At 44.7% G+C, this 288,358-nt stretch overlaps 3 protein-coding genes, 1 non-coding gene and 1 pseudogene across 4 annotated transcripts in view; 3 read left to right on the plus strand and 2 right to left on the minus strand.

Annotated features, from left to right (window-relative positions):
• The window catches only part of LRBA (LPS responsive beige-like anchor protein), a 640,201-nt gene extending 635,679 nt beyond the window's left edge, over positions 1 to 4,522 (minus strand). Inside the window, exon 1 of the mRNA XM_040418535.1 lies at positions 4,119 to 4,522. Within this exon, the coding sequence (XP_040274469.1) occupies positions 4,119 to 4,316 (198 nt within the window). The 5' untranslated portion in view covers positions 4,317 to 4,522. The remainder of the gene's footprint in view (positions 1 to 4,118) is intronic.
• A 68,590-nt stretch (positions 4,523 to 73,112) lies between these two features.
• On the plus strand, positions 73,113 to 84,248 carry RPS3A (ribosomal protein S3A). The gene is made up of 6 exons (XM_040418537.1): positions 73,113 to 73,244; positions 73,474 to 73,577; positions 75,227 to 75,414; positions 78,023 to 78,231; positions 81,614 to 81,723; positions 84,076 to 84,248. The coding sequence occupies exons 1-6, from the start codon at positions 73,183 to 73,185 to the stop codon at positions 84,195 to 84,197; spliced, it is 795 nt and encodes a 264-aa protein (XP_040274471.1). The 5' UTR covers positions 73,113 to 73,182; the 3' UTR covers positions 84,198 to 84,248.
• On the plus strand, positions 78,298 to 78,369 carry LOC120992631. The gene has a single exon (XR_005777031.1). It is a non-coding gene; the product is annotated as a small nucleolar RNA SNORD73 (small nucleolar RNA).
• A 13,836-nt stretch (positions 84,249 to 98,084) lies between the features above and the next one.
• On the minus strand, positions 98,085 to 239,279 carry SH3D19 (SH3 domain containing 19). Its single transcript, XM_040418538.1, has 21 exons — positions 238,766 to 239,279; positions 161,861 to 161,900; positions 157,409 to 157,449; positions 155,391 to 155,433; positions 146,126 to 146,261; positions 139,365 to 139,551; positions 137,693 to 138,661; positions 134,898 to 135,005; positions 124,315 to 124,415; positions 124,099 to 124,157; positions 123,383 to 123,632; positions 119,283 to 119,351; positions 115,604 to 115,744; positions 113,024 to 113,090; positions 111,406 to 111,536; positions 110,825 to 110,880; positions 108,385 to 108,578; positions 107,872 to 107,915; positions 106,526 to 106,712; positions 99,947 to 100,041; positions 98,085 to 99,094 (listed from the first exon to the last, which is right to left on the minus strand). Exons 1-21 carry the CDS (start codon positions 238,857 to 238,859, stop codon positions 98,987 to 98,989), a joined length of 3,120 nt encoding a protein of 1,039 aa, XP_040274472.1. The 5' UTR covers positions 238,860 to 239,279; the 3' UTR covers positions 98,085 to 98,986.
• On the plus strand, positions 186,856 to 187,057 carry LOC120992953 (annotated as a pseudogene).
• Positions 239,280 to 288,358: the final 49,079 nt, after the last annotated feature.

Raw genomic sequence — 288,358 nt, forward strand, 5'->3', positions numbered from 1 at the left:
TCATTAGCATAAAAGTGGTATTTTCTCGAAAATGACAGACTGGATTGCCACACTCAGCGTGATCAACCCGACCAGGCAGTACACCTGGTTTACTAGGGTTGATCATGCTGACAGATGCTCTGTAAGTGACTTGGTGGGGGTATATTTCTTTATAGTCACAATGAGCTGCAGCATTTTTGGCAAAAACAATGACTAAACACATGACTAAAAGTGCAGAAAAATGATAATCCAGCCTAATGTGCGCAGGGCACGTGTGGCCACCCACACTGGTTTTAACGGCAAGAAGTGGCATGCCTATTCTGTTTCTGGTGCAAATTTTCCACCAACAACAACGGGGAGTGGATTTTAAGTGCAACATTGTTTGATTTTTTTTACATGGATCCGTGACGGAAATTGCTAAAACGGGTGGCAAATGTGCATAACGGATGCAGAGAATACGTTTTTTTTTCCCAGGATGTTATTTTCTGTTCCAAAAATATAGCTGTAATGTGAACGCCCCCTAATAAAGTGGGTGACGGGAGTCAGACTCCCACCAATCTGATACTGATGACTAGGGATGAGCGAATCGACTTCGGATAAAACATCCAAAGTCAATTCGCATAAAACTTTGTTCTAATATAGCATTTGTACTGGAAAAAAACGATTTCACAAACTCAGATTCGGTTCCAAGTGGTACCTTGGAACCGAACCCAAGTTCGGGAAATAGTTTTTTTACAGTAGAAATTTATGAAGTTATTTCGCAAAGTCTCACGCAAACAATAACTTTGGCTCATCGGAGCCAATACATTCTAATACTGTACTAGCTACTGCTCCATACAGTATTAGAACAAAGTTTTATGCAAATCGACTTCGGATGTTTCCCTACTGATGACCTACAAACACCAGCTGTACAGACCCCACAGACCTGTGTGAGATTAATTGGAGAATGGAACTACCAATGAGATCGGGCCACCCCCACAGTAAGGGCTCATGCACACGGCCGTTGCCCGGCCGTGGCCGTATTGCGGCCCGCATACGGCAGGTCTGCAATACACGGGCACCGGCTGTGTGTACCCCGCATTCACTAGAAAATGTTCTATTTTTTTACTGTGCGGACGGATCACAGATTTTTCCAGTGCATTGGGGACCACAAATTGCGGTCCCCAATGCACGGAACGGCCGCACGACTGTGTGCATGAGCCCTAAAGGTAAGTAGACTGGGAAGGTGTACATCCTCTGCTGCATTTCACACCTTAAAGGGGTTGTCCGGGTTCAGAGCTGAACCCGAACATACCCATAATTTCACCCAGGCAGCCCCCCTGATGTTAGCATCAGAGCATTTCATGCTCCGATGCTCTCCCTTGCCTTGCCCTGCGCAGGGCAAGGGCTCTTTTATTTACAATAACATACTGCCGGGTGGAGGCTTCTGCCCAGCAGTGTGTTTGGTGATGTGACCAGCTCTGATGGGCGGGCTTTAGCGCTGCCCTAGCCGTTTTACAGGCTAGGGCAGCGCTAAAGCCCGCCCATCAGTGCCGGTGACGTCTCCAGGCTCACTGCTGGGCAAAAGCCTCTGCCTGGCAGCCCTATGGAGAGCCCGGTTCATCACCGGAACTCCAGAAAATGCCTTTTCCCTGCCCGATTGAGTGCAGGGCAAAGGAGAGCATCGGAGCATGAACTGCTCTAATGCTCAATTCAGGGGGGCTGTCTGGGTGAAAATGGGGATATGTCCGGGTTCAGCTCTGAACCCGGACAACCCCTTTAAGTTCAAAGTTAAAACATCCTGCTGCTCTGCCCCCGCACTGCTGTCCGGCAGGAGGCAATGCTGTCAAGTGGCCATGGTTCTAGGTCAATACCTCCACAGTTCTGTTTGTGAGGTGACCTACAGGAGCTTTGGAAAGTTGTGTGGCTACACTGGTAAGCTGATAGAACTATGGCTGAGAAGATTGTTATATGTTTTGGTCTAGGGTCGAGGGTCTCAGCTGACTATACACATTAGGGCCTATTCAAGCAACAGTAAGGGCTCCATGCCCGTATTGCAGAATGGAAATGGAGGGTACGCAAGACATGGGAAGTGGCCGGGGGCACGGATCGGAAGCCCGTGGAAACACTACGAAGCGCTTCCGTGGGCTTTCAGTTCCATGCCTCCACACCACAAAAATAAAGACATGTCCTATCTTTTGCGGATCGCGGACCAATTCAAGTCAACAGGTCCGCACTGCAATACGTGATTCACGCGGCCGATGCACAGGCATGGCGACCATATGGTCGCACGAATAAGCCCTTAGATAGAAAATGGTTGCTGGTTGAGCAATTTGGTGAAGGTTCGTTTCGCAGACACGGCCATACACATTTTACATTGGCCGTTATAGTTGTTTAGAGTCGCCATATTATGTTCAACGAAACCGGGGGAAGGACGGAAGATCTTTCCGGGAACATTCTCTCAAGATCCTTCATCCACAGACAGTCCCATAAAAGACCTTTTGTTCAAAGATTATCAAACTAAAATATAAAACACACCCAATTTCTTTTCAGACGATGGTCTGTCATCAGTTGGATAAAACGGTCGTTAATTGTTTCACCCGAGGAACGATTATTTTGGTTGAAATCATTTGTTTTGATCAACTTTATTCTAAGGCCAGTTTCACACTATCAGCAGCCCCCAGATAAAGTCCTACTGTCTGTAAATGGTACCTGGAAGTGCAGACAACCCAGGAACGGTAGCTTATATATCTTGTCAGGTCCGGGGGCCTGCAGCTACAAGCGACCTGGTCTGGGGGGGGACTAGGGTAATGTATTTTGAGGTCTGGTCTGCTTTCCTTCCCTATGTGGTCTGTAAATGACATCTGGAAGTGCAGACAACCTAGGAACGGTAGTTTATGTCTTTTCTCCTGTAATGACCTTGGGGGGTCTGTGGAAATGCATTTTGACTGGGTCTGGTCTGCATATTGATAGAAATAAATGAGCAGAACGTGAAGACGACATCTTTGCTGTTCAGCCCTTCACATCAGACTTCACCTACAACTACAGATGTATGCGTTCTTATTTCGTATCTTCCTACATGACAATGGCGCATTAAATACACTCTTCCAGCGGCTTGTGTTGTCTTTCATGAGGCGATAAGACACTGCACCGTCTCGCAGAGACCAAGGAACAATGGAAGCATCCGCAGGAGAGTACCCCTGGTTTCTACAGTCAGAACACATGACATAGATATAAAAATGGAAAGAGGATTTCCAGGCCAAGAAGTCTTGAGCTGCAAGATGTGCCCACAAGCAGCAGAGAGGAACCACTTCCTGGACATGACACTACAGAGGCGGCCGCTGATAACAGCAGCCCAATGACTATGGATAAGAGAGCGGGAACGTGTGCACCTGCTGATCCCGTCACCCTGAGGCAATGTTCAGGCGAGGCTGCCCAGCCATACTGCTCACAGAGGAGGTCTAGAGCTCCTCACCCTAATAAACAAATCACTGGGTCACACCGTCTTGTACTCTGGATATCTGGGGTCTGTAGAGAAAAGATCACAGGCAATAAGGCCTCATTTTAAAGGGGCCCCCACTGTTGTATTTCCTGTTTGACAGAGGTCGCTTGGCCGCTGCAGCCAATGACTGCCCACTACGGTGCTGTGTCCCTCATGTGACATCACACATGGGGGACAATACCTGCTATAAAAAGTCAGAACCTGACTATTATAAGACCTGGGCTTGCTGTCAGTGGACAGGAACACTCTTGCTTCCTGCCATCATACAGCTGAGGAACATACTAGACATCATCTGCTCCGCTGTACGACAGATACCGCCAGTGCCAGGCAACGACTGATAAGATAGCAGGAAGGTGCGGCAGCGGTTAATCCATGGGGGTACCACAGCAAATACAAGTCACTTCCTGGAAAAGCTGGGTGACTACCAACATGGCTGACGTGACCACCTCCACTGAGCACTGACAGCAGTCATACATCACCTGGCACAGCCAGGCCCCTGAAGAAGCTGCAGTGACTGCTGTATTGGTGGTCACCCAGCTTTCCCAGGAACAGAGAGAACTAAGCACAGGTAACTGCAGACAGGAGGGGACAACTCCTATGAGCCGTGCAGCACGGGGCAGTGCCAGGAGGCGTCACTGAGGCTCCACCAGCTACTCACCAGGTTGAAGACCGTGTCCACCAGGTCTCTAGTGGTCACCTCCCCGACCTCCAGCAGTCCGCTGAGCACGGCGAACTTCATACGGATGCCCCTTATCGGCACCCCCGGGCCTAGAGCCTTGGCCCCTCCAGGGTCGGGGCCTTCTGCAGCTGCTCTCTCTTCACCTGTTGTCTGCACCTGTCTCTCCTGGCTGGCCATGGCTGAGGGCCCGCCGTGCCCTGCTGTCAGCGGGAGCGGGTCTCCGTCAGTACAGCAGTCCTGTGCGGGCAGAGCTCCCGGCCGGCACTAGGACTACAACACCGGCAACTCCTCCTGTCAGGTGCGCCGGGATGACCCCCTCTCTCACTCACTGCAGCGTCCTAGGAAGTGGCCGCTCGTCTCCTACAGCTCCGCCCTGCTATTGGTGTCTGTCACTGCTGCCCGCGCCGCTATTGGCTGTCAGTCGCGGGTTCTGTCAGGGCGGCTCTGTGATTGGTCCGCTTTTCCTTCCAGCGCTCTGATTGGCCAGTGCGGTAGCCTGCTAGTCTCCTCCTGCCCGCAGGTAAAGAGGCAGTGCTCCCCGGCATCACAAGGGCAGGGCGAGCTTCACCTGACACGTGGTGTGCGCCGGGTACCCGGGCGGAGCCACTGCTCCTGTGGTACTCACCTCCATGCCAGTCTACCCATACAAATGCAGCCCGCCCTCAGGATAAACGCATTTAGCGCCATGTTCACGTCCCCAAACTGCACTTTTTGTACATTGCGGCCGTTGATATTGTGCTTCCGTTTCTCTGACGCAGGACTCCTTCATGTTCACACAGCTAAAATGTGCCGCTGATTCAGCAGCAGAAAATTGCCATTGTCCACTGCTGAGTCCACGTTCAAAACACAATCAACAATTTCCCATTGACTTCAATGCAAAAAATAAAAAAATCTCCCTCCCCTTGTGCACACCTTGTAGCTGACTGCATTAGATTGTGGATTCTATAGAATTCATTGGAGAAGCGGAGAAACTTCAACCAAAAACTGTTCTACGACCACCACCAAAAGCGACCTGTTTACTGGGGGTCATTTATTACGTTCCTCTGGAGTAAAAATAGTTGTAAAGAGCATTTTTGGGACTAGTTTAACGCCTGTGTGACAGTATTTTGGCGCATTTCAAAGAAGAAGACCGGCACTTGTCAGTATTTTGGCGCACAGATGGGGCAGAGCAGGGTATGTTCGAGCTGGAGCTCTGGCCCCAGAAAATTTAATACTTTTTCGCCTGGAAACAGGTGTAAAAGAAGACAAAAAACCGCGCCAGCCATAGTTTTTAATACAGGTGCAAGTCTCATAATAAATTAGTCATATACTACAGCAGCGCAGGGTAGACAAGACTGGCGTAAAAGCCGGTCTAACGCTACATGCACACGACAGTGAAAAACGGACATGCGATGTACATTTTTTTAACGCCCATCACAAGTCTGTTTTAAGACCAATGGTAGTCTATGGGGTTATTACAAAAAAACTTTCAAATAGCTGGTATTCTTAGATATCAAATTCAGGTACCCTATAATTCCGTCACATAAACCAAGAAAACAGTGGGTTACCTTTAAAATATAACTTTTAATGATATATGTATATAAAACGCCCATATGTGAATAGTGCAAATTAAATGAGCGGGATATAATTTACCCCGATTTGGGTAGGTTTGTGGTTGTCTAGGGGAAAGGATAGTGGGGGAGGGGGCTGCTGGGTCTCTGCCCCTACTACGCACCCTAATTGTAGAGTCCCTGTCCTAACCACCGCACACCTCCTATACCGTCCCTATGTCCTTCCCTAAACAGTGCAATGACTGCCCAGCTTCGTCCTGAAGGGGGAGGAAAGAGGGGGGCAGGAGACCCTAAATCACAAGACCACCGACACAAGATGTTGTGTACCCAGGTCCCTGGGACACAACCAATCTATACAGCGCTTGGATTAATAAACCCTGCGTCCTGCATATCCCGGCACTCAGGCGTCACAATTCATGTAGACACCCAATTTCAATAGTGTGAGATCGATGCTGGAATATATGCTTAAAAGACACCATATGACAGCCCGACGCGTTTCTCTGGTCTTACCGGTTCATCAGGGGCCTTGACACATTGATGTCAGCAACAAAAATGGACTGTCCCTCCACTGGAGGGGGTCAATACAAGCATCACAACAAGATACACAGTAATCAGTAGCGAAAACTGTCTCAATATAAATGTCACTTCACACCCTCCCAATGTATTAGCAGCAGGGCTTTTTTTCTCAGAGAAAAAGTGGTGGAACTCACCCCCCCTCCCCTGGCCACGCCCCTACCCAACCCTAGGACCGCCCCCTACCCGCCCCTAAGACCCCCCACCCCATAACAGTGCCATCCACAGACCCCCCCCACCCCATAACAGTGCCATCCACAGACCCCCCTCCACCCCATAACAGTGCCACCCACAGACCCCCCCACCCCATAACAGTGCCATCCACAGACCCCCCTCCACCCCATAACAGTGCAATCCACAGACCCCCCCCCACCCCATAAAAGTGCCATCCACAGACCCCCCTCCACCCCATAACAGTGCCATCCACAGACCCCCCCCCACCCCATAACAGTGCCATCCACAGACCCCCCCACCCCATAACAGTGTCAGCCACAGACCCCCACCCCATAACAGTGTCATCCACAGACCCCCCATTGCCGCTCCAGTACAGTTATAAAATGTGTAATTAAATGAATAATGATTCATGCTGCCCCCTCAGTAGTATAACTTTCAATATATTGTACTCACAGGGCTACTGTTATCGTAATGCAGTCCGGCCGGGCAGACGAGCGGCAGCGTCACTGACTGACGTCACGTGCCTGCGCCGCCTACTTTATGAATCAAGTAGGCGGCGCAGGCACGTGACGTCAGTCAGTGACGCTGCCGCTCGTCTGCCCGGCCGGCCTGCATTACGATAACAGTAGCCCTGTGAGTACAATATATTGAAAGTTATACTACTGAGGGGGCAGCATGAATCATTATTCATTTAATTACACATTTTATAAGTCTCTACTGGAGCTGCGGGGCCGGAGCACAGTGAACGTACCGGCCCCCAGCTCCTCCTCCCAGTCCCTCCCCGCTGATACATCGCAGGCTGCGATGTCAAAAGGTGGCGGAACGCCGTTCCGGTGCGTTCCGCCAGAAAAAAAGCCCTGATTAGCAGTATACCATTATGCCAAAACTACATAGGGCGGTTTGAACAAAAGGATTACTTATCTTTAGGAGAGACAGTCAGTGGACATGTTCCCAAGATTGCAGGCCTCGCAACGTATTTCCTGCTGGCCTGACAGCTGGATCCCGCGTATGGCAGTACCGCTCCGACAGCCGGCACGGCCGCACTATTTAAAGCCGCCCGCGCTGTCCAGAGACCGCCCATCCTTCCGATCACATGATCCATCACGTGACCGCAACGTCATGGTCACGTGCGGTAACATGTGATCGTAGGTCCTGCTACCACACTGCATCGGAATGAGGTACGTGGGGAGGCAGCCAGGTAGGGGGCGGGCAAGAAATGTTCGAACCCCGCCCACCTCTCCCATGTACAAGAGTACCCTATGGAGGTATTAGATATTAACCCCCGTGGGAGTAGAGCGGCAACTAATGTGCGGGGGTTAACTTAAAGGGCAATGTATCCCCACACCTTATATTAGACTAGGAAATCAAATCCATATATAGGGGGAGCTGTTCTTTACCTAGTAGTGCCAGAAACGTTGCCCAGAGTATTTAGATGCCAGTGGAGGATTCAAAGGCTATGAACTGAAATCATTCACATCGTCCCCTACCCATCACATAGGGATCTTGCTAATGCATTCACTAGTCATGAGAAATTCCAAGAAAGAAAGTATGTCTCCACAGCAAGATAGGCAGAGTAAACTAGACCTATATTGAGAGCTGCGCAGGAGGCTTGGGGTTATTTCAAATGAAACAGCCAAAGGAAAGCTGTTCATTTAGACCCCTTGGTTGGACACTTTTTAATTAAAAAATCCAGCAAGTTTCTCTTTGAAGGATTTTTTTGGTCCCAATCTCCCCCCCTGGAAGGGGGTAGGACAGCTTCAATGCCCATAAACCGGACCCGTGAGTAGTCCCCCCATGGGCCAATGTCACATGGCGCGCCACGGGGTATCTCTTCCTTGACGTAGATCCCCCAGGTGTTCCCCTATCCTCCTGCGCAGCTCCCGTCTTGTCTTGCCAACATATTCAAGGCCACAGCCACATTGCGCCCGATATATTACCCCTCTTGTGCGGCAATTCACAAATTGTTTAATGTCATACGTTTTGTTAGTCACATGACTCTTGAAGGTGTGGCCCTGCCTGATATACGGGCATGCGATGCATCCACTACAATGGTACGAGCCCCAAGGTGGTCTCAGCCAAGTAGTTTGTGCTGTAGTTGTCCCAGAGTAGTGGCTATGTACCACATGATCCCGTATGTTGCGTCCTCTGCGGTAAGTTACTTGTCACGTCACATGACCCTCACTCCCCACTATAAATACAGGCAGCCTGCTGGCCACAGGTTGCCTGTTAATTTAGGTTCCTGGCAGTTGTTGGATACCTGTGTACTTACCTGATCCTGTTCCCTGACGATCCTTTGCCTGCTCCTCCTGTACTGCGCATCCTTCCTGGTATATTGACCTCGGCTTCCACCTGACTATTCTTTGCGGACTCCTTTGGTACTTATCAACTCTCCTGGTATTTATGACCCCGGCTTCTCCTGACCTTTCTTTGCTTATCCCTCTGTACTGTGTTGTCCTCTTGGTTTTGACCTGGTCCGTTCACTATCCGTTATTTGTCTTGTCTGTCCTTCCCGCACGTATACTAAGTTAGGGACTGCCGTCCAGTTGTCCCCTGTCATCAGGACTCGTGAGGCAAGTAGGCAGGGCCAGGGGTGAGGGTGGAGCGCAGTGGTCACTATCCTCCCCCCTGTGTGTGTGTGTACGTGACCGTTACACCTCCTATACCGTGCCTATGTCCTTCCCTAAACAGTGCAATGACTGCCCAGCTTCGTCCTGAAGGGGGAGGAAAGAGGGGGGCAGGAGACCCTAAATCACAAGACCACCTACACAAGATGTTGTGTACCCAGGTCCCTGGGACACAACCAATCTATACAGCGCTTTTCATTAATAAACCCTGCGTCCTGCATATCCAGGCACTCAGGCGTCACAATTCATGTACAGTAGACACCCAATTTCAATAGTGTGAAATCGATGCTGGAATATATGCTTAAAAGACACCATATGACAGCCCGACGCGTTTCTCTGGTCTTACCGGTTCATCAGGGGCCTTGACACATTGATGTCAGCAACAAAAATGGACTGTCCCTCTACTGGAGGGGGTCAATACAAGCATCACAACAAGATACACAGTAATCAGTAGCGAAAACTGTCTCAATATAAATGTCACTTCACAACCTCCCAATGTATTAGCTGCAGCAGTATACCATTATGCCAAAACTACATAGGGCGGTTTGAACAAAAGGATTACTTATCTTTAGGAGAGACAGTCAGTGGACATGTTCCCAAGATTGCAGGCCTCGCATCGTATTTCCTGCTGGCCTGACAGCTGGATCCCGCGTATGGCAGTACCGCTCCGACAGCCGGCACGGCTGCACTATTTAAAGCAGCCCGCGCTGTCCAGAGACCGCCCATCCTTCCGATCACATGATCCATCACGTGACCGCAACGTCATGGTCACGTGGGGTAACATGTGATCGTAGGTCCTGCGACCACACTGCATCGGAAGTCTATGGGGTTATTCACACAGCAGTTTTTTTGACTGTCAGTGAAAAACAGATGTCAAAAAATAGGACATGTTCTATTTTGTCCGTTGTTTACTGACAGACTGCCCCCATATAATTGAATGGGTCAATTTTTAACGTTTGTTTCTTAAAGGCATCAGTGAAATAAACATCCATTAAAAATGCCCGTAGCATGTAGCCTTAGTAAACGTGCTCCACTCATTTTTCTGCTCCCCGACGTCAGACAGCCAGAGTGCCGTAACCTCGCGATGCGCGAGCTAGCGCATGTGCAGTGTCCTCATAGTGTTCCTTCCCTGTGCTGGCATCAGCCTCAGGGAAGGAACTGCGCATGCGCTAGCTTGCGCATCGCGAGATTATGGCGCTATGGCTACATCACAATTACTTCAGCTCTTGGCTCAATCACACCCTTCTCACACACCAAGAACCTATTAAATCAGTCGTCAGCCCTGACACACTCACCAGACCAAAAAAGTGAGACAAGCTGCCAGAGACGCAGAACAATTCTGGAAGAAAACCCACTCCATGGAAGACTTCATCTCATACAAACAAGCTGTTCTCAACTTCAAGTCTGCACTCACCTCTTCTAAACAGGAATACTTGACTACTCTCATATCATGACGTCACAACGTTGAGAGCATCAGATCTTTCCAGTGCAGAGCGAGTGTCAGCGCGTTTAAGTGGATAAAGAAAGTTTTTTATTTTGGGCACCAAGAAAAAGTTAGTAATTTACACTGGAGGCACTGTTGGGGGCATTTTATATACAGGGGACACTGCTGGGGGGATTTCATACATAAGGTGGCACTATTGGGGTGTATTTTATATTGGGGGAATACTATTGGGCAGGGGCATAGCTAAAGGCTTATGGGCCCTGGTGCAAGAGTTCAGCTTGGGCCCGCCTTCCTTCAGGGATTTGTGGTCAGGGGGCAGGGGACCACATTGCCTTTGTGCTGCCTGAGGCAAAAGTTCATATGGCACCCACCTACCTCCCAATGCCAAATTCTTGACCTAACCCCTTCCCTCCAGCCAGAGGTGTGAGGCTAGTTTCTCACTAGTGGCAAGGAACTCCGGCAGGCTGTACTGGCGGGTGAACAGCCTGTCGGATCCATGATGCCGCTAGTGCACGCGTTTCTTGCATCTAGTGTGAGTTTCTTGCATCTAGTGTGAAAGTACCCTAACTTGACCAGCATGCACTCTCTATAATACCGGTGTCTTCTGATGCAGCACAAGGGTCTTTGGGCCCCCTCAGGCTCCTGGGCCTGGTAGCGACTGCTACCTCTGCACCCCCTATAGCTGAGGGCATTTTATATACAGGGGCACTACTGGGAGGATTTTACTGTGGGGGACGTAATATATATACTAGGGTATTATAGAACCTTGCAAAACGCCAATTAAAAAACGGACAGACGGACAGAAAATGGATGCACAAATGGTTTAAAACTGGCCAGTGTGTCCAGTTTTCACGGCAGTTTTTTTCACTGTTGTGTGCAGGTAGCCTTATCAAAACTGGTGCAAAGGAAAACTGCCTTAGTTCCGGTTTGGTCTTTGAAAAATTAAAGGGTCAATCTGATTAAATGGGCAATTATGCCAGTTTTCCTTCGCACCAGTTTTGGCAAATTGCAGATCCTCAAAACATGGATGCCAGCCATGCGCATTCCACATATTACGGAACACACCAGCCGCCCATAATAGAACAGTCCTATCCTTGTCCGTAATGCGGACAATAATAGGACATGTTTTATTTTTTTGCGGAACAGACATACGCACGCAGAGTCATTTCCTTTGTTTTGGTTCCGCATACGTGCAGCAAAAAAAATTGAATGGACGCAGAAATAATACATTCGTGTGCATGAGCCCTTTGGCTGAGATCTCCTCATGTTTGTGAGACTGATGAGAAGAATAAACTACCTGTCCCTGTGGCAGAGGCTCAGTGGTCCAAACATTTGACAAATATTATCTGTGTATACTTTTCTGACCATATTTGAAAGTATAGGCATTTATATAAAATATCTACAGTTGTATTTCTTTTTGCAGTGTACTTTTTGTTGTTTTTTTTTAACTATATCTCTACTGTATAACTTCATAATAATGTGAATTATAGACCTAAGATAAAAATTCAGAAGATTAGTTGGGTTAGGGTACATTCACACTGCAGTTTGCTGTGTCCTCCTACTGAGCGTGCCATTTAGAGTACGTGGCACATTGACTTGAATGGAACTAGTAGAAATCCATGTGCTTCCTGCCAAAACAACCCATCCAAACAAAGAAGATGCTGGGACAGTGAGTTCCAGAGTCCGGGGTATGCACACAAGATATTTTGCAGATAATTGTGTAAAAAAGAAGGTCTTGTGAGGATCAGAGATTAAATGTGGGGATGTATCTAGAAAGCAAGTCAGAGATGTAAGGAGGGGACAGGTTGTGGACGGCCTCATATGTATTTGTTAGTATTTTAAGCTGAATTCGCTAGACAATGGGGAGCCAGTTGAGAATAGATTAGAGACGTGTGAGAGTGCTAGACGGGAGTCCGCAGAGGAGATTGCTGCAGTAGTCCAGATGGGAGATGACCAAGGCATGCACTAGCATCTTAGTTGAAACATGAGTGAGGAAGGAGAAAAAACTAGATATGTTCTTGTGATTTACAGCAACAGATGGAGGTGAGGGTTTGGATTTGTGGCTTGAAGGACAGGGTAAAATCAAATCTTATCTCCAGGCAGTGGACCTGTGACACTGGAGAAAGCATGGTGTTGTTACCGGAATGGATAGGTCAGGTAGGGGGGCTGAGTGGCATGGAGGAAAGATGATAATGTCTGTTTTAATGTTAAAGGGGTTCTGCACTTTGTTTAAACTGATGATCTATCCTCTGGATAGATCATCAGCATCTGATCGGCGGGGGTCCGACACCCGGGACCCCCGCCGATCAGCTGTTTGAGAAGGCAGCGGTGCTCCAGCAGCGCCGCGGCCTTCTCACTGTTTACCGCAGGCCCAGTGACGTCACGACTAGTATCACTGGCCTGGGCGGGGCTAAGCTCCATTGAAGTGAACAGAGCTTAGCCGCGCCCAGGCAAGTTGATACAAGTTGTGACGTCACTGGGCCGGCCGTAAACAGTGAGAAGGCTGCGGCGCTGCTGGAGTGCAGCTGCCTTCTCAAACAGCTGATCGGCGGGGGTCCCGGGTGTCGGACCCCTGCCATTTTGTCAGAATTCTGCTAAATAAAATTGTAAGGGGTTCACCTCAAATCACTATGCAGGTCTGTACTGGGAGGCTTCCCATGCTGACCTGAAAAGCCCTGGCTTCTGATCATGTCAGTGTGACTGGAAACGGTGCCCATCAGGTTTCTGTCTCTGTGTCCGGTGCTAGAGCTAGGTGGGCTGATTCATATCATTGCCTGTGATTTGGTTTGTGTACTCTAGGCTCTGTACTATGCGACTTACTACAGACTTCTCAGGGTTTTTTTTTACGTCTAGCTTGTTTTTGGATGATCCTTGTGGCTCCTGATTCTACTAACATCTACTCTGCTGGTAATCTCTGACTAGTTTTTGGATATTACCCCTCCATACTGCATTCATTGTGTTTGTTCTGGTTTTAACCCTGCTTACTGACTTTTCTTTTCCTCCATGGTCATTCAGGAAGGTCTACTACTTGTGTGACCGCATCATTATTCTGTTACCAGCTCCGCAGATTTATCCTGGGTTCCTAGCAGCCAAGTCCATCCTGCCTTGCGGTACAATTATTGGACTACCATCTTTCACATGCTCTTGACCTGTGCAGGGGTCCTTGTGCAGGGAGGATAGGAGATTATCTGTGATCATCCCCTGTTGTAAAGAATGGTTCCTCAGTGATCTATACAGATGTGTTATCTTTCACTGCAATCCTGCCTGTGATCATAATGAGATGACTGCTGAAAGGTGATATCAACAGCACAGGAAGTTTCCACCTATTATGAAGTTCAGTGATCAATATGAAAATGCAAGATTTCAGGATTCATTTACAAAATTGTTCATGACAGAGAAACTTCCACTACACTACCAAACAATTTTTTGTATTTTGAACATAAAAACTCAATTTAATCAACTGGTCATTTTCTGACAATACTTTCCCTGGAAGCGGTAGTAGGGATTGGTAAACAGCAACTGTTCATACAAAGCTTGCATTGAATTTCCATGGCTGAGCATTGTCTAGAGATTCACATGTACATTTTCAGGCATTGGTTAAGGTTATGTAAAGCCCTCTACTGCTGGACTCTGGAGCAGTGCAATTGCGTTCTTCGGATTTATTAATGACACGCCACCACTTGGCAGCTGGAAAGATGAATTTGCATTTGGCTGTTGACAGAAACACTAAGTGTCAAAGTACTTAATGACAGCTGTAAGACTGGTAGTGAAGGGTTAATGGCCTGTGGCTGTTCTTGTGGTTTGGACTGGAAATCTACAGTGTACATGGCTGTTCTGGAGAATTGCATTCTTCAGACTTGGTGGCAGTAGTTTGAGGAATGAATAGGAGCACTATCTGTTTTCCAAGACCATGACTGTTAAGTGAATGGCCTTACAATACATAAAGCCCAACTAAACCTAAGGTATATGTTATATATATAGCTGCTCCATTTTTACACAGCACACACCCCACACACTAACCACAAACAATGTAGACTGGTATTACTACTTTTGGAAAGATTACTGTCTTGTCCTCTTCGGACCTCTCACAGTGCACTATTTAATACTTATTTATGATTGGCACATTGGTTAGGTATGGTGCTCTGTGGTAGGAACCTATCCAAATCCGATATATGTTCTATTTAGGTTGAAGGCACTGTTACAAAAGCTGATGTGGATCTACTGTGCTACTGAACTGATTAGGCTTGGGTCTACTCCTCAGGGCGTTATCCTGGCAGCCCCTTGATATTTCTCTTTATCCCCTGTAGAGGGATCTGGATTTTACTGCAGAGAAACCACCAGGCCGCTACGTCCTGGAGTAGTTGGCTGCTGACCCATAGGATAGAATGTGTCGGCAGATAAGAACCATTTGGCCCATCTAGTCTGCCCAATATACTGAATACTATGAATAGCCCCTGGCACTATTTTATATGAAGGATGGCCTTATGCCTATCCCATGCATGCTTAAACTCCTTCACTGTATTTGCAGCTACCACTTCTGCAGGAAGGCTATTCCATGCATCCACTACTCTCTCAGTAAAGTAATACTTCCTGATATTACTTTTAAACCTTTGCCCCTCTAATTTAAAACTATGTCCTCTTGTAGCAGTTTTTCTTCTTTTAAATATTCTCTCCTCTTTTATCTTGTTGATTCCCTTTATGTAATTAAAAGTTTCTATCATATCCCCTCTGTCTCGTCTTTCTTCCAAGCTATACATGTTAAGGTCCTTTAATCTTTCCTGGTAAGTTTTATCCTGCAATCTATGTACTAGTTTAGTAGCTCTTCTCTGAACTCTCTCCAAAGTATCAATATCCTTCTGGAGATATGGTCTCCAGTACTGAGCACAATACTCCAAATGAGGTCTCACTAGTGCTCTGTAGAGCGGCATGAGCACCTCCCTCTTTCTACTAGTAATGCCTCTCCCTATACACCCAAGCATTCTGCTAGCATTTCCTGCTGCTCTATGACATTGTCTGCCTACCTTTAAGTCTTCTGAAATAATGACCCCTAAATCCCTTTCCTCAGATACTGAGGTTAGGACTGTATCACTGATTTTATATTCTGCTCTTGGGTTTTTACGCCCCAAGTGCATTATCTTGCACTTATCAACATTAAATTTTAGTTGCCAGATTTTTGACCATTCCTCTAGTCTTCCTAAATCCTTTTCCATTTGGTGTATCCCTCCAGGAACATCAACCCTGTTATAAATCTTTGTGTTATCAGCAAAAAGACACACCTTACCATCGAGGCCTTCTGCAATTTTGCTGATAAAGATATTAAACAATATGGGTCCCAGAACAGATCCCTGAGGTGCCCCACTGATAACAAGACCAGGTCTGAATATACTCCATTGACTACAACCCTCTGTTGCCTGTCCCTCAGCCACTGCCTAATCCATTCAACAATATGGGAGTCCAAGCCCAAAGACTCTAATTTATTGATTAGCCTTCTATGTGGGACAGTATCAAAAGCCTTACTAAAGTCTAGATAAGCGATGTCTACTGCACCTCCGCCATCTATTATTTTAGTCACCCAATCAAAAAAAATCAATAAGATTAGTTTCACATGATCTCCCTGAAGTAAACCCATGCTGTTTTTCATCTTTCAATCCATGGGATTTTAGATGTTCCACAATCCTCTTCTTAAGTATGGTTTCCATTATTTCCCCAGGATCAAGAGACACTGGAGCAGAGCAGTGAGGGATCAGGCAAAACCGTAGTCAGGAAACAAGCCAAGGTCAGGGCAGAGAGAGTATGTTCAATCTGATAATCAGTCCAAAGGTTAGGGCAGGCAGCACAGGGTCAATACAATAGTCAGACAGACGTCTGGCAGCAAAGGATCAAAATGTGAAAAAAGCAGAAGTTAGTACAGGGAACATCAGAACGAATATAATGCACCTACTCAGGAAAACTAGTGTATTAAAACCTATTGCTCAGGAACCCTCTCACTTTAGAAAATAAATACCCCAGGAAGGTTTGCCGTAGGCTGGGACTGATTAGGGTGTGCGCACACTAGTCCTCTAAGAGCAGAGACGGTGTATGTTGTCACTATGGGCAGAAGAAGGCACAGCAGTAATAGGCAGGCCACAATCTGCATGGAGTGGACAAGCAGTGCTACAGAGGTGCCTGCAGGGAACAATCAGGAGGTTGCTGGTGGGCCCACTGAGTAAATAGCATTACCCATGAAACTGATGTTCATCTGAAATAATATACCTAATGGAAGGCATAACATTTCTGTTTAAAGTGAAGCCATCTCAAATATATGACAAAGTAGTAGTAAGAGACTGAATATCTAATTGACTTGATGCATTTGTAGCTGACGAGGGACCAAAGAAGTGCATCAAAAATATGATGGCAGCTCTGGAGGCAGATGTGTCATAATTTATGCCCAGAACTAATCATGAGCCAAATATTAATCGGTGTGGTCATTAGTGGGTGTTTCTGGCAATCAGGAGAGTCACACCAGAGAAAACTAAGCATTTGCATGACCTCATGCAAACAAACGTATGTGTTTTATGGTTCACAAACCGCAAATCTGCAAAACCTGGATCCTAGCCATGTGCATGCTGACATTTTTTTTTCTACGTCTGTAGTAATGTCCTTTCCTTATCTGCAAATTATATTCGGCCTCATTGAAATGAATAGGTCTAGATCTGATCCACAGAAAATGCACATCCGATGAAGACCAAAATTACGGTTGTGTTCATGAGTACCCACTGAGGTAAGTAGGTGTTCCATGTAATTAAGGTCTCATGCACGTAGCCATAAGGATTTTGCAGTCTGAAAACCGTGTATCTGCAAAATACGGATACCTGCTGTGTGCATCCCGCAATTACCGCGAGCCCCGTCTCAAAACGTGGATCGGATGCGGAAGAAAATATATGGTTCTGCACATGAGGCCTATTGGATGTCTTCAGTTTGCAGTTCTCCAGTTCTCCACTCTGGATAACAGATGAGAGTAAACCCTGACTAGGGTATTTAAAAATAGGGTTTCTAAACCACACAATCCCTTTAATTTCCCCATAGATTCATTCCCTATTCATACTTAAAAGGGAGCGTCGGAGCACTTAACTACCCCCTCGAATAAACCTTATCCCTGAACTGTAATATACTACTATATGTTGAACAAGTTGTAAAGTAGAGGAGATTCTAACATTTTATTGTAGGAACTGTATTATGGGTGACAAGATACAGTGAGGCAAAAACGTCAGCCACCAATTGTGCAAGTTCTCCCACTTAAAAAAAAAGAGAGAGGCCTGTAATTTTCATCATAGGTACACTTCAACTATGCGAGACAGGATGGGGGGAAAGAATACAGGAAATCGCATTGTAGGATTTCTAATGAATGAATTGGTAAATTCCTCTGTAAAAAAAAGTATTTGGTCACCCACAAAAAAGCAAGATTACTGGCTCTCACAGACCTGTAACTTCTTCTTTAGGAGGATCCTCTGTCCTCCACTTGTTACCTGTATTAATGGCACCTGTTTGAACTTGTTATCAGTATAAAAGACACCTGTCCACAACCTCGAACAGTCACACTCCAAACTCCACTATGGCCAAGACCAAAGAGCTGTTGAAGGACACCAGAAACAAAATTGTAGAAGTAGACCTGCACCAGGCTGGGAAGACTGAGTCTGCAATAGGCAAGCAGCTTGGTGTGAAGAAATCAACTGTGGGAGGCGGAGCAATTATTAGAAAATGGAAGACATACAAGACCACTGATAATCTCCCTCGATCTGGGGCTTCACGCAAGATCTCACCCAGTGGGAATGACCTGCAGAGAGCTGGGACCAAAGTAACAAAGGCTACCATCAGTAACACACTACGCCGCCAGGGACTCAAATCCTGCAGTGCCAGACGTGTCCCCCTGCTTAAGCCAGTACATGTCCGGGCCCGTCTGAAGTTTGCTAGAGAGCATTTGGATGATCCAGAAGAGTATTGGGATAATGTCATATGGTCAGATAAAACCAAAGTAGAACTTTTTGGTAAAAACTCAATTCATCGTGTTTAGAGGAGAAAGAATGCTGAGTTGCATCCAAAGAACACCATACCTACTGTGAAGCATGGGGGTGGAAACATCATGCTTTGGGGCTGTTTTTCTGCAAAGGGACCAGGACAGCTGATCCGTGTAAAGGAAAGAATGAATGGGGCCATATATCGTGAGATTTTTTGTGAAAACCTCTTTCCATCAGCAAGGGCATTGAAGATGAAACGTGGCTGGGTCTTTCAGCATGACAATGATCTCAAACACATTGCCCGGACAACGAAGGAGTGGCTTCGTAAGAAGCATTTCAAGGTCCTGGAGTGGCCTAACCAGTCTCCAGATCTCAACCCCATTGAAAACCTTTGGAGGGAGTTGAAAGTTGTTGCCCAGTGACAGCCACAAAACATCACTACTCTAGAGGAGATCTGCATGGAGGAATGGGCCAAAATACCAGCAACAGTGTGTGAAAACCTTGTGAAGACTTACAGAAAACTTTTGACCTCTGTCATTGCCAACAAAGGGTATATAAAAAAGTATTGAGATGAACTTTTGGTATTGACCAAATACTTATTTTCCACCATAATTTGAAAATAAATTCTTAAAAAATCTGACAATGTGATTTTCTGGATTTTTTTTTCTCATTATGTCTCTCATAGTTGAGGTATACCTATGATGAAAATTACAGGCCTCTCTCATCTTTTTAAGTGGGAGAACTTGCACAATTGGTGACTGACTAAATTCTTTTTTGCCCCACTGTAGGTGATCAATGTCAGATTAGTAGGGGTCTGCCAATCAGCTGTTTCAAGGGGTCACCGCGCAGCCAATTCATTGTACACCAGGCACTGTGCTCTAAATTGTATTGCGGCTGCGCCTGGCATTGCAGCTCAGGCCCGAGAGCTGCAGCCATTTGAAACATCTGATTGGCAGAGGTGCTGGGGTTGGTCCCCCACCAATCGGATATTGATGACCTATCTCAAGGATGGTCCAATGGCAAGGTAAAAGGAGCAGCACAAGCCTGGGTATGGAAAAGGTGTAAAGGAGTGGAAGTCTTGTAAATTTGGATGTGAGTAGTAAGAAGAAGAAGACACAGGTTTTTAAGTGCACAAGGAGAAGGTAATTTTCCTTGTGTCAAATGCTGTAATTGTGGTAATCATGAAAAGTGATCCTTCTAACCACACCTATACAGGATTCAACATCATTTTACATGCAAGTTAGAGTATGTAATACAGTATATTTAGTGCCCTTGTTCTCTCATTTATATGGGGGACACAACAATGCCAGTAAATGCAAGGATTAATACACAGAAATGATCAGGACAGAAAGGTGGAATTACCTATTCAGCATTTTACTGAGAAGAAATACACTTTGAGTCAGCTGAGACTCAGAGTTATAGATCACGTGCCAGTTTTGAAGAGGGGAGGAGATAGAAGATGTTACATGGATTTACATATCGGATTCTTTATACTCTAAGGGTTTGACTTTAGAATACAAAATAGCACAGAGTCTGTGAATCCATATGGGTAGGTTATTTCAATTATTACATTGATTTCAGATTTTCCATCTCTGGAGCAATGAGGCAGAGACGCAGTCTTTCTCTTCTTCCTGGCTGTAGTGCTATCCAATTGCAGCACAGAGCGTCACAGCCAGGGAGAAAAAACCTTGAATCATCTGGAGAGGGCCCGAAAATAGTGGAGGCACCAGGACATTTGCTGATTTTACTCTCCATGTACACCTACCCTGGAGTTGTCAGTAGAAGGTTTCTAAATTCTGAGATTGGAATGAGTAGTACAATCTGTGGCATTATCTATCATCACAATATGCTGTCCTATTTAACGGGAACCTGTCAGGAGCTTCATGCTACCCTAACCTCAGGCGGCGTGAAATACTGACAGGCGCCCTGGTTACAAACTAATATGTATTATTCTGAATAGCTGCAGCAGAGAAAGCTGGTCTGGTTCACCAGCAGGTTCTACCTGCTCAACTTCATCTCTCCGTATTTGTGAAGCTCCTAACAGGTTCCATGTAAAGAGAACCTTTCACCAAGAAAGGAAGTGCAATCTGCAGGCAGCATGTTATAGAGCGGGAGGAGCTGAAAAGATTGATACATATGGGGTAATTTATCAAACTGGTGTAAAGTAGAACTGCCTTAGTCGTCCACAGCAACCAATCAGATTCCACATTTCATTTTTCAAAGGAGCTGTGAGCTGTGAGGAGCTGTGAGAAATGAAAGGTGGAATCTGATTGGTTGCTATGGGCAACTAAGCCAGTTCTACTTTACACCAGTTAGTAGAGCCGGACTGGGGGGCGGTAGCCTTGAGGGGAGGCGACCATGACGGGGGGGTGGTTAGCGAGACCCCCTCTCCTCCTTTCCTTTCCCCCGGGGTGGGGGATTGGTCAATTTGGGCTAGTGGGGGTGGTCAAGGGGTTAAGTGAGGCGAGCAGCAGCCGGTCAGGGGCCATTTTGTGTGACAAACGGACGAGCGCCAGGTCTAAAACTCACCGGCATGGAGGCTTTAATTCAGGAGCTGCGGAGGGCGGCGGAGGAGAGAGGAGAAGAGTGGCTGCAGGAGCGAGTGCAGCAGCTGTTGAGAGGGGAGGCGGAGGTCCCAGCTGTTCCTCCGCCTGTGGCATCCCGGCCGCGGCGGGCCAGGCCGCCGGCGCGCCCCAGCCCTGACATGGCGTCCCCTCGGGCTCAGCGCCGGAAAAGGAGCCCCACCAGGGACCCTTCACGCCGGGGGACAGCTGATACTGGTCCTCCCTGTACCCCCGGGCGTGGGAGGAATCCTAGGATGCGGCGGAGCTCACCTGCAGGCCAGGCCAGGTCTGCCCGGCGGTTGACGCGGCGTTTGGATTCAGGACCGGGTTCGGCGGCTCCAGCCCACGGATCGGTGGCTGGGGGCCCCCTGCAGAAGAAGGTTGGCGGTCGGTACGGGGCTGCTGTGAGTGTGGAGGCCACCGCCAGCAGGCCCTCGGCGGGAACAGGGAGAGAGGAGGAGGGTGGCTCCGCCTCCTCTGAAGATGGACGAGGGCAGCCTGCCAGCGACGTCCCTGGCTCCAGCGTGGTCAGGGGACACCTGGCTGAAGAAGATCTGAGGAGACCAGAGCGTCAGGATTCAGGATCTGCGGCTGGTGGGGTCACAGCACCCACGCAGCCAGGTGAGGCATCCTGGGGTTCTCTAGTACAGTTGGGGGTTGAGTTAGCTGGTAGGGATGGGGGGTCCCAGTCGGTTGTAGGTGGGGGGGTCCCAGCTGGATTTAGGTAGGGGTTTGGGCCAGTTGCTGGGGGGGTTTGGCGGGTTTGGTTGCGGGGTTAGGTAGGGGGGGGATGTCCCCGTTACCGGCTTGGGGTGTTGGGGGCCTCGGCGGGGTAGGGGCGGTCGGATCGGGGGCCCCAGAGGCGCGGGCGAGTTCGGTCTCGGTGGAAACGCAGGCGGGGGGTGCCGGGGAGGAAGAGGTGGCAAGGTTGGATGACAGGGCTAAGGGGGAAGTGTATGTCTGTTTTGAGGGACCGTTGGGCGCTCATTTAAAACAGGATTTGAGGGAAAAAATATGGAAAGGGGAGTATGTGGATATTTTTTCCCTGCTCCCCTTGGAAAAATTTAATCTGGATAGGGCGAAACGGGATGAGGGCAAGAAAGAGGAAGAGGAGAGGCGGAGACACAGGCTGATTCCGCGGACGTTTGCCAATTGGTTGCAGGCGTTCGCGATTTTAGCCAGTGTTATCGGGGAAAAAGAGCCGGAGTGCTGCTCCGCGCTTTTTTGTTATCTGGATGCGATAGGTGAAGCGTATAGGGTGTACGGAGGGATTGCGTGGCTGCGGTACGACGAGCAGTTTAGGCAGCGGAAGGCAGTGCGTCCAGGGATCAAATGGGACCACAAAGACATTGCTTTGTGGTTGAAGGTGACAGCGCCAGCTAGGGCCGGGCAGTCCTTTCGGGGGGAATCTAGTGGTGGGGGCCAGTCCGGATTCGCGGTGGCATCCGCAAAGGGGCTGTGCTTCCTTTTTAACGAAGGGAGCTGCAAGTTTGGGGCAAAGTGCAAGTTCAAGCACGAATGCTCTACCTGCGGCGGGTCACACGGAGCCTCGCGTTGTTTCCGGGGAGGTAGGCAGAGAGGTGGGGATGGTTTTGGAAAAGGGGGTGACGCCAGTGCGGCTGGAAAAGATGCGGCCTTACCTCGATAGGTACCCGGATAGGCAGGCGGCGGTTTTGTTGGAAACGGGATTTGCGGAAGGTTTTCGGATTCCGTTTGTTCAGTCAGGGGCTCGTTTGGTTAAGAAGAATTTGCGTTCGGCATTGGAACATCAGGGTGTTGTTACGGATAAGTTGGGGAAGGAGGTTATGTTAGGAAGGATGGCCGGCCCCTTTTCGGAGCCGCCTTTAGCGGACCTGCGCCTGTCTCCGCTGGGGGTGGTCCCGAAGAAGGAGCCCAATAAATTCCGGCTGATTCACCACCTGTCCTTCCCTAGGGGAACGTCGGTCAATGATGGCATAGACCCGGCTTTGTGTTCCGTGGTTTATACGTCATTTGACGCGGCAGTGACATTGGTGAAGCGGCTTGGGAGAGGGGCGCTTATGGCCAAGACGGATATTGAGGCAGCGTTCCGTCTGTTGCCGGTGCATCCGGATTGTTTACATTTGTTGGGGTGTTTTTGGATGGGGGGGTTTTTTGTGGACCGTTGTTTGCCGATGGGTTGCTCCCTGTCGTGTGCGTATTTCGAGGCCTTTAGCTCTTTCTTGGAATGGGCAGTTAGGGATGCGGCAGGTTGTGACTCCGTCATCCATTACCTGGATGACTTCCTGTGTGTGGGCCCAGCGGGTTCGAGGGTTTGTTCAGTTTTGCTGAATACGCTGTGCGGGGTGTTTGGGCGTTTTGGAGTTCCATTGGCGGGGGAGAAGACGGTGTGGCCTACAGCTGAATTGAGTTTTTTGGGAATTGTGATTGATTCAGAGCGGATGGAGTGTAGGCTGCCATTGGATAAATTGGAGGATTTGAGGGAGGAGGTGGCTAGGGCGGGGAGGTTGGAAAAGATAAAGCTTAGGGAACTTCAGTCGCTCCTTGGTAAGCTGAACTTCGCTTGCAGGATCATGCCTATGGGCAGGATCTTTTGCAGGCGATTGGCTGGGGCAACATCAGGGGTGCGGGCCCCACATCATTTCATTAGGTTGGGGCGGGAGTTAAAGGCTGATCTAGCGGTTTGGGGTTCGTTTTTAGTAAAGTATAACGGGAGGTCTTTGTTTATGGGGGAGGTTGTTAATGCAGTGGATTTTGAGTTATTTTCGGATGCGGCTGGGGGGTGCGGGTTCGGCGTGTATTATGGGGGGCAGTGGTGCGCAGGAGAGTGGCCGGATAGTTGGGTGCACAGGGGTTGGGTACGGAACTTGGCCTTATTGGAACTTTTCCCAATTGTAGCGGCGGTAATGTTGTGGGGTGAGTGTTTCAGGGACAAGAAAGTCCGTTTTCATTGTGACAACTTGGGGGTAGTGCAGGCGATTAACGGTTTGTCGGCCTCATCGCCGTTGGTGGTTAGGTTGTTACAGAGGTTGGTGTTGGAGTGCCTTGTACTCAACGCGTGGGTGGTGGCTGTGCATGTGCCTGGGGTTGACAACTGTATTGCTGATGCCCTCTCTCGTTCACAGTGGGACCGTTTCCGTCAGCTAGCTCCTGGTGCGGCGGAGGTGGGGGTGGAGTGTCCAGCCTTGCTGTGGAACGTTCTGGAGTAGCGGTGGCAGGCCTGATTCGGTCATCTCTGGCACCTGGTACGTGGGAGCGGTATGCAAAGGCCTGGGAATGTTGGGAGCAGTGGATGGGGAGTTTGGGGGTGGGCAATGAGGATTTAGAGATACCGATGTTGTTGTTCATTGGGCATTGCAGGGATGAGGGTTGGTCCGTTTCTAGGATGAATAGTTGTTTGGCGGGACTGGCTTTTGGTTTTAGGCTCAGGAAAGTGACGGACGTGACTAAATCGTTTTTGGTGGCGCGGGCCATTAGGGGTTGGCGGCGGGAGAAGGCAGGGGTGGACTCTCGGCGGCCGGTGTCATTTACGTTGCTGGTTAGGATGGGGGAGCAGTTGGGGGAGGTGTGCAGGTCAGGGGGGGAGGTAAAGTTATTCAGGTTGGCGTTTTCATTGGCGTTTTTTGGGGCGTTGCGGCTGGGTGAATTAGTTAGCCCGACGGTGAGTAGAAAAGGGGGGTTGTTTAGAGATGACGTTGATGTTTGGCCAGATAGGGTTGAATTCGTGATCAGGCGATCCAAGACTGATATGGAAGGAAAAGGGCGGCGGGTGGTTTTGTTTGCAATTCCGGGTTGCTTGATGTGCCCGGTGCGTTGTGCGGAGAATTTCATGGGGGACAAGGTGGGTGAAGGGCTCAATCCGTTATTAGTTCATGATGATGGTTCTTTTCTCTCTCGATTTCAGTTTGTGGCAGTTTTTAGGCGGTGTTTGGCGGGGTTAGGTGTGGGGGAGGTAGGTTTTTCCAGCCATTCATTTAGAATTGGGGCGGCAACAGAGGCAGCTAGATGGGGGTTGGGGGATGAAGTAATAAAAAGGATCGGTAGGTGGGAATCGATTCGTTTTAGGTCATATGTAAGACCTGAAGGTGTGGTTGAATGAAGGGATTTACAGTTGGTTGGTTTGCTTCCTGTTTTCTTGTGTTTTCTTTGTCGTTGCAGGTTCAGATCCAGCGTTGGTTTGGCTGTTGGGTCACTCGTATGTGTGGTGGGGAGCTGCCAGGGCTGCGGTTAGGCCGGACGGTTTGCAGCTTGGGTTGGCTCGTGAAGTGGCGGTGGTAAGGTGGATTGGCAGGAGGGGGATGATGTGGAGTGGGGTTCTTCCGGAGTTCAATAGATTTGTTAGGCAAGACAGGGCGCCTGATGTGTTGGTGCTACATGTAGGGGGGAATGATTTGGGAGCTCGGCCCTTTAGGGAGTTGGTGAGAGACGTTAAATCAGATTTGTTAAAGTTGTGGGTGTTGTATCCGGGTATGATCACAGTATGGTCCGATATTGTGCCGCGGTCGGTCTGGCGAGGTGCTCGGTCGGTGGAGAGTTTGAACAAGGCCCGGGTGAAGGTTAATAGGGCTATTGGGAGGTTTATGGTGAGGAATGGGGGTTTAGCGGTGCGACATAGGGATTTAGAAGGGGGTGTTGGGGGATTTTGGCGGAGTGACGGGGTGCACCTAAACGCCCTGGGTTTGGATATGTGGAGCTTGGCGATACAGGAGGGCATGGAGATTGCGGTACAGGTGTGGAGGGATGCACGGGCTTGAGGGAAGTCAAGCCTGTGCATTTGTGGCGGTGGGAGGTCCTTGGAGTCGGTGTGATTTGATGGTAATGAGGATGGGAGGGCCCTACAGGTGGGGCTGGACTCCCAGGATTGTTGGGTGGACGTGGCGGAACTGTCAGGGTGAGCCATCAGGGGTGCCTCCGAGCTAGTGGTCAACGGCTGGGGGTAAGTTGGCTCACCTCGGCACGGTTTTGGTTTTAGGGCTTCAAGGACCTCCCCCTTCGGAAAAAAGGGACATGTGTTTTTGGTTGGCATTTATGAGGTTACAGTGTTATAATACTTGATATAATATTTTATGTATGTTTGTAATAAATAGGCTGCTGTGGCCAAAATTAATCCAATGAAGCGGTGTCAGTGTCTTTATTGGGGAAGGGAGGGCGGAGGGAGGTAGATGGTTAGAGGTGGGTTGGAGGTATGTTTATAGGGGTCGAGTGGTATTAACCAGTACCTCCGTCATGATAAATGAACCCTAGTTTTGTGGGAAAATATTCAGCAAAATGTGCAATTTGTACATTTAAATCTCTGCATTTTCTGAGCTCATTTTTACATGGATGCATCTTATCAGTGATTGATAGCATTCTCTGTATATACACTAACACAGAGAATGCTATAAATCAGCGATAATACTGGAATGGACCATCCTGAGCTCAGAAAGAACAGCAATATAAATGTACTAATTACAGCTTTTTGCTGAATATTGTCCCATAAGGCCAAATGCACACGGCCATGTATCCCGGCCTGGCATCAGTGGCGGATCCGGGGGGGGGCAACGGGGCAATTGCCCCCCCCCCCCCCCGCGCTCATCTCCAGTCATGTGTATTGCCGTCCTCAGGACAGCGATACAGATGGCTGTGCGGCAGGGGAGGGAGAGGTGTGTCCCTTTCCCTTCCTCTGATAGGCTGCCGGCCTAGTGCCTGCAGCCTATCAGAGGCCAGCGCAGGCAGCGCGATTACGTCATCGCGCCGCCTGAGCCATACAGCACTGGACACAGGCCGGAAGAGGCCTGCATCGCATCGCTGACATGGAGGTAAGTATGTGTGTTTTTTTTGTTTTTTTTATATATACAATACTTTTACTGGCACAGGGGGGCTGTTATTACTCGCACAGGGGGGCTGTTATTACTGGCACAGGGGGGAGGGGGTCTGTTATTACTGGCACAGGGGGGAGGGGGGCTGTTATTACTGGCACAGGGGGGAGGGGGGCTGTTATTACTGGCACAGGGGGGAGGGGGGCTGTTATTACTGGCACAGGGGGGGAGGGGGGGCTGTTATCACTGGCACAGGGGGGAGGGGGGGCTGTTATTACTGGCACAGGGGGGGCTATTACTCGCACAGGGGGGCTGTTATTACTGGCACAGGGGGAGGGGGGGCTGTTATTACTGGCACAGGGGGAGGGGGGCTGTTATTACTGGCACAGGGGGGCTGTTATTACTGGCACAGGGGGGGCTGTTATTACTGGCACAGGGGGGGGCTGTTATTACTGGCACAGGGGGGAGCTGTTATTACTGGCACGGGGGGGGGCTGTTATTACTGGCACGGGGGGGCTGTTATTGCTGGCACAGGGGGAGGGCTGTTATTGCTGGCACATGGGGGGGCTGTTATTGCTGGCACAGGGGGGCTGTTATTGCTGGCACCTGGGGGCTGTTATTGCTGGCACATGGGGGCTGTTATTGCTGGCACATGGGGGCTGTTATTAATACTGGCACATGGGGGGCTGTTATTAATACTGGCACATGGGGGGCTGTTATTAATACTGGCAAAAGAAAAAATTATATCCACGGCACTCTCTTAAATTTGCACAGTAGTATATATTTTTATTGATCATTTGCCAACACCAACTTAGTAACTCAGTCAATGCATGAATTCAGGGCCAACGTTTCGGTCCACCCGGGACCTTGATCACAGCCTACAACAATATAAATTAATATATGGTATAAGCAAAATATTAATACATAATAAAATTAGAAAAAAACCAAAGTAATATGTCTAATAGCAGTCAGTATATCAAATATCAATCACAAACGACAGAATCAGTCCTTCAGATAATCATATAATCATATAAACTAGCAAATCCATGTGCATGAGACTCAATCGAAGCTTAGAAGCAGTATATATTATTGTAAATAGTAAGAAGTTATGTCTATCAATCTATCAATCATGTTACAAAAGCTTCATATAAAGAGTTTGCTATACACAGGATCTATATAGTTATACAAAGTGATACAACAGCAGAGGAACATGGAGGCATAAATAGATCCCTACCGTATTATTCCAATTAGTAGAACATATATAAGTGTAGTTAGACATACCTTATGTTGAGAGAATAGTGTGTATTCGTTGGTGGCATAGAGGAGACTGGCGATAGAACGCCAGTTATATAGTGTGTCTGCCTCGTGTATTCCGGCGTCTGACGTCACATTATATGCGTCTGGTTGGCCGTGAGACGCAAGCTACTAGGGAAAAGAGGAAAACTGCGCATGTGCGCAGACAAAGCGCATAGCGTGTGTTACGCCAGTTCTCAGTTCTAACCGCATCTTGATGCCGACATAGGCATAACTTAGGCGCACGCCCCTTACTGAAGCCGCTCTGATCATGTGTCCAGATACTAATGAGAATATATTATTAGAATAAGGTATATCAAAAAACAGGGTAAGTCCTCAATGTTCCACTGTGGATCATAAAGCAAATAGCAAAGGAACATCAACTTATAATATCGTATTGACTCGTTAGTCACAGGGTAAGATTATAAAATTTAATAGGAATTATAAGAGAATTTAATCATACCTACATCTGTGAGTCAATGTGTCTAAATAGAAATAAAAATGGAAACAAAATTAAAAGTAACATGATTAGATAATCGGATTCACCAACAATATATGAACAGACTATATATATAGAGTCAAGAACAATTATAGTAACAAAATTATAATAGCAGGTCAAATTCTCGATTAAGCCCATGTGGTGATAATGTTCTGAGCTCATAGATCCAGAAGGACTCCCTTCTTTGAAGTAAAAGCTTCCGGTTACCTCCCCTTCTAGGTATAGGGACATGATCTATAACTTGGAATTGCAGCTGGCTAATTCTATGTTGCATCTGAAGAAAATTATGTAGTATTGGAAGTTCTGATTTTTTACATCTGATGTCAGACTTGTGCTTACAGATCCGATCTCGTATGCACTGTGAAGTTTCGCCTATATAGGCCTGGCCGCAAGGGCATTTAATCATATAGACAACATAAGCTGATGTACAAGTGTAATAGCCCCTGATATTATAGGTTTTCCCTGAATGGGGATGTGTAAAAGTATTGCCTTTCTTGACATGGGTGCATTGGGCGCAGTTCAAGCACGGGAACGTGCCATTTTTACGAGGAGCTAAAGTGGTCTGGACAGATCTCGGTGTATATGAGCCTATATCAGCATGCACTAGAGAATCCCTCAAATTACGCGGTCGTCTGTAGCCCATTCTCATAGGATGTCCAAATTCAGGAATGTCAGGATAAAATTTATTCAATAGAGGCTAGTGTTTCCGAATAATTTGATGTATCTTGGGTACAAATGGATGATATGTAGTAATAAACGGCAATCGTGGAGGGGAGGGAGACTTGGTAGGTGGTTTAGTAGTATCAGCAATTCTGCTCAATTCCATATTTAAGAGTGATCAAGGATATCCCCGTTCTGAGAATCTTTGTGACATTTCTTGTAGACGAATCTTCCTAATATTGGGGTCACTCACGATTCGATTGACTCTAGTGAATTGTGACTTTGGTAATGAATTTTTAGTATTACGAGGATGATTGCTGGAAAAAAGAAGAAGAGTATTCCTATCAGTAGGTTTTTTGTAAAGATCCACTGAAAGTGTACCATCTGAGTTTTTTATTATCAAAGTATCCAAAAAGTGGATAGTTGAATCGCTAATAGTAACAGTGAACTGTAAACCTGGTATGATATTATTAAGATACTGAAAAAAATTGTCAAACGAATCGCGAGTGCCTACCCAAATTAAGAAAATATTGTCTATAAAGCGACGCCATATAGTACAATGTTTTTGAAAGGCCTGATTGGAATATACATGTATTGTCTTAAAATCTGCCATATATTATTAATACTGGCACATGGGGGGCTGTTATTAATACTGGCACATGGGGGGCTGTTATTAATACTGGCACATGGGGGGCTGTTAATACTGGCACATGATTGGGGGCACTATAGGGGCATCTACTGAGGCCACAAAGAAGCGGTATTTTATATGGGGCGCTCTGTACAGTACAATTTTATACTGGGACACATTATGGTGGGTACTATGGGGAAGGGGGAGAGGAATACTATGGGGTCATCTACGGGGGGCACTAAGAAGGGGTATTTTATACTTGCAAATTATGGGGGACACTGAGGGCATCTACTGGAGCATTTTATACTGGTACATTATGGGGGGCACTAGGAGGAAGGAGGGTGTGGAGCACTATGGGGGCATTTACTAGGGGCACTATATAGAGGTATTTTATACTGGCACATTATGGGGGCACTATGGGGACATTAGCTCAACTGGGGGCATTACAAGGGGGTATTTTTTGAACTGTCACATTATAAGGCCTCCTGCACACGACAGTATTTTTTCATGGTCCGCAAAACGGGGTTCCGTTGGTCTGTGATCCATGACCGTTTTTTCATCCGTGGGTCTTCCTTGATTTTTGGAGGATCCACGGACATGAAAAAAAAGTCGTTTTGGTGTCTGCCTGGCCGTGCAGAGCCAAACGGATCCATCCTGACTTACAATGCAAGTCAATGGGGACGGATCCGTTTGACGTTGACACAATATGGTGAAATTGTAAACGGATCCGTCCTCCATTGAATTTCAATGTAAAGTCAGGAGTTACTATACCATAGGATCGGAGTTTTCTCCAATCCGATGGTATATTTTAACTTGAAGCGTCCCCATCACCATGGGAACGCCTCTATGTTAGAATATACCATCGGATTTGAGTTAGATCGTGAAACTCATATCCGACAGTATATTCTAACACAGAGGCGTTCCCATGGTGATGGGGACGCTTCAAGTTAGAATATCCTACGAACTGTGTACATGACTGACCCCTGCTGCCTGGCAGCACCTGATCTCTTACAGGGGGCTGTGATCAGCACAATTAGCCCCTCAGGTGCCGCACCTGAAGGGGTTAATTGTGCTTATAATAGCCCCCTGTAAGAGATCAGGGGCTGCCAGACAGCAGGGGGCAGACCCCCCTCCCTCCCCAGTTTGAATATCATTGGTGGCCAGTGTGCGGCCCCCCCCCTCCCTCCCTCTATTGTATTATCATTGGTGGCCAGTGTGCGCCCCCCCCCCCCCCCGGCCCCCCCTCTATTGTTTTAATATCATTGGTGGCCAGTGTGCGGCCTCCCCTCTCCCCCCCCACCCCCGATCATTGGTGGCAGCGGAAAGTTCCGATCGGTGTCCCAGTTTAATCGCTAGGGCTCCGATCGGTAACCATGGCCACCAGGACACTACTGTAGTCCTGGTTGCCATGGTTACTTAGCAATATTAGAAGCATCATACTTACCTGCTGCGCTGTCTGTGACCGGCCGGGAGCTCCTCCTACTGGCAAGTGACAGGTCTGTGCGGCGCATTGCTTAATGATCTGTCACTTACCAGTAGGAGGAGCTCCCGGCCGGTCACAGACAGCGCAGCAGGTAAGTATGATGCTTCTAATATTGCTAAGTAACCATGGCAACCAGGACTACAGTAGTGTCCTGGTTGCCATGGTTACCGATCGGAGCCCCAGCGATTAAACTGGGACTCCGATCGGAACTCGCCGCTGCCACCAATCATCGGGGGGGAGGGGAGGCCGCACACTGGCCACCAATGATATTAAAACAATAGAGGGGGGGCGCACACTGGCCACCAATGATATTAAAACAATAGAGGGGGGGCCAGGGGGGGCACACACTGGCCACCAATGATAATACAATAGAGGGAGGGGGGGCCGCACACTGGCCACCAATGAAATTAATACAATAGAGGGAGAGAGTGGGAGCCGGGGGGGCCGCACTGGCCACCAATGAAATTAAAACTGGGGAGGGAGGGGGGTCTGCCCCCTCCTGCCTGGCAGCCCCTGATCTCTTATAGGGGGCTATAATATGCACAATTAATTGTGCGGATCACAGCCCCCTGTAAGAGATCGGGTGCTGCCAGGCAGCAGGGGGCAGTCATGTACACAGTTCGTAGTATATTCTAACTAGAAGCGTCCCCATCACTATGGGAACGCCTCTGTGTTAGAATATACTGTCTGTTCTGAGTTTTCACGAAGTGAAAACTCAGCTCTGAAAAAGCTTTTATGCAGACGGATCTTCGGATCTGTCTGTATGAGAGTAACCTACGGCCACGGATCACGGACGCCTAATGAGAATTATTTCTACTAGGGGGGGACATTATGGTGGTCTTTATTACTCCCCCATGGTATGACCCCCTAGTAGCAGCACCAGCCTCTCCCTGCTCTGCTATCCCTCTGCCCTTTCTTCAAATCCTTATTATGAAATCTTTCTCTAAAAGTCAACTTTTCCCATTTTTTTATACAAAGTTGTCATTTTAGAGAGATATTTATCTCACCCAGCATGGGTATATGTAAAAAGACACCCTAAAACACATTGCCCTACTTCTCCTGAGTACGCAGATACCACATGTGTGACACTTTTTTGCAGCATAGGTGGGCAAAGGGGCCCAAATTCCTTTTAGGAGGGCATTTTTAGACATTTGGATTCCAGACTTCTTCTCACGCTTTAGGGCCCCTAAAATGCCAGGGCAGTATAAATACTCCACATGTGACCCCATTTTGCAAAGAAGACACCCCAAGGTATTCCATGAGGGGCATGGCGAGTTCATAAAAGATTTTTTTTTTGGCACAAGTTAGCGGAAATTGTTGTTTTTTTGTTTTTTTCTCACAAAGTCTCCCTTTCCGCTAACTTGGGACAAAAATGTCAATCTTTCATGGACTCAATATGCCCCTCAGCGAATACTTTGGGGTGTCTTATTTCCAAAATGGGGTCATTTGTGGGGTGTTTGTACTGCCCTGGCATTTGAGGGTCTCCGCAATCATTACATGTATGGCCAGCATTAGGAGTTTCTGCTATTCTCCTTATATTGAGCATACGGGTAATGAGATTTTTTTTCCGTTCAGCCTCTGGGCTGAAGGAAAAAATGAACGGCACAGATTTCTTCATTCGCATCGATCAATGTGGATGAAAAAATCTCTGCCCCCAAAAAAAAAGGAGGGGAAAGGCGTCTGCCAGGACATAGGAGCTCCGCCCAACATCCAAACCCACTTAGCTCGTATGCCCTGGCAAACCCGATTTCTCCATTCACATCAATCGATGTGGATGAATAAATCATTGCCGGGATTTTTTTTTATTATTTTTTTTTATATACAAAGTGTTTGCCAAAGCATATGAACACCGCCCCTCAGCTCATATGCCTCGGCAAACGTATCTTTTTTACTGCAGAGGAGAAATCTCGTCTTGCAGCGCCGCATACACCGACTTTTGTGTAATCTGACAGCAGCGCAATGCTTCTGTCAGAATGCACATCAGTGCTGCGCTCATTCATCGGTTGGTCCACCTAGAAGGTAAAAAAAACAAAAAAAAAAAAAACAGGCCGCAACGCAATAAATTTATTAACATTAAGTTTATATAACATTTTAACGGAACATTAACTTTTATAAACTTTATTTAACTTTTTGAACAGAACATTAACTTTTTTGCTTACCAGTGATTTATTAATTTTTTTACCTTTATAGGTCAAACCTCTCCTTCCCCATGGGACAATGTGCAAAGCGCAAAGCGCCCTGAGATGTGGCGAAGTACATTATGCACTTTGTCCCAGGTGAAAGGAGAGGTTTGCAGCAGCTGTGAGAGAAAGGGCCCTAACAGCCCTGTGTGCCTGTCCTGTGTAACGCAATCCCTATGCTAAGTGTACCTGTGTGTGGTACTTCCGCAAACACTCCCCTAAGCATAGGGCAGGGTGGTCAGGGCAGTCAGGACAGAAATAGCGGGTGTCACGCCTTATTCCACTCCTGCTACAGACACAACATCTTTTTCGGGGTGGCGCTTGGGTTGAGGTACCAGAAACGACACTGGGGAAATATCGCTCGTGTAGACGGCTCACTAAGCCGGTGGTTGGGGCTACAGAACCTCCTGGATACAGGAGGTTCTCGATGATCTCTTCCTGAAATTTGAGGAAGGATCCTGTTCTCCCAGCCTTACTGTAGAGAACAAAACTATTGTACATCGCCAATTGAATTAAATATACAGACACCTTCTTATACCAGCGTCTGGTCCTGCGGGAAAGTAAATAAGGAGCCAACATCTGGTCATTGAAGTCCACCCCTCCTATTAGCAAATTATAGTCGTGGACCGAGAGGGGCTTTTCAATGACACGGGTTGCTCGTTCAATTTGTATTGTCGTGTCTGCGTGAATGGAGGAGAGCATGTAAACGCCACGCTTGTCTCTCCATTTCACTGCGAGCAGTTCTTCGTTACACAAGGCAGCCCTCTCCCCCCTTGCAAGACGGGTGGTAACGAGCCGTTGGGGGAAGCCCCGGCGACTAGGTCGCGCGGTGCCACAGCAGCCAATCTGTTCTAAAAACAAATGCTTGAAGAGGGGCACACTTGTGTAAAAATTGTCCGACCGGCTCCAGGGTCTGATCTTTACCCTCAGAGACACGAAATTTGTGCGTATAGCCTGTGGCCCTTTCACAGAGCTTATACAATTTGACCCCATACCGGGCGCGCTTGCTTGGGATGTATTGTTTGAAGCCAAGGCGCCCGGTAAAATGTATAAGGGACTCGTCTATGCAGATGTTTTGCTCAGGGGTATACAAATCTGCAAATTTGGTGTTAAGGTGGTCTATGAGGGGCCGAATTTTGTGTTGCCGGTCAAAAGCTGGGTAACCTCTGGGACGAGAGGTGCTGTTGTCGCTAAAGTGCAGGAAACGCAGGATGGTCTCAAATCGTGTCCTGGACATGGCAGCAGAGAACATGGGCATGTGATGAATTGGGTTCGTGGACCAATATGACCGCAATTCATGTTTTTTTGTCAGGCCCATGTTGGGGAGAAGGCCCAGAAAAGTTTTAAATTCGGAAACTTGGACGGGTTTCCACCGGAAAGACTGGGCATAAAAGCTTCCCGGGTTGGCGGCTATAAATTCAGTGGCATATCGGTTTGTTTCTGCCACGACTAAGTCCAAGAGCTCCGCAGTGAAGAACAGCTCAAAAAACCCCAGTGCCGATCCGATCTGAGCTGTCTCAACCCGAACTCCAGACTGGGCGGTGAAAGGGGGAACTACTGGTGCGGCTGAAGTTGGGGGCTGCCAATCAGGGTTTGCCAGCACCTCAGGGACTCTAGGGGCTCTACGGGCCTGTCTGTGGAGCTTCAACTGCCCTTCTGGTGCTCGCCATTTCACCATGTTGTACAGCAGTGCTGGTACTAGGTCCAGGATGGGCTGCGCTGCTGGTGTATGCCTCACCACGTAATCCGACAGGGACAGCCCCACTCTGCTGCCCTTGAAGCGGATCCTGCGCAACCTGGGGTCTAGCAACACGGGGCCGGGTACGCCTGGTGGTATCAGGGACCTCAACCTCCTCGTCCGAACTTTGGGTCAGACTGCCACTGCTTTCTACAGGTTCATATTCTGACCCGCTGGATTCGTCAGATGAGGGTTCCCATTCCTCATCCGACTGGGTCAGAATCCTGTTGGCCTCTTCAGAAGAATACCCCTTATTTGCCATTTGGTCAACTAAATTTAGGGGGTATTCCCTGAGACTACCCAAGAAAAAAAGCAAGCCTGTCTTACAAATGGGAGGCTAGCGAAGTACCGGAAGCCGCTGTGATTGATAAAATATATCAAAACTGATTTGTTTATCGCCGCAGCGCTTGTAAAGTGATTGTGCAGTGCTAAAAAAAAAGAAAAAAAATGTTGTCACTGCGGCGGGGCGAACACTGCGTTTTGGGGCGAACTAAGGTGAACTAAGGTGACACTAATACTATCATAGATCTGATTATTATAGATCTGATCTGACTAGATCTATTATAGATCTGACTGTGATCATTAACCCCTTTACCACCCCTTAATCACCCCTGTCAATCACCTAGTGAAAGGGAAAAAAGTGATCAGTGTAAACTGTCACTTTTTTTTTCACTAGTATTGACGGTTAGGTTTAGGATAGTTTAGGCCCCTTTGTTAGGTAGTTAGCGTCGGTTGCTAACCGACGCTAACTACCTAACAAAGGGGCCTAAACTATCCTAAACCTAACCGTCAATACTAGTGCAAAAAAAAAGTGACAGTTTACACTGATCACTTTTTTCCCTTTCACTAGGTGATTGACAGGGGTGATCAAGGGGTGGTCAAGGGGTTAATTGGGGTGATGGGGGGTGATCTGGGGCTAAGTGTAGTGTTGGTGTGTACTCACTGTGATGTGTGCTCTCTGCTGGGACCAACCGACGAAAAGGACCAGCAGAGGAGCACAGAAGCCATTTAACACATTATATTTATAAATATAATGTGTTAACTGGCTTGTGATTCGTTTTTTTGAAAATCACCAGCCTGCCAGTTAAGATCATTGGCTGGCAGGCTGGTGACGAAATACTCCTCTAACTTTTGCCGTCCCGCAATGCGCATGCGTCTCTGCCCGAAATCCAGGAGGAATTACAGGGCCGCCGCGAGGACGCAATCCTGCGTACGGCGGTCCTGAGGTGGTTAATTAGGGTCTTACCTTATACGGCGGCCCCCACTGATGTCATCGCACTTTCTTTTTTTTTTCACAGACTCCGCTGTTGGCCCTCGTTGATTTTGGCGCCTTATATTCTAATTAGCCGACTTGGTTATACAAGGCGAAGACTGAAGCAGTCTTCTTCTCCCTGGCTGTGGGCGCATCCAATCAGAGCGCATCCAATCAGAGCGCACCGCTCATAGCTAGGGAGGAGCTCATTCTCCCTGGCTATGAGTGGTGCGCTCTGATTGGATGCGCTCAGATTGGATGCGCTCACAGCCAGGGAGAAGAAGACTGCTCCAGTCTCTGCCTTGTATAACCAAGTCGGCTAATTAGAATATAAGGCGTCGAAATCAACGGGGGCCAACAGCGAACGAACGGGGGTCTTTGAAGAAAAAAAAGTGCGATGACATCAGTGGGGGCAGCCCTATAAGGTAAGACCCTAATTAGACTAAGGTTAAACAGATAAAAGGTCCTCTTTAAGGACAGTATATAATAATGACAAATTTCTATGGATATTATACCAAATGGCATAAAAAAATATATTGTGCCATATGGTTAGTAGCTACTACAACATTTAACCCACAGTAATGAAGACATCTGAATGCATCTACTAAATTGATTCCCATTCAAGCCATTTGTTCATATACCCCCTTAGCAGTGCGTGGGGATATACAGTATGCAAAGAGTGCATGCGTATGATATACATGGAAATGTCAGTTTTCAAGACAAATGACATTAACACAAATATTGGTACAATGAATAATGTATTTAAAAATATGTTAAAACTGAATAAAATGCCAGAACTAATGCACAAACGATCGATTAATAAGCATTCAGACATGAGACTGCACCAGACAATGCTTTACTAATGCTAATGCTGACTTTACATGACAGCTGGGAGGACATTTAAATGAAGGGGTTTTAATATATGTAGCTTACCGAGGGAATTAAGTCAAGGAAACCAGATCAGCATACATCTGGGGGTTACATGTCAGAACAATGCTGCAGAGATGATAAGCCGGGTCCTTTATTCCATTGCTTTTGTGGTGAACTAGCCTCCAGCCGATCTGTTCCTCCGGTGTATAGTGTGAAGTGACTGCCCTTTCACACATAGTCTTAGTTTATTGTACAGGCATGCTATTAAGATGAATATAAAGTTAGAGGGATTGATGTGGTGCTACAATACCCCACAAGGCATATGGCAGAGAAAGTGGTAAATTAGCTTGATGTGCATCACTGACAGCAGCTCGGATATAATCTAAGATTCCTGTTAGCTTGGGAAGCTGAATAACAGCCCCAATATGACAGAGGGTTTTACATTACGGTATGTTACAAAGTTGCCAATTAAATGGATTTGGGGCAATACATTGAAGGGTATAACCGTATAACTGTGACTGTTTCTCATTAGACTGTTTTCAGAAAACAATAAGGGTATATGCACATGGCAGTGTAGTTTTGCAGATTTTCTGCATGGAGGTTCGTGCTGATTTTGCTATGTTTCTGCACCAGATCCACACTATAATCCACATGTTACTTAATTTGGGGAATACTATATTTTCTTATGGAGAGTGCCTAATCGGGGTGAGGAGTCTTATAGGCCAGACAACGCTCCTCTGGTATTCTGGGAAAATGGTAAGCAAATGAGCTCTTAACAATCTCTGCCTCTAATGCCACCAGATGTAAGGCAGCTATCCTATACCGTAGGTCAATGTATTACCCTTTAAATAGACCTTGAGACATGACTCAGATATTAAATTAGACAGCACCTCATCCGACAGCTGTTTCAGGGTTATTTCCCCTCATCATTGCAGAGCAGAGAGAACTGGTTTAACTGAGTGAAAGGGAAGTAAGTACTGTGTGGGGGGCACTAAGGGGGTATAACTACTGTGTAGGATGCTAAGAGGGAATAACTACTATGTGGGGGCACTAAGGGGGTATATCTACTGTGTAGGACGCTAAGAGGGAATAACTACTATGTGGGGGCACTAAGAGGGTATATCTGCTGTGTAGGGCACTAAGAAGAAATAACTACTGTGTGGGGGCACTAAGGGGGTATATGTACTGTGTGGGTCATTAAGAGGGAATAACTACTGTGTGGGGGCACTAAGTGGGTATATATACTGTGTGGGGCACTAAGAGGGGAATAACTACTGTGTGGGGGTACTAAGGGGATATATCTACTGTGTGGGGGCACTAAAAGGATATATCTACTGTGTGGGGGCACTAAGAGGAAATAACTACTGTGTGGGGGCACTAAGGGGGTATATCTACTGTGTGGGGGCACTAAGGGGGTATATCTACTGTATGGGTCATTAAGAGGGAATAACTTCTGTGCGGGGAACTAAGAGGGAATAACTACTGTTTGGGGGCACTAAGGGAGTATATCTACTGTGCAGGGCACTAAGAGGAAATACCTACTATGTGGGGGCACTAAGGGGGTATATCTACTGTGTAGGGCACTAATAAGGAATAACTACTTTGTAGGGGCACTAAGGGGGTATATTGTCACGGACTTACCGAGACATACCATACAGACGTTCCCGCGGCAGGTGGCAGGAAATCTGTGAGACTGGCAACACGTGGTTTGATCTGACATGTTTTCCTTTTGAATCAAATGATGTCTGTGTTGTTTCTGGTGCTTGCCACACCTTATTTCCCCAGCTGTGGCTATTGTGGTCATTTTACCTTCTCTTTTTATTGTTGTTTCTTCCAGTATGCTATGCGGTTTATAGCTTCTGTTGGACTTGTGGTTAGCTTGTGTTTACCAAAGCTTCATTGAAGATAAGTGTTTCCTTTCCCTTTTGTATTTTGTTGATTTGTGTGTTGCCTTTCCCTGTTGTTTGTTATTAAACCTGAGGGTGACTCTTGTTCATCCTTCCCTTTAGAGGAACAGGTAGACTCAGTCCTGACATTAGTTCCAGGGTCCTATAGGGTGAGATAAGATCCTAGGTATCCGGTGTATGAAACATGACTACCTTTGGGGCCTGTTCATACTGGTAGTCTGTCAGGACTAGAGTTAGGGTTTTCTCTAGGAGGTGTCCATCTACCTTCCCTAGTTTCCAGGCCTTATTCTGGTTTCCCCGTTCCCTCCTATGCTCGATGTGGTGTTTTCCTCCCACACATGAGCGTGACATTATAGACCGCCAAAACCATCATTTTTGCTTGTTTCAGTACAGCCATGGATCCTATTGCTGCACTGGCCGGATAGCTGCAGCGGCTGTCTTTGGAGGTAGCTGACCTCCGCATGACCGTCTCGCAGATCCAGAGACCACAGGCTGCTGGTCTTTGAGGTGGTCGTGGTTACCAGGCCTGTCTCGAGACTAAAGTTGCCCTCCCGGACAGATTCTCTGGGGGAAGTGATAATTTAATTTTGTTTAGGGAGGAGTGCAAATTGTATTTTAGGCTACGTCCACACTCATCTGGGGATGAGAATCAGAGAGTTGGTGTGGTTATTTTGTTACTTAAGGGGGACGCTCAGTCATGACCTTTTTTTCTGCCGACCGGATTGCAGGCTCTCCGGTGGATGAATTTTTCAAAGCTCTGGGTCTCATCTATGATGACCCGGATTAGACCTCCCTGGCCGAGAACAAGCTATGTGACCTTCGTCAGGGAGAACGTTCTGCTGAGATCTATTGCTCTGAGTTTAGGAGGTGGGCTACGGATACTGAGTGGAACGATTCGGCTCTCCGTAGTCAGTTTTGTCAGCGATTATCAGAGAAGCTAAATGATGCTTTGGCCTTTCATGAGAATCCTGAGTCTCTGGAAGCTACTATGTCTCTTGCAGTACGCATTGATAGATGCCTGAGAGAGATCTAGGGGCCCCCACTCTCAGGACGTACTATCACATAAAGTATCATCTTCCTCTGACACTTATGTCTGGGGATGAACCCATACAGTTAGGGGGAGCTACTCCCGGATCTACTTTTAAGCATTCTGGTCGTAGGAAGGGAGTGTGTTTTTTCTGAGGACAGAAAGGACATTTTATCGATGTATATCCATGCATTCAGCCTCACAAAAAAAAGGGATGTTTAATTCCCATCTGGCTCTTGGAGGGGTGGGAGGAGAGTCAGAAAATGTGCATTTGTCTTTGCCTGGTAGTACCCGATTTCTCCTTACTGCTGAGGTGGCGCTAGAGTCCAAGACTGTGAGGATTGAGGTGTTTATCGACAGTGGGGCAGGGGTGAACCTGATTGATGCTCAATTCGTCCGTATGCACGGGTTGTCTCCAAGTGCATTAGAGAAAAATATTTCCATTTTTGCTATTGATTCTGCACCTCTAACTCAGAAGTGTTTATCTCAGATGGTGCATGACATCCGATTAAGGGCTCATGCCCACGAACGTAAGGGCTCCGTGCCCGTGCAGCGGACCGCAAATTGCACTTGAATGGGGTCCGCGATCCGCATCCGACGGTACTCTTTGCAAAAAAAGTAGTGCATGCACTACTTTTTTGCGGAATGGAAGAACGGAACGGAACCCCAACGGAAGCACTCCATAGTGCTTCCGTTCCGTGGTTCCGTTCCATTCCGCCTCACATCTGCCGGATTTGCCCCGGATTCACTTGAATGGGTCCGCATCCGTGATGCAGAATGCCCTGTGTATTGCGGACCCGCCGTATGCGGGCCGCAATACGGCCATGGCGGGGCAACGGTCGTGGGCATGAGCCCTAAGAGTGAGTGACTTTCATCAGGAATTAATTTCGTGTTTCGTGTTGGAGGGTCTCCCTGCTCCGTTGGTTCTGGGTTTACCATGGCTAAGCAGGCACAATCCAACCATCGATTGGCAAGCTAGACAGATTCTGGATTGGGGTGATTATTGCGTTGACAATTGTGTGAATACAAATTTTTCTGTTTTAACCAGTAAAACATTACCCTCTTTTATATCTGATTTTGCCGATGTATTTTCTGAAAGTGGATGCCAGGATTTACCTCCGCATCTGGAATATGATTGTCCTATGAACCTTATTCCCGGAGCTAAGTTGCCCAAATTTAGGTTGTATAACCTTTCTGGATCGGAAAGAACGGCCATGAGAGAGTATATTACTGTGAGTTTGGCTAAAGGACACATAAGACCTTCCAAATCTCCAGTGGCAGCAGGGTTTTTCTTTGTTAAAGAAAAAGGAAAGAACTCTCAGGCCATGTCTGGATTTCCATGAGCACTGTCCGTGATCCTTACACCCTTCCTTTGATTCCTGATTTGTTTAACCAGATTGTTCATGCCAAGGTGTTCTCCAAGTTGGACTTATATTTTGGTCAGGATCAAGAAAGGGGGATGAATGGAAGACGGCTTTTAATACACAAGAGGGTCACTTTGAGAACCTGATCATGCCTTTTGGGTTGACCAATGCTCCTGCGGTTTTTCAGCATTTTGTGAATTATATTTTTCATCACCTTGTGGGGAGGTTTGTAGTTGTGTATTTGGATGACATTCTAATTTATTCTCCAGACGTGGAGACACATTAGGATCACATTAGACAGGTGTTACAGATCCTAAGAGATAATAAATTGTACGCAAAATTAGAGAAGTGTGTTTTTGCTGTACATGAGGTGCAATTCTTGGGCTACCTGCTGTCATCTTCAGGTTTTCGAATGGATCCAGAGAATGTCCGTGCTGTATTGGACTGGGATTGACCGGAAAATCTGAAGGCTCTTATACGTTTTTTGCGGTTCATCAACTATTACCAAAAATGTATTCAGAATTAGGCTACTTTCACACTAGTGTTCGGGGCTCCGCTTGTGAGTACGCATCCGTACTGCCCTAATGCATTCTAAGTGGACGCGGATCCGCTCAGAATGCATCAGTCTGGCAGCTTTCAGCCTCCGCTCCGCTCAGCAAGCGGACACCTGAACGCTGCTTGCAGCGTTCGGGTGTCCGCCTGGCCGTGCGGAGGCAAGCGGATCCGTCCAGACTTACAATGTAAGTCAATGGGGACGGATCCGTTTGAAGTTGACACAGTATGGCTCAATTTTCAAACGGATCCGTCCCACATTGACTTTCAATGTAAAGTCTGGACGGATCCGTCTGAAGCTACTTTCACACTTAGAATTTTTTCTACAATATAATGCAGATGGATCCGTTCTGAACGGATCCCAAGTCTGCATTATATGAGCGGATCCGTCTGGGCAGACATCAGACGGACCCGCTTTGAACGGTAATGTGAAAGTAGCCTTATTCAACAGTGGTGAAACCCTTAACTGACATGACTAGGGACGGATGTCTCAGTGTGGTCTGATTCGGCGTTGCGAGCCTTTTCTGCGGTTAAGGAGTGCTTCTCTTCGGCCCCTATATTGGTGCGGCCGGATGTATCACAACCTTTCATTGTGGAAGTTGACACGTCCGAGGTGGGGGTAAGAGCAGTTTTTTCGCAGGGCCTGTCACCTGGTAAATAGCGCCCATGTGCATTTTTCTCTAAAAAAAACTCTGCCGCAGAGAGAAATTACGATGTGGGTAACAGAGAGTTGCTGGCCATTAAGTTGGGCTTTTGAGGAGTAGCGTCATTGGTTGGAAGGGGTGATTCATCCGATCACGGTGTTCACAGATCACAAAAATCTGGCTTACCTGGCGACTAAACCTGAGGCATGCCAGATGGTCTTTGTTTTTCACCAGATTCAATTTCATTGTCACTTATTGTCCTGGGGTTAAGAACGTCAAGGCAGATGCTTTGTCACGTAGTTTTCCTGGAGTTGGTGATTTTGAAAATCCGAGTCTGATACTGTCGGAAGGGGTGGTGATATCCGCTCTATACCCTTACCTAGAGGTGAAGGTGTTAGAGGCTCAGGGAGACGCACCGGAGTCTTGTCCCTCTGGGAAATTGTTTGTTCCATCAGAATTGCATCATAAGGCGTTTGAGGAACATCACTTTACAGTTCTTACGGGACATCCTGGGAGTAGATCCACTGCTGACCTCATCTCTCGTAGATTCTGGTGGCTGGGGTTGCGCAAGTGTGTTGAGGACTATGTGTCGGCTTGTAGTATCTCTGCACGCGCTAAGGTGCCACATACTCGACCTTCTGGATCTCTACTTCCGTTGCCCATCCTGTCCAGACCATGGACTCACTTGTCTATGGATTTTATTACTGATCTGCCTAATTTATCTGGAAAGATAGTTATTCTGGTGGTAGTTGAACGTTTTAGTAAAATGGTGCACTTCATAGCATTGCCTGGCCTACACTTGCGCAAGTGTTTGTTGACAAAATTGTGAAACTTCATGGCATTCCCTCTGACGTGGTCTCAGATCGTGGGCCTCAGTTTGTGTCCAGATTCTGGAAGGCGTTCTGTACTTGGCTAGGGCTACAACTGTCTTTTTCTTCTGCTTTTCATCCTCAGACGAATGGACAGATGGAGTGCACTAATCAGAGTCTGGAGATGTACTCGTTTTTGTCTTTGGCAGAGTTTGCCATAAACAATTGTAGACAGGAGTCTACTGGTAAGTCACGTTTTTTTGGGGCATATGGGTTTCTTCCGCAATTTGGCACATTCTCTGGTTCGGTTACTTCCGGTATCCCTGAGGAGGAACGTTTTTCGTCATCATTGTCTTCTATATGGTGGAAAATTTAAAATAACTTGATGAATATGGGCAACAAGTATAAACGTGTAGCTGACAGGAAACGTATAAATGGTCCGGACCTAAGTGTGGGTGATTTTGTGTGGCTGTCCACAAGAAATATTAAGTTGAAGGTTCCTTGGAAGTAGGGTCCAAGGTTTATTGGTCCATATAAGATCACTGCCATTATTAATCCTGTAGCTTTTCGTCTTGAACTTCCTCAGGCTCTGAAAATTCATAATGTGTTTCACAAATCTTTGTTGAAGAGATATGTTGAACCTTTGGAGTCGTCCCCCTTGCCACCTGCTCCTGTCATGTGGACGGCAGTATGGAATTCCAGATCGCCAAGATTATTGACTCTCGAGTTCTCCGTAGATCTCTTCAGTTTCTTCTGAATATATAGATTTTAAAGGACGGCTCTCATTTTCCTGGTGATGTAATGGTGCTCCAAACTGATGATGCACCCTAGTCACGTTGAATATAATCTTAAAGTAATATATATGTGAATGGGCACTCATACATTAGGAATCACATAAAGACAATAAAAGGACAATTTATTTAATGCTGAATACAATAATCAATAATAGATAAAATGTAATACAATGATAGTAAAAATATAACAATAAAAAAATATAGGCAATGGTGATCTGATACACTGCCCTTTACTTGGCTTGTATACCCGAGTATAGGACAACCTCAGATGGTACAGTGTAACGGATTAGTAAACCATTTGGGCAGTGTACGGGATCAGCAAGTTAGCTAGCATATACTGAACAATCCATCAAAAGTCTCTTTTCCGACAGTATATTAAAATATGAAAAATGAGGGTAATGTCGCTATAATCTATAGGAAACAACCACTATCAGGGCTCCAGATGGCGACCAAAATGGTCGCCAATGCGACTTAGAATTTACAAATGGCGACAAGACTTTTTAGTCTTGTCGCCCTTTGCGACTAGAGCCGCGCCGCAGCTCTGAATACAGCGGCGGGCACAGAAGCTGAACTATCATGTTCTTATCAGCAGCGCAGTGCAAGAGTCTCTCCCTCCCCCTGTGCTGCTGCCGCCGCGGCCAATAAGAAGAGCGACAGGGGGAGGGGCTGTGGCCACTGCGCCACCGATGAAGATAACTGACCTGTTAATGCAAATACAGGAGGCGGGTGCCGGAATCAAATAGCCGGCACCCGACCTCTATGACACTGGGAGCGGCACCTGAGGGGTTAACTGCCACTGATCGCAGCTCCCTGTCATAGAGGTCGGGTGCCGGCTATTTGATTCCGGCACCCGCCTCCTGTATTTGTATTAACAGGTCAGTTATCTTCATTGGTGGCGCAGTGCGGCCCCCCCCCCCCCCAACACCCCAGTATAATAAACATTGAGTGCGGTCCCCCCCAGTATAATAAACATTGAGTGCAGCCCCCCCAGTATAATAAACATTGAGTGCGGCCCCCCCAGTATAATAAATAGAGTGCGCCTCTGGTCATTCGGCGCAGGCGCTCTGAGATGAGGAGGCTCGTCTCCTCAGCACTCCCTCAGTGCGCCTGCGCCGATGACATCACCGAAAGAGAAGACGTCATCGGCGCAGGCGCACTGAGGGAGTGCTGAGGAGACCAGCCTCCTCATCTCAGAGCGCCTGCGCCGAATGACCAGAGGTGCGCGATTTTTGAAATACTGACAGGGACGGCCGGAGGAGGAGATCATGGCTGGCCCTGTCAATCAACACGGCGAGGGGGCGGTTTTCTGCTGCGGCTACCAGCAAGTAGACGCCCTACTTGCTGGTAGAGCCCTGATTTACATATTATAAAACTTCGTTTTCTAAAGAATCGGCCGCATGAAAGTAAGTAAGACTATTATATTCTCCTATATCGCGCTATAAGGAATATAACTATCCAAAAAAAAAAAAAAGAGTTTTGTGGGGTGACAGAAACCCTTTAAGGCATCTCTCTGCTCTAATGATGCAAGCTGTTATTTTCACAGCGTGCTGCTTGCTACTGTGACTGCCTTCCTGAACTATGCTCCTCTTGTCAATGTATCACCCAGACATGATTGCAGGCCAGGCAGATGCTGGCTAAAACACTAATATCGCTAGCTGCCCCCGACATGTTTCGCCAACCAGGCATCTTCAGGGGTTTGGGCAGTTATCCACTGCCCATACCCCTGAAGACGCCAAGTTGCTTGGCGAAACATGTCAGGGGGCAGCGAGTGACAATATTGTGTCTTTTAGCCAGCGTATGTCTGACATATTAGAAGTCTGGTAGATAGATGAGGAAGAGGAGTGTAGTCCACTAAGGCAATCGCTGCGAGCAGGCAGTGCACTGTGGAATTAACAGTGAGCACTGTCTGAGCATAGATGATGCTATAACAAAAGAAGATAAGAGGGAAACAGATACAAGTGTAGAGTGCCCTCTAGTGGATCTACCTCATAATCAGACACAGTGTGACTAAGAATACATATTAGTCAGACATAGCTGACAATTTTAACTTTAGAAGGTCTAGATATTACTATTATTTTTAAGGACAAGAAATAAATGTTACATTTTATTACCAATGACACGTGTAAACCTAGGGACATCTATGGTCCTAGTGACCAATTGTAAATAAAATTAACTGCAAGGACACTGCCTGGAACCAGGGGCGTTGGTAGGCCAAAACATCCGGGGCCTACCCCAGGGCACCAAACACTAACTACCGCACATTCAATTGTATCACCGTCCTCAGGATGGTGATACAGTCAGGAGCTGATTGAAAACTTAAAATGGCCCTGGGAAAGAAAAAAGTGGCCCATGTTGTAGGCCGGTCCAAATTGGCAGAAGGCAGGACAACAGAAGTAGGCGGGGCCTGCAATACCATAGTGTAGAACCAAATACTGCCCCAGGAGAACCAAATACCACAGTGCAGAACAAAATACCGCCCCAGTAGAACCAAATCCCACAGTACAGAACAAAATACCACAGTATGAAACTGTATCATCGTCCTGAGGATGGCTATATGGTTAAATTCAGGAAGGCACATGAAGCCGCTAGCCATGTGCATAAGTGCCTTGATGCTCCTACATTAATTATGCTAAGAGCATCAGCTCTATATATACCTGGCTGACGGCCCTCTGGGCACTGGCCTACCGGGAAAATTTCCCTGTAAGGTCTATGGCCAGTCTGCCCATCGATACAGCTGAATATTGCAGCAGGGCATGGGAGCCATAAGCTCCATGCCTGCAGTAAATCACTCTCATAGGCTACAGGCTGTAGCTGGCCAGCTAAGACCTGTCCTAGGTTGCTAATATAGCTTGTGTGTTTATACAGCTAGACCTGACAATAACCTTAATACAGTTCCTATGTTTGTGTTTTACAGACAAAAGCAGAGTTATTTACAGTGACTTCATGTTTAGATGTCATATAACTGTTATATATTGTGTTCTGTAGGGATTTGCTCTGGTAAACAGGCTTGCGGACGCAGTATAGAGGCAACGATGTCTTTAACTTAAACAGTTCAGTGTTTTATTCACACATAAGGAAAGTGACAACAAAAAGTCAGTTTTAAGGAAAAAACTGTCACCTTGAGTCTGGTGTTTGTTCACACCAGGCAGCAACACATAAGTCCTTGGGTGAAACAGAAGTCCAGGTGCTTTCATCCAAACAAGATAGCAGGCCTTAATCCCGGCCCAAACTCTTAGGCCCCAACACAGAGACTGGCCAAGCTCCACTGTCAGATGAAGGATAACCCACACCCACCTGAGACTGCTGGCTGGGTTTTATATCCCTAACCAAAACCTAGCCTGGAACGTTGGGGAACAGCCACCCACCCTGCACTTTGGCTGCTCCCAGTAAGAGCCGGCCCGTATCGGCTTTACAGCCACACTAAATAACCAATAGTGCCAGTCAGCACTAGCTGCCGCTGACACTTAAAATTACCGGCTCTTACCTCACCGAGGCCAGGAACCTCGTGACACATATCTTCCTACATACCTCCCCCCTTTGTTCAACCCTGAGGGGGTGAACACCCGCCAGACAGTGTACCCGGGACAGGGCATCTGCATTTCCCTGTAACCTGCCTGCCCTATGTTCCACGAAAAACTTAAAGTTCTGTAGAGACAAAAACCACCTGGTGACCCGAGCATTCCTCTCTTTGGCTTCTCTCATCCACTTGAGAGGGAAGTGGTCGGTTACCAGACGGAACTTTCTCCCCAACAGATAATAGCGGAGAGACTCGAGTGCCCACCTAATGGCCAGGCACTCTCTCTCCACTATACTGTACCTAGTCTCGGCTGGGGTAAGTTTGCGGCTCAGGAAAACAATGGGATGTTCCTCCCTACTGATGTCCTAAGAGAGTACAGCTCTGAGGCCTACTTTAGAGGCATCTGTCTGTACCACAAACTTCCTCTTGAAGTCGGGCGTAACCAAAACTGGGGACCCACACAGGGCCGACTTCAGAGCAGAGAAAGCCTTTTCCGCCTGCTCATTCCACTAGACCGTCACTGACTTGCGTCCCTTCAAAAGGCCTGTCAATGGTGCAGCGACTGTAGCAAAGTGGGGACAAACCTCATATAGTAGTGACATGTCATGGCCAATTCCGAATTACTTCAATTTTGTTTACCTGAGGTTTAATAATTCTGCGCCCAATTACATACCCCAGGTATTTGGTATCTTCTAACCCTATCACGCACTTTTTTGGGTTAGTGGTTAAGCCAGCCTTCCTAAGGGCCTTCACTACAGCCTGTACTTTAGGTAGGTGACTTTCCCAGTCAGTGCTGTGGATAACGATATCGTCCAGGTACGCCGAAGCCGATTTGGACGGAATACAGTGTCCATTAGCCTTTGAAACATGGCGGGAGCGCCATGTAGACCAAAGGGTAATACAGTTGTGTTCAAAATTATTCAACCCCCACTGAAATTGAGTGTTTTGGCCAGTTTGACATTGATTTTGATCATTTCAGTCATCTTGTTTACAATTAAATCAAAGAGGCACTTGTAAGTCAGACAAATATAACATAACATTTATAATGAAATAACCACAAATGTCTTTTCTGTGCTCACATCATTATCAGTTTTATTCAACCCCCAAGTGACATTCAATCTTAGTACTTAGTACAACATCCTTTTCCAGTTATAACAGCTTTTAAACGTGGAGCATAGCTTGACACAAGTGTCTTGCAACGATCTACGGGTATCTTCGCCCATTCTTCATGGGCAAAAGCCTCCAGTTCAGTCACATTCTTAGGCTTGCGCGCTGCAACTGCTTTCTTTAAGTCCCACCAGAGGTTCTCAATCGGATTTAAGTCTGGTGACTGCGATGGCCACTTCAAAATGTTCCAGCCTTTAATCTGCAACCATGCTTTAGTGGACTTAAAGGTATGCTTGGGATCATTGTGCTGTTGAAAGGTCCAATGTCTCCCAAGCCTCAGGTTTGTGATGGACTGCATCACATTTTCATCCAATATCTCCTGGTACTGAAGAGAATTCATAGTACCTTGCACACGCTGAAGCTTCCCTGTACCTGTAGAAGCAAAACAGCCCCAAAGCATGATTGACCCCCCCCACCATGCTTCACAGTAGGCAGGGTGTTCTTTTCTTTATAGGCCTTGTTCTTCCTCCTCCAAACATAGCGTTGATCCATGGGCCCAAACAGTTCTAATTTTGTTTTATCAGTCCACAGAACACTATCCCAAAACTTTTGTGGTTTGTCCACATGACTTTTGGCATACTGCAGTCGACTCTTCTTATTCTTTGGAGACAGCAAGGGGGTGCGCCTGGGAGTTTTGGCATGGAGGCCTTCATTACGCAGTGTGCGCCTTATTGTCTGAACTGAAACTTCAGTACCCACATCTGACAAATCTTTTTTCAGTTCCTCAGCAGTCACACGGGGACTTTTCTCCACTTTGCGCTTCAGGTAGCGCACAGCAGTCAAAGTCAGCATCTTCTTTCTGCCACGACCAGGTAGTGTTTCAACAGTGCCCTTTGCCTTGAATTTGCGAATGATGCTTCCTATGGTGTCTCTTGGTATGTTTAACATCTTTGCAATCTTCTTATAGCCATTGCCCTTCCTGTGAAGAGAAATCACCTCTTCTCTTGTCTTCCTGGACCATTCTCCTGACTTCACCATGTTTGTAAACACACCAGTAAATGTCTAGAAGGAGCTGAATATCACAGTCCTTTTAAATCTGCCTAATTGGTGCTTATTATGCTTGATTGCTGCTCCTTGACATCCACAGGTGTTTTCAATACCTGATCGAAAACACTTGAATGAACCTCTGTTCTTAAGAGTGGTAGTCTTTAAGGGGTTGAATAATTGTGTCAATGAAGAAATCACAAAAAAAACCATTTAATACTGTATTACAAAAACAATTGATGTCATTTTAGTTGCATTTGGTTTTTCAAAAAGTCCTTTTAAGATTTCATTCTCAACACAATTACAAATTTACATTTAATTCCCTAAAACCCTTTACAGCAATGGGGGTTGAATTATTTTGAACACAACTGTACAGTATTATTATAATGGCTTGAGCTGTATGATAAATTTAGTTCATGGCTGAGCACGTTTACCTAACTTTACACCAACCATTTGGTGGCAAGCACATGGAATTCTGCAAGCTCCATTCAAGTCAATGGAATTGATATTCAGCTGAAGAAAATTTCTGCACCAAAATTCGTCACATGTGAAGTCTCCCTAACTTTGCACCAAATTGTTGCCCTATGATGTTGGCACAAGTTGTTGCACAGTAAGCCATGCCCCGTGTCAGGGCTGGAAACCTTTTCAGTACATTTGCTGTAATAATAGGTCTAAAGCTTAAACGACATTATGCACCAAATTTAGAAACATATTTAAGAAAGGGCCAAAATCTGTCAAATTAGTAAATTTGCTCCTAACTTTTGTTTGCACGTACTGGGCATAAAATATTTTTCTCTCTGCTTTCTCTCTTTGCTGGATTTCACCAAAGCCTTTCATACACTGCCACACAGAGAGCTGAAAGATATTGAAGATCACACTTTCAGTTTAGTAGATTCACAGATCAGTTCAGTGGATTCACAGTTGGCTGATGAACAGATATCAGTGTTGTTGTTAAGGCAGACCTGTCACCATTAAATGCAATGCATCCAGTATGTTATAGAGCAGGAGGAACTTTGCAGATTGATATATACCATAGTAACATAGTACATAAGGCCGAAAAAAGACATTTCTCCATCCAGTTCGGCCTGTTATCCTGCAAGTTGATCCAGAGGAAGGCAAAAAAAAAACCTGTGAGGTAAAAGCCAATTTTCCCCACTTTAGGGGAATAAAAAATTCCTTTCCGACTCCAATCAGGCAATCAAAATAACTCCCTTGATTAACGACCACTCTCTAGTGGCCATAGCCTGTAATATTATTACGCTCCAGAAATAAATCCAGACCCCTCTTGAATTCCTTTATTGTACTCACCATCACCACCTCCTCAGGCAGAGAGTTCCATAGTCTCACTGCTCTTACCGTAAAGGATCCTTTTCTATGTTTGTGTACAAACCTTCTTTCCTCCAGACGCAGAGGGTGTCCCCTCGTCACAGTTACAGTCCAGGGGATAAATAGATGATGGGATAGATCTCTGTACTGACCCCTGATATAGTTATACATAGTAATTAGATCTCCCCTCAGTCGTCTTTTTTCTAAAGTGAATAACCCTAATTTTGATAATCTTTCAGGGTACTGTAGTTGCCCCATTCCATTTATTACTTTATTTGCCCTCCTTTGGACCCTCTCCAGCTCTGCTATGTCTGCCTTGTTTACAGGAGCCCAGAACTGTACACAGTACTCCATGTGTGGTCTGACTAGCGATTTGTAAAGTGGTAGGACTATGTTCTTATCACGGGCATCTATGCCCCTTCTGATGCAACCCATTATCTTATTGGCCTTGGCAGCAGCTGCCTGACACTGGTTTTTGCAGCTTAGTTTGCTGCTTATTAAAATTCCTAGATCCTTTTCCATGTCAGTGTTACCGAGTGTTTTATCATTTAGTATGTACGGGTGACCTGCATTATTCCTTCCCATGTGCATAACTTTACATTTGTCAGTGTTAAACCTCATCTGCCACTTATCTGCCCAAGCCTCCAATCTATCCAGATCCCTCTGTAGTAGTATACTGTCCTCTTCAGTGTAAATTACTTTACACAGTTTAGTGTCATCTGCGAAAATTGATACTTTACTATGCAAGCCTTCTACGAGATCATTAATAAATATATTGAAGAGAATAGGGCCCAATACTGACCCCTGAGGTACCCCCCTAGTGACAGTGACCCAATCTGAGTGTGTACCAATAATAACCACCCTCTGTTTTCTATCATTGAGCCAGTTACTTACCCACATACAGACGTTTTCTCCCAGTCCGAGCATTCTCATTTTATATACTAACCTTTTATGTGATACAGTGTCAAATGCTTTGGAGAAGTCCAGATATACGACATCCATTGATTCGCCGCTGTCAAGTCTAGAACTTACCTCCTCATAGAAACTGATTAAATTAGTTTGGCATGACCGATCCATCACGAAGCCATGCTGATATGGCGTTATTTGCTTATTTCCGTTGAGATGCTCTAAGATAGCATCTCTCAGAAAACCTTCAAACAGTTTACCCACAACAAACTTACTGGCCTATAGTTTCCAGGCTCTGTTTTTGGACCCTTTTTGAATATTGGCACCACATTTGCCATGCGCCAATCCTGTGGAACATTCCCTGTCAGTATAGAGTCCGCAAATATCAGAAATAAGGATCTGGCTATGACATTACTTAATTCCCTTAGGATACGGGGGTGTATGCCATCCGGTCCTGGCGATTTGTCTATTTTTATCTTTTTAAGTTCCTGGGTCAGACAGGACACTTTTAATGGGGAATTTATTTTTATATTCTGCATGTCATCTTACAGTTTATTTTCCTCAGTGAATACACTGGAGAAAAAAATATTTAACAGTTTTGCTTTCTCCTCGTCGCTCTCTGCGACTCCCCCCTCATTACTCTTTAAAGGGCCGGCACCTTCAGATTTATACTTTTTTACATTTATATAATTGAAGAACATTTTAGGGTTAGTTTTACTCTCTTTGGCAATTAATCTCTCGGTCTTTAGTTTGGCCGCTTTTATTTGTTTTTTACATGTTCTATTTTTTTCCTTATAGTTTTTTAGTGCTTCTGTGCTACCCTCCTGTTTTAGTGATTTATATGCTTTCTTTTTGTCATTTATTGCTTTCTTTACAGTTCTATTTATCCACATTGGTTTCTTTTTGTTCCTTAACCTTTTATTCCCATATGGTATGTACCTCTCACAATGAGATTTTAGGATGGTTTTAAAGATATCCCATTTTGTGGCTGTATTTTTATTTTTGAGGACTTTGTCCCAGTTAGTTAGGCCTATGGCCTCTCTTAGTTGGCTATATTTTGCTTTTTTGAAGTTTGGTATTTTTGTTCCTCCCTGTAGAAACGCTCTTTTGAATGATAATTGGAAGGTTATTACTTTATGGTCACTATTTTCCAGGTGTCCACCAACCTGCACGTCTGTTGTTTTGTCAGGCCTATTGGTTAATACTAAGTCCAGTATGGCCGTCCCTCTAGTCGGGTCCTGAACCAGTTGGGAGAGGTAATTGTCTTTGGTTATTGCCAAGAACCTGTTTCCCTTATAAGATATACAAGTTTCAGTTTCCCAGTCTATATCTGGGTAGTTGAAGTCCCCCATAATAACCACCTCATTATGATTTGCCGCCTTGTCTATCTCGTTTAGTAGTAGATTTTCTGTGGACTCTGGAATATTAGGTGCTTTATAGTAAACTCCTATTAGTAATTTATTGTTGTTTTTAGCTCCATGTATCTCTACCCACAGTGACTCCACATGTTCATGTCCCTCACTTATATCTTCTCGGACTGTGGGCTGTAGACAGGACTTTACATAAAGGCAAACCCCTCCCCCTCTCCGGTTTTGACGATCCTTTCTAAACAGACTGTAACCTTGTACATTAACTGCCCAGTCATAGCTATCATCCAGCCATGTCTCAATTATTCCCACTATGTCATAGTTCTCCTCACACATCACTAATTCCAGCTCCCCAGTTTTATTAGTCAGGCTTCTGGCATTAGTATACATACATTTGAGAGGTTTATGAGTAAAAATTAAAAAATGTATAACTTGTAATTTATACATTTATATCTCTTCTCTTTCTGCCTTCAGTTGTACACAGGGGAGGTGTTATCTGTGATTAATAGCATTCTCTGTGTAAGTGTGTATATGTATATATAGCTGTCAGTCACTGATAGCTGTACACAGGGGAGGTGTTATCAGTGATTGATAGCATTCTTTGTTGTTCAAATTCTTTTAATAGAAGAGCCAATATAGTAGCAGTACAATGAAAACAGCACAATTACAAATCGAGGCTGTGTACAGTAGTTGTATTCATTCAGACAATCACATTAAATGTACGCAGATATATTGTAGAAAAATATATACCAGAATATAACTCGGGAACCTAGCTTCCATTGTAAAGGTATCACAAAATCCCATTTACGGGTGAATATATAGATAGAAAGCTCTAACTTATACTACAGAACAAAAGAAACATACAAGGACAAGACCACAGACGGAAAGGAGGGAAAAAGGGGGGGAAGGGATACCCTGATAGAACCAGTGGAGGTTTAAAGAACAATGCGGAGCAAATTCTAAGTTTCACGGACCGTAAGTGGAATACTCTCTAGTATAGGCGCTGCTAATGGTGCAGGTAAAGAAAATTAATTCTGCATGGAAGGTGTATTCTCTCTAGGGACTGGCGACATCTCTATTTAGCCACGTGTTAAAATCAGGAGAACCCTTGAACAGGATCCAAGGAGTCCAAATTTTTTAAAACTTAGTGGAGTTACCCATGTCCTCCGCCCAGAGCTCCTCCATTCTGAAGATTTTTTCAAAAGTGATAAGCCAGTCCCTAGGGAGAGGGGGGGAAGTGGATTTCCAGAATCTAGGAATAACCAGGCGTGCTGCTTGAACAAAGAATCTCAGGAGACACTTTTTCAATGTGGAGATTGAGCTAGGAAACATGGAAAGCAAAGCGCCCTCAGGGGTCCATCTGGAGGAGCTACCGCTAACCATGTCATACAGATCATTAATAGCTTCCCAAAAAGGAGTGATTTTGCTGCAGGACCACCAAATATGGGACATGTTGCCCTCCTCGCGACCACATCTCCAGCAAGAGCTAGGGCAGGAAGGAAAGAAAGAATGCAGAAGGACTGGGGTCCTGTACCACCTGGACATAATCTTAAAATTCTTCTCCTGGAGTCCACAGCTTATAGAAGACTTATGAGATAACTCGAATGCCTTCTCCCATAGGTCAGAAGGAAAAGATTTCCCCAATTCTCTTTCCCAAACCTTTACAAAGGGTAAGTCGGAGATGGAGTCATCCTTCCCCTGATAGCATTCTTTGTGTAAGTGTATATACATATATAGCTGTCAGTCACTGATAGTTGTACATGGGGAGTTGTTATCAGTGATTCATAGCATTCTCTGTTTAAGTGTGTATACATAGATGGCTGTCAGTCACTGATAGCTGTACACAGGGGAGGTGTTTTCAGTAATTGATAGCATTCTCTGTGTAAGTGTGTATACATATATAGCTGTCAGCCACTGATAGCTGTACACGGGGGGGTGTTATCAGTGATTGATAGCATTCTCTGTGTAAGTGTGTATACATTTATAGCTGTCAGTCACTGATAGCTGTACACAGGGGAGGTGTTATTAGTGATTGATAGCATTCTCTATGTAAGTGTGTATACATAGCTGTCAGTCACTGATAGTTGTACACAGGGCAGGTGCTATCAGTGGTTGATAGCATTCTCTGTTTAAGTGTGTATACATATATAGCTGTCAGTCACTGATAGCTGTACACAGGGGAGGTGTTATCAGTGATTGATAGCATTCTCTGTATAAGTGTGTATACATAGCTGTCAGTCACTGATAGCTGTACACAGGGGAGGTGTTATCCGTGATTGATGGCATTCTATGTGTAAGTGTTTATACATATATAGCTGTCAGTCACTGATAGCTGTACACAGGGGAGGTGTTATCAGTGATTGATAGCATTCTCTGTATAAGTGTGTATACATATACACTGCTCAAAAAAATAAAGGGAACACTTAAACAACACAATGTAACTCCAAGTCAATCACACTTCTGTGAAATCAAACTGTCCACTTAGGAAGCAACACTGAGTGACAATCAATTTCACATGCTGTTGTGCAAATGGGATAGACAACAGGTGGAAATTATAGGCAATTAGCAAGACACCCCCAATAAAGGAGTGGTTCTGCAGGTGGTGACCACAGACCACTTCTCAGTTCCTATGCTTCCTGGCTGATGTTTTGGTCACTTTTGAATGCTGGCGGTGCTTTCACTCTAGTGGTAGCATGAGACTGAGTCTACAACCCACACAAGTGGCTCAGGTAGTGCAGCTTATCCAGGATGGCACATCAATGCGAGCTGTGGCAAGAAGGTTTGCTGTGTCTGTCAGCGTAGTGTCCAGAGTATGGAGGCGCTACCAGGAGACAGGCCAGTACATCAGGAGATGTGGAGGAGGCCGTAGGAGGGCAACAACCCAGCAGCAGGACCGCTAGCTCCGCCTTTGTGCAAGGAGGAACAGGAGGAGCACTGCCAGAGCCCTGCAAAATGACCTCCAGCAGGCCACAAATGTGCATGTGTCTGCTCAAACGGTCAGAAACAGACTCCATGAGGGTGATATGAGGGCCCGACATCCACAGGTGGGGGTTGTGCTTACAGCCCAACACCGTGCAGGACGTTTGGCATTTGCCAGAGAACACTGAGCAGATGAAAGCAGGTTCACACTGAGCACATGTGACAGACGTGACAGAGTCTTGAGACGCCGTGGAGAACGTTCTGCTGCCTGCAACATCCTCCAGCATGACCGGTTTGGCATTGGGTCAGTAATGGTGTGGGGTGGCATTTCTTTGGAGGGCCGCACAGCCCTCCATGTGCTCGCCAGAGGTAGCCTGACTGTCATTAGGTACCGAGATGAGATCCTCAGACCCCTTGTAAGACCATATGCTGGTGCGGTTGGCCCTGGGTTCCTCCTAATGCAAGACAATGCTAGACCTCATGTGGCTGGAGTGTGTCAGCAGTTTTGAGCAGTGTATATAGCTGTCAATCACTGATAGCTGTACACAGGGGGGTGTTATCAGTGATTGATAGCATGCTCTGTGTAAGTTTGTATACATAGATAGCTGTCAGTCACTGAAAATATGTCATATTCTAGGTTCTTCAAAGTAGCCACCTTTTGCTTTGATTACTGCTTTGCACACTCTTGGCATTCTCTTGATGAGCTTCAAGAGGTAGTCCCCTGAAATGGTTTTCACTTCACAGGTGTGCCCTGTCAGGTTTAATAAGTGGGATTTCTTGCCTTATAAATGGGGTTGGGACCATCAGTTGCGTTGAGGAGAAGTCAGGTGGATACACAGCTGATAGTCCTACTGAATAGACTGTTAGAATTTGTATTATGGCAACAAAAAAGCAGCTAAGTAAAGAAAAACGAGTGGCCATCATTACTTTAAGAAATGAAGGTCAGTCAGCCGAAAAATTGGGAAAACTTTGAAAGTAAGGGTTATTTGACCATGAAGGAGAGTGATGGGGTGCTGCGCCAGATGACCTGGCCTCCACAGTCACCGGACCTGAACCCAATCGAGATGGTTTGGGGTGAGCTGGACCGCAGAGTGAAGGCAAAAGGGCCAACAAGTGCTAAGCATCTCTGGGAACTCCTTCAAGACTGTTGGAAGAGTGTCCAACACTGATTATTGGAGATTTCAATTGTGTTATCAATCCTGTGTTGGATAGGGTCTCTTCGGGTGTCAAGGAGGACACTCCTGTACAGGGGTCCCCCTTGGCACTGTTTTGTTCTGAGGCCGGATTTGAAGATGTCTGGGGACGTTTGGGCCACGGGTAAAGGGTTTTCTCATGCATCAGTAATTCAGGCAGATCCATGTCTAGAATAGACCTTGCCCTGATGAACAGAAAATATGTGAGATTTGTAAAACAAATGAAGTATGAGACAAGATCATTTGCAGACCATCTACCCCTACTCCTTGAACTTTGTCCGACCCATGAGAAACATATAGAGAGGCCCCCATTCAGATTAAACCCTTATTGGCTATCAGTAATAAAGAGACATGAGATAATACAAAAGGAAATTAACCGATTTTGGGACACTAATTATGGCTCAGCAAAAATTCAGGTGGTATGGGATACCTTTAAGGCCTATATGAGGGGAATAATGGTCAGTAACATTGCAAACCTGAGAAAGGAGTATGGGAAAAAACAGAAAAACCTAGAAGAACTAGCATCCTCAGCTACACAATCCTTCTATACAAATAAGACAGAGGAAAATAGGGAAAATATGCAGCAGACTACACAAGCATATTCCAACGTTTTGTTGGACAAGGCCCAACAAAGTTTATTTTTTAAGGGGCAAAAATATTTTACAGAATCAGGGCGACCTGGCAAACTTCTATCTAGAGTGATTTCGAGCCAGGAATCCAAAAAATATATAGACAATGTCCCACTGGCCAATGGTAGGATGGGTAGTGGACAAAGTTCTGTAGAGAAAGCGTTTTTGGATTATTTTTCGGACCTTTATAAAGCTGACTCTAAAGTTACAGATGAAATGATGGATTCTTATCTTGATGGCATTGTCTTTCCAACTATTACCGTGGCCCAAAAGAAAGCAGAAAGTAGATTTTTCGATTCAGGAACTTGATGGGGCAATTAAATTATGTTCGGGTAATTCCACCCCCGGTTCAGATGGACTCCCATATGAATTTTATAGTAAATATAAGGAGATTATTTTTCCTAGACTTTTGGGGGTCTTTGCTGAATCGGTGGAGGATGGGAAACTGCCAGACTCAATTATGGAAGCTGTAATAACACTAGTTCCAAAAAAAGGCAAGGACGTTTTAGAACGTCCTGTCAGAAATAGCAGCTGCACGCTAATTGTGCAGCTGCTGATCGGGTTGCCCGCTGTCAGTGACAGCAGGGCAACCCTAAGACAAGGCAGGGACAGTTCCCAGGTGTCCCTGGCTTCACGATCGCTGCAGACACAGCGCTCACCGAGCGCTGTGTCTGCAGAGAAGGAAGCGCTGTGCGCTTCCTGTTCCGGCCCGGCGGTCATGTTACCGCCGTGACCGGAGTGTGCAGGAGCTGTGTGAGGTCTCTCAGAGACCTCGATCAGCCCTGCTCTGAGGCTGTACAGCGCTGGATTGCTGCTGTACAGCCTCTCTAGTGGTGCATTTGTCCTGTAACTGGGGCTACTATGTCAGCCCCAGTTACAGGAGAAATCAACAGTGAAAAAAAAAAGAAAAAGTGAAGCAAATGTCCCCCAGAGGTCTTGTATGACCTTATGGGGGACGAAAAGTGTAAAAAAAAAAATAAAAAAATAAAGAATTGAAAAAATAAAATAAAATAAAGTTTCACATGTAAAAAAAAAAAAAGTTCCCAAGTAAGGAATAAAAAAAAAAATTAAAAATAGAAAAAATAAAATAGACATATTTGGTATTGCCGCGTCCGTAAAAACCAGCTCTATAAAAATATCACATGACCTAACCCCTCGGGTGAACACCGTAAAAAAAAAAAAAAAAAAAACTGTCAAAACAAGCAATTTTTGTCACCTTGCATCACAAAAGGTGCAACACCAAGTGATCAAAAATGCGTATGTCCCACAAAATAGTACCAATAAAACCGTCACCTCATCCCGCAAAAAATGAGCCCCTACATAAGAAAATCTCTCAAAAAATAAAAAAAACTATAGCTCTTAGAACATGGAGACACTAAAACATCATTTTTTTTGTTTCAAAAATGCTATTATTGTGTTAAAGTGAAACAAATAAAAAAAAGTATACATATTAGGTATTGCCGCGTCCGTAAAAACCAGCTCTATAAAAATATCACATGACCTAACCCCTCGGGTGAACACCGTAAAAAAAAAAAAAAAAAAACTGTCAAAACAAGCAATTTTTGTCACCTTGCATCACAAAAGGTGCAACACCAAGTGATCAAAAATGCGTATGTCCCACAAAATAGTACCAATAAAACCGTCACCTCATCCCGCAAAAAATGAGCCCCTACATAAGAAAATCTCTCAAAAAATAAAAAAACTATAGCTCTCAGAACATGGACACATTAAAACATAATTTTTTTGTTTCAAAAATGCTATTATTGTGTAAAACTTTAATAAATGAGAAAAAGTATACATATTAGGTATCGCCACGTCCGTAAAAATCTGCTCTATAAAAATGTCACTTGACTGAACCCCTCAGGTGAACGCTGTAAAAATAAATAAATAGAAACTGTGCTAAAACAACCAATTTTTTGGTCACCTTGCCCCATAAAGTGTTATAATGAATGATCAAAAAATCATATGTACCCAAAAATAGTACTAATAAAACTGGCACCTTATCCCCTAGTTTCCAAAATGGGGTCACTTCTTGGGAGTTTCTACTGTAAGGGTGCATCAGGGGGCTTCAAATGGGACATGGCATCTAAAAACCATGTGGAGTTCCTTTTCTTCTGCGCCCTGCCGTGTGCCCATACAGCAGTTTATGACCACATGTGGGGTTTTTCTGTAAACCGCAGAATCTGGGTAATAAATATTGAGTTTTGTTTGGCTGTTAACCATCGATGTGTTAAAGAAAAAAATTGATTAAAATGGAAAATCTGCCAAAAAAGTGAAATTTAAAAATTTGATCTCCATTTTCCTTTAATTCTTGTGGAATGCCTAAAGGGTTAACAAAGTTTGTAAAATCAGTTTTGAATACCTTGAGGGGTGTAGTTTCTACAATGGGGTCATTTATGGGGGTATCCACTATGTAGGCCCCACAAAGTGACTTCATACCTGAACTGGTCCTTAAAAAGTGGGTTTTGGCAATTTTCTTAAAAATTTGAAGAATTGCTTCTAAACTTCTAAGCCTTCTAACGTCCTAAAAAAATAAAATGACATTTCCAAAATGATGCCAACATAAAGTAGACATATGGGGAATGTTAAATAATAAATATTTTATGAGGTATAACTTTCTGTTTTAAAAGCAGAGAAATTGAAATTTAGATAATTGCGAATTTTTCAAATTTTTGGGTAAATTTGGGATTTTTTCATAAATAAAGGTGAAATATTTTGACTCAAATTTATGACTATCATGAAGTACAATGTGTCACGAGAAAACAATCTCTGAATGACTTGGATAAATAAAGGCGTTCCAAAGTTATTACCACATAAAGTGAGATATGTCAGTTTTGCAAAATGTGGCCTGGTCAGGAAGGGGGCAAATGGCCCAGATGGCAAGTGGTTAAATTACTGTATAGATTCCCTACGGCGAAACTGAGTCTTAATGGGATCCTGACTAGGGATGAGCGAACCCGAACTGTATACTTCGGGTTCGTACCGAATTTTGGGGTGTCCGTGACACGGACCCGAACCCGTTCATTTTCGTAAAAGTTCGGGTTCGGTGTTCGGCGCTTTGTTGGCGCTTTTTGAAAGGCTGCAAAGCAGCCAATCAACAAGAGTCATACTACTTGCCCCAAGAGGCCATCTATATAAGCTTGGGTCACGTAGCGCTGCACGTCACTCTGCTGATTCAAGCATAGGGAGAGGTTGCTGCTGCGACGTTAGGGCGAGATTAGGCAGATTAACTCCTCCAAAAGACTTAATTCAGTGATCGATCTCCAGCTGTGGATCATTGAAGTGCTGATATTGAATTGCTCACTTTTTTTAGGCTGCCCAGAGCGTTTTTATATCACTTTTTTCTGGGGTGATCGGCGGCCATTTCGTGGCTTGTGGTGCGCCAGCACAAGCTACCACTAAGTGCATTTAACCATCAATAGTGTGGTTATTTTTTGCTATATCCTACATCAGGTGCAGGCTGAGCCTGTGTCACCCAAGTGCATTTAACCATAAACAGTGTGGTTATTTTTTGGCCATATACTACATCAGGTGCAGGCTGAGCCTGTGTCACCCAAGTGCATTTAACCATCAACAGTGTGGTTATTTTTTGGCCATATACGACATCAGGTGCAGGCTGAGCCTGTGTCACCCAAGTGCATTTAACCATCAATAGTGTGGTTATTTTTTGGCCATATACTACATCAGGGGCAAGTTGAGCCTGTCACCCAGCGCCTAAAAAATAGCCCTGACATTTATATTCCTCCAAATCAGTACTGTTTTAGCTGGTCAAGTTATTTGTAGTGACCGTAAAAGCACAGTTTTTGTTCTGGGTTGAAAAAGTATTCCCAAATTTGCCTTTTTCTAAATTAGTAGTTTCTGCTATATCAGGCCTACTTTAAATTTATCCCAAAAAGGGTATATTAGATTCAAGGTGCTGATAGTGTCATTCTGAAAAACTTAACACACACGCTACAGTGCAGATACAAGTCTAATTCTGTGATTAAAGGTATACCTGTCACCCAGCGCCTAAAAAATAGCCCTGACATTTATATTCCTCCAAATCAGTACTGTTTTAGCTGATCAAGTTATTTGTAGTGACCGTAAAAGCACAGTTTTTGTTCTGGGTTGAAAAAGTATTCCCAAATTTGCCATTTTCTAAATTAGTAGTTTCTGCTATATCAGGCCTACTTTAAATTTATCCCAAAAAGGGTATATTAGATTCAAGGTGCTGATAGTGTCATTCTGAAAAACTTAACACACACGCTACAGTGCAGATACAAGTCTAATTCTGTGATTAAAAGTATACCTGTCACCCAGTGCCTAAAAAATAGCCCTGACATTTATATTCCTCCAAATCAGTACTGTTTTAGCTGGTCAAGTTATTTGTAGTGACCGTAAAAGCACAGTTTTTGTTCTGGGTTGAAAAACTATTCCCAAATTTGCCATTTTCGAAATTGTGGTGAACGGGAACAATGAGGAAAACATCTAGTAAGGGACGCGGACGTGGACATGGTGGTGTTAGTGGACCCTCTGGTGCTGGGAGAGGACGTGGCCGTTCTGCCACAGCCACACGTCCTAGTGTACCAACTACCTCAGGTCCCAGTAGCCGCCAGAATTTACAGGGATATTTGGTGGGGTCCAATGCCGTTCTAAGGATGGTAAGGCCTGAGCAGGTACAGGCATTAGTCAATTGGGTGGCCGACAGTGCATCCAGCACGTTCACATTATCTCCCACCCAGTCTTCTGCAGAAAGCGCACAGATGGCGCATGAAAACCAAGCCCATCAGTCTGTCACATCACCCCCATGCATATCAGGGAAACTGTCTGAGCCTCAAGTTATGCAGCAGTCTCTTATGCTGTTTGAAGACTCTGCTGCCAGGGTTTCCCAAGGGCATCCACCTAGCCCTTCCCCAGGGGTGGAAGAGATAGAATGCACTAACGCACAACCACTTATGTTTCCTGATGATGAGGACATGGGAATACCACCTCAGCACGTCTCTGATGATGACGAAACACAGGTGCCAACTGCTCTTTCTGCAGTGTGCAGACTGAACAGGAGGTCAGGGATCAAGACTGGGTGGAAGACGATGCAGGGGACTATGAGGTCCTAGACCCCACATGGAATGAAGGTCGTGCCACTGACTTTCAGAGTTCGGAGGAAGAGGCAGTGGTGAGACCGAGCCAACAGCGTAGCAAAAGAGGGAGCAGTGGGCAAAATCAGAACACCCGCCGCCAAGAGACTCCGCCTGCTACTGACCGCCGCCATCTGGGACCGAGCACCCCAAAGGCAGCTTCAAGGAGTTCCCTGGCATGGCACTTCTTCAAACAATGTGCTGACGACAAGACCCGAGTGGTTTGCACGCTGTGCCATCAGAGCCTGAAGCGAGGCATTAACGTTCTGAACCTTAGCACAACCTGCATGACCAGGCACCTGCATGCAAAGCATGAACTGCAGTGGAGTAAACACTTTAAAAACAAGGAAGTCACTCAGGCTCCCCCTGCTACCTCTTCTGCTGCTGCCGCCTCGGCCTCTTCTGCTGCTGCAGCCTCGGCCTCTTCCTCCGCCTCTGGAGGAACGTTGGCACCTGCCGCCCAGCAAACATGGGATGCACCACCAACACCACCACCTGCGTCACCAAGCATCTCAACCATGTCACACGGCAGCGTTCAGCTCTCCATCTCACAAACATTTGAGAGAAAGCGTAAATTCCCACCTAGCCACCCTCGATCCCTGGCCCTGAATGCCAGCATTTCTAAACTACTGGCCTATGAAATGCTGTCATTTAGGCTGGTGGACACAGACAGCTTCAAACAGCTCATGTCGCTTGCTGTCCCACAGTATGTTGTTCCCAGCCGCCACTACTTCTCCAAGAGAGCCGTGCCTTCCCTGCACAACCAAGTGTCCGATAAAATCAAGTGTGCACTGCGCAACGCCATCTGTGGCAAGGTCCACCTAACCACAGATACGTGGACCAGTAAGCATGGCCAGGGACGCTATATCTCCCTAACTGCACACTGGGTAAATGTAGTGGCGGCTGGGCCCCAGGCAGAGAGCTGTTTGGCCACGTCATTCCGCCGCCAAGGATCGCAGGGCAACATTCTTTGCCTCCTGTCTCCTCCTCCTCCTACTCAGCTTCCTCCTCCTCTTCTTCCACCTGCTCATCCAGTCAGCCACACACCTTCACCACCAACTTCAGCACAGCCCGGGGTAAACGTCAGCAGGCCGTTCTGAAACTCATATGTTTGGGAGACAGGCCCCACACCGCACAGGAGTTGTGGCGGGGTAAAGAACAACAGACCAACGAGTGGTTGCTGCCGGTGAGCCTCAAGCCCGGCCTGGTGGTGTGTGATAATGGGCGAAATCTCGTTGCAGCTCTGGGACTAGCCGGTTTGACGCACATCCCTTGTCTGGTGCATGTGCTGAATTTGGTGGTGCAGAAGTTCATTCGCAACTACCCCGACATGTCAGAGCTGCTGCATAAAGTGCGGGCCGTCTGTTCGCGCTTCCGGCGTTCACACCCTGCCGCTGCTCGCCTGTCTGCGCTACAGCGTAACTTCGGCCTTCCCGGTCACTGCCTCATATGCGACGTGCCCACCAGGTGGAACTCCACCTTGCACATGCTGGACAGACTGTGCGAGCAGCAGCAGGCCATAGTGGAGTTTCAGCTGCAGCACGCACGGGTCAGTCGCACTGCGGAACAGCACCACTTCACCACCAATGACTGGGCCTCCATGCGAGACCTGTGTGCCCTGTTGCGCTGTTTCGAGTACTCCACCAACATGGCCAGTGTCGATGACGCCGTTATCAGCGTTACAATACCACTTCTATGTCTCCTTGAGAAAACACTTAGGGCGATGATGGAAGAGGAGGTGGCCCAGGAGGAAGAGGAGGAAGAGGGGTCGTTTTTAGCACTTTCAGGCCAGTCTCTTCGAAGTGACTCAGAGGGAGGTTTTTTGCAACAGCAGAGGCCAGGTACAAATGTGGCCAGACAGGGCCCACTACTGGAGGACGAGGATGAGGAGGAGGTGGAGGAGGATGAGGATGAAGCATGTTCACAGCGGGGCGGCACCCAAAGCAGCTCGGGCCCATCGCTGGTGCGTGGCTGGGGGGAAACACAGGAGGATGACGATACGCCTCCCACAGAGAACAGCTTGTTCTTACTTCTGGGCAGCCTGGCACACATGAGCGACTACATGCTGCAGTGCCTGCGCAACGACAGCAGAGTTGCCCACATTTTAACGTGTGCGGACTACTGGGTTGCCACCCTGCTGGATCCCCGGTACAAAGACAATGTGCCCACCTTACTTCCTACACTGGAGCGTGATAGGAAGATGCGCGAGTACAAGCGCACGTTGGTAGACGCGCTACTGAGAGCATTCCCAAATGTCACAGGGGAACCAGTGGAAGCCCAAGGCGAAGGCAGAGGAGGAGCAAGAGGTCGCCAACGCAGCTGTGTCATGGCCAGCTCCTCTGAGGGCAGGGTTAGCATGGCAGAGATTTGGAAAAGTTTTGTCACCACACCACAGCTAACTGCACCACCACCTGATACGGAACGTGTTAGCAGGAGGCAACATTTCACTAACATGGTGGAACAGTACCTGTGCACACCCCTCCACGTACTGACTGATGGTTCGGCCCCATTCAACTTCTGGGTCTCCAAATTGTCCACGTGGCCAGAGCTAGCCTTTTATGCCTTGGAGGTGCTGGCCTGCCCGGCGGCCAGCGTTTTGTCTGAAAGTGTATTCAGCACGGCAGGGGGCGTCATTACAGACAAACGCAGCCGCCTGTCTACAGCCAATGTGGACAAGCTGACGTTCATAAAAATGAACCAGGCATGGATCCCACAGGACCTGTCCATCCCTTGTGCAGATTAGACATTAACTACCTCCCCTTAACAATATATTATTGTACTCCAGGGCACTTCCTCATTCAATCCTATTTTTATTTTCATTTTACCATTATATTGCGGGGCAACCCAAAGTTGAATGAACCTCTCCTCTGTCTGGGTGCCGGGGCCTAAAAATGTGACCGTGGCCTGTTCCAGTGGTGGGTGACGTGAAGCCTGATTCTCTGCTATAACATGAAGACTGATTCTGTGCTGGCATGAAGCCAGATTCTCTGTTACGGGACCTCTCTCCTCTGCCTGGGTGCCTGGGCCTAAATATGTGACAGTGGCCTGTTCCAGTGGTGGGTGACGTGAAGCCTGATTCTCTGCTATGACATGAAGACTGATTCTGTGCTGACATGAAGCCAGATTCTCTGTTACGGGACCTCTCTCCTCTGTCTGGGTGCCGGGGCCTAAATATGTGACAGTGGCCTGTTCGAGTGGTGGGTGACGTGAAGCCTGATTCTCTGCTATGACATGAAGACTGATTCTGTGCTGTCATGAAGCCAGATTCTCTGTTACGGGACCTCTCTCCTCTGTCTGGGTGCCAGGGCCTAAATGTGTGACAGTGGCCTCTTCCAGTGGTGGGTGACGTGAAGCCTGATTCTCTGCTATGACATGAAGACTGATTCTGTGCTGACATTAAGCCAGATTCTCTGTTACGGGACCTCTCTCCTCTGCCTGGGTGCCTGGGCCTAAATATGTGACAGTGGCCCTTTCCAGTGGTGGGTGACATGAAGCCTGATTCTCTGCTATGACATGAAGACTGATTCTGTGCTGACATGAAGCCAGATTCTCTGTTACAGGACCTCTCTCCTCTGTCTGGGTGCCGGGGCCTAAATATGTGACAGTGGCCTGTTCCAGTGGTGGGTGACGTGAAGCCTGATTCTCTGCTATGACATGAAGACTGATTCTGTGCTGACATGAAGCCAGATTCTCTGTTACGGGACCTCTCTCCTCTGTCTGGGTGCCAGGGCCTAAATGTGTGACAGTGGCCTCTTCCAGTGGTGGGTGACGTAAAGCCTGATTCTCTGCTATGACATGAAGACTGATTCTGTGCTGACATGAAGCCAGATTCTCTGTTATGGGACCTCTCTCCTCTGCCTGGGTGTCTGGGCCTAAATATGTGACAGTGGCCTGTTCCAGTGGTGGGTGACGTGAAGCCTGATTCTCTGCTATGACATGAAGACTGATTCTGTGCTGACATGAAGCCAGATTCTCTGTTACGGGACCTCTCTCCTCTGTCTGGGTGCCGGGGCCTAAATATGTGACAGTGGCCTCTTCCAGTGGTGGGTGACGTGAAGCCTGATTCTCTGCTATGACATGAAGACTGATTCTGTGCTGACATAAAGCCAGATTCTCTGTTACGGGACCTCTCTCCTCTGTCTGGGTGCCAGGGCCTAAATGTGTGACAGTGGCCTCTTCCAGTGGTGGGTGACGTGAAGCCTGATTCTCTGCTATGACATGAAGACTGATTCTGTGCTGACATGAAGCCAGATTCTCTGTTACGGGACCTCTCTCCTCTGTCTGGGTGCCGGGGCCTAAATATGTGACAGTGGCCTGTTCCAGTGGTGGGTGACGTGAAGCCTGATTCTCTGCTATGACATGAAGACTGATTCTGTGCTGACATGAAGCCAGATTCTCTGTTACGGGACCTCTCTCCTCTGTCTGGGTGCCGGGGCCTAAATGTGTGACAGTGGCCTGTTCCAGTGGTGGGTGACGTGAAGCCTGATTCTCTGCTATGACATGAAGACTGATTCTGTGCTGACATGAAGCCAGATTCTCTGTTACGGGACCTCTCTCCTCTGTCTGGGTGCCAGGGCCTAAATGTGTGACAGTGGCCTGTTCCAGTGGTGGGTGACGTGAAGCCTGATTCTCTGCTATGACATGAAGACTGATTCTCTGCTGACATGAAGCCAGATTCTCTGCTATGGCATGAAGAGACTGATTCTCTGCTGACATGAAGCCAGATTCTCTGCTATGGCATGAAGAGACTGATTCTCTGCTGACATGAAGCCAGATTCTCTGCTATGGCATGAAGAGACTGATTCTCTGCTGACGTGAAGCCAGATTCTCTGCTATGGGACCTCTGTCCAATTGATATTGGTTAATTTTTTTTTTTTTTTTTTTAATTCATTTCCCTATCCACGTTTGTTTGCAGGGGATTTACCTACATGTTGCTGCCTTTTGCAGCCCTCTAGCTCTTTCCTGGGCTGTTTTACAGCCTTTTTAGTGCCGAAAAGTTCGGGTCCCCATTGACTTCAAGGGGTTCGGGACGAAGTTCGGGTCGGGTTTGGATCCCGAACCCGAACATTTCCGGGAAGTTCGGCCGAACTTCTCGAACCCGAACATCCAGGTGTTCGCTCAACTCTAATCCTGACTACTAGTTTTAAACTAAATAGAGGTACCCGCCAGGGTTGTCCACTATCACCATTTTTATTTGATATTTACATCGTGCCCCTAGCTCTGGCCATTAGGCAGGATGATCAAATTAAAGGATTCGGAACATTAGGAGTGGACGATCGTATTTCCTTATATGCGGATGATGTTCTTTTTTTTATAGACCATACGGAAATAACTCTCCCAAGAATCATCCAAATGGTTAAACTTTTTGGTGAGGTATCTGGTCTTCACATAAATTGGTCTAAGACCAGTTTGATGCCAATAGACCCGTTATCCCATAAGGAGGTCTTGATAACCCAGTTGGATGTTGTAGATACCCTTCAATACTTGGGCTTGACGATATCGCCCAGGGTTAAAAACTTTGTCAAACTTAATCTGATCCCATTAATAACAAAAATCAGAGCAAAAATAGGGATATGGTTGAAACTTTCTCTATCTAGAGCTGATTGAGTTTCACTGGTTAAAATGGTGATTTTACCACAATTCCTGTATGTGCTCAGGAATACACCTATCTGGATAGAAGATAAATACTTTAAACTCATGGAAAGAATAATTAATGACTTACTGTGGGGAAGAAAACGAGTTAGGCTAAAATTGGAATACCTATACAAACTATTGGAATATGGGGGTTTAAACCTCCCCTACTTCAAAGGTTATTTTATTGCCACTCAGTTATTGATGTGTTATGAATGGAAAAATAGTGCACTTTTAAGGAGCCTAGTAGGGAGTTATTTACATAACAATATATTCACTTTCTTGGAATCTGGACTATTTTTTAGTCAACAGAGTTATAAATAAATTAGAGACTACAAAATGACTTTCTAATATCTGGGCTACTACTAGAATATGGTTGAGGGTAAAGGGTTCACTTATATTCACGCCTCTTTGGCATAACGCACATCTACAGATTCTAGATGGTATTGCAACGGATACATTTTGGCAAAAGAATAGGATTCTCTACATTTCACAAGTAGTCAAGGATAGAGAGATTAAGTCGTTCACAGAGTTATCACATAATGTAGAAAACCTCTCTTGGTTTAGGTATTTGCAGCTGCGGTCGGCACTATCTAGTTTGGATGATAAATTAATACTGGATATAGATAGTTCCTGTTTTTTAAATGATTGGACAGGGACGACACCCCTAAGAATTAAGATTTCAAATATATATAAACTATTACTAAAGGCACGGTTTTGTGATACACAATCACCATGACAAAAAGCCTGGGAGTTCGATTGTCCAAATAAAACAATTAGAAGGGTGGGGGAATATTTTTACTAATCTAGGTTCACTATCTAAAAATTTCAACCATGTTTTAGTGCAGTTTAGTATCTGTCACAGATTATATGTTACCCCTATATGGTTAAACAAATGTGGGCTAAGAGATACATCTAAGTGCCCTAGATGTGATAACTTAGGTGCGGATTACCTCCATATGATCTGGACTTGTGCAGAACTTAGAGAATATTGGAATAGCATTAATAACTTTCTTATTTACAAACTTAAAATACGAATCCCCTTTGAGCCACAATTGTTCTTGCTGAATGATCTCTCCCCAATAAGCAGCCATAAATACCAAAAGATTCTCTTAGCGAGGATATTGTTGTTAGCTAGAATCTTGATCAGCCGAAGCTGGTTTGCTCGTCATACTCCAGAGCTAAACACCTGGATAAACTTAGTCAATAAGGTAAAAAATTATGAACAGATTCTTTATAGGCAGATAGATGTAGACTAGAAGTGGATTAAGATATGGGATGACTGGAAGATCTGATCGACTGTAATGTTTTATATTAAATTCTTCCTTTTTTTTTTTTTTTTTTGTTTTTCCCTTTCTTTTTTTCTCGTCCTGTCTCCTGCCCCTTTCTTCTCCGTTGAAGGAGGTCGGGAGGGGGAGGGGAGTTTGGACGCATCACAGGGCTGGGGGGTAAGGGGGTTGGGTTGGGGGAAGAGGGAAAAGGAAAAAAGGTATTAACTATATTGAGTGTTTACTCAAATTTTTTCCTTGTGTATTCTTTTTATATACTAATAAAGATATAAACAAAAATAAAAAATAGATAGCTGTCAGTCACTGATAGCTGTACACAGGGGAGGTGTTATCAGTGATTGATAGCATTCTCTATGTAAGTGTGTATACATGGCTGTCAGTCACTGATAGTTGTACACAGGGAGGTGTTTTCAATGATTGATAGCATTCTCTGTGTAAATGTGTATACATTTATAGCTGTCAGTCACTGATAGCTGTACACGGTGAGGTGCTATCAGTGATTGATAGCATTCTCTGTGTAACTGTATATATACATATCTGTCAGTCAATGATAGCTGTACACGGGGGAGGAGTTATCAGTGATTGATAACATTCTCTGTGTAAGTTTGTATACATAGATAGCTGTCAGTCACTGATAGCTGTACACATGGGAGGTGTTATCAGTGATTGATAGTATTCTCTATGTAAGTGTGTATACATAGCTGTCAGTCACTTATAGTTGTACACAGGGGAGGTGTTATCAGTGATTGATAGCATTCTCTGTGTAAGTGTATATATACATATCTGTCAGTCAATGATAGCTGTACACAGGGGAGGTGTTTTCAGTGATTGATAGCATTCTCTGTGTAAATATGTATACATATATAGTAGTCAGTCACTCATAGCTGTACACGGGGAGGTGCTATCAGTGATTGATAGCATTTTCTGTGTAAGTGTGTATACATATATAGCTGTCAGTCACTGATGGCTATACACAGGGGAGGTGTTATCAGTGGTTGATAGAATTCTCTGTGTAAGTGTGTATACAAAGATAGCTGTCAGCCACTGATAGCTGTACAGGGAGGTGTAATCAGTGATTAATAGCATTCTCCATATAACTGTGTATACATACATAGCTGTCAGTCACTGATAGCTGTACAAAGTGGAGGTGTTATCAGTGATTGATAGCATTCTCTGTGTAAGTTTGTATACATAGATAGCAGTCAGTCACTAATAGCTGTACACAGGGGAGGTGTTATCAGTGATTGATAGTATTCTCTATGTAAGTGTGTATACATAGCTGTCAGTCACTGATAGTTGTACACAGGGGAGGTGTTATCAGTGGTTGATAGCATTCTCTGTGTAAATGTGTATACATATATAGTAGTCAGTCACTGATAGCTGTACACGGTGAGGTGCTATCAGTGATTGATAGCATTCTCTGTGTAAGTGTATATATACATATCTGTCAGTCAATGATAGCTGTACACGGGGGAGGTGTTATCAGTGGTTGATAGCATTCTCTGTGTAAGTGTGTATACATAGATAGCTGTCAGTCACTGATAACTGCACACTACGGTTTTTGTCCCGCCACCTCTTGACATGTTTGCCGTGCTGCCGCCGCATCTCTGACCCGTCCCCATTATAGTGAATGGGACTGGGGGCGGACCTCTGGCAGCACATGTGTGCAAGCGTTAGTATGGATCCGGCAGGCTGTTCCCCTGCTGGTACAGCCTGCCGGAAAACCCTAACGCTAATGTGAAAGAAGCCTAATATAACTACCAGCAATGAATCAGAACATTGTAAAAACATTATACCCATACCTTTATGTCATCTGGGTGTTTATTCCATGTCCAGGAAAATGACTTTTATTTCTTTGAAAAACGGCTCCCAAGTGCCCAGCGGTGTGGGCTTACCTTTTCACAGTGCCCAAGCCTGGCACCCTTCCCTGCTGACTGCTTCCCCCTGACCTCCTAAGGTTTCCTCCCTTTTCTCCTGACCTCATGACGATGTAGGGCAGGAAGATGTGGCAGGTTAAGGGAAAATAAACTGTTATATATTTTCATCAATGTTTTTGATGAAGCTTCACAGTGTTCATTGTAACGAGGGAACCTGTCAGCATTAAGGCAGCATCTGCTGACAGGTTCCATTTAAGACTTTGTTTTAGTTTGACCTCAAATACAGACGCTTATTTTTTGCTCATTTCACTCCTAATAATTACTTCCCCCAAATACTACCATATAAAATAATAAAGCGATAATAATAAAAACATTCCAAGTGTATGAACACAGCAGCCTGGATATGGTTGGCTACAGATACATGAATTTGCACCCATATCCAGCTCTAAATATGTAAAATTTTCTTGTGAACCCCACCTTTTGTAATGAGAAAATGGGGGGGGGGGGGGGGGGGGAATCTTGTTCTCAGCGCTTCTATATGTTCTATATGAACGTTACTACTGTCGCTGGAGTATTCCATCCCTGCAGTTACCCGCATTGCCGCTAGAGGTCCTCGGTTTTTTCTGAGTACACGCGCCCGCTTCCTCTCGCTGGTTTGTCTTCTCTCGCTGTGAAATCTCGCGTGTGCGGCCTGCGCTTCCTCTTTCTCTCCCAGCTCGACAAGATGGCAGTCGGCAAGAACAAGCGGCTGACCAAGGGCGGCAAAAAGGGTGCCAAGAAGAAGATGTGAGTAGAAATATGGAGAGGGCCGGGAGCGGGAAGGCTCTGGGAAGGGTCCTGTGCTGTAGGGAGGGTTAGTAAGGGGAGGATGCCGTTGGGGGCAGGCGGATTGTCCTTCGCTCGGCTCCATGGTTGGCTGTGCTGCTCTGTGTGCACGGGAGAGCTGCTCGCCATGAGGGAGCCGGCTGTCCAGATGGCCCGTCCATGGCTGACCTGTTGTGCTTTGTGTCCTCAGCGTGGACCCTTTCTCCAAGAAGGACTGGTACGATGTCAAGGCGCCGGCCATGTTCAATATCCGCAATCTGGGGAAGACCTTGGTAACCAGGACCCAGGGAACCAGTAAGTGACCGCAGCTCCTCTCCGTGAGGGTTTCTAGGGTTGGGCTGGTCAGTGCCAGGTCACCCGCTGTCTACCCCAGGCCATGGACCTGCCATGTACACAGTGCTCCGCTTCCTGCACATGTATGATAGGGTCCTGTGCAGTTATTGGTGGCGGTTCAGACTGTGGGTCCCTGAAGGACGAGACAGCGCAGTGCTGTCCTCTACAGAATGAATGCCATGTGTGACAGCTCCTGTCAGGGGTAACGGGACCTCAGTTCTCGTGACTGGTCCCACGAACCCCACCAATCATATCAAATGCTTATCCCCCTAGCCGTGGAATAGGGGCCAAGTTAAGAGTTTTCTCATCTCAGACAATGGGGGCATATCTCTAGGTGGTGACTGGAGGGCTAGGGTCTGGCCACCACCAAGCCGGCTCCCCATAGAAGTGAATGGGAGCGTACCGTCATGCACGGCCCCTGCTCCCATTCATTTCTATGCGGCTGACCGAAAAAGCTAGACTATTTTCGCCAGCCCCATAGAAAATGTAGGGTGGCTGCGCAGTGCGCCCTCCTTCACTTGCTGGCCTCCGTTCTTCTAGCGATATGCCCTCATTGTCTGTGATGAGACAGCCCCTTTAATAAGGCTACTTTCACACCAGAGTTTTCGATGGATCTCTCATAATACAACAGTCTGCATCTGTTCTGAACGGATCCGGTTGTATTATCTCTAAAATAGCCAAGACGTTTTCTGTCATCCCAGGACGCACTCAGAAACGCTGCTTGCAATGCTTTTGTGTGCGTCGTGGGAATGCCTTCTGGTGCACTCCGTTCAGTTTTGTCCCCATTGACAATGAATGGGGACAAAACGGAAGTGTTTTCCTCCAGTATTGAGATCCGATGACAGATCTCAATAGAAAGAAAGGGAAAGCGCAGGTGTGAAAGTAGCCGGACTTAAAGGGGCTGTGCTGTTATTTGTGGTGGTTCAGCTGATCACAAGACTGTGGGTCCATTTCCCTGAATGAAGGAAGCGGCAGGTCCCACCTATGTCCTGCCATAGACAGCCCAGAATGAATGCGATGGCAGTGGTCATGTGTGACCACCAGCTCTGTTTAGGAGTAACAGGACTAATGGTCTCATGATTAGTTAGTGGTCAGACCCCACCAATCAAAAGCTTATCCCCCATGCCATAGAATAGCAGATAAGTGAATAACTTTGCACAGCCCCTTTCCTGCTATATAGAGCACCCTGTATGGTGTGGAATGGCATGTCTTGGCTGTGCCAAGGGCATGTGGTACCACAATGGCCTATATGTAATACGGAATATTTACCAGTTTGGCCACATCTGGACCCAAAATACTTAGTGTGCATGGGCTCTGAGGCACATAGACATCATAGTGCATATGACTGGGGTGTAGGCACTTGCACCCCCGGCCTAGCATTGCAACACAACTTGCAGTACCTTTCGGAAATGAGGCTTTCCCAGTTTAGGCCTGAGTTACATATGTAATCTTTCTGAAATGGCAGTGCATGATGAGTGTGTTTCAGTCCCAACTGATGTCCGTGATTCCCACCATGAGATCGTTCTGATGGTTCCTATTTCTCTGTGAATTGTCTGGACTATTTCCTCTCAGAAATGTGCTCAGTGTTTCCTATATGTTCCTCGAAACAGAAATTGCCTCTGATGGACTGAAAGGCCGTGTGTTTGAGGTGAGCCTGGCTGACCTGCAGAACGATGAAGTGGCCTTCCGTAAATTCAAGCTGATTACAGAAGATGTACAGGGCAAGAACTGCCTCACCAACTTCCATGGCATGGATCTGACTCGTGACAAGATGTGCTCAATGGTCAAGAAATGGCAGGTACATGGGAAGCTGCTTTGGCTCTTAGTCCATTGTGCTAACCTCCCTTTTTTCAGTTGCCCATGTATGATCTGTATTGACACATGGCAGTGGTGGCACATCCCACAGCTTTATTTTACCCTGCCCTGGCTGGAATCTGGATGTCCTACTGCTGGAAAGTATTTGATAAAGATCATATGGGAGCAAATTATGACTTTTTCGGTCCCAAATGATGGTCAGTGATTACCTGCTTGAGATCGTGAAGATGTTCCAGAATGATTACATGGAGAATGCTTGTCGTTACTGATAGAGGTGACAGGTCCTCTTTAAAGGAGTTTTCTAGTACTTTAAGGGGTCACACACTTGTTAAAAAACAAAAAACGGTTTCTTTGACATATCAAATGTTTAGGTCGGTGGGGATCTGAACAGTGAGATCACCCTTGCTAATTCCTAGGATGAGAGAAGCGTGTGCGTATCGTGCTCTCTCCTTGCTGCTGAGGATGGAGTACAGATGGGTCAGTAGACTTCTGTGGAGCCGGTCTCTTGCAGTGAGGAGACAATATGCACACTCCCCACCCTTTGTTCTAGGGAGTTGGTGGGCATCTAAGCACTTGGTTATAGTAATCCAAGGTGATCACAGCACTCTATCTATTCTGGCTGAGATGGGTGCTCGTCAAGGCTGTGTTCCTGGCTCCACCTCTTGGAACTCAATTTGTATTAAACAATTCAGACAGCACACCAATTTTGGTTATGCTTCATTAGTCTTTATTTAGCCGGACATGGTGGTACACTGAACAATGTTCCGGGCAAATTGAATGCCCTTCATAGGGCAAGCTTGCGTCCATTTGACAGCAGGGAGAGCTGGCTCAGTGTACCACCATGTCTGGCTAAATAAAGGCTAATCAAGCATAACCAAAATTGGTGTGCTGTCTGAATTGTTTAATACATCTAAGGCTACTTTCACACTAGCGTTCGGGGCTCCGCTTGTGAGCTCCGTTTGAAGGCTCTCACAAGCGGCCCTGAACGGATCCGTCCAGCCCTAATGCATTCTGAGTGGATGCGGATCCGCTCAGAATGCATCAGTTTGGCACCGTTTGTGCTCCGCTCAGCAGGCAGACCCCTGAACGCAGCTTGCAGCGTTCGGGTGTCCGCCTGGCCGTGCGGAGGCAAACGGATCCGTCCAGACTTACAATGTAAGTCAATGGGGACGGATCCGTTTGAAGTTGACACAATATGGCTCAATTTTCAAACGGATCCGTCCCCCATTGACTTTCAATGTAAAGTCAAAACAGATCCGTTTGCATTATCATGAACAATGGTAATGCAAACGGATCCGTTCTGAACGGATCTAAGCGTTTGCATTATAGGTGCGGATCTGTCTGTGCAGATACCAGACGGATCCGCACCTAACGCAGGTGTGAAAGTAGCCTAAGCACTTAGACCACCACCGATGTAAACTTTTGATATGTTTGACATCAAGTTTTTTAAAGTTAGTGACTCGTTAATATTGATGGCTTATCAGGATAGACCATCAATATCTGGTCAGCGGGGCTCTGAGACTTTGCACCTGCCTATCAGCTCTGCTGCATGGCTCTATCCATTTTATTGAACTGAGTTGTTTAGTTCTTGTACAGACTTCTGGTGCCAGATCTATTGCAAAACAGTTGTCGTATCCCCACTGATCAATACTGATGGCTGATCCACATCAATATCTGAAGTACTGACAATCTGCTTTAAAAGGGTTCTGCTGTTTGTTTAAACTGATGATCTATCCTCTGGATAGATCATCTGATCGGCGGGGGTCCGACACCCAGGAACCCTGTCGATCAGCCGTTTGAGAAGGCAGCGCCACGGTCTTCTCACTGTTTGCGGCTGGCCCAGTGATGTCACGACTTGTACCAATGGCCTGGGTGGGGCTAAGCTCCATTCAAGTGAGCAGAGCTTATCACGACTGGTATCAACTGGCCTGGGCTGTCACTGGGCCAGCCGTAAACGGTGAGAAGGCCGCAGCGCCACTACCTTCTCAAACGGCTGATCGGTGGGGGTCCTGGGTGTCGGACACCCGCCGATCAGATGCTGATCTATCCAGAGGATAGATTATCAGTTTAAACAAACTGCAGAACCCCTTTAAGTATGGCATAAAGAGAAATATTTTATTTATTTTTTTGCTTGTTTTTACTTTCAGAATCCACTAGCAGAGCATAGACTGGTAGTATATGTTGAGTTGGTTGACTATGGAAAGCTACAAGTGACATACATGTGTAGAAAACCAGTTGTCACAACTTCAGTATCTTCAAATGGATTGTTTAATCAAAGATTTGATACTCCTGTGCCTAGATAAACCTTGGTAAACGGGCCGGCCTGGCATTCTTGTAAGAGACTTTGGTGCAGGTCTTTAAATGTTTTTTGACTTACAAATGCCCTAAAACATTTTTGCAGTGTATTTTATAACCTGTGTCGAGGTTTCAGCAGAGCAGGCACAGGCTGCCCATATTATAGAAATCAGTCAGTACACTGCATATATGGCTACAGTCTATGGGTTCTGTATATATTGCAGTGATGAGCTCTACAGAGAGATCTGGACTGTATGTACTTAACTGATGCTCATGCTAAGCTTTGTCATATGTAGACCATGATTGAAGCACATGTTGATGTGAAGACTACAGATGGCTATCTTCTCCGCCTGTTCTGTGTTGGGTTCACAAAGAAGCGCACCAATCAGATCAGAAAGACTTCCTATGCCCAGCATCAACAAGTACGTCAGATTCGTAAGAAGATGATGGAAATCATGACCCGTGAAGTGCAAACCAATGACCTGAAGGAAGTTGTTAACAAACTGTAAGTTTCTGCCTGGTCTAAGTTTTCATAAAGCTACTTTTTTTTCACTTCAATGGTTCATAGTGGGAAAAGTGGTGACAATTTGTTTCGGTCCCAAATGACAATCTGTGATTATTGTTTTGAAATCGTTCTGAGTTTCCCACTTTGGATCCATGTCCTGGAATACAATACTCCCTCACTTTAAAGGGATTTTCTGACTTAGAAGCTTGGCAGCTGCAAAGAATTATTGTAAAATAACAAGAGGCTGTGGGTCTCTTTCTGTCAGAGTTGCTCTTTTTGGCATTTTTGAGGAGTGTTTTTAGCTAAGGAACAAAGATTAGCAGTAATTCAAATAAATAGGTGAATATAGTAAGGTTGCACTGGGTATCGAATTATCAATAACCCAATCGATACTTTTGCACCGGTATCAATTCGATACCGGGATTTGCCATTTACCGATACTAGGCTGCAGCGCAGCTTAGTATCAGAACAATGAGCACGCTGCTCTCGGTGCACTCCATGTTCCCTCAGCAGCACAGGGGAGACAGTCACTCTCTCTCCCCCTCCTGTGCAGCCGGCACCAATGAGAGAGAGGCGGAGGATAGGAGGGAAGGGTCTGTGGCCACTGCGCCACCAATGATAACTAAACCATTAATACAAATACTGAAGGAGAGTGACGGCGGCAGAATCACATAGCTGGCACCCGACCTCTCTGACGGGAAGCTGCGATCAGCAGCAGTTAACCCCTCAGGTACCACACTTGAGGGGTTAACTGCTGCTGATCGCAGCTCCCTGTCATAGAGGTTGGGTGCCAGCTATGTGATTCTGCCGCCGGAACTCTCTTTCAGTATTTGTATTAATGGTTTAAAAACATTGGTGGGGCACTGCTCCCCCCAACCCCAGTGTTAAATCTGTGGCCACAGGGTCCCCTCCTCCTCATTTGTGGTGCAGTGGCAGTTGTGATCGGAGCCCCAGCAGTATACTCCTGGGGCTCCAATCTGTTACCATGGCAGCCAGGATGCTACTGAAGCCCTGGCTGCCATGGTAATCTTCCTGCTGCTGTGTGTACTATGCACAGGGCAGCAGGGAGAATGAAGTCCTGTGCACCCTAATAGAGCTCTATCAAGGTGAATAGGCAATGGGATCAAAAGATTCCAGATTCTATTCCCTGAGGGGGGAAATGGTTATTAAATAAAAATTGGGGGAAAAAACACTAAAATATTAAGTATATATCACCCCCTTTCACAGTTTTACATATAAAATATATAAACATATTACATGTCGCCGCGTCCAAAAACTCCAAAATATTAAAATAGGATAGGACTGTTCGATTATGGGCAGGACGTTCCATAAAATGCGGAATGCATGTGGCTTTTTTTTTTGGTGTTTTTCTGTGTGGTATTGAGTATCGCAATACTTTTTTATGGTATCAATCAAAATTTTGATATCGTGACAACCCTAGTACATAGGGACCGATACAAAATAGTTGCCATGCGTATATCTTCCTGTTGGCTTTGAGCATTTGGTGAGGCTAGCCACTTTTATTCTTTGCAGGGGATGTTTCTCATCGCTGACTGTCAGCGTGATATTGCAGATCTGGGACTTCTCGTGAGACCATGCTTCATCATGGCTTCCAGCAGGACAGTGTCTCTGACAGGTGGAACATAGCAGAGAAACTGCTGAGCTCTTCAGCATTGGCATCTCAGTGAGACGCTGTCCTGTCTGAAGTGGTGATGCAGCGTGGTACGTGGCACTGTGTACCAGATCATTACATCACTAAACATATCACAATTTTTTTACCTATTTTTTTTTTTTTTTTTTCATTGCCATATTCTGACACCTTTAACTCTATTTGTTAATTGAGAACCAGGAAAAGCTCAACCTAAAACTTCTTTAAAACTCTTAAAAACTTCTCAAATCTCCACCAAATTACAAAATCAACTGCTAATCTGCTACTGATGTTTTGGTCATAGATTTTAGCCATGTAAACAGACGATTGGAGAATCTGTCAACTCCGTCAAGCCCTAAATAAGTACAGCAATACATGTATAGAACACCTGCCCCCCGGATCAGTACTTTGTACTCACCCCTGATTGGGAAGATGGGGAATTGGTGCAGCAATTGTCTGTGCAGTTCTGTACTGTGTATGCATACGGTTAGTCGGCGCTGTGGAGGAGGAAGAGAAAAAATATTTAATGTAATTATATGAATAGTTTGTTGCGTATTCACTTTCATGGGAATTTAGGAAAGATTACATATTTAATCATAACGGTTATATTCTATCAAAAGTGATCACTAGCAGGATTGTGGAGTCCCCTTTTGGAGTTAGAGTTGGAAGTTTTGGCTTATGCCATGCTGGTTAGAATATAGTGACTATCAGAACTGGCGCTGGTGAACAGGAGGATGCACATAGCTGTGCTTTGCAGAAGATAGATTAAAAGGGAACCTGTCACATTGAACATGATGTCTGAGCTGCAGGACGAGCTGAGCAGAATGATGTATAGTTTTATAAGAGTCAGTAAAACTTGTATTTTATACATTTATATTTCTGCTCATTCTGGGCTGAGACGTCAAGGAAGAAGTCCTATCAGTGACAGATGTATCTGTATACACAGTCATAGAGGGAAGGCTGCCAGTCACTGATAGGTCCTCCTCCTTGACTTATCAGCCCAGAATGAGCAGAGATATAAATGTATAAAATACAGGTTTCACTGAGTCTTTTATCGTAAAACAAATTAATCTGCTCAGCTCCTCCTGCCCTAGAACATTCTGCCTGCAGATTAATTAGCATTTTAATGGTGACCGGTTCCCTTTAAAAGCTGTCTGGCACCACATGACTTTGAGGGGGTTATCTGGGAATTTATTTTAATGACCTATCCTCTGATCATCAGACCCCTGTCGATCAGCTGGTAGAAAATGCTGGCACAGCATCTTCCTAGGCCTGTGATGGCTAACCACCTGCACTCCAGCTGTGGTAAAACTAAAACTCCCAATATGTAAACTTGCTTGGCTGTTTTCAGAACTCCATAGAAATCGAGCATGCTGGGAGTGGTAGTTTCACCACATCTTGAGTGCTGTAGGTTAGCCATCACTGTCCTAGGCCATGTTATCTCACAATACATCAGTCACGTGGCCTAGTTGCAGCTCTGCCTCATTCAGGTGAAGGGGGCCAAGCTGCTGTACCAAGCAGTCAATGGAAAGCTGCACTTACCAGAGCTCCAGTAAGCATGGCGGTTCCCTGGGACATGGACTCCCACAGATGCGATTATCATTATCAATTCCTGGATAACCCCTTTAAATCTAGTCTGCAGTACAGGTACAGCTTTAATCTTTGTTTTTCATTTTTAATCAGTTTCGTTTAAGTAAAATGTCCTGACCTTGCCTTAATCTGATGAAATTTTAGGATCCCAGACAGCATAGGCAAAGACATTGAAAAGGCCTGCCAGTCTATCTATCCTCTCCATGATGTCTATGTTCGCAAAGTCAAGATGCTGAAGAAGCCAAAATTTGAGCGTAAGTTTTTGAAATCGCAATAAAATTTGGAGCAGCTGTAGCTTTTAACTGTTATCCTCATGTCTATTCAAATCCATATCTGTAGTTGGCTCAGCGGAGTAAAGTTAAAGGCAACCTGTCACCTCCCAAAACCATCCCAAGCCGCCAGCAGTGTTTCTGATGATGCCTTTCTTCCTAAAGGCAGATGCAGCAGAAGTACTGAAAACGTTCCTTTGTCCCCTGCCCGGCGCGCTTCTCCACACATGCTTGAAGTCACGGGGGCAGCGGCCTCCTTGCATCAAGTCCCGGTAACCACGCCCCCTTCCCTGCCCCTTTACTGTGACTGACAGCGCTTATGCAGAGAGTTTGGCATAGCCAGCCAAACTGCCAGCTGTCAGTCACAGAGAAGGGGCAGGGAAGGGGGCGTGGTTACCAGGACTTGACGCAAGGAGGCCGCTGCCCCCGTGACTTCAAGCATGTGTGGAAAAGCGCGCCAGGCAGGGGATAAAGGAACGTTTTCAGAGCTTTTGCTGCATCTGCCTTCAGGAAGAAAGGCATCATCAGAAACACTGCTGGCGGCTTGGGATGGTTTTGGGAGGTGACAGGTTCCCTTAATTGTTGCAATCTTGTCTGCATGTGAACTTCTAAATGCACAAATTCAATGCCATGGTGAGCATAGAATTCTGTCAGCGAGCTCATGCCCATGAAAATGGCTTTTGTGCAACATCCAGTAAAATGTTTTGCAGATATTTGAGGCTTTAAATATAACAGACATGTTTTATATTTGACATTTCTTTTGTATGTGCTGTCAGGGTCTTATGTGGGTTAGCTCCTTTAGGGGCAGCTGGCATTTTTCAGATGAGTTTTTCCCCAAAACCTATTACACCTGACTGCCAATCATTCTTGGGCATTGAATGAAATAATAACCTGGCTACTTATACAGCCATGTGTGGCACTAAAAAGAGGACTTCATGTAATTGATAGATATATATGCATGAATTTTTATAATTGAGATATATAGATATATATCTATATATCTCTCAATTATAAAAATTCATGCATATATATCTATCTCAATTATAAAAATTCATGCAGTAGCTGTATATTTTAAGGTTAGAGCTCTTTACAATAAAAAGATCCCTGTTAAGATGTATAAGAGGCACAAAAGTGGACATCCAGCTAACACATTACTCTCTCTATTTTGCCTTTTTTTTTGCCAAACTCTAGTTTGATTGCGAGCAGATATAGTAATTCTGGTCCTGCATGACTTTTGCCCTGTGACCCTACAGCTCCCGTTCTGCTAGTCCTGAATCGCACTGGGTAGTTTAGTGCAGTATTTGCATGTGCACAGTATACCTGTAAGGCTCAATAGAGCAGGCATATCATGTATAATGGTCATGGTGTAGGAAAGCGGTGGTGGAGCCCCTGATGTTTTAAAGTAAGATACTTTTTAAAGGGGATAGTTATCAATAGGATAGTTGATCAATATCAGGTTGGCAGGGGTTTGAATTCGGCACCCCCACTGGTCAGCTGTATAATGCATGCGTGTTTTTGTGAGAGCTGCCCTGTCTTCACGGTTTACCTGCTCACCGTTGACATTTTCTCGTGCATGGCATTGGGGGACACAGCACCATGGGTATATGCCCAGCTGCCACTAGGAGGCTGACACTAGAGACAAAAAAAGTGTTGCCTCCACCCAGACGGGCTATACCCCTCTGCCAGAGCCGAGAGAGATCAGTCTTGTTCTAGTGTCCTTTTTGCAGGTCAGATGTGGACCCATTCACCTAATTAGGGCCACAAGAGATGCTGTCTGCATCAGTATGTCCTTTCCGAGGCGCCTGCATAAAATAGAACATGTCCTGTTCTTGTGTGTATAATGGACAAGGATAGGTCTGTTCTATTATGGATCAGATGTTCCGTTCCTCAAAATGGGGAACGAACAAGTCGGGCATCTGTGTTTTGTGGATCCGTAATATGCAGACTGCAACTGGCTATTGTGTGCATGAGCCCACTGCACTCGGCCATGCTGTGAGCTCTTCCAATTGGGTCAGACTGGATATGTGTGCTTCTGTTTAACTGCATAGTAGTAAATGCAGCTGAACAGGAACAGCGCACACGTCTGGTTGGGACATAAGGGGGAAGAGCGTGCAGCATGTGAGTGCAGAGTTGTGGCGGATGGGTAAGAAGTAACAATCTTACCTCAATGGGTCTGAGGAATGATTTGTATTGTTTTATAATTCACAGAAACCACTCTGGGCATTGGTCTGGGTGGCAGGTCATAAATTACATGTCTATAGAAGCAGTGACTGGAAAGTGCTAATACTGTAGTTCTACATCAAATACTGATTGAACAAAGTTTATTCTTTTTTGCAGTGGGTAAACTTATGGAGCTCCACGGTGAGGGCGGTGGCACTGGAAAGGCTTCCGGGGATGACACAGGAGCCAAAGTTGAACGGGCTGATGGATATGAGCCTCCTGTGCAGGAGTCTGTCTGAGATGCTCGATCTGAAGTAGTCTGGAAAAAAATAAAACTATTCTATATAACATCTGTCTTGTGTGTACTATTGAGTTATAGGGCTTTACCCTGTTTATAGAAGCTATAGACAATCACATTTTTTTTTTTTTTTTTTGTGGCTCTAACCCTTGAGACCTGCATAAATACATGGGCCAAAGGGGACAATCCATGTAAGAAAAGGGCAGTAGCTGGAACACCTCAACATTAGGTGGTGTCAACACCGTTAAAAGTAGAGTGCAAGTCCTCCACATATACCAGCATACACAAAGAAACAAGCTATTGCTGTACCCTGCGTTGCAATAGTGTAGGACTCTGCCATCATTGGCACCCTGAGAGGGCTAGAAGTCAAGTGCCCCTAGTTCCCATTGGATGCAGCATCATTCCTTTAGTGGAAAACTTTACAGTGTATTGAGTGAGAATTTTTCAGATCCTTTTGCCTTTATGCCAGCCAGAAGATGGTGACACTTGTGTGTCTGAAGTAATTATTGCAGTGTCTTTGGAAAACACCTCTTTAGGGACCATTTACACAGCATTTTGTGCAGGCAGCTTTTTCGCATGGAATTCTAACGGGTGTAGAATCTATATTACATTGATGTCAAAGGAAGGCTGAATTGTGATTTATGGCCTTGACTACGTTAAAGGTGGTGATCAGTATTTATACAGTCGTGGCCATAAACTGCAGCATGGCATACCTTGAAAACAATAGGGGGTGGGTTCTAGTGGCTTTTTGGCATGGGATACATGTTTAAATTCTGCGCAAAATACTGTGTGAATGATTTTTGGGATAGTTTCACAAAGTTGTTTAAAAAACAAAACAAAGACCTCCGCCGTACATGTACAGCGTAATTCCGATCTTTTAACATGACACCCCATTCGCACATGCAGCGGGCTCTATAGCCACCGGGTTTTCGCTATTTTATATAGAGACACATGGCCACATGTATGCAGTCAGCCAATCGCATACATTTTCCCCCCTCAGATGCTGTGGTCAAATGTGACCACGGCATCTGAGCAGTATGGAAGCCACACGCTTCGGTAACAGCGTTTCCTGGCTGAGATCGTTACATTGCTGAAATAGCCCAAAGCCTCAAGCAGGCTCCGTACAGTATTAATGTATTGGCTCAGATGAGCTGAAGTTATTAATTTGCGAAGTCTAGCGAGACTTTGCATAATTTAATAAACTAATTTCTACTGTAAAAAAAACATTTCTCAAACTCTGGTTCGGTTCCAAGTGGAACCTTGGAACAACCAGAGTTCAAGAAATGTATTTTTACTTTTAACTCACTCAAGGTGACTTAAAAGCTAAAATAAAATAAAAAATAGTTAAAATCACCTTCCTTTCCTAAAAATACACTGCTCAAAAAAATAAAGGGAACACTTAAACAACACAATGTAACTCTAAGTCAATCACACTTCTGTGAAATCAAACTGTCCACTTAAAAAGCAACACTGAGTGACAATCAATTTCACATGCTGTTGTGCAAATGGGATAGAAAACAGGTGGAAATTATAGGCAATTAGCAAGACACCCCCAATAAAGGAGTGGTTCTGCAGGTGGTGACTACAGACCACTTCTCAGTTCCTATGCTTCCTGGCTGATGTTTTGGTCACTTTTGAATGCTGGCGGTGCTTTCACTCTAGTGGTAGCATGAGACTGAGTCTACAACCCACACAAGTGGCTCAGGTAGTGCAGCTTATCCAGGATGGCACATCAATGCGAGCTGTGGCAAGAAGGTTTGCTGTGTCTGTCAGTGTAGTGTCCAGAGCATGGAGGCGCTACCAGGAGACAGGCCAGTACATCAGGAGATGTGGAGGAGGCCGTAGGAGGGCAACAACCCAGCAGCAGGACCGCTGCCTCCGCCTTTGTGCAAGGAGGAGCACTGCCAGAGCCCTGCAAAATGACCTCCAGCAGGCCACAAATGTGCATGTGTCTGCTCAAACGGTCAGAAACAGACTCCATGAGGGTGATATGAGGGCCAAACGTCCACAGGTGGGGGTTGTGCTTACAGCCCAACACCGTGCAGGACGTTTGGCATTTGCCAGAGAACACCAAGATTGGCAAATTCGCCACTGGCGCCCTGTGCTCTTCACAGATGAAAGCAGGTTCACACTGAGCACATGTGACAGAGTCTTGAGACGCCGTGGAGAACGTTCTGCTGCCTGCAACATCCTCCAGCATGACTGGTTTGGCATTGGGTCAGTAATGGTGTGTGGTGGCATTTCTTTGGAGGGCCGCACAGCCCTCCATGTGCTCGCCAGAGGTAGCCTGACTGCCATTAGGTAACGAGATGAGATCCTCAGACCCCTTGTGAGACCATATGCTGGTGCGGTTGTCCCTGGGTTCCTCCTAATGCAAGACGATGCTAGACCACATGTGGCTGGAGTGTGTCAGCAGTTCCTGCAAAACGAAGGCATTGATGCTATGGACTGGCCCGTCCGTTCCCCAGACCTGAATCCAATTGAGCACATCTGGGACATCATGTCTCGCTCTATCCACCAACGTCACGTTGCACCACACTGTCCAGGAGTTGGCAGATGCTTTAGTCCAGGTCTGGGAGGAGATCCCTCAGGAGACCGTCCACCACCTCATCAGGAGCATGCACAGGCGTTGTAGGGAGGTCATACAGGCACGTGGAGGCCACACACACTACTGAGCCTCATTTTGACTTGTTTTAAGGACATTACATCAAAGTTGGATCAGCCTGTAGTGTGTTTTTCCACTTTAATTTTGAGTGTGACTCCAAATTCAGACCTCCATGGGTTGAAAAATTTGATTTCCATTTTTAAGTTTTTGTGTGATTTTGTTGTCAGCACATTCAACTATGTAAAGAACAAAGTATTTCAGAAGAATATTTAATTAATTCAGATCTAGGATGTGTTATTTTTGTGTTCCCTTTTATTTTTTTGAGCAGTGTATAAAAGACGTTAAAGGGGTTCTACAGTTTGTTTTAACTGATGATCTATCCTCTGGATAGATCAGCATCTGTTCAAGTGAACGGAGCTTAGCCGCGCCAAGGCCAGTTGATACTAGTCGTGATGTCACTGGGCCAGCGGTAAACAGTGAGAAGGCTGTGGTGCTGCTGCCTTCTCAAACAGCTGATCGGCGGTGTCCCGGGTGTTGGACCCCTGCTGGTCAGATGCTGATGATCTATCCAGAGGATAGATCATCACTTTAAACAAACTGCAGAACCCCTTTAATGACCTCTATGGGAGAGTTTTCTTGGCCTGATCTGTGCAGAGGTCATTGTGCAAGGAACGAATAGTTAAGCTCTGACAATCACCTGTTGTGAAAGGATCCTGTCTTATCTGTACACAGGTGATATCATTACAGGCAGCATTAGGCCTCTTTCACACAGGCATTGTGGGAAAAGGTGCGGGTGCGTTGCGGGAACATGCACAATTTTTCCGCGCGAGTGCATAACATTGTAATGCGTTTTGCACTCGTGTGAGAAAAATCGCGTATGTTTGGTACCCGAACTTCTTCACAGAAGTTCGGGCTTGGGATCAGTGTTCTGTAGATTGTATTATTTTCCCTTATAACATGGTTATAAGGGAAAATAGCATTCTTAATACAGAATACATAGTACAAAAGGGCTGGAGGGGTTAATAAAAATAATTAAACTCCCCTTAATCCACTTCCTCGCGCATCCGGCTTCTCTTCTGTCTTCTTTTTTGCTGTGTGCAGGAAAAGGACCTGTGGTGACGTCACTCCGGTCATCACATGGTCCATCACCATGGTAAAAGATCATGTGATGACCGGAGTGACGTCACCACAGGTCCTTTTCCTGTACACAGCAAAAAAAAAGACAGAAGAGAAGCCGGGCTGCGTGAGCAAGTGGATTAAGGTGAGTTAAAAAAAATTTTTTTAACCCCTCCAGCCCTATTTTACTATGCATTCTGTATTAAGGGCTCTTTCACACTTGCGTTGTTGTGTTCCGGCATAGAGTTCCGTCGTCGGGGCTCTATGCCGGAAGAATCCTGATCAGGATTATCCCCATGCATTCTGAATAGAGAGAAATCCATTCAGGATGTCTTCATGCTGCGCTTTTTGCTCCGGTCAATAAACCCTGAACACTTGCCGGCTCCGGAATTAATGCCCCTTGAAAGGCATTAATCCGGATCTGGCCTTAAGCTAAACGTCGTTTCGGCGCATTACCGGATCCGACGTTTAGCATTTTCTGAATGGTTACCATGGCTGCCAGGACACTAAAGTCCTGTTTGCCATGGTAAAGTGTAGTGGGGAGCGGGGGAGCAGTATACTTACCGACCGTGCGGCTCCCGGGGCGCTTCAGAGTGACGTCAGGGCGCCCCACGCGCATGGATGACGTGATCGCATGGATCACGTCATCCATGCGCATGGGGTGCTCTGACGTCATTCTGGAGCGCCCCGGGAGCTGCATGGACTGTAGCCGAAAACAAAAGTAACTAGTACTAAATCCATCCTTTGAAAGACCGTATTGACCGTGATGGAAATTTTAAATGAATAGGATGAAGTAGGTGCAAAGGAGATGGTATAGAAGTTATTTTGAAGAGTAAGCAATGCTTGCATGTGCCCCTCTAGCTCTTCAAGGTGCTAATTGGCAGGGGTGCCAGGAGTGAGACCCCAGCTTATCTCATATTGATGAACTGTTCTGAGGATAGGTCATCAATGTTAAACCACTGCACAACCCTGAAGGTGTCAAATTCTGTGGTAGTTGCTGAAAATTTCAGGTGGGCAGGATAGTCAAATGTACTATTATCTCTCTTTCTTATACGTAATACATGCTAATAACACTTTCTAGTGCTCTACTGAAAATTTGCCATCATTCCATACCATGTTAGGACACCTTTACAACGGGTTCCAAATTATAATGCAAATTATATTTTTCTCTGGTTTTCCTAAATGGTCAATGCTAAAGAGTCAGTATAATTTTCAAGTTATCAACTGTTAGAGTATACCGTATATACTCGAGTATAAGACGAGTTTTTTGGCACATATTTTTGTGCTCAAAAAGCCTCCTCGTCTTATACTCGAGTCTAGGTCTTAGCTCCGGTAATAGCAGGCAGTGCGGGGGGCGGCGCTCACTCACTGACGTCACGCGCCTGCGCCGCCTAGTGGGAGCAGGCGCGTGACGTCAGTGAGTGAGCGCCGCTCCCCGCACTGCCTGTATTACCGAAGCAAAGACAAAGTAAGATATCGTTTAAATATACTGCTGTGAGCGTCGGGGAGGGGGATCTGTGGATGGCACTGTAGGGGGATCTGTGGATGGCAGTGCCATCCACAGATCCCCCTACAGTGCCATCCACAGATCACCCCTCCCCTAAACAGTGCCATCATGGCACTGTTTAGGGGAGGGGGGATCTGTGGATGGCACTGTTTAGGGGGGATCTGTGGATGGCACTGTTTAGGGGGGAGATCTGTGGATGGCTCCCTGTATTTAATGCAGAGTGTGTGTGTATATAATGCACACACTCTGCATTAAATACAGGGAGTCACCCTCTTGCAGATGTGTGTATATAATGTAGAGTGTGTGCATTATATACACATACACTCTGCATTATAGCTGCATTTCCCACCCTAGTCTTATACTCGAGTCAATCATTTTTCCCATTTTTTTGGGGTAAAATTAGGGGCTCGGCTTATACTCGAGTATATACGGTAAATAAAATTTTACTGAACAAAACCTCCCAATTAGAGTTGAGTGAAGCGAGCTTCGGATGCTTCGTTCGAAACTTAAAACCTCGGTACTAGTCGCAACCGAAGCAGAGTTAGGTTTCAAGTTTTAAATGTTATTAAAATGGAAGTTATTCATGTAACACATGTAACTTCGGTTCATCGGAGCTCATACATTCTAATACTGTATGGAGACGAATCTCCGTACAGTATTATTCCAAAGTTTTGAACGAATCGACTTTGAATTAAGCATCCGAAGCTCGCTTCGCTCTACTCCCAATGACAGTATTTTTAATTTTTTTTACAAATCAAAAAATTCTAAATACTAATTATGCACAGAGTTTCCAAACATTTTATAGATTGTAAAGAACTGAAAATGGTCATTTGTTGAATTTGCAGCATTGAGCGGTCACATTTACTGATATCAAAAGCTATTTCAATCAAAAACATCTTGGTTTCTGTCGTCAGAATTAACCCTATTAAACTGGCTGACATTAGCGATGTGCTAATGTCAGCAGACCCTAACTCTACTATTGTTATGCTTATTGATGGCCCCCTTACTGCACAATTTTAACTTTTATGATGTGCAAATTGGCCTTTAGGAGCAGGGGGTGTTGCTCCTAGAGGCTCTGTTCTTCCACCTCATGTCACACCCTGCCATCCTTGATTGACAGGGCCAGCGTTTGTCTTCTCCTGCCGGCCCTGTGTGTTGGGTAAATCTCGCGCCTGCACAGTGCCGTTTACCCAGCACACAGGGATGGCAAGAGGAGACTAACCCTGCCTGGCCCTGTCAATCAAGGATGGCAGGGTGTGACATGAGGTGGGAGAATGGAGCCTCTAGGAGCAGGAGCCACCCCCCCCAACCATCCTAGAGGCTAATTTGCATATCAGAAAAGTTAAAATTATGCAGTAAGGGGGCCATTAATAAGCATTAGAATAGTAGAGTTAGGGTCTGCTGACATTAGCACATTGCTAATGTCAGCCAGTTTAATAGGGTTAATTCTGGTGACAGAAACCCTTTAACAGGCTAAGTTACATGTTGACATAGGATCCCTTCTTTGCGGGGTGTTAGAATAGCTTCTGAGTGGTTTTGTGTGAACTGCCTCCTGCCCTCATAGATCTTTTGCTTGATAATACTCCAAAGGTTCTCAATAGGCTTGAGGATGGTGGCCACACCATGAGTTTCTCTCCTCTTATGCCCATAGCAGCCAATGGTGCATTGTCATGCATAAAGATATTAATTTGCTATGGAAGGCACGATTCTACTTTTTGTACCATGGAAGAAAGTGGTCAGTCAGAAACTATAGGGGCCTACCAGCTCTCTCCCAATGATTCCGGCCCAAAACATGACTCTGCCACCTCCTTGCTGAAGTTGCATCCTTGTTGGGACATGGTGGCCATCCAACACTGCATCCATCTGGACCATCCAGGGCTGCACGGCACTCATCAGTAAACAAGACTGACAATTAGTCTTCATGTATGTCTGGGCCCAATGCAACTGTTTCTGCTTGTGAGCAGTTGATAGGGGTGGCCGAATAGTAGGTTTATGGGCAGCTGCAAGCCTCTGAAGGATCCTACACTTTGGGGTTTGCGGGACTCAAGAGGCACTAATAGCTTCAAATACCTGTTTGCTGCTTTGTAATGGCATTTTAGCAGCTGCCTCTTAATCCGATGAATTTGGCAGAAACGCCTCATTATGCCTTTATCTGCACAAACCCATGTTTTCTGAATCTACTACAAATCTCTTCACAGTGCGCCGATCACGCTTAAACGGGTTCTCAAACAGCCCCCCCCATACATCCAGCCCCTCACAGGTAATATACTTACCCCGCGAGAAGCAGCAGTGGCGGGGACCAGGATAAGTATATTACCTGTGAGGGGCCCGGTGCATAGTGGGGGCTGTTTGAGAACTTTGATAACCCCTTTAAGTTTTCATGAAATATCTAATGTTTTCTTACCTTGCCCAAGGCATTGCAGTATTTGACACTTTGGCAACAGAGAGATGCTTTTTGATTCCCAAATTGCTTGAAACCTGTGGCCTGCTTAATAATGTGGATCCTCCTTAAGTAGTTTTCCTTTAAATGGATCACCTGGCAAACTAATCATCACAGGTGTTTGAGATTAATTTTAGTGATCCAAAGAGCCCTGACACACAATACACCCATGAGTTTAATTGAAAAACAAAGAAAATTACATCTTTCTGACACTTAAATACAATTTGCATAATAATTTGGAACACAGTGAAGATGACTGTAATGAGGCTGTATGTCCCAATCTGACCATGGTGTCATTGCATTATAGGTTCCCTTGATACTGCGGATCATTAGACCCATGCTCAGGCCAAAACTAAGTCATTTGATCTGAGGTTTTACACATTAGACCAGGGATGCCCAACCTGAGGCCTTCCAGCTGTTGCACAACTACAACTCCCAGCATGCCCAGACAGCCTACAGTAGGGCATGGTGGGAGTTGTAGTTTAACAGCTGGTGGGCCGCTTGTTGAGCATCCCTGCTTTAGACAAATGCAAGGTTTTGGCAGCAACGACCAACCTTTTAACTACCTCCTGACCGCCTAACACAGGATTGTGTCCTGCGGGCGGCCGGGTTATTCCTCCTGGACGCATCGGCGCATCCTCTCGCGAGACGCAAGATTTCCTGTGAACGCGCGCACACAGGATCTGGAGGTAAACAAGTGGATCTACAGCCTGCCAGCGACGATCATTCGCTGGCAGGCTCTAGATGCGATTTTTTTTAACCCCAAAAAGGGATATTAGACGCTGTTTTGTTAACAGCATCTAATATACCTGGTTCTCTGGTGGTCCCTTTTGCTTGGATCGACCAGTGTTCGCCCGATCAGGCCTGATCTTGTGCGCACACTTGAGTTCAGGCCGCCCCACCGCAGTGACAGAATTTTTTTTTTTCTGATCACTGCAAAAACACTGTAAAATCGCTGCGGCGCTATAAAGATCACTTTTGAGGGGCATGGCGAGTTCATAGAAGATTTTTTTTTTTTTGGCACAAGTTAGTGGAAATTGATTTTTATTTATTTTTTTCTTACAAAGTCTCATATTCCACTAACTTGTGACAAAAAATAAAATCTCACATGAACTCACCATACCCCTCATGGAATCCAAATAAATTTTTTTAGACATTTATATTCCGGACTTCTTCTCAGGCTTTAGGGCCCCTAAAATGCCAGGGCAGTATAAATACCCCACATGTGACCCCATTTTGGAAAGAAGACACCCCAAGGTATTTCGTGAGTGGCATGGCGAGCTCATGTAAAATTTTATTTTTTGTCACAAGTTAGTGGAATATGAGACTTTGTAAGAGAAAAAAAAAAATCATTTTCCGCTAACTTGTGCCAAAAAAAAAAAAATTCTAGGAACTCGCCATGCCCCTCACGGAATACCTTGGGGTGTCTTCTTTCCAAAATGGGGTCACTTGTGGGGTATTTATACTGCCCTGGCATTTTAGGGGACCTAAAGCGCGAGAAGTAGTTTGGAATCCAAATGCGTAAAGATTCTCATTGGAATTTGGGCCCCTTTGCGCACCTAGGCTGCAAAAAAGTGTCACACATGTGGTATCGCCGTACTCAGGAGAAGTAGGGCAATGTGTTTTGGGGTGTATTTTTACATGTATGACAACTTTTTAATTTTTTTTATACAAAGTTGTCAATTTACAGAGATATTTCTCTCACCCAGCATGGGTATGTAAAAATACACCCCAAAACACATTGCCCTACTTCTCCTGAGTACGGCGATACCACATGTGTGACACTTTTTTGCAGCCTAGGTGCGTAAAGAGGGCGAAAGTCCAACGAGTACCTTTAGGCTTTACAGGGTTGCTCACAATTTAGCCCCGCCCAAAATGCCAGAACAGTAAACAGACCCCACAAATGACCCCATTTCGGAAAGTAGACACCCCAAGGTATTCGCTGAGGGGCATATTGAGTCCATGAAAGATTGAACTTTTTGTCACAAGTTAGCGGAAAGGGAGACTTTGTGAGAAAAAATAAATAAATAAATACATTTCCGCTAACTTGTGCCAAAAAAAAAAAACTTCTATGAACTCGCCATGCCCCTCACGGAATACCTTGGGGTGTCTTCTTTCCAAAATGGGGTCACATGTGGGGTATTTATACTGCCCTGGCATTTTAGGGGCCCTAAAGCGTGAGAAGAAGTCTGGAATCCAAATGCCCTCCTAAAAGGTACTCATTGGAATTTGGGCCCCTTTGCGCACCTAGGCTGCAAAAAAGTGTCACACATGTGGTATCGCCGTACTCAGGAGAAGTAGGGCAATGTGTTTTAGGGTGTCTTTTTACATATTACCATGCTGGGTGAGATAAATAGCTCTGTAAAATGACAACTTTGTATAAAAAAAATGGGAAAAGTTGTCTTTTACAGAGCTATTTATCTCACCCAGCATGGGTATATGTAAAAAGACACCCCAAAACACATTGCCCTACTTCTCCTGAGTACGGCGATACCACATGTGTAACACTTTTTTGCAGCCTAGGTGCGCAAAGGGGCCCAAATTCCAAAGAGTATCTTTACGATTTCACAGTTTTTTTTTTACGCATTTGGATTCCAAACTACTTCTCACGCTTTAGGTCCCCTAAAATGCCAGGGCAGTATAAATACCCGACAAGGGACCCCATTTTGGAAAGAAGACACACCAAGGTATTCCGTGAGGGGTATGGTGAGTTCATGTAAAATTTTATTTTTTGTCACAAGTTAGTGGAATATGAGACTTTGTAAGAAAAAATAAATAAATAAAAAAAAAATTATCATTTTCCGCTAACTTGTGACAAAAAATAAAAACTTCCATGAACTCACTATGCCCATCAGCGAATACCTTAGGGTGTCTACTTTCCGAAATGGGGTCATTTGTGGGGTGTTTCTACTGTCTGGGCATTGTAGAACCTCAGGAAACATGACAGGTGCTCAGAAAGTCAGAGCTGCTTCAAAATGCAGAAATTCAAATTTTTGTACCATAGTTTGTAAACACTATAACTTTTGCGCAAACCAATAAATATACACTTATTGCATTTTTTTTATCAAAGACATGTAGAACAATAAATTTTGAGAAAAATTTCTATAGAAATGTAGTTTTGTTTGAAAAACAGAAAGTGAAAAATGTCATTTTTCGGTCAATTTCGATTAATAACAAAAAAAAGTAAAAATGTCAGCAGCAATGAAATACCGCCAAATGAAAGCTCTATTATTGAGAAGAAAAGGAGGTGAAATTAATTTGGGTGGTAAGTTGTATGACCGAGCAATAAACCGTGAAAGTAGTGTAGTGCAGAATTGTAAAAAGTGGTCTGGTCATTAAGGGGGTTTAAGCTAGGGGAGCTGAGGTGGTTAATATGTATGGAGATGTAACCCAACAGCGGATGTAGGGGGAAGTGTGTTTTGAGAAGTGGCATGCATTGTATTCAACATGCCTGATTCTTTTGTTCTCAATGGAGGTAAGATGCCACCAGACCCTCTCCCCATTGAGAACACACAGGCTCCAGTGGGCATGAATGTGTATGAAGGAGGTCAAGAGAAATAATTGTTGGGCAAGTAAGCTTTCTGCCACCAGCTATACAAAGTGTCTAGAAAGCTTTAGTCCTTTTTCTCGGTGTGGCTCACAACCTAAATTTACTATCTTAAAGGGGTTTTAAGATAGTGGTGCGGCCTTCTCTTCAACCAAATGATCGGTGGGGGTGCTGTGTGTTGGACCCCCGCCGATCGGATAGTGATGACCCATAGGTCATCAATATTAAAATCCCGGAAAACCCTTTTGAACATGATAAACAGCAGGGTTTTTTTTTTGTGCTGAAGGGTGCTAATTATGGTAGAAAATAGAGGGGCAGAGTCAAAAGCTTCATTTCCGCAGCTTACCCACTGTTGTATGCACATGTGCAACAGCTAGCAATGACCTATTCAACACCAGTGACCAATATCACATTTAGGGCCCATTCACACGAACATATGGCTGCTGTGCCCATGTTGCAGACTGCAAACAGTGGGCCCGCAAAACATGGGCACCGGCCATGTGAACTCTGCATTGCAGATGCCGACCCATTGACTTGAATATGTCCACAATCCGCAAGATACGGCAAAAGATAGGACAATACGGAGTTTACAAGGCTGGTGCCCCATCTTTTGTGGACCGTTACTTGCTGTCTGCAGCACTAGCACAGAGACCATACATTTATGTGAATGGGCCCTTAGGCTAGTTTCACACCTGTGGAATCAGTTCCAGCAGCCTGTTCTGGCAAAGAACAGCTTGCCAGCATTGTCTGCCAAATTAGGCGACCTGATCTACATGCCACAGGTGTGAAACTAGCCTTACTTTCTAACATTAGAATCTTCAAAATGTAATGAAAATACCTACTGATTCTAAATATGGCATAGGCTAGGGCAGGCTGTGTAGACCAGCATCAGATTTACCACAGGGCTTTGCGCTGGATGATAAATATGGTGCAGGCACGCTTCTATGACTCTATACCAACTATTGGTTGGCTTACTTTGAAAAAAAAATTTATGCCAGAATTCAGTGTAATTTTGTTGAAAAATGGTGCATCTAAAACCTCACCCTTTCCCATGAGGCTTTGTTCCTTTCCACTAAGACCCGCTCCCTCGTTGAGCATGTCAGAAAATAGTGTACAAACCCAAGATGCAAAGAGACTTTGTAGATATTTTTGGCACAGACTCAGTAGATCTGGACCACTGTATGTTGACAGTATGATTTTGTCTTACCACCCCTCCAAAAAAATGACTTTTCAAATATATTATAAATTACATTTTTATTACATAACGTTCCAGTAATGCATAATTGCCCAATAAAAGATTCCAAACTAATAGTCTCCTCTTGATATACTCCTCTCCTGTGTTCACTGGGTCATTACCAGGGCATAGTTCATTCACCACTTCCATATGTTACAATCTCGGAGTCTAGAGACAGCAGTCATGATGCTTAAAGTGCATTGCTGATTTATGACACATGGGGTCTTATACATAAACACTAGTGCAGGATAAAAATACATTTTGGCCAGCTGACCATAGCAACTGTGTAGCTTCTGGGGAAAAAAAAAATACGTATCTGAAAATTCTTGCGTTGTCAGCACTAGGTTATCTGTGTGGCCTATCATGATTGAGGATAGGCAGCTACTGCATCATCTTACTGTAAAGGCTCATTCAGACAACCATTTTTGTGGTCCGCATTTTGCGGAACAGAACGGTCAACCCTATGATAGAAATGCCCATTCTTGTCCACAATTGCGGACAAGAATAGGACGATCTATTTTTTGTGGGGCCACGGAACGGAAGTACAGATGCGGACAGCAACAGTGTGGTGAAATGAATGGGTCTGCAATTTTGATGAACGGATGTGGACACAAATATACGGTCGTCTGAATGAGCCCTAATAAAAAGAGATGCAGTAAATTAGTTAGACTTGGGGCTACACGATGACTGGCACACATGTCACACAGCCAAAAATTGCAGTATAGTGCTGCCTACATGTCAATTAATTGGTACTAATGTAACTGAATAGGTTCGCCTTGCGACCTCCAATTTGCTGTGACCACGACAGTCGCAAGAAATTCAGCCCTTCTGGATGTTTTTCTGGCTGCTGTGTTGCATCAACTGTGAGGGTCACAATGTAATTCCATTCACTTAAATTATTTGTGTGGCCCCTTCCTAAGCAAGAAAACACTGAAATCATCATCTCATTCAAAGTTGCCAAAGACATTCAATTCTGAAGTGGTGTTTTAAGTGCAACTCCATACACTTAAAATAGCTGACCATGACATTATTATTCTAATTTACATTAGCAGGTTTGATCATCATACAAAAAGATGCAGTCCTTTTTAAAAAGTAGGATTGTATACAGTGTCTAAAGGAATGATTAGAAAGAGATCCATTAAATTTACCCTGTATATGGGCATTCAAAAGTTCCCATCTAAAGTGAAACTTATTTTCATTTTCATAGCTCCACGTTATACCTAAACTTCTGCTGCCTCCAGTTTTGCTGCTTCTTGCGGCATGTTTGCACAGCTCTCAAAGCCCAATGGGTCAAATTCTATTCTGTGTCTGAAATAATATTTAAGCCTGATTTAAGAAAAGCCTAAATAAAAAAAAATAACCCCACCTCATGTCTGACAATTTTGCACTGTAGGTTCAGGTTGAACAGATTTCTGCGATGGACCGTGTGAGTACTTTTCCATGATTTAGTGAACAGTGTACAATTTTGTTTTAGACATTCTCTTTTCAGTTCCATTTTCAAGGCGATCATTTCTTTAGTTCTTTGAGGGTTAAACAAGGACAATGATGCTGGCTCATGCAAGGTACAGATGTGCGCTCTACTGGAGAGGGTTCGTAAATGGAGCTTAAGCAAAGGTTTTATAGGCGTAAATGGACAGTATGTGTTAATACACAGAATGGATCGGGGAAACAATTTTGCATACCAGAACGAGTAAACCATGTCCACTTGTACGTTTTAACAGAAAACGAATATGTAGTGATGGGGAGAGGAAATCATTCCAAGTTCATGTTGCTGTAATGTACACAGGCACTAAATGGATTGCAGATACTACAAGCCCTGAACATCCTGGCCCTGTGGAAATGTGTCTTTTTTCCACTGAATGCTAGGGCCTGGTTGGCCAAGTGGGATATTGGCCATCTGAAGATTGCTTCAGGAAAATCAAACAAACCCTACAGCACATTACACATAGCATACCCCCAGGCTGGCCTTGTGCAATGCTAGACTTGCAGAAATGAGTGTCCATCACCTGCAGGGTAGACCAGAAGTAAGGTAGATCAGACGGAGTTTCTTGGCCAGTGAAGTCAAGGACATTTTTCTGTAAGCCCTTTACAATGCTACATGGCCATGGTGATATGCATTAAACATCTCCGGCTGGACTTGATGTATTCGTACAGAACAAGCAGGTAAACAGCGCATACAGAAACCAGAACAAAACATCTTATCGAAAATAATATAAAAAAAAAATACACAAAAACATAGTGCAAAAATCTCACACATTATATCTATATAAAAGGTTCAGTTGGCACCAAAGGTGATAGTCTGTTTTGTGAGAGTGTACAATGCAATGTCCGCTGTATAGTGCTAACATTTCTGAACAAAGTTCTTTGGAAATATCCCAGTTCTCCCATACAGCTCTCCACTCATCCATTCATCATCTACTGGTTCCAGTGCAGTGATTACATCACCAGCCTGCGGAGGAGAGTGAAAACACTTTGGATTAATGTATAGTAATATGGCATAGATAGTAGAGATGTAATAGTCAGATCAATAATCAAGGCAATCCGTTTTCATTTTAGTGTACTACATACTAGAGAGTGTGTACACATACCTAGTAATTACACACAGAGCTTAATGCATAACGGTGGATTTAGACAGGCCGATGAGCAGCTGATTGTCAGGAAGGAAGCGTTTCTTCCTGACAGTCGGCCGCTCGCTCAGTGAAGGAGACCACTGAGTTTACATGCAGCGATCTCCTACCAGCCAATACCATTGCTATTTTAAATTGTGTCTTAATACGCAGATATGCATACAGTAGGAATTGACTGAAGTTTCACGCAACTTCGAGCGAAATAAACTTTGACTCCACGGAGCCAATATATTTTTTATGCTGTACGGATACAGCATTAAAATCGAATAGACTTTGGATCTATGATCTGAAGGTGGATTCGCTCAAACCTATTTATAATGGCTCGTTTTGTCTATTGGACAATCATCAGAGGAAAGACAATGGCCACTGTCATACACAAAACCCATCCTATTCACACAGCAGGACGGGTTCCTTTAGGATATTTTCAAACAGACGTTAATTAATTTCCCATGGAGCATTGCCAACAAGGCTTCATACCATGGAACACTTACCATAAGCCTTCACACAGGACTGGTCTCTATAAGGAGATCCATGGGATCTATTAAGTGTTTTCAGTAATTTTATTTTAATTCCCACTTAAAGCTTCGTTGAGGGTAGGTGTAGTAGTTCGCCAAAGTAATGAAAGTTAGAATCATTACATTAAGAAGTCTGAATGAGTACCACATGTTTAATACCTTGAATGAAAGTTCATCCTCATTCTCCCCACAGAAGTCATAAAGTGCCCGAGCCTTTCCAGGTTTCCCTCCCTGAGTTTCCCGCGCCGTTGGTCCTACAAGAAGCACACAGAAATCACTATGGACAATAGGAAAGATCACGCTTTTAACAAGGCAATATACATGGTTTCCTTGTATTATAGAACATTGATTTAGGGCACTTGCACACACTGTCCTATGTACGAGCAGCATATTGTAGGGACAGATTTGCTCTAATAGTTCAAACAGCACATAACTATAGTGCCACCTGGTTAAAAATACAGAGGACTCATAGTTATTAATCTGCTGTATTCATAAGAAGAGTGCTCTCCCGGCCTTTACCTACATCCTCGCCACTGACTGAGAGCTGTTCTCACCTTCTTTATATATACAGTACAGACCAAAAGTTTGGACACACCTTCTCATTCAAAGAGTTTTCTTTATTTTCATGACTATGAAGGCATCAAAACTATGAATTAACACATGTGGAATTATATACATAACAAACAAGTGTGAAATAACGGAAAATATGTCATATTCTAGGTTCTTCAAAGTAGCCACCTTTTGCTTTGATTACTGCTTTGCACACTCTTGGCATTCTCTTGATGAGCTTCAAGAGGCAGTCACCTGAAATGGTCTTCCAACAGTCTTGAAGGAGTTCCCAGAGATGCTTAGCACTTGTTTGCCCTTTTGCCTTCACTCTGCGGCCCAGCTCACCCCAAACCATCTCGATTGGGTTCAGGTCCGGTGACTGTGGAGGCCAGGTCATCTGGCGCAGCACCCCATCACTCTCCTTCATGGTCAAATAGCCCTTACTTTCAAAGTTTTCCCAATTTTTTGGCTGACTGACTGACCATCATTTCTTAAAGTAATGATGGCCACTCGTTTTTCTTTACTTAGCTGCTTTTTTCTTGCCATAATACAAATTCTAACAGTCTCTTCAGGAGGACTATCAGCTGTGTATCCACCTGACTTCTCCTCAACGCAACTGATGGTCCCAACCCCATTTATACGGCAAGAAATCCTACTTATTAAACCTGAAAGGGCACACCTGTGAAGTGAAAACCATTTCAGGGGACTACCTCTTGAAGCTCATCAAGAGAATGCCAAGAGTGTGCAAAGCAGTAATCAAAGCAAAAGGTGGCTACTTTGAAGAACCTAGAATATGACATATTTTCAGTTGTTTCACACTTGTTTGTTATGAATATAATTCCACATGTGTTAATTCATAGTTTTGATGCCTTCAGTGTGAATCTACAATTTTCATAGTCATGAAAATAAAGAAAACTCTTTCAATGAGAAGGTGTGTCCAAACTTTTGGTCTGTACTGTATGTATACACAGCAGTCGTCAGACTCTGGTCGAAGGAGTAGAAGGAGGTAGTCTGATGAGGGCTCCCATGAATACAGCAGACTAGTAACGGAGTCCACTGTATTCTTCGTAAGGCTCTAGCCAAATGGCACATTATTTTATTGGACTATTAGAGCAAATCTGTCTGTAATATGCTGCCCTGACAAAGGGCTGCAGAGTCAGGTGGGATATCTGGACTTACTTCACATTTAATCTGTAAAACCAAAATAAAAAGAGTTAATCAAATATCTTACCAAATCTGGTATTTGCATAAAGTAGTATTTTTTGGGCAAAAAAAAAAATAATGAATTTGTTTGGGTAAACAAAAAAAAAAAATCTCTTTTCACATGTTTGACATAACAGCTCCAATATGTAGAGCAGATTATAGTTTTATAATAATGTTTTCTGGGTCTTTACACACAAGCCATAGTAAAGAATCTACCTCAAGCTTGCCAGGGAAGGGACATACACAGCCATCTATTTCACACCAGATAAACATGTTTCCAAATGGAAAACTGTATTGTGGGAGGTGTTGTATATAACAATAATCATTACATCTATGACCGGCATGCATATTTTTGATGAAGTCGGCAGACAGCAGGACAAACACTCAGCCAATGTCTATTGTAGTGTTTAGAGATGATCGAATTTCAAGTTATGAAATTCGTTCATGTTTCGTTTGTTGGTAAAAGCAGAATTGCATTATGGATTCTGTTACTATGGACCATAATGAAAATCTATGACGGAATGTATAACGGAATGCTTTTAGAGACATTCCGTTATTCATTCCGTCATAATAGAAGTCTATGGGCTGCATAACGGATCCGTCCGTTTCCGTTATGCAGGAGAGGACGGATCCGTTATACAGCCCATAGACTTCTATTATGACGGAATGAATAACCAAATGCCTCTAAAGGCATTTCGTTATGCATTCCGTCATATAATTGCTTTATGGTCCGTGGCAATGGAATCCATAACGCAATTCTGCTTTTACCACCAAACGAAGTGTGAATGAATTTCAAAATATGAAATTTGCTCATCTCTAGTAGTGTTATTGCTGTATAAATGAGAAGTTCTGCAACTTTCTAGTACACTGTTACAGTTCTTAACCATTTTCAAGATAATCGTTTGCCGTCCGTGAATGAGAACACTGTTTACATGCAGTCTACTTGTATTCAGTGCAGGCAATGCTCTGTTAGATCTCTTACCACTGTTTAGCTCATAGACATAGAGCATTGCCTACACTGGGTACAACTGTATCCACTTCCCAAATGAGGACAGGACTAGCCTTGTACAGGTCTGCAGTCTGAGTTGTGCAAATAATGGGGGTCATTTACTATGCCACCCACTGCAGAAAGTGTCCATTGCCCAGTAGATTTATCCTCCTTCACAGCAGTTTTCTGACGTAAATGATGAATGAAATCTACTCCAGCTACAAATTGACATAAATTTCAAGGATGTGATTAAGTTATATTGACGTGTGCACCTCATCATAAATTAAGAACATCCTCCTGCCGGCTAGGGGATAGCAAAAGTGGCAAAGAAAATGGCAGTTTTGATAAATGACCCCCAGTATCTTGAAAATAGCGAAGAGCTGAAACATAAATTATATTAGAAACTTGTAAGACTTTTCATTTAAAATTCACGGAGGTTTATTAACATAGATCCATAAAACCATTTTAAGTGACAGTCTGGAAACTCTTTGCTGGTAGCATGCTCCCTGCTTATCACACAGCCAAGACATTAACACATAGGACACAAAAAAGCATGTCTTGCACGTATGAATGTGTGAGAATGGAGTTTTCTCTTACAGTAGTGGGGTACAGCAGACCTGGGGCAGGGCTTTTTATACTAATGTATTAGGATTAAATCGTCTCTCGGATCATGATAAATGTCCTTAAGTCACATGCACACGGTGTGTAATACCCGCAAATGTTCTGCAGAAAATTTTGTGCAGAAAACGTGCAGTGTAATAGAGGGCGAAGGCCGAATGCACACGGCCGTGTTCCGCGGCCGAGAGCGGTCCCTGGTATGCCGGGCTGGAATCCTGTTCAGAGCAGGAGTGCACGGCGTCATTGGTTGCTATGACGCCGTGCGCTTCATGCCGCCGCTGCACTACAGTGATACACTCGTATAGTGTATTACTGTAGTGTATTACTCGTATAGTGTATTACTGTAGTGCAGCGGCGACATGAAGCGCACGGCGTCATAGCAACCAATGACGCCGTGCGCTCCTGCTGTGAACAGGAATCCAGCCCGGCATACCACGGACCGCTCTCGGCCGCGGAACACGGCCGTGTGCATTCGGCCTAAGTAGATGAGGTTTTCAAAATCTCATCTACATGTTGAGAAGTTTTCTGCATGTCAATTGTTAGTGTGGATTTTCAGTGCAGATTTGACCCATTGCAATGCAAAGGCTGAGATCTGGGGCAAATCGGAATGTTAAAACATGCAGATTTTGGTGTAGACTTGGCAGTGAAAACTACCCAAAATGCAGAAAATCTGCATAAACTACACTGCTATGTGCCCTTAATGTAAAAATGCACTGCTGGCATTTCTCAAATGGATTACATTTCCATTCCCTGCGTCTCTAGTCACTGCTGGAGGAACCGACTACACAAGACGCTCATCTCGCTTACTATGCTGTTCATTGAAAGCAGAAAATGTCTCAAGATTAAGAAGTTTTAGAAACAGATGTTTATTTCGCTCCACAGTCTCAGGATGTCATGACAACCCAGCTCTATGTGTGGCTGTACCAACCTCAACACCGCTCCGCAAAAACACCCTGCAGGTTTCTAAAGTCTCAGTCTAGAGTAAAAAGTCTTTAAAGAAGACCGTACTATCGCTATATGGAATTTTCTTCATTTTTAATTATCTGGTTAATTTATTTTTGCATTATGTTGTATTTATTTCCTAGAGACAGGCCTCCATGCTTCCCACCCCCAAATCACTATTCCCTGATTTCGTCAGGAAATCTCTGAAGATAACCTGCCCTCTCTACATCTGCTTATCTTGGTCAGGCAACATAATAGGAGCGTCATTCTGTCATTAACCTTCCACCTAATGGTGATAATGAGGTGAATTTCACGGTGGAAAGACGTAGGTTATTGTTACCTGTTTAGCCACTAGATGTCAGCAAATGTAAAAACAAAACAAAAATTAAATACAGCCAAAAATAAAAATCACTAGAAATAATTTCAAGAGGACTGCTTCAACTAGCATTTTTTGTAATAAAAAAAGAAGCTACTAGTAATATTCACAAATTCATTAAAGGGAACCTGTCACCGGGATTTTGTGTATAGAGCTGAGGACATGGGTCGCTAGATGGTAGCTACCACATCTGCAATATCCAGTCCCCGTAGCTCTGTGTGCTTTTATTGTGTAAAAAAAAACGATTTGATACATATGCAAATTACCCTGAGATGTGTCCTGTACGTGAGATGAGTCAGGGACAGGACTCATCTCAGGGTAATTTGCATATGTATCAAATCGTTTTTTTTTACACAATAAAAGCACACAGAGCTATGGGGACTGGGTATTGCGGATGTGCTAGCGACCATCTAGCAACCCATGTCCTCAGCTCTATACATCAAATCCCGGTGACAGGTTCCCTTTAAAGAAATCTTTCAAGAACATACACTGACAACCAGATGCATAAAATATTGTGGCCTGCTCCATCAGATTCTGTATTCCAGAAGTTTTCTGCCCTAGAAGCATTGTATCTACAGCAGAATATATCTGTAAAATGGCGCCATATGAGCACCTGTCTATGTTGTGGCCTGCTCCATCAGATTCTGTATTCCAGAAGTAATCTGCCCTAGCATTGTATCCAAGCAGAATATATCTGTAAAATGGCGCCATATGGAGCACCTGTCTATGGTTTTGCAGCACAAAACTGAAGTGACCCTTAAGCCTCAGTACTGCTTCCGTGTCTCTGCAGTGTGCATGGGGCCTAACATGGCTAATGACTGAACTCGAGGTACGGGATACTGTAATATAGGGGCAGATTTACTAATGGTTTTGTACTTTGCACTGTCTAAGAATATGAATCACAGTCTCAATATTAGAAAACTTTAATGTTCTGGCCCACAGACCTTTGTAAATTTGGAGTGTCATAAATCCTGCACCAGATTTATACTAGAATTCCATTTGTGCGCCAAAATTTTGTCCAAAATGCCCAAAAAACTGCTAGTCTGTTTACGACATCTGTAAGTGTATTTAGGCTATGCCCCTTTTCCAACAAAGCCACGCACCCAGGTGAAAACGGGGATATGTCAGAGTTCAGCTCTGAACCTGGACAACCCCTTTAAGGCTGTGTTCACACCACGTTTTTATCCCATGTTTAACATATAAATTGAACAGATACCTCAGATGGAAGCCATACAGCAGCATCCATCATCATAGGGTTCGTTACATTTATTTTTTGCTGGACTCTGCAGGATGGAGAAGAGAAGTGTACTATGCTTTTGCATCCTTCTTTTTCCCAATATATCTGTTAAATGCAGGACAAAATCATAGTGTGAACACAGCCTAAACCAGATTTATCAACTGTAACTTTTCAAAAAGTTGCCAAAAAAATTCACAACCTTCCTCCTGTAAATGGGTGGCATAGAAATCAGAGTAACATCTCACGACGGAAAGACTTAAAGATGCATCATTTATCAAACATCAAACATGAAATTATGCCAATGTGGATTCCCGCAAAACTGACTTTTTCTCCTTAATTCTCCTCTCCTATTCCGACTCAGAGGCACCTTTGTTATACTCCATGTTCACCATTGAGGCTCCACTGTAACAATCAATATTGGGGACTAGACAATGTAGAGGCTACAGGCTGAACGAATCCGGCGTCATCAGTCCTATTTCTGTTCTACCTGCATATGTTTGTATGTACGATGGGAACTGAATAATTCTCAAATACATTTGCGGTTTGCAAGTCACCTTCACTTCGTGTAAAACAAGTTATCTTGCTGCATTTACTTCAGTGTGATTCTATGTACTCATGTAGAAGCTGACAACTAAATGCCTTGGTGTCAGAGGTGCAGTGCCCCTCTGGAGAGTCTCGTACATTATTCACAGCTCCCACTGATGAACCGCACATCTACCTCTTACACAGCAATCTCCACTCATCAAAGCTGTGGCAGCATCGCCCTCATCACAGGGGTACTTTACCACTAACCTGAGGTTTCGTCATTTTAATTGACATACACACCTGAGCAGAGCTGTACAAACGCAGCTGGCAGGATGCCTTCTCTGCCATTCAGTCGTCCTTTGTACCACTCTGAGTCCAGTCTTTCTATAACCAGTATCTTGTCTCCTTTTCTAAAGGGTAAGTCATCTTCTGTCTCTGCGGTGAAATCATACAGTGCTTCATACCATTCCCCAGACAGTCGGTTTAGCTGTAATAGAAAACACAAGAAATCTGAGACATAAGTCTAATATTTCGACATAGAGAAGTCACAGTCAATATTACACATTACTATTGGTCACAGTGGTTGGCAAGAATGCAGCCATACAAGTTCTTTTAAAGTGAAAATATTTAAAGAAGAATTCAGTTTTTTTCCAAGTTATCCCCTTTCTATGGAAATGAATAATATGTCGAGCATGCCACTACATTCCTCCCTATGGGACTGCTGGAGATGGCCGAGAGCCTAACCTCGCCTACCTCCAGCAGAGAGGACGTGCTCGACCTGCCACATCATTCATTTTGGGAGGCCCTGCAGGGTATAGGACCCCATTCTTGTGACTGTTGAGGTCCCAATGGTCAGACCCCAATTTGATAGGTATAGATAATGATAGGTAAGTTGAAATAACCAAATTATCCCAGTCAAATCCAAGTAACTGCTCATGATTTTCAAAAGCGTAAATTGATCTGCGGTGCAAATTTTAAATCTAGAGCATTTCCATTTATACTCTGGATTCCCATAATGGATTTCATCCCGCAGAAGTCAAAATCCATGGAAAATTCTCCACAAATACAATTCTGCTGGAGATTCATTGCAGATTTTGCTGGTGTGGCCATACCTTAATCTGCACTAGCTTTCTGTCTAGGAAATCTTCTGTGAACTAAATACCCTGCACCTCCGACCTATCGATTTTACCTACATTGATACAAGCTCCTAAGATATTAGGATAGTAGGGAGAATTAATACTACTGATGTCATTAGGTCACAAAAGATTGCCTAACCTGCATCTTAGATGTAAGAGGAGTTAGGTCATTACTAGTTTTCATCCTTTGAGTGTCAACAAAAATGTTTCCATCCATAGACATCAAGCAGAGTTCTTGTAAATAGTGAGAAATTGAAACACAAAGTATATTACCGAGTTGAATATCCTTGGACAGTAATTCAGCTTTATTTACATAGGGCGTTTAACCAGTTCAAGTGCGGACTACATGGACATTTACAGTCAACGGGTGGTCCAAATGTTGGTCAATTCATTTTTACACGACACAAAAATTGTCGTGCTGTTATTGATACATTTGTCCCTGTCCTTCATAGCCTAAGCTAAAAGGATCGATTGCTCACTTTTTACTGGTGAAAGTACAATAAAACGTACCTGTGCAGAAGATGCAGATGGTTTATTCTTCTTTGAATCTGGTGCTAAAAATGGAAAAGAAGGAATACAGGGTTTAAATTGTTTTTATTTTTTAAAAAGATACTAGAAACACAGTACATTCATAGACTTGCATCATGTACAATGATGTCTGTAAAGCGCTGCAGATTATGTTGGCACTATATAAATAAAGATTATTATTATTATTATGATGTTCAGTGGAGATTATTCTCTGTGTTCTCCTCCCAAAGAAAAAGGTGGCTCTAGATAGAAAGCTTTCTGTTGGAGAAGAGCTAATCTGCATGCTTTTCCCCAGGAAGCACTGCCTGTAAGACTCTCTATATACTATCTGGATCGCCACAAGAAAAAACAGTACCTTCCTAGAGCTTCTCTTTTTAGAATTTTTTAAAATTCTCATTTATTTGCCTTGTAAGGCTCCAACATACAGAAAACAAAACAAAAAACTAACAAACCAAAACTAGTGCAGGATCTAATCTCAACAGTTCACAAAATTACCTGTAGTCTTGTTTGGCAAGTCTTCTAGGATTTCCACAAAATTGATTGGAAAAATGCCAACATGTCCTTTCAGCTCTCCCTTAACCCATTCCTCATTAACGTATTCTCTCAGAATGACTGTGTCCCCCTCACTGAAGCTGAGCTCATCTTTCTGATCGCCAATAAATTCGAAACGCGCCACACAACGTGGACCTCTGGATAAAAGCATTGAGAAAAAGCATAACGCTGTTATTCATGAAACTCTTTTTGAAATAAACTAGAAATCTTCAATTATAGAGTAGGTAAATCACAAGGAAACCTTTACCGACATATTTGAGAATTGCACATTCTCTCTTATTAGTGTCTACAATATATGAGTGGAAGTGACCTGATGATACAGTAGAGCAGGGTTCAGCCCTCGGTCCAATTATGGCATTCTGTCTCATGCCTATGGTGCAAGCTGGTAAAAAATATGTGTCGATGTACAGAAAACTGGATTTTTCATGGGTTCTCCACTGTTAACTGATAACAGAAGTATATGAATAGTGTTGAGCGAACTTGTGTTTTAAGTTCGGCGTCTAAAGTTCGGGTTATCGAAGAATCACGTTATGGATTCTGAATTCCGTTATGGTCCGTGGTAGCGCAATCCATAATGCGATTCTTCGATAACCCTAACCCGAACTTTAGACGCCGAACTCAAAACACAAGTTCGCTCAACACTATATATAAAGCAATTGCCCTATATTCAGATTTAATAACTCCTCAGGTGACTAAACATGAAACTTAACTAATTATGAAAACAGGTTAAAACCGTAAAAACCAAAGATTATCCTCAAAAGTATCCCCCCCCTCTCAATAGATAAACCAGAGGGATATAGAAAGCATAAAAATAGCACAAAAAAGGGAACAGGCATCACCCACCAACCTGGCGACAGAGGATGTAACCAATCTGGTCCTGTGGTTGTGGTAGAGTGACACAGGTTTCCGGATTTACGGTTATTGGGGTGGTCATACCAAACAGGTTTATCCCTGGTTTACCACGTCAGGGGGACCATGTCCACCCTAAGATGCCTAGACACAGAGTAACCACTTTAACAAGGTAACCCCGTCTGGAACCGGACCCTAATATATGCAGCCCTATACTGGTTCTGACCCACTATCCAGACATGACATGTTTCACTTGTATGCTCATCAAGGGACACTGATACCATTGGAGGGCTCTGCTGCATGCACTTGAGCAATGTAAAACTCACTCCAGTGCAATATAGGGCAGTGTGGACATGCTCAGAATCCCTCTCAGAATGTGCAGAGATTTCTAGGAATCTTTTCCTATAAAAGTATATCAGTCTGCTCAGCTCCTCCGGCTCTATAACATGCTGCCTGCAGACTGCACTGCATTATCATAGTGACGATCTAGGAGACCATGCCTGCTTACACAGTATGCTTGAGAAGGAAGAGGCAAACTGTGATTACAGCCTTTACCTTTCCACTCCTCTTTCATGGTAACTTTATTCTATATACATGGTTTCCAAACACCGCACAAACTACATTTCTCGGATATTCCCATTTTAGATTTAAAAGGAGTTTTCCAACAGTTTTTAACTGATGACCTATCCTCAGGGTGTCAGACCTCCAGCGATCAGATACTGATGGCCTATCCTCAGGGTGTCAGACCTCCAGCGATCAGATACTGATGGCCTATCCTCAGGGTGTCAGACCTCCAGCGATCAGATACTGATGGCCTATCCTCAGGGTGTCAGACCTCCAGCGATCAGATACTGATGGCCTATCCTCAGGTTGTCAGACCTCCAGCGATCAGATACTGATGACCTATCCTCAGGGTGTCAGATCTCCAGCGATCAGATACTGATGGCCTATCCTCAGGGTGTCAGACCTCCAGCGATCAGATACTGATGGCCTATCCTCAGGGTGTCAGACCTCCAGCGATCAGATACTGATGGCCTATCCTCAGGGTGTCAGACCTCCAGCGATCAGATACTGATGGCCTATCCTCAGGGTGTCAGACCTCCAGCGATCAGATACTGATGGCCTATCCTCAGGTTGTCAGACCTCCAGCGATCAGATACTGATGACCTATCCTCAGGGTGTCAGACCTCCAGCGATCAGATACTGATGGCCTAGCCTCTGGTTATCAGACCTCCAGCGATCAGATACTGATGGCCTATCCTCAGGTTGTCAGACCTCCAGCGATCAGATACTGATGGCCTATCCTCAGGTTGTCAGACCTCCAGCGATCAGATACTGATGGCCTATCTTCAGGACAAAAACAGTCGGAAAACCTTTTTAAGCTATAGTTCTCAATAGAGTTTCATGGGAATAAACAGTCCTCAGAGCAAAGAAATTATAAATATATTGCCTTTTGGATTTATAATAACATGCTAATATATATTAAATATATGTTAAAAATACGGCTAGCGAATAATCTGTGAGGTACACTTACTTTATATTAGAAGCTGCAGGATTTTTCTTCGGGTGGCCCTTATCTAGCAAATCAACCTAAGGGAATATATTTAGAAATCATACTCATTAAAATGTCCAGATTCCTACAAACTTCATAAGAGGGTATGCATGGTGTCTTATTCATAAGGCTGGTACCATGTGCTCTATATTATTGGGAGCCATTGTGAATCCAAGAGAAAAGGACAAAGCTTCCAAAAAGTACAGTTTTATCACGTTCCAATATCTGAAATTAGTGCCTGACAAAGCAAACCCAATACATACATTTTAGTCCTGAAATTGGATATAACGGGGCATTTTCCCTGGACGCCAACTTACTGGCACACACAAGTGAGCAATTTTTTACGCAAATGGCATTTTTCACTAAACTTTGGGACTTGAGGTTGAAGCCTCCTCTGCCCGAAATATTTAACTTTATCTACACCAGAAAGCTGGCTGGTGTAAATTATATCCTATAGCTGCATGCCACAACTTTTCTACATATGGAATTTAGAGGTACACATAGGGAACAGGAGGGGCCCTTAGAGTCCTATGGACGCGGTTTGCTTGTATGGAATCACGTACCAAGATCTGGACATGATTGGAAGGAAAAATGCCGGTGTTTCCTTTACATTTGCCTCTGTACCATTCTCTGTCAATTTTCTCCAGCAGGTACACAATCTCCCCTGAGGTCAGACTTAAGTCATCTATGTGTTCTGAAAAGTACCAGAAAAATAAGGTTAGAGGGAAAAAAAATAAAAAACACATTTCACAACAACCTGATCAAGCATCTTCGAGACAAATCCAGTCAATGGCGGGCATATTGCATTCACTAGGACACCAGAGCTTTTGTAATTGAGCGCTTTTACTTTTAATGGCAAACATTTTCCTCAACAATGTTGACATGGAGAAAAATGTCTTAAATTAGAAATATGTCTCACAAGACCTGTAAAGTGAAGCCCCTGTGCCCAAATGCAAAGCCTGGGGATTTCTTATGTAGATAGGCCGTTCATCCCCTCCATAGGTTTATAGTTTATGTAGAACTTCTTCCTGTTCTATCTGCACTTATATGAAAATAGGAAATATATTTGCAACACATACTGTTTTACAGGTTTTTTCTAAGCTACAATTGTGTTATTTTTGTGTGATAAAGGCACAGATAATGCAAACGTTTCGAAGTCATTATAACCTATATAGATAGCATATCCTTGTACGATTGTATTTTGAGAAGGGGCAGGCTTTTATTAATAGCTACAGTAAAATCACACATACCCGCAAAGAAAATCAAGCTGCGGTCTCCTATCTTTTAAAATACTAGGATCTAGATCCATAGAGTGCATTATTTTTTGCAGTATTTATTTATCTGAAGGGTTATTCTGATGCTTTATGATGAAAATTTTAAGAAGTATTTGTAACAGTTGAAACATCAAAACACCAGGGGGCGCCATTGTTGATCACTGCAATAATGCTAATTCACTACCTAAATATTTTACATAGCATAATGTATATCACTTAGCATTTTCATCACCATTTCCATTCACCATTTTTCATGCTTAGAGATATATTTATTTATACATACATAAACCGATCCAGATCATTTGTGTGAAAAAATTAAAAAATATAAAAAATCTTTTTACCTAAAACAAATACAAACATGATGAATTCATGTCATACAAAGGAATCCTCAATTCTCTCCCATATCAGAGCTTCCCGGTGTTTTAATGTGGGGATGCACATTATAAGGGCTGCAGAGTCCGGGATAATCCGCCTGGCTGAGATGTTATCATGGTAACCCACACAGCATCTCATATGACCACAACGTATGACAGACTACTCTTGTTTTATAACCTTGTATTTAAGTGCAGAAATATCATCCATCAACGGTGTGGGGAGCTAGCCAATTAGCTGTACAAAAACAGGAGTTACCCAGTGCATTAATCCCTTTAACGGGGACTGGCATCTGAATTTAAAGGGGTTGTGTCACTTCAGCAAATGGCATTGTAGCCAGCAGTGTATAATATGATGGAAAAATGAATATGAATATAGCCAGAAAAGGAAGCAATATGGACAATAAGTGCCTTATAACTTTCTCTACATGATAAATGCCATTTGCTGAAGTGACACAACCCCTTTAATCTGTCAGAGCAAGAGCTTGTGTGTGCCAACGGAGTCATAACCCAAAAATAGTGATAACTCAGCATACCTCCAACAAAGTCATGCAGCACCAATGCCTGAGGTGTATGGCTGTCCTCCATTCTATGGGGCAAATCCTTAAAAAGAAAAAAACGTAAAGTGAGAATCATATTTAGGACAAATTCTCTGTGGTACAGCATCATAATTAGCTCAGCATGTCCAGCTATGAGTAAGGGGAAACTTGCCCGTGACAGGGAACTTTCACACTTGCGTAGTTTGATTCCGGGAGTCAGTTCCGTTGCCTGAACTGCCTGATCAAGCAAACTGTATGCAAACACATGTCATTTTTTTCTGACTGACCAGGCATTTTTCAGACTTATCCGGATCCTGATCAGTCAAGTAAGAAAAATGCATTGCAATACCGGATCCTTTTTCCCGGTGTCATCGTGCAAAACGGATCCGGTATTTTTTCTCTCTCACATTTTTAAAGGTCTGCGCATGCGTTGACCGGAATACCGGATCCGTCAATGCGGCAATTTGAATGCCACTATTACATTCCTATGGAAAAAAATGCCGGATCTGGCATTCAGGTAAGTGTTTAGTTTTTTTGTCCGGAGCTAAAACCGTAGCATGCTGCGATATTAGCTCTTTCCTGAACAGTCAAAAAGACTGAACTGAAGACATCCTGATGCCTCCTTAACGGATTGCTCTCCATTCAGAATGCATTAGGATAAAACTGATCAGTTCTTTTCCGGTATTGAGCCCCTAGGACGGAACTCTATGCCGGAAAAGAAAAACGTTTGTGCGAAAGTACCCTAAGTGGTGTATGTGTACCTGAACTGGATTTTATACTGGACTTAAAACAGCTGCAATTTTTACTGGAATTGCATGCTGGAATGTTTCTCCATATACATCACAGACGGAGTCCGCAATGGTTCTGTGCATCCAGGAAGTAGTCAGCAGTGAGCTGTACTCATTTTTGTACTCATATATTTAGCTATAGGAATAAAATGCACCATGTATGGGAGAGATTAAAATATGTGTGATGTATGTATGTTCACAGGGCTATATATAGGTTTTAGATGGATTAATATAAGCTAGTTTTTAGGGGAGGCAGCTAACTGGTTTTAGTGGTCCAGTGTCTGGTGCTTAGTTGTACAATAGGGTCAGTGAATACAACTGTCATCAGTATTTCAGGCAGTGGAAAATAGCAGGTACCGGGTTGGTTTGTGCACACCACTCAGTCCTGTTGCCAATCATCGGTATCATTACTGAGCACAGGCAATAGCGATTTTCAAAACTTGATCTAGTTTTTAGGTATCACGTACTATTTAGATATCTGGGGCAAGACTTAGGAAACCTGCCCGGGGTGGCGATGGTTAGTTTTTTACATATTTGTTTACCTTTCCCCAAATAGAGTAAAACTTTTTGATTGTGTCTAAGGATATGTCCACACATACTGGAATTTTTTTGTACAGATTTGCAGGCAGAAAATCCATTAAACATCTCAAAAAACTGCCAGCATTGATGATTTTTTTATCCACAACATTATAAATTTTGTCATGGATTTGTTGCAACAAATCCAATTGTTCTCTGCAATTTGCTGCAGTTACCCGTGTATCCACAGCATAATCTGCTGGTGAGCAAAATTGATTTAAATGTACATACTCACTTACCAATCCCCTGGCAATCCCATCCTGATGTTCCCATGGTCTCCCACCAGTTTACGTGGTCACATGGGTCAACGCGTCATCGCTGGAAGCCGGAAAATGTCAGGATGCAAGCCAGTATATAAAAAATCCTATGATTCAGTGCGGATTTGCCATTGCAGATTTCCCTGTGGCTTTCTGCAGTAAATTAATTGTTTGCGGACGTACCCTAACACTTCCTATTTAGCAGAGATTACTGTGCTTTTCAGCTAGAGCTGTGCACACTGGGCATATAACGGTGTGGTCTACTCTGTGGTGAAGATTTGGGGGGTGCCAGGAAAAAGCTCGTTTTGGACAGATCTTGTAGTACACTAAAAATCCACAGCATTTATGAGTTGTATCACTTCAGTACATAGTATTTATTATGTAGAGAAAGTTAATACAAGACACTTACTAATGTATTGTGATTGTCCATATTGCTTCCTTTGCTGGCTGGATTCATTTTTCCATCACATTATACACTGCTAGTTTCCATGGTTATGACCACCCTGTAATCCAGCAGCGGCGGCTGTGCTTGCACACTATAAGATAAAGCACCAGCATATGTGCGCCCCCACAGTCCTAGCCACCAGAGAGGCCAGCGCTTTTTTCTATAGTGTGCAACTACAACCACCACAATATCACAATACATTAGTAAGTGCCTTGTATTAACTTTTTACTTGTGATAAATGTCACTTGCTGAAGTGAGACAACCTCTTTAAATCATGTTTAAGTCATACGATATGCTAATGTTCCTAGGAGGAGCTAAAACTAAGGAAGATGCCTGTTTACAACCTCAACATGGGGTCAGTTCTGCTTGATTCCTGGCTTATTGATGTGATATACATACATTAGGAGGCAACATGGACTACATTCCTTACAGAACTTCTCCCTTGTAAAGCAGCATACTATACCAGTACTATGAAATAATCTGAATTGCCTCTCTCTGAGGAGAAACCTACCTTCTGCTTGATTTCTGTGCTGTCATCGAGTGGAGTGATAATCTTCAGATTAGTGACTTTTACATCCCCGGTTATACCTCCCTTTTGGCAATGAACATAATGGTTATCCTTTTGCTCCAGCAGCACCAGCACCTCTCCACGCTGAATTTATAATATATAAGAGAAAAAAAATTAAAAACTCTAAAAACTAAAAAGTTAGGGATATTTGGCTTGTGGATGAAATTTCAGGATGAACCTAAAATGCACTCTAACCTTTACAGGTGAACTTAAAGGGAACCTGTCACCTCTACTATGCTACCCTCACTGAGAGTTTCTAAATGTTCATTGTGTTACCCTAAACATATAAATTACACTTTTAATTTAATTTGTAGACAAATTTAATAAGTATTATGCATTTATGTATTTCCCGCCTTTTATGCAAATTAACATAAGAGTCATATCTTACTTGTGTGACCAGAGAAGAGTCATATCTTACTTGTGTGACCAGAGAAGAGTCATATCTTACTTGTGTGACCAGAGAAGAGTCATATCTTACTTGTGTGACCAGAGAAGAGTCATATCTTACTTGTGTGACCAGAGAAGAGTCATATCTTACTTGTGTGACCAGAGAAGAGTCATATCTTACTTGTGTGACCAGAGAAGAGTCATATCTTACTTGTGTGACCAGAGAAGAGTCATATCTTACTTGTGTGACCAGAGAAGAGTCATATCTTACTTGTGTGACCAGAGAAGAGTCATATCTTACTTGTGTGACCAGAGAAGAGTCATATCTTACTTGTGTGACCAGAGAAGAGTCATATCTTACTTGTGTGACCAGAGAAGAGTCATATCTTACTTGTGTGACCAGAGAAGAGTCATATCTTACTTGTGTGACCAGAGAAGAGTCATATTTTCAAGCTCTGACTCATCTCAGGTTAATTTGCATATGTATAAAATCGCTATGGGAACTGGGTATTGCGGATGTGCTAGCGACCATCTAGCAACCCATGTCCTCAGCTCTATTTCTAAAACTTAACATGGATAAAACAGAATTCATCATCTTTCCACCATCTTGCTCAACCCCCCCAACAGACCTATCTATCACGATCAATGGCTGCACACTCTCCCCGGTCAACCAAGTCCGCTGCCTTGGAGTGAACTTGGATTCTGCCCTCTCCTTCAGACCGCACATCCAAGCCCTTTCCACCACCTGCCACCTCCAACTCAAAAACATCTCCTGCATTCGTGCTTTCCTTATGGGTTCACACCTGCGCGTACTGTATGGAGCGCTCTGTATGCACGATTTTATTAGGCGTTTACTAATGCGGCCGGCAACAAGCAAACGCCCATTGTCGCGCATTCTTGGAAGTCTATGTACACGCGACATTACGCCCCAAAGAAGCTCCTGTACTTCTTGGGGCGTAGGGCGTTTTACAGCGCGTTCGTACGCGCTGTAAAACGCTCAGGTGAGAACCATGCCCATAGGGAATCATTGGTTCTTGCCTGTTGAGCGTTTTACAGCGCGTACGAACGGGCTGTAAAACGCTCAGTTTGAATCTGCGAAAATGCTTGTACACGCCCTCATCATCTCCCGCCTAGACTACTGCAACACTCTCCTCTGTGGCCTTCCATCTAGCACTCTCGCACCCCTTCAATCTATCCTCAACTCTGCTGCCCGACTAATCCACCTCTCACCCTATTACTCTTCTGCCTCTCCCCTCTGCCAATCCCTTCACTGGCTCCCCATTGCCCAGCGAATTCACTTCAAAGTACTAACAAATACATACAAGGCCGTCCATAACCTGTCCCCTCCCTACATCTCTGAGCTACTTTCCCGATACATCCCCACACGCACTCTCGGATCCTCACAAGACATCCTTCTCTCCTCTTATCACGTCTTCCCACAATCGACTCCAAGATTTCTCCCGTGCACCCCCCACACTCTGGAACTCGCTACCCCAACATATCAGACTCTCACCGACAGTGGAATCCTTCAAAAGAAACCTGAAAACCCACCTCTTCAGACAAGCCTACAACCAGTGACCCTGCTGCCTCTATACCGCCATGACCAACTTCACCCGCACCTACTGTGTCCTTCTCCCATACCATGTAGATTGTAAGCCCTCACGGGCAGGGCCCTCTCTCCTTCTGTACCAGATTGTAACTCGTCTTGTTTATGATTAGTGCAATTGTCTGTATTATGTATGTGCACCGCTTATCATATGTACAGCGCTATGGAATGAATGGCGCTATAATAATAATAATATTCACAGAATCCCGGTGACAGGTTCCCTTTAATGTGACATTCTCTAAACTTTTGAATGCACATGTCCAACTGTTCAATGTTTTAGTACTTTTTGCACAACTTGCTGTTCTCTAACATCGAGCATACAAAAGATAAATTATGGACCAGCTGATTAAAGGGGTTTCCCACTATAGACAGGAATGTCTGCTAAATATAAATGTCTCATAGGTATGGTTCCCAGCTCTATGGCCTGCACCTATGATCAACTGGGGAACACCTTGATCAACTGGAAGCAATATCCAAATGCAAATTACAATTTAAAGGGAATTAGTCATCTCTGATAAGCTCTAATAAGTACAGTAATACACGTATAGAACACCTGCCTCTAACTCTCGTACAGTAATTTGTATGACCATACTCACCCCTGTTCCACCGCTATGCGCCCGCAAACTGGCCATAGAGTGCATTGAGAAGACTCCAGAAGTCCTCTGTATACATTCCATACATTGCTGGTTTGTGGACACACAGCTGCAGGTGTTCTATACATGTACTAGTGTACTTATTAGGGCTTACCGTAGGTGACAGGTTCTTTATACCATAGGCATTTACGGTTTCAACAGCGTGTGACATCACAGGATGCATCTATAATCAAGGGAAGGACTGTGCCACTCTATGCACACCAAGATGTATCAAAATGTGCCAGAAGTCTGGCATCATTTGTGACAAAAACTGGCATACATGCTTTGCACCCCATTTATGAAGTGTTGTGGACACCTTTTCAACTCATCTGACATGGTGTAGCAGGAAAGGGTTGTGGCTTAAGCTGCCAAAAATGCATTACAATTCTCCCGCGAAAATTCTGGTGTAAGGTGAATCAATTAATAAGTGTATAGGTATAAATGTAGGTTAGACAGTCTAAAACTGGGCCAAATTAAACAAATCTTAGAAAATCTGCGCCACTGTGTAGGCCTATTGTTGTGTATAAAGAAACTGGAAAGATCTACAGTATTTGGTTCTAATAAAGTACAATCAATGACACGGTTACAGTACACCAAAGTAATTACATTACTATGATAATATGATAAACATAAAGAAGGCAATTTGCTATAGTGAAGTGTAATGTGTTAGGGCTGATTCACATGACAGTGTGGAACCTGGGAAACGCGGCCCATATGTCGGCTGCATCTCCCGGACTGATAGCATCATAGGGATTTATGATGGAGTGAGTTCCTAGCTGGACAAGGGTCTATTATACTGTACTCACATAATGAAATCAGTATATAGTACAATAGACAAGTAGCTAGGAACTCACTGCATCATAAATCACTATGCTGTGGCGAGTTCTGCTCAGGTGAGCCGCCATCAGTCAGGGAGATGCGGCCGACACATGGGTCGTGTTTTCTGGGTTTCACGCGGTCGTATTCATGAGCCCTTAAAGGGGGAAATAAGATTTACCTTGCACGACAGCTCTCCAGGATTAGAGGATACAGTATCCTTTTCAGCAATTCCATGAGGCAAAGGCAACTAAAAAGGACAAGAGGTGACATGGTGATATACATGTGTAACTTTATATATTTGGTATAAAAATGTTCCGCTTAGAAATACTTTTAAAGCATAAAATAGAATATAGAGAAAATAAATGACTAATGAGCACTAGTAATTATAATGAATAGATCCTGGAATTCCATTCTGTTAGCAGAGCATTTCTTTTTATCAGTCATGTGTTAATCTGCAAGAAACCTTGTGTAGCTTTGACTCAAAATAGGTAGATGTATAGTATCCTGTGCATAAAACATAGCAAGCTTTCTTATGAAACCTGTGTTAGGCTACTTTCACACTTTTCACCGTTACTGATAATACAACGTCTGCATCAGTTATGAACAAATCCGGTTGTATTATCTTTAACATACCCAAGACGGATCCGTCATGAACTCCATTGAAAGTCAATGGGGGACAGATCCGTTTTCTTTTGTGTCAGATTGTGGCAGAGAAAACGGATCCGTCCCCAATGACTTGCATTGAAGTAATGTCGGATCCGTCTTGCATCCGCATCCCAGGACGGAAAGCAAAATACAACATGTTGCGGTTTGCTCTCCGGTCTGGGAACGCAACTAAATGGAACAGAATGCATTTTGGAGCATTCTGTTCTGTTAAGTTTTGTCCCCATTGACAATGAATAGGGACAAAACTGAAGCGTCCCCCTCCCCCCGTATTGAGCCCCTATGACAGATCTCAATAACGCAAAACTTAAACGCTAGTGTGAAAGTACCCTAAAATGGAATTTATTACTTATATTTTTCACCGGTCGAAACCACATTTTCTTTTTTAATGTTTTTATTTTGTTATTGTAGATTTTATAATTCTATTTCATAAACTTGATTAATGGGGCAGCCATCTTGCTGTTGACAGCATTTAGATATATGCTTTACAGCAGTCACCATGGGCCAGAGACACAATAGACTTGAGGAGGCTCATTGACTTCTGAGATAGTTTTCTAGGCACGATCTGTGCAGAGGTCATTGTACAGGGAAGGAGTGGATAAGCTTTACCTATCACCTTGGGTGAATTGTGGATCCTGTGTTAACTATATATTTAGGTGCCATCTATCATTGTAAACCTGTCTGTCATAAGGAGATATCGGCTAAAAAGTGATCTCCACGAAACTGGAAGTATCTGCCCATTATTAGGCTTCATAGCCAGGAAAATTCAGGGTTTTCGGATTTTTTCATAGTAACATGGAAAATAAAAAAATCCTGATCTTACATCAGTATGGTACAGACTTCCAGTTATGATTCCTATACGGTTTTGGGCATAAGTCCTGTTGACCCCTTAAGGACACAACTTTTGGCCTTAAAGGGGTTGCCCAAGTTATATTAAACATTTCATTACATGGTATAAAATAAAAAGATAATCCTCTACCCTATAATTTATTCTTTCCATTCTTTGTATACAAGACTTCAATGGTGACATTGAGGTATATGGCAAGTGTCCGCTGCACTAGGAATGACGCTGGAGAAACAGGTGAGCATAGGATTATTTTTTCTATTATACAATGTACTGGCATGCAGCAAAGTTTCATGTAACTCAAACAACACCTTTAAGGCGGCAACATTTTAATTTTTTCATCAATGTATCTGTATAAGGGCTTCATTTTTATGGGATGATTTGTGACTTTCAACTGCATCTCTTAGTTTTGATCTCCCACCGACCAAATACAGAGCACAAAGAGCAATTTCACCATTGCCTCTTGGGTTTTGCTTTATATAATTCAAAATGCTGTATTAATTGCATGCCATCTTTATTTCATGAGTTGTTACAATTACGGCAATACCTTTTCTATGTTTTACTAGTTTTGCACAATAAAGATACTTTAAAAAGAAAAAAGAAATCATTTATTTTCTGTTGCCCCCTTCTGAAAGCCATGACACTTTATTTCAGACTGTTAACAGAGCTGTATCAGGGAATATTTTTAGCAGGAACAGGAATTGAAGAGTATCCATTGGTACCATTTTTGGGTACATAGGACTAATATTCCTTTTTCTGGGAGAGAGGATGAGTACAGCGTTCATCTTGCGGAATAAATCATGTTAAAGGGGTATTCCAGTAACACCAAGTTGATCTTATGTTATTGTTGCTTTGCCTTGTTTTCTCTAGGAAATAAAAAAACCTTTGTAGTCCTCCCTAGGTAATGTTTACTCTGCATTTCCACAGGTTACGAACTGTAGTCATTCGCATGGTCGAACATACGCATACATTCTTTGCAAACTGACACGACCATGCTCATGAAGGGGTTTAGCTCTGCTAGCAGCTAGCGAGATTGTGAACATGTACAAGGACAACAGTGCTGCTGGGGATTATGGGAAATGTAGTTTAAGGAGTGACCAGTAAAGAGGCCATGACACCCTACACTAGCAATGGACAGTAGGGGGAGTTAACATGTTGAATACAATGGAAACAGGGAATATTTGGAAAGAGCATCCCATAGGGTTAGTGGTTGTACAGTATACAGTAAGGATAGTGTGTTTTTAAAAAAAAAATTAGGATATGCAACTTGAATACCCCTTTAATTTTATACTACGGGTGATTACAGTTCCGGTGATACCAATTATGTGTACTTTAATGTTTAGATTTTTTCCATAATAAGTCCTCCGGCAGGGCATAATAGGCTCACACAAGGCAGACCTGGGTGCTGGGGTTTTTATGCATTCCCCTCCCTCTGTCTAACCACAGATGACATGGTCGCAACTGAACAAGGCATTTAAAGGATTTTATTCTGGGCATTTACGTCCAATCCATGTTTTAGCAGCAGAGTGTCAGCTGTAATACACACAAGTTCTGCCCTCCCCATCCCTATCTGTACATTTACAGCAGTAGGTCAGCGCCATAACTGTACAACAATGGCCATCATATGATTTCTAGACATCTATACCACCCAGCATGTAGTAGCACATCTTCACATCCAATGTCAGATTCGCCAGGAAAGAATCCCCGAGGGCCAAATGCCCCAAAGCCACTGATTGCAACCCCCGTCATGTTGGGCAGAAACACAGCTGATTATTGCTGTAATAAAACTACGATTACATTTTTATATGTAGGTTTTTTTATACCATTTTTTCCATTGAATAACATATGATCGTGACCCTCAACATGGTGGAATATAAAAGTTTTAATATTATTTCCACAAAAACTAATGATGGAGATATTTTCTGACATTGTTTAGCAAAATACCCAGCGAGATGAGAAGAAACAGAATAGTACAGCATATTCTACTCTTTTATCCATTGCTGTGGAATTTACATGAAAACATAGGTCAGGAGCGAAAAATGAAAATTCTGTTTAAAACCCTTTCCCTTGTGCCGCAGAATAAACAATGTGACCCTGACCAAAGGATACTTTTGCCTGCATCAGAGCTGCCTTGTGGTTTACATCTACTGATAAAATTCCAGTCAGAATATTTTTATCTTCAATTTCTGTCATAGCAACAACCGAACTATCAGCAAAAACATATGCAGACTGCCCTTACCAGCAACAAAAAAAACAATCCCCTTGATTTCCTAGGGTATAGCAGAATGATCACATCCGTTGAATGATTAAAGGCTCTTTTACAGGGGCCAATAATTCCTTCCTGATCAGTTCCACGTATAAACTTACCCAGTGGTCAGCTGACAAATGAGAAAATGCTGCTTTGTCATTGATTGCGTCTTTTATGACTGTTTGTCGGCAGCGCACCTCCCTGCGTAAGGAAGGGATGTGCTGCCAGCAAGCAATGTACTTGATGAGGGGGAAGGATTGATCGAATGAATGCAAGAAGGATTGTTTATTCAAAACCCCCCTAATAGATGCAATCTATGCCTTTGAGCAATTCATCTGCCTTAGCGTCAAGGTAAAGTGAAACACAATAACCCATCTATAAAGCACCTCTTTCTACCTCAGAGCAGGAAATCCCTGCATCAGTGCACAATGATTCTGCTAGTAGGATACAAATGTTTCGATCAGTTGAATACATAAAACGTAAACGATTATAGAAGAGACAATTGGTAATACAGGGGCCTCACCGTGTACTTATTATATAGAGGATGTCCAGGTTTAGGTCGAGGAGGTAGATCTGGTTGCTGTCTTTTTAACACTTGACTTTTTGATCTGTTGAGGCCAGATGAGTTATGTTTTGCACCTATGCCCACATCAGAGGTTGATCGGGGAAAGGCATCTCGATTTGAGGCATTTTTGGAGATTTTAGGGGGCGGAGGTCTTCCAGGTGGTCCTTTCTGTGGCTGTGGAGTGTCCATCACTTTAACGCCAATTGGTCTAGATCAGAATAGAGAGTAAAATGAAGTAATAAAGTCTCAAAAAAAGAACATGAAATGCATATGAAAATGGCCGGGTATAAGGCTACTTTCACACTAGCGGCACGGACCTCCGGCAGGATGTCAGACACATTTATTCCGGCAGCCTCTCACCATGCGCTGCCGTGCCTCCGCCGAAACTCCGCCCCCATTATAGTCAATGGGGACGGAGCGGCAGTCCGGGGGCACACGTTCACTAGCGGCAGGACGGATCCGACAGGCTGTTCACCCGACGGAACAGCCTGCCGGAGGTCCGTGCCGCTAGTGTGAAAGTAGCCTAAAATGTAGCACAAGGAAATCAGTCCAACACTGAGGTTCTGATTTCCCTCTTTTTCTAGTTAATATGAATTGGAAACTTTAGAAGAATGACAATGTACAATGGCACACTTGATCAAAACACCCATTATGTCATCTTAATGCATCCCTACCTGGTAGGTAGTACCGGCTTATAACAAGTCTCTTCTGCATTGTCAAATTGTTCCCAGTCCTGAAAAAGACATAAAGAATACTCAAGTGCATAAATTAATCCCGGACAGTCCTACACCCTTGTACTACGCAACACCACAGACAACAATATTTCAGAAACAGTGCCATCATATATCAGAAGACAAAAGCTGCAATAAAGATAAATACATGAAACCTACCTTTCTGACTGTAGGGCGTGCCCTTGCACTTGGTTTATTGTATAGGCTCCCAACTGGTTTTTCAGTAGGAAGAGGTGGAGGCGCCTGAAGTTCTTCACATGCTGTAAGCGGAGAATACTATTACACTACTTTATTAGGTATTGAGATACTGGTAGAGTGGAGTACATTGGAGAGCGACTTCACACATGCAGCCACATCTCCTGTATAAACACAGGATCCCCTTTTTTGGGATTTTGGAGGTTTCAGCTAATGGACCCACCCTCGAGATCAGATATTTATGACATCTATACATGTTTATTGTATGAAAACACATTTAAATGTAAGAAGACAGATATTTGTATAAAGCACAGGCAGGAGGAAATACCATATGTGCAACTTGTGCAGCTCCCCAGGGAGGGTGAAGCCTACTGTCATTCTAAAAGTAGCTCCTACTATGTCTATTAGATTGCCTTGAAGGCACTGAGCTGCATTTCCATTATTAGTAGACTGTAAAAGACACATATTAGGGTACACTATGATGCCCTAAAGGCTATGGACACCTTTGTGCACAAAAAATCAATAAGCCCATATCTTACTGTAATGCAGCACATAATAAAATTGCACTTGTTTGTTTACTGGTATCAGCTTTGCTTCACAAGCACTCAGAAATGCTCTGAGTTTTGCTCAGTACGTGTTCCTGTTGATTTCACATGCACCAGCACAAGCTCTGCTGCCCCGCCCTCACATTCTGTTACATAGCACAGCTATCAGCCACTTACATATAGGCTGCTGGAATTACCAAGTAACTTGGTAGTCAGATTTCATTCCAATCCACAACATGGTGAGTCTTAAGGTATGCTACAGTCTGTAATCAGCAGATCTATTTCTCACTTTCCACTCTGTAGAAAATCCATTATTTGTAGACACAATAGATATTTCTGCTGATAACGGTAGTGCAGCGATCTACAGTCAGAACCAGGCGTTATAAGCAGGATATAGATCTCATTACTGACAGCTCTCACTACCTGCACTCTCTTCTGAATACAGTATTGTGTGCAGTCCGCACAGTGAGTGGTCACTTACAGTGTGACGACATGCAATGCTATGTACACATATAAGTACACAGTGGGGGAGATTTATCAAAACTGGTGTAAAGTAGAACTGGCTTAGTTGCCCATAGCAACCAATCAGATTCCACCTTTCATTTTCCAACGAAGCTGTGAAAAATAAAAGGTGGAATCTGATTGGTTGCTATGGGCAATTAAGCCAGTTCTACTTTACACCAGTTTGATAAATGATTATATATATATATATATATATATATAAAAAATGTCAACACTCTCAAACACTTTATTCACTCCTGTGGTCACACCGTTTTCAGCTCATTCACAGAGTCTCATTTCAAGCTATGAGCTAAAACGTTGCGGCTAGTGTTGAGTGAACTTGTGTTTCAAGTTCGGCATACAAGGTTTAGGTTATCTAATAATTCCGTTATGGATTTCGCTACCATGGACCATAAGGGTCCATTTACACTTCCGCAACTGTTTTGCGGTCTGCAAATTGCGTATCTGCAAAACACGAACACCGGCCATGTGCGTTCCGCATTTTGCGGACCGCACATGGCCGGCACTATGATAGAAATGCCTATTCTTGTCCATGGCTGCGGACAAGAATAGGAAATGCTCTATTTTTTTTGCTGGGCCGCGGAACGGAAGTGCGGATGCAGACAGCACATGGTGGTGCTGTCCGCATCTTTTGCGGTCCCAACTTCGGCAAAATTACGCAACGGATGTGGACCCATTATGTGGACGTGTGAATGGACCCTTAGTTATGGTCCGTGGTAGCCATAACAGAATTCTTACATAACCTGAACTTTGTATGCCAAACTTGAAAGACAAGTTTGCTAATCCTTAGTTGCGACCTCAGGGGTAAATAAAGTGTTTTTATTTTCAATCATTTTTTGTGAGAGTGCTGTCATTTAAATATATATATATATATATATATATATATATATATATATATATATATATATACACACACATACACACACACACACATACATACACACGCATACCGTATATTAGGGTTATTCCTGCAGTACATAAATCTTTTACTAGAGGTAGTTGTGCATTCTGTGTGTGTATATATATATATATATATATATATATATATATATATATATTTAGTTTTAGTTTTTTTCCAATGTTCACCTAACAGAGTAGATAATGTGATATTCTTATAGAGCAGGTCGTATCGACGCTGCGATACCTAATATGTCTTTTTTTATTTTTTATTTTGGATTTACACAATTAAAAATGTTTTTTTTTTTTAAAAAAATCATGGTTTTTGTGTTTCCGATTTGTGAAAGCCATATTTTTTTATTTTTTGGGCGACTGTCTTAGGTAGGGTCTCATTTTTTGCTGGAAGAGATGATGGTTTGATTGGTACCATTTTGGGGCACATATGAATTTTTGATTGCTTGGTATTATACTTTTTGTGATGTAAGGTGATAAAAAAAAATATTTTTTTGGCAAATTTTTTATTTTATTTTTTTACGGCGTTCTCCAGACAGGTTGGATCACATGCTATTATTATACATTAAGTTGTTACGGACACAGTGATGCCTATACAGTATCAGGGCTGTGGAGTCGGTAGATAAATGCTCTGACTCCAACTCCTACTCCTCTGTATTTAATATGCGAATGTATTTTATACATTCCTTGAAGGAAAGAAAGGCAACATACATGTCATTACCACAGAACTACTGGCTAGGAAGCCGCTGCCTTCTCCTTTGTGTGCTGATCTTCTGCTGAAGATAGGGCAGTGGGAGGATCCAGGAAGGGGCATTTATTGTAAAACATGATTTCCCTAGTAGAATCCCATAGTCATGTTTAAAGTTTAAAGGGAACCTGTCACCTGGATTTTGTGTATAGAGCTGAGGACATGGGTTGCTAGTTGGCCGCTAGCACATCAGCAATATCCAGTCCCCATAGCTCTGTGTGCTTTTATTGTGTAAAAAACCAGATTTGATACATATGCAAATTAACCTGAAATGAGTCCTGTCCCTGACTCATCTCACATGCAGGACTCATCTCAGGTTAATTTTCTTATGGATCAAAATGTTTTTTTTACACAATAAAAGCACACAGAGCTATGGGGACTGGGTATTGCGGATGTGCTAGCGGTCATCTAGCAACCCATGACCTACGATCAATACACAAAATCCAGGTGACAGGTTCCCTTTAAGCTAACAATCTGAGTTTACAAGGTTTTATAGCCTTAGCTGAATGACAGCAGTTTTTCAAATGGTTTACAGCTTCAGTCTTGAGCTATTGAATATCCATTCCCTTCACTTATACAAGTGTCTAGTCCTGCAAAAAACATATTTACTTAATCAGTTATCAGTGAGAGGCTAGGTTAACCATGGGCGTTGCGTTCCCTGTAACAGCGGAACACAACACAATGAAAAGTATAAGTATTGCCGCTCCTTAACTGTGCGTTGCGTGCCATATAGTGAAGCATATGAAAAGCATGCTTCTTCATGGTCACTTAACGTGTTCGTTTTGCGGTAACGTGACGCACTGCATGCATTGGCCTTTATTCTTACAGTAGAGAAGTACCGTATTTTTCGCAAAAGTGGGGGAAAAATAGCAGTGCGTCTTATGGGGCGAATGCTGCGACCGTCCGGTGAATAGGCTGAGAGGGAGGAGGGGCTGGGGGCCGGCATCTGTTTCTGTAATGGCAGCAGGGCCCGATGCAGTCACTGTATTCTACTACACCGGGCCCCGCTCACTGTAGTATACTGTAATCATATCTAACTTGTGGGTATTGTTAAAGTATTCCAATCATCTTAAATCTAGCGCTGTACTACTTACTACTAACTTTTTGGCAGTCAGGAGGCCGGGTGGGCGCTCTTAGTGTAGCTCACTACGTCACGCACCTGCTCCGCCCACTTTATGAATCAAGCAGGCAGCGGGCCCCGCTGCCATTACAGAAACAGATGCCGGCCCCCATTCACTACACAGGGACACTGTTATGGGGGGGATCTGTGGATGACACATAAGATAAGATGCTATATATGTGCCATCCACAGATGCCCCCATAACAGTGCCATCCACAGATGCCCCCATAACAGTGCCATCCACAGATGCCCCCATAACAGTGCCATCCACAGATGCCCCATAATAGTGTCATCCACAGACCACCATTAGTTCAAAACCCACAAAAAGCACACCTTTTGGTTAAAAATATTTTTTTTCCTTTTTTCCTCAAAAACCTAGGTGCGTCGTATGGGCAGGTGCGTCTTATAGGGCGAAAAATATGGTAATTAATTCGAATTTTTTGTGAATTGGGACATTTAAACTTACTGTATTTTATTTTATTTTATTCCATTTAAATCTAGTAGGTGTCTGAGTCGGTTAATTTTTTGCCGACTCCAGGTATGCAAAATTGCCTCCGACTCCGACTCCCCAGCCCTGTACAGTATCTCACAAAAGTGAGTACACCACTCACATTTCTATAAATATTTTATTACATATTTTCATGGGACAACACTGAAGATATGAGAGTTTGATCCAATGTGTAGTAGTCAGTGTACAGCTTGTATAACAGTGTAAATTTGGTGTGCCCTCAGAATAGAAATAGTCAGCGGCTTCTCCTACTGTCTTAGAATATGGACTGGTGCACACCTCTCAGTATCCACCAATACTGAAGAAAACTGTATATGAAAAGTAGAAATGAAAATGGAATGCTCTGGTTAAAGGAGCTCTAGTTGAATAAACTATAGTTCGGACCCTTCATATGAGGGGTAGCCAGTGCTCTATTTGGGTGGACAGTCAGATGTAAACACTATTAGGGTACTTTACCGCTCCACGCTGTCCCATCCGATTAGAAGCGCTGGGGGTTCGGTGCTTTTGCCACTCCACGCTGTTACAGCCCTCACGCTGTAAATGATTAACGTAACCCTGTAAGGACCTACACAGTGTCCCATATGGTCTGCAGTGATAGCAATATGATGGAAGTAATAGCAGTGTGCTGGGTCCTAATGCCCGGACCAGAGATGTAGCAGTGCTAGGCAAAATGCTGTCAAATGTAAAACTGCAGATCTCCTCTGGCTCACGAAGATCTTTTTACAAAAGGTCTTCTCACTGTTCAGTACCAGACGCGTTTAGGGGCTGACATGCCCCTTCCTCAGTGGTTGAACAGGGAATGTCAAGAGCTCCCTTTTATATGGTACAAAGGGTGGAGCAATGGTTGCTGGGACAGTGAGATGACCATAAGACCCGGAAATGGATTCCTCCTTTTGGTATAGCACTTCTCATATATTTAAAAGTCCATATATGTGGAATATTCCAACTTATATAACATAAGCAACGTATGTAAAATATAGAAATATAAAAGAAATTGTAAATGAATAAAAATAGAAGTATATAAAAAAAAAATATAAATATATATGTATGACACCCCCATTAATCTAAAAGGCCGTCCTATTGGTCAAAAGTGCATACGTGGTTTCTATTAATCAAAACGCAAGTGCGTTTTTTTTGCGCGAATTTTCATATATTGTTTAGTCAAGCGATATTACTGGAGTATCTATAGAGACTCATGGATGATGAGGAACGAGAAGGAGGTGGGGATCAAATGAGGAATCAAATGAGGAGACGAGAGGCTGGATCAGGGGTTGGATACTTATCGGGGAGGAGAAATCGGGGTGCTGTTAGACAGCCAGACCTCGACGTCCTGTCCCCAAAAGGCATCCACCCCAATAGACCTATAGAAATCCAAACATCTCCATCTCCGCATTTAAGCCTTTTGGAATCAAGGTATCGAAGTCAAATATTCTTTTGGACTCAATTCTGGACATATGTGCTATGTGATCCCCTCCCCTCCAAGGCCTCTTGACCTTTTCTAATGCCATATAGGACAGGGTAGAGGGTTCACAATTGTGTTGTTCCTTAAAATGCTTTGACACAGAATGTAACTCATATCCATTTCTAATATTTGCTACATGCTCCGCTATCCTCTTTTTGAGGGTCCTCTTCGTTCTCCCAATGTACTGCTTTTGGCAAGTGCATTGTAAGAGGTATATGACATCTGTAGAGTCACATGTCAACACTTCTTTGATATCCATACTAAATGTGTTTTGTGTGGAAGCTACTTTAGATGTTTTTTTGGGGAATGAAGTGACTCTACAATTTGAACAATGTCCACATCTGTAAAAGAGGTTTCTTTGAACCAAGGATAAGAGGCTCTATAGAGGTCCCTATGCTCTATTGTTTTAATGTTTTATGGATTTATATTGATTTGATGTTTTATTGATTTATGTTTGTATGATCCTATGTTCTATGTTATATGCCATTTTACAAGTCAAGAGTGACATTTTTCAATACCTGCTCGTTTGTATTGATGTCCATACGCCTTTAGTTATTGAGTGCCCTCGTTCCATTTCTACTTTTCATACACAGCCATTAATGTCTAAACCGCTGGCAACAAAAGTGAGTACACCCCTAAGTGAAAATAGGCAAATTTTGCCCAATTAGCCATTTTACCTCCATGTTGTCATGTGACTCATTAGTGTTACAAGGTCTCAGGTGTAAATGGGGAGTAAGGGTGTTAAATTTGGTGTAATCGCTCTCACACTCTCTCATACTGGTCACAGGAGGTTCAACATGGCACCTCATGGCAAAGATCTCTCTGAGGATCTGAAAAAAAGAATTGTTGCTCTACATAAAGATGGCCTAGGCTATAAGAAGATTGCCAACACCCTGAAACTGAGCTGCAGCATGGTGGCCAAGACCATACAGCAGTTTACCAAGGCAGGTTCCACTCAGATGTGGCCTCACCATGGTCAACCAAAAAAGTTGAGTGCATGTGCTCAGCGTCATATCCAGAGGTTGTCTTTTCAAACTAGATGTATGAGTGCTGCCAGCATTGCTGCAGAGGTTAAAGGGGTGGGGGGGTCAGCCTGTCAGTGCTCAGACCACACGCCGCACACAGCATTAAATTGGTCTGCATGATTGTCATCGCAGAAGGAAGCCTCTTCTAAAGATGACGCACAAAAAAGCCTGCAAACAGTTTGCTGAAGACAAGCAGACTAAGGACATGGATTACTGGAACCATGTCCTGTGGTCTGATGAGACCAACATAAACTTATTTGTTTCAGATGGTGTCAAGTGTGTGTGGCGGCAACCAGGTGAGGAGTACAAAGACAAGTATGTCTTGCCTACAGTCAAGCATGGTGGTGAGAGTGTCATGGTTTTGGGCTGCATGAGTGCTGCCGGCTGTGGGGAGCTACAGTTCATTGAGGGATCCATGAATGCCAATATGTACTGTGACATACTGAGGCAGAGCATGGTCCCCTGCCTTCAGAAACTGGGCCGCAGGGCAGTATTCCAACATGATAACGACCCCAAACACACCTCCAAGATGACCACTACCTTGCTAAAGAAACTGAGGGTAAAGGCGCTGGACTGGCCAAGCATGTTACACACCAAAACCCTATTGAGCATCTGAGGGGCATCCTCAAAAGTAAGGTGGAGAAGCGCAAGATCTTTAACATCCACCAGCTCTGTGTTTGTCATTATTGAGGAGTGGAAGAGGATTCCAGTGGCAACCTGTGAAGCTCTAGTGAACTCCATGCCCAAGAGAGTCAAGGCAGTGCTGGAAAATAATGGTGGCCACACAAAATATTGACACTTTGGACACAATTTGGCCATTTTCACTTAAGGGTGTACTCACTTTTGTTGCCAGTGGTTTAGGCATTAATACATTAATGACTGTGTGTTGAGTTATTCTGAGGGCTCACCAAATTGACACTGTTATACAAGCTGTACACTGACTACTTTACATTGTATCAAAGAGTCATACGTTCAGTGTTGTGCCATGAAAATATATAATAAAATATTTACAAAAATGTGAGGGGTGTACTCACTTTTGTGAGAATACTGTATATGCATTTTTAAAATTTTTACACAATAAACGCATTTGATGATGTTTTTGTGTTTCCATTTTCTGAAAGCCATTTTTTTTTTTTTTGGGCGATTGTAGGTAGGGGCTCATTTTTTGCTGGATGAGATGACTGATTGGTACTATTTTGAGGTACATATGACTCTTTTGATCACTTTTTATATAATTTTGTGGGAAGTGCGGTGGGCAAAATTGCAATTCCATCATAGTTTTTATTTTTTATGTTGTTCACCGTGAGGTAAAGGTACGTGATCCTTTTATAGATCAGGGCGTTATGGAAGTAAAGATACCAAACATGTTTAGATTTTTTTATTTTTTACATTTTTAACTAATTATATGTGCGGATATGGGAAGAAGTTAGATTTTTTTTTTTCACTTTTTTTTTTACACTTCTTTGACTCAGACCCACTTGGTTCTTGAAGATCCAGTGGGTCTGATGCCTCTACAATAAACTGTATAGTGTACTGCAGTGTATTGTCATTCACAGTAAGCCTGATCAGGCTCAGCTATACCATGACAATGTGAAGGCGTCCGGTTGCCACAGTAACCATAGCAACACTGCTACAGCAGCGCAGTGGCCCCGATGGTGGAGGGAGCTCCCTTCCTCAGTTTACCATTCAAGCATCGGGCCGCTGCCACAGCAGAGCAGTGGCCCGATGGTTATCCCCTTTATGCAACGGTCCCTAAGGACCGCGGCATGGAAGGGGTTAAACTGCCAACATCGGCGCCCACCTGACGCTGCCATACACAGGGCCCACCTGACGCTGCCATACACAGTGCCCACCTGATGACCTCTGCTATATGTCCATTACACAAATAGAACTACTGTGTGCACATTACACACAAAAAACTGTACAACAGACTGATTACACTGACATGGCTTTATACACACCTTCCATACATAAAGTACCTCTGCATTCTCCACCAGCACAGTCCTGCGTGGAGCCTGTGTTCCCCTAACTGCTCCCACACACATGGCTGATCACATGACTGTGACATCACCACAGGTCCTGTAACCACAATGTAGTATTTAGTCCAGTCTCTGAAGCTGCTCCTGGTGAGAGTGATGTCCGTGAGGGGCGGGGCTTCATGTGTGCCAGACCTGGCAGCTTCTGATACAGCGCACCTAACTGGGGGATGGGGGGGAGAGGGAGACAGTGGGCGCTTCCGTGTGCACAGGAGGAGTTACAGAAAATCTGTCAGATGACTGATTCTCCGTAAACTCACTGAGAGCAGCCTGCTGTGCATAGGAAGCACAGCAGGGTATAGAACAAAAACGAAAAAAAGATAGATAAATAGAACCAATTGGAGAAATGATTTTCTCTACAAAATAAATTAAGTAGTAGTGTAGTGTATGCCTCTGGTCACAGGTACCATTAAATATCTCTGAATCCCGGCCTTTTGTCACAGAGGGAGCAAAACCTTCCAAGTCATAAAGGAGCAAATTTTGTTTCTTCAGCAGATTTTCCATAATGTGCATTGCAGTGTAATTACCTTTCCACTCACTGACCAAAAAATAAGGCACTTAGGAAGGAGTTGTTGGAATCGAACAAAACTTTATATGTGTGATTGTAATGATGATATATGTAAGTGATTGAAATTGTCAACTGGGCAAATATCTACAAGTGCATCACAGACGCATATCTAGCAGTCAACAATTTCTGACAGAGGTACACTACCCAAAAGTAGCCTCTGAGAGCCTTTTTATAGGGCAGCAGGGAAAGCACCTTTTCACCCTTCCTGAGACATAAGCACATGCAGAGTTTTGCAGCAATCTAACATTTCTACATTGTGGTTTTTTTTTGTCAGTGAAGGCAAATGCAACAGCAATGTAGTGTACATTAGTCAGGGAACTTGAGCTGCTTTCCAAAATGTACAGTGTAGCTATCCAATGAGCCAAATACATCCACATCCTAAAATAGCATTTTATATATATATATATATATATATATATATATATATATATACACACACACACAAAGTATATATATTGTGACACAGTGAGAGGTTTGGTCTGGGAAAACAGGTATGTGCTGCTGGGCTGATTTACAGCCAGGTGAGGTCAAATACCGGACCGGATTTTAAGTGCCGGTCCGGGTTTGGCAGCACCTGGCTGTCCAAAATCCCAGTAACTGAGCAGATTGCGAAATACTCAGACCGGCCCGTCTGGCACCAACAACCATGCCACGCTCAAAATTGCTTAAATCACCTTTCTTTCCCATTCTGACATTCAGTTTGGAGTTCAGGAGATTGTCTTGACCAGGACCACACCCCTAAATGCATTGAAGCAACTGCCATGTGATTGGTTGACTAGATAATTGCATTAATGAGAAATAGAACAAGTGTTCCTAATAATTCTTTAGGGGAGTGTATATATATATATATATATATTAGAGTAGATTTTCATTGAAATTACTGTGTATGTGTGTTTTAGTGAAAAACGGTTTACCAAACAACTGTCATTTGTGTTGCTAACTTGACAAAGTGGATCAATCTGTGTACTATATCCTATGCCCAGGAAACAAAAACTGTGAGTGCAATGACATCACTCAGGAATAGTATCCATACGTGTGATAATCCCCACATAATCATGATGTTACTCCTATTAAGAAGACAAAAAATCTTTGTGCAATGCTCACATTTGCCGAGTTTGCCAGAAATCCGGATGACTGTAGGCTTTCTCAACACAGTAGGGGGAGCTGGCGGCTCCTTCTCAGCCTCATCCTTGGAAAACAGCTGGAAGGGATCTGAAGAGAGAAAAACATTTTCCCTTGAATCTGGAATGTGAACATAGTAACAGCAAAAACAGAGCCTTGAATCACTTACTGCTAACAATCGTGATTGTGCTGATACTGATAAAGTTAAAGGAGACAAGGGGACTTTTCTATGAATACACTAAGTCACTTAGATGTGCCACAAGAGCCTGATTTGTGAAGATTTGCAGATGCCCCTGTTCTCTAAAGGCCAGATGTATGTTTCTAGTGCTTGCTCTAGGCCAGGCATGGCCAACCTATGGCTCTCCAGCTGTTGTAAAACTACAATTCCGACCATGCCCTGCTGTAGGCTGATAGCTGTAGGCAGTCAGGGCATGCTGGGAGTTGTAGTTTTGCAACATATGGAGAGCCTCAGGTTGGCCATCCCTGCTCTAGGCCATATGTCCTCTGAGAACATTCAAAATCAATTATCTTAAAATCTATTGAAAACTTTAAGAAGTTGAACATTTTAAGGACTCTCTGTACTATAGTCCTGTGTTAGAATGGTCCCTCCTCCTGTGGGACTCACTCAGGAAGTAAACCGACAGCAGTCTATACGCTATTCAATGTTATGCACCTATCAAGAAAGTCATGGCATATCTTAACGATATGCTATAACTGTCCCAGATGGAACAACCCCTTTAGGTCTGATGTTATCTTTTATTTCAGCTTTCAGTCATCGAGCATGACATATCTACGAGGCTACACTGGTACGGAGATCCCAAACTTGTCTGCTACGTGCAAAAGTTGTACTGGTCACAGGACAGCCAAGTAGCCCTTTTATAAGCCACTTTGGAGTTAGAAATAGCCCAATGTAAGGGGGTATGTAGAGCTTCATGACTCCAAACTGATTTGGCTGGAGTCAGACTTTGAATAAAGTTTTTACACGTTGAAATGACCGGACACATAAATAAATAGTGGTAGATTGCTTTCACAGCTTTTAGGTAGACAAGCGACAATCTTAATATTTCTTTACAGTAATTTAGACTTTTTGAATGTTAAAGAGAATCTGTCACCAGCGACCTCCCTATCAAACTGTTTGCATAGACACATAGCTGTGATTCACCTGATTAAAATGCTGTTTTTCTTTTGTTGATCCTAAGGTCCATTCCTGGGTTATGATACTTTTTCTTGATATGCAAATTAGGTCTTTGGGTGCAACAAGGGCAATGGTGACACCCTTATTGCACCAATCACCACTCCTTTCTGTGGCCAGCCCCTCCCTCACTGCCTTTCCACTGCCTGGCCCTGTAAATCAAAGCAGCATGGGAGGGGCTGGCCACAGAAAGGAGTTGAGTTTTGGTGCAACAAGAGCAATGGTGACGCCCTCATTGCACCAAAGACCTAATTTGCATATTAAGAAAAAGTATCATAACGCAGGAATGGAGCTTCAGATCAACAATAGAAAAACTGCGTTTAAATTAGGTGAACCACAGCTTTGTGGCTATGCAGTTTGATAGGAAGTTCGCTGGTGACAGATTCCCTTTAAAATACGCAGTCTTAAAGGAAATGTGTCACTCAAATTTTATCTGCCAGTTAAAATCAGATAGTAGCACATCTTTTTTTCTAATCTGTTTTTATTTTCTGATTGCAGGTTTCTTTCTTCTATTTGCTGAACATGATTATGGAGGCGGCCATCTTGCCTGAGCTGTTCATAACAACATTTACACAGCATTAAAAAAAAGAATAAATAAGCTTTGACAATCATCTATTGTGAATGGAGGATCCTGTCTTATCTATACACAGAGGTGATATCATTACAGGCAGGATTAGAAGGAGTTAACTGCAGTAAAGTATAAACCAAGAAGTGACGCCAATTATTGGACATAGTGATCAGTGTGAAAACTGCAGGATTTTTGGTTTTAGTTTAACTATAAAAAGTGACATGGAAAATTAAAAATAACAGCAAAATATATTATGGTGTTATACATAAAAAAGTGATTTAAACAGCAGGTCATATTCTCATTTAAATGTGTAAACTTCATGAAAGTTAGCCAGCTAGCAGTATACAATGTAACTATGATAACTTGATCTGGACAGCCTCCGAATGAGGGATGATTGAGAGCGAAGCTCCGGCGTGAGTGTGAACCTCTGCATTTGTACATTGTTCTATGGCAGCAGATAGAGAGTGAAGCATAACAGGGACTGATACAACTCTGCTGGAAACATGACATGACTGTAAATGGGTATGGGTATTAGCAAAACTGTCCCCAATTAAGGTGCGCCTAACAAATTGGCCACTAAATGTAAAGAGGGACTATAAAGCTTCGTAAACAAAATCCTCCAGTTAGGCAATGGCTCACCGTATTTTTCATTATTGGGTATTTTTTTTTCTTTACAGAATATACACTATAGGCACAGAAAAGAACACAATGAAAGGTTTTTCTTTTCCTATAGAAAACATCAGAACAAGTAAATTATTTCTGCACAGAAAATCCTTGATGAAACATTAGTCAACTGTCCAACTAAGGACCTTGTGCAGAGAATTTTTCTCAACATGTCCAACACATTTTCTAAAATCGGAAATTATAGCTGCCACGGCTCATAGATTATCTATGGATCTATGGTCAATTAAAGCAAAGATTCCAATCTAATAGTGCATAGCATTGTCCATACAGCAAAAAAACAAAAACAAATACAGCACCACTGAATACAAAGACTGTGCTATTATCTATTCTTACCAACATTTGCCTTCGAATCACTAACGTCTGGACTGGGCAGAACCGGAGATAAAACATCATCATCAAAACTAATCAAGTCTAGGTCACCCACTGACTTGCTCTGCACTACTCTGGCTGCAGGTGTTTCTACTGTGTTAAATGCTTTGGCTTGAGAAGCTACAGAGAATTTCGGACCAGGAACGAGGGGTTTGGCTCCTACAGATACTGAGACAAGGTTGTCAGTGTGAATGGATTTCTTAGGCAGCAGAGGCCTGGGAGCAGGAACTGGTAATTTTCTTTCAGACTCTTTACTGTTGCTTCCAGATGTCCCGAGCACACCATCAGGAAACTCATTACTGTTGCTTTTTGAGAGATTCGGCTTTGGTTTCTTTGGCAGATCTGGTTTGGTCGCACCACTGGTATCTTGTAGACTTGATGGTACAGGCCCCTCTCTTGGTGTAAATTTTGGTTTATTGTCTTTTCCAGGGTCCCACTCACCAGATACTCTGTTGGATAATGGTTTGGGAGCTAATACAGGTTTTGTGGTGGCAGAACCCCTAGTGTTGATGGTACGTGGTGCAACTTCTGGTCTTTTAGGATTTTCTGAATTTTCAGCTTGCGACTCGAAGGCTTTAATCCTTGACAAAATACTGTTTTGGCTTCTTTCATGGCTCATATTGTTCATTTCAAATAAGTCCCCCAGAAAATTATCATCGAAACCAGAAGACTGGCTGGAATGAAGATCTCCTTCAGATGTACCCTGGAAGAAGATCTCACTGCTACCTTGATAAAAACTTAGATTATTGTTTACTACAGGTTTAAGATTAGATTTTGTCCTTGGCCTTGGCACTGGGTATCTGGTGACATTTGGGTCTTCGTATCGGGTGCTAGTCCCAGCAGAATTACTGACTGCTATCTGGAGGGCACTGTCCTGAACATTGTTTGTCACAAAAAGTAGTGACTGGCGTGATCTGTCAGTTGTCCTTTGCACTATGAATTAAAACAAAAAGAATATTACAAAAAGACTGAAATTTGATCTCCACAGGTTAAACTAGATTGTTATTTAGAATGGATGGCTTAGCTTACTTAGTAAAGCAGAAACAAACTTCTATGGTGAAAATAATATACTAAATAGACATCAAAATTGAACTCTGTATCACTAAGAAACATCAAATAACAGATCTCAAGCAAGATAACTTAAAGGGGTTATCCTAAACTATAAACTGCCCCCCCCCCCCCATATGCCGGGCCCCTCACACGGAATATACTTAACTGGGTCCCTGCACCGCCCTTGCTGCTTCTCCCCATCCAGTGTTGGCGGTGGGTTGGGGGGGAGCAGCCAATGTCAGGCGGGGACGGGCCTCACTAGTATCGCAGGTGACGCTAGGAAGGCTAGTCCCCACCTGCCATTGGCTGCTCCCCATCCCCCCCCCCCCGACACCGGATGTTTTCATCCGTGCACTGGGAGAAGCAGCAGCAGTGGACCAGGAGCGGAACAGGGAGCAGGGTAAGTATATTCCATGTGAGGGGCCCGACATATGGGGGGCAGTTTATGGTTTCGGATAACCCCTTTAATAGTGACTACAATATCTATGCAAATATCACTGGGATGTTACACACTTCAACTCATGTATCTTCAGGGATTATCACATATAACTTTTCTTATCAAACAAAAAATAAAACCTACCTGTGGCTGTGGCTTGATCACAAATGACCGGCTGATGAATTACATTATTGCCGGGCCCTGTGTAATCATCCTCCAAGTGAAAATCTGTTTGTGTTGCACATGTGGATGTCCGCCTGGGTTCAACATTAGAGTTGCTTGTAGATACTTGCACTTGCGAGATTTCCTTAATTACCTGCTCATAGGATGGTGGCTGCTAAAACATACAAAAAATTGTCAATCTAGTTTTCAGTAAAAAAAAACCAAAAAAAAAACTTTCTTATTCTAATTAATTATAATTATTCAAATAAAAGTTGCAAAATGGTGCTTTTATGACTTTTTTAACTCACTTGGACAAAAAGTTTGTGACATTTTAATTTTTACACCACTCACTCCAGTTTTGAAATGTGGGTGGAAAAATGGGTGTGGTTAGCTGTGTTTATGAGATTCACTACAGATTTATCATTGAGACTTTTTTTCTTTTTTCTTTTAAAGTCGCAAAAGATGTTGCAATCTCACTCCAGTAGGAGGGTGGAGTAGGAAAACTGGAGTAGCATTCCAAGTCAAAAGTGTTAGGTTTAAGGCGCTATTCAGATGCACGTATGTCCTATCTTTTGCGGATCGCGTTCCCATTGAAGTCAGTTGGTTCGCAACATTGCACAAAGTTCACATGGCTAGTGCCCGGGCACGAAGGCCATATGTTCATCTGAATGGGGCCTGAAGATAAGACAAATTTATCAAACAACATACAAGATTTGATAAATGTGGCATAAAGTACTCCAACGCAAAACTGACTTCAAATATTCCCCTCATGATAAATTCCCCCCATAGGCGCACGATTTTTGAAATGCTGACAGGGCCAGTCGGAGGAGCAGATCGCGGCTGGCCCTGTCAATCAACAGGAGGAGGGGGCGGTTTTTTGCGGCTGCTACCAGCAAGTAGACGCCCTACTTGCTGGTAGACAGGTAATTAGCATATTATAAAAGTACGTTTTTTGACATATCTACTGAACGAAAATGATTACTAACATAATGTATAGATATATCGCAGGATAGGGATTATAAGTACAGTCGTGGCCAAAAGTTTTGAGAATGACAAAAATATTAGTTTTCACAAAGTTTGCTGCTAAACTGCTTTTAGATCTTTGTTTCCGTTGTTTCTGTGATGTAGTGAAATATAATTACACGCACTTCATACGTTTCAAAGGCTTTTATCGACAATTACATGACATTTATGCAAATAGTCAGTATTTGCAGTGTTGGCCCTTCTTTTTCAGGACCTCTGCAATTCGACTGGCCATGCTCTCAATCAACTTCTGGGCCAATTCCTGACACATAGCAACCCATTCTTTCATAATCACTTCTTGGAGTTTGTCAGAATTAGTGGGTTATTTGTTTGTCCACCCGGCTCTTGAGGATTGACCACAAGTTCTCAATGGGATTAAGATCTGGGGAGTTTCCAGGCCATGGACCCAAAATGTCAATGTTTTGGTCCCCGAGCGACTTAGTTTTCACTTTTGCCTTATGGCACGGTGCTCCATCGTGCTGGAAAATGCATTGTTCTTCGCCAAACTGTTGTTGGATTGTTGGAAGAAGTTGCTGTTGGAGGGTGTTTTGGTACCATTCTTTATTCATGGCTGTGTTTTTGAGCAAAATTGTGAGTGATCCCACTCCCTTGGATGAGAAGCAACCCCACACATGAATGGTCTCAGGATGCTTTACTGTTGGCATGACACAGGACTGATGGTAGCGCTCACCTTTTCTTCTCCGGACAAGCCTTTTTCCAGATGCCCCAAACAATCGGAAAGTGGCTTCATCGGAGAATATGACTTTGCCCCAGTCTTCAGCAGTCCATTCACCATACTTTCTGCAGAAGAGCAATCTGTCCCTGATGTTTTTTTTGGAGAGAAGTGGCTTCTTTGCTGCCCTTCTTGACACCAGGCCATCTTCCAAAAGTCTTCGCCTCACTGTGCGTGCAGATGCGCTCACACCTGCCTGCTGCCATTCCTGAGCAAGCTCTGCACTGGTGGCACTCAGATCCCGCAGCTGAATCCTCTTTAGGAGACGATCCTGGCGCTTGCTGGACTTTCTTGGACGCCCTGAAGCCTTCTTAACAAGAATTGAATCTCTTTCCTTGAAGTTCGTGATGATCCTATAAATTGTTGATTGAGGTGCAATCTTAGTAGCCACAATATTCTTGCCTGTGAAGCCATTTTTACGCAACGCAATGATGGCTGCACGCGTTTCTTTGCAGGTCACCATGGTTAACAATAGAAGAACAATGATTTCAAGCATCACCCTCCTTTTAACATGTCAAGTCTGCCATTTTAACCCAATCAGCCTGACATAATGATCTCCAGCCTTGTGCTCGTCAACATTCTCACCTGAGTTAACAAGACGATTACTGAAATGATCTCAGCAGGTCCTTTAATGACAGCAATGAAATGCAGTGGAACGTTTTTTTTTGGGATTAAGTTAATTTTCATGGCAAAGAAGGACTATGCAATTCATCTGATCACTCTTCATAACATTCTGGAGTATATGCAAATTGCTATTATAAAAACTTAGGCAGCAACTTTTCCAATTTCCAATATTTTTGTCATTCTCAAAACTTTTGGCCACGACTGTACACCAAAAAAAAAAAAAAATGAGTTTAGTGGGGTGACAGAAGCCCTTTAACCCCTTAAGGACACAGCCTTTTTACACCTTAGGACCAGGCCATTTTTTGAAAATCTGACCAGAGTCCCTTTAAGTGCTGATAACTTTAAAACGGTTTGACTTATCCAGGCCGTTCTGAGATTGTTTTTTCGTCACATATTGTACTTCATGACACTGGTAAAATGGAGTCAAAAAAAAAATTTTTTTTGCACCAAAAAATACCTAATTTAACAAAAATTTGAAAAAAATTAGCAAATTTCAAAGTTTCAGTTTCTCTACTTCTGTAATACATAGTAATACCCCCAAAAATTGTGATGACTTTACATTCCCCATATGTCTACTTCATGTTTGAATTGTTTTGGGAATGATATTTTATTTTTTGGGGATGTTATAAGGCTTAGAAGTTTAGAAGCAAATCTTGAAATTTTTCCGAAATTTACAAAAACTCAATTTCTAGGGACCAGTTCAGGTCTCAAGTCACTTTGCGAGGCTTACATTATAGAAACCACCCAAAAATGACCCCATCTAAGAAACTACACCCCTCAAGGTATTCAAAACTGATTTTGCATACGTTGTTAACCCTTTAGGTGTTGCACAAGAGTTATTGGCAAATAGGGAGGAAATTTGAGAATTTCATTTTTTTGTCTAATTTTTCATTTTAACCCATTTTTTCCACTAACAAACCAAGGGTTAACAGCCAAACAAGATGTATCTTTATTGCCCTGACTCTGCCATTTACAGAAACACCCAATATGTGGCCGTAAACTACTGTACGGCCACACAGCGGGGCGTAGAGTGAAAGGTGCGCCGTTTGGTTTTTGGAAGGCTGATTTTTATGGACTGGTTTATTTACACCATGTCCCATTTGAAGCCCCCTGATGCACCCCTAGAGGAGAAACTCCCTAAAAGTGACCCCATCTAAGAAACTACACCCCTCAAGGTATTCAAAACTGATTTTACATACGTCGTTAACCCTTTAGGTGTTGCACAAGAGTTATTGGCAAATGGCGATGAAATTTGAGAATTTCATTTTTTTGCCTAATTTTCCATTTTAACCCATTTTTTCCACTAACAAAGCAAGGGTTAACAGCCAAACAAGACTGTATCTTTATTGCCCTGACTCTGCTGTTTACAGAAACACCCCATATGTGGCCGTAAACTACTGTACGGGCACACAGCGGGGCGTAGAGTGAAAGGTGCGCCGTTTGGTTTTTGGAGGGCTGATTTTGCTGGACTGTTTTTTTGGCACCATGTCCCATTTGAAGCCCCCCTGATGCACCCCTAGATTATAAACTCCATAAAAGTGACCCCATCTAAGAAACTACACCCCTCAAGGTATTCAAAACTGATTTTACAAACTTTGTTAACCCTTTAGGTGTTGCACAAGATTTAATGGAAAATAGAGATACAATTTCAAAATTTCACTTTTTTGGCAGATTTTCCATTTTAATATTTTTTTTCCAGTTACAAAGCAAGGGTTAACAGCCAAACAAAACTCATTATTTATGGCCCTAATTCTGTAGTTTACAGAAACACCCCATATGTGGTCGTAAACAGCTGTACGGGCACATGGCAGGGCGCAGAAGGAAAGGAACACCATATGGTTTTTGGAAGGCATATTTTGCTGGACTGGTTTTTTTGACACCATGTCCCATTTGAAGCCCCCCTGATGCACCCCTAGAGTAGAAACTCCAAAAAAGTGACCCCATTTTAGAAACTACGGGATAGGGTGGCAGTTTTGTTGGTACTAGTTTAGGGTACATATGATTTTTGGTTGCTCTATATTACACTTTTTGTGCGGCAAGGTAACAAGAAATAGCTTTTTTGGCACCGTTTTTTTTTTGTTATTTACAACATTCATCTGACAGGTTAGATCATGTGGTAATTTTATAGAGCAGGTTGTCACAGACGCGGAGATACCTAATATGTATATAATTTTTTTTATTTATGTACGTTTTACACAATGATTTCATTTTTAAAACCAAAAAAATGTTTTAGTGTCTCCATAGTCTAAGAGCCATAGTTTTTTCAGTTTTTGGGCGATTATCTTAAGTAGGGTCTCATTTTTTGCGGGATGAGATGACGGTTTGATTGGCATCTATTTTGGGGTGCATATGACTTTTTGATTGCTTGCTATTACACTTTTTGTGACGTAAGATGACAAAAAATGGCTTTTTTTACACCGTTTTTATTTTTATTTTTTTACGGTGGTCATCTGAGGGGTTAGATCATGTGATATTTTTATAGAGCCGGGCGATACGGACGCGGCGATACCTAACATGTATACTTTTTTTTTATTTATGTAAGTTTTACACAATGATTTCATTTTTGAAACAAAAAAAATCATGTTTTAGTGTTTCCATAGTCTAAGAGCCATAGTTTTTTCAGTTTTTGGGCGATTATCTTGGGTAGGGTATGATTTTTGCGGGATGAGATGACGGTTTGATTGTTACAATTTTGGCGTACATGCGACTTTTTTGATCACTTTTATTACCTTTTTTGGGAAGTAAGGTGGGCAAAATTTCAATTTCATCATAGTTTTTTATTTTTTATTTTTATGGTGTTCACCGTTCGGGTAAAGTAACATGACCGTTTTATAGATCAGGTCGTTACGGACGCGGCGATACCAAACATGTGTAGGGAATTTTATTTTTTTCATTTTTTATCAGTGATAAATGTGTTTTTTGATTTTTACTTTTTTTTCACTTTTATTCACTTTTTTTTGACCCAGACCCACTTGGTTCTTGAAGATCCAGTGGGTCTGATGTCTGAATAATACAGTACAGTACAATATATATTGTTCTGTACTGTATTTTACTTACACTGAACAGATCTATGCCATTCAGCACAGATCTGTTCAGCACCATGGACAGCAGGACGCCTGAGAGGCGTCCTGTTGCCATGGGAACCTTCCCTGTCTGCTCAGTACTGCTCAGAACTTCGCAGACGGGGAAGGGTAAGGAGGGGATCTCTCGGGGGGCTCTCTGGGGGCTCTCTCCCTCCCCATCGGGGGGCTGCAAAGGCACAGCAGCCCCCCGATGGGAGAGGGAGGGAGCTCCCTGCGCTGTTAACCTTTTCCATACAGCGGTCCGTACGGACCGCTGTATGGAAAGGGTTAAACGGCTGACATCGCATCGCAGATGTCAGCCGTTTATACCAGGGTGCCAGCAATGTGCTGGCACCCTGGTATCCCCACTAGACACCAACGATTATACAAGGGGAGGCGGGCGGGGGATCGCGATCCCGCCTGCCGCACCGCCCGCCTCCCGCACCGCCCGCAACCCTCCCCCTGCACCTCCCGCCACCATAAAAATCATTCGGGGGTGCAGGGGGGGGTAAATAAAACTTTTTTTTTGGCATATAAAGTTTCTGATCCCTGCGGTCAGGGACTGCGGGGACCAGAAACTTCAGAAATCGCAGCAAACCGCAGGTCTGAATTGACCTGCGGTTTGCCGCGATCGCCGACATGGGGGGGTCACGGGACCCCCCCGCGCATTTAGCCTAGGTGCCTGCTCGATGATTTGAGCAGGCACCGGGTTCCGATCACTGCCAGCCGCACGGCAGTGATCGAAAATACACAGGGCGTACATGTACGCCCTGTGTCCTTAAGTACCAGGGCACAAGGGCGTACCTGTACGCCCTATGTCCTTAAGAGGTTAAATAGCTGCAATATACCAAAAAACAGGTCAGCATAATATCAAACCAGCACATGGATGTAAATACTTTTGTAACTGTATGTAATTAATAATTTTGCATAGTCACTGAGTTATTCACAGAAATCTATCTGTATACCACCACCCGCTGTTTGCTCTTTTGCAAAATTCTTTGTCCTGCTCACTGAGATGGAAGCACATGCTCAGTTCCATCCTTCAACTGCCTAGCTGCAACAGAAAAGACACCTCCCTGAGAAAGTACACGGTCCCTAAGCTGCCAGCTTGAAATAAATATAGCAGAACAAAGTGTAGCAATGAATGGGTACATCTCTGGATCCATGTGAGGTACAGGGCTGGTTCTAAGTTTGCTAAAAAGAGACTGCCATGCACTGTATGATGTCCGATTTTAATTTTTTACATTATTCATGGGATAACCCCTTTAAAGATAAATAGAGTGATACATTAATAAACATATGCTTACCTCTGGGGGATGGGAGTCACTAGGCCTCCACTGTGGTGGAGGTGGTGGAGGGAATCCTAAGCCTCCAGGCGGGCCACCATGAAACCAAGATCCAGGGCCAATGGGCTCAGCAGCAACAATGGTGATCTCAGGACGTCTAGAGACAGAAATAAACAAAAAGGAAGAAAAAACTGGAACTGCAAATAGTATTTGCTCCTTGGGCGCTGCTCGGCTGGATATATAACGCAGAAGGTGAATAAAAAAGTATTTATTGGTCTACGCGTTTCGAGGGAATTGGACCCTCTTCCTCAGGACAATCATACCATACAGGACAGTAAACATTTATTTATACACTTGTTTTTGGCGCCTAAACTCGATTTCGGGGGCGGGGCTATGGGCGGAGTTAAGGTGCATATAAACAAACATGAGTTAAAATAATCGTTACTATATAAATAAATAAAAGCAAACTTAGGGACACTTCACAAGGACGTCCGGTAATCGCTGGAGTGGAAAATATGTACCAGTGATGGATGTAAACAGAGAGCAGCAGGGGGAGGTGATGTGTCAGGACGGGTCGCTAGGCCACGCCCACATTTGTGATGCAACACTGAGGGGGAAGTTGGGTTTTACTCAGTAATAAAAACGCTGGGGGGGCGGGGCTATGGGCGGAGTTAATATACATGTAAACGAGCATGAGTTTAAGATAATCCCTACTATATTGGTGAAAACAAACATAGTCACTGGAGTGTGAATTATGCCCCAGTGATGGATATAAATAGAGAGCAGCAGGGGGAGGTGATACGTTAGGACGGGTCACTAGGCCACGCCCACATTTGTGACATGCACTGACGGGGAAGTTGGGTGTTGCTGTTCTACTAAGTAATGGGAGCGCTGGGGGGGCGGGACAGTAGGCGGAGTTAATATACATGTAAACATGAAATAAGACAATCCCTCCTTTATGGGTAAAAACAAACTTAGGGACACTTAATATGGATGTCCAGTGGTAAATAGGGTAAAAAATGTATGCACAAGTGATATATATGAAACAGAGAGCGGCAGGGGGAGGTAATACTTAGGGACGGGTCGCTAGGCCACGCCCACATTGATGACGTAACATTATAGGGGAGGTTGGGTTTTGCTGAGTGATAGAAGTGCTGGGAAGCGCTATAAAATAATATACTACGCAGAGTGGTAGGATACGCCCCCACTACCTTGGCACGTAAGCTGACGGGGCGGGCCCTCGGAGATGTCCTGTATAATAGTGAATAGACGTTATGGGAGCAGAATAACGACTGAATGGTGAAAGAATATAGAGTGCACACAGTAAAAGGAAATTAACATAGCAGGTAAATATAGATAAAAATATTATCATAAAAAGGATATATCATGTATAAAATTCTATAAAACATAGGTAGTAGCATATGTTATTTGATTACAGTACTGTTTCACTCAGTTCATTGAGACCATGGGGTGTTAGCGTATCAAGTTGATATATCCAGAAGACTTCACGTTTTTGTAGGATATCAAACCGATTAAATGGGTTTTCTGGTATGTGTTCTATAGGAGTGATTTTTATTGGGTGTTTTTGTTTTTCTGTAGTTGTCGCACAGTGTCTTGACAAGCTGTGTTTTTGATATAAGCGTCGTATATTGTATGTATGTTGATTAAATCGACAGTGTAACTCCTGTGTTGTGCGCCCCACATACTGCAGGCCGCAACTGCACTCGATTAGGTATATGACGTAAGAGGACTGACACGTCATGTATTGTTTTATGGGGAAGGACGTTTTATTGCGGTTTGATATGAATGTGGTTTGATTATGGGTAATTGTTTTACAGCATAGGCATCGCCTAGACCGGCATTTGTAGCTGCCCGCATTCTGTGCCGTAATTATACTGGATTTCTTTTGTGGTGCATTGTGTTGTCTGGGTTTGCTGGGGGCCAAAATGCTTTTTATCGTAGGGGCTCGTCTATATGTAATGGCTGGTTTATGCGCTAGGTGTTTTGAGAGGTATGGATCTTGGAGTAATATATGCCAGTGTTTGGCTAGAACGTTCTTAATATGCCCATTTGACGTGCTGTACTGGGTGATAAAATTAATTTTTTTTTTTTTAGAGACAGAAATAATCACCATATTGTAATTGAAAACAAATACAGTAATTAACACGATTTATGCTTCAACATACCGTATTTTTCGCTTTATAAGACGCACTTGTTCACCCCCAGAAGTTGGGGGAAAATCGCAGTGCGTCTTATACAGCGAATGGTGGCATTCGCTAGCTGCTTCTCCATGCCCAGCCAGCAGCCTGAGCCACAGAGCCCGGAGTTCACCTGAAGGGAGCCGCCTCTACAGCGCCCAGTCCTCCTCCCCTTTCATCCAGCTACCTTCTATAGCTTCATTGTCCCCCGGCGCTGCATGGCATGCCGGGGATGTAGTCCACGCTCCTGGCAGAAAGCTCCGGCTCTGTAGCTTGGCGAACTACAGTTCGCAAAAGTCGCCGCGGTAGTGTTCGGTGCGGGCATAAAGGAGCCGAGGAAGTGGCGGCGGCGGCTGCGTGAGTACAACGCTTCCCTAGGGCTTCTCCCAAGTGATTAGTGTGTGGCCTGAGGCCCAGTCCCTGCCCTGTTCCGGCAGGAGGGTGATCAGGTTAGGGGATGGTGACTGGAAAGTTCATAGCTTGTACGGGGGTTGAGCTGTCACCCCGTCCTCAGTCCAGTCACCGTGGCGGCTCTGCCCTCCGGTGCAGTGTAACAGGAACTATCTGAAAATAAGAGTTGAACGGCACTCCTCATTTAGTGTGGATGGTGCTCAGTGGTAGGTAAAATGCCAATGTTGATAGGAAGACCACGGCACTCACAAAAGAATATTGCATAAATATCTTGTTTATTTTCATATATTTTCTTTTATATTATTTGTATATCCATCCGGAAATAAATAAATTAATTCATAGTGGTATACTGGCCAACGTTTCGGTCTTATCCAAGACCTTGTTCACGGCCTGAGTACTTTCGCCATCCGATGCCTCTATCACCGAAAGTACTCAGGCCGTGAACAAGGTCTTGGATAAGACCGAAACCTTGGCCAGTATACCACTATGAATTAATTTATTTATTTCCGGATGGATATATAAATAATATAAAAGAAAATATATGAAAATAAACAAGATATTTATGCAATATTCTTTTGTGAGTGCCGTGGTCTTCCTATTAACAGGAACTACCAGCAGCAGCAGACTGTCCCGTGTATACACGTTATGTACATAGCCATGTGTACCCCTGTGTATGTACAATATGTGCAGTGTCATATGTATCAACACACTGCCGCCCCCCTGAAATATACACACGTCACTGCACCCCCTGTAATGTACACACGTCACTGCACCCCTGTAATGTACACACATATGTCACTGCACCCCTGTAATGTAAACACATATGTCACTGCACCCCCTGTAATGTACACACATATGTCACTGCACCCCTGTAATGTAAACACATATGTCACTGCACCCCCTGTAAAGTACACACGTCACTGCACTCCCTGTAATGTACATACGTCACTGCACCCCCTGTAATGTACATACATACGTCACTGCACCCCCTGTAAAGTACATACATACGTCACTGCACCCCCTGTAAAGTACATACATACGTCACTGCACCCCCTGTAAAGTACACACATACGTCACTGCACCCCCTGTAATGTACACACATACGTCACTGCACCCCCTGTAATGTACACACATACGTCACTGCACCCCCTGTAATGTACACACATACGTCACTGCACCCCCTGTAATGTACACACATACGTCACTGCACCCCCTGTAATGTACACACATACGTCACTGCACCCCCTGTAATGTACACACATACGTCACTGCACCCCCTGTAATGTACACACGTCACTGCACCCCCTGTAATGTACACACGTCACTGCACCCCCTGTAATGTACACACGTCACTGCACCCCCTGTAATGTACACACGTCACTGCACCCCCTGTAATGTACACACATACGTCACTGCACCCCCTGTAATGTACACACATACGTCACTGCACCCCCTGTAATGTAAACACATATGTCACTGCACCCCCTGTAATGTACACACATACGTCACTGCACCCCCTGTAATGTACACACATACGTCACTGCACCCCCTGTAATGTAAACACATATGTCACTGCACCCCCTGTAATGTACACACATACGTCACTGCACCCCCTGTAATGTACACACATACGTCACTGCACCCCCTGTAATGTAAACACATATGTCACTGCACCCCCTGTAATGTACACACATACGTCACTGCACCCCCTGTAATGTACACACATACGTCACTGCACCCCCTGTAATGTACACACATACGTCACTGCACCCCCTGTAATGTACTCACGTCACTCACTCGGTCATGCTCCTCCCACTTCATTAATGAAGCTGGAACGAGCATGACTGACAGAGTGATTCACGTTACGCTGCCGGCCTGACCGCTGCTTTGAGTTTTCTGTGTATTATCCACAGATCCCCCCCATAACAGTGCATCATCCACAGATCACCCCCTAAACAGTGCGTCATGCACAGATCCCCCCCATAACATTGCATCATCCACAGATCACCCCCTAAACAGTGCGTCATGCACAGATCACCCCCTAAAATGTTCATTAGCCACAGATTCCCCCATAACAGTGCATCCTCCACAGACCACCATTAGTTCAAAACCCACCAAAAGCACACCTTTTGGTTAAAATTTTTTTTTTCTTATTTTCCTCCTCAAAAATCTAGGTGCGTCTTACCAACATACACCCTAATGCTGGCTATACACCTCTGGCAACAGCTTACCTCCCTGAGAACAAAAGGTTTGGAAAAGTTGAAAACCAATATATTGGACCCTTCTGTTCCCCAACATCTGCCGTCAGGGGAGAATCTGAGAGCCCACATTAGATTGTATGATCCCGCAGAAATGTAATGTGTGGCCAGTTTTACGAAAGACAGACATGACCTGTTTCTTATTGCAACTATGCCATTCATGTACTGTACACTACTAAGCAATTATCTGTGCCTTGTGCAATTCTTTGAATACAATATGGGATAAGGGAAGATTATTAGTAGAGGACATTCAAGTATGAAATAAGTCAATGCTGGAATGGAAGTGAACTCCATTCAAAACCTAAATATCCCTCTTTCCCCATGACACATTCATTTGTCGCAGGAAGCTTCAGTATGGGACACTGGTGGAATTATCATGCTGTATGGCAACAGTACTCACGGATAACGGACTGTTAAAATGTCCAGTGCCACCACTATGAACCCTGCTGGATCTGCCATTTATCGGTCATTTGATGCTGCAGCCAATCACTGGCCTCACCAGTGACGTACTGTTCATGCACACGCGACTGATGAAGATAATGATTGGCTGTAACAGATATGGAACCAGCGAACACAACGTCATCAGTGCACGCCTAGTGGGGATCGGAGCGCCAATCACGAGAGCCGCATCGCAGGTCATCTTAACAGTACGGTTTTTTTTTGTTTCGTTTTTTACACTGCCCTCTATTCAATGCATCATTTTTATAAATCTTGAATAACACCCTTTTAGGAGATCCAGTCTTTCAAATTTCTTTATTCAGCAAAAACAGATCCTTAGGGGGAAATTTCCTTTGTCTTTTGTACTAGAATCAGTTCAGATTTTTTTATGTAAAAAAAAAAAAAAAAAGAAGGATAGGGGATTGCTGATCTTTACCTCATGGTAAATAACACTGCATGCCAAATAATATGACAGGAATCCTATGAGCTCATTACTGGCCACTATAGTAACAAAAACAAGCAGCTGGACTGCATAATATGACAAAAAAGCATGCAGCATTATTATTGCTGCTAAAACGACGAAATGGGGTGCACTGGGCTCGCACCTCAAAGGGGTCCATCTGACAATGTATAGACACGTAATACCACAGATCCATTACAGAATTATGTTGACTACAGTCACTGCATAGCAGTATTCTCAGGGACTCCTGCTGGAAGGGTTTTCCAGTAGATAATAGCTTATAAAAAAAATAGCACACAGCAGAGGCACTTAACACTTGCCATTGCTAATAAACAGAAATAAGACCAAAAGCTCTACATAGCACTGTAGCTGTAAAGTACACAAGCACCAACACTTTGGATATTTTTTTTTTATTAAATGGGTTGTCAAGCAGTTTTTTTTTCTCGTTTTTTCTAAAATAAGGTAATACTCACCAATCCTCCAATGTTCCCTTTACAATCCTTTCCATGTCCCCAGTAGTTCTCTCCTTCCTGGTTCTTTGTGAACAAACAGGAAATGACCGCTCAACCAACCAATCACGGGCTGAGGCAGGTCACTACTGTGGTCAGTGATTGGCAGAGTGGTCACTTCCTGTGTGTCGAGAGAGACCAGAAATGAGAGAGTGACAAGGGACCCGGGAAGTATAGGAATGGGAATGGTGGTAAGTGTTGCTTCTTTTATTTTTTTAACTCATTCTGAGCCTTTTGTAAAAAAAAAAAAAAAAAAATCTTAGCTACTGGACAATCCATTTAAAGACATGGGAAATAAGACTGGAATACAGTTTACAGAGAACACTAAATATGGACCATATAACTCATGCAGAGTTTACAAACTTAACACAAATCTGTGTAGAAGTGTGATTTATAAAAGTATTGGAACAACTGAGCGTCCACATGAGTCAGCACAAGGAATATTCCACACTTGAATTAAGTCACAGGTTTCCAACGCCGGAGAAGTCTAAACTGTGCCATTATAGCAACAGCCTATTTACTTCCATTGCTTTTACTGATGAACTATGAACCACAAAAAACATCACATTCCTATATGCCTATAGCTTTCAGTGACAGCACAAATTGCACAGTAATGAAAAATTTCCATTCCAGTAAAGTTTGGGTCACTTTGAAATATAAGTAACTATAAAACGTAACAGATCCTTCACATTGTAACCTGGTGTCATCTATGTAGATAAGTCCTCGTTCACATCCCTGTTTCTCCTTTCCGTTCTCCGGCTCTGTTGAGGAGCAGGAGAACGGAAAGGACGGATTCTGCAGATAACTGAGACCTAACTGAGCGTAACAGAGCCTAAAGACCCCATAGACTATAATGCAGGACTTGCGTCTCCGCTCAAAAATCATGTTCTGAGCGGAGACGCAAGTCCTGCATTATAGTCTATGGGGTCTTTAGGCTCCGTTACGCTCAGTTAGGTCTCAGTTATCTGCAGAATCCATCCTTTCCGTTCTCCTGCTCCTCAACAGAGCCGGAGAACGGAAAGGAGAAACGGTGATGTGAACGAGAACTAACCCTGCTTGCAGAATTGCCGCATGGTGTGAATTACCACCAACACCGCAAGGTGACTTTTTGCTTGTATATGACTGCTTGTTTTGTCACTTGCCTAATGTGAGAATAAAACACTGAACGGTTTGATCCAAAGAACTTGTTGTTGCCTCTATACTGCATCCGCTAATCCTGTCTACCAGAGCGAAACCCCACTATTATATATATATATATATATATATACAGTACAGACCAAAAGTTTGGACACACCTTCTCATTCAAAGAGTTTTCTTTAATTTCATGACTATGAAAATTGTAGATTCACACTGAAGGCATCAAAACTATGAATTAACACATGTGGAATTATATACATAACAAACAAGTGTGAAACAACTGAAAATATGTCATATTCTAGGTTCTTCAAAGTAGCCACCTTTTGCTTTGATTACTGCTTTGCACACTCTTGGCATTCTCTTGACGAGCTTCAAGAGGTAGTCCCCTGAAATGGTGTTCACTTCACAGGTGTGCCCTATTAGGTTTAATAAGTGGGATTTCTTGCCTTATAAATGGGGTTGGGACCATCAGTTGTGTTGAGGAGAAGTCAGGTGGATACACAGCTGGTAGTCCTACTGAATAGACTGTTAGAATTTGTATTATGGCAAGAAAAAAGCAGCTAAGTAAAGAAAAACCAGTGGCCATCATTACTTTAAGAAATGAAGGTCAGTCAGTCAGCCGAAAAATTGAGAAAACTTTGAAAGTAAGGGCTATTTGACCATGAAGGAGAGTGATGGGGTGCTGCGCCAGATGACCTGGCCTCCACAGTCACCGGACCTGAACCCAATCGAGGTGGTTTGGGGTGAGCTGGACCGCAGAGTGAAGGCAAAAGGGACAACAAGTGCTAAGCATCTCTGGGAACTCCTTCAAGACTGTTGGAAGACCATTTCAGGGGACTACCTCTTGAAGCTCATCAAGAGAATGCCAAGAGTGTGCAAAGCAGTAATCAAAGCAAAAGGTGGCTACTTTGAAGAACCTAGAATATGACATATTTTCAGTTGTTTCACACTTGTTTGTTATGTATATAATTCCACATGTGTTAATTCATAGTTTTGATGCCTTCATAGTCATGAAAATAAAGAAAACTCTTTGAATGAGAAGGTGTGTCCAAACTTTTGGTCTGTACTGTGTATATATATATATATATATATATATATACACACACACACATACACACACACATACACACACACACACACTATCACATCATTTTTCTTTGTAAGAAATAAACCGCCTTCTCCAGATGCCTATGAAGTGTTCAATATGATGGACCAACCTAATAAGGGCCATTTCCCTATACTGGGCCCAGATGCTTCTGATATCAGCCCTGAATGAAAATCATTGTACACATCTTAAGAGACTTGTATAAAGAAGTAATGTGCGTGCATTATTTTGTGGGTGATGCTATGACATAATATATAAGAGCAACGCACAAGAAGGAAATGTTTCTACTAGGATAAAAGAGTAACGTGTGCTTTGGGTACCAGGAGAACCAAACAGCTACCACTGCCCAAGGTATTTAGATACAAGACAAGGGCAATGATCTGCATCTGAGCCCTGCGTGAAGAAAGACCTAGCTAGAACTCTGGCTGGAAGCAAGGGAGTATGCTATAAAAATAAACTGGCAAAGAACAATCAGAACATGAGCACTGCGGTATGTGATTACAGTGTTGTGTATGCTGTGTTCCCCAACACAGCACTGCTACATAACTACTTCATGTACTCCTTTTGTAAATCTGCTGCATGGAATGTCAGACCTCCTGTGATGGAAGAGCTGGAAAAATGGCATTCATGCTGAAAATAGCATTTCTGTTCAACTGAAGATTTGTCAAAACAAACTGCTATAAAGGTCGAAGAAGCGAGAAAAAACATTAAAAAGCAGCGAGCTAATTAATTGTGATTCCATGGACTATAGGAAAAGTACACAGCAATACCTTCTATCCCTCTGCTGTTCACTCTGTGCAGTAGTTCTGGACGCTGAAAGAAAAATAAGTGGGTTATTATGACATAAAATGCTATAAAACCAAGAAATATAATACAATCAATAAATAATGCACTAATAATAACAAGAATAAGTAGGAGATTTTAACACCCATGTGGTAGGGAAGCATATATATTCCATTTTATTCGAACTTAAAGGGGTTCTGCAGTTTGTTTAAACTGATGATCTATCCTCTGGATAGATCATCAGCATCTGATTGGCGGGGGTCCGACACCCGGGACCCCCGCCAATCAGCTGTTTGAGAAGGCAGCGGCGCTCCAGCTACGCCGCGGCCTTCTCACTGTTTACCGCAGGCCCAGTGACGTCACGACTAGTATCAATGGCCTAGGCGAGGCTAAGCTCCATTTAAGTGAACATAGCTTAGCCCCGCCCAGGCCAGTGATACTAGTCGTGACGTCACTGGGCCAGCCGTAAACGGTGAGAAGGCCGCAACGCCGCTACCTTCTCAAACAGCTGATCGGATGCTGATGATCTATCCAGAGGATAGATCATCAGTTTAAACAAAGTTCAGAACCCCTTTAACAATAGTCTAAAGGCCTTGTGGACATGGCATTGTACAGCGGGTTCATGATGCTCGATATTACAGAGCTGCCTGTAGTTCCTCCACCTGCATAGTTAAAGAGGTTGTCTGAGAGATTTAAAAACATCTGACAAATCCTACAAACTATTAATTTTATTTATTTTTTTAAGTTAAATTTTCACCCAGCAATTCCTGGTGATGTGCCTGAATACGGCACATGACTGCTCCAGCCAAACACGGCCTTCACCAGGCACGTCACTTGGCACATCACAGACTACTGTGACATGTAAGGATGTGAAACCTGACAGCTGCAGTCCGCATCTTTTGCGTCCCCATTGAAATTAATTTGTCCACATCCGATCTGCAAAAAAACACGGATCGAATGCGGACTGAACATACGGTCATGTGCATGAGCCCTAAGACTAAGAGAAGTCACTGTCAGCTCCTGAATGATGTGCATGCTAATACAGGATGGTGGATGTAGGAAGGGATAGGGAAGATAAAGATGAACAAACTGAAACCTTCAATCATATTTGCCAATAAAAGATGTTAAAGGGAATCTGTCCCCATGATCTTGAACTATTACCGGAAGTAATATATGTGTAGTACTGCAGATAAGGAGTCCAGATCACTGTTTTTATTTTCTTAGTACCCCTAGTCCCGCTACTATCAGTGGTAAAAGCTGCTCTGAAACACAAGTCTGGACTACTGTTCAAATCTAACATAATGGCAAGGACCCCTGTGCATGTGCAGTCCTGATCATGCCTTTCAGTGCAGCTTTGAGCGCTGACAGTGGGGGAAACAGTGGGGGAACAGGGGAAGTAGAAAAATAGAAAATAACAATCTGGAATCCTTATCAGTTATTTACAATGTACACGTGAGGAATCAACGTTATCCCTGGTGGTATAGGGTGGCTTACATTTTATCCTAGACGGTCAATACTGATGAAGGCGTTAATGGTAATAGAATAGTTAATAGCAGCCTCACAGGTGTAGTAAAGGAGTTCTTGCCAGCATCACTGGTGGACTAGGTAGTAGATACTTCCTGTCCAGTGGATCCCTCACCTTCCCAGGCTCCAGCCATGCCTCTTCTGAGAAGAAGCTGAACGCAATGTGCTCAGTACATTCAGCACTGGTGACAGATCAGTGTAGGGTACGGGATGGAGAGAAGTATATAGCTAGTCTCTATGACTGGGAAGAGCACGTCATTATCACTAAAGAAATTATCTGCTCCTTGACTCCCTCTGAGTAAGTTGGACAGAAAGGATGGGCCGACATGTTTTATTTAACGTGTACATGTACATGTGTTCTTCAGCTGAAAATAAGTTTGTAGGTGACGAAATAAAAACGTCAAGCAAACCTCATGTAGACACTGAGATTTAACCCTATGCTGTCACATGTTTATGAAGTAAGAAATAAAGCAGAACTTACTTCTCTTAATAACGGCCCTTATGGATGACAGAGGTCCTTGCCTGGAAAACAGGAGAACGGGTTAACTGAAACTGAAAAAAGCCCATCTTCCACGCTGCGCAATAGCCGACTCTGCCTGCGTGACTTCTATTGTAAAAAGAAAGGCAGTTCCAATATCTAAGGCCAATTTACTTTGTTTATTCCAGCACTGTAAAGTAATCTCATGATCCCGCCCTCGGTAACAGAAACTAGAATCATGACAGGGCGACCGCTCCATAGGAAATGCAGTATTCCAGAAGGTAAGATGCCATGAGAAGTACAGGAGATATACACAGCTCTTCAGTATTTCATGTAAACCTCAATCCTTCTCTATGGCGATGTATCAAGAGGAGCATTTATCTGCCAGCGAACTTCAAGTCTCCAGATGACTGGTCCCAGGAGAGGCAAACATGATTAAAAACAAACACGCACTTACAAAACACGATACAGTGCAAAGCTACAGAGAAGCCATCCTGTTAGGAGTTTCTCAGTAAAAGGTCATGACTTTAAGAACGTTTTCCCCTGAAATAACTGCAAGTTCTTAAAGGGGATTACTATGGTTTTTAACAGATATGCTCATGTAGCTTCTTATTTTATGTATATCTTCCTGTGAGGAATATGGATTAATCTTTACTGTCAGCCTGCTTCAAAGCCAGTCAGATGGCAGAGATCCACCTTTGTTTACATTTCTCACCTCCATTCAGCCAACCAGGAACTCAGTTAATGGAACAGGAAAAACTTCACTGTTGGGGGTCTAGGCCATTCCCCAGTTCAATGAACATTATCAGACATCATGGAACCGGCGGTTCATAAGGAATTATGAATCGCCCGTCCATCACAGACATAAACCAGATGCCTATTTGTGTCCCTGTGGCCACGATGAACAGACCCGTGGTCATAGCTTGGTGGTGGGATGCCAGGGAGGAGAGATATACATATCTCCCAACAGAAACCAAATAACGGTACCATGCTTGGACTCTACTGGTAGCCGGAACCCAGGCAGATCCATTAGTCCCAGAACCACCTCCCTGCGACATTCTGGTCTGGAGCCAGGAGCCCTAATCGGTTTTGTGGCTCATGTGCTGCCAGCCCAGCAGAAGGGGAGTGGACCCCTCCCAGAGGCCAAGAGGGGTGCGGCCGGCTACAGTTAAAAGGTTTGTGCCAGCAAGCGGGTGTGTGTTTCTCTGAAGGGATGTCCTTGCGTACAATGGAGGATGCCGGGGCGGACCGCATGCACCACAAGGACATCTTACACAAAATGATACATTGTGCAGATGAAAAAATATATATACACACAAATCACTGCAGAGGGGCTCCAATATGTTCCTGACTGGAAGATATTGGCAAAGTTCTCATCTTTTGACATCGGCCTGAGGAATTAGCTAGTATTGTCAGTTGCGTATCATTTTGGTACATTTTCTGCAGTGATTTGTGTGTATATATATTTTTTTCATTTGCACAATGTATCATTTTGTGTAAGATGTTCTTGTGTTGCATGCGGTCCGCACCGGCATCCTCCATTGTACACATTTTTTGCTGGGGATTGCCGATGTCTGCGGACCGCATGCGGAGGAATTGCTCCCCCGGTTATAGACTCGCTACAGTGTCTGGGTTTGAAGCATTTACACCCGTTTAGGCCACTTTTTTCAGTGAGTTTTTTTCTACATTGTAAAAGGGCAGAAGCCCTTTAAAAATATTTGCTATATTGATTTGCTATGTATGGTAACAGTCTCTTGGGCCAGAAGCCCTTTTTAGATGGACTGGTGTGGAATCCTGCCACCAGACATTAAAGCGGTTATCCAACCCCTGAAATCTCCCCCATACACACACGCACACAATGTACTTACCTTGCTCACCAGCACCCGCTTTGCTACTAACGCCTACATGGCTGGCCGCCTTTACATCTCCCCATCGCGAGGATTAAAAAATCCGGCATTGGGGGGTGGAAGGGGTTAGCCAACAGCAGGCGGTGACAGGGATGAGTCTCCCTAGCATTGCGGGTGACGTTAGGGAGGCTCGTCCCAGTCACTGATTACTATATATATATATATATATATATATATATATATACATATACATATACATATACACACACACACACACACACACACATATACATACATACATACACACACACACACACACATACACTGCGTGCAGAATTATTAGGCAAATGAGTATTTTGACCACATCATCCTCTTTATGCATGTTGTCTTACTCCAAGCTGTATAGGCACGAAAGCCTACTACCAATTAAGCATATTAGGTGATGTGCATCTCTGTAATGAGAAGGGGTGTGGTCTAATGACATCAACACCCTATATTAGGTGTGCATAATTATTAGGCAACTTCCTTTCCTTTGGCAAAATGGGTCAAAAGAAGGACTTGACAGGCTCAGAAAAGTCAAAAATAGTGAGATATCTTGCAGAGGGATGCAGCACTCTTAAAATTGCAAAGCTTCTGAAGCGTGATCATCGAACAATCAAGCGTTTCATTCAAAATAGTCAACAGGGTCGCAAGAAGCGTGTGGAAAAACCAAGGCGCAAAATAACTGCCCATGAACTGAGAAAAGTCAAGCGTGCAGCTGCCAAGATGCCACTTGCCACCAGTTTGGCCATATTTCAGAGCTGCAACATCACTGGAGTGCCCAAAAGCACAAGGTGTGCAATACTCAGAGACATGGCCAAGGTAAGAAAGGCTGAAAGACGACCACCACTGAACAAGACACACAAGCTGAAATGTCAAGACTGGGCCAAGAAATATCTCAAGACTTTTCTAAGGTTTTATGGACTGATGAAATGAGAGTGAGTCTTGATGGGCCAGATGGATGGGCCCGTGGCTGGATTGGTAAAGGGCAGAGAGCTCCAGTCCGACTCAGACGCCAGCAAGGTGGAGGTGGAGTACTGGTTTGGGCTGTTATCATCAAAGATGAGCTTGTGGGACATTTTCGGGTTGAGGATGGAGTCAAGCTCAACTCCCAGTCCTACTGCCAGTTTCTGGAAGACACCTTCTTCAAGCAGTGGTACAGGAAGAAGTCTGCATCCTTCAAGAAAAACATGATTTTCATGCAGGACAATGCTCCATCACACGCGTCCAAGTACTCCACAGCGTGGCTGGCAAGAAAGGGTATAAAAGAAGAAAATCTAATGACATGGCCTCCTTGTTCACCTGATCTGAACCCCATTGAGAACCTGTGGTCTATCATCAAATGTGAGATTTACAAGGAGGGAAAACAGTACACCTCTCTGAACAGTGTCTGGGAGGCTGTGGTTGCTGCTGCACGCAATGTTGACGGTGAACAGATCAAAACACTGACAGAATCCATGGATGGCAGGCTTTTGAGTGTCCTTGCAAAGAAAGGTGGCTATATTGGTCACTGATTTGTTTTTGTTTTGTTTTTGAATGTCAGAAATGTATATTTGTGAATGTTGAGATGTTATATTGGTTTCACTGGTAAAAATAAACAATTGAAATGGGTATATATTTGTTTTTTGTTAAGTTGCCTAATAATTATGCACAGTAATAGTCACCTGCACACACAGATATCCCCCTAAAATAGCTAAAACTAAAAACAAACTAAAAACTACTTCCAAAAATATTCAGCTTTGATATTAATGAGTTTTTTGGGTTCATTGAGAACATGGTTGTTGTTCAATAATAAAATTAATCCTCAAAAATACAACTTGCCTAATAATTCTGCACTCCCTGTATATATACACACACATACACACACTACATCTGCGGTACAACCAATTAAACAGCCCAGCCCAGTGTGGGGAAAAAGGGATGAATTTAGAACAGAAATGTATTTTCCAAATGTGATCTCAATTATAGCTTGCTTTAAAAAAATAAAAAGCAGCATATGCAGATCTTTCCTGAAACACACTACGACACACCCAGGTTTAAAAGCCTTTAGAATGACATCACTTCACTTTTGTTACAGGGGTGGACAAAGCCAGGACCCTTTCACATTCAGACATTGGGGAAGATGTGTCCTCATCACGTGCTAACGTACTGCACAAAAAATTTATAAAACTTTATGGGGAGGAATTCATCAAAGAACGGTGTGTAGCATCCAACACAGGGATAAATAAAGTAAATCTGTCAAAGTCTAAAAAACAAACAAATCAGACTTGGTATTGTCTTCTTATGCTTTCCAGGCACTTCTCCAAATAGAAAGGTGTCAGAAATCCTTGACAAAGGAGATGCACTTTTTCCAACACGTGAGGTCTTCAGTGCACCAGAAAACTGATTAATCTGGTAATTACAGGGTAGTGTAAAAGAGACCTTTAAACCAAAAACTTTTTTTATTCAAGTTTTCACTTTTTGCTACAAAATTGCTGCGTTAATTATACAATTAAAACTTGCAGAATAGAAACACCGCCAACAAGAGTACAATCTCTGATATACAGTAATAGTCTGTATCAGCACTTACCCAGGAAACCGGTGTTCTGGCTTATTCCTTTCTGGACGTTCTGAAACAAAGATTTAATGAAGATATTTAGTGTAAATAATAATAAAAAAAAACATATAACATTCTGAAACTGGATTGGAATCAATAAATTTATGATCCATTCTTATTTTGGCTTTAATGGTCATTGTAGTTTCAACAAACTTTGCATAAAGTACAGGTGAATATAAGAAAATATTTCTAATACATCTTATCAAAGAAAAATGCTTATTTCTAGACTTATGAGGTTTCTTTCTTCCCCCCACTGTTCACTGACTCCCTAAAACCATCTGGGGAGAGGAGACAGACTTTCTGCTTACTGAGGTATCAAATGACATGCTGCCTATAGAAGTCTATGGAAAGGGGAGGAGCCGAGAGAAGCAGAGATACACACAGACATGCTGCTGCTGTTTTACCATCTCACAGCTACTGAATTCACATCTATACTAGTCAGTACTTCTCTAGAATGTCTTCAATACTGCTGGCGTTTTCTTTGTATGAGAGCTAGTGATAAAAAAAGCAGAGATTCTGCTCCCCTATGTGTGCTGTGTATGCAAGACACCATAGCAGCTAGACTCAGGGAGAAAAGACGATTAGAGAACTTGTATACTTCACCTTACTTTTCCTACCAGAGTAAGAACGGACATTATGATCACATATAGTGCACAAAAAGTGCACCAATTCAACTTCAATCACATCAAATCATTCTCAAGCAGCTTATGTGTTACAGCCTGTATTATAGTCTAGAACTGCATTCACAATTCTGCTAGCTTTAGAGCTGAAATCAGCTTGCATATGTTAGGCTGCATTCACATGACCAAGCGCGGTCTGTGACGGCCACCTTTCTCAGAGCAACTGCTGCTCAAGTGCGAACTCTCCACATAATAGTAATCTATGATATGGCGAGTTCCAGCCCAACTGCGGGTCTTCTGTCCCGTACTGAAATTATGCTGTGTGTACACATGGCCATGTGAGTACAGCCTTAGGCCTCATGCACACGGCCGTTGTTTTAGTCCGCATCCGAGCCGCATTTTTGCGGCTCGGATGCGGACCCATTCACTTCAATGGAGCCGCAAAAGATGCAGACAGCCCTCCGTCTGCTGTCCGCATCCATTGCTCCGTTCCGTGGCCCTGCAAAAAAAATATAACGTGTCCTATTCTTGTCCGTTTTGCGGACAAGAATAGGCATTTCTACAATGGGCCGCCCGTTCCGTAAATTGCGGAAGGCACACGGGCGGCTTCCGTTTTTTGCGGATCCGTGGTTTGCGGACCGCAAAAAATGGAACGGTCGTGTGCATAAGGCCTTACGCTGAGAGTTTGCATTGTAGGAGTTGTAGTCTTTACAGATGAGACTATCTGATTTAGACCCGATTCAGAAGGCCATTCCAATTTCTGTCCACAAAACATTGTGCATCAGTTTTTTCCGGACCCGTTCACTTAAGTAGCGAGTGCAGCATGTTGTGAGTGTGAATAGCAAAATTTACTTAATGGGTCCATGTGCTATATGGGTGCAGTCCAGAGAGCACATTGACGGATGTAATTGCCATGTGAATTAGGCCTTAGGGAAAGCCAATTATTATACAGCATTATAGGAGTCCATCTATAATGGCAGCACAAAAATTATAGCTATACAGCCACTCTAAATGGCATCTTAAAGGTACCAACATACATTTATTATTAGAATGGTTTTAAAACCGGTTTCTTTGAAAAGTTTGCACAAACATGAAATCTAAATATGAAACATGTAATGTATGCTGACAGAGTGCAAGTATGAAATTCCATCATTCCTGGCAATGGTAACATTTTCAAGTTTACGGGAACTTGTGCAGTCACATTTTTTTGAGTTATTTTTACCCTCTAAAGATATTTTTTTTGCAACACACATAAGGTACTGATTAACACTATAGAGCGGGTGGGTTGAGGACTATTTTATTAAAGCAGCCTTTCCTGTTGAACATGCAATCTGGAAGGCTGGGTTCACATCTGCATAGCCGGACACCACCGTGCATCACCAGATCCCCATTCACTGTAATGGGATTCCAGATCCGGTGGTAATCAAGCTGCTTTCTGGCAAAAAAATATCGCGGGTAGCATTTTTTTTGTCCAGCTGAAAGCTGGCATGTAAGCCGGAAACAGTGACCCGATTACAGTGCCAGAGTTCACAATGCAGAGGTGAACACGGCCTTATGCATGCAGCATGGTATAGAGCAGGAGGAGCTGAGCAGAATAATATAGTTTCATGGGAAATGATTCTTTATAATACAAAAGGGTTATCCAGTACTTATGTGTTAATAACCTATCCTCAGGATAGATCAGTGGGGGTCTGACACACTCACCGAGCAGCCGCCAGTAACTATACAATGGATGGAAGACTATAATTTGTAGTGACTGTGTAGTGCAGCTCAGATCCCGCTCACTTGAATAGAAGCAGAGCTGCGGCACGGCCTCTACACAGTGGACAGACACTTCTGCTTCTGGCTCCATGCACTGTATAGTTTCTAGAACAGGCAGCTGCCACAAACAATCTGATATTCACAATATCTAAATACCAGAAAACCATTTTCAGAGTCCAGAGTCCAGTCCTACTCAGTGAATGCTTTCTTATGCTGCATCTTTTCCCACAACACTATACATCAATCTGCTCAGCTTCACCTGCTCTATAACATACTGCCTGATTGTTCAACATAACAGGTTCCTTAGAATTCTGTTGAAAATTAAGACTGATTTCAAGCAACAGATTGAGGGTACCGTACTTTCACACTAGCGTTTTTCTTTTCCGGCACTGAGTTCCGTCATAGGGGCTCAATACCGGAAAAGAACTGATCAGTTTCATCCCCATGCATTCTGAATGGAGAGAAATCCGTTCAGGATGCATCAGGATGTCTTCAGTTCAGTCACTGAACGGCGTTTTGGACGGGGGAAATACCACGGTATGCTGCGGTATTATCTCCGTCCAAAATTCTGGATCAGTTGCCAGAATGCCGGATCCGGCAATAATTTACATTGAAATGTATTAGTGCCGGCTCCAGCATTAAGAATACCGCAATGCAGGCTCCGTTCTTCCGGTCTGTGCATGCGCAGACCGGTAAAAATGTGAAAAAAAAGTATATAACGGATCCGTTTCTCCGGATGACATCAATGCATTTGTAAGACGGATCAGTCTACAAATGCTGTCCGTTTGCATGTAGATTGCCAGTGACGGAACTGCTTGCCAGGTCACTCTGCCGCAAGTGTGAAAGTAGCCTTATTAAGTGAATAAGATTCATTTTGAAAAAAGTTCCCAGGTGTGGAACTAGATCCCACTGGATTCAAAACCGTGCACTTCAGTACCCGATACAGGCGCAGTAGAGGAGAGAGGCTCGCCAGCAGTTCTCCTCTGTACTGCACCAGGTGCTGAAGTGCGCAGTTTTGATTCCAATGACATCTAGTTCCATACTTGGAACTTTTTTTCACAATGAATCACTATTAAGGCACGAGGCTAGGAGAAGTCAGTGCCAGACGTAATGATGTTTACACCATCAAAGTGCAGGAGGCACGGCACCAGCAGGGGGCGAACTGAGCCTCCAGGAGTAACTCAAGGTCCCTATTGCTCCTAGAGGCTCATTTGCATATATTAAAAGGTTTTTTTTTCATAAATTAAGCCAGAGATGAGGGCGGGACCAAGACTGATAGCTTCTGCTGACCTGCCCACATTTCGCAGGTGAGAACGTTTCACTACAATGATTCTGATGACACAAGCCTTTTTAGGGTGACTTGGTTAGGATGATGATGATGAGGATATCTCAAAAAACACACACATACACACTTTGACCAATTTCTATAAAAAACACTAAACACAGAAAATGTACAAAAAATAAAAATAATAATACAACAAAAAAAAATCTTTTTGTCTCAGGAGGTCATCCATGTGTCCTTACTCTTACTTAAAGGGAACCTGTCACTGGGATTTGATGTATAGAGCTGAGGACATGGTTTGCTAGATGGCCGCTAGCACATCCGCAATACCCAGTCCCCATAGCTCTGAGTGCTTTTATTGTGTAAAAAAACGATTTGATACATATGCAAATTACCCTGAGATGTGTCCTGTACGTGAGATGGAGCGCAGCACCGCCCCGCATCCTCAGAATCTCCTCTTTGCTCCCCAACGTCAGACAGCCAGAGCGCCGTAATCTCACGATGCGCGAGCTAGAGCATGCGCTGTTCCTTCCCTGAGGCTGATGCCAGCACAGGGAAGGAACACTATGAGGACACTGCGCATGCGCTAGCTCGCTCATCACGAGATTACGGCGCTCTGGCTGTCTGACATCTGGGAGTAAGGAGGAGATTCTGAGGATGCGGGGCGGTGCTGGGCTCCTTCATGCTGGACTCATCTCACGTACAGGACACATCTCAGGTTAATTTGCATATGGAGCAAATCGTTTTTTTCCACAATAAAAGCACAGAGAGCTATGGGGACTGGATATTGCGGATGTGTTAGCGGCCATCTATACATCAAATCCCGGTGACAGGTTCCCTTTAAAACACCTTTAACAACTTGTAAGATATGTGGTTGCAGCAGGAACCTCCTTACTGGCTCCCTGTCTGAAGTAGGACAAAAAATTTGGTGAAGACCCACCCATCGATCAGTCTCCAGCCAAATATGGAGCAGATCAGCAGGAAATTACTGTTACACCTTTGTTCTAGGCAGGATTTCTACAAGACTTTTTCTATCAGAACCATGCAGCAAGTGCTGCAAACAAGCAAACAGTGACGACAACTATATTTCTTATTTAGTTTTGGCAACCATTTCTAGGTTTACTATTCCTTTAACCAATCAGAATGTCTTTGGGGTGTGGGAGGAAGTTGAGGCACCCCGAGTAAACCCACAGAGACACATGTAGAACATACAAATCCCATGCAGATGTTACCCATGGTCAGATTCAAACATAGGCAAAAGTGATAACCACTGAGCTTCTGTGTGGTAGATTCTCCTAAAATCTGTAATTCCTGTGTGTCCAATTGTGCATTACTGACATCATGAGATCAGCTGCGCCCAAATAAAGCCTGACCCCAAAAAAGGGGACCCTGGGCATTTATTCTTTTATCAGTTACCAGTTTTTCCACACACTATTCCACGGGGCTATTCTCTCCAGAGTACGACTAGATAGACTTGGAATCCAGCATGAAAATCTGCAATTACACACACGAGGGACGCCATTGTTTTATTACAACAGATGTACAAAATACAATTGGCTAAAGAAAAGGTCAACATGCTAAATGGATTAAAGTTCTACATCGAGCACGACAGATTCGTTATTAGGCGAATGTTGTATTTTATGGAGAGTTTAATTTATGGGCACCCCGGTGGCATTAATGTTATGACTACACAAGATTATAGAAGCAGTCCTCACATCTTATACAGATTATTAAAATTATTAGTGCACACAATGTAATAGGCGCGCAGGCTTCTGACAACCCTTTATGCAAATTAATTAGTTATGTAACGTTTAGGTCTCATGCACACGACCGTTGTTTTGGTCCGCATTCGAGCCGCAGTTTTTGCGGCTTGGATGCGGACCCATTCACTTCAATGAAGCCGCAAAAAAATGCGGACAGCACTCAGACAGTTGCACCGTTCCGTGGTCCGCAAAAAAAATATAACCTGTCCTATTCTTGTCCGTTTTGCAGACAAGAATAGGCAGTTATATCAATGGCTGTCCGTGCCTGTCAAGTTAGGGCTCTTTCACACCTGCATTATTGTCTTCCGGCATAGAGTTCCGTCGTCGGGGCTCTATGCCGGAAGAATCCTGATCAGTTTTATCCCAATGCATTCTGAATGGAGAGAAATCCGTTCAGGATGCATCAGGATGTCTTCAGTTCCGGAACGGAACGTTTTTTGGCCGGAGAAAATACCGCAGCATGCTGCGCTTTTTGCTCCGGCCAAAAATCCGGAACACTTGCCGCAAGGCCGGATCCGGAATTAATGCCCATTGGAAGGCATTGATCCGGATCCGGCCTTAAGCTAAACATTGCCGGAGCCGACATTTAGCTTTTTCAGAGTGGTTACCATGGCTGCCGGGACGCTAAAGTCCTGACAGCCATGGTAAAGTGTAGTGGGGAGCGGGGGAGCAGTATACTTACCGTCCGTGCGGCTCCCCGGGCGCTGCAGAGTGACGTCAGGGCGCCGGAAGCGCATGGATCATGTGATCGCATGGATCACGTCATCCATGCGCATGGGGCGCTCTGACGTCATTCTGGAGCGCCCCGGGAGCCGCACGGACTGTAAGTATACCGCTCCCCCGATCCCCGCTCCTACTATGGCAACCAGGACTTTAATAGCGTCCTGGGTGCCATAGTAACACTGAAAGCATTTGGAAGACGGTTCCGTCTTCAAATGCTTTCAGTACACTTGCGTTTTTCCGGATCCGGCGGGCACCTCCGGCAACGGAATTGCATGCCGGATCCCAACAACGCAAGTGTGAAAGAGGCCTAAACCACTGAACTTTTGGTTACACCACTTACAATGGACCATACAGTTATAAACCATTGACAACGACCATCTGGGGAACATAGTCAAACCTGTTCTCAATCTAATTACACAATGTAAGTTCTTAACCAACAGCCCTTAATGGGGTTCCCGGGGAATATAGCACTGATGGTCTATTCTTAGGTGTTCAGTGCAGTTTTAAAGGCTTATTATTATTGAATTAAATTATTACATTGTACTTATTTTGAGCTTAAAAAAAAACAAACATTTTTTCAATTGGTCTTTATAAAAAAAAAAAATATGGAATCCTATTTTGTGTACATAGCTGAGATGTTGTAGTAGCAGCTTGTGAAATTTTTGTCTTTTCAGTCATCTGGGGAGCAGATGGACTCCTTATCTCTGCTCTTGGACCTTATAAACACTTATTAAAGCTCAAGAATGTGGCTTAAATAACTGTTTATGACTTCTCAGTAGATGGCACAAAGTGAAAGTAAAAGTACCAGTCACACAGTTGGAAAAACAGTTAACCCTTTGTGGCAGAATGGCTCAATATTTTTAATAAATGCCAAGTGAAAATATGATTTTTAGTCAACAATTAGTAAAATACAATCAAACAAAAATTGCCTCCAAAAGGTATACATAGCCTTTAGCTCATGTGACACCCATTGATCAGTACAATGAAGAGGCAATGGAACCACATTCCCATCAATTTACATAGGCACAGTGGTTTATGGATATGCTTGGAAAGCCTGTAACAAGCATGACTGCCAATATAGTAAGGAGCTTGGAGCTCGCTTAAAGGCCTTTTACACTGGCAAATAACTGCCTGAACAAAGGGCCTCGTGAACAATCGTTCAATACTTCCTTGGTTTCTATTGTTGTTGGCAGCCACCCCCTATTTAACGGGCTGGTGTGCTGCCGACAAACAATCATTTTTTATGTGCACATGAAAGAGACAACTGACAAACAAGCGTTTTCTTGTTTCTTGGTTGATTGCTGAGAACCTTTATATGGGGAATTGATCTGGAACAAGTGTTCGTAATCACAATCATCTGATGCAGAAGGTCCTTAACAGGGGTTGCCAAGGATAACAATTTTTTTAAATGTCTCCCACGCAGCAGGACATGTGAAGAGAACTATATTTATCTGCTCCCAGCCACTTCTTTAGAGTACCATGGCTCCCGGGCTGTCCTCACTGGACTTCTGATTACTGCATGTAAACTTGCCATATGTAAGGGGTCACATGCGATGCTGAGGCCAGTCAATGGCTGCAGTGGCACATGTGACCCCATCTCACAGGCTGTCTTCACCAAGGTGGAAGGGAACAGGTCAGTATAGTGTTTTACACAGGTCCCACTGAAAGGGGGGGATAAAAAAAAACTAAAACCTGGGCAACCCCTTTGGGTAGGTTCCCACAGTTTTTTGGAGGAAGTGTTGAGGCAGATTTTCCTGCATGTTTTTCAGACAAAGCCAGAAGTGGATTCAAAAGAATTGGAAATATAAAGGAAGGATGTGTACTTCTCCTTCCTGCTAGATCCACTTCTGGCTTTGAATGAAAAACTAACAAGAAAACCTCCTCCTCCCAAAAAACTTCATGTGAACCTAGCCTTTAAGTTTGGCAGACTGTATAACTATTAATTCTCTGATATATTCCTAATGGGATTTATGGGGTTTTCTATATACGGCATCCACAGACCCAGCTTTACTTACTTATAATAATCGTGTTTTAGATTAGAAATCTCATTTTCATATAGCCTATTAGGAAATATTAGTTAGGGTCCATTCACACGTCCGTTGTTTCTTTCCTGATCTGTTCCGTTTTTTGCGGAACAGATCTGGACCCATTCATTTTCAATGGGTCCTGAAAGAAATCGGACAGCTCAATGTCTGATTTTTTTTCAGGACCCATTGAAAATGAATGGGTCCAGATCTGGTCCAGATCTGTTCCGCAAAAAACTGAACAGATCAGGAAAGAAACAACGGACGTGTGAATGGACCCTTAAAGGGGTTGTTCGAGATAATTAAATTTTTTGGACAACCCCTACAATGTCGTACCACAAAAACCCATAATATATTCACCTGTTTCTCCAGCGCTGTTTTCTGCAGGGCTTATCTGCCACTCTTGCTGCTGTTTGTTTACACACAGCATATCAGACGTCCCTGGATACGGCACATGACTGCTGCAGCCAATCGCTGTCTTCATTGGTCTACATCAGTGGCATGCGCAATCCAGTGGCAGGAGTATGAGACCAACCTTCGCAGAAAACATCACTGGAGTAACGGGTGAGTAGATTAGGTTTTTTTTCCCCTTAAGACATTGTAGGGACTGTCTGAGACTTTTAATCATCCCGGACAATTCCTTTTAATAGACAAGGGTCCATTACTCAGGATCCTCGTCTTGCTCACCCTGGATAAGATGTCCTTCATTACACATGCCATCCATTCCAATGGATCCATTTTTAAACAGAAATCCAGCTTCATTATAAGCAGGAACATCAACTTACCCCCAGAAATCAGGCACACACAATACAGCTAACGTACATTATTTACTTGGATCTGACTGCCCTGTGTGTGCAGCAAATTTTCCCAACAGTCATGGGGTTAATAATAATTCATTATTTCTTTATTTTATTTTTTTAAATAATAGCAAAGCTTGCATGCAGAAATATCATTCAGCAGCCAGCCATACTGACAATTTTCGGCTCTACTGTCCACTAGAGAGCTGTTTGGCTGGCGCAGTACCCATACATCACACCATTGAATGGATTAATGGAAACAAAAGAGGCAGTCTAGAACAAAAAAGCAGCTGAACTGATCTGCAGGGATCTCATTGAAAAGCTATAGCGGCATCAAAACTCAGAGGCCACTTGTTGTCTTTGACGATGCCAGCCAACCCGTGCACAACCTGGGTTTTCCACAGCAGGCAGCCTGTTAGAGACACCTCCATTGAGAATCAGTACAATGCTGTACACAGGCCCACATCACAGTCTCTGAATAGCAATGAGTTCCGGGAAAGTACATTGCTAGTTATAGGAGCAGGTGAGAACATGGTCATCCATCACCAAAAGGCTCCAACATCTGGATTTCAAAAATGTATCTTTGTTTCAAATCTCTAAGATCTGAAGGAAAGCCAAGTTGTAACGTTCAGGCCTTCTTCAATGGTAATGTGTGTGTATAGGGGAACGAGCTCAAGACAGATCCTTTTCATTTCGATGGGATTCTAAACAAATGCCAATGTACATCAAAGCCACCATCATAATTATTTTCAATGGGTGACAAATAAAAAAAAAAAGATATTATAACAATTTTGAATAATTTTTTATCATTTGTAGCACAAAAAAATAAATTTGTAGAAAAAAAAAACATTAAGGTGAACTCAACCTAAGCCATTTGTTTTCCTGAATCCAAAAGGATGAGGCTGAGAGAGGCACCATGCCACCGTATTACTTGATAGTAAGAATACAGATATACTCCACTTACTTTAGCATATAAACCAGATATTACTTAAAGAAGTACTTTGTGAAAAAATATCCTTTGGCCCATTGTAATGGACATAAAAGATCTGCAGTTAATGTCCTTACCCATTACTACATGAATGCTCTCGGACTCTTTAAATCATATGAAGTCTTCAGTGTGGAGCGGAAGTCAGTCTCTCTATATAAGGCTATCAGATGCACATTGAGCATCTCAGGGGTGCATCCAGAGACTGACTTCAAGGAGAAAACAACGTCTATTACAAATTAACAAAAAAATAAAAACCTGTGCTGTAGAGTGTTTCTTTAAAAAAAAAACTTTGCCATTCTTGTTGTGTGCAATGGATCATGGGATGGTAAAGCTGGTCAGATGTGCAGCAAGCATGGTCAACAACCATATAGGTGGGTGTCTCACACAACACTTTGGGCAGTTTTGGTACAGATGTTGAACCAAAGTCAGCAGGAAGGCAAAGAATACATCCTTCCTTTAGATTTTCATTCCTTTCCAACCCACTTCTGGCTTGGTCTCAAAAAAGGACCACAACAAGCTGTGTGTGACACCACTTTTAAAACGGTTGTCCAGGATTGGAGAAACATGACTGTACACCACCCTGTCCATGGGTTGTGTCAACGGGTGTGATCTGCGATTCTACACACAACCTGTGGACAGGGGCGGTGCCATGTCAGCAGATTTGTACCTATGGAACTGGCTGACCTGTTACATGTGCACTTGGCAGCTGAAGGCATCTGTGATGGTCTCATGTTCATATGTGCCCACATTGCTGACAGCCTCTAGGAGCAACAGGGGCATTCTCATTACACCTAGAGGCTCAGCTCTCGGCAACTGCTGCACCCTCTCTACAATGATTGACAGGGCCAGGCAGTGTAAACGTCATCATGCCTGCCTGGCCCTGTCAATCAAAGTGCAGAGGGCGCCCCAGTTGCTGAGAGAGCAGAGCCTCTAGGTGTAACGGCAGCGAATCTGTTGCTCCTGGAGGCTCATTTGCATACATTAAAACATCATAAAACTTTATTTTTCTCAGCAATGTGGGCACCAGTCACTATGAAATTCACAGTAAAACTAGGCACAACGCCTTGTAGGTCTAGCTCAGCTGAATGTAATGATACTTTTCACTTAGAGATCTGTAGCTTCATCCTGGAAAATACATAGCAGTTGAGTGCACTAGGGGCGGGCCCAAGCCACACTGTGCACACTTGCTCTACTTGCTCCCTCATCCAGTTCCCGACAGAGTCAGGTTGCTGCATAGTCAAGTGGCTTGGAGCTGCCCTTGGTGCACTTAACTGCTCATGTGCATATGGATTGCGATGCTTGCAGTTGTGCCGCAGTCTTCTTGCAGCTTCCTATTGGCAATGTGAAGTCACATTCATTGGTCACATGGCCTAGGCACAGCTATGCCCCATTGAAGTGAATGGGGCTGAGCTGCAATATGTAGCACAGCTGCTATCAAATGAACATCATTGTGCTTGGTGAGCAGAGAGAATACTGTGGCACTACTGCGGGCGCTAGTCCGTCCTCAAACAGCTGATGGGGGGGGGGGGGGATCCCGGGTGTCGGACCCTCATCAGATACTGATGACCTACAAGGTTAGCATAAATTCAATAAAATCACTGTGCATTAAATTATAGTTTAAGCTACCTTTGATACATGGGTGGTAAGCTTAAATTATTTTTCTAACCCAAAAAAGGAGTGGGAAAAAAAGGGGGAAAAAACAAAAAACAAAACAAAAAAACAAAGAAACATTCAACTTTTCAAAGCTGCTCCATGCCAGTGTGGAAGGACGTGTCCCTGCTGCTTCAGCACACTAAAAGCGATGGCATCCTATTCGTGGTCATGTGGACCCCAGCATGCTGCAGCAATTCACTGGTCTCACCATCTATGTGTACCTCACCAGAAGGAGGTCACATAGCTCTCAGGGACATGTCACCGCTTAGGCCAGTCAATGGCTGGACTGGTGCACGTGACCACCGACAAAATGTCATCATTTCTTTTTCACCGGGGACCAAAAGTAGTGCAGACAGGACCTTTGGCACTCGAACAGAGGGATTTTGAAGAGGTGAAAGGGTTTTTTATTTCTTCCCCAGTTTCCCAGTGCTCACACCCTTTTTTTGGGGGGGGGGGGGGGGTTAGACAACCCCATTAAGGTCTAAGCAGATATAGTACAAAAGATGGGCCCCCATACACGTTAGTCTATTGTCAGCTGAACCCATCATTCTTGGTGGTTTCAGCTGACAGTCTAATATGTGTGGGGAGCTCCCGATTCTCCCCAGACAGATGACGTCAGGGAAGAGAAGGATCGGGGCAGTAGCTTTCTCTGCTTTCCCCACTGAATGTGTATGGGGCAGCTGGAAGGGAGTCGGGAGGGCAGACGGCTTCTGAATGTGTATGGCCGCCTTTGGTTATACAACCAATCCAGAGAGATGATCATGCAATGCAGGTTGCCGTAGTATTCCGGTAATTAGGCATAGGATCTCCTCATCCTATGGTAAGCTCAATGCCCTCTGTAGCTCATCCAAACTGTTCATAAACATTTTCTTGGTCTACCAATAAAGAATTAAATTTAGGAGCAAAATAAACTGCTGAGAAAGCAACCCTGTGCAGCTGTATCCTTACCTACAGGTCAGTCCCAGTCTTGTGCCATAATTTTAGAAATAAGGAGGGGGAAAGGAAAAACCACAAAAAAAAAAAAAGTATTCCATGAATCATTGTTGGCAATGAGCCGCGACAGGATTGGGGGGGGGGGTCAAAGCAGGTCTAGGCAACATCTGGAAATGTACTGTAGAGCCGAAAACATACCTTATAATTTATAGGAGACCTTACACATTAACCTTCAGTGTTCCTATGGCAGTAGCATATGCCATACACGTTATTTAAAGTATAGAGCTAAAAGTAAATCCTAGCTTGAAGACCTCCAGGCTGCAGTCTGTTGAGATTGCACTGTTCTGTAACACAAGTATCTTGCAAAACTTCAAACTGTAGAATATTCTGCTACATTTGTTCAATGTCCTATAGGCTGTGTTCACACCATGCAGTTACCTTATAGTTCATGCATGCCTTTTAAAGCAGAACCAACGTGTGAACCAATTAAGAGGAAAAGTATACTCATGTAATACCTTTAGGATCTGAAAAAATACTACATACGCTGCATCGTAAACTGCAGTATATGTCAAACCCCATGACAGAAAGCACGGTGCTTGTAAATTATCAGCACTTCTCACGTGATCTATACATAAATACTGATATAACTATATACTGTGTATATAATACACTCGATAGATGTAGCAGAGCTGATCATATCCCATCTTCAGTCCTATAGAAAAAGGATGCACAAAGCATTGTTGTAGTATCATAGTTAGGAGTGCTAGAGACAAATTCGCCTTTACTACATCTGTATTCTCACACTTTCTATGTGCACACTCTGTTCCGCCACACACAGGCACAAAGACAAAGATCACTCCGTCCAGGACTTACCTGTATCCAGCGAGGACTTTACCCAGGCCTTTTGTTGTATATGTTTTTCAGCCTATCTAGTAATTCTATGTGGTGGCATACAAGGAACAGACAGCGAGCGAGGGATGAAATCACACAGCAGTATCCAGAAGAGGGGGGCGGAGGAGTGGAGGGATGGGTCCTGCCTCACCACACTTATGACTGGAAAAGCTAAACTGGTCAAAGAGCAATGAAAGAATGCAGCCATACAGGAAGTCCTCGGTTCCTCCTCATTTTCACTACTTAAAAAAGGAAATCAGGTTGAGCACTGACCTCTCTCTACTGCACGGTTTGAGAGAAATGAATATTTTTAGGATTCCTATTTTTTATGACCACCACCTACTGTCTATTTTGTGAAGTGCACAAATCACAACTGCACATTCGTCTGACCAGTGAAGGCACAGAGTGAAAAGGATTACTGTGTGCTTAAAGGGTTCTTCAGGAATGATTTAAAGTGGCCACAAGCAACAGATCCTAAAATGTGACCAGGACTGGTTGCTTCGAATTCCAGCATTGGGGAAGGGTGGGATTTGGGGAGGTGGCGGGGATTCCCAGAGAACCCCTTAAAATTCTGCCAAGTGAAAAGTGTGCTCTACCTGTTCGGTTACTTACAAGGTAGGTCTGTAAAAGAAATGCTTTACACAGAAAGACCAGATCTGCAGGTAGCAAGTGTTCCTTAGAATCAGTGACTGGTCACAATATGATCTCACAGTGGGCATGGCTATGTTAATTAGATGTGCGTCCGATTTATTAACTGTGTCGCAAAAAGGCATAATCCTAGGCCTCTTTCACATGTCTGTGAGGACATCTGTGACAAGATGGTCAGTGGTTCACCCATGAAGATGTATGTGAAAAATTTGTGTTTGGGACAAGTGTCCATTTTTTGCCCCCAGTGTGTCATCCGTTTTCCAGGACACTGCTAGGCCCAAAATTGCTTTACAGAGCATCTTCTAGCAACAATGGCAACATAAAGTACCACAGTTAAAAAGTTAAAAGGCAAACACCTCCATAATACAAGAAAACGGGGGCATGCACCATTATAAGTGACCAACCTCCTTTGCTACAAAGAAAGTGGCACAAAAATAATATATATATTTAATCACCCACAAACAAAATGTGCCAAAGAATGAAACGCAATTAAATAACAAAATAATACATTTTGAAATGAACACACAATAAACAAACTATCAGAGTGGGTAGTGGAAGCAGAGGGGTCACATAGCTCCCAACTTTTTGGATGGTCAAAGAGGAGGACTGAGCAGCAGCAGGCAGTAAAGTGCGGTAGTGGCGGCGGCGCGGCCATTTTAGAGCCAGGCCAGAGGCACACGCTGGAGTGAGACTGAGTTTCTCTTTTGGGCTACCTACAATAAGTAAAATCCTAGAAACCGTCATTGATTGCTGAACTGGTCTTTCCTGGTATTTCTAGAGTGTTAACTCGTGACAAGAAGTGGAGAACAGCGGGGGACAATAGTGGCACTAGTAGACTACTAGTGCCACTATTGTCCCCCGCTGTTCTCCACTTCTTGTCACGAGTTAACACTCTAGAAATACCAGGAGAGACCAGTTCAGCAATCAATGATGGTAGAATGTCAGTAGTAGGGGAGAACACTAACCAATCTTAGTTATTTTTAATCCTATAGGCTAGAGTGAGTGAAGTGAATGAGTCTCTCTGGCCTAGCCTGATAGTGATAAGTCCTTCATGTGAGCAGCACATGAAACAGCATGTACTGTATGGGAGGTTTTATCACAGCAGACTAGCCAATGCAAAACAAGGGAATGCTGGTTGGCGCCGCCATCTTAGAGAGGCTAGAGTGAGTCTCTCTGGAACAGCATTGCATTCCCTTCAGGTTTTGCATTGGCAATGTTGCTTGTCTCAGCCAAGGAAAATGGGGGAAAAAGTAACATGTGGTAGGCAATTAAGAGTGCCGTGTTTGTGTGAAGGGAGGCGGGGCTTTAATTATTTAAACCTGGCTCCCCTGCCCCCACTTGTCAGTTCGAATGCTTTCGAATCGGCTCGTGGGTTGGCTGTCCTTCCAGAGAGGTCGCGTGTCTCGTTGTTAGTTCGTGTGGTCGGCGGCGTCGGGCTCATCGCTGCGGAGAATAGGTAGGCTGGGTGGCTGCACACCCGTCTCGTTATTTATGTCATGTCATGCTGCCGGGCGTGCCCGCCGGTCCCCACCCGCACCTGTGACTGCCCGCACTTCCGATCCGCTCCAGGCACCCCGCTCCCACATGCAGCGTCCCCCAGGCTAAACTGTACAACAGCCTCCTCACCTGTGGCTCCGTTGCGGCGAGTCACACTCCCGCTCTCATACCGTCGCACGCAGCGCAGCGGTCACGCCGGCCATCGGCTCCACAGTGCGGCTCACTGCCCTTCGGCGCTCTAGCAGGTCCTGGTCTGAGAGAGGTCGACACCTACAGGCCATGCTGGTACTGCAGTCCAGGTACTGGGCTCCTTGCTCAGCACCAGTGGCCAGGCACTAAGGCAGGCGTCAGTTGGAAAAAAATAAAAATAAAAAATTTAAGTATTAAATAAAAGAGGGTTCAAGGAAGGGGGATGGCCACTACGCCTTGCGCACGCAGCCTGGCCGCCCATAGCACATACGGTACGTCGGGAGTCAGTGGGTCGGTTTCGGGCGCAGCCGCGACAAGCCGGTGGTTAGCTAGGGATCGGTTGCGTGGGTGAAGGGTCACTCAGCCGGGGTTCGCTCACTCACATGTCTGTCCTTGTTTATTCAGGTCCACAGGTGGTTGGCTACTTTGCGATACTGTGGGGTTTGTGGCTGTTATGGCCGCCAGGTGTGGTGCGCATGCATGGGCCACCCCCCCCTTTTTACTCCTGCGTGGGCTTGGGGGACTGGGTATGGTGGCCTATCAATGCTATAAATTTTGTTTTGCCAGGTCTGTCACGACTACAGACTCGTTATAAAGCCCTGCCACGACTGCAGGCATTTAGTCTGTCACGACTACAGACTCGTTATAAAGCCCTGCCACGACTGCAGGCATCAGTCTGTCACGACTACAGACCCGCTCTAAAGCCCTGCCACGACTGCAGGCATCAGTCTGTCACGACTACAGACCCGCTCTAAAGCCCTGCCACGACTGCAGGCACAAATCTGTTAAGACTACAGACTCGTTATATAGGCCTGCCACGACTGCAGGCATTAGTCTCATGTCAACAGACATACCACGTCTACAGGCGATGGTCCGTTACCGCTACTCTCGATGTAGGGTCCCCTCACGACTACAGGGGCTAGTCGGTCACATCCACAGACTCTGTCGCACTCCCGTTGACTACAGGCACTGGGTGGGCATCTACGGGTAGTTGCGTCACGACTACGCACGCGGGTCAGCCACGGCCTGGGAGGTCAGCCTTCACGGTCACAGGTAGGTCCGGTCAGGCTTCAGTCTCCCAGCGGGTTCCAGTCACAATAACCAGCCCCTAGGTGAGGGGGGCACTCCCGCACCGGCGCACAATGCCAGGGAGCTGTGCGGCTCCTCACACGGTTCAAACCAGCGGGGGCCGGGGCCCACGGTAAAGGAAGGACTCCCTCTGATCCGGTGCACATTGTCAGGGAGTGGCGCTGCTTCCCACGCGGTACGAGTGTCCAGCCAGCGGTGGGTCGGCCCTAGCTGAGGAGGGGGGCTCCCCCGCACTGGTGCATTCTGCCAGGGAGCAGCGTGAGCTCCCCACGCGCCTGGGGGGTAAAGGCTCCTCATCTTCAATAAAGTCTGGCACGGGCCGCCGTGCCGTTAGGTAGGCAGGGATCAGGGGAAGGAGTACTAGGCTTGGTCAGGGGGAGCAGATCATAGGCGGTGGCTGGCTTCCTGCTGCCAGCCGTACATAAGGATCCAAGGGGGTTATTTAGGCACAGGATGTTAGTTAGTCCGTGCAGGTGATCTGCGTTATACCATGCTCTTCATGCTCGTACTCAGAGCTGTGCCCGTACGGGAGCTGCTTAAGTGGTTTATAGTTTAAAAAAAATAAAATAAAATAAAAATACATTTTTTGAGTCTCTCACGCATGGCTTCTCCGTTTTAGGTTACACATATGACTCCTTCATTAGAGTCTCTCACGCATGGCTTCTCCGTTTTAGGTTTACACATATGTCTCCGCCATTAGAGTCTCTCACGCATGGCTTCCCCGTTTTAGGTTACACATATGACTCCGCCATTAGAATCTCTCACGCATGGCTTCTCCACTTTAGGTTTACACTAGAGCTGCACGATATATCGCTAAAGTAATCAAACCGCGATAATCGGCAAATGCGGTTTGGCGATTCGGCCGAGCCGAAAATGCCGCGATTATTATATATTAAGGGGCCCCTATTGATAAAAAAAAGTCCTCTGTCCTATTGATAACATAACAGGTCCAGCCTCTGTACTTACTTTCACGATGAATGCACTGCAGCGACGAGCGGGAGCGAGCGAGGCAGCCGGCCGGCGCGTGACTGACGTCACTTAGTCACGCTCCTGCTTCCTGAATTAGGTGGGAGGAGCGTGACAGTGACGTCAGTCACGCGCCGGCCGGCTCGCTCTCTGCCGCTCTCTGCAGTGTGAGTGCATTCATAGTGAAACTGTGAAAGTACAGAGGCTGGCCATTTTATGAATAGGAGAGTTAACACATGAAGGGACACATGGGGCCATGAGGGGGACCAGCATAAGATGCTATATGTGTGTCTTATGCTGGCCCCCCTCGTGGCCCCATGTGTCATAGCACACATCCCCCATAACAGTGCCCTCCGCAGGTCCCCCATAACAGTGCCCTCCGCAGGTCCCCCATAACAGTGCCCTCCGCAGGTCCCCCATAACAGTGCCCTCCGCAGATCCCCCACATAACAGCGCCATTCACAGATCCCCCACATAACAGCGCCATCCACAGATCCCCCACATAACAGCGCCATCCACAGATCCCCCACATAACAGCGTCCTCCACAGATCCCCCACATAACAGCGTCCTCCACAGATCCCCCACATAACAGCGCCATCCACAGATCCCCCACATAACAGCGCCATCCACAGATCCCCCACATAACAGCGCCATCCACAGATCCCCCACATAACAGCGCCATCCACAGATCCCCCACATAACAGCGCCATCCACAGATCCCCCACATAACAGCGCCATCCACAGATCCCCCACATAACAGCGCCATCCACAGATCCCCCACATAACAGCGCCATCCACAGATCCCCCACATAACAGCGCCATCCACAGATCCCCCACATAACAGCGCCATCCACAGATCCCCCATAACTATGTCATACCCAGCCGCGTCAGCGGCTCATATGGGAAAATCCAAGCAAATAGACCTCTAGCACAATTCCCTTAAAATATCGCATCGCACATCGTTATCGCAATTTTTAGGGCCCTAATCGCAATCGCACAAAATTCCCATATCGTGCAGCCCTAGTTTACACATATGACTCCGCCATTAGAATCTTTCACGCATGGCTTCTCCGTTTTAGGTTTACACATATGTCTCCGCCATTGGAGTCTCTCACGCATGGCTTCTCCATTTTAGGTTTACACATATGACTCCGCCATTAGAGGCCCTCACGCATGGCTTCTCCGTGTTAGTTTTACACATACGACTCCGCCATTAGAATCTCTCACACATGGCTTCTCCGTTTTAGTTTTACACGTATGTCTCCGCCATTAGAGTCTCTTACGCATGGCTTCTCCATTTTAGTTTTACACATATGACTCCGCCATTAGTCTCTCACGCATGGCTCCGCCATTAGTCTCTCGCGCATGGCTTCTCCGCTTTAGGTTTACACACATGACTCCGCCATTAGAGTCTCTCACGCATGGAGGATAAAATAAAAATAAAAGATTCCTCACCAGACCCAGCTGCGCTGGGACTAGTCTCTCATCTCACCATAGCTGAGAGACTGATGGCCAATTCCTTGGCCAGTAATACTCTGAGGGCTTACAAGACAGCTTGGCGCCCGTTTCAGAGATATGAGAACACCTACCCGGCCGCTGGCCGGGGGCCTATCACTCACCTATTGGGCTTCGTCAGGGTTTTGCCACTCTCAATTAAACCTGTCCTATAGCATTGTTAACTATACATGGCAGGTATTCAGCACCATTGGTACATGCTACATCCCGACCTACCGTCACTCTTCTCCGCCCACCCGATCAAAGCGGCGTTGAAGGGTTTGCGCAAGATGTCTGTTGTGAAACGACATGTGCGTCAGCCATTTACCGGTAGCTTGTTCAGGCCGTGACAGACAAACTGCAGGGTAAACCGTTCGGGCCGCAGGTTGGTGCTCTGGTAGAAACAGCCTTGTACCTGGCCTTCCATGGATTCCTCAGGTCAGGCGAGCTCATGGGCACCAATACGCTATGTCCTCACCTTGGCCTCGTCCAAGACGTCACGGCCGGGGGAATCGGTGGCGGTCAGATACTTTCCCACGGACAGCAGATGGTGTCCGGTGCAGGCCTTGGAGGCTTGGCTGCGTAGTATTTAGTCCAAGTGGCATGTTCTCCAGTACTCGAACTAGGCAATACCCGGCTAACCACCGCGGCCTTTCTTACGTACATTCAGGTTTAGTTGACAGGTTCAGGGGTCGGTCCTCTCTGGATCACAGGACATTCCTTCCGCATGGGCGCGGCAGCTGCGCCGTCCATGCATAAGGTGCCAGTACATGTCATCAAACGGTTGGGTCGTCGCAGTTCCATGCGTTATATCCCGGATCCTTATACAAAATATCACTGGCTTTCGAGTTTTGGTTTTGTAGTTTCTGTTATCAAGTTTTTTCAAACTCCTATGCATGGTTCTTTTGGCCTCTTTAGGCTACCCTTCGATAAGCAGTTCCGACATAACTCTGCTGCTTCTAGGTAGGGGGGGGGGGGGGGGGGAGTATAGGCTTAGGTAGGGGACCCTCATCATGAGCCGATCCGAGCACAAGTGGTAGGCAATTAAGAGTGCCGTGTTTGTGTGAGGGGAGGCGGGGCTTTAATTATTTAAACCTGGCTCCCCTGCCCCCACTTGTCAGTTCGAATGCTTTCGACCCACCCAGAAGCCCTCCCTTCTTCTCAGGACTCATCATTGGTGTGGCCCCTTTAGGCTACCCTTCGATAAGCAGTTCCGGCATAACTCTGCTGCTTCTAGGTGGGGGGGGGGGGGGGGGGGGGGAGTATAGGCTTAGGTAGGGGACCCTCTCATCATGAGCCGATCCGAGCACAAATATAACTATATACACCATGAGATGCCTGGGTTATACCAGCATGTTCCATATCACTGTATACAAAAAGATGTATTACTTATACCAGCTGTACATATATAATTATATACCCGAGATGCCCAGGTTATACCAGCATGTTCCATATCACTGTATACAAGAAGATGTATTACTTATACCAGCTGTACATATATTATTATATACAGGAGTTGCCCAGGTTCTACCAGCATGGTCCATATCACTGTATACAAGAAGATGTATTACTTATACCAGCTGTACATATATAATTATATACCCGAGATGCCCAGGTTATACCAGCATGTTCCATATCACTGTATACAAGAAGATGTATTACTTATACCAGCTGTACATATATAATTATATACAGGAGATGCCCAGGTTCTAACCAGCATGGTCCATATCACTGTATACAAGAAGATGTATTACTTATACCTAGGGGTGCACCGAAATGAAAATTCTGGTCCGAAACCGAAAATTCAGGATGCCCTTGACCGAAAACCGAAACTGCCTTTTTGCCCAAATACTTTTAAAATACTTTTTTTTTAATGATTTTATTAATAATTCTTTTTCATGAATGAAATTCATCTGTGGGTGGCGCTGTTATGGAGAGGGGGATCTGTGGGTGGCGCTGTTATGGAGAGGGGGATCTGTGGGTGGCGCTGTTATGGAGAGGGGGATCTGTGGGTGGCGCTGTTATGGAGAGGGGGATCTGTGGGTGGCGCTGTTATGGAGAGGGGGATCTGTGGGTGGCGCTGTTATGGAGAGGGGGATCTGTGGGTGGCGCTGTTATGGAGAGGGGGATCTGTGGGTGGCGCTGTTATGGAGAGGGGGATCTGTGGGTGGCGCTGTTATGGAGAGGGGGATCTGTGGGTGGCGCTGTTATGGAGAGGGGGATCTGTGGGTGGCGCTGTTATGGAGAGGGTAATCTGTGGGTGGCGCTGTTATGGAGAGGGTGATCTGTGGGTGGCTCTGTTATGGAGAGGGGGATCTGTGGGTGGCTCTGTTATGGAGAGGGGGATCTGTGGGTGGCGCTGTTATGGAGAGGGGGATCTGTGGGTGGCGCTGTTATGGAGAGGGGGATCTGTGGGTGGCGCTGTTATGGAGAGGGGGATCTGTGGGTGGCTCTGTTATGGAGAGGGGGATCTGTGGGTGGCGCTGTTATGGAGGGGGGGATCTGTGGGTGGCTCTGTTATGGAGAGGGGGATCTGTGGGTGGCGCTGTTATGGAGAGGGTAATCTGTGGGTGGCGCTGTTATGGAGAGGGGGATCTGTGGGTGGCGCTGTTATGGAGAGGGGGATCTGTGGGTGGCGCTGTTATGGAGAGGGGGATCTGTGGGTGGCGCTGTTATGGAGAGGGGGATCTGTGGGTGGCGCTGTTATGGAGAGGGTGATCTGTGGGTGGCGCTGTTATGGAGAGGGGGATCTGTGGGTGGCGCTGTTATGGAGAGGGGGATCTGTGGGTGGCGCTGTTATGGAGAGGGGGATCTGTGCACTGTTATGGAAAGGGGATATGTGCACTGTTATGGGCATAACAGTGCACAGATCCCTTTCCCCATAACAGTACACAGATCCCTTTCCCCATAACAGTGCACAGATCCCTTTTCCCATAACAGTGCACAGATCCCTTTTCCCATAACAGTGCACAGATCCCTTTCCCCATAACAGTGCACAGATCCCCCCTCCCCATAGCAGTGCCATAGACCGATCCCCCTACCCATAACAGCCCCGGCCCTGCTGCTCACAGCATCACTCACTGCATCTTTATTTTACCTTACAATCGTGACGCTCCGGTAACAACTCTGCAGGCAGAGCGGAGGGCGGCGTAACGTCACTTACTCACGTGACGCACCTGCTCCGCCCACTTTATGAATGAAGGAGGCGGAGCAGGCGCGTCACGTGAGTAAGTGACGTTACGCCGGCCTCCGCTCTGCCTGCAGAGTTGTTAGTTACTAGAGCCTCACGATTGTAAGGTAAAATAAAGATGCAGTGACAAAGTAAACCGCCCGCCCGGCGCCCGCCCGCAGATGGTGGGTGACAAATCCCACACCCCATATTTTCGGCCGATATGTAACAATATCGGCCGAAGTGGATTAGGTGCATTTTCGGCCGATATTTTCGGCTGCCGAAATTTCGGTGCACCCCTACTTATACCAGCTGTACATATATAATTATATACCCGAGATGCCCAGGTTATACCAGCATGTTCCATATCACTGTATACAAGAAGATGTATTACTTATACCAGCTGTACATATATAATTATATACAGGAGATGCCCAGGTTATACCAACATGGTCCATATCACTATATACAAGAAGATGTATAAGTTAGACGTCCTAGCCAGTGTCAGGTTAGCACTTAGCAAGGTCTTTCTTCACTCCGCAGGAGACATTTTGTGTGCGGTTCTGTCACACTGTCCGTCCACTCCAGTAACTGTTTTATCTTGTCTTACTTAGTAGGCTAGATTTATTGTTTTGCCAATATGTTGGTGATGATCTCTTGTTTGATTGTCCTATCGCCCACCTTTGACTAAGCATTGCCCATCTCTAGCCGACCCCGCTCAGCAACTGCCAAAGCTTAGAGGGAACACTGGTCTTCAACACAGTGAAAGCCAGTGTTTTCTGTAGCTGGTCTCCCTAAGATCAGCTATTGTTTTGTTTGAGTAGTCTCCAAGGCATTGCTCCCGGTTAGCCAGAATCCTACTCCATACTGATGAGGGGCAACACCCCAAAACAGCTGTCTGTGGATGGATGACTGGCTTAGGTCTTCCCCGTCACATCCTTAAAGCTTGTAAAAGATCAGGATCTTGACATAGGGGCCACTTAATATGGTGGATTTGGTGATCTCTGTAATGGGGACACCCCTTTGCTCGGTTTTCCTTCCTTTGAGGGATATCTGGCTTTCACTGTGTTGAAGACCCATAACTGGGGCTCCATGGTTATTTTGCATATCACTATTTCCCAGGGAGCTTTGCACTTTGGATTGCTGTGTCGAGACTCTTATATGAGGCTCCACAGTGTTTTCTGTAGCTGGTCTCCCTAAGATCAGCTATTGTTTTGTTTGAGTACCCTCCAAAAAAGGGACACTTGGGAGGTCTGGGGTCCGGTCTGAAGCGTCCCCACACATATCACAACGCTCTGTGGCTTCCTCAGGGGGAAGACGCTAGTCCCAAGGTTTAAACAAGCACATCACAGTTGTATACGATAGAGTCATTAATTGTGTTACCTACAGAGAAGTCTGGCGCCTGCGTAAACCATAGAAGTACACATGATGCCAGTGCTTAAAGTAAAGAATGACTCAGCAGCAGTGCACCACCCATCAACTGGAGGCATGATGAACACCTAATAAAGTGTATGTATACAAAGTATATAACGTCTGGACATGAAAAAATGAAATAAAAAAAAGAGCACGCACCACCTAGTGATCAGAGATGCTATGCACAACACATTTACAGTACAAATGAAACAAACATGCGCATAGAAAACAAGACAAGAATATAACGCCCAATAATACGGGTATATTCAAAACTTTCGGATGTTCAGTTTTTATTGCGCGGGTGCAATGCGTTTTGCACGCACGTGATAAAAAACTGACTGTGGTACCCAGACCCGAACCCGGACTTCTTCACTGAAGTTCGGGTTTGGGTTAGGTGTTCTGTATATTTTATTATTTTCCCTTATAACATGGTTATAAGGGAAAATAATAGCATTCTTAATACAGAATGCTTACTAAAATGTGGATTTAGGGGTAAAAAAAAAAAATACAGTATAATTAATTCACCTTATCCTGTTGTTTGCGCAGCCAGCATCATCTTCTTTCAAGACCTGCCAAAGGACCTTTGATGACGTAATCGCGCTCACCACGTGGTGAGCGCGATAACGTCACTGAAGGTCCTTTTGCAGCCAGGTCCTGCAAGAAGAAGAAGAAAGAAGATGAGCCCGGCTGCACGATCAAGTGGATGAGGCGAGTTAAAAATATATATATTTTTAACCCCACAATGGACCTTTTACTTAGCATTCTGAATTAAAGAATGCTATTATTTTCCATTATAACCATATTATAATGGAAAATAATAAAGTAAATGGGGTCCCGGGTAACTCATCCCTCGTCTCCTTAGCAACCATGCGTGAAAATCGCATTGCATCCGCACTTGCTTATAGATGCTTGTGATTTTCACGCATCCCCATTCATTTCTATGGGGCCTGCGTTGCGTGAAAAACGCAGAATATAGAACATGCTGAGATTTTCATGCAACGCACAAGTGATGTGTGAAAATCACCGCTTATCTGAACAGTCCCACTGAAGTGAATGGGTCCGGATTCAGTGCTTCTCGGCCTTTTGGCTAAGATCAAGTGTAGTATCTGTTCTTATCAGTCTGCCTTTTCTTGCCGGCCCAGGTCCTTGTGGGTACCCCCTGCACTCTGCCTTTGAGCATCGTTGATTAAATTCAGCTTCAGCTCACTGCTGCTATTGGGTGTAGGGCTATTCCCCAGGGAACAAGAGTGCTCTGGTCTCCGACCTCCTCTTGGCCTGTGGCTTAATAGTCTTGGTGTACGACGTTAGACAGTGCTTACTTGGATCTAGACAGCCCCGAACACGACAGCTGGAAGATCTTCTCCGACTGCGATCCAGGAGAAGACTTTGCGAAGACTCGACGAGGAACCCCGACGACGAGGACTGAAGACTCCGGCCTGAAGACTCCGGCCTCGGGGGACCCCGACGAGGAGAAGAGGCTCGGCGAAGCCCTACCCCGGAAGAAGCTCCGCCCTTCCCCGGAAGAAGCTCCGCCCAGCAAGAAGACGTTCCTGGGAGAGGAAGGCAGGAAGAAGGAAGAAGCCATGGCCTCTACCTCAACCTCCAAGCCTCCCAAGAAGAAGACGAAGAAGACCGCAGAAGGAAGAAAGGCCACGGCAGAGGCCCTCCAGGACCCTTCAGCCCCCACTTCCTCGGCTGCGGACCCGGTGGCACCCGCCCCTCCGAAGCAACGGGACGGCCAGAAGCCCAGTCCCGGCTCCCCTCCCCTGGAGCCCTGGATGAGGCAGACGGTCGTCCTGAAGCTGAAGGAAGTGGACGGGAGAACACCGGACCTGAGCCAGGATGTGTTTGGCAAGAAGATGGTCCTGGAGCAGGGATTTGCCAAGCCGGAGGTGACGAGCATCCACGCCTTCTTCACTGGGATCTTCTGGATAACCTTTGCCTCCGTGAACACCTGCAAGAGGTACTGGGAGATGGTGAAGGCCGCACAGCCGGACTCCCCCTTTCGACGCTTTGTGGGCAGCTGCCCAGTCCAGAGAGAAGAGAGGAGAGTGACCGTCGCCATGCGGAACCCACACATCCCAGGCAAGGATATCGTCACCTACCTGAAGCGCTTCTGTACCGTGATGAGGGACCCCACCCACATCCTGGATGGAAACGGCTTCTGGACCGGCAAGTGGTCAGTCATCGTCCGCCTGAACAGGGATTCCACAGACCCGGATGGCGTGCAACACCTGCCCCCGACCTTCTCGCTGGGCAACTCCCAAGCGCTCGTCTACTACCCCGACATGCCGCAGACCTGCAGGAAATGTGGCAAGAAGGGGCACAGGCTGAGCGACTGCAAGGAAGTGGCCTGCTGGATCTGTCGAGTGACAGGGCACGAAACCCGGGACTGCCCTAAGAAGACGGCTTGCAACCTGTGCGGCCTGGCGTCGCACATCTACAAGGACTGCCCACAAAGAGAACGCACCTGGGCAGCAGTCGCAGCCAGAGCACCGGCCAGCGGGAACCCCACCGCAACCGCACCTCCGGCAGCAACAAAACCCAAAGCGAAGGAGTCCAAAAAGAAGGAGGGTAAGCAGACACCTGCCCTAGGCCATGCTTCCGTTCCCCCCCCCTCCCGCCCCCCCCCCCCCCCCGAAGTCACCACCACTGAGGATTCCCTTATCCAACTGCCCATTACCTCAGTGATACCCTCCACCGCCCCAAGCCCAACCCGCCCCATTGTCACCACTGCAGCAGCACTAATCCCCCCTCCAGCTGCTGTAGCCCTCTCTTTGGAGGATTTTCCCCCTCTTGCCTCCCCAGAGGTCAGGAAAGGGAAGAGGAAGGAGAGAGACAGCCCCATCGCGGACCAATCCAAAAAGAAGATGGTTGTGGCAGAGGAAGGGGCCTCACCCAACAAAGAGGAAACAGAACAGCAGACGGAAGAACCGGAGGCCACTAACGAGGACCCCCAACAACAAACCCTCCACCCCCCTGTTAGCCTCGACGAGACCGAGGTGGAGGAAATGGTGGCCAACGGAGCAACCGCCGACCCGATACGGCTACAGATAACCCTAGAGGAGATCGTAGCGAACTTTGCGCTGTTGCAGGGGCGACCCCCGGACAGCGGACAAGAAACGGAGAAGCCGCCGGACGACCGGAGTGGTAACTAAGATGTATCGTGTTTCGCTAACCTCTTTTTTTCTCTCACATGATGGCGAATTTTAACCTTTTTACCATTAATGTTAGGAGCATCAGGGACAGGTTCAGACGTCAGACGGTACTAACCTTTCTTACTGCACAGGTTGCCGACGTGTTTATGTTACAGGAGTGTTCTTTGCCCCCCTCTAGGTCACACAACCATCTGGCCAGGGAGTGGTCCCACGGCCCGTCCTACTGGTCCGGGGGTGGCGACTGCAAGTCGGCCGGGGTTGCCATCCTCCTCAGGGGAAACGCGTTCACACTTGACTCCGTCCAGGAGCTCGTCTGCGGCAGACTACTTGTCGTAGACGGCTCCTGGGCGGGAGAGCCGGTTAGGCTCATCAACGTGTACGCCTCCCCTGACAAGGGTGAGCGACTGGAGTTATTCCAGGCCCTCCGACTGAAACTCGCCACCACCAGGACCGTAGTGATGGCCGGGGATTTCAACTGCCCGATCGAGGGGGACGGACGCAGCTCCGGGACGTCAAGCAAGCTTGATGTCACTTCCAAACTGCTCATTGAGATGGTGACCGAAGCGCGTCTGCAGGACGTTGTGGGTTCCATGGGGAACGGCTCCATTAATTATACGTGGAGCCGACCCAATGGCTCACTCCGCTCCCGGATCGACTTTGTGTTTACCTCTCGGGCAGTCAGGCAGTGTGGACACTCTATGGTCCCTTGCTTCTTCTCCGATCACAGGGCCATTCAGGTCCAGTGCACCCTAGGCACCGGGTTCCCCCCCGGCCGAGGGTCCTGGAAACTGAACTGCGCCCTGCTGAATCGCGAGGATGTGCTTGCGGAACTTAGGGAGGTCTACACAGCCTGGCGGAATGTCAAATGCTTGTTCAAACAGACTAGTGACTGGTGGGAGTATGTTAAAGTCCAGTTTCGTTGTTTCTTTCAGGCCAAACAACAACATCAGGCATGTGAGAAGAAGAGGGCCTTCAGAGCGCTGCAGCGAGAGCTGCGGTCCCTGCAAGACCTTCACCGGTGCGGCTGGAACGTTAGGCGGGAGCTGGAGGAGGCCAAAAAGAACCTGAAAAGGCACTTTGAGGAGGAATCCAAGCAGATCGTCTTCCGTTCCAAAGTGGAAAACCTGGAGAAGGATGAGAAGTGTAACTCGTTCTTTTTCAGGAAACTCCACGCCGGCCACATGCCCCTGAACGAACTCCGAGACAAAGACGGCAACATGCGTTCGGGGAAGGAGGAAGTAATGGGAGTCGTCACAGACTACTACAGCGACCTCTACTCCCTGAGGAACACCGACCAGAAGGCCGCCGATAAATTCCTGTCAGGTATCACTAACCACCTTGATCCTGCAGGTACGGAGGCCATGGATGACCCTCTGACGGTGGGGGAGGTGCTCTCTGCCGCTAGATCCTTTAAGTCCGGCAGGACCCCGGGCAGTGACGGCCTCCCAGCAGAGCTCTATGTAGCGCTGGGGGACCTGATCTGTCCGGACCTGTTGGAACTCTATGAGGAGATGGTGGTGGAGGGTACAATGCCCCCATCCTTGAGGGAAGGAATGATCACGATCCTGTATAAGCGGAAGGGGGAGAGATGTGACCTGAGAAACTGGCGTCCCATCTCTCTCCTGAACGTGGACTACAAGATCCTCGCCAAGGTGCTAGCCAACAGGCTGAAGGTCGTCATCGGCAGAATCATCCACCCGGACCAGACCTGTGGCATTCCCGGCCGCAGGATCGCAGACAGCCTCGCTCTCGTGAGAGACACGGTACACTACGTCAAAGACCGCCGCGTACATGCGGCCCTGGTCAGCCTGGACCAGGAGAAGGCCTTTGACCGTGTGTCCCATGCGTTCATGGGCAGGGCTTTGCGCAGGCTGGGCCTGGGCAGGAGGTTCTGTTCGTTTGTTGACCTGATGTATCTTGACATTTGCAGTACGGTGTTGGTGAACGGCTGGAAGACTGACCCCTTTTCGGTTCGCTCAGGGGTCAGACAAGGCTGCCCTCTTTCACCTCTCCTTTTTGTTTGTGTTATAGAATCCTTCGCGGAGTCTGTCCGGCAGAATGGAGAGATCAGAGGGATCACCGCACCAGGACCTGGACACCACGAGGTCAAGTGCTCGCTGTACATGGATGATGTGACTGTCTTCTGCGCTGACCGGCGTTCGGTGACTGCACTCGTCCAGACCTGCGAGGAGTTCGGACAAGCTTCAGGGGCCAAAGTCAACTGCGGCAAGTCAGAAGCCATGCTCTTCGGAGACTGGCAACTGGCTTCTTCTGCCCCCTTCCCATTTACCATCAAATCGGGCTTCATCAAAATTCTGGGAGTCTGGTTCGGGAAGGAAGGCGCAGCCCTCAAGTCTTGGGAAGAACGCTTGGCCAAAGTAAACCAAAGAATTGGACTGTGGAGCATTAGACACCTCACGATTGAAGGGAAAGCACTCGTCCTGCGAAATGAAGTTTTGCCTGTGCTACAATACACCGCACAGGCATGGCCCCCTCTTGCCACCGTTTCCAGGGCCATCACCAGGACAGTGTTTCGCTTCATCTGGGGATCTAAGATGGACAGAGTGAAACGAGCCATCATGTACAAAGAGCCCCGCAAGGGCGGAAAGGGCATACCGGACCTGCCCACTTTACTGCGGATCGCCTTTGTTTGTGACAGCGTTCGTCGGACTCTGAGAACTGCTAACGGCTCTGCGGGCAAGGCTATGTCTCGCTTCTTCCTCCTGCCCCTCTGGAGGGGTCTGGGCTGGGACAAGTGGGACAGCTCCATCCCTTACAACTGGCACGCTCCCTGGTTCTACGGGGACGTCGTCAGGTTTGTGAGGGAACACCAGCTGGAGGGCCTCAAACCCGACTTGTGGAAGCCAAAAACTATCCACAAACTCATCAGAGCAAAGGACGTGCTTGAGTCAATTCCAGGGATCCAGGACGACACACTAGAGACAGCTTGGACTAATGTGTCGTCAAACAGGTTGACTAACGGGCATAAGGACTTGTCATGGATGGCCATTCAGGGCGGACTGCCAATCCGGTCATTCATGCATGCCCGTAATCTGAGCAAAACCCGGTACTGCCCCAGGTGCCCTTTCGTGGAGGAAACACCTTACCACCTGTTTTGGGGGTGCCGCTTTGCACAGCGCCTGTTGGATGCCCTGGAACATGAACTCAAAGACTCAGTGCCCAGGAACAGCCTGCAACACACTTCGGTGCTGTACGGACTATTTCCTGGAATCCATACTGTCAGAGCCATCCAGGAGGCCTGGCGCCTTATGAACTGTTTTAAGGACGCTATTTGGTTTGCTAGGAACCGGCTCATTCTCAGGAGGGAGAACAAGTCCGTCCAGGACTGCCGCAGACTTATCCATAGTATGCTGCAGGACTACAACATCTCGGACGTCGACGAAGAAGAAGAGGACTAAACCCCTCTCCTTCCCCTTCTCCCCCCGTTTGTATTTGTCTTCTCAATAAAGATAAGGACATGTGATTCCCCCTCCCTATCCCCTCCTTCCCACCTCCCCTTCCCCTCATCACTGTCTAAATGCTTTGTTGGAAGGTTTTGTGATTGAATAGGTATGCTAGTGTAGCATTCATTGCGATGTATAGTGTGGGTTAGCCCGTGCTTTACATAACAATGCCATGCTCGCAAAGACGACTGAAAGTAATTTATTATGTACTGTTTCATGGCCTGTGCTGCGTCACAGTACTAATGTATGTAAGTATGATGACTGATCGTAATAAAGACGTTTCAATCAAAAAAACGCTCTGTGGCTTCCTCAGGGGGAAGACGCTAGTCCCAAGGTTTAAACAAGCACATCACAGTTGTATACGATAGAGTCATTAATTGTGTTACCTACAGAGAAGTCTGGCGCCTGCGTAAACCATAGAAGTACACATGATGCCAGTGCTTAAAGTAAAGAATGACTCAGCAGCAGTGCACCACCCATCAACTGGAGGCATGATGAACACCTAATAAAGTGTATGTATACAAAGTATATAACGTCTGGACATGAAAAAATGAAATAAAAAAAAGAGCACGCACCACCTAGTGATCAGAGATGCTATGCACAACACATTTACAGTACAAATGAAACAAACATGCGCATAGAAAACAAGACAAGAATATAACGCCCAATAATACGGGTATATTCAAAACTTTCGGATGTTCAGTTTTTATTGCGCGGGTGCAATGCGTTTTGCACGCACGTGATAAAAAACTGACTGTGGTACCCAGACCCGAACCCGGACTTCTTCACTGAAGTTCGGGTTTGGGTTAGGTGTTCTGTATATTTTATTATTTTCCCTTATAACATGGTTATAAGGGAAAATAATAGCATTCTTAATACAGAATGCTTACTAAAATGTGGATTTAGGGGTAAAAAAAAAAAATACAGTATAATTAATTCACCTTATCCTGTTGTTTGCGCAGCCAGCATCATCTTCTTTCAGGACCTGCCAAAGGACCTTTGATGACGTAATCGCGCTCACCACGTGGTGAGCGCGATAACGTCACTGAAGGTCCTTTTGCAGCCAGGTCCTGCAAGAAGAAGAAGAAAGAAGATGAGCCCGGCTGCACGATCAAGTGGATGAGGCGAGTTAAAAATATATATATTTTTAACCCCACAATGGACCTTTTACTTAGCATTCTGAATTAAAGAATGCTATTATTTTCCATTATAACCATATTATAATGGAAAATAATAAAGTAAATGGGGTCCCGGGTAACTCATCCCTCGTCTCCTTAGCAACCATGCGTGAAAATCGCATTGCATCCGCACTTGCTTATAGATGCTTGTGATTTTCACGCATCCCCATTCATTTCTATGGGGCCTGCGTTGCGTGAAAAACGCAGAATATAGAACATGCTGAGATTTTCATGCAACGCACAAGTGATGTGTGAAAATCACCGCTTATCTGAACAGTCCCACTGAAGTGAATGGGTCCGGATTCAGTGCGGGTGAAATGCGTTCACATCATGCATTGCACCCGCGTGCAATTCTTGCCTGTGTGAAAGGGGCCTAACACTGCCTTACCGAGCCCCACCGATCAGATACTGATGACCTAACTTGAGGACAGGACATCAGTATTAACATCTTGGAAAATCTCTTTAATCCCATATTCAAATAGATATAATAACACCAAATAATCATCAGGATAATAAGAGAGTGAACAATGAAAACAGTAGCCCTGGACTTGTGTCTTCCACTTTTTGGAAACTATTTGAATGGTGGTCACCGGACTGCTAATTTATGGTGAACTTATCTATTTTTCGACTCCCCTCGCTTTATTTAAGCGTTTAAAGGGGCCGAGGAGAAGCCAATTGTCGAAAAGGAAGCGTTCCTTTCCAACTGTCGGCTGCTTGTTCAGTGAAGGAGACCGCTGCATGATCTCCTTCACAGTATGAGGATTGTTATTGCAATCGCTCGTCCTCAGCTGCATTGTTTCTGGGCAGCAGATCGCTGTTTAGACAGCACGATCTGCTGCCCGGAAACAATAATTTAGGTGCCTGCACGAACACAGGGTCCCCCCAGGAAGAGTGTTTTGCTTGTTCTTCGGGTGATCGGTAGCACATTTAGACACAGACGTTCACAGGACTATCGCGCAGTGTAAATCCACCTTTATTACTTTCTCTCAGCTGTGAACACATGCACACTCAACCAAACCATAATGCATAATGTGAACAACCACTTTTATTTTCTTTTAGTTGTCACTTTTTAATCTCTAATACACCCATGTAAAACCAACAGCAAACGTTTTGTATGGGCAGGAACAGTCAGCTACAGCTCCGTGACTCAGCAAGTCGGTATGTGCTAACAGAACAGATGAAACGATAATTCACTATTTATTCAAGATCTGGAATTCATAATCAACACAACTCTTTGGAGATCATGCAAAAACAAATCAACCAAGAAAACTAATTTAGGAATATCAGTATAAGATTTTCTAATGATAAAAACTGGAATTTTATTCTGGTCCAGTACATATTAAACATATTGATTATTGAATATCTATGGCTTAATTACTAAGTAACAGTGTCCATCCATGTGAGATCCAAGTGTACCTTTTCTTAGGTGCTATTCACACTGAAGTTATTCGTTTTGATTCCTTTGTTTATTCCATCATTCCTTCTGGTATTTTAAAGTCATTTGTAATACAGAATGGACATCTTTAGGACATGGCTACACGGCGACATGTGTTGTGTGACATTTGTCGCAATGTAAGGCTACTTTCACACTTGCGTTAGGTGCGGATCCGTAACTATAATGCAAACGCTTGTATCCGTTCAGAACGGATCCGTTTGCATTATTCTGTCAAAAAAGTCTAAGTCAAAACGGATCCGTCCTGACTTACATTGAAAGTCAATAGGTGGCGGATCCGTTTTCAATTGCACCATATTGTGTCAGTGAAAATAGATCCGTCCCCATCCGTCCCCATTAAGTTTGCTGTCTAAGGTGAAGACAGATAAGTCACAGGGGCCTGATGAGATACACCCAAAATTATTAAAAGAGCTTAGTGGTGAGCTGGCAAAACCGTTAACAGATTTATTTAACCAATCATTAGTAACAGGAGTCGTCCCGGAAGATTGGAAATTGGCAAATGTCGTGCCCATTCACAAGAAAGGTAGTAGGGAGGAATCGAGCAACTATAGACCAGTGAGTCTGACATCAATAGTAGGCAAATTAATGGAAACCCTATTAAAGGATAGGATTGTGGAACATCTAAAATCCCATGGATTGCAAGATGAAAAACAACATGGGTTTACTTCAGGGAGATCATGTCAAACAAATCTTATAGATTTTTTTGACTGGGTGAATAAAATAATAGACGGTGGAGGTGCAGTAGACATCGCATATCTAGATTTTAGTAAGGCTTTTGACACTGTCCCACATAGAAGACTTATCAATAAACTGCAGTCATTGAGCATGGACTCCCATATTGTTGAGTGGATTAGGCAGTGGCTGAGTGACAGACAACAGAGGGTTGTAGTCAATGGAGAACATTCAAAACAAGGTAATGTTACCAGTGGGGTTCCACAGGGATCTGTACTGGGACCGATTTTGTTTAATATCTTCATAAGTGATATTACAAAAGGCCTCGCTGGTAAGGTTTGTCTTTTTGCTGATGACACAAAGATATGTAACAGGGTTGATGTTCCTGGAGGGAAACGCCAAATGGAAAAGGATTTAGGAAAACTAGAAGAATGGTCAGAACTCTGGAAACTGAAATTTAATGTGGATAAGTGCAAGATAATGCACCTGGGGCGTAAAAACCCAAGGGCAGAATATAGAATATTTGACACAGTCCTGACCTCAGTATCTGAGGAAAGGGATTTAGGAGTAATTATTTCAGAAGACTTAAAGGTGGGAAGACAATGTAATAGAGCAGCACGAAATGCCAGCAGAATGCTTGGATGTATAGGGAGAGGTATAAGCAGTAGAAAGAGTGAAGTGCTTATGCCGCTGTACAGAACACTGGTGAGACCTCACTTGGAGTATTGTGCGCAGTACTGGAGGCCATATCTCCAGAAGGATATAGATACTCTAGAGAGAGTTCAGAGAAGAGCTACTAAACTAGTACATGGATTGCAGGATAAAACTTACCAGGAAAGGTTTAAGGACCTTAATATGTATAGCTTGGAAGAAAGAAGAGACAGAGGGGATATGATAGAAACTTTTAAATACATAAAGGGAATCAACTCGGTAAAGGAAGAGAGCATATTTAAAAGAAGAAAAACTACCACAAGAGGACACAGTTTTAAATTAGAGGGGCAAAGGTTTAAAAGTAATATAAGGAAGTATTACTTTACTGAGAGAGTAGTGGATGCATGGAATAGCCTTCCTGCAGAAGTGGTAGCTGCAAATACAGTGAAGGGGTTTAAGCATGCATGGGATAGGCATAAGGCCATCCTTCATATAAGATAGGGCCGGGGGCTATCCATAGTATTCAGGTATATTGGGCAGACTAGATGGGCCAAATGGTTCTTATCTGCCGACACATTCTATGTTTCTATGTTTCTATGTTTCTATTACATTGTAAGTCAGGACGGATCCGTTTGGCTCCGCTGCAAGCAGCGTTTTGGTGTCCGCATCCAGAGCGGAATGGAGGTGGAACGGAGCCAAACTGATGCATTCTGAACGGATCCTTAACCATTCAGAATGCATTGGGGCTGAACCAATCCGTTTTGAACAGTTTGTGAGATCCCTGAAATGGATGTCACAAACGGAATTCAAAACACCAGTGTGAAAGTAGCCTAACATGTGACATGTGACATGCTGCGATGAGACAGTCGCAAACATTTCTGACATGTTGGATTTTTTTGTATCGCATGTTGAGCACAACTTTCCTGCCGCTGACTTATCTGCAGTTCTAAGATAGTCGCGCCACAGCAAGTCGAACATAATTTTGTGTCACATGACACATATTGCCGTACCCTTAGGCTGGGTTCAGACCTGAGCGTCTTTGATATGCGCGTTTAACGCGCGTTTTTGACGAGCGTTTTTTGCAATAGTAAACGCGCGTTTGACGCGCGTTTGTGTGATTGACTGCAATGTCCTATGGCCACAAACGCACGTCAAAACGCCCCAAAGAAGCTCAAGTACTTGTTTGAGCGTAGGGCGTTTTACAGCGCGTTTTTCAGCGCTGTAAAACGCTCAAGTGAGAACCAGGGCCATAGGGAACCATTGGTTTTCATGTGTTGAGCGTTTTACAGCGCGTTTGAACGCGCTGTAAAACGCTCAAGTGTGAACCCAGCCTTAATCCTTAGAGGAACCTGCGATTTTCAGTGTTTGTTTTTTCACTCTCCGCCTTCCCAGAGCCATATTTTTCTGTTCACATAGCCTCTGAGGGGTTGTTTTTTGCAGAACAAGTTGTATATTCTAATGGCACCATTTAATATTATTGCATATGATGTAGGGTTGTTTCAGATATCGAATTTTCGATACCCAATCGATACTTTTGTCCCGGTATCAATAACATACCGGAATTTGTCCTTTATCGATACTAGGCTGTGCTAGTATCAGAGAACATGGATCGCGCTGCTCTCAGCACGGCCATGTTCTCCTCAGCAGCACAGGTGCCGCTGCCACCAATGGGAACGAAGAGGAGGTGAGGGAACACTGCACCACCAATGATAACTAACGTTTAATACATTACAAATACAGGCGGCAGAAACACATTGCCGGCACCCGACCTCTGACAGGGCGCTGCGATCTGCAGCAATTAACCCCTCAGGTGCCGCACCTAAGGGGTTAACTGCCGCTGATCGCAGCTCCCTGTCAGAGGTCGGGTGCAAGCAATGTGTTTCTGCCACCGGCTGAATTTGTATTAAACGTTAAATATCAGTGCGCCCTCCCCCTTCCCCCTCCTCAGTATTAAAATCATTGGTGGCGCAGTGCACCCCTTCCCCCCAGTATTAAAATTATTGGTGGCAGTGGCCACAGAGTCCCCTCACCTCCTCTCATTGGCGGCAGTGGCAGCTTCTGATCAGAGCCCCAGCAGTGTAATCTTGGGGCTCCGATCGGTTACCATGGCAGCCAGGATGCTACCAAAGCCCTGGATGCCATGGTCTTCTCCCTGCTGCTGTGTGTACTATGCACAGGGCAGCAGGGAGAGTGTAAGATCCTATTCAACCTAATAGAGCTCTATTAGTGTGAATAGGACAAGGGATTAAAAGATCCCAGGTTCTAGCCCCTAAGGGGGAAATAGTAAAAAAAAAAGTAAAAGAAAAGAAAAAAACACCAAAATATTAAGTATAAATCACCCCCTTTCCCAATTTTTACATATAAAATATATAAACAAGAAATAAACATATTACATATCGCCACATCCGAAAATTCCAAACTATTAAAATATTGAACAAATCTACTATGCAGTGAATGCTGTAAAAGAAAAACCGCGAGATTCGCCATTTTTTATAGTCAGCTTGTCTGTCATGGATGGTGTTGCAGAAAGCTGGAACTTATAAATAAACATCCGACTGGCTTGATCCCAAACTAAGGAACATATGGGTGAGCCCTATAAAACCCCTAGAGCTCTCCCTGACTGCTATGCCCATGCAAAGATCTTTATGGTAGATGATTGCATGTCCACGTACCTTATACTATCTGACACCTGAAAACCCTATAATAGTGAGGGGACACGACCACCGGCTCCATGCACTTAATACGGACGGAGTCAGGGTCACCTACAATCAAGCCAGCAAGTAAACACAACTAAAGGAAACAGACTTATCTGAGGAATCAGGAGAAGGAGCATCCAGCAGTGAACAACTCATCCAGTAAGAAGTATAAACTGCAAAGTGAGGCAGTATGGGAGGGAATATAAAGGGAGACAATCAGTGCAAATTGATGACAGCTGGAAAAAGGAAAGGAGATGACAAAGTGAAACCAAAACAAAGAACTTCATGCAAGAGGTAGCGAAGAACGTCTAACAGACCTTCTCACAGAGCTGGCGGTGACAGTACCCCTCCCTCTACGGGTGGACTCTGGACACTCAGAGCCCACCTTCTCAGGATGGGACCTATGGAAAGCCCTGATGAGACGAGTGGCCTTAATGTCCGCCACTGGGACCCACATCCTCTCCTCAGGACCATAACCCTCCCAATGAACGAGGTACTGGAGAGAACCGCGGATAATGCGAGAAGCCACAATCCTAGAGACCTAAAATTCAAGATTACCATCAACAACAAATCGGAGGAGGAGGCAAAGAGGAGGGTACCATGGGTTGGACATAAGGTTTAAATAGGGACCTGTGAAAAACATTATGGATCTTCCAAGTCTGAGGAAGATCAAGACGGAAGGCAACGGGATTGATGACGGACAAGATCTTGTAAGGCCCAATAAACCCTAGGACCCAACTTCCAGGAGGGAACCTTCAGTTTGATATTCTTTGTAGACAACCACACCAGATCCCCCACATTCAGGTCCGGACCAGGCACACGTCTCTTATCCGCCACACGCTTATATCTCTCACTCATCCTCTTCAGATTACCCTGAATCTTTTGCCAAATAAATGACAAAGACGAGCAAAATCTCTCCTCATCAGGTAAACCAGAAAACCCCTCTCCAGAGAATGTCCCAAACTGCGGATGAAACCCATATGCACCAAAAAATAGTGACTTATCAGAGGACTCCTGGCGACTGTTATTTAAAGCAAACTCAGCAAGGGACAAAAAAGAACACCAATCCTCCTGATTCTCCGCCACAAAACAGCGCAGATATGTCTCAAGATTCTGATTGACGCGTTCGGTCTGACCATTCGACTGCGGGTGAAAAGCAGAAGAGAACGACAACCGAACCCCCAAGCGAGAACAGAAGGCCTTCCAGAATCTGGAAACAAATTGCGTGCCCCTATCAGAAACTATGTCTGAAAGGAATGCCATGCAATTTAACAATGTGATCAACAAACGCTTGTGCCAGCGTCTTAGCATTGGGTAACCCAGGAAAGGGAATGAAATGCGCCATTTTGCTAAAACGGTCCACTACTACCAGAATCACAGTCTTCCCCGAGGAACGAGGCAGGTCCGTAATGAAGTCCATGGACAGATGCGTCCAAGGACGGGAAGGAATGGGTAACGGGAGGAGAGAACCCGATGGCCGTGAATGAAGGACCTTGGCACGAGCGCAGGTCTCGCAGGCTGCCACAAAACCCTCAACCGTCTTATGAAGAGCCGGCCACCAGAATCTCCGAGCAATGAGATCCACTGTGGCTCTGCTCCCCGGGTGCCCAGCAAGGACAGTATCGTGGTGCTCCTTAAAAACCTTGTGTCGTAAAGCGAGAGGCACAAACAACCTCCCAGGGGGACAAAGATCAGGAGCCTCTGCCTGGGTTGCCTGAACCTCTGCCTCTAAATCAGGATAAAGAGCAGAGACGACCACCCCTTCAGCCAAAATGGGACCCGGGTCTTCAAAGTTCCCCCCTCCCGGAAAACAACGTGACAGGGCATCCGCCTTCACATTTTTTAACCCCAGAGCGGAACGTAACAACAAAATTAAATCTAGAAAAGAACAAAGACCATCTGGCCTGTCTTGGGTTCAGACGTTTGGCCGATTCCAAGTAGGCCAGATTCTTATGGTCTGTAAACACGGTAATAGGGTGTCTGGCTCCCTCTAACCAATGGCGCCATTCCTCAAAAGCTAATTTGATGGCCAACAACTCCCTATCTCCCACATTGTAATTTCTCTCTGCAGAGGCGAGTTTCCTTGAGAAAAAGGCACACGGTCGCCATTTGGCAGGAGAGGGACCCTGAGATAAGACCGCACCCACACCCACCTCAGAAGCGTCCACCTCAACAATAAAAGGTAGAGAGACATCAGGTTGTACCAAAATGGGAGCGGAAGCAAAACTCTCTTTGATACTAGAAAAGGCTTTAAGCGCATCTACCGACCACAAAGAAAAATCTACCCCCTTTTAAGGCTACTTTCACACCTGCGTTCAGGTGTCCGCTTGTGAGCTCCGTTTGAAGGGGCTCACGAGCGGTCCTGAACGCAGCCGTCCGGCCCCAATGCATTCTCAGTGGAGGCGGATCCACTGAGAATGCATCCGCCTGCCAGCGCTCAGCCTCCACTCCGCTCAGTGAGCGGACACCTGAACGCTGCTTGCAGCGTTCGGGTGTCCGCCTGGCCGTGCGGAGGCGAGCGGATCCGTCCAGATTTATAATGGAAGTCAATGGGGACGGATCCGCTTGAAGATGACACCATATGGCTCAATCTTCAAGCGGATCCGTTCCCCATTGACTTTTAATGTAAAGTCTGAACGGATCCGCTCAGGCTACTTTCACACTTAGAAATTTTTCTAAGTAATAATGCAGACGGATCCGTTCTGAACGGATGCAAACGTCTGCATTATCGGAGCGGATCCGTCTGATGAAACATCAGACGGATACGCTCCGAACGCTAGTGTGAAAGTAGCCTTAGTCATATCAGCGAGTGGCTTAACAACAGAGGAATAATTCAAAATTAACTTTCTGTAATAATTGCCAAAACCCAAAAACCGCATCAGCGCCTTCTGATTCTCAGGAAGCTCCCAATCAAGCACAGCGCTGACCTTCTCAGGGTCCATGCGAAAACCAGAAGCGGAGAGAAGAAAACCAAGAAATTGAATCTCCGGAGCCGCAAACACACATTTTTCCAGTTTAACGTACAATTTATTATCCCACAGAATCAGCAAGACCTGACGTAGGTGGTCTCGATGAGTCTTGAAATCAGGAGAAAAAAATCAAAATGTCATCCAGATACACCAGTACAAATTTCCCCATTAAATGATGAAAAATGCTGTTCACAAAATGTTGGAAGACGGCCAGAGCATTCATCAAACCAAAGGGCATAACCAAATTCTCGAAATGACCCTCAGGGGTATTGAAGGCCGTCTTCCATTCGTCCCCTTCCCTGACCCTGACTAGGTTGTATGCCCATCTTAAATCCAACTTAGAAAAAACCTTAGCCCCAACAATCTGGTTAAACAGGTCTGGGATCAGAGGAAGCGGATATGGGTCACGAATCGTGATACGGTTCAGCTCCCTGAAATCCAGACAAGGTCTTAAACAACCATCTTTATTCTTAACAAAAAAAAAAAACAGCGGCAACAGGTGACTTTCGAGGGTCGGATGTGTCCCTTTCTCAGGCTCTCAGAGATATAAGTACGCATAGCGACTCTTTCAGGTTGGGAGAGATTGTATAAATGTGATTTTGGCAGTTTGGCGCCTGGGATGAGATTAATAGGGCAGTCGTACTCTCGGTGCGGGGGCAACTCCTGGACACCACTCTCGGAAAACACATCCGAAAATTCAGAGAGAAAAGATGGCACAGTCTTGGTAGAAACCTCTGAAAGAGACGCCATGGGGCAATTCTCTCTGCAAAACTCACTCCAACCATTTATTTGCCTTGCTTGCCAATCAATGGTGGGGTTATGTTTAGTGAGCCAGGGTAGCCCCAACACTAGAGGAGTAGGTAATCCGCTTAAGACGAAACATGACATATCCTCAACATGAGCGTCACCCACAGTCAAACGGATATTGTGAACTATGCCCTTTAACGATCTTTGAGAAAGTGGAGCGGAATCGATAGCAAAAAGAGGTATATGCTTTTCCAAAGTGCATACCTGGAAACCATGCGTTATTGCAAATTGATTATCAATGAGATTGACAGCTGCTCCACTATCTACAAAAATCTCACAAACAATGTTCTTGCTGTCTAGCGCCACCCTGGCAGGTAGGAGAAAACGGGAACTACAAGTAAACGGCAAACCTTCAATTTCCGCATCAACCTTGCCAATAGTAGCAAATGGAAAGTTTTTTGAGGTTTTCTTTTTGTTTTTGTTTTATTACCCTCAGAAAACTCCATGAATCTCCAAGAGGGGCAAACATTAGCCAAATGATTTATACCCCCACAACAGAAACAAACCCTCTTCTGAGAGCTGAATCCTCTACTATCAGAGGCAAGCAAACCCAGCTACATGGCCTCTTTCTCCTCAGAGGGCATTGAGAGAGACTGAGACCCCTGCGCACTGAATGAGACAGCCCCACTGTCCTTGGACTGAATATGACAGGAAGGAGTAGTCTCCTCTCTCTCTCTCTAAGACGCCTGTCAATACGAATAGCTAGAGACATGGCAGATTCTAACGAGGCTGGTCTCTCATGAAAAGCAAATGCATCTTTCAATCTTTCCGAAAGACCATGGCAAAATTGACTTCGGAGTGCAGCATCATTCCAACCAGTATCAGCTGCCCATCTCCGAAATTCTGAACAATATATCTCTGCGGACTGTTTACCCTGGCATAAAAGACGCAGTTTAGATTCAGCCAGAGGAATACGATCCGGGTCATCATATATCTGCCCCAGGGCAATAAAAAATTCATCCACCGATCGGAGGGGCCGTGCCCCGACCGGCAGCAAAAAGGCCCAAGACTGAGCGTTATCCCTGAGCAGCGAGATGATGATCCCCACCCTCTGCTCCTCATCACCAGAGGAATGGGGAAGTAGGCAAAAATGGAGTTTGCAAGCCTCTCTAAAGCGAACAAAATTCTCACTACCCCCAGAGAATGTATCCGGAAGCGAGATCTTAGGCTCGGAACAAACTCCATGAACGCAAGCAGAACCGGTCACCTGAAACTGAGACAAAGTTTTACGGAGATCTGCTACCTCCAGTGAAAGACCTTGCATGCGGTCAATCAAGGCTGAAACCGGATCTATGCTTAAGACGTTTATGGCGGTTTATAATGTCACGGATGGTGTTGCAGAAAGCTGGAACTTATAAATAAACATCCGACTGGCTTGATCCCAAACTAAGGAGCATATGGGTGAGCCCTATAAAACCCCTAGAGCTCTCCCTGACTGCTATGCCCATGCAAAGATCTTTATGGTAGACGACTGCATGTCCACGTACCTTATTCTATCTGACACCTGAAAACCCTATAATAGTGAGGGGACAAGACCACCGGCTCCCTGCACTTAATACTGACGGAGTCAGGGTCACCTACAATCAAGCCAGCAAGTAAACACAAATAAAGGAAACAGACTTAGGCTACTTTCACACCTGCGTTCGGGTGTCCGCTCGTGAGCTCCGTTTGAAGGGGCTCACAAGCGGCCCCGAACGCATCCGTCCAGCCCTAATGCATTCTGAGTGGACGCGGATCCGCTCAGAATGCATCAGTCTGGCGGCGTTCAGCCTCCGCTCCGCTCAGCAAGCGGATACCTGAACGCTGCTTGCAGCGTTCGGGTGTCCGCCTGGCCGTGCGGAGGCAAGCGGATCCGTCCAGACTTACAATGTAAGTCAATGGGGACGGATCCGTTTGAAGATGACACAATATGGCTCAATCTTCAAACGGATCCGTCCCCCATTGACTTTCAATGTAAAGTCTGGACGGATCCGTTCAGGCTACTTTCAGACTTAGAATTTTTTTCAAACTATAATGCAGACGGATCCGTTCTGAACGGATACAAACGTCTGCATTATAGGAGCGGATCCGTCTGAGCAGACATCAGACGGACCCGCTCTGAACGCTAGTGTGAAAGTAGCCTTATCTGAGGAATCAGGAGGAGCATCCAGCAGTTAACAACTCATCCAGGAAGAAGTATAAACCGCAAAGTGAGGCAGTATGGGAGGGAATATAAAGGGAGACAATCAGTGCAAATAGATGACAGCTGGGAGAAGGAAAGGAGATGACAAAGTGAAACCAAAACAAAGAACTTCATGCAAGAGGTAGCGAAGAACGGTTAACAGACCTTCTCACAGAGCTGGCGGTGACATTGTCCCCCTAAAAATAGGATACGACTGTTCGATTATGGGCTAGATGTTCCATAAAACGCGGAATGCACGCGGCTTTTTTTGGTGTGGTATCGAATGGTTTTGAGTATCGCAATACTTTTTTATGGTATCGAAACCGAATCTAAATTTTTGTATTGAAACAACCCTCATATGATGTAGTGGGGAGCTGGAATTTTTTTCCCAAATGGGGTGGAATTGGAAAAAGAAACAACAATACCACACTTGTATAGTTTTTCTTGCATTTTAATACAAAACAAAAAAACAAAAAAAAAAACGTAGAATATTTTTTTCTTTTCATCGCCATATTCTGTACCCTATAACTTTTTTGTAGTCATGTCATGTTTACAGAGCTGTACGATGGCTCATTTTTTGCAGGGCGACCTGCACTTTTTAGTGATAAAATTTTGTAGTATGTGACTTGGATAATTTTTTGTTCAATTTTGTGGGTGGAGGTGAAGTGACAAAAAATAGCAAACTGGCCAATTGGCATATGGGATAGATATTGTTATATTTTAATAGTACGGACGTTTTCGGATGCAATAATGCCTATAATAGTTTTTTTTTTTATAATTTCTTTTTATTTTGGAGAAGGGAGGTGATTTGAACTTTTATATATTTTTTTTCTTACTTTAAAGAGGACCTTTCATGGGTCCAGACATTATGAAATAACTAGCAGGTTATGTAGGGCATAGTGCAGGGATGTAATATCGCTTACTAGTTTGTCTGGGCGCCGCTCTGCTCGCCCGCTGTGCCCCCCGTTCACTTTTCCTGCCTGGTATGCTAATGAATAGCATGGTCCATGGTAGCGGAATCCACAACGGAATTCTTAGATAACCCGAACCTTGTACGCCGAACTTGAAAACACAAGTTCACTCAACACTAGTTGCTACTAGTTCTAGAACAGAGGAACTATAATTCATACAGAACAAAGTATTGAAATCCATGGAGCTTGGCAAATCTTTAGCAAATGAGGGTGAGGACAGCAGTCACAAGGATGGATTGACAGGCCCCAGACCACCAGTTATTACCTCCAGCTGCACTGAACTAATATGCACAGTATAATGGATTTTCTCATTATCTTTAGGCTGTTCCATTGTCTGCTTTTGTTTATCGATGGTACTGGTTCTCCATCCGGATATCCAGTTGGTGTAGACTGTAGAAAGTCTTAAAGCAGTGCTCCAGATGGCGACTTAGAATTTACAAATGGCGACAAGACTTTTTCGTATTGTCACCATTTGCGACTAGACCCGACACTGCAGCTCTGCAGTTCATTACTGCGGTGGGGCACAGCAGATGATAGTTCTCTTCCCCGCCGCCTATGAGGTAATAAATACCCGCACAGGCGTGCATGATGACATCATCACGGCCGGCGCAAGCGTGAAGACGTAATCACGCCTGCCTGCGCCGAGACACAGCAAAGCGATGTGCTTCCCCCTTTGCCTGCCTGCATCCCTCCATTCCAGGCCGTAGCCCAGAAGAGGTTGCGAAATGCATCGTGAACGCTGGCAAACGTGGGATACAGGTGAGTATTAGTTTTTTTTTCACTGCCGACTTGGGGACCTTTACATACAGGAAGCATAGCACTGCAGGGGCATTGGGGACATATTAGTGAAGGGGCACTTTGGGGGCATTACTCAAAGGCAGCACTATGAGGGACACTACAGGAGGGGCCCTGTGGGGGACGTTACTACAGGAGGGGCACAGTGAGGGACGTTACTACAGGAGGGGCACAGTGAGGGACGTTACTACAGGAGGGGCACAGTGAGGGACGTTACTACAGGAGGGGCACAGTGAGGGACGTTACTACAGGAGGGGCACAGTGAGGGACGTTACTACTGGTGGGGTGGTGTGAGGGACGTTACTACTGGTGGGGCGCTGTGAGGGACATTACTAGTGGAGGGGCACTGTGGGGGAGTTTACTATTGAAAGGGTACTGTGGGGGACATTACTAGTGGAGTGCACTGTGGGGAACATTACTACTGGAGAGGCACTTTTGAGGACATCAATACTGGTTGTGTTGAAAATGTAGGGAGGCTTATAGAAAAATTGAGAAATCTAACATGTTTTTAATAAACTCTGCAGAGACCAGATGCGGCAGAAAGAATTTGTCATGGCGGTCTGGGTCAAACAAAGGAGAAGAGGAAAGCGAAGGATACATGACAGGAGATGTCACTGGATGGAAGAGGTATGTGTTGCTGTAGTCTCCTTTGCTTCCTAGAGTTGGCAGGAAGTCTGCTGTATGTAGACCTGGCTCACAACTATGACCTGCATGTCATCTTCTTCTCCAAGTCTTTTTTAATTAGAATTATCTGAATTTAAATTCGGAGACTAAAAACTTAATTTGGCTCCTAAATTTTTCAGCTCAGGAGACAATGACTCCTAGTTATTTTGTTTAGTCTGGAGCACTGTAAAAGGTAATGCTGCTTGGGAAAAAGTAACTCTTCTCCACTGTCTGTCTAGTGCCACCTAGAGGTAGCTACCTGGTAAGTCAACCTTTGACCCATTAAACATCCCTCAAACATGGTATATAAGCTAGACCAGAGACATTACAAACCATGCCATCAGTTGTCCTGCCTTTTCAGATGTTGGGTTACCCCCATGATTCTGCTGTCAAGGTAGAAAATGGATGTGCATAATGGATTTCAACATAAAATCTATGAGCCAGAAAGAGATAATCTGTGAAAGTGGTATCCATTATGGTGGGCACAGCCCACCAGAGAACTGCAATGGTTGGCCTCCATATAGTGGCACAATGCCTTCACAGGGAAAATAAGTGTGACATGGCTTCTCTGGGTAACAACATATGATTGCCAGGGGCAAGGTAAAGCAGAAACACAGAGATTACTTGATTAGCATGAGAACCCCATTTATCTTAAGAACATCAGCTAACATAAAACTTATAAGTAACTACAGACTCTGTTTTACTGTACAATCCCAGGCCAATTTACAGACTCTAAGGGAAAAGCCCAATATATTAATTAACCAATACAGTATATATGTCCTAAACGTTTCAATTAATTGTTCATTTATTTGTGAGTTTATTTTTTCGCAAACTCTGTGCTTTAAAGTGTTGCTATGTGAGAAGTGTTGCTGAATTAGCATGAAAATAATAAAGTCAAAATAGGTACAAAACTGAAATTCCTTGTTAAACCTGAAGAGGGCAGTGTGGGTTACTGCTGCTGCATGGCTGCAGTACACAGTATTGGAAGCAGAGTATTACGTGCAGTAAGACAATGGCAGAATCCACTCTGACTCCTTATTGTACAATTTATTAAATATTGACACAAAATAAGATTAGAAGTCTTGGTGTAGTTCTCATTTAAAGAGCTTCTGTCTGCATGATAACTTCTATTAAACCAGACATACAGCCTGGTAGAGTAATCATGCTGATGAAAATGATACCCTCATTATGAATATGTATAGCTCAGTTGCTGAGAAACATACATTTTTATTCATATGCAAATGAGCAAACTGGAGGAGCTGGCCAGAGTCCTTGGAGCACCAGTTTTTTTTTTTACAACCCTTCAGCTTCAGTACATCCCCCCTTTCTGGATTGACAGGGCTAGACATCTTATCTAGACCTGTCTACTTGTGTCTGCCGAGGACCCGTCATCACGTGGTTGTGCTGAGTCTCCCGACAACACAGGCACGAGATGACAGGTCTCAGCACTTGTTCAGTTGGTCTCTGTGCTGCATGGAGCGAGGCACGAGATACACTGAGCAAGCGCCAAGACTACAGTGCAGTAAAATTGAAAGTAAAAATACAAACATATAATGACCAATATAGAGTCCACAATCACAACATCACCAGTCCACTCCCTGACGCGCGTTTCGCGGTCTGCTTCCTCAAGGGGTATTGACTAGTCTATATGCTTGTAGTTTTACTTTCAATTTTGATCTTTGGACTTGGCCTTTAATTGTGTAGATTCAGGTTACCTACACTTGTATTAGTAAAATTCCGATCAGTCCTTGCTTCTGTCTATAACCTTACCAATCCTATCAGTATATTCAGATGTACTGATCACTGGCCTTTGTTGCACTTGCACTCTACTTATATTGTCCATCAATCATGCACTACCAGTCCTATTATATTTTAATTGTGTTTTTATGTTTTGTGTTGTGCTAATCATGTTAAGAATAAAATTGCTAATAATAAATTATTAATTTTTTTATTACATTTTGTACTTGTATCTTTTGTGATATTCTGTGGATCCATATATCTCTATTGGTTGTGTAGGCTAAACAAAATGTCTGGCCCTGTCAATCCAGGAGGAGGGAGGGACTGTAGCTGAAGGGGTGTAACAAACTGGTGCTTTGAGAATTCTGGCCAACTCCTCGGTGCTCCAGTTTAGTCAATTGCATATGAATAAAATGCATTTTTCTCAGCAATAGAGCCACAGAGAGTCACAATAAGAATATTGGGGGAAATTTATCAAACTGGTGTAAAGTAGTTGCCCATAGCAACCAATCAGATTCCACCTTTCATTTTAAAAAGGAGCTGTGAAAAATGAAAGGTGGAATCTGGTTGGTTGCTATGGGAAACTAAGCTAGTTTTACTTTACATTAGTTTGATAAATCTCCCCTATTGTTTTTATCAGCTTGAACAACCCCACCAGGCTTTGTTTATTAGGGTTGATCATGCTTACATATGCTCTTTGCTGTGGCTGTATAAGAAAATTACTGATATTGCTGAAGCACTATAAAATAATCAATTTCCCTTTAAGGGCCAGATATTAACCCCTTAGTGATCAGCCTGTTTTGGGCCTTACTGACCAAGCGTTTTGCTTCCTTTTTTCATTGTCGCGTTCCAAGAGCTATAAGTTTTTTATTTTTCCGTCTATATAGCTTTATGAGGGCTTGTTTTTTTGCGGGTCAAGTTGTAGTTTTTAATGGCTCTATTTTGGAGTACACATAACTTTCTGATTAACTTTTTTATTAACTCTTTCTGGGAGGGAGATGGGAAAAACAGCAATACTGCCACTGCGTTTTTACGTTATAAATTTTACGGCGCTCATTTTTCGGTATAAATAACATAATATCTTTATTCTCTGGGTCAATATGATTACAGTGATACCAAATACATATAGTTTTTTTACGTTTGACTACTTTTTTGCAATAAACCCCTCCTTTTTTTTTTTTTTTTTGCATTGCCATGTCCCAAGACCTATAACTTTCAGATTTTTCTTTATATGGAGTAGTGTGAGGGCTTGATTTTTGGGGGACGACTTGTATTTTTTTATTGGTATCATTTAGGAGTAAATGGCGCTTTTTGATTGCTTATTATTACATTTTTTCGGTGGCAACTAAGAATAAATGAGCAATTCTGTCTTTTTTTCTTAATTTTTTTTACGGCGTTCATGGTAGGGGATAATTTATGTGATATTTATGTAGTCCGGGTCGTTACGGATGCGGCAATACCAAACATATGGGGAAGATTTTTATTTTATTTTTTTAAATTGAAAAGCGTATTTTCAATGGAAAAAAAAGAGGGTAATTTTTTTTATGGGATTTTTTTATTGAATAAATTTGTTTTTCTTAGGCTAGTTTCACACTTGCGGTAGGACGGATCCGACATGCTGTTCACCATGTCGGATCCGTCCTGCGGCTATTTCGCCGTGCCCCCGGGCCGCCGCTCCGTCCCCCTGTCCCCATTGACTATAATGGGGACGGGGGCGGAGCTCCGGCGCAGCACGGCGAAAGCCGCTGGACTAAAAAACCTGACATGCAGTAATTTTAGTCTGACAACCTATCCCTATAGTGCATTGCATTTTTATGGCAATGCTATTCTGACATTGGCCAGAGAGGCGCAGCCTGTTGGAAATTACTTAAGTCTGGTCTGGGGCCTACATCAGACCCCAGGCAGCCTTCACACACATTGGCACCCCGCGATCGCATTTGCGGGGCGCAGATGGGAGACAGAGGGAATCTGCTCCCTCTGTCAGCACTTTACATGCGGCGGGTGCCATTGCCCGCGGCATGTAAAGTGTTAAACAGCCCGGATCGGCACTCCTGTCGGTCCGGACTGTTAGAGCAGGGCCGCGGCTCTCATGTGAAAAAATAAATAAAAAATCGGAGGCCCAGTCTAAGGCCCCTTAGTGACCACTGTAAAAAGGCGTATGGGTGGTCACTAAGGGGTTAAAAGAGTTGTCTCACATCAGCAAATGGCATTTATCATGTAGAGAAAGTTAATACAAGGCACTTATTAATGTATTGTTATTATCCATATTGCTTTCTTTGCTGGCTTGATCCATTTTTCTATCACATTATACACTGCTCGTTTCCATGGTTACAACCACCCTGCAATTCAGCAGCGGTGGTCGTTCTTGAAATGCACACTATAGGAAAAAGCGCCAGAAATTTTTTTTGATAAAAAGGTACTTTTTTCAATTGTTCTTTTTTTAAACATTTTAAAAAGTTTTCTGTCTACATCTTATACTTTCAGTGCATCTACAGGCTATTGTTTTCTGCTTGCTGCTCTGTCGGCTTTAACCATAGCCCGTATCTCTGAATTCCTGAAAGATCATATACACTCATTTCAGCTAAATTCTTATAATACTGATAAGATTTTAGCTATAATGGGTGTTTATGAGCTGCCAGCAAAGGACAGGTGAGGGCTACAAATCCAACCGACAGACGGATTCAGTGTAAAACAAAAAGGCAATAGTCTGGAGATGCACGGAAACTAAAAGCTGTAGAAGAAAAAATGTTACAAATGTTTTATACAGACCAATTAAAAATTATTTTTAACCGAAAATAAATAAAATGCATTGATAAAAAAAAAAATTGCCCCTTACCATGTCCATAGCCTTTCATTTTAAATACACTAAATAGTTCTAGACAAGGTCAAGAGCTTTTAGCATTCACTTCTTCATGTGCAGCTCACTGTGACAAATGGTTGAGATGTTCAACAGCTCAGCAGATGCCAAAATAATGTGAACAGATGATATTTAACAGTTTTTCTTGAGACCAATAGCAAGACATATGCTACAATGTTAATAACCTAAAATACAAGCTGAGCACACTGTAAAAATAAGCAATGACAAATATTTCTAGCATGTCGGACCGTCTAAAATATACTTAATGTTATTAGTAATCCTGAACCAAATTCAGATAAAATGCGATCTTACCCAGGCAGCATCAGAAGTTCATGTACAGGTTTTGACCTCTTGCCACCATTCTGACACCTATAATTTGTTTATATTTTTAGCTACAGAGTTAGGCCTCATGCACACGACCGTTGCTGTGTTCCGTGTCCGTTGTTCCGTTTTCCGTGATTTTCTGCGGACCCATTGACTTTCAATGGGTCCGTTGAAAACTCGGAAAATGCACCGTTTGTCATCCGCGTATGTGATCCGTGTTTCCAGTCCGGTCAAAAAAATATGACCTGTCCTATTTTTTTCACGGACAGCGGTTCGCGGACCCATTCAAGTCAATGGGTCCGTGAAAAAACAAGGAGGCACACAAGATTGTCATCCGCGTCCGTGATCCGTGTCCGTTTTTTTCCTATCATTTTCAAGGCAAACTTGACTTAGATTTTTTTTTTCAATTTTCATGTCTGGTGATCCTCCAAAAATCAAGGAAGACACACGGAAACCAAAACGGAAACGGATCACGGAACAACGGAACCCCGTTTTGCGGACGGTGAAAAAATACTGTCGTGTGCATGAGGCCTTAGGGTACTTTGAAACTAGTGGCAGGGGACTCCGGCAGGCTGTTCCGTGGGTTAACAGCCTGTCAGATCCGTCCTGCCGCTAGTTCACGTGTGCCCCCGGACTGCCACTCCGTCCCCATTGACTATAATGGGGGCGGAGTTCTGGCGGCAGCGCACGCCGAGAGGCAGTCGGACTAAAAGTATTGCAAGCTTGTTAGCGATCATCTAACCAAGAATCCGGCCCTTTAGACACTCTGTATTCAAGTATTATTTAGACATAGTATTATGGTATTAGTTGGGCGTATTATGAGAGAACTGCAGTGGTGTGCTGAGGGGGGGGGGGGGGGGGGGTATTGTCGCTCTCAGGGGGTGCCAGAGTCCAGAAGCAATGAGCGCTTCCATCAATACAGATGGAAGTGCTCATTGCTGGAGCGCTGGGAGCTGGGGTCCTGTCACTCACTGCTCAGCTCCCTATGCTCCTCCCCTTCTTAAAGGATAACTGTCGTATATATATTTTTTGGAGTATTGGATTGTGGTGATTAATATCACCTTGGTGGCCCTATTTCAACTTTTCTCTGTGTATTCAATTACCCCTTCATTCCACATTTTTGTTCCCTGTACTGCCCTACTTTTACCTGTGCTTAAAATAGGGTTGCTAGGCATGGTCCGTCTATCTGTTGATAGACAGAGCACGCAGCGTGCAGGCTCACATTACTGACAGTCAGGGACTGTAAATTATTAAAGCCAGGTCCTCCCCAGCAGCTGATAACAGTGCCTGGGCTGTGTGCACTTCTCCCTGTCCCTGCGCTTGGCAGACGCTCCCTCACTCAGCAGAGCTGGAGAATGCAGAGTGGAAGCAGCGCAGACAAGGGAAGGGAGATCTGCCATCTGCTCAGTGTATAAATGAAAGCAACATGTGGTAAGAGGACCCCTTTGTGCTGCAGGAGATTAACCCTTTAGGGGGCAGGGCTCTGGTTACTGACACTTTTGGGGGGCTATTGTTACTGGCTAGTGAGGGCAGGCGGGATTAGCCTCAGGGTGAGGGCAGTGGCGGCCATCTTAACTAAATAGTGAAATTGCAGTTTTATGCAGACTGGTTGCTAAGGGCTGAATCTTATTAAATATGGGGTAAGTCAGTCTAATAGTAACTGATTCTGGAATATCATGTTATTACTAACTACATATGAAAATTGAAATTAGGGTCTAAATGTGACAGTTATCCTTTAACTGCTTCCCAACCGCCTAACGCAGGGATGCGTCCTGGCGGTGGTCGATTTATTCCTCCTGGACGCATATACGCGCCATCTCGCGAGACGCAAGATTACGCTCACAGCCGGCATGCGCATTGTGGGCCGGCAAAAGTTAAAGGAGCGTTTCATCACCAGCCTGCCAGCCAATGATCATCGCTGGCAGGCTGGCGATTTTCAAAAAATCGAATCAGAAGCCATCTAACACCTTATATTTATAAATAGAAGGTGTTAAATGGCTTCTCTGCTCCTCTTGCTGGTCCATTTCGTCGGTTGGTCCCAGCAAAGGAGCAGACATCACAGTGAGTAGCCACCAAACACTACACTTAGCCCCAGATCACCCCCATCACCCCAATTAACCCCTTCATCACCCCTTGATCGCCCCTGTCAATCACCTAGTGAAAGGGAAAAAAGTGAACAGTGCAAACTGTCACTTTTTTTTTTCACTGGTATTGACTGTTAGGCCTAGTTCACATGAACGTATGGCTTTTATAGTTTTTTGCGGTCCATTTTTCACGGATCCGTTGTTCCGTTTTTGAGTTCCGTTGTGTTTCCGTTTCTGTTCCGTTTTTCCGTATGGCATATACAGTATACAGTAATTACATAGAAAAAAATGGGCTGGGCATAACATTTTCAATAGATGGTTCAGCAAAAACGGAACAGATACGGAAGACATACGCATGCATTTCCGCATGTGTTCCGTTTTTTTTGCTGACCCATTGACTTTAATGGAGCCACGGAACGTGATTTTCAGCCAAATATAGGACATGTTCTATCCTTCAACGGAACGGAAAAACGGAAATACGGAAACGGAATGCATACGGAACACATTCCGTTTTTTTTTGCGGAACCATTGAAATTAATGGTTCCGTATACGGACCGTATACCGAACACAAAAAAACGGCCCGTACACCCGCAAAAAAAAAACGTTCGTGTGAACTAGGGCTTAGGTTTTAGGATAGTTTAGGTCCCTTGGTTAGGTAGTTAGCGATCGTTTAGCGCCCAGCCCACCGCAGTCACTGATTCGCTGATTAGCGTATCGCTAATCAGCATTTGTACTTTTATAGTATCTGTAAGTGATCAGAACTGATCACAGTCAGATCTATCATAGTATTAGTGTCACCTTAGTTCGCCCTCCACCCAAAACGCAGTGTTTGCCCGATCAGGCCTGATCGGTCGCCCACACGTGAGTTAACCCACGCCCGCCCACGCCGCAGTGACAAAAAAATTATTATTTTTTGATCACTGCACAATCACTTTACAAGCGCTGCGGCGATAAAAAAATCAGTTTTGATATTTTTTATCAATCGCAGCGGCCTCTGGTACTTCGCTAGCCTCCCATTTGTAAGACAGCCTTGCTTTTTTTCTTGGGTAGTCTCAGGGAATACCCCTAAATTTAGTTGACCAAATGGCAAACAAGGGGTATTCTTCTGAAGAGGCCTACAGGCTTCTGACCCAGTCGGATGAGGAATGGGAACCCTAATCTGACGAATCTAGAGGGTGAGAATATGAACCTGTAGAAAGCAGTGGCAGTCTGACCCAAAGTTCGGACGAGGAGGTTGAGGTCCCTGATAGCACCAGGCGTACCCGGCCCCGTGTTGCTAGACCACAGGATGCGCAGGATCCGCTTCAAGGGCAGCAGAGTGGGGCTGGCGCTGTCGGATTACGCGGTGAGGCATACACCAGCAGCGCAGCCCATCCTGGACCTAGTACCAGCACTGCCGTACAACATGGTGAAGTGGCGAGCACCAGAAGGGCAGTTGAAGCTGGTACGGTGGCACGAGCATTAGTTCCCCCGTCGCAGCCACCGCACAGACAGGCCCGTAGAGCCCCTAGAGTTCCTGAGGTGCTGGCAAACCCTGATTGGCAGCCCCCAACTTCAGCCGCACCAATAGTTCCCCCTTTCACCGCCCAGTCTGGAGTTCGGGTTGAGACAGCTCAGATCGGTTCGGCACTGGGATTTTTTGAGCTGTTCTTGACTGCGGAGCTCTTGGACTTAGTCGTGGCAGAAACAAATCGGTATGCCACTCAATTTATAGCCGCCAACCCGGGAAGCTTTTATGCCCAGTCTTTCCGGTGGAAACACGTCCAAGTTTCCGAAATTAAAAATTTTCTGGGCCTTCTCCTCAACATGGGTCTAACCAAAAAGCATGAATTGCGGTCATATTGGTCCATGAACCCAATTCATCACATGCCCATGTTCTCTGCTGCTATGTCCAGGACACGATTTGAGACCATCCTGCGTTTCCTGCACTTTAGCGACAACAGCACCTCTCGTCCCAGAGGTCACCCAGCTTTTGACCGGCTCCACAAAATTCGGCCCCTCATAGACCACTTCAACACCAAATTTGCAGATTTGTATACCCCTGAGCAAAACATCTGCGTAGACAAGTCCCTTATACATTTTACCGGGCGCCTTGGCTTCAAACAATACATCCTAAGCAAGCGCTCCCGGTATGGGGTCAAATTGTATAAGCTCTGTGAAAGGGCCACAGGCTATACCCACAAATTTTGGATCTATGAGGGTAAAGATCAGACCCTGGAGCCGGTCGGTTGCCCTGACTACCTGGGGAGCAGTGGGAAGACCGTCTGGGACTTGGTGTCACTCTTATTTGGCAAGGGGTACCATCTTTATGTGGACAATTTTTACACAAGTGTGCCCCTCTTCAGGCATTTGTTCCTAGAACAGATTGGCTGCTGTGGCACCGCGCGACCTAGTCGCCGGGGCTTCCCCCAACGGCTCGTTACCACCCGTCTTGCAAGGGGGGAGAGGGCTGCCTTGTGTAACGAAGAACTGCTCGCGGTGAAATGGAGAGACAAGCGTGACGTTTACATGCTCTCCTCCATTCACGCAGACACGACAATACAAATAGAATGGGCAACCAGTGTCATTGAAAAGCCCCTCTCAGTCCACGACTATAACCTTCACATGGGAGGGGTGGACTTCAATGACCAGATGTTGGCTCCTTATTTAGTTTCCCGACGCACCAGACGCTAGTATAAGAAGGTGTCTGTATATTTCCTCAAATTTCAGGAAGAGATCATCGAGAACCTCCTGTATCCAGCAGGTTCCGTGGCCCCATCCACCAGTGTAGTGAGCCGTCTACACGAGCGACATTTCCCCAATGTCGTTGCTGGTACCTCAACCCAACCGTCACTCCGAAAAAGATGTCGTGTCTGTAGCAGGAGTGGAATAAGGCGTGACACCCGCTATTTATGTCCTGACTGCCCTGACCACCCTGCCCTATGCTTAGGGGAGTGTTTCCGGAAGTACCAGACACAGGTACACTTAGCATAGGGATTGCATCTCACAGGACAGGCACACAGGGCTATTAGGGCCCTTTCACTCACAGCTGCTGCAAACCTCTCCTTTCACCTGGGACAAAGTGCATAATGTACTTCGCCACATCTTTGGGCGATTTGCGCTTTGCACATTGTCCCATGGGGAAGGAGAGGTTTGTCCTATAAAGGTAAAAAAAAAAAAAAATCACCGGTAAGCAAAAAAGTTAACGTTCTGTTCAAAAAGTTAAATAAAGTTTATATGTTCCGTTCAAATGTTATTATAAAGTTAATAAATTAATTGCGTTGCGACCTGGTTTTTTCTTTTTTGTTTTGTTTTTTTTACCTTCCAGGTGGACCAACCGATCGACTAGCTGCAGCACTGATGTGCATTCTGACAGAAGCATTGCGCTGCTGTCAGATTACACAAAAGTCGGTGTTGCAAGACGAGATTTCTCCTCTGCAGTAAAAGATACGTTTGCCGAGGCTTATGAGCTGAGGGGGCGGCGGTGTTCATATGCTTTGGCAAACACTTTGTATATTAAAAAAAAAAAAAAAAAAAATCCCGGCAATGATTTATTCATCCACATCGATTGATGTGAATGGAGAAATCGGGTTTGCCAGGACATACGGTCTAAGTGGGTTTGGATGTTGGGCGGAGCTGCTATGTCCTGGCAGACGCCTTTCCCCTCCTTTTTTTTTTTTGGCAGAGATTTTTTCATCCACAATGATCGATGCGAATGAAGAAATCTGTGCCGTTCATTTTTTCTTTCAGCCCAGAGGCTATTGAGTCCATGAAAGATTGAAATTTTAGTCCCAAGTTAGCGGAAAGGGAGACTTTGTGAGAAAAAAAAATATATATATATATATATATATCAATTTCTGCTAACTTGTGCCAAAAAAAGAAAATTTCTATGAACTCGCCATGCCCCTCATTGAATACCTTGGGGTGTCTTCTTTCCAAAATGGGGTCACATGTGGGGTATTTATACTGCCCTGGCATTTTAGGGGCCCTAAAGCGTGAGAAGAAGTCTGGAATCCAAATGTCTAAAAATGCCCTCCTAAAAGGAATTTGGGCCCCTTTGCGCATCTAGGCTGCAAAAAAGTGTCACACATGTGGTATCGCCGTACTCAGGAGAAGTTGGGGAATGTGTTTTGGGGTGTCATTTTACATATACCCATGCAGGGTGAGATAAATATCTTGGTCAAATGCCAACTTTGTATAAAAAAATGGGAAAAGTTGTCTTTTGCCGAGATTTTTCTTTCACCCAGCATGGGTATATGTAAAAAGACACCCCAAAACACATTGCCCTACTTTTTCCGAGTACGGCGATACCACATGTGTGACACTTTTTTGCAGCCTAGGTGGGCAAAGGGGCCCACATTCCAAAGAGCACCTTTCGGATTTCACAGGGCATTTTTTACACATTTTGATTTCAAACTACTTCTCACGCATTAGAAACCCCAAGGTATTCCGTGAGGGGCATGGCGAGTTCCTAGAATTTTTTATTTTTTGTCACAAGTTAGTGGAAAATGATGATTTATTATTTTTTTCTTACAAAGTCTCATATTCCACTAACTTGTGACAAAAAATAAAAACTTCCATGAACTCACTATGCCCATCACGAAATACCTTGGGGTATTCTTTCCAAAATGGGGTCACTTGTGGGGTAGATATACTGCCCTGGCATTTTAGGGGCCCGAATGCGTGAGAAGTGGTTTGAAATCAAAATCTGTAAAAAATGGCCGGTGAAATCTGAAAGGTGCTCTTTGGAATGTGGGCCCCTTTGCCCACTTAGGCTGCAAAAAAGTGTCACACATCTGGTATCACCGTACTCAGGAGAAGTTGGGCAATGTGTTTTGGGGTGTCTTTTTACATATACCCATGCTGGGTGAGAGAAATATCTTGGCAAAAGACAACTTTTCCCATTTTTTTATACAAAGTTGGCATTTGACCGAGATATTTATCTCACCCAGCATGGGTATGAGTAAAATGACACCCCAAAACACATTGCCCAACTTCTCCTGAGTACGGCAATACCACATGTGTGACACTTTTTTGCAGCCTAGGTGGGCAAAGGGGCCCACATTCCAAAGAGCACCTTTCGGATTTCACCGGCCATTTTTTACAGATTTTGATTTCAAACTACTTTGCACGCATTTGGGCCCCTAAAATGCCAGGGCAGTATAACTACCCCACAAGTGACCCCATTTTGGAAAGAAGACACCCCAAGGTATTTCGTGATGGGCATAGTGAGTTCATGGAAGTTTTTATTTTTTGTCACAAGTTAGTGGAATATGAGACTTTGTAAGAAAAAAAAAAAAAAAAAATCATCATTTTCCGCTAACTTGTGACAAAAAATAAAAAGTTCTATGAACTCACTATGCCCATCAGCAAATACCTTAGGGTGTCTACTTTCCGAAATTGGGTCATTTGTGGGGTGTTTGTACTGTCTGGCCATTGTAGAACCTCAGGAAACATGACAGGTGCTCAGAAAGTCAGAGCTGCTTCAAAAAGCGGAAATTCACATTTTTGTACCATAGTTTGTAAACGCTATAACTTTTACCCAAACCATTTTTTTTTTACCCAAACATTTTTTTTAATCAAAGACATGTAGAACAATAAATTTTGAGAAAAATTTATATATGGATGTCGTTTTTTTTGCAAAATTTTACAACTGAAAGTGAAAAATTTCATTTTTTTGCAAAAAAATCGTTAAATTTCGATTAATAACAAAAAAAAGTAAAAATGTCAGCAGCAATGAAATACCACCAAATGAAAGCTCTATTAGTGAGAAGAAAAGGAGGTAAAATTCATTTGGGTGGTAAGTTGCATGACAAAGCAATAAACGGTGAAAGTAGTGTAGTGCAGAAGTGTAAAAAGTGGCCTGGTCATTAAGGGTGTTTAAGCTAGGGGAGCTGAGGTGGTTAAAGGGCTTCTGTCACCCCACTAAACTCATATTATTTTTTTTGTGTACTTATAATCCCTATCCTGCCATATTGCCATACATTATGTTATTAATAATTTTCCTTCAGTAGATTTAGCAAAAAACGTACTTTTATGATATGCTAATTACCTTTCTACCAGCAAGTAGTGCGCCTGCGCCGATGACGTCACCGAAAGAGAAGACGTCATCGGCGCAGGCGCACTGAGGGAGTGCTGAGGAGGCGAGCCTCCTTATCTCAGAGCGCCTGCGCCGAATAAACACAGGCGCGCGATTTTTGAAATGCTGACAGGGCTGGCCGGAGGAGGAGATCGCGGCTGGCCCTGTCAATCAACAGAGAGGGGGCGGTTTTCTGCGGCTGCTACCAGCAAGTAGACGCCCTACTTGCTGGTAGAAAGGTAATTAGCATATCATAAAAGTACGTTTTTTGCTAAATCTACAGAACGAAAAGTATTAATAATATAATGTATGGCAATATGGCAGGATAGGGATTATAAGTACACTAAATTAGTTTAGTGGGGTGACAGAAGCCCTTTAAGCCCGGCGGTGCTCTGAATGGTGGAGCAGGAAGACTGCTCCATCATTCAGCCTGTAGGCACAGATCGCGCTTCTGGCCTTTGTGGGCGGGGCCTGCAACCTGGAAATCTGCATAAGCTCTGCCCACACAGTGCTGCAGAGCGATCTGTGCCTGCAGGGAAGAGAGGTATGTGAGCTTCAGGAACGGGATAAAGTGAGTAGTTACTGTGTGTTTTTTTTATACAGAGGGGTACAGACTAGAGGGCTTTATTACTATGGAGAAGCCACAGTGGTATTTATTACTATGGAGGAGGCACAGAGGAATTTATTACTATGGAGGGGGCACAGAGGAATTTATTACTATGGAGGGGGCACAGATGGCTTTATTACTAAGGAGGGGGCACAGAGGGCATTTCTACTATGGAGGGGGCTCAATGGGCATTATCACTGTGAAGGGGGCACAATGGGCATTATTACTATAAATGGGGCACAATGGGGATTATTACTGTGAAAGGGGCACAAATAGGGCAATACAACTGTGAAAGGGGCACAGAGAGGGCATAACTACTTTGAGAGGGCACAGAGAGGGCATAACTACTGGGGGGGGGGGGGTTGCGCCAGAGAAAGGACCCTCCCTGGATGCCAAACACCCTAGGCATGCCACTGGAGAACTGTATGGAATTATTATATGACATTGTATGGCAATATTTAGGTACAAACCTTCAGGTAAAAAGAAAAAGATATTCTAAATTTACTGTGACTAGGGATGTCCCGATACCGATACCAGTATCGGTATCGGGGCCGATACCGGACATTTGCACGAGTACTTGTACTCGTGCAAATGTCGCCGATACCACGGCCGATACCTCAAGGGCCCAGATCAGCGGTGGTGGCGGCTTGTCCCATCTTCTTCCGGGCGGCGGTGGCGCTGCTCCTAGCTGATCAGCGTGTGGGCGGGACTTCTTTGCGGCAGTGTTTTAAGTCCCATGTCGACTACGCACAGACCTGGGGATGGCAGCGGATATTATCCACCTGGGGATGTGCTGGCTTGGCAGCGGCAGGAGGAGGCCGCCCCTGGCTGGGGTTCTGGATATTACCCTCACTGAGTCAGGGGACTGCAAGGAGCTGGGCCGGAGGTGGAGAGATGGCAGGAGCTGCCGGAGCCCAGGTACTGCAGTCCATTCTTATGTCTGCCAGCCACATCTGAGTCTGAGAAAGCTGGGTGACGGCCAATATGGCTGCCTCTCATCCAGAGCAGGAGTGGGAGGAGCTGGCAATGAGAACTTCAGGGAAAGTGGCTGACAACCCCTGTGACTGCTATGATGCTGTCTGCTGTGGTTGTCACCAAGGATATACCAGACTGGGAGCACTCGTACAGTCTGTGACTACTCAGTCGCCTTCATTATGCTAGCGTCGGATCTGCCTGCCAGATCCATCAAAACGTATACCAACTGATGGCATTTGTCAGACGGATCAGGATCCTGATCCGTCTTACAAATGCATTGAAATGCCGGATCCGCCTTTCCGGTGTCATCCGGAAAACCGACTCTGGACATTACTTTTTTTTCTAATTTTTTGCGGTCTGACCACAATGCCGGATCCGTTTTGCCAGAACACTGGCACTGGGAGGAAGTTAAAGCTACTTCCTCCCAGGTGCATCTGCATGGCAAGGATTGCAGCAGGCCAGGTGGGTACGGTGCATGAAATGGAGGAGAAATTCAGTTAATTTTTCTCCATTTCATGTTAAAACAGACAAACAATTAATAATAAAATAAGTTTGGGGGGGGGGGGGGGGGGGCGGAATGGGCATATAAGTGATCCCCAACCAGTGTGCCTCCAGCTGTTGCAAAACTACAACTCCCAGCATGCCTGCACAGCCAAAGGCTGTCCGGGCATGCTGGGAGTTGTAGTTTTGTCACTTTTGCAACAGCTAGAGGCACGCTGGTTGGGAAACACTGGCCCATTCTCTCCTTTCATGTGCCCATTCCCCTCCTTTATATGCCAGTGTTTCCCAACCAGTGTGCCTCCAGCTGTTGCAAAAGTGACAAAACTACACCTCCCAGCATGCCCAGACAGCGTTTGGCTGGGAGTTGTAGTTTTGCAACAGCTGGAGGCACATTGGTTGGGAAACACTGTTATATGCCCATTTATTAACCCTTGTACAAAAGGAAAAGTAAAGCAGTTGTCCATAGCAACCAAATTCCAGCTTTAATTTTTTTCATTGCTATCAGCAACTGCACCGCTGTTTCTTTGTACAAGGTTTGTAAATTAAATTAGAATTTGCTGTAAAAACATTACCACACCATAATTGGTATCGGTAATTGGTATCGATGAGTACTTAAATAAAAGTATCGGTACTCGTACTCGTACTCGGTCTTAAAAAAATGGTATCGGGACATACCTAACTGTGACATATGACATAACTGTACATAACCCATATGGCTTACTTCACTACAAGACGGGCTGCATGGATTTCGTCAAGAAATACAGATGTTTATCCCAAATGAAAAACCTCAGGTACATGCTGCATCTACTCTGGAGTTGCCCCAGGCTTCAGATCATCAGACTTTTAAATTAGCTCATGGGAACTCCTTTCCTCTAGGCCAGGGTTGAGCAACCTCCAGCTTTCCAGCAGTTGTTAAACTACAATTCCCAGAATGCTCCATTAAGTAGTATGGAAGTTCTGGGAACAGCCAAGCAAGTGTGCATGCTGGGAGTCATAGTTTCACCACAGCTGAAGGGCAGGAAGTTGCTGATCCCTACTCTAAACCCCAAAATCTGCTTCCTTTGGCTTTTTTGATGTACCAAATCTCTTTGCCTCAATCTTCACCATATTGAATATCCAGAGCAATCTGCAAACAGCGTGTTAGGATTGGTTCACAGGTAGTGATGGCCAGTTTGCAGTGTTCGCCGACGAACACATGCGATCTGCCATCTTTATTCCCAAGTCCGGCGATGCAGAGGTAAGTCCTTACCTGTTAGACCAACCTATAAGAAAAACTCTAATAAGGTACAAACAGTACACTGGGGTCTAGTATAATATACTGAAACCAACAAGAGCAAAAAACCAATAATCCCGCAAAAAGGAATGAAAAAGCACTCATAAAATACATGTAGTTTATTAAGACACAGAATAAATATACAATCCCCCATTACCTTGTGCCTTTATGTCATTGTATATTTATTCTGTGTCTTAATAAACTACATGTATTTTATATGAGTGCTTTTTCATTCGTAAGTCCTTACCTGTGCCTGCGCCGCGAGCCGCTCTGAAACACATGCGGTCACCGGGAGCAGGCAGTTCCGAGAACAGCCACCAGGGGCCTTCATCGGGCTGTTCTCGGAACTGCCTGCTCCTGGTGACCGCATGTGTTTCAGAGCGGCTCGCGGCGCAGGCACGGGTAAGGACTTGCCTCTGCATCGCCAGACTTGGGAATAAAGATGGCAGAACGCATGTGTTCGTCAGCGAACACTGCGAACTGGCTATCACTGTTCACAGGTAGCAAAAATGCTCAGTAGGAGCCAAGTGCCGGAGATCGTTTAGAAATCTCATCTACATGCTGCTGAGAAAACTACCAGTTTAAATGGACCTGCATTGACTTAGGCCGCATGCACACGACTGTTTTATTTTGCGGTTCGCAAAAACGGGTTCAGTTTTTCCGTGATCCGTGACAGTTTTTCCGTCCGTGGGTCTTCCTTGATTTTTGGAGGCTCCACGGACATAAAAAAGTCGTTTTGGTGTCCGCCTGGCCGTGCGGAGCCAAACGGATCCGTCCTGAATTACAATGCAAGTCAATGGGGACGGATCCGTTTGACGTTGACACAATATGGTGCAATTTCAAACGGATCCGTCCCCCATTGACTTTCAATGTAAAGTCAGGAGTTAATATACCATAGGATCTGAGTTTTCTCCAATCCGATGGTATATTTTAACTTGAAGCGTCCCCATCACCATGGGAACGCCTCTATGTTAGAATATACCATCGGATTTGAGTTACATCGTGAAACTCAGATCCGACAGTATATTCTAACACAGAGGCGTTCCCATAGTGATGGGGACGCTTCTAGTTAGAATATACTACGAACTGTGTACATGACTGCCCCCTCCTGGCAGCACCCGATCTTTTACAGGGGGCTGTGATCAGCACAATTAACCCTTCAGGTGCCTCTATTGTAATATCATTGGTGGCCAGTGTGCGCCCCCCCCCCTCCCTCTATTGTAATATCATTGGTGGCCAGTGTGCGCCCCCCCCTCCCTCCCTCTATTGTAATATCATTGGTGGCCAGTGTGCGCCCCCCCCCCCTCCCTCCCTCTATTGTAATATCATTGGTGGCCAGTGGGCGGCCCCCCCCTCCCTCCCTCTATTGTAATATCATTGGTGGCCAGTGTGCGGCCCCCCCCGGCCCCCCCTCTGTTGTAATATCATTGGTGGCCAGTGTGCGGCCTCCATCGGCCCCCCTCCCCCCCTCTATTGTAATATCAATGGTGGCCAGTGTGCGGCCTCCGTCGGCCCCCCTCCCCCCCTCTATTGTAATATCATTGGTGGCCAGTGTGCGGCCAGTCCCCCCCCCCCCCCCGCCCGATCATTGGTGGCAGCGGAGATTCCGATCGGAGTCCCAGTTTAATCACTCTAGGGCTCCGATCGGTAACCATGGCAACCAGGACGCTACTGCAGGCCTGGTTGCCATGGTTACTTAGCAATATTACAATATTAGAAGCATCATACTTACCTGCTGGCTGCTGCGCTGTCTGTGTCCGGCCGGGAGCTCCTCCTACTGGTAAGTGACAGATCATTAAGCAATGCGCCGCACAGACCTGTCACTTACCAGTAGGAGGAGCTCCCGGCCGGACACAGACGGCGCAGCAGCCAGCAGGTAAGTATGATGCTTCTAATATTGTAATATTGCTAAGTAACCATGGCAACCAGGCCTGCAGTAGCGTCCTGGTTGCCATGGTTACCGCTGCCACCAATGATCGCGGGGGGGGGGCACGGCCGCACACTGGCCACCAATGATATTAATACAATAGAGGGGGGCCGGGGTGGCCGCCCACTGGCCACCGATGATATTACAATAGGGGGGGGGGGCCGCACACTGGCCACCAATGATATTACAATAGGGGGGGGGCGGGGGAGGCCGCACACTGGCCACCAATGATATTCAAATTGGGGAGGGAGGGGGGTCTGCCCCCTGCTGCCTGGCAGCCCCTGATCTCTTATAGGGGGCTATGATATGCACAATTAACCCCTCAGGTGCAGCACCTGAGGGGTTAATTGTGTGGATCACAGCCCCCTGTAAGAGATCGGGTGCTGCCAGGCAGCAGGGGGCAGTCATGTACACAGTTCGTAGTATATTCTAACTAGAAGCGTCCCCATCACTATGGGAACGCCTCTGTGTTAGAATATACTGTCGGAAATTAGTTTTCACAAAGTGAAAACTCATCTCTGAAAAAGCTTTTATGCAGACGGATCTTCGGATCCGTCTGTAATGAAAGTAACCTAGGGCCACGGATCACGGACGCGGATGCCAATCTTGTGTGCATCCGTGTTCTTTCACGGACCCATTGACTTGAATGGGTCCGTGAACCGTTGTCCGTCAAAAAAATAGGACAGGTCTTATTTTTTTGACGGACAGGAAACACGGATCACGGATGCGGCTGCAAAACTGTGCATTTTCCTATTTTTCCACGAACCTATTGAAAGTCAATGGGTCCGCGGAAAAAAACTGAAAACGGCACAACGGCCACGGATGCACACAACGGTCGTATGCATTAGGCCTTATACTGCAGGTTCTACCCACAGCTTCCAACTTGTGGAATGCAAACATTGGAAGCTGGGCAGAAACGCTGCGCTCCCATCAGCAATGGTGCCCATTTCGGGCAGTTTGAGTGGCAGCTTTCGTCAAGTCTATTATGGATTTTATGTTGCCAAAAATCTGCAGTGGACTTGCTACATGTGAAATACAGCCTTAGGGCTCATGCACACGACGGTGGTTTTGGTCCACATCGACCGATTCATTTCAATGAGGATGTAAAAGATGCAGACAGCACACGGTATGCTGTTCGCATCTGTATGTCCGTTCCACGGCCCCACAAAAAAAATAGAATATGTCCTATTTTTGTCCGTATAGAAAACAAAAATAGGCAGGATTTATGGTTCTGCAAAATGCTGAACGCACATGGCTGATATCCGTGTTTTATGGAACTGCAATTTGCAGACCACGAAAAAAAAGTTACTCCTGTGTGCAAGAGGCTACATTCACACAACCATATCAGCTTTGCGGTCCGCAAGACGTGGATACTGGCTCTGTGCATCCCACACTTTTCGTGCCCAATTGTCAAAATGCCTATATACAGATGTGGACAGCACATAGATGACAAAAAATGTGGATTGGACGGAGTCCGAAAATACGGTTGTGTACAGGACAGGATAAGCAGAGCAGACTGATATATAGTATAATGGGAAAAGATTCATTTAAATTTGATTATAGATTTGTATAAATATATCTCTACCTTATAAGAAATTAATTACCATATTTTTCCGAATATAAGACGCAAAAGGGGAGGAAAATGGCAGTGCTCCTTATAGTGTGAATTCTAATAACCACTGCCATTATGAAAGCGGTCATTACTATGCAGGAGGTGCGGAAAGCTGTGAGTGAACCACTGCGCTGGATGTACTCACTGCTCCCTAGTCTTCTTCTGGGCCCCACTCTGCACTGTTTCCCGACTGCGCTGCTCTGTGTCCTAACTGAGTACAGCATCAGGATGTAGTTCACGTAGGCGCACACTATGTGCGACATCAGGTCACAGTGCAGTGCGGGGCTAGAAAAAGACCAGGGAGTAATGAATGCTGGAAGAGTGCATGGTTCAGAGCAGGTGAGTTAAGTTCTTTTATTTATTTTCTGATTGAGCTTCGGGGTCTGATCTGAGGATGAATGGGGTTCTGATATGAGCTCTGATGGGGGTCTAATATGAGGAGGAATAGGGGTCTGAGAAAGAGGTCTGATGGGGGTCTGATCTGAGGAGGAATAGGGGTCTGAGACAAAGGTCTGATGAAGCTTAGGGGACTGATCTGAGGGCTGATGAAAAATATGTTTTTTTTTGCCATTTGCGGATCCCTTCCTGACTTTCTGGACCACATGTTAACAATTTTAACTTGCTAATGTCTTAGCCATTGCCCCTGGCATGTAAGGGGTTATACAGCCTGGATCGGCACTCCTGCTGAAGAGCGGCTATCATGTGAGAGTCGAGTCCCTGCTCTCCGTTGCACAGGGAACCTGTGCAGCGCTTAGACAGGGCCGCTGTGAAAAGGGAGCAGCACAGCCTAAGGCCCCTTAGTGAACGCCGGAAAAAGGTGTAAGGGTGGTCACTAAGGGGTTAATCATGTACATATCTGCCTGAGACATAACTGCAAGCCAAGTTTTGCAGCAATCCGACATTTCTATCTGGTTGTGTCCTTTTTTTTGTCAATATTACATTACTACATATGGTCATTTTTCTCACCCATATTACCTACTTGGTCATTGACATCACTTTAGGTTATTCATTATAGTTTGTTTATGACACTGAATGCACGCGTTCATTTCTATGGTTCTGCAAAACAAACAAAAAATGCAGAAGGATGTCATCCTTGGTCTGTCCGCATCCATGTGGCTGTTCCCCAAATTATAGAACATGTACTATTTTTGTCCATTTTGCGGACAAGAGTAGGCATTTCTACCAAGAAGTTGCAGCATGCACAAGGCCAGTATCTTTATTTTGCGGACCACAAAAAAACAAAATACATACGGTCGTGCGCATGTAGCCTAGGAAGTACGTATGTGTATGCATTCAGATGCTTACAAAATCTGTCTGAAATTAAGTGAGGAGACCCTACTTTGCTCCTTTCCCAAAGCCCGATTTTACAGAAAATTTCCCCTGATGGAAAATTTTTGTGCCAAGAATTCTGATCACTGGTGCGTGTCCTCTCCTCTGACTGAATGGGTCAGTATCTCACCTGTGCCTTCTCTACTCTCAGAACAAAAAACTTCTTCAGATAAAAGCACCTGCAAAATATACTGATTTATGGACCCAACTAGACATGAGCAAAAAGATTCATCCGAATTGAGTTCTTGAGCAGTGAGAGGCTGTCTCCGCTGCTCTATCGCCTCCTCCCTCCCACTTGATTGACAGGGATGGACATAGAAACATAGAAACATAGAATGTGTCGGCAGATAAGAACCATTTGGCCCATATTGAACCATTTGGACCATATTGCGTCTGCGCCAGAACTCCGAGTAGCGGCGTAAGGGTTTGCTACTGGAGCAAAGAATATTTCCTATGTAGGATGATCAAGGCAAACCTGCACCATTAAGCATGCGTAATTTTACCACAAACCTGCCTCCTAGAAACTTGGTCGTGAGATATTTTTTACATAGAGAACAGGTGTAAAGTTTCCGATTGCATAACTTTAGTATCTCAGTGTGGAGTGACTCATGTACATGGGTGTTGTCTCACTGTACATTGCACAACCTGATCTGCCAGACTATCCTCATACCTTTGTCTGGAACTCTGAGCAAATCACAGCCAATATGCATGAGAAAAGCAAGAACCTGAATATTCAAGGAGGACAAAGCTGCAGATGCCCCCATTCCCATGAAAGAATACCTTAGTATCATGTTCGTAACATCAAAACTCTGTAGTCCATCAGCAATGGTGATAAAAATGTTCCGAAAAATTCTGGCCACTGAATGCAGGTTCCAAATCAGTGTAAGGCCTCATGCACACGACTGTTGCTTTGGTCCGCATCCGAGCCGCAGTTTTTGCGGCTTGGATGCGGACCCATTCACTTCAATGGGGCCGCAAAAGATGCGGACAGCACTCTGTGTGCGGTCCGCATCCGTTGCTCCGTAAAAAAAAATATAACCTCTCCTATTCTTGTCCGTTTTGCGGACAAGAATAGGCAGTTATATCAAGGGCTGTCCGTGCTGTTCCCCAAATTGCGGAATGCACACGGATGCCATCCGTGTTTTGCGGATGCGCAATTTGCGGACTGCAAATCACCCAACGGTCGTGTGCATATAACACCTGTAGAAGAAAGGTTTTTTTCTCTGGCGCTCCTCTTCTGTAAATCCCGTTTCCGCTGACTTCATGTCCTTTACCAAGTTTCTGGCCTGAACTATGGAAGCGGCCAGAATTATTCCTCTCCTTGGCACATGCACAGTTGAGGTTGATTCAGGATGACCGTTGTTGTTTTGCGGTCCGTTTTTCACGTATCCGTTGTTCTGTATCAGAGTTTTTTTTTTCCCTCTGATTAAAGTCCTCTTCTATTCCGTTATTGCACAAAACATATCCGTATGTTTCCATATTTGATCCGTTTTTTGCGGATCGGAAACAGTAACTTATTAATCACCAAACACATGAGCATGGGCTGGGCATAGCATTTCTACAGTATGGATCTGTAAAATACGGATGACATATGGATGCGTTCCGTATTTTTTGCGGACACATTGACTTGAATGGGGCCTCGGACCGTGATTTGCGGACAATAATAGGACATGCACTAATTTTTTGCGGAACAGCCATGCGGACAAACGGAAACAGAATGCACACGGCGTAACTTCCGTATTTTCTACAGCGCCATTACAGTGAATGGTTCCGCATACAATACGCAAAAAACCCAGAATGGAAGTGGAAAGAAAATACGTTCCTGTGCATGAGGCCTAAGCCTGTTCTACTAATGTACAATATTAGGCCTCTTGCACACGACCGTATGGCTTTTTCAGTATTTTGCGGTCCACAAAAAACGGATCCGCAAAAAATATGGATGATGTCCGTGTGCATTCCGTTTTTTGCGGAATGGAACAGCTGGCCCCTGATAGAACAGTACTATCCTTGTCCGTTATGAGGACAATAATAGGACATGTCCTATCTTTGAACGGAACAGAAAAACAAATGCGGAAACGGAAGGCATATGGGGTACCTTCCGTTTTTTTTTGTGGACCCATTGAAATTAATGGTTCCGTACACGGAACACAAAAAAAACGGAACGTAAACGGCCTCCTGCACACGAACGTGTGCGCCCCGTGGCCGTCCGTGATCTGCCCGTTCTGCAAAAAGATAGGACATGTTCTTTCTTTTTGCGGAACGGAAGTACGGGACGAAACCCCACGGAAGCACTCCGTAGTGTTCCGTTCTGTGCTTCCGTTCCGCACCATTCCGCATCTCCGGATTTGCGGACCCAGTGAAGTGAATTGGTCGGCATCTGTGATGCGGAATGCACATGGAATGGTGCCCGTGTATTGCGGATCCTCAGGGTTCTTTCACACAACCGGGTCCTTTGCTGGAATCACTCTCCGAGTGTTAAGAGAGATTGTGCGGTTTGGACTACAGAAGCACACAGCATTAATACTGCATGCCTCTGCCTGTCCTTACTTCTACAGAATCAGGGCTCATGCACACGAACGTATTTTCTATCCGCTTCCGTTCTTTTTGCGGAACTGTATGCGGAACTATTCACTTCAATGGGTTCGAAAAAACAGCGGAAGGTACTCAGTGTGAATTCTGTTTCCGTATTTCCGTTTCGCAAAAAAGTAGTGCATGTCCTATTATTGTCCGCAAATCACGGTCCGAGGCCCCTTTCAAGTCAATGGGTCCACAAAAAATACGGACGACATCCATGTGCATTCAGTTTTTTGTGGAACGGAACATCTGGCCCCTAATAGAACAGTACTATCCTTGTCTGTTATGCGGACAATAATAGGACATGTCCTATCTTTGAACGGAATGGAAAAACGGAAACGGAATGCATACGGAGTACATTCCTTTTTTTTGCAGATCCATTGAAATGAATGGTTCCATATAGGTAGGCAAAAAACGGAACGTAAACGGAAATAAAAAACGTTTGTGTGCAAGAGGCAAGTAACATCCAATTGCAATGTTTGGGAAACAAAACAAACAGAAAACAAGCAAGACCTGTCAAATTGTCTAAAATACAAAAAGACATGGTCCTACTTTTATATTAAATGGGGACGGAGCGGCGGCACGGCGAAATAGCGGAAGGACGGATCCGACAGGGTGAACAGCCTGTCGGATCCGTCCTGCCGCAAGTGTGAAAGTAGCCTTAGACTTTATGCACACAGCCATTGTGAAAACAGGTAATTGATCCTTGGTAAATTATTACCAAATAGCCCTGTTAAAATATAGCAGACGACCTTGTAGACTACATAAACATAATAATAATGCTTGGTTATTGCAGTGCTGCTGCCATTCTAGAGAACTAGACACTGTATGGAGCTGCGAAGTTCAGGTGCCTGATCAGCGGGGGTGCCGGATGTAGGACCCCTGCCAATATGATATAATAACCAATCCTAAGAACAGGTCATCAGTAGCTAAGTTCTGACAAACCCCAAAATTTACAGTTTGTGTTTTTTTTGGTCAAATTTACCATAAGGCTAGTGTCACACCTAGGTTTTTCAGCTTTTTTTTTTTAGGGTTTTTGGTGAGTTTTTTTAGGCAAAAAAAATGCACATGAACGTATTTTCATTCCGTGTCTGTACCATTTTTTTGCGGACCGTATACGGTACCATTCAATGGGTCCGCAAAAAAAAACAGAAGTTACTCCATGTGCATCCTGTTTCTGTATTTCTGTTCCGCAAAAAAATAGAACATGTCCTATTATTGTCCGCATTACGTACAGGGGTAGGACTGTTCTATTAGGGGCCAGTGGTTCCATTCTGAAAAATACGGAATGCACACGGACGTCATCCGTATTTTTTGCAGATCTGCAAAATACATACAGTCGTGTGCATGAGGCCTTAGGCTACCTGCACACGTTGCGAAGTACGCGCGTTAATACACTACCAGCAAAGTGTATGATATTGGACAAATCTTATGTACACTTTGCTTTTTACTTCTGTACAGAAAATGACTTGCTGTGTGGAATTTGAAATCTGCAGCAAATCAACTGTTTGAACATTTTTTGGTGCAAACCCTTTGCAATCCAAGGGCGAGATCTGCGGCAAAACCACATCAAATCAGCAACATACAGTGACTTGCAAAAGTATTCACCCCCCTTGACTTTTTTCATGTTTTGGTGCCTCACAACCTGGAATTAACATGGATTGTTTGGGGATTTGCATCATTTAATTTACAGAACATGCCCACAACCTTGAAGATGTTTCTTTTTTTTTTATTGTGAAGCAAACAAATAGGACAAAATACCAAAAAAAGTCAATGTGCATAACACCTTTTGCGGCAATCACAGCTCCAAGTCGCTTTGGATAAGTCTCTATGAGCTTACCACATCTTACCACTGGATTTTTGGCCATTCCTCCTTGCCAAACTGCTCCAGTTCCTTCAAGTTGGATGGTTTGCGCTTGTGAACAGCAATCTTTAAGTCTGACCACAGATTTTCTATTGGATTGAGATCTAGGCTTTGACTAGGCCAGTCTAACACATTTACATGTTTCCCCTTAAACGACTCAAGTGTTGCTTTAGCAGTGTGTTTGGGGCCATTGTCCTGCTGGAAGGTGAACCTTCGTCCTAGCCTCAGATCATGCACAGAGTGGTACAGGTTTTGCTCAAGAATATCCCTGTATTTAGCACCATCCATCTTTCCCTCAACTTTGACCAGTTTCCCAGTCCCGGCTGCTGAAAAACATCCCCACAGTATGATGCTGCCACCACCATGTCTCACTGTGGGGATGGTGTTTTTTGGGTGATGTGATGTGTTGGGTTTGCGCCAGACATAGCGTTTTCTTTGATGGCCGAAAAGTTCAATTTTAGTCTCATCCGACCAGACCTTCCTCCATACGTTTTGGGAGTCTCCCACAAGCCTTTTCACAAACTCACAACGTGTCTTTTTGTTTTTAGCTGAAAACTATGGCTTTCTTCTGGCCACTCTGCCATAAAGCCCAACTCTATGGAGCGTACGGCTTATTGTCGTCCTATGTACAGATACTCCAGTCTCTGCTGTGGAACTCCACAGCTCCTCCAGGGTTACCTTAGGTCTCTGTGCTGCCTCTCTGATTAAAGGGTTTCTACCACCAGAAATACTGTTATGTAGCTGACTGACATGAGCGATGCGCTAATGTCAGCACTACATAACAGTAGGTTTTTTACCTTTCTCCCTGCAGCCGTTTTGGTAAAAAAAAACACTTTTATAATATGCTAATGAGCCTCTAGGTGCTATGTGGGCATAAAATCAGCAACTAGAGGCTCCATCTACTCACACTTTATCCCGCCCAGGTCCTCTGTTCTGCCCGCCCTGCTCCTCTTGATTGATGACACGGTCCGCCGCATCGCTGCCGAAATCCAGCGCCTGCGCCGTTCACTTCTGTATTCGGCGCAGTGAGTGAATGATGTGCTTCTGGTGCAGGATTCCTCACTGCGCCTGCGCCGACTACGTCACAGTGAGGAAGCCGGCATCAGGAGAGTGGCCTTAGCTCACTGCGCCTGCGCCGTATACAGAAGTGAACGGCGCAGGCGCGGGATTTCGGCAGCGATGCGGGAACATGAACGATTTTTCCGCGCGACTGCAAAATATTGTAATGCGTTTTGCACTCGTGTGAGAAAAATCGCGGGTGTTTGGTACCCAAACATGGTTATAAGGGAAAATAATAGCATTCTGAATACAGAATGCATAGTAAAATAGCGCTGGAGGGGTTAAAAAATAAATAAAAATAATTTAACCTTAATCGCGCAGCCGGCATCGCTTCGGTCTTCTTTCTTTGCTGTGTGCAGGAACAGGACCTGTGGTGACGTCACTCCGGTCATCACATGATCCATCACCATGGTAAAAGATCATGTGATGACCGGAGTGACGTCACCACAGGTCCTGTTCCTGCACAAAGCAAAGAAAGAAGACAGAAGGAGATGCCGGCTGCGCGATCAAGTGGATTAAGGTGAGTTAAATTATTATTATTTTTTAACCCCTCCAGCGCTATTTTACTATGCATTCTGTATTCAGAATGCTATTATTTTCCCTTATAACCATGTTATAAGGGAAAATAATAATGATCGGTCTCCATCCCGATCGTCTCCTAGCAACCGTGCGTGAGAATCGCACCGCATCCGCACTTGCTTGCGGATGCTTTGCGATTTTCACGCAACCCCATTCATTTCTATGGGGCCTGCGTTACGTGAAAAACACACAAAATAGAGCATGCTGCGATTTTCATGCAACGCACAAGTGATGCGTGAAAAATCACCGCTCATGTGAACAGCCCCATATGAATGGGTCGGGATTCAGTGCAGGTGCAATGCGTTCAACCAACGTATCGCATCCGCGCGGAATACTCGCCCGTGTGAAAGGGGCCTTACGGTACGGCCACAAGTTGAGGTTTCCTGATGCGGTTTTGGAAGCCAAAATCTAGAGTGGATCATAAAATGAAAAGCGTAAAGGACAGATACAACTTCCTATTTTAAGGTAACTTCTAATAAATGTAAAAATGATTTTTCCCATATCAAAGGTGTCTATAACCACTTCTTCACAGCAGTATTTTTCATCAGCATCTGCCAGCCAAATACAGAAGTTACTCCGTGTGCATTCCGTTTCTGTTTGTACGCATGGCCGTTCCGCAAAAAAGTAGTGCATGTCCTATTATTGTCCGCAAATCACGGTCCGCAAAAAATACGGAAAGCACATGGAACACATCCCTATGTCATCCGTATTTTATCCGTTTTTCTCGGATCCATACTGTAGAAATGCTATCCCCAGCCCATATTGCTCATGTGTTTGGTGATTAATAAGTTACTGTTTCTGTATACGATCCGCAAAAAAATGGATCAAGTACGGAAACCATACAGATATGTTTTGTGCAATAACGGAACAGAAGAGAACTTAAAATCAGAGAAAAAGAAACCTCAGATACGGAACAACGGATCAGTGAAAAACGGACGCAAAACCTCAACGGTCGTGTGCATGAGCCCTAACTTTCATGAACAGGAGATGACCTGAGTGTACAAGGTGTAAAATAACCAGATGGATGATATTTCGGTTTTTGTTTCCGTTATTTTGGGTCCAAAACACTTCAGCACCACACCGCACAGATACAATTTAAGCCCCTTCCTGATATGTGCAACTGTCTAGTAATATAGCAGTTCAGTTGTGAGGTGGTAAACCGGGGCTAGGCAACTTCCAGTACTCCAGCTGTTGAGAAACTACAACTCCCAGCATGCATACTTGGGCATGCTGGGAATTGTAGTGTCACAACAGCTGAAGTGCCGAAAGCCAGCGTGGTAGGCCATACAATGGGACCTACCAAAGAATGTTGTAAGACTAAAGCCTCATTCACACGTCAGTGTTTGGTTAGTGATTTCCATCAGCGATTGTGAGCCAAAGGCCTCATGCACACGACCGTGCCGTTTTTTGCAGTCCGCAAACCGCGGATTCGCAAAAAACGGAAGTCGTCCGTGTTGCCTTCTGGAATTTGCGGAACGGAACGGGCGCCGGCAATATAAATGCCTATTCTTGTCCGCAAAGCATTCTTGTCTGCTGCCCCGTGACTTCAAGCATGTGTGGAGAAGCGCGCCGGCAGGGGATAAAGGAACGTTTTTACAGCTTCAGGAAGAAAATGATTGTTACAAACACGCTGCTGGCTACTCTCAGGTACTGCTGCCGGCTTGGGATGTTTTTTGGAGGCGACAGGTTCCCTTTAAAGTAACCTACAGTTTCTTCTTGGCTTTTTTTTTTTATTGTAAAAATATATGTTTTTTACAAGCATTTTTTTTTTTTTTGGGGAAGGGGGGGGGGGTGTTTTTGTGCCTTTTACACCCAGACCTTTAAAGGAAAAAAAAAAAAAAAAGGTCTATGGAAATGGAAATTTTTCCATATACCAACTGTATAAATTTCTCAAAATCTCTGCTTGATGTAGTATTTAGTACAAGGGGATGAAAATCTGCCCTGGTCCTGTGATGAACACATGGGTGCAGGACAAAACACAGCTCTGTTAGGGTAGGTTCACACAGAGGATTTTGGGCACAGACTTCAGAGCGGATTCAGTCCCCAAAAGCGGGTACAATATGCGCTAAAACTGCCTCCCATTGCTTTCAAGTGAACGGAGCTTAGCCCCGCCCAGGCCAGTTGATACTAGTCGTGACATCACTGGGCCAGCGGTAAACAGTGAGAAGGCCGCGGCGCTGCTGGAGCGCCGCTGCCTTCTCAAACAGCTGATCGGCAGGGGTCCCGGGTGTCGGACCACCGCCGGTCAGATGCTGATGATCTATCCAGAGGATAGATCATCAGTTTATACAAACTGCAGAACCCCTTTAAGGACTCATGCGCATCACTGTGTGCCACCCACATCTCTCAGGTTGACGGCAACCTCTCGGACATGAACTTGCTGCATCATAGTCATTTTTTCTATGAATTCCTATCTGACCGTGGGTCTATTGTACTGTACTCACATGATGCACTGAGTTCGGTCCAGGAGATGTGGCAAACACGCGGGCCATGATTCCCTGGCGGCACGCGATCGTGTGCATAAATCCTAATGCTAATGTAAGAAGGCATGTACCTGTGTGACCATAACATGACCATGGTTACCCAGCAGAAGTAAATAATGAATGTTCTAGCAGAGATCTTGAAAACCAGCCAAAAGTATGCGGGAACTGCATAATTCTATAGTCCTCTATATCTAGATAATAACATTTATGAAAACAAGATGAAAGTGGTTTTCTGGTACTTAGATAATGATGGCCTGTCCTCAGAATAGGGCATCAATATCAGATTAGTGGGGGGTCTAACACTGATCAGCTGTTTTCGGCAGCTGCCGGTAACTATACAGTGGATGGGACCGGAAACGCAAGGTTCTGTCCACTGTGTAGCGGCATTGCCGGGTTCTGCAGCTCAGCTACCGCCATTCAAGAGAATAGGACCTGAGCTACAGTATGAGGGCTCATGCACACGGCTGTAGCCATATTGGCAAAATTTGCACTTTATTTTAAACAATTTTGTGTTTCACTAACATTTCACCTTTACATTGTTTGGAAAAAGATCTGTTACACAATACACATCTTAAAAATTTCTTGAAAAGTTTTGTAATTTGTATACACACAGAAGAAAATAATATAAAGGCGATATATCGCTATATTGCACATGCTTCAAATTATATCGCGATACAGATTTTAGGCCATATCGCCCCCCAGCCCTAGTGACAACTGATATAACAACAACCATTACAGCTTCCAAGGAGGTTGTCACCCATCTTTCCCAAATTCAGAAGAGGACGATACAAGAAGGTAATATTTCCAGGCACCCAATCTGATTTATTCTATTGTATTGCCCAATATGTCTACTATAAAGCAGGGGTGTACTACATTTTCTGGTGGGGGGGCACATTACTGAACCAATGATGAGGGCCGAAAATAAAATTTAAAGGGGCATTAGCAACTGAAATATTGTATTTCTGGCATATTGTACATACAGTATACACCATTAATGTCTAGTTACACTTCCAGGACTCATACATGTTTGTTACCAGATGGTTGGGGGCCACATGGAATGGTATCAAGGGCCACATGTGGCCCCCGCCGGCAGGTTGTGCACCCCTGGTATAATAGAACAGTCACCAGTGTGTGATTCTGGGCTTCTTCATTGATCTATGGCCTCCTGCTTCTATAGCGGTGACATATTCTGCGGCGCTGTAAATAAGTGTCCTATCCAATGGTGAGGCCTCCTCTGCTGCAATCTACAATGAAGGCTATTACCTCATCAGGCCTCGGCCTCCTGAAGGCCGGCTTTACAGACAGATCGTGGCTTTGTTCCTGGCACATAGATTATCTAAGTGAATATTCAGTGCACAGATTTGCCACCATATGCTGCGGCTCATCCATCACCATTAAGGAGACAATGCTCCCAGTGCCTGACCTGAGGACAGTCAGGGCAGGTCCCTGAGGATTACACCAGCATGCCCCCCATACACCCCCCTGCCCATGGTTACCTGCAGCCTGGGTCAGGTTGGACCTCCTGTGCCTCCTGTTGCCAGCACTGTCCCTCAGCTCCTCCTCCTCTTCCTCCAGCCAGGCTTCAGCCATCAGCAGACAGCACAGGGTAAAAGCATTGGAGGCTCAGAAAATGGCATTCCTTCTCCCCAGGGCTGTGAGGAGCCTTCCCTCGGATGAGGCCGAGCGGTGCTCAGTGTGTGTGGCAGCTCCCTACACGACGCTCAGCCGCATGCCCGCTGCCATTTCCATCCATTCACTAGACACAAAGATGCCAGTGTCAGCCTTGGTCGCCCGTGCACCTGATCCTCGATGACACATGCAGGCCAGCCTCTGCGCACAAACTTTGCCCTGTGTGAACATGCATGTAAAGGAGCCAGGGCTCCCAGGGGGGCACTCCTCGGCTGCGGTGCAGGGGGAAACTTCCACAGCACAGATGCTGCTGCCGTCCCTGCCTTCTCCTCCTTCCTTGCACTTTCTAAATATTCCGGTGTCAACAGGAAATTGTTCTCCCCGTCTCCCTGTGATAGTAAAACAAAAGGGAGAAAGGGAGGGAGGAAGGAGGAGGAGGTACCTGCGGCAGGGGCACAGCGAGAGCAATGACAGCTCCTCAGAAAGGGAGCCAGGACAGCTGTGTGGGGCTCCTAATGTCTCACCCCTATAGAAGAGTGTAGAGGAGGGATGTCAGTGCTGATGTATAGAGGGGCAGTATGTGGGGAAATACCTCAGGACACATATGGGGGCTCCTAATATCTCACCCCTGTAGAATAGTGTAGAGGAGGGATGTCAGTGCTGATGTATAGAGGGGCAGTATGTGGGAAAATACCTCAGGACATATATGGGGGCTCCTAAATAATCAGCCCTGTAGAATAGTGTAGAGGAGGGATGTCAGTCCTGATGTATAGAGGGGCAGTATGTGGGGAAATACCTCAGGACATATGGAGACTCTTAAATAATCCCCCCTGTAGAGGGCATAGTGTAGAGGAGGGATGTCAGTCCTAATGTATAGAGGGGCAGTATGTGGGAAAATACCTCAGGACACATATGGGGGCTCCTAATGTCTCACCCCTATAGAAGAGTGTAGAGGAGGGATGTCAGTGCTAATGTATAGAGGGGCAGTATGTGGGGAAATACCTCAGGACACATATGGGGGCTCCTAATATCTCACCCCTGTAGAATAGTGTAGAGGAGGGATGTCAGTGCTGATGTATAGAGGGGCAGTATGTGGGAAAATACCTCAGGACACATATGGGGGCTCCTAATATCTCACCCCTGTAGAATAGTGTAGAGGAGGGATGTCAGTCCTAATGTATAGAGGGGCAGTATGTGGGGAAATACCTCAGGACACATATGGGGGCTCCTAAATAATCACCCCTGTAGAGGAGGGATGTCAGTCCTGATGTATAGAGGGGCAGTATGTGAGATAATACCTCAGGACATATATATGGGGGCTCCTAATATCTCACCCCTGTAGAATAGTGTAGAGGAGGGATGTCAGTGCTGATGTATAGAGGGGCAGTATGTGGGAAAATACCTCAGGACACATATGGGGGCTCCTAATATCTCACCCCTGTAGAATAGTGTAGAGGAGGGATGTCAGTCCTAATGTATAGAGGGGCAGTATGTGGGGAAATACCTCAGGACACATATGGGGGCTCCTAAATAATCACCCCTGTAGAGGAGGGATGTCAGTCCTGATGTATAGAGGGGCAGTATGTGAGATAATACCTCAGGACATATATATGGGGGCTCCTAATATCTCACCCCTGTAGAAGAGTGTAGAGGAGGGATGTCAGTCCTGATGTATAGAGGGGCAGTATGTGAGATAATACCTCAGGACATATATATATGGGGGCTCCTAAATAATCAGCCTTGTAGAATAGTGTAGGTGAGGAATGTCAGTCCTAATGTATAGAGGGGCAGTATGTGGGAAAATACCTCAGGACATATATATGGGGCTCCTAATATCTCACCCGTGTAGAATAGTGTAGAGGAGGGATGTCAGTCCTAATGTATAGAGGGGCAGTATGTGGGAAAATACCTCAGGACATATATGGGGGCTCCTGAATAATCACCCCTGTAGAAGAGTGTAGAGGAGGGATGTCAGTGCTGATGTATAGAGGGGCAGTATGTGGGAAAATACCTCAGGACATATATGGGGGCTCCTAATATCTCACCCCTGTAGAAGAGTGTAGAGGAGGGATGTCAGTCCTAATGTATAGAGGGGCAGTATGTGGGAAAATACCTCAGGACATATATGGGGGCTCCTAAATAATCAGCCCTGTAGAATAGTGTAGAGGAGGGATGTCAGTCCTGATGTATAGAGGGGCAGTATGTGGGAAAATACCTCAGGACATATGGAGACTCTTAAATAATCCCCCCTGTAGAGGGCATAGTGTAGAGGAGGGATGTCAGTCCTAATGTATAGAGGGGCAGTATGTGGGAAAATACCTCAGGACATATATATGGGGGCTCCTAATATCTCACCCCTGTAGAAGAGTGTAGAGGAGGGATGTCAGTCCTGATGTATAGAGGGGCAGTATGTGAGATAATACCTCAGGACATATATATATGGGGGCTCCTAAATAATCAGCCCTGTAGAATAGTGTAGGTGAGGAATGTCAGTCCTAATGTATAGAGGGGCAGTATGTGGGAAAATACCTCAGGACATATATATGGGGGCTCCTAATATCTCACCCCTGTAGAATAGTGTAGAGGAGGGATGTCAGTCCTAATGTATAGAGGGGCAGTATGTGGGAAAATACCTCAGGACATACAGTGGGGGAAATAATTATTTGACCCCTCACTGATTTTGTAAGTTTGTCCAATGACAAAGAAATGAAAAGTCTCAGAACAGTATCATTTCAATGGTAGGTTTATTGTAACAGTGGCAGATAGCACATCAAAAGGAAAATCGAAAAAATAACTTTAAATAAAAGATAGCAACTGATTTGCATTTCATTGAGTGAAATAAGTATTTGAACCCCTACCAACCATTAAGAGTTCTGGCTCCCACAGAGTGGTTAGACACTTCTACTCAATTAGTCACCCTCATTAAGGACACCTGTCTTAACTAGTCACCTGTATAAAAGACACCTGTCCACAGAATCAATCAATCAAGCAGACTCCAAACTCTCCAACATGGGAAAGACCAAAGAGCTGTCCAAGGATGTCAGAGACAAAATTGTAGACCTGCACAAGGCTGGAATGGGCTACAAAACCATTAGCAAGAAGCTTGGAGAGAAGGTGACAACTGTTGGTGTGATTGTTCGAAAATGGAAGGAGCACAAAATGACCATCAATCGACCTCGCTCTGGGGCTCCACGCAAGATCTCACCTCGTGGGGTGTCAATGGTTCTGAGAAAGGTGAAAAAGCATCCTAGAACTACACGGGAGGAGTTAGTTAGTAACATAGTAACATAGTACATAAGGCCGAAAAAAGACATTTGTCCATCCAGTTCGGCCTGTCATCCTACAAGTTGATCCAGAGGAAGGCAAAAAAAAACCCTGTGAGGTAGAAGCCAATTTTCCTCACTTTAGGGGAATAAAAAATTCCTTCCCGACTCCAATCAGGCAATCAGAATAACTCCCTGGATCAACGACCCCTCTCTAGTAGCTATAGCCTGTAATATTATTACACTCCAGAAATACATCCAGGCCCCTCTTGAATTCCTTTATTGTACTCACCATCACCACCTCCTCAGGCAGAGAGTTCCATAGTCTCACTGCTCTTACCGTAAAGAACCCTTTTCTATGTTTGTGTACAAACCTTCTTTCCTCCAAACGCAGAGGATGTCCCCTCGTCACAGTCACAGTCCTGGGGATAAATAGATGATGGGATAGATCTCTGTACTGCCCCCTGATATATTTATACATAGTAATTAGATCTCCCCTCAGTCGTCTTTTTTCTAACGTGAATAACCCTAATTTTGATAATCTTTCAGGGTACTGTAGTTGCCCCATTCCAGTTATTACTTTAGTTGCCCTCCTCTGGACCCTCTCCAGCTCTGCTTTGTCTGCCTTGTTTACAGGAGCCCAGAACTGTACACAGTACTCCATGTGTGGTCTGACCAGTGATTTGTAAAGTAGTAGGAATATGTTCTCATCACGGGCATCTATGCCCCTTTTGATGCAACCCATTATCTTATTGGCCTTGGCAGCCGCTGCCTGACACTGTTTTTTGCAGCTTAGTTTGCTGTTTATTAAAATTCCTAGATCCTTTTCCATGTCAGTGTTACCGAGTGTTTTACCATTTAGTATGTACGGGTGACTTGCATTATTCCTTCCCATGTGCATAACTTTACATTTCTCAGTGTTAAACCTCATCTGCCACTTATCTGCCCAAGCCTCCAATCTATCCAGATCCCTCTGTAGTAGTATACTGTCCTCTTCAGTGTTAATTACTTTACACAGTTTAGTGTCATCTGCGAAAATTGATATTTTACTATGCAAGCCTTCTACAAGATCATTAATAAATATATTGAAGAGAATAGGGCCCAATACTGACCCCTGAGGTACTCCACTAGTGACAGTGACCCAATCTGAGTATGTACCGTTAATAACCACCCTCTGTTTTCTATCATTGAGCCAGTTACTTACCCACTTACAGACGTTTTCTCCGAGTCCGAGCATTCTCATTTTATATACTAACCTTTTATGAGGTACAGTGTCAAATGCTTTGGAGAAGTCCAGATACACGACATCCATTGATTTGCCGCTGTCAAGTCTAGTACTTACCTCCTCATAGAAACTGATTAAATTAGTTTGACATGACCGATCCCTCACGAAGCCATGCTGATATGGCGTTATTTGCTTATTTCCCATAAGATGCTCTAACATAGCATCTCTCAGAAAACCTTCAAACAGTTTACCCACAACAGATGTTAAACTTACCGGCCTATAGTTTCCAGGCTCTGTTTTTGGACCCTTTTTGAATATTGGCACCACATTTGCCATGCGCCAATCCTGTGGGACATTCCCTGTTAGTACAGAGTCCGCAAATATCAGAAATAAGGGTCTGGCTATGACATTACTTAATTCCCTTAGGATACGGGGGTGTATGCCATCCGGTCCTGGCGATTTGTCTATTTTGATTTTTTTAAGTCGCTGTTGTACTTCTTCCTGGGTCAGACAGGACACTTTTAATGGCGAATTTATTTCAGCATTCAGCATTTCATCTGACAGTTTATTTTCCTCAGTGAATACATTGGAGAAAAAAATATTTAACAGCTTTGCTTTCTCCTCGTCGCTCTCTGCGACTCCCCCCTCATTACTCTTTAAAGGGCCGACACCTTCAGATTTATACTTTTTAACATTTATATAATTGAAGAACATTTTAGGGTTAGTTTTACTCTGTTTGGCAATTAATCTCTCGGTCTCTAGTTTGGCCGCTTTTATTTGTTTTTTACATGTTCTGTTTTTTTCCTTATAGTTTTTCAGTGCTTCCGTGCTACCCTCCTGTTTTAGGGTTTTATATGCTTTCTTTTTGTCATTTATTGCTTTCTTTACAGTTCTGTTTATCCACATTGGTTTCTTTTTGTTCCTTAACCTTTTATTCCCATACGGTATGTACCTCTCACAATGAGATTTTAGGATGTTTTTAAAGATATCCCATTTTTTGGCTGTATTTTTATTTTTGAGGACTTTGTCCCAGTTAGTTAGGCCTATGGCCTCTCTTAGTTGGCTAAATTTAGCTTTTTTGAAGTTTGGTATTTTTGTTTCTCCCTGTAGAAACGCTCTTTTGAATGATAATTGGAAGGTTATTACTTTATGGTCACTATTTCCCAGGTGTCCCCCAACCTGCACGTCTGTTGTTCTGTCAGGTCTATTGGTTAATATTAAGTCCAGTATGGCCGTCCCTCTAGTCGGGTCCTGAACCAGTTGGGAGAGATAATGGTCTTTGGTTATTGCCAAGAATCTGTTTCCTTTATGAGATATACAAGTTTCAGTTTCCCAGTCTATATCTGGGTAGTTGAAGTCCCCCATAATAACCACCTCATTATGATTTGCCGCCTTGTCTATCTCGTTTAGTAGTAGATTTTCTGTGGACTCTGGTATATTAGGTGGTTTATAGTAGACTCCTATTAGTAATTTATTGTTGTTTTTAGCTCCATGTATCTCTACCCACAGTGACTCCACATGTTCATGTCCCTCACTTATATCTTCACGGAGTGTGGGCTTTAGACAAGATTTTACATAAAGGCAGACCCCTCCACCTCTCCGGTTTTGACGATCCTTTCTGAACAGACTGTAACCTTGTACATTAACTGCCCAGTCATAGCTATCATCCAGCCATGTCTCAGTTATTCCCACTATGTCATAGTCCTCCTCACACATCACTAATTCCAGTTCACCAGTTTTATTAGTCAGACTTCTGGCATTAGTATACATACATATGAGAGGTTTATGTATATTTTTTACCCTACACCTTTCCTTCTGAACTGTTCTTGTCCCTCCTTCCATTTCTCCCCCAGTCCCACTACCTTGCCCCCGGTCTCTATCTGCACTATCTTCCCCTTCTATAGTGTAATTACCCTCCCCCCCAGTCCCTAGTTTAAACACTCCTCCAACCTTCTAGCCATCTTCTTCCCCAACACAGCTGCTCCTTCCCCATTGAGGTGCAGCCCGTCCCTACGATAGAGGCTGTAGCCGACAGCGAAGTCGGCCCAGTTCTCCAGGAACCCAAACCCCTCCATCCTACACCAGTTCTTGAGCCACTTGTTAATTTCCCTAATCTCCCGCTGCCTTTCTTGTGTGGCCCGTGGTACCGGTAGTATTTCGGAAAATACTACCTTTGAGGTCCTTGCCCTAAGCTTTTGCCCTAAATCCCTGAAATCATTTTTAAGGACTCTCCACCTACCCCTAACTTTGTCATTGGTTCCGATATGGACCATGACCGCTGGATCTTCTCCAGCCCCTCCCAGTAATCTGTCAACCCGATCCGCGATATGTCGAACTCTAGCGCCAGGAAGACAGCACACTGTTCGGCGATCACGGTCTTTGTGACAGATTTCCCTATCTGTTCCCCTAATAATTGAGTCTCCCACTACCAGCACCTGTCTGGCCTGCCCTGCTCTCCTGGTCCCCTGCTTACCGGAGCTGACATTCCCCTGACTGGCAGAGGAAGTGTCCGGCTGCGGCAGTGCCGTCCCTGGACTGACATCCCCCTCATCTGCCAAACGTGCAAACTTGTTGGGGTGTGTCAGATCAGGGCTAGCCTCCCTGGCACTCTTCCCTCTACCCCGCTTTCTAAATGTTACCCAGCTAGCTACCTCACTTTCCTCAGCCTCCTCTCTGTCACCCTCTCCCTCATCTACCCCAAAGAGTGCTTGCTCGGTGAGAAGCAAACTTTTTTGCAAAGTTAATGACCTCAAATTAGCAGGGACCACAGTCACCAAGAAAACCATTGGAAACACATTACACCGCAATGGATTAAAATCCTGCAGGGCTCGCAAGGTCCCCCTGCTCAGGAAGGCACATGTGCAGGCCCGTCTAAAGTTTGCCAATGAACACCTGAATGATTCAGAGAGTGACTGGGAGAAGGTGCTCTGGTCTGATGAGACCAAAATAGAGCTCTTTGGCATTAACTCAACTCGCTGTGTTTGGAGGAAGAAAAATGCTGCCTATGACCCCCAAAACACCGTCCCCACCGTCAAGCATGGGGGTGGAAACATTTTGCTTTGGGGGTGTTTTTCTGCTAAGGGCACAGAACAACTTATTCGCATAAACGGGAAAATGGACGGAGCCATGTATCGTGAAATCCTGAGCGACAACCTCCTTCCCTCTGCCAGGAAACTGAAAATGGGTCGTGGATGGGTGTTCCAGCACGACAATGACCCAAAACATACAGCAAAGGCAACAAAGGAGTGGCTCAAGAAGAAGCACATTAAGGTCATGGAGTGGCCTAGTCAGTCTCCGGACCTTAATCCAATCGAAAACCTATGGAGGGAGCTCAAGCTCAGAGTTGCACAGAGACAGCCTCGAAACCTTAGGGATTTAGAGATGATCTGCAAAGAGGAGTGGACCAACATTCCTCCTAAAATGTGCGCAAACTTGGTCATCAATTACAAGAAACGTTTGACCTCTGTGCTTGCAAACAAGGGTTTTTCCACCAAGTATTAAGTCTTTTTTTGTTAGAGGGTTCAAATACTTATTTCACTCAATGAAATGCAAATCAGTTGCTATCTTTTATTTCAAGTTATTTTTTCGATTTTCCTTTTGATGTGCTATCTGCCACTGTTACAATAAACCTACCATTGAAATGATACTGTTCTGAGACTTTTCATTTCTTTGTCATTGGACAAACTTACAAAATCAGTGAGGGGTCAAATAATTATTTCCCCCACTGTATATGGGGGCTCCTAAATAATCACCCCTGTAGAAGAGTGTAGAGGAGAAATACCAGTGCTGATGTATAGCGGGGCAGTATGTGAGATAATACCTCAGAAGACATATATGGGGGCTCCTAAATAATCACCCCTGTAGAGGAGGGATGTCAGTGCTGATGTATAGAGGGGCAGTATGTGGGAAAATACCTCAGGACATATATGGGGGCTCCTAATATCTCACCCCTGTAGAAGAGTGTAGAGAAGGGATGTCAGTCCTAATGTATAGAGGGGCAGTATGTGGGAAAATACCTCAGGACATATATGGGGGCTCCTAATATATCACCCCTGTAGAGTGTAGAGGAGGGATGTCAGTGCTGATGTATAGAGGGGCAGTATGTGGGAAAATACCTCAGGACATATATGGGGGCTCCTAATATATCACCCCTGTAGAGTGTATAGTGTAGGTGAGGGATGTCAGTCCTAATGTATAGAGGGGCAGTATGTGGGAAAATACCTCAGGACATATATGGGGGCTCCTAAATAATCACCCCTGTAGAGTGTATAGTGTAGAGGAGGGATTTCAGTGCTGATGTATAGAGGGGCAGTATGTGAGATAATACCTCAGGACACATATGGGGGCTCCTAAATAATCACCCCTGTAGAATAGTGTAGGTGAGGGATGTCAGTCCTGATGTATAGAGGGGCAGTATGTGAGATAATACCTCAGAAGACATATATGGGGGCTCCTAAATAATCACCCCTGTAGAATAGTGTAAGGGAGAAATACCAGTGCTCATATAGAGGGGCAGTATGTAGGAAAGTACCTCAGGACACATATATGGGGGGGGGGCTCCTAATATCTCACCCCTGTAGAGTGTATAGTGTAAGGGAGGGATGCCAGTGCTCATATAGAGGGCAGAATGTGAGATAATACCTCAGGACACATATACAGTGGATATAAAAAGTCTGCACGCCCCTGTTAAAATGTCAGGTTTCTGTAATGTAAAAAAATGAGACAAAGATAAATCATTTCAGAACTTTTTCCACCTTTAATGTGACCTATAAACTGTACAACTCAATTGAAAAACAAATTGAAATCTTTTAGGTGGAGGTTGCATAAGTGTGCACACCCTTAAACTAATACTTTGTTGAAGCATCTTTTGACTTTATTACAGCACTCAGTCTTTTTGGGTATGAGTCTATCAGCATGGCACATTTTGACTTGGCAAGATTTGCCCACTCTTCTTTGCAAAAACACTCCAAATCTGTCAGATTGCGAGGGCATCTCCTGTGCACAGCCCTCTTCAGATCACCCCACAGATTTTCAATCAGATTCAGGTCTGTGCTCTGGCTGGGCCATTCCAAAACTTTAATCTTCTTCTGGTGAAGCCATTCCTTGGTTGATTTGGATGTATGCTTTGGGTCGTTGTCATGCTGAAAGATGAAGTTCCTCCTCATGTTCAGCTTTCTATCAGAAGCCTGAAGGTTTTGTGCCAATATTAACTGGTATTTGGAACTGTTTATAATTCCCTCTAGCCTAACTAAGGCCCCAGTTCCAGCTGAAGAAAAACAGCCCCTTGGCATGATGCTGCCACCACCATGCTTCATTCTGAACACAGCTACATCCCCAGCAACCACATTATTTTAGGTTTTTTTTTCCCTCCACCTAAAAGATTTCAGTTTGTTTTTCAATTGAGTTGTACAGTTTATAGGTCACATTAAAGGTGACAAAAAGTTCTGAAATGATTTATCTTTGTCTCATTTTTTTACATCACAGAAACCTGAGATGTTAACAGGGGTGTGTAGACTTTTTATATCCACTGTATGTGGGGGCTCTTAAATAATCACCCCTGTAGAGTGTATAGTTTAAGGGAGGAATACCAGTCCTGATATAGAGGGGCAGTATGTGAGATAATACCTCAGGACACATATATGGGGCTCCTAAATAATCACCCCTGTAGGATAGTGTAAGGGAGAAATACCAGTGCTCATATAGAGGGGCAGTATGTGGGAAAGTACCTCAGAACATATGGAGACTCCTAAATAATCCCCCCTGTAGAGGGCACGGTGTAGAGGAGGGGTGCCAGTGCTGATATAGAGGGGCAGTATGTGGGAAAGTACCTCAGGACATATGGAGACTCCTAAATAATCCCCCCTGTAGAGGGCACAGTGTAGGGGAGGGATGCCAGTCCTAATGTATAGAGGGGCAGTATGTGGGAAAGTACCTCAGGACATATGGAGACTCCTAAATAATCCCCCCTGTAGAGGGCACAGTGTAGGGGAGGGGTGCCAGTGCTGATGTATAGAGGGGCAGTATGTGGGAAAGTACCTCAGGACATATGGAGACTCCTAAATAATCCCCTCTGTATAGGGCACAGTGTAGGGGAGGGGTGCCAGTGCTGATATAGAGGGGCAGTATGTGGGAAAGTACCTCAGGACATATGGAGACTCCTAAATAATCCCTCTGTAGAGGGCACAGTGTAGGGGAGGGATGCCAGTGCTGATATAGAGGGGCAGTATGTGGGAAAGTACCTCAGGACATATGGAGACTCCTAAATAATCCCCCCTGTAGAGGACACAGTGTAGGGGAGGAATACTAGTGCCACTGATTAGCATGCAGTAAATTGGCAATGTTGTTCAGTGTTTTAAAGGGGTTTCCCAATCTCTCTGTTCCAATGGAAAGATGGTACTAAGCGCAGGCCCAGGTTCCCGTCCTTAGAGTACGGCCACACGGCCATTTTAGAAGCGACATGTTTCCCGCACAAGTATCACAGGGCAGTCATAGAAATGAATAGGGTCACAGTGCCAACCTGCTCATCTGTTTCCATAAGCCTGACCACCTGGGGCCAGCACTTTTTTAAATTTTCAACTTCTAAATTTATTCTGTGGATCTTCACTGTGGATTTCAATCCTTGCAATGAACGAAGTGAAATGCACAGAAAATTCTGTGCTATATCCAGAAGTCTGTGTGCGGTCTGTTTAAAAACTGGTCAGAACATGGACGAGCCCTAAGAGTTAGCTAACTGTGCTTGCAGTACATTTCCTGGCCACTACACAGTGTATGGCGCTGCACCAGAAAAGTGGCCTTAAAATGTTTACATTCGACAGCAGTCACACATGCCTTTTTTACACTACCCTTGGCAGTTTTTCAAAAGGGGCATAGCAGTGGTGGGAAGGACAGGGTCAGCCACCTCCACAAATTTATCTTTATTTTTGACAGTTTTCTGGCACAAATGAAGCCAGAAATGTATAGAACCTCAGGACTGCCATTGATTTCTGTTTAGGTGCACGGAATGCTGTAGGGTGCACCTAATATATGAGGAGACCTGCACCTCATCATTGGTTTGGCACATGATCATCTTCGAGCAGCGCAGGAGATATCAAGACCAGCGCAGAAAGCACCAATCTTGTTAAATCTCCTACATAGTGTACAGAGCTATACTACTTCTGGTGCACCGCGGCTTGTTCTGTTAATCCTCCTAGAAATGTATAAATGAATTAATAACTCGGTGATAACCAATTGGGGGTGGTGGTGTCCCTGTACAGTGGGATGCTGTCCAATCATTGCTGACAGTGCCAGACTGTGCAGGAACAAGGGAAATGGAAACACCCAATTGTCAATTTGTGCATAAATATTTAGTAGGAGTAACAGAGGAACGGCCCAACACAGTTATGAGAAAAAACCTTCATGGGGAATGCAAGCATTTACTAAGACACATCAGAGGTGATGACAAGTTCAGTAGTGCAGTCTAACTGGCCCATTCTGCTATGATTTGGCTCTTTGGTATGTTTCAGAGGTTATATAGTCTTTGGTAACATCAGAGCCGCCATTCACTGGCTATATCATACATTCTGGCTGTCACTACCAGAGCTTTGAGACGTTCTCACAGCTCTGTTTCTCCACCCCTGTGATGATGTCACTACCAGAGCTTGGAGGAGTTCTCACTGCTCTGTTTCTCCGCCCCTGGGATGAGGTCATTACTTTCTGTTTCCTTCCTCCCAGCTGTTCCTCCTATGTTTGATTTCTCTGCCTTTAAATCACCCCTCCTCCTTTGTAGAGTGTGGATTATATTTCTCATTTGAGTTGTAGCTCTTGCTTGAGTATCTTCACTTGTAAGCTATCATTTCACTGGACCTGTGTTCTGCTGCAGCAAGTACTCCGGATATTGCCACCTGTCTTTGGATCCGTCTTCTCTGCTGCTGCAGCTCCTTCAGGGTCCGGTCAGTGGCTCTATTTTCTGTGTATGCTCTAGTTGCTCACATACAGCCGTGACATTATAATCCACCAAAACCGTCTTTTTTGACATGGATCCGCTTTCTGGCCTGGTTGACCGCATGCAGGGTCTTTCTTTGGAGGTAGCGGATCTCCGTCAATCTATGACTCAGCTTCAAGCATTGGGCTCTGCTCCGGCCCATGGAGTCTGTTGCGAGCCAAAGGTCTCACTTCCGGAAACGTTCTCCGGGGGCAGTGAGAATTTTGTTCGCTTCAGAGAGGCATGCAAACTCCATTTTTGCTTGTGTCCCCATTCCTCTGGTAATGAAGAGCAGAGGGTGAGGATTGCCATCTCCCTGCTCAGGGGTAATGCTCAGACTTGGGCTTTTTCGCTGCCATCAGGGGATCCCTCCCTTCGATCCGTTGAAAGATTTTTTGTGGCCCTGGGGCAGATATATGATGACCCGGATCGTGTTGCGCTGGCCGAATCTAACTTACGTTTTTTATGCCAGAACAAACTGTCTGCGGAGCTTTATTGTTCTGAATTTCGGAGATGGGGAGCTGATTCAGGTTGGAATGATGCTGCACTCCGGAGTCAGTTCTGTCATGGTCTCTCAGAGAGATTGAAAGATGCGTTTGCTTTCCATGAGAGACCAACGTCCTTAGAGTCTGCCATGTCATTGGTGGTACGCCTTGACAGGCGTCTAAGAGAAAGAAATGAGACCTCTCTGTCCAGCCATTGTCAGTCTAGGGGCAGTGGTGCGGACTCATTCAGTGTGCAGGGGCCTCATCCTGTCTCGGTCCCCTCTGAGGAGGAGCCCATGCGGCTAGGTCGACTTGCCCCTGATAAAAGAGGATTTAGTCCTCAGAGTATGGTGTGTTTTTGTTGTGGGGGCATAGGTCATTTGGCAAATGTTTGTCCGTCTAGGAGATTCTTGAACTGTACTAAGAGCGATAATAAGAGAAAAACCTCAAAAGGTAGATCATCAAACTCTGCTTCATCTGCTACTTTGGGCAAAGTTGATGTAGGAATTGATGCTTTTCCTCTGACCTGCAGTTCCCGTTTTCTCCTGTCTGCCAGGGTGGCGCTAGAGAGCAAAGTCATTTCTTGTGAGATTTTTGTCGATAGTGGAGCGGCCGTCAATCTTATTGACACTCAATTTGTAGCCATGCATGGTTTTCAGGTTTGCACATTAGAAAAGGATATACCTGTTTTTGCTATTGACTCTGCTCCACTCTCACAGAGATCTCTGAAGGGCATTGTTCACAATATCCATGTGGAGGATATATCTTGTTTTGTCCTTAACGGATTACCTTCTCCTCTAGTTTTGGGGTTACCCTGGCTCACTAGACATAACCCCACTATTGATTGGCAAGGAAGGCAAATAAATGAGTGGAGTGACTTTTGTAGAGAGAATTGTCTCACAGCGACTTTTGCAGAGGTGTCTACTAAAACTGTGCCATCATTTCTCTCTGATTTCTCGGACGTGTTTTCCGAGAGCGGTGTTCAGGAGCTACCTCCTCACCGGGAGTTTGACTGTCCCATTAACCTCATTCCCGGCGCCAAGCTGCCAAAAGCACGCCTCTACAATCTCTCACAACCGGAAAGAATCGCAATGCAAACCTATATCTCAGAGAGTCTCGATAAGGGGCATATTCGTCCCTCAAAATCACCTGTTGCCGCTGTTTTTTTTTTTGTTAAAAAGAAAGATGGCTCTCTGAGACCTTGCCTAGATTTTAGGGAGTTGAACCGTATCACGATTCGCGATCCCTATCCCCTTCCTCTGATCCCAGACCTCTTCAACCAAATTGTTGGGGCCAAGGTTTTTTCCAAATTGGATTTGAGAGGCGCGTACAACCTGGTCAGGGTCAGAGAGGGGGATGAATGGAAAACGGCCTTTAATACCCCTAACGGGCATTTCGAGAATCTCGTTATGCCTTTCGGCCTGATGAATGCTCCGGCCGTCTTTCAGCATTTTGTTAACAGTATTTTCTACCATTTAATGGGGAAATTTGTATTGGTGTATCTTGATGATATTTTGATTTTTTCCCCTGATGTTCAGACCCATCAGGATCATCTTTTTCAGGTTCTGCAGATTCTGCGGGAAAATAAATTGTACGCCAAGCTGGAGAAATGTGTTTTTATGGTATCAGAGATTCAATTTCTGGGTTTTCTCCTCTCTGCTTCTGGTTTTCGCATGGATCCGGAGAAGGTCCGTGCTGTACTTGAGTGGGAGCTTCCTGAGAATCAGAAGGCATTGATGCGCTTTCTGGGTTTTGCGAACTATTACAGAAAGTTCATTTTGAATTATTCCTCTGTTGTCAAACCCCTCACTGACATGACAAAAAAGGGGGCGGATTTTTCCTCTTGGTCGGAGGAGGCGCTTGCAGCTTTTTCTAAGATTAAAGGGAGTTTTGCGTCTGCTCCCGTCTTGGTGCATCCCGATGTTTCCTTACCTTTTATTGTTGAGGTGGATGCTTCCGAGGTGGGTGTGGGTGCGGTTTTGTCCCAGGGCCCTTCTCCTGCCAAATGGCGACCCTGTGCCTTTTTCTCTAAAAAACTCTCCCCGGCAGAGAAAAACTATGATGTGGGAGATAGGGAGTTGTTGGCCATCAAGTTGGCTTTCGAGGAATGGCGCCATTGGTTTGAGGGGGCCAGGCACCCTATCACCGTTTTTACAGACCATAAGAATCTGGCATACTTGGAGTCGGCCAGGCGTATGAATCCGAGACAGGCCAGATGGTCTCTGTTCTTCTCCAGATTCAATTTTGTCGTTACATTCCGCCCTGGGATCAAAAATGTGAAGGCTGATGCTCTCTCTCGCTGTTTTCCGGGAGGAGGAAACTCCGAGGACCCGGGTCCCATTTTGGCGGAGGGGGTAGTTGTTTCTGCTCTATATTCTGATTTGGAGGCCGAGGTCCAGGCTGCCCAGACTGAGGCACCTGCCCGTTGTCCTTCTGGGAAGTTGTTTGTGCCTCCTGAGCTACGTCACAAACTCTTCAAGGAGCATCATGATACTGCTCTTGCTGGTCACCCCGGGAGTAGAGCCACGGTAGATCTCATTGCTCGGAGATTTTGGTGGCCGGCTCTTCGTAAGTCGGTGGAGGGTTTTGTGGCTGCTTGTGAGACGTGCGCTCGCGCTAAGGTCCCTCGTTCACGGCCTTCAGGTTCCCTTCTCCCGTTACCCATACCGTCTCATCCTTGGACACACCTGTCCATGGACTTTATCACGGATCTTCCTCGTTCCTCAGGGAAGTCGGTGATCCTGGTGGTGGTGGACCGTTTTAGCAAGATGGCTCATTTCGTACCTTTCCCTGGTTTACCCAATGCTAAAACGTTGGCGCAAGCTTTTGTCGACCATATTGTTAAATTGCATGGCATTCCCTCTGATATTGTTTCCGATAGAGGCACGCAGTTTGTGTCCAGATTCTGGAAGGCTTTCTGTTCTCGCCTGGGGGTTCGGCTGTCCTTCTCTTCCGCTTTTCACCCGCAGTCGAATGGTCAGACTGAGCGCCTGAATCAGAATCTGGAGACATATTTGCGCTGTTTTGTGGCAGAGAACCAGGAGGATTGGTGTTCATTTCTCCCTCTTGCTGAGTTTGCTCTGAACAACTGTCGTCAGGAATCTTCTGATAAGTCACCATTCTTTGGTGCATATGGGTTCCATCCGCAGTTTGGGACATTCTCGGGAGGGGCTCCTTCTGGTTTACCTGAGGAGGAGAGATTTTCCTCGTCTTTGTCTACCATTTGGCAAAAGATTCAGAGTAATCTTAGAAAGATGAGTGAGAAGTATAAGCGTGTGGCTGATAAGAGACGTGTGCCTGGTCCGGACCTGAATGTGGGTGATCTGGTGTGGTTGTCTACAAGAAATATTAAACTTAAGGTTCCCTCCTGGAAATTGGGTCCCAAGGTTATTGGGCCTAATAAAATCTTGTCAGTCATCAATCCTGTTGCCTTCCGTCTTGATCTTCCACGGGTTTGGAAGATACATAATGTATTTCACAGATCTCTCTTAAAACCATATGTCCAGCCCACGGTACCCTCCTCTTTGCCTCCTCCTCCGATTTTGGTTGATGGCAATCTGGAGTTTGAGGTTTCCAAAATTGTGGACTCTCGCATTGTCTACGGTTCTCTTCAGTACCTCGTTCATTGGAAGGGTTATGGTCCTGAGGAGAGGATGTGGGTTCCGGTGTCGGACATTAAAGCCACTTGCCTCATCAGGGCATTTCATAGGGCTCATCCTGAGAAGGTGGGTCCTGGGTGTCCGGAGTCCACCCGTAGAGGGGGGGGTACTGTCACTACCAGAGCTTTGAGACGTTCTCACAGCTCTGTTTCTCCACCCCTGTGATGATGTCACTACCAGAGCTTGGAGGAGTTCTCACTGCTCTGTTTCTTCGCCCCTGGGATGAGGTCATTACTTTCTGTTTCCTTCCTCCCAGCTGTTCCTCCTATGTTTGATTTCTCTGCCTTTAAATCACCCCTCCTCCTTTGTAGAGTGTGGATTATATTTCTCATTTGAGTTGTAGCTCTTGCTTGAGTATCTTCACTTGTAAGCTATCATTTCACTGGACCTGTGTTCTGCTGCAGCAAGTACTCTGGATATTGCCACCTGTCTTTGGATCCGTCTTCTCTGCTGCTGCAGCTCCTTCAGCTAAGTGTGCAGACATTGTAGTGTATCTGTTTGTTTTCCGACTGGATCCGAGGCGACCACGGTTCCCTCCATATACTGAGCAGGGCACCGGTGGCCGTGCCCCTTCCACTATTGTAGGGGTTACAGTGGTCATCAGTCTTAGGTACGCGGGCATGCCTCGTTCCACCATTAGGATCCGGGTATGTGCTTAGCAGCATAGGGAGAGCTTTGAGGGTCTGACAGGGGTCACCCTTTATCCTCCCTAGTTTGGGTCCGGTCAGTGGCTCTATTTTCTGTGTATGCTCTAGTTGCTCACATACAGCCGTGACACTGGCATAGTGACCAGTGCAAACACCCCTGGGACATTGTTAAGGGTTTTAATAGGGTGCAGGTTCCTAGGGTCCTCCTTTCTGGGTTCAGTTCTTTAAAAGGGACAGAGTAAGGTTAGTGTTGTAAGGATAGAATATCGTTGCTTTAGATTATCAGATATTATAGATAACCAGTGTGATGACTGAGACCTGTGTCTGCAGTGCCTGTACAGCACTCGTACTCCATCCAGCTCTTAAAGGGCTAGCACTCACCGTAATCTTCCCTAGTCAATGGCTTGTCACCTTGGTGTACTTCACGCATTTCCCCCCTGTGGGAATCTGCCTGTGCAATAGGTTTCAGTGCTCTGTCCTGTTACTCCTGTACTGACTTCTGCCTGGTCTCTGGATATTGACTTTTCACAACCTGATTTCCATACTGACCCTGAGCTGGCCACCCTGACCTGGGACTGTTTATCACATTGCTTGTACCTTGCCTGCCCTGAACTCAGCCTTTCCCTGACTGGTTTTGCCTAATCACTGAAGTCTCTTGACCTCCATGGGTCAGCAGCCACTTGAACAGAGACTACTGTAAGAGGTAGTAGTCTGGTAGTTCCCCTGCAGTGAAGTCCAGATCCCTGTACAGGGGTTAAAGGGTGAAGACCATGGGAGCCATTTAGACAACGCCCTTAGTAGCCCTAAGCCAAATTTGTTCAATTGACACAATGGATCCACATCTGCCACGTATCACTGGAATAAGCAGGTAAGTAATGATTCTTTAATTGTTTTATTACATTTCCCCACTTGGGCACTTTTCTTGTCCATGTTAGACACTTCTTTTTTTAATGATTTTGATTAAAAGTTAAGTTTTAATAGGACATTTTTGACACACTATGTTTTTCCTGTGCTAATAAATTACATCTGTCTCTGGTTGTGTCTCCTTACTACAGTTGAAAACGCTAAATGGTTCATCCATGAGATGTACTAAAAGATGACTGAACATGACATATTGTGCCACTCCGCCTCTTCCATTTAGATGGTAAAATGGCACTTTTTGTAGTGTTTATTAGCAATTTCCATTATTTTTTTTTCACTGAAAAACACTGTGTGCAGATGTTACATGTTGGGCAACATTGAAAGTGTAACAGTCACGTCCACACACACACAGGGGGAAGGATAGTGACCACTGCGCTCCACCCTCACCCCTGGCCCTGCCTACTTGCCTCAAGAGTCCTGATTACAGGGGACAACTGGACGACAGTTCCTAACTTAGGATACGTGCAGGGAAGACAGACAAGACAAAATACGGAACATGAACGGACCGGGTCAGAACCAAGAGAGGGTTAAGCAAAGAATGGTCAGAAGAAGCCGGGGTCAAATACCAGGAGAGTAGAGAAGTACAAGAGGAGTCCTAAGAGAGTAGTGAGGTGGGAGCCGAGGTCACAATACCAGGACGGATGCGCAGTACAGGAGGAGCAGGCAAAAGGATCGTCAGGGAACGGAATCAGGCGAGTATTCAGTAAGTCCAACAAATAGCCAGGAACCTAGAAATTAACAGGCAACCTGTGGCTAGCAGGTGAGGGGAGTGAGGGTCATGTGACGTGGCCAGCGTCACATGACCGACAGACCAACCAGTTGAGCACCGAGTGATCAGCTCGGCGCTCAAGGCAGACTTAGGAGCAGAGAGCTACCCAGCAGTAAAGCCGCCCCGAGAATGAGGTCAAACACAGATCCTCATTCCCAAAGCTAAGCAACAGTTCTGCGGGCAATGGGGGACCGAGTGCACCTTCGGAACCCCGTTACAGAAAGACTGGAAAATTTCACCCTTTTTAATGGGAGGGTGAGATCTGCGGAAAATCCTTATTACAGCCGCACCAAAAGACACATAAAAAATGCACAAAAAGTACGATAAATAGTGCAGATTTATGTTTGTATTTTGTGCGGTTTTGGTGCAGATTTCTTGCTGATTTTCTGCACACAAATCTGCACCGTTGCTGGTTTCACATGAGTGTCAGGCCGCTTGCAAACAGTGCGGGTGATCGCACATAAGATCTGCATGAATTTCCGTGCACCTAAATCAGCTATTTCTAGTTGTTGATTTTGGTGCGGATTCGATGCAGTTTTGCCGCAAATCTCATTTTTCATTGGAAAAAGGTTGAAATCTGAAGCTAATACCGTAAACATAATTGACATGCTGCAGATTTGGAAATCCACACGGAAGCTCAGTTTCCACACAGAAACAATCTGCAAAGTGTACATGAGATTTATGTAATCTCATAGGCCCCTTTCACACGGGCGAGTATTCCGCGCGGATGCGATGCGTGAGTTGAACGCATTGCACTTGCACTGAATCCCGGCCCATTCATTTCTATGGGGCTGTTCACATGAGCGGTGATTTTCACGCATCACTTGTGCGTTGCGTGAAAATCGCAGCATGCTCTACTTTGTGCGTTTTTCACGTAACGCAGGCCCCATAGAAATGAATGGGGTTGCGTGAAAATCGCAAACATCCTCAAGCAAGTGCGGATGCGGTGCAATTTTCACGCATGGTTGCTAAAAGACGATCGGGATGGAGACCCGATCATTATTATTTTCCCTTATAACATGGTTATAAGGGAAAATAATAGCATTCTGAATACAGAATGCATAGTAAAATAGTGCTGGAGGGGTTAAAAAAAAGGAAAAAATTATTTAACTCACCTTAGTCCACTTGCTCGTGCAGCCCGGCATCTCTTCTGTCTCCTTCTTTGCTGTGTGGAGGAAAAGGACCTGTGGTGACTTCACTCCGGTCATCACATGATCTTTTACCATGGTGATGGATCATGTGATGGACCATGTGATGACCGGAGTGACGTCACCACAGGTCCTGTTCCTCCACACAGCAAAGAAGGAGACAGAAGAGATGCCGGGCTGCGCGAGAAAGTGGACTAAGGTGAGTTAAATAATTTTTTATCTTTTTTTAACCCCTCCAGCACTATTTTACTATGCATTCTGTATTCAGAATGCTATTATTTTCCCTTATAACCATGTTATAAGGGAAAATAATACAATCTACAGAACACCTAACCCAAGGTTTTGCACTCGCGCGGAAAAATCGCGCATGTTCCCGCAACGTACCCGCACCTTTTCCCGCAACGCCCGTCTGGAAGAGGCCATACACTTTGCTGGTACTGTGCTGCACTGCGTTTTTTTCTGTTCCGGAATCCGCTCAGAAAAACCATGCGTAATCCACAATGTGTGCAGGTGGTTTAATACAGTGTGTAGCTGATGCCTATCCTACTCTGACTGCAGATCCTGACTAATTATACTTTGGCATTTAACTTTTTTTTTTTTTACTTATTGTTATTTGTAAAAATGTATATGAGAAAACAAGTTAATCATATGACAAAAAACATATATGCACTTCCTATAAAAAGTAATGAATGTATAATGTGACAACCAACTACAAATAGATCCATGTCTGGCAAGAACTAAAAGTGGATCCATGACACATCAAATACACATAATAACCTGCTCATTCACTGTTTAATTACATGCTGTATTAACTGATTCCACAAGAAAGTCCTGTTCATTTCATGTCTAGCAAAAGTACTGAAGTTTATTCCACCGATATTCATATGTAAAGTAGATATCCTGATACCAGTCAGACAACTTTACTGGCTGGCAGTGCGCTCTTAAATTTTTTCTATGTAATTACTGTATACTGTATATGCCATACGGAAAAACGGAACAGAAATGGAAACAAAAAACGGAGCAACAGTTCCGTGAAAAACAGACTGAAAAACACTGAAAAAGCCATACGGTCGTGTGAAAGAGACTTTAAGGTGAAAAAGGGATGTGCCAGCTCCCTATCCCATCATTTGGTCTCTTAGGTCACTTTGGGCTTGCTGCCTACAGGACGCTTGGCCTCAGGGCAGGTAGTCTAATGCAGTGATGTCATCATGCCTACCTACACTGTGCCACTAACAGCACCAGCCACAGGCTGTAGGAGCCCTGTAGCCTAGGCTGTCCGTTTATTGTGGGAATGAGGTTAGATGAGTATTCTTTTTTTTTTTTTTTGGGTGCGAGTGGGGGGTGGAGGGTGTTGAACTATTACTATTTGTAAGACACCAAAAAGGCATTATTACTTTTTGTGCTTACTCAGTGGGCACTATGTAGTGCATACTAAGAGGGCACATTTACTTAATTTGCGGCACTAAGGGGGAAATATTGTGTATGGGCAGTAAGGTGAACAATTACTTTGTTGGGGAAGTAAGGGTGCCCTATTACCGTGTATAGGCAGTAAGGGTGCACTTTTATAGTGTTGGGACAGTAAGGCTGCACAGTTACTGTGTAGGAGCAGTAAGGGGTCAGGGCTCTATTACTGTGTAAAGACAGTAAGATAGCATTATTAATGTGAAGCAGCACTAAGGGGACACTATGACTATTTAGGACAGGGATCAGCAACCTCCATCACTCCAGCTGTTAGGAAACAACAACACCCAAAATCCTCCTTTCACTTCTATGGGAGTTACAAGAATGTTCAAGTGTGCATGTTGGGAGTTGTAGTTTTACAGCAGCTGGAGTGGGAGTTGGGAGTTGCTGATCCCTGGTGTAGGGCACTATAACAGACACATTCCTGTGTGGGGAACTATCGCAGTCTCAGGACTATCTCTGAGAGGCCTTCATCCCAGTGCAAATAGTCGCAATGATGTGATTGTTTTGCGACTGCGTGCGCCACTGTACTGCCTCATAAGCTTCAGGCCTAGCAGCCTCAGGCCTATGTGGGTGAATGGCAGGGAGCCATCGATAATAATGCTATCTTACTGTCTTGACACAGTAATAGTGACCCACAACAGTATTTAACAGTATCGCTGTCCTGAGGGTAAGTACATAAGTACCTGGAGCTCCCAGTGGTAATTAATGCTGGGAACATCAGAATGTTATGCAGCTGGCCATTGGCTGCGACGATGAGTCGGTGGGGCCCCCTCAAGCCTTGGATTTTCATCTAGTCCCCTGCTGGGAGTACTGGCAGTGTTACCCTGATGGTTGCCCTGGCTGCAGCCACTCACCGTTAGTAACTGCCAGCAGTAACTGCCGACAGCCCTAGATCTGTATGTCAATACTGTGACCTATACATGGAGGTGCACAACACATGGCTGCTGCAGTCAACCACTGTCCTCAGTAGAAGACCATTGAGGACAATGATTGGCTGCAGCTGTCATATGCCATATCCTGGTATCAAAGCTGTCGTGTGTAAACAAGAAATGGCAAGAGGACTGGACCGACTGCACAGAGAATGGCGCTGAAGAAGGAGGTAAATATATCATCTTTTCTATTTTAGACCATTCAGCAGCTTGTCTGACATTTTTCATCTTGGATATCCCCTTTAAAACACACTTTTTTACTGCTGGTTTTCAAGTCCAATAGAGAAATCTATGGAAAAAAAATTAAAATATACACCAAACCAAACAAAATTGCTGTGCATGTGTTCTTTTTAATAATTTGACATAGACTTTAAAGGGGCTGTCTGAGTGGCATAAAAAGAAAAACGACACCTACCTCCACCGATCTTGTTCCACTGCTCCCTGGGTCCTTGCCAGCCCTCCATCATGGTACCTCCCAAAACACATGAAATGCCCATTGAGCTAATCGCTGCGTCCAGTGATTTAGTGGCATTTCCTGCATGTAGAGTCACCATGAAGCAGACACTAGAGGAAATTCAGGAAGGTGAATATACACTTTGTTCAACTCTGAGACGAATACTCCACTCCCACTCCTATAATCTTCATAGACATGTGAGACAACATGGTGTCTGAAAAGTAAAGGTGTAAGTTTTCTAGCATTTCACATCTCATTGCCACTTGAATGTGTAGTGTGTACTCAGGTGCTGTCACTTCACTGTGAGAAAAAAAATTGTCTTTTTTCTGCTGACCCAAGTATTCATATGTAGAACATGCAAAAAACTGTGTAAATGTCAACACTTTACCCAAGAATGTCCTTTTGTTTGTAAAAACTGCACCCATTCCCTGAAATATTCCCCGAATGTTACATTGTACCAGTGTTGTGCCAGTCCTGGCACTGTGTAACCAGTGTAATCTTCAGTGAGGCACTGCTCTCCTTTTTCTCATGAATTAATATTTCCTGGGCTCTTATATATTGTGGGGATTTGCCCCAAATGCAGCCTTCTGATAAATACACAGCAGCCTTTTATCGGTCAAAAGCAAAGTAACAGATGTCTTTTATTGTTGGCACACAATAAAGCAATAAGCGGTAGTGATCGGCTTGCTCCAGCCGACACTTAAAGAAAACAATACAGTCCACTATCTGATTGAGTTACACAGGTATGATTTTGGGCACAGTACCGTAACCCCCCACGGGGTGTATGCGGACCTCGCTTTGTCCTCAGTATTTCGGCAGAGCCACTCCAGCTCAGACTCAGCTCCAAACACACCGCTATCCAGAGCTCCACAGTCAGATAGGTAATTCCCCCCACCTGAACCTGCTGGCTCTCTTTTGTAAGCCAGTCAAAACCCGGCCTGGACCGTGGAGAGTATTCACCCACCCAGCACTATGACTACTCCCAGTAAGAGCCATTCCGGATTTTTCACAGGTATGCTAACTACCAAAGTATCAACCAGCCACTGCTGCTGACACATGCAATATTGGCTCTTACTTCACCGAGGCCAGGAACCTCGGTGACACATATCTCCCATCAACGATGGTCCCTTGTGCCTTCCTATATACGCCCCCTCTGCCCAGTCTAACCGGTCTATGCTCTACAGAAAATCTAAAGTCCTGTAGGGCCAGAAACCAGCAGTTGATACGGGCATTGTTACCCTGTTTCTCCCTTAACCATTTGAGAGGGGCATGATCCAATACCAGCTTAAATCTCTGTCGCAAGAGGTAGTATCAGAGGTAATCAAGCGCCCACTTAATGGCCAAGCATTCTCTTTCAATTATCAAATAATTCAGTTCTGCTGGGGACAGTTTTCTGCTAAGGTAACACACGGGATGTTCCTCCCTATTTATGACTTGAGACATCACTGTCCCTAGGCCCACCTCTGATGCATCTGCCTGAATTATAAATTCCTGGGAGAAGTCAGGGGCTACCAAGACTGGCTGTCTACAGAGGGCTGACTTAAGCCTCGGGGGACCACTTGATCACAGCAGATTTCCCCCCCCTTTGTAAGGTCGGTCAGGGGTACTGCTATTTCTGCAAACCTAGGACAAATCTTCTGTAATATGCCACAATACCGAGAAATGCCTTAACCTGCTTCTTGGTAAGTGGGCGGGGCCATTCCTGGATAGCTTACACCTTATTTACGGGGTTTTATCACTCCTTTTCCCACGATGTATCCCAAGTACCTAGCCTCTTCCAATCCCATGGCACACTTACTTGGATTTATAGTGTAGCCGGCCTTTCTTAGCGCATCTCCGATGTTTTGACTTTCACTGATGTGACTCTCCCAATCACAACTGAAGATCACTATATCATCCAAGTAAGCGGCCGCATATTCCCAGTGTGGGCGTAAGATCTGGTCCATAGCTCTTTGGAAGGTGGCGGGGGCCCTGTGCAACCCAAACGGCATCCTATAGTACTGGAAGGACCCTTCTGGTGTAGAAAACACAGTTTTTTCTCTAGCTTTCCTCGACAACGGAATTTGCCAATATCCCTTGGTAAGATCCAGGGTCGTTATATAGCGATCTGGCCCTAGTCTCTCAATAAGCCCATCCACCCGGGGCATGGGATATGCATCTACTTTGAATACCTTGTTTAATTTGCGGTAGTCGTTACAAAACCGCCATTCCCCATTGGGGTTTGGGACTAGCACTATGGGACTGGACCACCCACTTTTCGATTCAATTCCTCAATCACCCCCAGTTTTAACATTCTCTGGACCTCCTTGGAAACTATCTCCCTCTGGGCCTCGGGAATCCTATACAGTTTTTAATTTACTTGCGTATGATGCTCCGTTATAATCTAATGACACGACATTGGTTAACCCGGGGGATTCTGTAAACAAGTCCCTATTCTGCTGCAACAGCTTGCATTGGTATTTTTGGGAGGGGGACAGGGCTTCTGCAATCTTCACATTGTCTATGGTGGCGTCTGGTTGGGTCATCAGACATGGGGTCTCAGGAGGGTCCCTATCTTTCCATGGTTTATGCAAGTTGATGTGGTAAATCTGATAGGGCTTTCTCCTGCCTGGCTGATGTAACCGATAGTTAACTTCGCCCACCCTCTCAATTGTCTCATAGGGCCCTTGCCACTTTGCCATGAACTTGCTCTCTACGGTGGGGACTAGGACTAGAACCTGGTCCCCTGGACTGAACTGTCTAAAACGGGCCCTCCTGTTATATACTTTAGCTTGGGCCTGGAGCATATGCTCCTTCACAATGCGTGTTACCTGAGCTATTCGCTCCTGCAATGTAGTAACATGTTCAATCACGCTTTTGTAAGGCGTGACCTCACTCTCCCAGGTCTCCTTAGCAATATCTAACAGGCCTTAAGGATGCCTGCCTTACAAGAACTCAAAAGGCGAGAAACCTCTCTGATTTAGAATAGTAGGTATGGCAACAAGTAATCCTAATCTCGACCATCTTTTTCGACTACATTTTTCAACATGGCCTTCAAGGTTTTATTGAAAAGTTCCACCAAGCCATCTGTATGTGGGTGGTACACCGAGGTACGCAACTGGGTAATTTGCAATAGTGATGAGCGGCAGCGGTCATATTTGAATTTGTGATATTTCGCGACTATTTTGTAGAATATTCGTCATATATTTGCGAATTCGTATATTTGTTATATTCTACATTCTTTTTTTTACGCGAAAATCGGCAAGGTAACGATCGTGTAATATGCAAATATTGTGCGCTCAATAAAGGCGTGGGTCAAAAACAAATGTATAGCACTATAGAATATAGTGATATATATTAGTTTTTAGAATATTGGTTATTTTTTCCATCTGAACACATGATTCCTCCCTGCTTCTTGCTTGTGGGCCAATGAGTCATTGGCCCACAAGCAACTTAAGCAGGGAGGAATCATGACTTCAGATGGAAGAAAATGATGAATATTCAATATAGTGCTATATATTCGTAATGACGAATATTCGTCATTTTTTTCCATCTGAAGTCATGATTCCTCCCTGCTTAAGTTGCTTGTGGGCCAATGACTCATTGGCCCACAAGCAAGAAGCAGGGAGGAATCATGTGTTCAGATGGAAAAAAATGACAAATATTCGTCATCACGAATATATAGCACTATATACAAAATATTCGCAAATTCTCGAAGTGCCGATATTCGCGATTAAAATTCACTATTCGAATATTCGCGCTCAACACTAATTTGCAATACTTTACAGAGATCCTGCATTACCCTTGACATGAACAGGGTCCCCTGGTCAGTCAGGATCTCCTTGGGCAGCCCTGTTCTGAAAAAAAACTGAAATACGGGTAGCTCTCTGGTTATAACTAGAGGTAGCTTTACTCAAGGGCACCGCCTCAGGGTATTGGGTGGCATAATCCATTACCACTAATATATATTGATGACTTCACCAAAGGCCCGACTAAACCCATTGCAATTCTCTCGAATGGTACCTCGAAAATAGGCAATGGTATTAGAGAGCTACGGAAGTTGGCGACTGGAGAGGTTACTTGGCATGTAGGGCAGGATTGGCACTGCAGTAATCCTTAATTTCTCTGTAACACCCGGGCCAATAAAACCTTTGTAAAACCCTTTCAAGGGTTTTATCTGCCCCCTAAGTGTCCCCCTAAGACATGGCTATGTGCCAGGTCTATTACCATGCGTCGGTATGGCTTGGGAACCACGAGCTGTTCCACCAATTCTTCACGGATTTTAGTCACCCAGTATAACAAATTTTCATTCATGGCAAAGTGAGGGTACCTTTCATCTGCCCCTGGCTCTTGAGGTGCCCCATTGACTACCCCCACATTGTTTAAGGCCCCTTTTAGAGTCTCATCTCCGAACTGGGCGGTCCCAAAGTTTCCCCGAGATACTTCTAAGTCAGGTACCGTCTCCTCAAGAGCAGACTCCTCCTCATTCTCGCCTACCATGACTGAGAACGGAAATTCAGGGACCACCTCAGGGTCAGGGAGCACGGGGCTGTCTGTGCACCCAGGGCGTTGTTGCGGTACTGCCTTGGCCCAAAGATCCCAGAACAAAGGACAATCCCGGCCAATAATCATCTCATGCATCAACCCCTGCACCACCCCTACCTGGTGGTACACTATACCCTCTTCTGTTTTTAAGGTGACCTGGGCTATTGGGTAAACCTTGGTATCGCCATGAATACAGGTGACCCCCAAGGTTTTCCCAGGAACCAACCTATGAGGAATATGGGCCGTTAGAAGCGTGACCAGGTTTCCCTAGTCCAGAAGTCCCGTTGTGGGGGTGTCATTAACATTAATTCAACAAAAAGGAAGTCCCTTCTCAACATTTGTAACCGCACTACATGCAAAAATTGAGGTTCGTCTCCCCACAGAACAGTCCATTTGTTCTGAGCTGATGGGACACTGGGCTGCCATATGTCCTAGGGCATGGCATCTCCAGCAGTACCTCCGCAGGTACAGCCAGGTCCATAAATATTGGGACATCGACACAATTGTAATATTTTTGGCTCTATACACCACCACAATGCATTTGAAATGAAACGAACAAGATGTGCTTCAACTGCAGACTGTCAGCTTTAATTTGAGGGTATTTACATCCAAATCAGGTGAACGGTGTAGGAATTACAACAGTTTGCATATGTGCCTCCCACTTGTTAAGGAACCAAAAGTAATAGGACAGAATAATAATCATAAATCAAACTTTCACTTTTTAATACTTGATTGCAAATCCTTTGCAATCAATTACAGCCTGAAGTCTGGAACGCATAGACATCACCAGACGCTGGGTTTTATCTAGCCTCTACTGCAACTGTCTTCAGTTCCTGCTTGTTCTTGGGGCATTTTCCCTTCAGTTTTGTTTTCAGCAAGTGAAATGCATGCTCAATCGGATTCAGGTAAGGTGATTGACTTGGCCATTGCATAACATTCCACTTCTTTCCCTTAAAAAACTCTTTGGTTGCTTTTGCAGTATGCTTTGGGTCATTGTTCATCTGCACTATAAAGCGCCGTCCAATGAGTTCTGAAGCATTTGGCTGAATATGAGCAGATAATATTGCCCAAAACACTTCAGAATTCATCCTGCTGCTTTTGTCAGCAGTCACATCATCAATAAATACAAGAGAACCAGTTCCATTGGCAGCCATACATGCCCACGCCATGACACTACCACCACCATGCTTCACTGATGAGGTGGTATGCTTAGGATCATGAGCAGTTCCTTTCCTTCTCCATACTCTTCTCTTCCCATCACTCTGGTACAAGTTGATCTTGGTCTCATCTGTCCATAGGATGTTGTTCCAGAACTGTGAAGAATTTTTTAGATGTCGTTTGGCAAACTCTAATCTGGCCTTCCTGTTTTTGAGGCTCACCAATGGTTTAACTCTTGTGGTGAACCCTCTGTTATCACCCTGATGAAGTCTTCTCTTGATTGATGACTTTGACACACATACACCTACCTCCTGGAGAGTGTTCTTGATCTGGCCAACTGTTGTGAAGGGTGTTTTCTTCACTAGGGAAATAATTATTCGGTCATCCACCACAGTTGTTTTCCGTGGTCTTCCGGGTCTTTTGGTGTTGCTGAGCTCACCGATGCGTTCCTTCTTTTTAAGAATGTTCCAAACAGTTGTTTTGGCCACACATAATGTTTTTGCTATCTCTCTGATGGGTTTGTTTTGTTTTTTTTCAGCCAAATGATGGCTTGCTTCACTGATAGTGACAGCTCAGATTCCAAATGTAAATGGCACACTTGAAATGAACTCTGGACCTTTGATCTGCTCGTTGTAATTGGGATAATGAGGGAATAACACACACCTGGCCATTGAACAGCTGAGAAGCCAATTGTCCCATTACTTTTGGTTCCTTAACAAGTGGGAGGCACATATGCAAACTGTTGTAATTCCTACACCGTACCCCTGATTTGGATGTAAATACCCTCTAATTAAAGCTGACAGTCTGCAGTTAAAGCACATCTAGTCCGTTTCATTTCAAATCCAATATGGTGGTGTATAGAGCCCAAAATTTTACAATTGTGTCGATGTCCCAATATTTATGGACCTGACTGTACCTCCTGGCAGGGCCGGTGCAAGGATTTTTGCCAACACAAGCAAAGCTACATTTTGGCGTCCCCCACCCCAGAAGTTGAACTCTATGGTTTAGAGTTGACCCATTGTTGTCCATTTGTTGCAGCCGTAATATAGACGCTAAAATGCTCCAATATTTCGGCCATGTGAAAGCAGAGAGGTTTTCATGTTTTATGTAAATATGGCTTAAAAGCAAGAAAAAAGGCACAATTAAAAAACAAACAAACCAAAATCAATGAAGAACCATAAGAAGGCAAATAGCGCATGCACACAACTGCCATTTTCTGACCCATTCATTTCTATGGGGCTGAATTTTTGCAACTGTTCTGCAAATTACAGAGCAAGTCCTATTCTTGTTCATACTTTCAGACGATAACAGCCCTTGCAATTGATGGGTGTGAGAAAAATACAGAACGCACGCAGAAGGACCCCCCGCAGCTCACCTGGCCCTGGTCCCGTCTGCAGCAGCTGGCTTCTCCTCTGTGTGGTCCTGGTATCTTCTCTCTGTTTCAGACAATCGCTGGTTTGAGGACCGTATTTTTCGCCCTCTAAGATGCACCTAGGTTTTAGAGGAGGATAATAAGAAAAAAATATTTTCCAATACACCTCAGGTCAGACCAGCAATCAGACCTCAGATCAGACCCCCAATGCCTCAGATCAGACCCCCATGTCAGCCATAAGCCCCCATCCATCAGCCCCCCATGTTAGCCATTAGACCCCATGTCAGCCATCAACCCCCCATGTAAGCCATCATGCCCCCCATGTAAGCCATCAGCCCCCCATGTCACATTTCTCCCCCTCCATGTCACATTTCCCACCTCCTTTTTACATAATCCCCTCTGTCACATCACCCCCATGTCACATTTCTCCCCCGTGTCACATTTCACCCCCTTAATGTCACATTTCTCCCCCTTAAGGCCTCAATGTCACATTTTTCCCCCTCCATGTCAAATCACCTATGTTACATCAGCCCTCCATGTCAAATTTCTCCCCCTCCTTGTCACATTTCTCCCCCTCCAAACCATGTCACATCACCCCCTTAGTGTCACATCATGATCACATCATTACTCCCTATTGTGTCACATTTCTCCCCCATGGCACATCATCCCCCCAACCCCGGCCGGCCCTGGCCCCATCTCCATGTCACAGACTACAGACATTGTCCCCCCTCCCATCATGTCACGGTCACCATCCCCCTCCCTCCATTTATGATTGTTGTTTGATTGTTGTTTAGAAACACATTTATGCCGTGCACTCTGGTGCTAGTGCGCTCATCAGTGATCACCTACCTGTCCTGCTGCTATGGCAATCTGGCTGTGTGTGAGTCAGACACTCGCCAGTCACACACCCTGGCCTGACCCTGTGACCGTGTTGCCGTGCTGCCTGGCCCATGCTGCTCTGTGAGTGAGGGCCGGGGCCGCACGGCGCACTCAGGCTGGGGCGGGTGGCCGGCGGCGCTACGGCACAACTCACGAGTACAGTCGTGGCCAAAAGTTTTGAGAATTACATAAATATTGGAAATTGGAAAAGTTGCTGCTTAAGTTTTTATAATATCAATTTGCATATACCGCAGAATGTTATGAAGAGTGATCAGATGAATTGCATGGTCCTTCTTTGCCATGAAAATTAACTTAATCCCAAAAAAAACTTTCCACTGCATTTCATTGCTGTCATTAAAGGACCTGCTGAGATCATTTCAGTAATCGTCTTGTTATCTCAGGTGAGAATGTTGACGAGCACAAGGCTGGAGATCAGGCTGATGTCAGGCTGATTGGGTTAAAATGGCAGACTTGACATGTTAAAAGGAGGGTGATGCTTGAAATCATTGTTCTTCCATTGTTAACCATGGTGACCTGCAAAGAAAACCGTGCAGCCATCATTGGGTTGCATAAAAATGGCTTCACAGGCAAGGATATTGTGGGTACTAAGATTGCACCTCAATCAACAATTTATAGGATCATCAAGAACTTCAAGGAAAGAGGTTCAATTCTTGTTAAGAAGGCTTCAGGGCGTCCAAGAAAGTCCAGCAAGCGCCAGGATCGTCTCCTAAAGAGGATTCAGCTGCGGGATCGGAGTGCCACCAGTGCAGAGCTTGCTCAGGAATGGCAGCAGGGAGGTGTGAGCGCATCTGCATGCACAGTGAGGCGAAGACTTTTGGAAGATGGCCGGGTGTCAAGAAGGGCAGCAAAGAAGCCACTTCTCTCCAAAAAAAACATCAGGGACAGATTGATCTTCTGCAGAAAGTATGGTGAATGGACTGCTGAGGACTGGGGAAAAGTCATATTCTCCGATGAAGCCTCTTTCCGATTGTTTGGGGCATCTGGAAAAAGGTTTGTCCGGAGAAGAAAAGGTAAGCGCTACCATCAGTCCTGTGTCATGCCAACAGTAAAGAATCCTGAGACCATTCATGTGTGGGGTTTCTTCTCATCCAAGGGAGTGGGCTCACTCACAATTTTGCCCAAAAACACAGCCATGAATAAAGAATGGTACCAAAACACCCTCTAACAGCAACTTCTTCCAACAATCCAACAACAGTTTGGTGAAGAACAATGCATTTTCCAGCACGATGGAGCACCGTGCCATAAGGCAAAAGTGATAACTAAGTGGCTCGGGGACCAAAACGTTGACATTTTGGGTCCATGGCCTGGAAACTCCCCAGATCTTAATCCCATTGAGAACTTGTGGTCAATCCTCAAGAGGCGGGTGGACAAACAAAAACCCACTAATTCTCACAAACTCCAAGAAGTGATTATGAAAGAATGGGTTGCTATCAGTCAGGAATTGGCCCAGAAGTTGATTGAGAGCATGCCCAGTCGAATTGCAGAGGTCCTGAAAAAGAAGGGCCAACACTGCAAATACTGACTCTTTGCATAAATGTCATGTAATTGTCGATAAAAGCCTTTGAAACATATGAAGTGCGTGTAATTATATTTCACTACATCACAAAAAAACAACTGAAACAAAGATCTAAAAGCAGTTTAGCAGCAAACTTTGTGAAAACTACTATTTGTGTCATTCTCAAAACTTTTGGCCACGACTGTACTGTAAGTGATTTAAAAAAAAAATATGAAAAAAAAAAGGTTCATTTTTCCACCCTCCCCCAGGGTGCGCCCTACGGCAGCCGCTTGTTTTGCCTTATGGTAGCATTGGCCCTGCCTCCTGGTCTGCCTGGACCAGCTGCCACTGACTGGTTTACGCTCTGGAGTAGCCCCTGGCAATTACCGATGGTCAAGCCTATGCTCACCATCTGAGGCTCTAGTGAAATCCGGGTAGTTGCTTAGCTACTCCCCTCCAGAGTATTGCTAGTCAGTGGCACAGTAGGTTCACATCCGCTGATCCGTGAAAGTTAATACAAGGCACTTACTAATGTATTGTAATTGGCCATATTGCCTCCTTTACTAGCTTGATTTATTTTTCCATCACATTATACACTGCTCGTTTACATGGTTGCGACCACCCTGCAATCCAGGAGTGGTGGTCATGCTTGCCTGCTATAGGAAAAAGTGCCGTCCTATGTGTGCACCTGCAGTCCCAGCCACCCTGGATTGCAGGGTGGTTGTAACCATGTAAACGAGCAGGGTATACTGTGATGGAAAAATGAATCCAGCCAGCAAAGGAGGCAATATGGACAATCACAATACATTAGTAAGAACCTTGTATTAACTTTCTCTACATGATAAATGAAATTTTCTGAGGTGAGACAACCCCTTTAAGCAGACGTCTTTATCATTGTTTAGGGCTCTTGCACATGTGGTGTTTTTTTCATGGATAGCACACTAACACATTGACTTCTATGGGGCCATGCACACAACTGTCTTTTTTTGCTGACGCAGGTGGTCGGTCTGCAAATGATGGAGCAGGTACTATTTTTGTCCACTCAACAGAAGAAAAAAGAAATTCACGGCAGCACTCACCCGTCCATAAAATTGCATATCCTTTATGTCATACTTAAAATATCAGCACAGTGAGGTGGATGTGACTCCGGAGTAATTTGAGTGCCGCAGTGAATTTTTTCTTTTTCTCTTGAATATATCTGCCTCTATTTAAAACTTTGGAGCGCTTAAATCTGACTGGGAAATTTGGACAGACTGGGCGATTAAATCTATGAGTAGCGATGTGAATATTGTCCATATTTGCAGACAAGAATAGCCCTTTCTATTGATGGGACTGAGAAATATATGGAATGCACATGGAAAGTATCAATTTTCTCAGATTCATTTCTGGCGAACTTAAATACAGACTTCAGGTGCAGATTGGCCATAGACCTTACAGGAAAATTTGCTAGTGGGCCGATGCACAGGGGGCCGCCCAATGGCCCAAGCCCTCCTTTCTGCCACTGGCTGGGTACATAATGAGTCAGCGACCACACATTCCCTCCTGAATTCAACAGCTGTGGCCGCATCTCACCTCCTAAGCCCCCTGCTCCATATCTTAATGAGAGGCAACTGGAAGAGAAGGGCAGAAAATGGCATCTATTGATGGCCACTAGGGATGAGCTTCAATGGGTTCGCTCATCCCTAATGGCCACCACAGAAAGACAGCTTTTGGGGAAATACAGTGCCTTGCAAAAGTATTTACCCCCCTTGACTATTTTCGTGTTTTGTTACATTACAGCCTTAAGTTCAATGTTTTGTTAATCTGAATTTTGTGATGGACCAGAACACAATAGTCTAAGTTGGTTAAGTGAAATGAGAAAAATATATAAATAAAACTATTGTTTAAATATAGAAAACAGAAAATTGGCATGTGCGTATGTATTTACCCCCTTTGTTAGGTAGCCCATAAAAAGCTCTGGTGCAACCAATTACCTTCAGAAGTCACATAATTAGTGAAGTGATGTCCACCTGTGTGCAATCTAAGGGAGTTGCGTGTGAGGGCCGGATAGGATGCGGGTGCGTTGAGGGAAAATATGCGATTTTTCTGTGCAAGTGCAAAGCGTTTTAATGGATTTTGCACGCGCGTGAGAAAAATCAGCATGTTTGGTACCCAGACCCGAACCCGGATTTCTTCACAGAAGTTCGGGTTTGGGATCGGTGTTATGTAAATTTTATTATTTTATTATTTTCCCTTTTAACATGGTTATAAGGGAAAATAATAGCATTCTTAATACAGAATGCTAAGTAAATTAGGGATAGAGGGTGATGGACCATGTGATGAGCGCAGTGACGTCACCTAAGGTCCTTTTCTCCCAGGTCCTCAAAGAAGAAGAATGAAGACGAGCTGGGCTGCGCGAACAAGTTGATGAGGTGAGTTAAATTTTTATTTTTTAACCCCTCCATCCCTAATTTACTTCTGTATTAAGAATGCTATTATTTTCCCTTATAACCATGTTATAAGGGAAAATAATAAAGATCGGGTCCCCATCCCGATCGTCACCTAGCAACCATGAGTGAAAATCGCACCCCATCCACACTTGCTTGCGGATGCTTGCGATTTTCACACAGCCCCATTCACTTCTATGGGCCTGCGTTGCGTGAAAAACGCACAATATAGAGCATGCTGCGATTTTCACGCAACGCACAAGTGATGCGTGAAAATCACCGCTCATGTACACAGCCCCATTGAAGTGAATGGGTCCGGATTCAGTGCGGGTGCAATGCGTTCAACTCACGCATTGCACCCGCGCGGAAAACCTGCTTGTGTGAAAGGGGCCTAAGTGTCACATGATCTGTCATTACATTTTTTGAAAGGCCCCAGAGGCTGCAACACCTAAGCAAGAGGCATCACTAACCAAACACTGCCATGAAATGAACTGCCAAAATGATCATATGAGTGCAAGACAATAGTCCCACGGGTGGCCCGATGCGCACAGTATCATATTAATCTATGATGCTGTGTGCTCCCGTGCGCACGATGTATGCCGACCCCGAGACATATGGCACGCTCACGGACTGTATGTCTCAGAGGAAATACAGTCGTGTGCATGAATCCTTAGGGTCCATTCACAGGTCCACAAAATGAGTCTGCATCTATTCCGCAATTTTGCGGAATAGGTGCGTACCCATTCTTTTTCAATGGGGTCGGAATGTGCAATTGCGGACAAGAAAACAGATTTTCTATGAGAGTGCCGGCAATGTGCTGTCCGCAAAATGTGGAACGCACATTGCCGGTGTCCGTGTTTTGTGGATCCGCAATTTGCGTATCCGCAAAACACATACAGACGTGTGAATGGACCCTTATGTTCCTTTCCTGTCCCTTATGGTAATGACGCTACTTTCTGTGACAGATTCATCTTTGCTAAAGAGCAATATATAAAACATTTTTCTCTCTAGTAAATTTATTGATGAGGCCGATTCACATGTACCGTGACTCCCACAAGGGTTCATGTGGATTTGCACCAGATTGGCTGATGAACAAGCTTTTGCTTGTTCATGTGTCAATCAGCCAGAATATGATCAATAAGGAGCTTTAAGAAAGCCCGCTATTGATCGTGCTACATCAAATATTTCCCTACCTTTGGGCCTACAGGCGTGGGGAAAATAAAACTCCTAGAAAACTATTTTTTATTTAATAAACTCTATTTATTGTTTTCCTGGGAGTTTTACTTTCCCCACAGCTGGAGTGGCCACAGTTGAGTATCTTGAACTAAAAAAATTACATGAGTAAAGTTAATGTATTTATTTTATAAATAATTTTCTGAAATGTTATATAAACAATAAAAAAAATATATAAATTTTGAAAATGACGAGGAGAGGTGGAGCGTGGAGGGGTGGACGTTCTAGAACCGGCAGCAGTAGCCCCCCTGTCTTCTGTTGAGGAATGAAAACGACAGGCCGCAGGAAAAGATGCAGGAGGGATTTGAGGGGTGTGGAGAGTTGAAGGTTCAGAACTGGAATGTTCCCGAGCATGCGTAGAAGAAGGAGTAGGAAAAGAAGTTGGAGCAGTATATTGAGGAGGAGAAGGTGTAGAAGAAAAAGAAGGCCGATTGTACACATGCTCGGGGGTGGGGTGCGAAAGGGACGGATGGCGGAAATGGGAAGGTTGGCAGAAGGGGGCTGGGTGAAAAGAGTGGAATGGGGGGTAGGTGTGGGACGGGGGGGCAGTGCAAAATGTCCCACGACCCGTTCTCCATTAAATTTTTAAACTCATGCACCTGCTCGGGAGTCATTTGGTCGATTCGAGGGGCTAAAATTTGCAGGTATTGTTCGTGAGGTGTGAGTTGATGCACCGACTCCACCCACTCCAATCGGCATGCCAAATCATCTAATGCTCGACACATTTCATCTGAAAAACCTTCTAGAGCATCGGAAACGATCTCTACAAGGTCCCCATAGTCCTCCTGACGGCTACTACCAGATCTCCTGCTATTCAACATAGCTCTCACATTTTGTCTCCAATGTGAGAGCGTATGCTGAAAAGAGGGACCCCATATGGGACTAGGATTGACCAGAACTGGTGTATGAGGGACAGGAGGGCTGGGGGTGGCGGCCGGTTCCGGGTCCGCTTCAAGAGCAGGTTCAGGTGCCCGAGTGCTGCTGGCAGTTCTGTGGAGAGAAAAAAAATAAGGCCTTGTATTACTGCTTCCAGTACATGCTATTGTCTACTTCTTAATGTAGTGGGCTGACAGAAACAGAGGTGTCAAACGCTCCTCTGTCTCAGACAGCCCCTTGCTGACAGAAGTTGATAACAATTGTCCCTCTGACCGTAGGGGGCTGCCAGAGACAGAGGTGTCAAACAATCCTCTGTCTCAGACAGCCCTTTGCTGTCAGAAGTTAAGAACAATTGTCCCTCTGACCGTAGGGGGCTGCCAGAGACAGAGGTGTCAAACGATCCTCTGTCTCAGACAGCCCCTTGCATGCAGAGGGAGATGAAAGCAAAATCATTTTATATTTATATTAAGAATTATTTTTATTTTTTTTACCTTCTAAGTGCCAGCATTCTTCTTAAGAACCCCAAGGCCGCACTGTACATATATGTCGGCCTTGAGGTTGCTCCGGAACTTCGTTATTCTAATCTCTCTTGAGTCATAACCTTTTCAACTGTAAAAAATTAAAAAAAAATTATTACAATATTATCATGGACTTAAGTTTACATTATACATGAGCTAAAAATATATATTGCTGTACTTACCACATTCTTTCTGATCCGCCACATTTAGATCCTCCCAGCCACTGAACAACGAGTCACAGATCTGCCTCCAGAGCCGCATGGTAAGGTGATGGTCGGCATGTTGGCAGTCGGTGTGGTCCCATAAAGCGGGACGTGCCTCCACCAGCTGAATAAGGAGTTTGTTGTCTATACGAGGGACAATGAACTCCATAACTTCACCGGTGGAGACTCTGGAACCCTGGAAGAAAAAGGAGCAGAAAAATTATAGAACGTACAAAAGAAAAATTCTAATTAAAACGAAGTATTCTATACTTACACGTCCCCGACCGCCACGGACTCTGGAGGTGACTGGGGGATCCTGTTTTGCGGATCTAGTAAAAGGTTCCTAAAAAATCATTTAAAAAAATTGTTAAAACATAATAATATTAGTTTAAAATAGATATATAGAAATATGTAGTAGAAAAGTTACAGCCAGCTCACCTTCTTATCCTGTATGACGGTGCACGGGGCTCGGGACTCCCACGAGCTCGGGACTCCCATCAGTCTAAACCATCCTATTACCACAAATATAGAAACAACAGGGACAAACCTGAGCAGCCAAAAAACGACACAGAAGGGGGGGCCGCAAACATAAAAAGACCCCACCAGATGTCGCCTCGTTTGCAGAACAAATGAATGCTGGACACTCTGAAAATACTATGATTTTAGATGTTATCAATCTGTCTAGCCAGGAATTAATCACTGATCAAAAAAATTTACTTTCTTTGGGTTTAAACTTTGTACCTAATACTAATTTTGATCCTTTTTCCACTATCATGCAAGTGAATAGATTCATCAGGAATCTTACATTGAGAAGATATTTTTCTGAGTCTCCTCTTCCACATGGAGATCCAATGACAGATGAGGACAAACAAATAGATGACAACCTTTATACCAACTTGTCTTTTAAGGAACAACAATCCTTACTCTGTCTCATGGATCTTCATGTGGAAAATGAGGAATTATATGATCAAGATACACATCATAATTTTGCGACTCCTAACAAAAATTACTACCCCATTAAATTCTGCACAACTAGTATGGATACATTTCAGGAGGTAGTGGAAAAGGAATTACTTAAGGTACAAGATTCAATCCCCACTGCCAGAAAATATAATTTAAATACAGCACAGAAAATTCCATTAAAACAACTGGAAGATAACAAAGATCTTATAATCAAGATGGCGGACAAGGGAGGGTCTGTGGTGGTGTTGGACAGGACATGTTACCACTCACAGATGTTGGGGGTCTTGTCTGACACCACCACTTACCATATTTTGAAACATAATCCCCTTACAATATACAAAAAAGAACTAGTCCTCATCTTGAGTAAGGGTATAGAGAAAGGACACATAACTGATTTCTTAAATGTGGAATATCCTGTTACTCCCATAATTCATGCTCTTCCCAAAATGCATAAAGGGGTTAACCCCCCCACCGTTACGCCCCATAGTGTCTGGCATCGGATCCTTGACGGAGAGGCTAAGTGAATGGCTAGATTCAGTGCTACAGCCTCTAGTTAAAAGATCACCAGGGTATATCAGAGATACCACAAATGTACTGAAATATATGTACAACTGTACATGGTCAAATGAATACACATGGATTACACTAGATGTTGTAGCACTGTATCCTTCTATCCCCCATTCATATGCCCTCCTAGCACTGGAATACAATCTACATAAATACAGTGGTTACTCCGACATATTCATTGATTATGTGCTGGAGGTCACTTCTTACCTTCTAACACACAACTATTTTGTATTTGATGAGGTTTTTTATGTTCAGGTTTCGGGAGTTTCTATGGGAGCCAAATTCTCCCCGTCTTTGGCCAACATAGCCATGGCTTTCTGGGAAGAAAAATATATTTTCTCAGTTGACAACCCTTTTTCCGAGTATTTTGTCTGGTATGGCAGATACATCGATTATTTGCTCCTTATTTGGAGGGGTGATGTATCTGCCATACCTGACTTTACTTATTATCTAAATCTGAATACATATAATTTAAGATTCACTTGTGTACAACATCCCAAAACCATCCATTTTCTGGATTTGACACTGACTGGAATTGCTGATCAGATAGTGCTGACAGAGACCTATCGCAAAGAGGTTTCTGGAAACACTATTCTGAAGGCGAACAGCCATCATCCATTACATACAATAAAAAGCATCCCAGTCGGTGAATTTATAAGAGCGAGAAGAAACTGTAGTATGGATGGAGCTTTCAACAAAGAATGTATAAACATTTGGAAACGTCTCAAAATGCGAGGGTACCCCCAATGGATGCTTCACAGGGGCTTTAAAATTGCTAAAAATAAATCCAGAGCTAACTTATTAAACCTCAAACTAAATATGAAAACGGAATCATCAATTGAGGATAGCAACCCCCTCACCAATGTGAAAACAGATGAACATAATAAAAGCTTCATTAAACCTGATACCTATGCACTTACTATTATCCCTGGGCGCCGCTCCGTTCTCCCGGTATAGGCTCCGGTATCTTCATATGTTCGGCTCAACTGGATGGAGCCTGCCGGCGTCTCCTTCTCCCAGGCTGGAGTGCTGGCCAATCGCAGCTCTCAGCTCATAGCCTGAGAGAAAAAAATAACTCTCAGGCTATGAGCTGAGCGCTGCGATTGGCCAGCGCTACAGCCTGGGAGAAGGAGACGCCGGCAGGCTCCACCCAGTTGAGCCGAACATATGAAGATAGATTTTTCATTGTAGTGAAAGGTCCTCTTTAAAGATTTCTGTTCAAAAGCACAAACTATCCAACTTGAAGGAACTGGAGCAGTTTTGCAAGGAGGAATGGGCCAAAATCCCAGGGGTAAGATGTGGCAAGCTCATAGAGACTTATCCGAAGCGGCTCGATTGCCGCAAAAGGTGGCTCTACAAAGTATTGACTTTAGGGGGGTGAATAGTTATGCACATTGACTTTTTCTGTTATTTTGTCCAATTTGTTGTTTGCTTCACAATAAAAAAAAATAATTAAAAAAAACATCTTCAAAGTTGTGGGCATGTTCTGTAAATTAAATTATGCAAATCTTCAAACAATCCATGTTAATTCCAGGTTGTGAGGCACCAAAACACGAAAAAAGTCAAGGGGGGTGAATACTTTTGCAAGGCACTGTATATTGTGCTGCACTGTGGTATAAGATTCTCATGGGATGGTATTTTGCACTATGATATTGCTGACCCCGACTAGTGGTGTTGCCCCACCTTCTGTCAGTTTGGGGCCACTATAAGTTCCCAGTCCACCCCTGACGGACACCGCCTTATCCATGAGCCCTTACTTGTACTATTCGTGCTGCCCTGTACATATAGTTTGCACAACTTAAATAGTTGGGTAACATGAGATCTGATGGATTTCCTCTGCTGCAGATTGTGCCAGAAACCTGAAGCAAATCCACAGCAAAATCTTTATAAGTTCCGTGTGAATTTTCTCATGTATTATGCTGTGGATTTCAAACTACGCAGTGTGAATCTCTATGACAAAATCTTCGTTAATTTATCTTTTTAGCCTCAGCATAAAATAGATCTTGTTAATCAAAATTGTTAAATGGTCAGAATCCAAGCATGAAAAGCCTGATGAGTCTAATTATTTTGGTGCCACTTCCAATGCTGAAGCTACACAGTTGATATAGTGTCACTTGTAAAAGCACGGTCTTTACCCTGGTAATACACAGCTTTGCAGAAACAAGTTTTACTGGAAAAATTTATTTTCTTTTAAAAACACACTAGATGTTATAAAAACCCTAAACATGGAGATGATTGGGTATGAGTGTTTCTCAATATTACTAAGCCAAGTCCCCCCTGGTCACCCTTGTCGAGCACAGAACACTTCAGGCCTATGAGAAGTCCGGGTTCCAGTGTAGCCGGACACAATGACATCAAAGGTCCTGCAGACCACTCAGGCTATGAGAAAGGTTTGTACCTTGCACCAAAGTTAGGGGTTTAAATTATTATTTTTTTGGGTACACAGAGTAAGGCACTCTGCTTGGAAGCACCTTCAGGGAGTACTCTGGGAAGTACAAATGGACACTATATAAATAATATCCTGGGTAAAGTATATGTGTAGTGGTCTAAGAAAAATGTAATTGTTTCTCTATATAGTGTAACTACATGACCATGCTTTAAAGATTCATGCAAGGTAAAATAACAGTCCAAGTTATATCAATACAACAAAGGTGTATCAACTGCAAATAGAACAAAGGAAGCAAAATAATCATAAAAGTAATGTTATCGATGCATACATGGTTTGAGGATGGAAAAAGAGAAGAGTGGTGAGGGTCATACCTGGTGTTACATGGCAATGCTATGTACACTCACCCTCCAAGATGGCATACAGACTCCTTATGTTTCCATATTATATGTCACAGACTGCCACCCTTAAACCGTAGCCTTTATTCTTTACCATTAAAACCCTAAATAACCCAAATAATGTTAAATAAAAAAGATGAACGAAAATCACCTTTACAAGGGCGTGCCAAACGGTGAGAGGACGGAGCCTCTAGGTGCTGCAGCAACGTCCCACTAGCACCTAGAGTTTAATTTGCATATTATAAAAGTAATATCACTGAAGCTAGTAAATGTACCCTTTAAAACGTCACTTTTAATTAAATATAAATAAAATAGAACCCACAAAAATGTAGACAGACAAATAATAGTAGATAATAGGATCACTGGGACAAATGGCCCAACAGGACTAAACACAATAGTTTGAGGCAGATACGGGAAAGGTTACCGCTATGCGGTTACTCACGGTACCGTTGATAAGAAATGGAGCAACCACTCACGATACCAAACATCTCAGGTGGGATAGTTTGGAACAGTCCTTACTTTGCCAATTGTAAGACCTCAGGTGTTGTTTATCTGTGTACCTGCACTTGTCCACGTCAATATGTAGGTAAAACATCACGCGAATTACGAAGGAGAGTGGGGGAACATCTTAGTGACATCAGACATAAGAAAGACACCCCCATTTCACGACACGTACATGAGGTACACAGTGGCAATCCCGGATATCTGAAATTCTGCGTGATCGAGAAGGTGCGCCCATCACCAAGAGGGGGCGACCTAGATAAAATCTTTTTACAGAAAGAATCTGCATGGATTTTCAGACTTAAATCTTTGAGTCCCTTGGGTCTTAATGAATCTATATCGTATACGTGCTTCTTGTGATTATCTATACGTTGGTATGGCGTTTCAATATATATCCTTTGTGTGTTACTAACATTTATCTTGTGGTCCTAATGGATTTATTTGATTCTTTATGATCTAATTTCCATTTAATATATATTTAATTAGGTCTAGGAGAATTTTAGTATGTTAGGTATATATATTTTTGGCAGTCATCCCTTCTGAGCCTCAAATTCCCCTTACATATATTTTCCAATTGACCTATCACCCACATATTAATAAGCCAATGTTTATGATTATCCTATCATGGTTTTCTCTATCTACTTACTCCTTAACTATATGTTGTCTCTGGAAGCTATGTTGTGTCCTGGTTGCCAAAATGCGGGGTTGGAGTTATCGTGCTTGCCCCGCCTCTATCTAGTATTGATTGGCAACCAGCGTCCGAGGTAACGCGAGATCCGTGAATACGATTGCGTAGTGACGTCATGAGTATGACGCGCTACGTGCACATGCGCAGTTCGAACAATGGGACGATGATTCATCAGGTGAGTAGGTATTTCAACTGGTGGCGGCAACTTATGTGCGCTGCCGGCTATCACATTGGCCACTATCGCCCTGTTCTCCCCTGATGAACCATCGCATCATAGCTGGGGAAACGCGTCGGAAGATTTGGTCACTGGGCCACCCCATGGACTATCATTTGTATTGGGCATCCTTGCATGGGATATCTAGGCAGGGAATCCAATTCTAGGGGCTACGTCTGTGGTAGGATAGTTCCCCCTATCCAGGGGTTCTGCCCTGCTTTAGGTAGGGACAGTATAGGCTGTTAGGGTCAGTTATCCCATTGTCTAGCCCTACTTGGTCCTATAACATCAGCTGCATTTACCGCTGCATCTCCAGAACTGGGGTACTTTGTTTTATCATCTAAGAATATCCAGGATGAATGGCGAAAAATAGAGATACAATTTCAAAATGTCTCATTTTTAGCAGATTTTCCATTTTAATAATTTTTTTTCAGTTACAAAGCAAGGGTAAACAGCCAAACCAAACTCAATATTTATGGCCCTGATTCTGTAGTTTACAGAAACACCCCATATGTGGTCGTAAAGCGCTGTACGGGCACACGGCAGGGCGCAGAAGGAAAGGAATGCCATAAGGTTTTTGGAACGCAGGTTTTGCTGGACTGTTTTTTTTGACACCATGTCCCATTTGAAGCCCCACTGATGCACCCCTAGAGTAGAAACTCCATAAAAGTGACCCCCATCTAAGAAACTACACCCCTCAAGGTATTAAAAACTGATTTTACAAACGTCGTTAACCCTTTAGGTGTTCCACAAGAATTAATGGTAAATAGAGATACAATTTCAAAATTTCACTTTTTTTGCAGATTTTCCATTTTAAGAATTTTTTTCCAGTTACAAAGCAAGGGTTAACAGCCAAACCAAACTCAATATTTATGGCCCTGATTCTGTAGTTTACAGAAACACTCCATATGTTGTCGTAAACCGCTGTACGGGCACACGGCAGGGCGCAAAAGGAAAGGAATGCCATACGGTTTTTGAAAGGCAGGTTTTGCTGGACTGTTTTTTTTTACACCATGTCCCATTTGAAGCCCCCCTGATGCACCCCTAGAGTAGAAACTCCATAAAAGTGACCCCATCTAAGAAACTACACCCCTCAAGGTATTCAAAACTGATTTTACAAACGTCGTTAACCCTTTAGGTGTTTCACAAGAATTAATGGAAAATAGAGATACAATTTCAAAATTTCACTTTTATTGCAGATTTTCCATTTTAATAATTTTTTTACAGTTACAAAGCAAACTCAATATTTATGGCTCTGATTCTGTAGTTTACACTAACACCCCATATGTGGTCGTAAACCGCTGTACGGGCACACGGCAGGGCGCAGAAGGAAAGGAATGCCATATGGTTTTTGGAAGACAAGTTTTGCTGGACTGTTTTTTTTGACACCATGGGGGCTTTTTGACACCATGTCCCATTTGAAGCCCCCCTGATGCACCCCTAGAGTAGAAACTTCAAAATAGTGACCCCATTTTAGAAACTACTCGATAGGGGGGCAGTATTGTTGGTACTAGTTTAGGGTACATATGATTTTTGGTTGCTCTATATTACACTTTTTGTGAGGCAAGGTAACAAGAAATAGCTGTTTTGGCACCGTTTTTATTTTTTGTTATTTACAACATTCATCATGTGATGTTAGATCATGTGATATTTTTATAGACCAGGTTGTCACGGACGCTGCGATACCTAATATGTATACTTTTTTTTAAATTTATGTAAGTTTTACACAATAATTTCATTTTTGAAGCAAAAAAAAATCATGTTTTAGTGTTTCCATAGTCTGAGAGCCATCATGTTTTTCAGTTTTTGGGCGATTACCTTGGGTAGGGTATGATTTTTGCGGGATGAGATGACGGTTTTATTGGCACTATTTTGGGGTGCGTATGACTTTTTGATCGCTTGCTATTACACTTTTTGTGATGTAAGGTGACAAAAAATTGCTTTTTTTACACCGTTTTTATTTTAATTTTTTTACGGTATTCATCTGAGGGGTTAGGTCAAGTGATATTTTTATAGAGCAAGTTATTACGGACGCTGCGATACCTAATATGTATGCTTTCTTTTTATTTATGTAAGTTTTACACAATAATATCAATTTTGAAACAAAAAAAAAAAACATGTTTTAGTGTCTCCATATTCTTAGAGCCATAGTTTTTTCAGTTTTTGGGCGATTACCTTGGGTAAGGTATTATTTTTGAAGGATGAGATGACGGTTTTATTGGCACTATTTTGGGGTGCGTGTGACTTTTTGATCGCTTGCTATTACACTTTTTGTGATGTATCGTGGTAAAATTTTTTTATTTAGCACAGTTTTTATTTTTTATTTTTTACGGTGTTCATCTGAGGGGTTAGGTCATGTGGTATTTTTATAGAGCCGGTCGATACGGACGCGGCGATACCTAATATGTATACTTTTTTTTTATTTATGTAAGTTTTACACAATAATATCAATTTTGAAACAAAAAAAGAATCATGTTTTAGTGTATCCATATTCTGAGAGCCATAGTTTTTTCAGCTTTTGGGCGATTATCTTAGGTAGGGTCAAATTTTTTGCGGTATGTGATGTCGGTTTGATTGGCACTATTTTGGGGTGCATATGACTTTTTGATCGCTTGCTATTACACTTTTTGTTATGTAAGGTGACAAAAAATTGTTTATTTACCAGTTTTTATTTTTTATTTTTTACGGTGTTCATCTGAGGGGTTAGGTCATGTGATATTTTTATAGAGCCGGTCAATACGGACGCGGCGATACCTAATATGTATACTTTTTATTTATTTATGTAAGTTTTACACAATAACAGCTTTTTTAAAACAAAGCAAATTATGTTTTAGTGTCTCCATATTCTGAGCCATAGTTTTTTTTATTTTTTGGGCAATTGTCTCAGGTAGGGGCTCATTTTTTGCGGGATGAGGTGACGGTTAGATTGATACTATTTTGGTGGGCAAACGCCTTTTTGATCGCTTGCTGTTGTACTTTTTGTGATGTAAGGTGACCAAAAAATTGTTTATTTAGCACAGTTTTTATTTTTTACGGTGTTCATCTGAGGGGTTAGGTCATGTGATATGTTTATAGAGCCGGTCGATACAGACACGGCGATACCTAATATGTATACTTTTTTTTCCCCCCATATTTTTTACTAATTTTTTTTTACTTAATTTGGGGAAAATGACGTTTTTGTTTATTTTTACTTGAAACTTTTTTTTTCACTTTATTTTTTGTCCCACTTTGGGACTTGAACTTTTGGAGGTCTAATCCCCTTTACAATGCATTCCAATACTTCTGTATTGGAATGCATTGGCTGTATGAGTAATTATGAGTAATACTGTGAGTATTACTTATACAGCTTCCGGCCTGTGAGATCAAGGGGGCTGGATCTCACAGGCACGTCACAGGAAGGCAGCGGCGATGCCTCAGGAAGGCATCGCGCTGCCTTCCATGCCATTGGGTCCCCCCTACAGCCGCATGGGGACCCGATGGCGCTGCCGATCGCCGCCGCAAACCTCAGCTAAAGCAGCAAACCGCAGGTCTGAATTGACCCCCACATGACCCCCCCCCGGCGTTGTCACAGGATGCCTGCTGAATGATTTCAGCGGACATCCTGTTCCTATTAACCCCCGCCGCAATCTAGTTTTAAAGTTATGACGTACCGGTACGTCATGGGTCCTTAAGGAATTAAACCTAATACCTTGCCAGGATCAGATCAAGACATAGATCTCAGGGTATAATAACTTGATCCACATAGAGTTTCCAAATTAAACACCAGCAGTGAGGAATATTCAACATCAGCTCATTTGTATTATGCAGGGGAGAACTGCTGAATACAATATATTTGTCTACTTGCTTGTCTCTGGGGTAAAAGCCGAGATGCTTTTATGTAGAAGCCAGATACCCCGGTATACCACTTTAAGGATGAAGAGCAGTAGACATATGTCACGGACCCTGTATATAGATGAGGCACTATATGTTGTGATAAGGGATTACAACCAGAAGTCTATTTGCATGTCCGCCAGAAAACAGATGAGGTTCTAATGCCCGGTATATCAATCCGAGGAAACCGAGATTCTTTTATGTCTGTTGGGCACTGCACAACAGACGCCGGGAGACCATTCCCGATCTACCTTGGTGACGCAGCAAACATACAGCTCCTCATCTATACACAGGTGGTTTTGTCACAGGTTACCAATCAGTTTCCTCGGATTGATATACCAGGCATTAGAACCTCATCTGTCAGGACAGGCAGCAAAGGGCCAGATCTGGGAGACAGGCAGAAGTCAGTACACAGGTAGACAAGCAGGACACTAGCAAACTAGAACCTATTGAACAAACTATAACCTATTGCTCAGTGATCCTACCTTAGGGGAAGTGGCATAAATATTCCGAGGTGGTGTAGTTTAGTGGGCCTGCATGCTGACGCTTTGAGAGCCGGAGGGGTAGCATCTGCAGTGGTGGCTGTGCAGGGATCTGGAGGGATGCTGGTGCCGGGGACCGGATAAGGCAAGTTTCACACTTGCGTTTAACTTTTCTGGTATTGAAATCCGGCAGAGGATCTCAATACTGGAGAAAAACGCTTCAGCTATCATAGGTCATCAGTATCTGATCGGTGGGAGTCCATCACCTGTGACCCCCGCTGATCAGCTGGTTAAAAAGGCAGCGGCGCTCCTGTGATCGTCCCAGCCTTCTCTCTGCTTTTCCTAGGCCAGTGACGACACGTTCATCGATCATGTGGCCTAGGAGCAGCTTAACCCCATTCAAGTGAATGGGGCTGAGCTGCAATACCATGCACAGCCACTATACAATGTACGGCACTGTGCTTGGTAAGATTCGAGAGGGCAGAGGATAGTTCATCAGTAAAAAGATCTCGGAAAACCTTTTTAAATACACATTTCTGACAGTACATTTCCTGCTGATGACTAACAATATATAGTAGCTAGACATGTGAAAATATGAAGATAAAGAGGCTCTCAGAAAAAAAAAACCTTAATGTGAATTCAGTTAGCAGAATGTTTTTTGCTCAAGGACTGGGTAACTGCTTTTAATGGCCATACTTCTTGAGTACTTGAGTGAATGTTAAACATTTCTCATGTAAAATACGACTTTAGATTCCATTATAGTTTCTAAAAAGCTTAGATGAATGTTGGAAGACATTTTTATTTCTGCTCAAAGTGCTGAGTATCAAACAGTAAACATGCATGACCTCAAAACTCGACACAAAGTAATGCACTTGTGAGTGTTAATGTTCCATTCAGGCTGCAATGCAAAAAAGTCATGTGAAAAACACTTTGGGGGCAGCTTAGCAAGCTCTGCTCTCCAATAATCTGACTTCAAAAGATTGGAAATTGGGCATTGTGACTTTTTGGGCTTATTTTCTCAAAGATTTTACATCTTGGTATTTTTATACCATTCTAGTTTTTAAAGGGCGATGGAAAGTGTGTGTGGGTAACCTATTAAGCTAATTTAAGCCAGATTTATTAACTGCAAATTTTTAAAAAGTTATTGCAATCTCCCTCCAGTGACATTGCAAGTGGAGTAACATTTCAAGTTAGATCAAAATTTTCAAACATTGTGCGACATTTGATAGATTTGGTACAAATGCCAAAACTTCTACAAAACTGACTTTGAACATTCTCCTTATGGTACAGCTCCAATTTTGCGCACTTCTTGAAATTTATTTTGTGTCCGATTCATAGAATTTTTTGACGCCCAAATCGATTCTATATGAATTAAATATGGTCCAATTTGCCTCAGAATTTGTATATGACACTCTGAGGTCTCTTAGGATTTTTTTAAGTCTGTTTGTTATCTTAATATTTTTTTTAAATTCCCGCCCCCTCTCCGTTTTAAGCTCTTTAAAGACAGCAATGGCAAAATAGCAAACAATGTCAAAGTGATAATAACATATATAACATATATAGCTATGGATGAACACATGGTTGATGGTGTTAAGAAACAGCATGTTTAAAAATACACTGGACGGGGCGTGACCTGGCAATGGCGGAGTGAGCACGCATCTTCCTCGAGCTTCTGGCACGCAGCCACCAGTTCGTTCAGCAGAGCCTAACTAGACAGACTATCCACGGCTCTAATGGTAAGGAGGAATCACCTAATCCTGGT

Source organism: Bufo bufo, chromosome 2 (genome assembly GCF_905171765.1).
Source record: "Bufo bufo chromosome 2, aBufBuf1.1, whole genome shotgun sequence".
NCBI lineage: Eukaryota > Metazoa > Chordata > Amphibia > Anura > Bufonidae > Bufo > Bufo bufo.

Bases quoted from the DNA above. Each gene is read 5' to 3' on its own strand.
- RPS3A (XM_040418537.1), top strand. From the start codon at position 73,183: ATGGCAGTCGGCAAGAACAAGCGGCTGACCAAGGGCGGCAAAAAGGGT. The intron at 73,245-73,473 runs GTGAGTAGAAAT...TTGTGTCCTCAG, and splicing joins AAGGGTGCCAAGAAGAAGAT to CGTGGACCCTTTCTCCAAGA. The intron at 73,578-75,226 runs GTAAGTGACCGC...TCCTCGAAACAG, and splicing joins AACCAGGACCCAGGGAACCA to AAATTGCCTCTGATGGACTG.
- SH3D19 (XM_040418538.1), bottom strand. From the start codon at position 238,859: ATGGCTGAAGCCTGGCTGGAGGAAGAGGAGGAGGAGCTGAGGGACAGT. The intron at 161,901-238,765 runs GTAACCATGGGC...TCTTTGTTTCAG, and splicing joins CAACCTGACCCAGGCTGCAG to AACGTCCAGAAAGGAATAAG. The intron at 135,006-137,692 runs GTAAGAATAGAT...TTCTCTCTTCAG, and splicing joins TGATTCGAAGGCAAATGTTG to ATCCCTTCCAGCTGTTTTCC.